The following is a 288,358-nucleotide window of genomic DNA, read 5'->3' on the forward strand; positions in this document are numbered from 1 at the left end:
AGAGATTAAGAACATCAGAAGATCCCTGCTGGATCAGACCAAATGCCCGACCAGTTCGGCATCCTGTTTCCCACAGAGGCTTGTGAACCATAGCAACTGGTATTCAGAGACATCATATATATCAGATGTGGGGAGCATTTCTCCATCTGAGGGCCGCATTCCCTCATTCCAACCTCCACAGGGGCCACATGCCAATACCTAGTTAAGTGGTGTTTTTGTACAGTGGGCTATATTCCTGCCACACAGAAGTCAGAGATTTCTACACAAACACCCCACATCTGTCCGTCCTCCCTCCGGGGAAGCAAGAGACGTTATCACAGTTCAAGGACCCATTCCAGCCAGGCAAAAGCACTCAAAGAGGGTTTGGTGGAGCAGTGGTGTGGGGAGAGTTTCCAAGGGCCAGAGAAAACGGTCTGGAGGGCCACAGCACCCTCAGTGTATATAGCCATCATGGCTAGTAACTATCAAAAGCAGCATATCCCTGATATTAACAGAGGGAGGTTGCCTTATACTGAATCAGACGACTGGGTCCACCTAGCTTAGTACTGTCTACACTGACTGGCAGCAGCTCTCCAAGGTTTCAGAGAGGGAACCTTCCCAAGCCTACCTGGAGATGGAGGGGGTTGAATTGGAAATCTTCTGCGAGCAAAGCAGATATTTTGCCACTGAGCTTCCCCCTACAGCACATTTAGAAAGTCCAGGCAAACGAAATGCTCCTGTTATCTAGTTTTGTGTTAAAATGGATTAAAGCTTTCCTCTTTAGCTACGAAGGGAAGAGGAGGCTTTGTGATCCCTTTCCAGTTTTCCACCAGGACTTTTTTGTCGCCGTCCTGTATCAGAAGAATTCCTGTATCCCTACAGATTTCAACTTCAACATGTCCATGTGTAACCTTCCCCCAAGAATCTGAATGTCGCGCATTTCCCACACTTTGGGGGTGGGAGGGGGTGACTCACATTGGTGGAGGCCACAACAAGACCAGGAAGGGACCCATTCAGACCATCCAGAGCACAACATGTAGGTGGTGACAGCTGGCCGGGATTTGGGGGGGGGGGGGGAGCAAAAAATCTGTGGGATTCAAAACAAGCAGCCAACAAACATGCTGTGTTTATGTACTCCATGCATATTTCTTCTCATGCTTGTTTATTTTATTCTTACCCCCCAAAAAATATAAAATTAAAAAATTACAATCCTTGCCCCTTTCCCAAATAGATAAAAACATACATATAAAATTATATTATTAGAAAATGACTTGGTATTAGAAAGTCACCTCAGATGTCATCTATTCTGACCTCCATGCTCAAGGCAGGTTTCACCCTGACAGATGGATGTTCAGAGTCTGGACTCTGCTGAAATACCTCCAGCAAAAGAGAGCTGGAAACCTCTCGAAGCAGCCTTCACCACTATCAAATATCCCTTAATTTTTTTTCATAATGTATTGGTTAAATCTTCCATTTTCATTCACTGATTCTAATCTCGCCAGCAAATATTCAAAGGCAGCTATCATAACTTTCTTGATCCTTATTTTCTCCCTTTCTAACCGAAACTCAGCTCTTCCAAAAATATTCATCACAGGGTGTGAACTGTGCAAACACCATACTTTTAAAGTACAGGACCACCTAAAAAAAAAAAAAGAGTTATGAGAATTGTAGCCCCCACACACACTACAGTGCTACAATTCCCAGCACCCTTCAAAAACTACAGACCCTTCACCATCCTGGTCACTCTCCTCTGGACATGCTCCAGCCACTATGGCAAATAGTCATTATTTTAAAACATTTTACCATCAAACAGCCTTCAAGGCAGCTGACAAACAACTATAACTCCCATCCCAGTTGACATGGAAATTCAGGTGCTCGATGAAATACCTATTTTTTATTTCAGCAGGCATTTGAAGGCTGTTTTTCTGATTGCATGGTTCACTTCAAGCTGTGTTTACAGTTAACTTGAACTTACTTTTTAAAATCTCTAGTGAATCCCCCCCCCCTCAAATAGCAGTGCAATGTCAGATAAAGCCCACATAAATCAACACACACCAGTCTAAGAACCAGCAAACTAGGTAGGTAGCTAATGGCAAGCATATGATGTTGTGAGCCACCAGAAGCGGGAGGTAATTATACACTTGGTGGAGGAATAATTTATTTGGGTGCCAAATGAGCTTTTCTGGAGAGGACATTCCATAATGTAATTAACCGGGGGCAGTGGAGGGAATGCGATAGAGGAAACGGCGCCAACAGGACAGGACTCGAAGGCAGAAGAATAGTGTCTCTCTCAGAAGAATGAATGAGCAAACATAACAGGTCAGATTAGCCACATTCTGAAGAGCTCTCTGGCTGGCCCTAAGACTCTCCCCCAGGTGACTTTGCTCTGCACTTTTCCTTGAGTGCTTTTGCCTGGAAGGAATGCATCCTTGCACTGTGATAAGGCCCCTTGCTTTCCTGGAAGGAGGATAGAGAGGGGTGTGGGAGTGAGGGTGAAGAAACTAGCCTCCCTAGTGTAGAAAAAGAGGCTCTTTATGAGGCCGGAGGAACATCGCCCGGATGTGAGTGTGAAGGCCACTCCCTGCAAGGTCCTTTCCACCTGGCCTTGGGGACGGGGCCCAGATTCACCCAGCCCTACAAAAGAGGCTCCTCATGAGGCTGGTGGAACATTGCCCGGCTGTGGGTCGTGAAAACTGCTTCCTGCAAGGAGCTTTCCACCTGGCCTAGGGGGCGAGGCCCACACTCACCCAGCCCTATAAAAGAGGCAGCTCATGAGGCCGGAGGAATATCACCCGGCTAATGTTTTATTGGTATAAATTGTTGGCTAATGTTTTATTGGGATAAATTATTGGCTAATGTTTTATTGGGATAAATTATTGGCTAATGTTTTATTGGGACGCGGGTGGCGCTGTGGGTTAAACCACAGAGCCTAGGCCTTGCCGATCAGAAGGTCAGCGGTTCGAATCCCCGGGATGGGGTAAGCTCCCGTTGCTCAGTCCCTGCTCCTGCCAACCTAGCAGTTCGAAAGCACGTCAAAGTGCAAGTAGATAAATAGGTACCGCTCCGGCGGGAAGGTAAACAGCGTTTCCGTGCGCTGCTCTGGTTCGCCAGAAGTGGCTTAGTCATGCTGACCACATGACCTGGAAGCTGTACGCTGGCTCCCTCGGCCAGTAAAGCGAGATGAGCGCCACAACCCCAGAGTCGGCCACAATTGGACCTAACAGTCAGGGGTCCCTTTACCCTTTACCTTTAATGTTTTATTATTTAATATGCTGTAAACCTGCCGCTGGCTCTCCCCAGTCCAGCAAGTGGCCCCCCAGAAGATTGCCCAGGGGGAATATGGTTCTTGGGGGGGGGGGTGTTCCTTTGCCTGTGTTATTAGTCTCTTGATCACATAATCCCCTTTGAGAAAATGCTTGCTTTGAAAGGTGAAAAAACCTATCTGAAACAATAATGAAAGAAAGGGTGGAGGCGGTCCTTTTATCACAGTCGTCCATCCCACTGGCAAGATTTTCATGCCAAGCCTTTTCACCTCTGCCTTCCTTCCTGTCAAGCGACAAGCAAGAGTTTTATAATAATAATAATAAAAATTATTCATATCCCGCCCTCCCCAGCCGAAGTCGGGCTTATCTAGAGATGCTGACTGAACCTCTGGTTTCCTGGGGATTTTTCTGAAGAAAACAGGACTGATGCATCGGAGGAGGAGCTGTCAATGCCCAAGCCAAGAGCATTGTTATAATGCCTTGCTTTTTCCATCCTTCATAAATTCCTTGCTGCAGTACATCTGCCTAGGAACTGTGATGGATTGTCCTTTAGGAGGGAAATTTCCCCCCAAGAATCCAAAATATTAAGTAATCTAAACTCCAAGAGAGGCTATCAAAGGGTGATGACAGGCAGCAGGAGCTAGAAGGCTGCTACAAAGACATGTACGGTTAGATCCAGTCTTTATTAAAAATAAGGTGCTGGTACTAATATCCTGAGAAAAGTATTGCAAATGCCAGCACAAAATACCTGCTATGGGCGGCAGAAGAAGAGGTCATGGTTCAAAAACTGTACTGGTGTGTACCATAACACACACAAAAGCAAAATTGAGTTGGATGCTGCCCATCATAATCTTTTAGGAGAGTGTAACTCCAGCTTGGCATTCAGTCACATGATAAACGTTTTGCAGAGGAACATAAACAAATTCTGGTACATTTAAAAAGGACTATTAGGATGTTGGGGGATGGGGGGACAACACATTGATTTTGTTTGAGATAAATAAATGAGAAAGAGCTTTTCATTAACTGCGAGTCTAAGGGGTCAGGTTCCATGTGCCAGCAGGTTTTTACCTGGAGTTACCGCTCGAAAGCATCATCTTCCATGTGGCCATTTGTGCCTACTGAATGGTAGAACCATAGAACTGTAGAATTGGAAAGGACCCCAAGGGTCATCTAGTCCAACCCCCTGCAATGCAGGAATGAGTATCCGCCCACCTCATAAAAACTTCCAAGGAAGGTGATTCTACCACCTCCCAAGGGAGTCAGTTCCACCATCAAACAACTATCAGACCCTCCAAGTGTCCCTATTTTCCAGGGACGTCCCTATTTTCATCAGAGAAATGTTAGAGGGTATGGAGTTATCCAGTCCCTGAGCCACCTGAAGGCAATGAAGGGTTTTGTTTTTTTTACAAAATTTTTAATGTTTACTGTTTTTATATATGTTGGAAGTTGCCCAGAGTGGCTGGGGCAATCCTGTAAGATGTGCGGAGTATAAATGGTAAAATTATCATTATGGAATGGGATGTCCCTATTTTCAGAAAGTTCTTCCAGGTGTTTGATTGGAATCTCCTTTCTTATAACCTGGACCCATTGGTTCAGGTCCTAGCCTCCAGAGCAGGAGAAAACATGCTTTATCCGTGTGAAAGCCCTTTAGATAATTAAAGATTATACATGCAATCTGACAGGCTTCGGGGACCCCCAAAGTAATGAATGGGTACCATTTAATATCATTCCCCACATGCAATGCTGGCAATCAGGTGTACATTATCCAATGGCCATGTTAAGAAGTTTTACACAGGGGAAACAGCTCAGATGCGAAGAAGAGGAGGAAGGGAACATCTTTGCAACATCAAGAATAAGAAGGCAGACAGCCCCATTGGTTAGTCACTCTTAATGGCTTCCCCCAAAGAATTCTGGGAAAACCTGGATGTATGGCAGCCCTATTTAAATGGATGGTATGGATGTGACCTCAGAGCCAACCTAGGTTAATATGCAGGTTGTTTGCTTTTTCAGTGCAAATTGCATCAGCTGAAGGGTGGGGAGCTGATGATTGAAGGGATCAGAGCATGTTCGGTGAGTGCCAGGATCCAAAAGCTTATCTGCTGTGCTTTTTGTCCCGAGTACTGGATAACCAGAAACAAAACACAAAAGAGAGCCCTCAACCTTGCATCTCTCTATCTTTGTGTGAGAGATTCTCAGGGGCCTCAGGATGGCTCCTGTTAGAAATATAACATTGGATCACATGCATTGCTTCTCAGATGTCTGATAGAGGAAGAGTGTGTTGCAACCCAGAATCTGAACCAAATAGATGTGTTGGGGGTCCTCCAGATGGGCTGCTTATTGAGCATTCATCCTGATCTGCTTGCATTAAGCTGATGCAGTCAGGCGACATCCAGTCTGGATTGGAGCATGTGTTCTGATTTGTTATCTGACAACGAGCACCTGATCCCATTTTGCTGGTGTGGAGTTTATACATTTTCCCATTAACCATTCATCCATCCCACACTTTTCGGTACATTTCGCTGTCACTTTCCTAACAGAATCAGAGAATCATAGAGTTGGAAGGGACCACAAGGGTCATCTTGTCCAACCCCCTGCAATGCAGGAATCTGCAAACAGTCTGATTTTATTTATTTACTGAAGTGGATTTGTTGCACCGCAGCTCACAGAGCCCTTTAACCCACTTTAATTGCACAAAGCTAAATTTCTGACATGTGTTCGAATCGCTCCTGCAAATTACTGGCCATTAATATGTAGGTTGCTGGTTTGCATTTTTAAATACTCTTCCCAGGGAGGCATGTCTGGTGCTATCTTCATCCAGTTTCAGCCTGCAGCCAAACATTTTTCTCCTTCTCCAGGCTTTCAGCCCTTGATTTGAAAGGTGGTCTCTTTTAGTGGGGAGGGACTCCTGCCTTTTATCTCTATAAGGGTCTTTTTAGTTTTTTGTTCTTAATTGTTTTTAATGTAAGTCACTTTGGGTCTCGCTGTGAGAAAAGTGACTGACAAATATTATTATCTGGTCCATTAGGGCAAATGGGACACTGCCCCCACCCTATCTCAGTCTACCCCCTCAAGCAACCCCCACCTGTCTGCCTTCTTTCTTAACAACCAGTCCAGTGGGGGGGGGGGGCTTTCTGTCAACTTCCTCCTGTTCAGTCTCTGTGTTGCCCTTGCAGAACTCAGCAGGGAGGAAGATGGAGGCAAAACTAGAAAGAGTTGACTGGCTGTCATGGGCTCTGGCTCCAACCTAACTGTGAGCTCCCTGCTCTCTCTTCCACTGGTCCTAATGGGCACAAGCTACCACTGCCACACATTTCTAGACAAATTGCTTTTCTGCGCACACCTCCTGATTGGGGCATGGGCAGCAGTCCAGGGTGAGCCGAGGGCCATGGCAGAAGTCGGTGAGGAGTCAGAATGAAGTGTTGGATCAGAGAACCACAGGGCAAAGCAGGTGGTATGATCAAGGAGCAAGCCTGTGACCCAAAGAATGACAAAAGACGAAGGGACACACCAGGGCTAAGAAAGACCTTGCTTCAGCAAGGCTGAGCTAGGACAGGAAGCCCCTTTTATGTTCCTTCCTGTCCAAGAGGGACTCAATAGCTAGCCGGGGTGAGCTGGAGTCAGTCCAGGGCCTGAAGGACTTTCACTGAGAAGGCCTGCACCTGCAGCTCAAAGGTTCACCACATAGGGGCACTGCACAGAGATTTGGCAGTTCCTGAGCAGAGCAAGTGGCTCACACGGAGACACAATGGGCAGACTCCTCTGAGTGGGTGAGGAGGATAATTCTGCTGCCTCCGTGACTTAGATGTGGCTGGATTGTCCAATCATACCAACTGCAAAGATATAGGAGAACTGCCAGGCTGCTCTCAGCAGAAACAAACTGAGAAGAGCTTAAGGCAGCACACCATGGAGAGACACAACAGGCAGCCTCCTATGAAGAGGTTCTGCTGTGTCTCCATGTGTTGGAAGGGATCGAATGGACCAAGTACAGCCAAAGTAAAGATGCAGCAGAATGACTAAGAGTCGGCGGAGGATGAGAAGAAGGCTGCAAAACTAGAACAGTAACTCATGCAGAGATGCAATGGGGAAGTTTTTCTGTGAATGAGTGCCCTGGACTCAGAGAACTGGATATTGATTGAACTAACTTATTTACAGTGGTGCACTAGAAGGCCTGTCCTGGTACACAGGCATGATAAAGCCTGGTAAACTCTTTATTATTGTTGTTTTTGTTTAAAATAACAATAGCCGTGCTGGGGGGGGGAGGGAATGGTAGAAAGAAAAAAATGAAAGAACGAGTCATTCCTGCCATCTTTAGCTCTGGCCCCTGACAAATTACTCCCATTTGAATGTGGCACTTGACACCCTGGCTCTAACCAGTGTACTGTGCTGCTGCAGAAAGTGGATAGCCCAAACAACCTGATGCCAAACTCACTTAGATATTTGAATTCTCTCAAACCAACACAGCTGACTTGCTGAGCATTATATGCACAAGAATCCATCAGCACCAGAGAGGATGTATTTGTTATTATTCCTGCATCAATATCATATTTCTCATGCTAGTTCAGTTGATTATGATCCACAGTGTTTCACTGGATGGGGTGGGGAGGGGGGGGAAGGGAGGAAGAGAAGCAATATCACAGCCATAAAAGAAACATTGAATTATCTGCCTTATCTGCCGATATCCCTGAGCCAAGGCGCAATAATGAGAAATAGAAATGTGGGGTGAGGGGTAAAAGAAAAGTTTGACTTAACTAATAAGTTACTAGTCATCTGGCTAAGTTCATTTCACAGGCAGCACTTCAGGGCCAGAAGAGAATCTTGCTCCTTTGACAGCAGCCGCTGAAGGGGTGTGGAGGAAATGAAGAAGTTTCAAAGGAGACGGGATCGTTATTACAGTTTATAGCTGGAGGAATTAAAAAGGGGAGGTGTCTCTCACCATCCTCCTGCTTATGTCCAGGAAAGGTGATGAGGGCTGCCTGCCCTCCTCCTGTATAAAAACCCCAGGACAGGTCTGGGATCATGTATACAGGGATCTATGCTGGTACATCTTTCCAGCCCATCTGGAAGAGAGATCATGGGATTCCTGAATTTCCTAGTTCTGCTCTCACTGTATTTTGCTGCAGCCGCTTCAGAGGGTGAGTCCTTTATCCATTTTCCTCAAGGATGCTAAGTACAGCTTCTTTTTCAGCTGACAAATCTGATTTTTGGAAGACCCCGGCAATCTGACAGTATCATTGGCTGCTGGCTATATTTTATTTCTAATCTACTATGCTATATATTTATCTATCTATTTATCTCTACATGCTCTTAATTCTCCCAAGGATGTGAGACAGTTTCTAATAGGGTTGATTTGTTTTTAAACAACGGGGCTCCAGGGATATTATTTTGCAAAGATGCAATTGAAGGAGTGTGGCTCGACTTCATTTCACTCGCCTGTCTGATACATGTCCATACGTGTAGTTGATTTATGTTTCCTGTCATTGAATTTGTGCCGTGAAACTATGTGTTCTATCAGATCAAGAAGAGAAAGGCTTTATTTATGCTTCTGATTCCTTTTTCCCCAACCCCACAAATGGCAAACTGATGTCTTCAGTTTATAAAAGATTAAAAGTCTGCATTGGTGAGCCTTTTCAGCTTCAGATGACCTGCTTTACATGCAGATGTTCCCAGGTTCAATCCCTGACATATCCTATTAAAAAGGAAGCAGGTGAAGGGACTGATTCCCCCGTCCAGGACCCCTGAGAGGGATGCTGCCAAGCCAGAGCAGATGATTCTGGGCAAGACAGACAAAGTCTGATGGTGCCTCTCCAGACTGTCACTGTTTTGTGGAAGGGATTCAAACAAAGAATCATAAATTTTAGGAGAATCTATTATTTTCTTTCCTAAACATCTTAGCCATTTTCACTGGTGTAATATACCATCTATACATCAATTTTATGTAATTTTCTCTTAATAATATGCAATCTGTAAATTTTATATCAACTTTCCATAGTTTCCACCAACTTTCAAATTGTATGTTGTGTCCCACATCCTGGCCCCATTTAATCATAACTGATTTAACTTCTTCATCTTTAGTTTCCCATTCTAATAAAATACTATATGCTTTTTTAAGCAACTTAAAATTCTCTTCCACTATTTCTTTTTTAAATCTGGAAACTATATAACCAACCCCCTTTTTATTATCTTGCTTAAAAATCTTGTTTAGTTGCCTATGGTGTAACCAACTTTGTAAATAATCTTTCATCGTACTCCTTTGAGTTTACCTTCATCCTCTGTTAATAACTCTCTGTATGTCAACCAACTTACTTTTTGGTCGACTTAAGTGAAAATGCTTCAGTAGGTGACAGCCACCATGGTGTTTTCCATTCTAACAAGTCTTTATATTTCCCCCACACTCTTATTAGTGACTTTCTTATTATATGGTTTGAAAAGCGAATTATTTATGGGAAGAAGTGTATACATACCCTGCAAACAAATCAGGGTGAATTCAGGATAAATGCATGTCGTTGTAAATGAATTCGAATGAATGGTTGATAGTGACTAGATGTGTTCTAACATGTGAGCTTTGTGCAAGGAAATCAGGATAAATGCTCAGTAAACCAGGTTTCTCAGAAAAGCCCTGAGTTGGTGTAGAGTCAGCTAGCTTCCTGTGTTCCTAAGAATCTAGTCAGCTTTTATATTCTCTCACAGAGCTGCTTGATGTTCAAGAATGCGGGTGTGCATTTTATCACGTCTGCAGGCCTCCCTTGTGGGTGCTAACTTTTTCACAATCAAATTGTATCCTATTCATTTCCTTAATGAATCATCAGCTATAACTAGGGTTAAAAAACAACAACCCCTTAATATCAAGGGGAAATTAAAAGTGGGATAAAGTAGCTAGAATAAAATGAAGAAATATTCAAATAACCTGAGAAAGAAGACAAGAAGATAATAAGATAATTGCAATATGGAGCAATTTTTTTATAACATAGTGGGAGAGGAAAATACAATATTTCATGTGTTTTTAGGCAGAATTGGGCTATATGTGTATAGGATCCCTTGATTTGGTGGTTTGCCTCCAGAGGCAATTTCTGACTCGTTTTCACTCCTATCTCCCCTTTCTCTCCTGTTTCCCCTTATAAAGTTTTACTGGGTTGTTTCTTAGCATTAGTCATATTCATAGAAGATCCTCTGAAATTAATGAGCAACTAACTCAGCTCTATTCATTTCAGCGGGTCTACAAATTTGTGTATGACTGAATTTTGAAAAGAAAAAAAAGAAAGCACTTACTTTTGTATTCTATTATTTTGCAGTAATGTAATGATTGATGCCATATCTTCAAAAACAAAACTGAGGCTGTAACTGTAATTTGAGGCAGTGACAGAGCTTACAGCATAACAATATTATGTAGAAAATGCTCAGGGAGTTTTAATGCTAAAGGGTGATATCCAACACTACTCAGAGGAGATTAATTGAAATCAATGGATTGAATGCCACCCAAAGCAAGGACTTCCCTACCCCGTCTCATGCAACCTGAAAACGCCCCCGGCCTCTAAATTTCACTTACCAGTGAAACAGCTGGGAAACTTTTCAGAACGTAAGTTAAAATTTGTCTTATTGCACAGAAGACTTGACAAAATGGCCATGTCTGAACTATGTCACAGTGCGATCCTGTGCATGTCTACTCAGAAGTAAGCCCCACTGAATTCAACGGTACTTACTCCCAGGTAAACGTGTAGAAATCTGAAAAACCGAGCTTCATACCACAATCTTATGCACGTTTACTTGTGTGTATGCTTGGGGGGGGGTTGTTTGTTTTAATTTCTTATCTTGAAATAACAGTATTGTTCAGAAAAATGCAAACATGTTTGGGGATGGGTATTTTGGCTACGGAAAAATAGCTCCCACGTAAATATCCTATCTTGTTGTCAATATTAGCTTGGCAGAGATACAAAAAAAAAAAAAAAAGTATCCCAAGAAATATTAAACAAAAGCTGCAGGAAGACATGGAATGCTGGTGTGATCCAGAAAATAGCTTGGGGGGGGCACAGAATCAGAGGGGCATGGGTTCAAATTTCACCGTTGCCTTGCATCAACAGATGCAAATTTCCCATGCAAAATGTTCTTGTCTGTGGGAAAGCAACAGTGCTAAATTTATTTATTGATTTTAATCATGCACACGCTGCTTTTTAAAATAAACATATCCCCCCAAAGCAGTACTCAAAATCTCAAGTATGATGATGATAAGAATAATAATCACTCACTTAAAAAAGGAAAATCAATCACATCTCAAAAAGTAAAAGCATATCAGGATAACTATCAAGTAAGACAGCATGAAAAGCAGAGATATAAATCAAGCACGGCAGTTACATTAGCCTCCCTGGTACAGAGGTAGATGCATTCAGAAGCAGCAATCTGCCAGTCCTCAAAAATATCCCCAAACTTCAGAAATATCTATATTGCCCCAAACATCCAGATAAGAACTTAAGATGATCCTCCTGGATCAGGCCATTGGCCCATCTATTCCAGCATCCTGCAGTGTCTACAGTGGCGTAGCGTGGGTTGTCAGCACCCGGGGCAAGGCAAGTAATTTGCGCCCCCTAACCTGTGGATTTTAGTAGGGGCAGAGAGCTGTGAGTGTGAGCGCACCCCCCCAGATGTTGCGCCCGGTGCGGCCGCCCCCCCTGCACCCCCCACGCTACGCCACTGAGTGTCTACGTCATACATATTCATCTTTTTTCCTCTATCCATGCAAGTGTTGCTTTTCAATTGATCTTAAGAACGAGCAACATTTATAGCAAAAGCTAAAGATTCCCACTTTCACATCAGGAAATAGCTTGGGCCGAGTGCACCACAAACGTCTCTCAAACTCTATGAAGCCTCCAGATCAAAGCAAGGGAATGGGGGGGGGGTGCAGGAAAGAAGAGAACAGTGACATTTCCCCCTTTGTTTTTTAATGCTTCCATCTTTGGCAAAGGCCGTAAAAAAATAATAAAAAAATAAACCCGTGATGGATGAACCTTGTCATTCAACCATCAGAGATATAAGCAAACATTAACTAGCAAACATTTAAAAAAGGTTGTAGAAAGCCACTGACAGCCTGGGGTGAGCTGAGAGAACAGAGATTCTGTGCTCACCTCTAGAACACACAATTTACAGTAGGGAGATTGCGGGTTGGCATGGGTTGGATACCTGCAAAAATTTAAAGCACATGGCTTCCCCCAAGGAATCCTGGGAATCGTAGTTTGTGAAGGTTGCTGGGAATTGCAGGTATGTGGGGGGTAAACTACAGTTACCAGCATTCTTTGGGGGAAATTCATATGCTTTAAATGTATGGTGGTGCAGATATGACCAGGTTATATTTTCCGCACCTCCAGGTAAAAAGGATCTGAGATATTTGGTAAGACGGACATGTGCCATGCACAGTATCAGCCTGTCTGAGGAAAGCCAAAGGCTTGCAGGAGCTCAAAAGGGGGACAATTCCAAATCATGAGGCAAACGGAAGGTGTGATGTAAAGGCAGGAAGTCTAATTTTAATTGCAGGCAGCACAGAAGGTCAACATCCCAGAAGCTGTCAGACTCCAGCTCCCATCAGGCCCAGTGAGCTGGACAGTTAAGTCCAGTCAAAGGCGACTATGGGGTTGTGGTGCTCATCTCGCTTTCAAGCTGAGGGAGCTGCCATTTGTCCACAGACAGCTTTCCGGGTCATGTGGCCAGCATGACTAAACCACTTCTGGCACAGAGACCATGACAGAAACCAGAGCGCACGGAAATGCTGTTTACCTTCCTGGCACAGCTGTACCTACTTATCTACATGCACTGGCATGCTTTCGAACTGCTAGGTTGGCAGGAGCTGGGACAGAGCAACAGCAGCTCACTCCATTGTGGGGATTCGAACCGCCAACCTTCCGATTGGCAAGCCCAAGAGGCTCAGTGGTTTAGACCACAGCGCCACCCCAATGGTCAAGGCTAAAGGGAGCCAGAGTCCAACAATATCTGTGGGAGGGGGCACAGATTATAGGCTCAGATTAGGTCTAAAGAGACCCTCACCCATGAAGTTCATTGGGCAGTGTCTCTCCCAATCAGGGTCACTTCTTACTGACTCGCTGATTCTCAGACGAACCTACCTCACAGGGTTGTCATGAGGATTGTGCATGTCAGGGGTAAGGGGAGCCATTATGGATGTTGTCAGACTACATCTCCCATCATCCCTAGCCATTGGCCACACATCAGGAGAAACACAGGGTTACCCAGCCCTGCTGCAAATCATATCACTGATCTGGGAGGAGCACATATCCATAAGGACATCAGAAGGACTTCCCTTTTGTCTGTCCTGACTCTCTTGCCAGTCAAGATGCACTGGAGGACCCTGAGTTCTAAACGCCTCTCCATGAGGAGGAAGGGCAGCTTAGAAAAGCAATCAATCAATCAATCCAATAAATAAATATTACACACTCTCTCTCCGCCTCCTTCCTCTTGCACCACATAAAATCATCTTAACATATTTCCTCAAAATATACAGGATTTTGTTTGTTTGGGTTTGTTTTGTTTGCAGTTTAATCTTGATCACTCTGCTTGACCTTTCTTGCAGGGCTGTTATGAGGATAAAATGGAGGGGACAAAAACTATGCCCCTTCTTTGGGATATTATTATTATTATTAAATCTATTCATAAACAGGCCTCACTTCAATTGATCCACACTGACTCCAGTTCACTCCAAAAATACATTGACGGAGTGGGAATTTTATCCCAGTAGGGCAATCATATCCTATTCAAGTAAGTGGAACTGAGGTGCTGATAAACTCTCTCCTCATCTTCCGCCTGGACACTCTGTCCATGCTCAGAAATGCATGCCCCAAGCTCCACCACCCAGTGATGAAAAGAGATTGCAGCCAGCAGGATTCAACTCTGTCCACATCTGTCCACAACAAAAAGCACAGAATCAGGAAGGTGAGCCTCTTGAACTAACAAAGCGTGTTAAAAGAGAAAGAGAGAGAGAAGATAATAATCCATAGCCCTGTCATGTCCACAAGGCACTGTCAGTTTAAAGTCCGCCCAGTATTCTCCCCTATTGAGTTTTTGTTTTGTTTCTTTTAAGTATAGTTAATGAGTGAGCAAGGTTTCCTCTGCCCTCTCACCATCCCGTACCAAGCACAGGCTTGACCTTATTTTGTTCTCTTCATGTTAACAAGCAGGAGTTTTTCAAAGAAAGAAGTGCTGAGTTGGGACTCAAGGGCTGATCGCTTTGCATTCACTTACTCTGACACATACGTTTTCCAACTGTCCCTGTTTATCACGGACAGGCCCTCCTTTCCCATTCCTGCCCCCTGGTAAACTGCTGTCCCCATTTCTTTGGGCCTGTCAGGAATGCCTTCTTCAAATGTGCTTCCTCGGATTTTGCTAGAACTGTCATTCTTCAAGGCTCAGCTCCTTCCCCGCAGGCGATGTTAAATCTCAGAGTGGGCAATGGATTCATCTTGCCCCTAAAGGAGATATATATACCCACATTGCACCATCAGAATGGGACTCTTGGGGCAGAAGTCAAGTGCCCCACACAGCAGGAGGGGCCCAAAATGCAATTCCGGTGCCGTCCGGGTAGGTCTTTAGGGCAGAAGTCAAGGGCCCTTCTCTGCAAAATGAACATGAGCGTAGGAAGCTGCCTTACACTGATTCAGATCACTGGCCCATCTAGTTCAATACTGTCTTCACTGACTGGCAGCAGCTCTCCAGAGTTTCAGGCAGGCACTCTCTCTCAGTCCTACCTAGAGATGCTGGGGATTGAACCTGAGACCTTCTACATGCAAAGCAAATGCTCTACCACTGAGCTATGGGCAGGCTGCCTACACTTTGAAGAATCTGATGTAGTACTTGACTGACAGAGGAATGGAGAGATAAGGATCTGGCCCAGTGGCTGGATCCAAACTCCTTCCCCACCCCTACTTTATTTTCCCTGTCTTCAATCCAGTGTTTGCTTATCAGTTTCCTTGGCTAATCCTGGAAGGCTCTGAATATGATTCCATCAATCATTTCCAGAAGCTCCCATCATCTGTTCTTAGCCTTAAGGAAGGTGTTGCAACCACTCCCACGCTGAACATTTTGCTTGCCCATTTCAGTCCCCTTTACCACAGTCAGACCAAGGGGGAAGAAATGGGGGAGTCTTCATTAAGACCAAAGCAAGGACAGGAAAAGAGTTAGAAGAAGAAGAGGAGTTTGGATTTGATATCCCGCCTTTCACTCCCTTTAAGGAGTCTCAAAGCGGCTAACAATCTCCTTTCCCTTCCTCCCCCACAACAAACACTCTGTGAGGAGAGTGGGGCTGAGAGACTTCAAAGAAGTGTGACTGGCCCAAGGTCACCCAGCAGCTGCATGTGGAGGAGTGGAGATGCGAACCCGGTTCCCCAGATTACCCCAGATTAACCACTACACCACACTGGCTCTTAGGGTTTATCTGACTAGGCAGGAGAAAATGGATGAGTCAACAGGAGACCAACAGAGAAGGAAGGTTGTTGGTCCTACTGCATGCCCACAAATGTCCATGCCACCCATAATTTATTTATTTGGCCACCTTCATTTAGAGAAACCGTATGATGTAGAGAAACTAGTCAATATTTTAAAGCTGTGGCGAGATACCACTGGTCCATGGATGCAATTAAGCCCACTAGGCTGTTTTGGATGAACCATGCCCTTGCCTAAAGTCACATGACATCAGCTGTGCATAGCCTGAAGGGTTAAGAAGTCAAATGAGGACAGAAGAAGCTGCCTTAACGCAGCAGCAAAGCTGTTGAGTGGGGCACCCTATTTGACAGTGCAGCATAACACCTGCACTGAAATATGCCATGTTTCACTGGCTGCTTATATATGGCATTATAAAGCCATGAACAACTTGGGACCAGGGTACCTCCCAGAATGCCTTGCCTTGTATATTCCTGCCCAGTCACTTCACTCCTTAGGAGGGGCAATCTTAGTTGTGTTGGATGCTCCCAGGATTCGCCTCATGTCCACTAAGATCAGGGCTTTTAGTGTGGTGGCACCTGCCCTTTGGAATGTGCTCCCAATGAACACCAGGCAAGTACCAACATTGTTGGCATTTAGGCATCTCCAAAAAAACTTTAATTTGTTCACCTAGGCTGCCCCCCTGAGGGTTGATGCAGTTATGTTAATGAATTAATCAATCAAACAAACAAACAAACAAACAAACAAACATATATTATATATTACTGTCAGCCAACCATGAAAGTAACTACAAGAACACACACACACACACACACACACACACACACACACACATACACACACATGATCACAGCCTCCAAAGAACAGAGGTGAAACGTTAAGAGCTTACCACCATAACAGCAGGTCTAAGAGCTATGGCAACATTCAGATATATTCCCACCTGTTTGGTAATGTATTTATTAGACCCCCCCTCCCTTCAAGGAAGGTACTCAAAAGCATATGCAGGGATCTGCTATGAAACTGCCTCATAGGGGGATGAATTAATTGGCTCTGTGATATATTTCATATTTCTTCCATGAATTATTTGTTGATTTTATGCTCTTCATCACCAATAAATAAATCAGACCGTTTGTACTGGCTCCCCAGGGCTTAAGGAAGGCATTTTCCTCATCAGCTGCTATGTGATCCTTTTACCTGGAGATTCTGGGGATTGAACTTGGGCCGTTCTGTGTGCTCTGCACCAGTGTGCTATGGGCATAAGAGGAATGGATGCAGAGCCAGGTGGGATCGAGGGGAAGTTTCAGGGCCATTGGAGGGAGGGTCCCCTTTTTCCAGATTCAAGCTATTGCCTTTCCCATTTAGTGAGGTATAAACTGGGGGGGGGGGGTGTTGTTTTTTTCATGATAAAAGAACTCAGGGTAAGGTTGGAGTGAGTGACATGTCAACCAGTGGATTTAATTTGCGGCCAGTTCAAGATTGACAAAAATAAAAACTCCTTCCCATATAACACTCCATTCGCTTGTAGAACTCCCAGCCACAAGATGCAGTGATCTTGCTTCGACAGCTTTTGAATGAAGTGTCTGGCCAGTTGGCAGAGGAACCATCTATCAGTAGTTACTCGCCACTGTACCCAAAGCAAACCTCCCTGATTAGAGACAATCAACCCCTAAGGACCAGATGCTGGGAACAACCATTGCTGGCAGGAGGTGACGCTTTCATGAGCTTCAGGGAATTCCCCGCTGCCTGCTTTTGTGATAGTTAAGGTATAGCCTTCTCCCTTTTTCTCCCATGGATTTTTTTAAAGAAAAGAAATGCATGCAACTACAAAAATAGATTTTCCATCAATTTACATGACATAGTGCAGTATGACAGGCCCCTTCCCTGAAGACCTTACAATCTAAAATGGAAAGAAAGCACTAGATAGAGCTTTATCTGATGCAGGAAGGCATCATTGGAGGTTTTTGTAACCATTCCTTACGGAATCCCTCCACAGGCACGGAAACTTTAATCATCAACTTTAACATCATCAAGTCAATTGCCAGAGAAGCGCCATCTCCTGTGATGACTTCTCTGTGTGTTGCAAGGGAGGCTCCTGCTGGCTTTGTTTAAGCACCCACAGGAAATAATGCCATAGGACCAGTTGCCTTTGCCACAGTTTGGGAGAAGGTGCCCTCTTCAATCTAAGAGCAAACTGTCCCCCAGGGAGGAACTCACCTTTTGCCTGAATTTGTTTATTGTTTCATTTAAAGTTAGCTTGGCTTCCTCCTTCAAGTGAGGGGGGTGGGGAACCACACACAAATAAAGCCTCAAACAGGAGCTTACTGTGCCAGAGGCATCCTATTGATTAGAGAATGTCAAGAGGTAACTCTTTGCACAAATGGAAGGGGTGTGATCTCTCTCTCACACTCGCTGCCTATAGCATGCACATGCTAACGGTGTAGTATTTTATTTGCTGTGCATACGGCAGCACTGTTCAGGTAGGCAGAAAGACATCTAAAGGGGGAAAAGAGAGAGTGCTTATAAACACAGATAACAACTCTAAATCCCTAGATTAAGATGATTGTCAGTGCTTTGCACTGGGCTTTCCAAGCATGGCCAGCCAGCTGGTTCTCTGCTCCAAGTCTGCTTTAAAGATCCCAGGAGTGGTGGGTGATGAAGGGTGGTGCCTCGCACTGGATTGGCTCTGCCAATGTGCCTGTACAGTACTGACCTCCCTGCAGGCAAAAGTGCAGCTAGGCCAAAAGTGGGGTTGCAGATATTGCTGCTCTGTTGGGTGATGGCCACCGCTTGCAAAGTGCTGTGTATTCTTCCCGAATGATGTGATTTCAAATTGTGGGGGAGGGTGAAACAGGTCACCTGATGATGTAATTGAGACAGCATGTGGCTGACAATTCCTGTCCATCCAAACTAGCATGACCAATGGAGAGGAAAGATGGGAGTTGGCTTTGCTGGCTAGAGTTGATGGAAGATTAAGCCTGCATTCTCCACATCCTTGCCTGACAAGTCTCCAGGATCAAGATGGGGACAGCCACCTGTCATACAAACTTGTGGGGACAGGATGCTGGACTAGATGGGCCGTTGGCCTGACCCAGCAGGCTCTTCTTTTGTTCCCAAGAGCGCTACTTTGGGCGTGGGAAAGATGCGACAATTCTTTACCACTGAAGCATTAACAAAATTAAGTTTCGTCTTGTTAAATGGATATAGGTGTGTCCTTTGCCAATGAGCAATTTGTAGGTAAGAGGAATTTAAAGTGCCACATTGAAAGGATGGAAGCACAACAAGCTTTGTAGTTTAAAAAAGTTATTATTTGTGGGGTTGTGTTTGATGAGACCAATATGCCTGGGAACATAACTGCCCTTAAAATGAACTCCACCATTTGAAGCTCTCAAAAGGATCCAGAGTGTCACTACTGCAACCCAACAGTGTTTCCATACTTCAGAAGCTGCAAGGCCGAACATTTTAGAGTAGGATGGGAGAAAGACCCCTGCCTTAAACCCCAGGGAGATGCTGCCAATCAGAATTAGATGGAATGTTAGCCACTTAAATAACACAGGTTGGGAACCCAGAAAGAATAGTCCTGATAACACTTTATTGAGCTAGCTTAACAAAAACACCTTATAATTTGAACAGAATGCTACAGAGATGCCTTGTCTTTCTTAGCTCAGGCCTTCTACATAACAGGAAAACTTTTAACCAAACATATGAAGGAAAAACTCTCTCAGAACCACACAGCCAATCAAAGCATGTGCTACCTCAGTGAAGATCATGCCTGGTTGCTAAGCAACATCTCTAACTACCCCCTTCTTGGCTAGTTCCCATAATAAAATGCATTTTTGTATGGCATTTTCACTAATATATGCATTTTTATGCACATTTTCTCCTAATATATGCCTTTTTTGTACATACTGTTTGGCTGAAGAACTGCATTGCAAAATTCAGAGAAGAGTGAATTTTGTAGGATGGCTGTGTTTTGATTCTTATATTGTTTAGGAAAATGTGAATTTGGTACATTCACCTTTAAAGGTGAACTGAATCAACTTTGTCCCCCACCCCCAAGCACACATTAGAGATTGACACACATACATACAAACAGAGAGAGAGGTGCCGGTATCTAGTGGTTATGGCTTTCCTGTCTTGTGAATTCATAGAATTATAGAATCATAGAATTGTAGAGTTGGAAGGGACACCAGGTCATCTAGTCCAACCCTCTGCAATGCAGGAATCTTTTGTCCAACATGGGGCTCGAACCCCCCAAACCCTGAGATTAAGAGTCACATTCTCTACCAACTGAGCTATTCCCTGAAACATGTTATTCCTTGAACCTTAATCAATGCGAAGGGCTGCAGTCACTCAGACATTTGTCCCTCGGTGGTAGGATACCAGTCTTGCATGCAGAAGGTCCCAGGTTCAATCCCCTGCAGGCAGGACTGGGAGAGAACCCTGCATGAAATCCAGGAGAGCTTCTGCTAGTCAGTGCATACAATGCTGAGCTAGATGGACCAATGGCCTGGCTCAGCATAGGGCAGCTTCCTCTGTCCTTGCAATGGGCATGGTGCTTTGAATGGCACACACCTGCCCCAAATAGCTTACAACTGGCGGCTTGGCAACAGAGCGGCTGGGGAGAAGAGCTTGGACAAGTATGAGCGGACTTTGTTTTGTCCAGTTCCCAAGCAGAACGATTTTTGCTACAGCAGCCACGCAGCAGGGATCGAGTTTGGCCTGAGCCTGACAATGGAGCTGATAAGCACAGGAACCACGTAAGGGGAGTCAGAGCGGAAAGGAATGTCCGCAGAAGGGCCAAGACACGTCCCCATCTGTTCCTCCCTATTTGTAATGGGGACACTGTCCAAAAGGAAACGGTGGTGGAGAGAAGCCACAGGGAGCCGTTCCAAGGAGTCGGTTCTGTAGCTGCAGCTGCAGTGCCTAAGCAGGCTCACATACCTAGGGACCTTAGCTGGGAGGAAAGTGCTGAGGGAAGGTTATAGGGTGGGATGGATAACCCCACCTCCAAATGCCCTTTTAGCTCTGAAACTCCGCAAACATGCTAATCTTTCCTTGGAAGGAAGATGCTCCGCAATTCTGATAAAAGTTGTTTTTCTGTCTTGACCTTCCCCTTGCCCGAAGCTCTGGGATCTCTTGAGAAACAAAGCGACTGTTTGCAGGACATAAAATCTGCCCCTGAATAACCCCTCTGTCTAAATGTATCTGGGGGTGGGGAATAATTCCCCCACCCCAATGAATCCTAATCTCCAGATTCCCAGAGGGTAAATAAATATCTAGCTTTTGTGGAACCTGGAATATACATACACTATGCTTCTCATTTTTTCTTTCTGAGAAACTAGCTTGCTCTCTCCGCCCCCCCCCCCCGGCTGGAAAGGCTGTTGCTCACTCAGTGACTAGAAAACTGAACTCTGCATGTGCTCAGAAATACTCCTTCTCTAGGGTGGTAGCCTGGTACTGAAACAGGGCTGTGAGCCACAGTAAGCCACAGAAGAGCAGTAGCTCAAGGTTAGAACGTCTGCTTTGCACACAGGTGGTCCCAGGTTCAGTCCCAAGCATCTCCAGGAAGGGCTGGGATTATTCTCCCTCTGAAACCCTGGGAAGCCGCTGCCAGTCAGTGTAGTGACAATACTGATCTAGTATAAAGCAGCTTCTGATGTACCTATGATCTTATGCTGTTGTTAACAGCAACTTGCTGAGGTTGGGAAGAAACATACAGATTTTTATTTTTATCTTGTTGGACAGAGTTGTACAAGTTCTACTTTTCCTCCCCCAACTCCTGGCCAAGTCTCTGCTGATAACCTAAACACATGCTCATAGCTACAATTTAAAGAACACACATATTTGCGTGTTATTGTTATACAGGAACCAAACCGAGGGGGGATTTAAAGCTAGGAAATGGGAAATTCAGGTTACTAAAGTCGGACCATCTGCTCAAGTAGAAAGAAAGAAAGAAAGAAAGAAAGAAAGAAAGAAAGAAAGAAAGAAAGAAAAAGAAAGCTGGCCCTAGAGTCCTCACGAGAATGGAAAGAGCCAGAGATTTCCATGGGGTTACACAATAGTTTGTGGGGACACCTTTAGCTGAAGGGACTAATATGCAACACTATTTATTGATTTAGTCATTGCCTTCCTCACATCTCAAGGCAATTAAAAGCAGTTAAAAACAACACAGAAAATAACATCAGATAAATTTGAAAACAGCACCAAGGAGGCACCTATGGCTGAGACCAAATTTGTCCGTCTGAGAAAGCTTGTCAGAACAAAAATGTCTTCATTTTTTTCTGGAAAGTGCTGATAGTTGGCACCTGAAGTATCTCAACAAAACAGGGGCTGGGAAGAGGCTAGGCAAGGCTCCCAAATTCACACTTCCCAAAGCAACAATCAAAATAAAACATATCTGTCCTTCAAAATAGGTGCTTCTTCAAATTCTAGAACTGTTCTCCAACCAAAATCTGCACAAAAATGCATATAGTTGTGGAAATGACTGTGTTAAAAAAAAAAATACCCCTACATTTTATTAGGGGAAATATTGCTTGAAAACATGCAGAATTGCATAATTGAAGACATGGCTTCCAAATTTTCATGCGTTTTAGTTTGGAGTTTTTAAACAATCTGCAGATTGACTTAGAAATGGGGTGAAGTGAACTTAAGGGGGAGGGGAACGAAGAAAAAATGAATTGGCCAGATTCACCCATCCTTAACAAGGACAAAGGATACAAATCTATGTGCATATGCAAATCTACAAATCTGTCACTGCCAGGCGCACACAGGATATTGTACAGTTCTGGTCCCTCCATCTAAAAACAGGCAGGCAGGCAGGCAGGCATCAAACTGTGCTTCATGCAAGCTGCGAAGCCAACAAATCCCACAATGTTAGCAAAAGAAGGAGAAGTACATGGTGGACACATTAACGCTGCATGGCCTCAGCCTGAACGATGGGCGCAGTATTGCTTAGCTTCAGGAAATGAAGCCCTTCTGAGCAAAGAACCATTAACAGCCACCTTGGAAACAGCATCGTTTAATTTGTATCAGAGCAGCTGATGAAGGCAGAAAGTGAAACAGTTTTACTACATAAACTAAAAACACTTTGCTTTGTAAATCACAGTAATGCGCACATACGCACACTTTGCAGTTGGGGAGGGAGGTGCAGAAAAAGGCAAGCAATGCCAGGCAACGTTCAAAACCCTTTTAGTATAGCAAAAACAGGACAGGTTATAAAATTATGCATGAGGTGAGGAAACTGGATAGAGAGAAGTTTTTCTCCCTTTCTTGTAATACTATTTTTGCTTAACTTGGAGTCTTTATATAGGCCACTTAATGACATTCTTCTCTGGGCAGCAAAGAACACAAAAGAAGGGTCTCGTTAGTGATTCAGGAGAGACGGAAACTCCTCCTGTCTACAAATTGCTCTCTGGTGCAGGACACATCTCTATACAACTAACAAGAGGGCAATTTTATTTCTTTATGATGTTTCAGTGGTGAATAATTACTGCAGCTTTCCCACAGCCGGAGTGGCACTCTTTGTCTTGGGTTCCTCTTTAGATTCTGCTGCTGGGGAAGGGCCATAGCTCAGTGGTAGAGCCAGGGCCGTCTTTAGCAGATGCGGCACTGGGGTGCAAATATCCACCCAGCGGCCCCAAATTACCACAGATAGTGTTGGAGTAGCCATAGCTGTGCACTTCCAGCCATCCGGGGAGGGGCGCAACTCTCCCCCATGCCACTGCAGGAGAGCAATCAATCAATCAATCAATCAATCAATCAATCAATCAATCAATCATTTATTAGGCATAGCAAACCACACATTATAAATCAAACACTGTATACAGATTGTGGAAAATATGAATTCAGCAGAACAATTTTCATAAATAAAACAGTGTAACACTACCACATCACCGACCATTCAAGAACGCAGGAGAGCAATCCCTGCAGAGGCTTGGGAGTGAAGTTGCGCCCCTCCCAAGCCTCCGCGGAGGAGAGCACAGCTTCCCTCCCAAGCCTCCTCAGGAGGAGAGCGATCTCCGCAGAGGCTTGGGAGGCTTGGGAGGGAAGCTGCACACCCACCAGCCTTATGGTTGAAGGGGCACAGCAGCATGCAGGGATAGGGGAGGCCGCCGGCAAAGCTGCGCAGCTCCCCCACTTGCTGGGGTGCCCCTGGGAGGCCGACGTCCTGGCACGACGCACCACTAAGCCCTATGGGAAAGACGGCTCTGGGTAGAGCATCTGCCTTACATGCAGAAGGTGCCGGGTTCAATTTTCGGCATCTCCAGGTGGAGTATAGAAAATATGGAGCAAGATGGACTAGGGATATGGCATACCATAAGGCAGATCCCTATGTAGCTAATAAAACAGAATTTTAAAACACAGTAATGTGAAAGCACAGTAATGTGATCAGCAGGAGATTTGGGGCTGACAAAAAGAAGCATGGTGTGCCAAAATTAAGCTATGGAACTCAGTGCCACAATATGTGCTGATGTACATCACAAGTTGTGTGCATGCTCTTGTTTACTCTGCATCCAGTGTGCTCCCATCACTGGTTTAGGAAGCTGTGTACACATGATCATGCCACAATCCATGTCTATACTGTCATTTCCTATGAAATGCTACATTTGAGGTACTTCCCCCCCTAAAACCGGATTTGATCCAAACTGAGAAAAAGAACGACCTGGCTTTGTTTTAAGCACATAATGTGCATTTTAAGCTAGTAATAAAAGACACGATTTCTATAAGCAGCAGCAAGGAACTAGTTTCCAGTTTGGCCAAGCAGAGGAGCTCTGAAAAGGCCATAAGAAGGGCAGGAAGGCAACAGCCCTTTTTTCTATTGTAGCTCCCTAGCAATAAGTACTCAGGTAGGCTGCTCCTGAACTTGGAGTTTCCACATAGCCATCATGGCTTGTTCCCCACTGACAACCTTCATGATCCCTCTTTAGAGGCTGTTAAGCCACACCCCAAAAGCATCTGAGGTTCTGCATTGGAAGTTCCTCTCCCTTGCCCCACCTTCTCCTTCCAAGGCATGCAGAGGTCTCAAGGCTCCACTTGACAGCCCATTGTTCTAGGCTGTGCTATTTGGCAGACCTGGGGAGGCAATGCTGTTTCCTCACATTGTCCCGAAGAAAACAGACAAAGCAAAATTGGAAAAACAGAGTAACTCCCACCAGGAACAAAACTGGAAAAGGGGCAGATTTGTAGAATGGGGATTTGTAACTTTTTCCTTTGGTCTTTCAGCTACGTGACTTGAATGGCTTGGAGTACTTGCCTTTGGAAGCCTCCATATTTCCCCCCCACTGCTCTCTACAACCACAGTAGACCATAATTTAAACAAAACAAGCAAATAAAAAGACCCCAGACATTAGCTCTGAAATTTGAGAAAGAGGATAAAACTTATCAGATACTGATTAGAAGGATCAGAGTCACACGGACCCTAATCCGCTTAATAATATTTGTAGAAATGGACTTTTATTTGCTTTGGCCAAAGGTTTTATCTTTACTTCTAGTTTTTCCAGATCAAATTAGCATCACTCAGCACTCAGGCTCTGTGTTGGCCCTTAATTAGCAAGGTGGAGAAAGACCTCTGTAAAAAGAGTGAGAGGGAATAACAAAGGCATGGATTTTTGGTGTGGAAAGACTGAGTTCATTTCAGCTCAGATACTCAAAACAAGGTCCTGGGCTCTTTGAGCACGGGTGTTATAAGCTGACAAGGCCTCATTCCTGTCAGCAATCGTGCTGCAGCATTCTGCACTAACTGCAACCTCTGGACGAAGCATTAGGGAAACCCCACACAAAGTGCATTGCAGTAATCCAGTCTTGAAGTAGCCAATGCATGAATTAGAAGAACAGCTTTGCAAAAAAAATGTGAGTTTTAAGCAAAATCGTGTACAAAAGTGTTTATATTAGAGTGTCAGACTAGGACCTGGGAGACCAGGGTTCAAATAACCACCCAAGCCATGGAATTGTAGTTCTAGACAGCTGGAGGGCATTAGTTTGGCAAAGACTGCTCTAGATGCTTAGAGATGTAGAAAAAGCTAAGCACTGGGACAAAGGGAGAACAGAGAGAGGGTTGCGCTCAGAAAACACACAAACAAGAAAGAACCCTCTTGCCCTCCAGAATGCAGGCACTTGCATTAACCACTTAGACCCCGCAGTTTTAAACAGAATCTCTTTTCCATCCCCTCCAATTTCAGGCTAACTCAAATGCTGACATTGCAAGAAACAAGACGCCCTGGGAGAGCTCATCTCACTGAATTATTGAGTGAGATCAAAATCCTGCTGACTGGGGAAATGTTATTTTGCTGCTTCGGTGACGACCTTTAAAGGACCTCTCCTTTGCAAAGGAGGCACATTGGGACGATATTGGGATGGTGCACAGCCAGGGTTCAAAGTTCAAGGGGGAACCACAGCACAGACCAATTCCAGTTTAAAAAAACCTGGTTTCTGGAATATTTATAACGACTTTCGCGGAGTTGGGAAAGGTTCAGAAAAGGGCAACCCAAATGATCAAGAGGGTGGAAGAACTCCCCCATGAGGAAAACTTGCAGCGTTTAGAACTTTTTAGATTAAAGAAAAGTCAAGCAAGAGGTGACATGATAGAAGTTTATAAAATTATGCACAGCAGGGAGAAAGTGGACAGAGAAAAGTTTTTCTCCCTCTCTCATAACACCAGAATTTAAGGATGTCCAATGAAGCTGAATGTTGGAGGATTCAGCAAAGATTTTAAAAAGTACTTCTACATGAGGCTATGAAGCTCGCTCCCCCTGGAGGCAGTGATGGACACCAACTTGGATGGCCTCAAAAGAAGATTGGACAAATTCATGGAGGAAGCAGGGGAGAGTTATCTTGTGCTCAGGTCCTGGTTGTGGATTTCCCACAGGCTTCTGGGAGGCCACTGTGAGAAGAGATGGACCAATGGCCTGATCCAACAGGGCTCTTCTGATGTTCTTAACTTAGGTCCATGTATGACATTTGCATCACACTTTCCCCCTGAGGAACTCGAGGCAACATATATGGTTCTCTTCGCTATTTTCATCCTCACAAGCTTGCAGGAGAGGTTAGATGCAGACAGAATTGCTCCCTATTTCCAATACTCAGGATATGGGTACCATTGCTTAGGGAACCCAGGGCTGCCATATGTCCGGACATCGCCGGGATTCGTCCCTTGAAAATGGTGTTCAGGAGGAATTGTTGAAAAGCCGGCTAAAATGTCCTGGAACATCCAGGCATATGGCAGCCCATTTCCTAAAGCATAGGTAAAAAAAACAAGCTTCTGATCTTTCAAAAAAAAAAAAAAAAATCTCCACAACTTATTCAGGAGGCTTTGCAGAACCTAAGGTTTGCAGACGTTCACAAGATCTTGGGGAGAAAGGCACTGAAAAACAGCCTGATGAGGTTCTGAGCATGCTCAGTGGCTGTGGAATGCGGGCTGATTGTTGTCAGGGGGAAGGATAGAAAACAAGCTTGGGGAGATGAAATGGAGTATTCAGGAGGAAGGCATCACTGACTGAGTGGAACAGTGAACTCCAGCACCCTATACAACATCTATTCGTTTAAATATTTGTTTAAAAACAACTTCTATATTTCAGATGCTAAACTATCACAGAGCCACTTGGGGCTTGGCAATAAGGGTTCTAGAAAGATACTGTCAGTTATTAGGAAACTGCTGCCATTTCCGTTTGTGTCCCCACTTTTGCACTATTACAGAAGATATTTACTGAGAAATTATCTGTTTTTCAAAGGTGCAAAGTTTCTGTTCTCATTTTAATTACAATTCTTCTCCTTTGTTTCTACTCATATGTGTCATGACTGTTATAAATATTTTTTTAAAAATAAAAAAAAATATTGACTCCCCACCCCAAAGAGTTAATTGTCTAAAGGCTGTTATGATCTCTCTTACAGGAGGAAGCCACTGGTGCTATCTGTCACAGCGGTGTCAAAACCAGCGCTGTCTAGGTACGGTAATTCATAGCAGATTTTAAAAGAAAACACAAACCTCTCAATCGTCTTGTAAGTGTGCTTAAGTTAGTGTTGGGTTGGGGTCAGAGTGGTGAGCCCATTCTTGGCATCCGTGTACCAAAAAGAAGACAGAGATCAATATTGCAAGTCGAGTGGCTGGAAGTAGGCACCAAAGTGTAACAGGGGTGATTGCATGGAGGGAAGCAGTTCTGGGGAACACTTAGAGTGGCCACCACTTTGATACCATTGTAAGAGATGCACATTCACATAAAACTCTTTTGCTCTATACTCTAATTTCCCATGTACATCATTGATAAAGTCTGTAGTAGCATGGCTATCCAGCACCTCTGCTACATAAATGGGTCTCCAAACAACAAACTACGGTTCCCAGGATTCTTTGTTGGAAGCCATGACTGTTTATAAAGTGGTGTGGTACTGCTTTAAATGTCTAGTGCAGATGGGACCACAGATAAGTCAGCAAAACAATTGTGCTAAGGCCTTTTGAAGCAGCCAGGTTCTTAACCAGCCACCTTAGACAATACAGTGATGACATGTACTAGCCTTCCTAAGCTGGTTATTCTAGACGTCATTGGACTAAGACTCCTATCAGCCCTGGCCAGCATGGCTGATGGTCAGGATGATGGTAATTGTAGTCCAAGTATTCTGGAGAGCACAAGGCTGGCATCTGCATTCCTAAGGCTGGCTAATATTTCAAAAAGCCTGGTTTGCAGAGAGCCTGGTTCATTCAGTGGCACAACTTTCTTCAACTTTTTTTTCCACTGAAACAATCTTCCCCTCCTGCCCACGACACCTTCGACAGAACCCCGCCACTGGGTACAGGAATTCGAGGAGTGTGGAAAAAGCCAACAGTCTCCTATCAACATCATTACCAACGATGTGAAATACGACTGGGACCTCAAGCCATTCAAGTTTGAAAAATACAACGCCAAGCCAGAAAAACCCTGGACAGTAGTAAATAATGGCCATACAGGTGAGAGGTGAAAATTTTATAAGATGTAACCTATTGTATTGCAAGAGTAACCCGTGTGGTGTCCTTAAAGTGTTCCCATGGGACTGCACCTCCCATCAGTTAAAGACAGGATCAGGACCGACCTACCTACGTGGCCAGGTGAGGCAACTGCCTCAGGTGGCAGGATCCACAGGGGCAACAGATTGGGATGCAGATCATTCTTCCCCATCGCCCTTGTGCTCGATGTAGATCTTCACTCACCCCTTCTTCATTGGAGGGGGAGGGGAGCACCATTCTGAAGTTTACCTCAGGTGCAAAGATGTCTTGGGCCGGCCCTGGCCAATATGGCCAATGACCAGGGAAGATGGGAACATCTGGAGGGCCACAGGTTGACCACTTCTCTTTTAGGAGATGCAGGTGGCCATGGCAGCCATCCTCTCTCAGGAGCCATTCCCTCCTATGGAAGAATGGGGGTACCAGCCAATTTTGGCCTCTCTCCATTTCAAGCTTAAGTTTGGTTCTCCACATATCTCCATCAGTTGGAGGTTGTTGTTGTTGTTTTAAAAAAAGTCCCCCTGGAATTTCATCAACATTTTAATGTGACTTTCTCCTAATATGAACATATTCCTCCTAATACATCCGAACACTCTTTCAGAAAGTGCAGATATGGTAAGTTCATCCCACCCTATTCCTGTGACTGTGATTTCTTTTAAATGTTTTCATTCTGGATTTTAAATTGATGTAACCTGCCCTGAGACACACTGCTGCTGGTTGTAGTAGTAGTAATAATAGCAGCAAATAACAAGAATTATTAATTGCAACAAGAACATTACAATAAACTGAACTGAATTTATCCCCCATCACTACTCTTATATGAAAGAGAAGAGTTGTTGCCACTGGCACTTTTTAGGAGTCTCTGTATTAAAAAGAACTTCACACTTTCTAAAAGCATTGTGCAAAATGAAACACAGCTGTCCTTTCAAATTCACGCGTATCCAGTCTATGGAGCATGAGACTCATCCAAGTTTTATGATGTAGTTCTTCAACCAATGTTGACATAAACACATTTATTTAATGTGCAAAGTGAATATCTTCATGAAAAAAAACATACAGACATGCATTATATTAGGGAAAGTTAGAAAAAAAACTATGTATGCCAGTGAAAACTGCAAGCACTAAAATGTTGATTAATTTTTGTGAGGATTTTGTTTAAAACCCCGAATTGCTGCAGAAATTGGGACAACTGAATTTAATATTAGAAAAATGAGCTGCAAGATTGACTGTTGCAATATTTTGGAAAGACCCCATTGCTAATGCGTTTGAAACTTGGTACTAACAGCTATGGTTTGTCGCTTTGATGGAAAGACTTCACGAAGGAAGGCATGTAGTAATATTACTAAAACTGATAGCTTTGATGTGGTATAGCATTGTAAAGTATGCTTCAGTGAAGTGACATAGTTACTAACTACTTGCTCCACACGGGTCACTCTGGAAAGACACTCTGGGTTAACAAAAATTTTATATAATTGATATATTCACATTGAAAACAAAGAAGTCATGGCTGAGTGGGATGTGAGTGTAATTTGTTCATTGTCACCGGTGTATTTGTTTTATATGAAATCAATAAAAGACACACATTTTTTTTAAAAAAGAAAATATTAGAAAACAGAGAAAATATGAGAAGCGGAGACCTCTGGTGTGTGGCATCTGGGCATGGCTTGGCTAAAATGGCCTGGTGGGGGCAAAGGAGATCTGTGGGGTGGAGGTTCCCCCGCAACCCCCGGTTTATAATGATAACATATTTTGAAATAATGAATGACCTGAAAGGGCACTTCTTTTTTGCTTCCCTCAGTCCAAGTGAAGCTTGATGGGACAGCAAAGATCGAGTCAGGTGGCCTCCAGGGGAAATACAAGGCCGTGCAGTTCCACTTCCACTGGGGAGACAGCGAGGGGAAGAAAAGCAGGGTGAGCCCCGGATCGGAGCACAGCATTGACGGGAAGAGATATGCCATGGAGGTAAAAACAAAAAAGGCGTGCAGGGATTCACAACATGTCCAGTAAACTCTTGGCCCAGGGCCCCAATTCCACAGCTCTGCAGACACCCACAAAGAAAGCCTTCTCCACTCACTTCCAGCGTAGGGATTGTTCTGGACAAATGTGCCAAGTGTGCACTTGAGGCAACTTGCATGGAGTAGTCACACATACAACAATAATTTTTATCATCCTTGCTATGCATTGGAGAAGCTTAAATACTGAATTTGAAAACTGAATTAATGTTGCACTAGTATGGGAACTGGGCAAACTTGCAAACTTATATAAGAATGGAATGGGAGAAACAGACCAACCAACCAACAAACCCAGAATGGCTTTATTAGTCATTGATCTCCTTGTTTAAAGTTTTGTGATCTTAGGGTGATATCTAAGTATGGCTAATGTTGGATTAGACCAGATGAAATTAACAGTCATGTCAAACACAGGTCCATGAATTTCAGTGTATCTGGTCTCCCAGGTCCTCGTCTGACACCCTACCTGCATTGCTTATCAATGGGTCTACTCAGAGTCTCTTGCTTCCAGATCTGAAAGTTTGTTTCAGATAATATACAAGTAGCCTCACTTATATTGTATATGGCTTATGTGCAAAATATATGTACCGATATATTTTCCTTTGTGTAAGGTTTTATCCTTATCAATGTTCATTCTTAGTTTTCTTGTTTCTTCTTTAAAAGTTTAACATTTGTAAGCACAGTACTGTAGAAAAAGGTCTCAGTCTCTCTCCACCTGCCTCCCCCCATAGCTTCATATCGTCCACATCAAGGAAAACTTTCAAACTGTAGAGGAAGCGCTCTCCAAAAACGGCGTAGCAGTGCTGGGCTTCTTTATAAAGGTATGGAAGGGATTTGGGTTCACTTTAAAACTGGCAAAGCAACTAGAATTGGCTTGGGCTGTAAGAATCATGGGGGTCATTTCACACTTTCTGGTGTGTTTGCAAGATAAATTTCTACTATCCATGGGGGAAATGCTGACATGTGGCTCTTGGGAGACTGCCCAGAAGGGAAAGTGGTAATTGGGCTGAAAAACGGTCCCCCCTCCCTGCAATCCATGCTCTAGAAAATAGTACAGAGTTAAAAGGGGGCATTAAAATTGTACCTTTTTAAAAAAATGTCTTATTTCAGGATGGCAACGAAAATGAGTTCTACGAACCTTTCATTTCAAAGTTAAAAGACATTCCTTTCAACGGTAAGACTTAATGGAAACTTTCTCTTTAAAACAGCAGCAGAAACACTCAAATCTTTGATCCATAAACAAGGTCAGAAAACTTCGTGTTTACTCTGTACTTGACTTTAGTCTGGCTTTTAGCACCTGAGGGATATGTTTTTTCTAGGACCCACCTTATTTTTGTGATTGTAAGTTGTTATAAACTGTTTTTAACATTGTTTTCATTGTTGCAAGCTGCCCCAGGACTTTACAGTGAAGGCAGGGTAATAAAATAAAATATTATAATAATAGCATCGTAGGGAGATGTAAATACAAAAGGACACTTCCCTCCACAAGTTCTGATCATTGATCCATTGAGCCCAGTGCTATTTACTCTATAGAAGACTTGCCGCTCACTGGCCTTGATTCAAACCAAAAATGCTTTTGCCTGGCTGGAGTGTGTTCTTTGAACTCTAATGATGTCGGGGTTTTGTTTTGTTTGTCTGGATGGAGAATGCAGAAGGCTGCAAAAGGGTATGCAGAAAGTAGCCTATTGTGCACATAATAAAATTGTACTTTAATTGCCCTACCCATTTTGCACTGCATGCTACTGGCAGAAAGTTTCCCAGAAGGAAATGCAGAAAAAAAGTTCCTCAATCCGAGGTCTGCAGACAATACTGAGTGAACTAGATAGACCAATGGCAGCTTCCTGGGTCCTCCAGAATCTCAGGCAAAGGTCATTCCTATCATGTTCACCTCGGTTATCTTTTTTAAAAAACAAACTTGAGATAGCAGGGATTGAACCTGGGACCTGTTGCATGCAAAGCGGGAGTTTTTCCACCACCGAGCTAGTCTCTCTCCAGCTTCATCATGGCCTTAAGCACCTTCTCATGTGCATGGCTGATTACGGATGGATGGTTCTGTCCATTTCAGTTATTCTCAGTGTCTCATTTTGCCAATCTTAAATACAGATCTCCACATTTTCTATAGCAAGATGCAGATATACAGGATACATGTGAAGCTCGGCTAAGAAATACATTTTTGTATGCAATTTTGGCTAACGCACACCTTTTTGCAAGCATTTTATCTTAATGCAGAGCACTTTTGTATGCTATCTTAACTAGCATACTCATTTTTATGTACTTTTCTATGTATTTTTGTTGAGTCAGAGAACTGCGTCACAAAATTTGGATTACTGCAAATTCCGAAGGATGGCTGTGTTTCAGTTCTTGTATTGCTTCAGAATAGTGCAAATGTGATCGCTTCAGCTTAAAATGCGAAATGAATCAAATTTCTCCCCCATCCGTTACTGCTCATGCATCTCAACAGATCCTCAGAAATACCACTCCTAACAAGGAAAAGATACAGTAATCGTCTGAATTCCAGTTGCTGGGGGACAGAGCAGACAGTGGGGGCTAGGGCCCTTGAGTCCACCTTGTGGGTTTCCTGAGAGGCATGTGGTTTGCCACCCACAGGGCTTATCTCACAGGGCTTTTCTTACAGTCTTCCTTAAACTGCTCTTGAAAGACATCAGCATCAATAAACTTACAGAACTGAAGGCAACTGCCAGAGTGACGATCAGAAAGATGTGCCTTGCACGAAACAATAACTCCTCTCTGATCTCTCTAGGCAACGAAACTGAAATGGGGGCTTTGTGCCTGGAAGCCCTCATCCCTAAAAAGTCAGCCCTCGAAAGCTTTTATCGGTACACCGGCTCGCTGACCACACCTGGATGCAATGAGGGAGTCACCTGGACTTTGTTTGAGACACCTATTGAACTTAGTCTCCGGCAGGTGAGACAAAGCACAAGAGATGGGGCTTTACAAAAGGCATATTCAACCCTAACATGCTTAAGCCTCATCATTCAGTTCACTTAAACACTTCTTCAGAATGATTGTTTAATTATTTGGGGGCAATTTAACAGAGCCATTGTGCTAGTAGGTAACAGCTGTGCACGATGCACTTCAATGCAGTTTAGTGCTGTCCACTTAATTCTAATGCCCTCTCTTGGGCTCTCTCTTTCAGAATTTTGGCTATAGAAATGAAAAGTCCCGCAAGGTGGCACTGGGTTTCATCCCAGGGCAAGTACTTCTTTTTATTCAGGAAAAGGGAAAGAAAAGTCGAGGAAGTTGAGGAAGGCTTTTGCTATGAATGCTGGGATCAATGCAGGCTGGATTAGGAGTAGGATGGCACCCCCACACCCCATCCTTTATCCCCATTTACCAGCCAAAATGAGACAGGCACATGGCATGATGATGTTTAGGCACCTGCTAAATATGTTGTTGTTTCAGAAGCTTTCCCCAGAGGTGTAACCCAGACATTTATGGAAGATCAGTTTTGAAGTTGATGGAGTGTTTTCATTGGTTTCAGAGTTTATTTGAATGGTTTTATCGCTTTAGTTTATTGAACTCATTCTTCTTTTCTTAGAATTTGTGTTCCTGTGTTTCATTCTGCTTTTACCCTGGTACACTGTTTCATTGGCTTTATAACATGAAACAGCCATTATTATTATTATTATTATTATTATTATTATTATTATTATTATTATTATTGCAAACATAACCATATCTATTCAGAAGGCAATCCTATTGAATTCAGTGGTGCTTTCTCCTGGGTAAGTGGGGTTAGGATTGTAATGCTAGTTCCATTGTTTCGTATTTCATTTTTCTAATAATATTTCATTTTTCTGGTTACTCCACAGATCCAAGAATTCTGGATGGAGCTCTATTTTGATACAGACAAAGAGTGGCCAATGGTGGATAACTTTCGACCCACTCAGCCTGTTGGTGAACGAATTGTCTACAAGTCAGACTCAAATGCACTTCTCGCTCCAGGAAAAATATTGCTGCTAATACCAACAGCAACGTACTTCGCTCTCACTCTCATCCAGTGAAGAGTTAGGCAGATTTTAAATGGGTTCTTAATTGCAAAGCCCCCAATCTTAAAACACGCTTGGTTCATGTGTAGCTGATCCTCACCCACCAATGGGGGATTCTGCTGATCAGAAGAGCCTGCCACCTCACTGGCTTCCATCAAGCAGGAGCAAGAGCCACCTATCATAAGGCTAAAAACAAATTTGAGACCACTTCTTTGAGCTGATTGAAAGATTCCTAACTGATTAATCCAACTGATTATGTGACTAAGCACGGCAGGCATGTTGGAGACTGATTTGTAAAGCGCCTAACTAATCTGGATTATTGCCTTGCAACAATAGCTAGCATACAAGAATTGGCATTTTCTGAATCTTTAACTATCATATGGAACAGTCACTTTGTGATATGAAAATTTCTGATGACCTTTGGTTAACACAAAGAAACTAAGCTTGACCTTGCATCAATGCAATGTGGCATTGGCCATGTATGAATGTCTCATTAAACCATAGTTTAGTGTGACAAGAAAGAGTTGCAGCAAGGAGGAGTTTGGAAGTTTCTGCTTCTGTTATCCAGACCAGTAGTTACCGTAACTCTTGTTTGTTTGAAACCATAAGTTTGAAACTATAGGTTATGAAGCTGGCATGTTTAACATTAACATAGTTAACGTTAGCATCTTAAACTGTGGTAAATAAAAACCAGAAGCAAAAACTTCTAATCTGCTCCCCATGACCATGAGGGAGGTAAAAAGGGGAGTGTAGAAGCATGATGTAGCTCATTATTGTCATGAAAATGATAGTTTAGCCCAGCCCCCAACCTTTGGTCACCATGTTGTTGGACCAAAACTCCCATCATCCCTCAACCGTTGGATAGTTCTGGCTGGGGCTGATGGGAACTGGAGTCCAGCGGCATCTGGAGACTCAAGGGTGGGGGAAGGAGGGTTTAGCATAAGATCTGAATGTGACCATCAGCAATCACCACTGACCCTTTGCAGGGCTTTGTATACCAGGAACACCAAGTCATGCTTTGGCTTTGAGGTAAAGGGTGGTGCTGCAACACACCTCTTTTGTAGCCACTATCTTCTTAAATGCCAAGGCACTGGAGCTTCACCACAGCTTTACAAGCAGACAAATGGTTTTCTTACTTGTACTTTACCCACTTAGTTGTCAAAAGCTTTAATAAAGGCCGAGAAAAGTGTATGAGATAGAGCTAAATGATAATATGGAAATATTTATATATTCAAAGTCAACACACAGTACTGTGGGTTGTAGCCAACTAAGTGCTACTTGGAGTAGACACACTGAATATGATGGACTTAAGTTAATTGTGTGCATTAATTTCAGTGCGTTTCCTCTGAGTATGTATATAGCCCTATATATGTGTTCTTATATTATTTAGGGAGATTTTGTTCGGGTTGAGGAATAAAACAAATAAAAGTCTGACACTGAACAAGGCTGCCTGATTTCCTCCCTTTACATTCCTGTTCACCCATAGGTGTCCCGTGGAGCTTTTCCTGCCATAACATAGTGGCTGTTCTTTCAGGAGAGCCAGGGGTGAGACTTGGAAGTCCCACCTTCCTTTCCTATGGCCTGTGGAATGACTGCTGTGGGCAACAACATAGGGGGACAGGTGAATGTGTGGTGACAGCAAGAAGGAAAAGTAGCATTGTGGGGTTCCAGGTTGGTTGTGGGTCTCCAGCAAAGCCAATCTTTGACACCTGCCTCATTCCACCTCCAGACTCATCAAATGAAAATCCATTGTGTACACTGACCAATGGCCTCCGCAATCCATCCTTAAAGGCTACTCCCTGTATCCTAAGATCATGGATGGGGAACCTCAGACCCAGGCCCCTCTATCTGGCCCTGGGGACTCTCTTCAGCCACACCTTCAGTTGCCAAGCCATACCAAGGCTCACTGGCCTTGCTCCACATCCTCCTTGAGTGCTTTAGCCTGCCTGAACTCTCTGATCATGCCTGTCACTTGTCTGGACGGAGGGTATGTGAGTGTAGCCTGCTTTACAAAGGCAACATTAACATTCATGGCTCTACTCACTTTTGCCTCTGGCCTTGCCCATCACTGGAAGGTTGCCCAGATGGGGATGCAGCTTTTGGCCTAAAAAAGGTTCCCCATCTCTCTGGGGCAGCAGGGAGTGAGAAGAATTCCAGATTGCCTTCAGCTGAACAACCAACCCGAACAAAACGGCGCAGAAGAGGCTGGGTGTTCAAGAAGCTGTTTGTTCCATTCCAGCTGCCATTTCTTATTGCTCTAATTATAGGATTCTTCACCACAGCTACGTGGTAAATCAAAGCTACAGCGATGGGTGTTGGACTGTCATCAATGTCTCCTTCCCCCTTTACACATGCACACACAAGAAACAATTCAAGCGAGAGCTTTTGTTTTCCTCTCCTTTTGCAAAGCAGTTATGACAGAATAATTTGCTGCTATGTAATGCATTTTGGAGGCCGACTCCAGGGAGGTGCACTAACGAATATAGCTATTTGTCATCTGGAGTGCCTCCATTTCTCCCATTAAATTAGCAACCCAAGCCATGCACACGGAAAAGGGGAGGTTGTACTATTTCATGGAGACTCTTGTCAAGCCAAGGAGCCACAATGGAAGGAGGCAACCTGCTTTACACAATACAATTTCAGAAATTTCCTTCTTTGGCCATACTAAAGGCCTGCTTTCCTGAGTAGCCAACCAGACACCTCTTAGGGGTAGAATTTTGTGCCCAAATGTGTCCAGCTTATCTAGTAATTCTTAGCACCTTAAAGCAGGCACCATCAATGTGGCACCCATGGGTGCTGGCATGCCACCCAGTACCTAGTACCTGTGAAATGTCAGTAAATACAATTTCAAAGATTCACAAAGTGCAAGAGTCTTTGCTCTTTCTGCTCACATATGGGGAAGGAAATTGTTATAGCAAGGAATGAGAGTGAGGTCCAGCAATTGCTCTCCCTTTAATGCCCCAGCATAAGGCCTAGCAGGCCAGGACTAACATTGCTTCATTATTAAAGGTAAAGGTAAAGGTACCCCTGCCTGTACGGGCCAGTCTTGACAGACTCTAGGGTTGTGCGCTCATCTCACTCTAGAGGCCGGGAGCCAGCGCTGTCCGCAGTCACTTCCGGGTCACGTGGCCAGTGTGACGAAGCTGCTCTGGCGAACTGGCACCAGAGCAGTACACGGAAACGCCGTTTACCTTCCCGCTATAAAGCGGTACCTATTTATCTACTTGCACTTGGGGGTGCTTTCGAACTCCTAGGTGGGCAGGAGCAGGGACCGAATGACGGGAGCTCACCCCGCCACGGGGATTCGAACCGCCGACCATGCGATCGGCAAGTCCTAGGCACTGAGGTTTTACCCACAGCACCACCCACATCCAACTGCTTCATTATTATCCTCTTGCAAACTGTCCTTGCAGGAATTAATATAACCACCACTGAAAAGGCCCTGTCACAGGACAGTGCCAAGTGGGCAGCTCTCACTGGCAGCCCCACCAATAAGGAGATAATAATATAACTGCATTTACTTGCTTTGTTCTTTATTTGCCTCACTCTATGAATAAAACCTGATAAAGAATAACTTTATTGACTATCTGAATCTATAAAAGAACCACTGGCTTTGGCAGAGCAAATCATTTGCCAAAACATTCCGTTCCTGTTTGCACTGGCTCGGCCTGTCCTACAATGAGCACATCCCTTGAAACATGCCTATATTTCATTGGATGCCCTCCCTCCCATTCTGGACAAAGAAGAGGGGCAAACAGTGTCTCTTCGTGAGCAAACTGGAGCAAACCAAGAGTTGCAGCCAGCATAGTCAAGGCAGGGTCAAAGATGATGGGTGCTTTTGGCTAATGCCTCTGGCATAAATGGTGTCATATACGTTCATAGGAAGGGGTGAAAAGCAATGCAAGGAGTTGAAAGGCTATGTCTTCTCCATCACATCCCAGATTCTGCAATTGCACTTGGCTATGCTGGCTGGGGCTGATGGAGGTGTGGTTCTACAACATCTGGTGGGCGACATCCTCTTGCCTGTTGTAAGAGATGGTCTTAGGAACGTAGGAAGTTGCCTTTACACAAATCAGGCCACTGGTCCCATCCAACTCAGTACTGTTAACACTGACTGGCAGAAGTTCTTCAGGCCCACAGGCAGTGCTGGATTTGGGCATGGACCACATAAGCTAAAGTTTAGGGCCTCAGGTGCCTCTAAACACAATTTTTCAAGTTTTGCATAAGGGAAACAGACCCTAAAATAGACATTATCATTCTGCTGTGACAAAATGATACTTAATAACTACACAATTATTTGTCAGATTGCATTTATGAATCTGTGCAGAAATAACCATAATTTAGATCAAATTTTCATCAGGTCAGGTGTCCATAAGCTGTCAAACAATATACGGTATGCTTGAAACCTTTCCTATAAGGAAAGTTTGCCAAGTTTGGGACTCTTTAGTTTAGTGAAAAGAGCGTAAGAGCTGGCATGACAGAAGTTTATAAAATTAGGCACAGCATGCAGAGAGTGGATAAATAATAAAATTGTTGTTGTTGTTGTTGTTGACATCCACTGAAGCTGAGTGTTGGGCATTAGGAAGTCCTTCTTCACACAGCACATAGTTAAACTATGGAACTCACTGCCACAGGAGGCAGTGATGCCTACCAACTTGGGTGGCTTTAAAAGAGGACTGGACAAATTCATGGAAGATAATAGCAGTTGCTAGAAAGCACAGCAAGGTGGGGAGCACTCTTGAGTTGAGATCCAGCTTGCAGGTTTCCCTTGGGCATCTCATCGACCACTGTGAGAACAGGATGCTGGACTAGATGGGCCACTGGCCTGATTCAGCAGGACCCTTCTTATGTTCTTAAGCAGCCCTGGTGGCAGGTGAGGTCCAGCATTTACAAATGTATTTGGTTATTCAACAGGGCCTCTTAAACTTAACAAAGCTTTCAGGCCTCACTCAGCATGTCTAAATGTCTTATGACTGCAAGTTATTTTTTACAAAAATACAATTTTAAGTCACTGAGACATTTTATACAGAAGGCAACAAATAAATGCTAATGCTAATCATCATCATCATTTTAAAAACCTGGCCCAGCCTGCAAAGTGGAGATTTCATAGCTCAGTGGCAGAGCACTTGCCTTGCAAGAAGAAGGTCCTTGGTTCAATCCCTGGACTGGGAGGGACCCTTGCCTGAAGCCCTGGAGAGCTGCTGCCAGTCAGTGTGGACATGACTAAACTAGATGAACCAATGGTCTGGCTAGGTATACGGCAGTTTCCTCTGTTTCCACCAATGTGATAAATAAATAAATAATGCAGATTAAGTACAGTGTAAAATAGGCCCAATAATCAGTATTTGAATCTACCCATTGTGAAGGTTGTTGGGGGTGTGTGTGGAGAATCCTTGACATTTGAATGGGCATATAAACCAACAAGGGGCAATGCAGCAGAGTGAACGCCTAGGCAAATAATGAACGGCTGTTGTTGATGTTGGACTTGTGCCTTTATCCCAAGTAGGCGACAGACACACGTGGAGCCATTCTGCAGAAAAGTATGTTTAGACTTCAACCAACAGACCGGGGAGCCCGGCTTTAAGGGTTCAGGGCTGGTCGTTTATTTTATCAGAAATAAACTTCCTCTCCTTGGCCATTGAAATGGCGCCAATTTGGGCCTTCCCAGTTTAGGTTGGCGTGCGTGTGTCAGCCCTTGCTTCCTGTAGGTGTTTCCCCGGAGGACTTCCACATTAATATACAAACATAACACAAAAGGAAGACAAATTTACATATTTATATTCACAGGGAAGGCAATTTTTCAAGATGGGCAGGTGTGAATAAACTCTCCCTAACCGATGAATGAAAAATAAGACAGACTTAAGAAGATGACTTATATCGCATTAGCCTGTTCCTTCACCTAGCCCAGAGGCAATGGCTAACTGTTGGAGGCAGCTTGACTCTGAATGCAGTTGCTGTTGCACTCAAGTCCTGCTATAGGCTCCTGATTGGTTACTTTGAGTACAGGATGCTCTCCCAGTGGGAGAATGAAATAGCAAGCCAAGAAGTGTTTCTTAAAATTCATTACAAGATGGAGCGAGTTTGCACGGAAGACAATAGCCCTTATAGTTACCACTCCATTTTTTCCTCCAGAGCAGGCAATCCAAACACAATACAGGAGAAATTGTTGACATCTCTGGAAAGGGCTATAGCTCACTGGTTCAAGGGACAAATAAATAATGATACTCTGGTTCAGCCCACAAGCCAAAGTTTCCATAGCTCAGTTGCTTTGCATGCAGAAGGTCCATGGTTCAATCCCCGGTATCTCAATGTAGGGCTGGGAGGGAATCCCTCACTGAAATCCTGGAGAGTTGCTGGCCACTCAGCATAGACAATACTGGGCTAGATGGACCAATGGTCTGACACAGTATAAGGCAGGTTCCTATGATGCCTCAAATGGCTAGTTCTCATTAAATGTCTCTCAGCCAGTGACCATTTTGCAAAGCATAATCCCTACCTTAGGAAGCTGCTGCTGCTCAGCATGGGTCCAAGCAAAGATCTGTTTGCCAGGTCTTTCTCTTTGGCAGAAAAGTCTTAAATGGGATAGTGTGCTGCAACAGAATGTACACAAAAATTAGGGTAGATATTAGGAAATCATATCCTGACCTACAACCACTTTGCAGGGTAGTTTATAAAGAATTAAAATTATAATAAAAGCAATTGAACAAAACAAAACAAAATCACATATTTATCTCCTGCTAAATATAGTCTTTAAGTGGTTTACAAAATATCTATCTATCTATCTATCTATCTATCTATCTATCTATCTATCTATCATCTATCTATCTATCTATCTATCTATTGTATTTTAATTTTTTTGAAGATAATCTTTATTGATTTTATGATTACATACTATACATATACACATTACTTTACATTTACATTTACTCCTAAGAGTTGACTTCCCTCCTTCCTTCTTCTGGCTTTTTTATGTCATCTCTAAGTTTTCCGCATTGTCTATCATCTATCTATTGTAGTGGTTGGAGTGTAGACCAGGGTTCGAATCCCCTCTTGGCCATGATGCTTACTGGATGAACTTGGGCCAGTCACTGCCTCTTAGCCTCACAGGGTTGTTCTGGGGATTAAGTGAGGAAGAGAAGAACCATGAATCCCACCATGAGCTCCTTGTTATATTTTTCTCCAGTGAAACTGAGAAACTGCAATACAAAACAATGCAATAAAACATCAATACGCCTCGCCCCAAAAGAACATAGCTGCACATTTGAAACACCTTCATAGTCAAGGATTTTTCTCCTCAGCCTCCCTCCTACCAAGGCATATCCCACCTCAGAAAGGCACCCCTCGCCATATGCATCACACCCAAATTCGGCCTTATGTCTGCACAAATCAAATCACGCCTGCTACTCATGCAATTCACTCATCCCATTCTGCCACCAGTACACCCAAACACAGCACCGTTTGCTCCATTATCTCCCAGTCAGCCACCAGCAACCACTCAACAACAAAAAATGCACTGTAGGAACGCCCCAAGGGTGTCCTGCCAAAACATTCGCCGACAGAACTGTGTACATGACAAGGCAAATTGCTACCCATCAGTCACACGAAAGTACTGTTTTACCCCAAGACGCCGTCTCCCACCCAAGACTAGTCTCAACCCAACAACGGGTGGAACTGAGCACACCCCTCTCCCTGGTGCTCCTTCCCTCTCGCCAAGGAGTGCCCTCAGGAAATTCCACCCACCCAAGAGGCATGCCGAAGAATAAAACCCGACAAAAGTAGCCTCGCCATGGCTGCCAGACCTCTTTGCCTCCGTGGTGCTGGTTTTGTGGTTCTCCGGAATGGATGGGAATAATCAGTCAGAGACAACTGGGGTCCCAAAGTGATGTCCCACTTGAGGCCTGCCAAGCCTCTGTAACATGGGGGACAATGACAACTACTTTTGCAAAAAAAAATACAAAACTAAATAAATAAACTGTCTTAATGCTGCAACCTGCCCTGGATAGAAAATGGGCATCCTACAGGGAACTGCTGTACTTTACAGGGGAGCAGGGACCCAAAGTGAAATCAATGGAAAATGTAAGGCGCCAAGTTCTTCCATATGTGGCAGTCTTGTAAAAGGGTTAAAAAAGAGTATTGGGAAATGATCCATAATGAATTGGGGGGAAAAATGTTTAAAAGCACTTTCCCCCCCCAAAACCAAAGTCCTTTCTGTTAGGGATAATTCAGACTGAATTTTCCAGGTGTCAAAAAAGGTTATTTATGTATGCCACTACTGAGGCCCGTGTTTAATTAGCCCCAAAATGGAAAACGATCGAGGTCCCGACTAAAGAAGAATGGTAACTTAAATTGACAGAGTATGTGTGGCTTGCAGATTTTACAAATTAGAATAAGAGGACAAGAAGAACATATGTTTAGAGAAGATTGGAAAATGTGGATAATGGCTCTCGTGAGAGTGTGGAAGAACATATCCTAACCAGGCCATTGGCCCATCTAGTCCAGTGAGCGGTGGCATAACACAAAATGGCTGCCGTGAGGCGTGGCAGGACTCAAAATGGCTGCTGCATCTTAAAGAGCAGGAAAGGAGGGAGGACCACAAAATGGTGTAAACAGCCCAAATTAATGAGGAAAAGGCACTTACTTCAGTCACTGCTCCCTCACAGAGAGCAGCTCTTTCTCCCCTCTCCTCTGTTCAGAAATGTATTAAGGAGGCATGTTCAAGGCAGAGAAGGCCAAGCTTGTATAAGCATGAATGGAGCAGGAAGAGCAAACAGTCTCTTATTATGCTATGATGGTTCTCGAGGGGATATTTACTGAGGCAAATTTACTGGCAGGCACCCTGGCACACACTCTCAGGGGCACCTGTATGAATCCCAGCAGGAAACCTTTAATTTTTTTTAAACTAATACTACAGTGCAGTATACTGGGACGCGGGTGGCGCTGTGGGTTAAACCAGAGCCTAGGACTTGCCGATCAGAAGGTCGGCGGTTTGAATCCTCGCCACGGGGTGAGCTCCCGTTGCTCGGTCCCAGCTCCTGCCAACCTAGCAGTTCGAAAGCACGTCAAAGTGCAAGTAGATAAATAGGTACCACTCCGGCGGGAAGGTAAACGGCTTTTCCGTGCACTGCTCTAGTTCGCCAGAAGCAGCTTAGTCCTGCTGGCCACATGACCCGGAGGCTGTAGGCCGGCTCCCTCGGCCAATAAAGTGAGATGAGCGCCGCAACCCCAGAGTCGGTCACAACTGGACCTAATGGTCAGGGGTCCCTTTACCTTACAGCGCAAAAATTGAATTCAGCGTTGTAAAGGAACGAACAAGTGATAGATTTCCCTAAGTACAAAAAAAGTTGCACAGTACCGACACTAGCCGCCTTTTTTGCGTTCATGATGTGTGCGACATAACGGAAGTTGCGACTGGGTTTTCCAAGCCTAGATTGGAAGTTGTGCTTTTTTTTTAATAATAATGTTTTATTGATTTTAACATATAAATTATAGTACATACCATGAAACGTCATCACTTATACAATCTTTTTTGGACTTCCCTCAGCAACTCTGATGACCCACCGTTTTAACCACTTCTTATGCATTTCTTGAATTCATATTGCCTTTAATTATCTTAACTATCCACCCTCCCCCTTGTCCATTTTTGCAATAGTTCCAATGATTCTCCTCACAAAACTTCTTGCAAACCTACAAACATAGTTTGATCATGACAAATACTTTTCAAATAATCTGTAAATTTACTCCAGTCTTCTGTTAATCTGGTCCCGCTGATTTCGAATCTTTCCTGTTAGTTTGTCAGATTGGAAGTTGTGCTTATGCAGGAATTGACCAGGGGGCTGAGAGATGTGAGGAACCCCTTAATTCTCCTCACAAAATAATACGGTCCTCAGAGTGTTTTAGCCGTCAATCCCTCTTCCCAGGGAACTCTGGGAACTGGAGCAGTGTGAGGGTCACCCCTAAGAAACTACATTTCCCAATCTGTAAATTTATTCCGATTCCACTTTTCCTCCACGGAGTTCAAGGTAGTGTACATGGGATAATCTCCTCCCCTATTTCATCTTCGAAGCTCAGGCTTAGAGGCCGTGTCTTGTCCCAAGATCGCCCAGCGAACCTCATGACTTGGGTGGAGATTTGAACACAGATCTCCCAGGTCCTAGTTCCAACACTCACTATTAGTCTGAGAGGTCATTTCCAAGAGGATTTCACAAAGATCAAAGTCCTTAAGAATTTCTACCTAATATTCATACATCTGCATTATAAATCCATTGTTTATGGGCAGCACAGAGAGAAAACAGAGAAAGATTCTCGTCCAGTAGCTTTATCCATCACCATAAAAATAATCATGGCATAATTATCTATGACTGGGAAAAGAGGAAGTCACAAAGAATCTGCAATTAATGTAGGCAGGACAGCAATGCAATCCTGTGCAAAATTACTTGGAAATCAGCTCCACTGTGTTGAAAGGGGCTTGATCCCAGGTAAGCATAGAGTTGCAGCCCAAATTACCCATTACCGTACATGCTAATGTAAGAAAATCCTGATGGTTATTTGGAGAGGGACTAATCTGTAGCAGAGAAACACCCACCCTCTACATTTCAGAGTTTTCTAGTCTTCAGTTCTTCACACTTATACAGATCAGTTTGCAAATATTACTTTTAAAACTCCTGATAAAAATTCACCAGCGTTTTAACTCTGGATTTCTCCTAATGCAACACATTTTTGCATTCAGTTTTGCCCACACACCCTTTTTCAAAGCAAAAGTCCTGATATAATGCATATTGGTATATTTTCACCATTTTTATGCACACCTTACCGTAGCTAGCCTATACATTCTTGCACATAAATATTACTTGGCCGGAGAATTGGAATTGCATTGTGAAAGCTTAAGGGAAAATTTCAAAGGATGACCGTTTCAGTTCGTGGATTGGTTTGGAAAACTTGAAGCTTGTAAGTCCTCCTTGAAATGCCAACAGAATCAAATTTGTCTCCCATCCGTGTGTATCTAATTTTCTTCACGTGGTCAATTTGCAAAGAGCAACAGGAACCTTGGGAGAACTTCAGAAGCAGATGCTGCCACCAGCTGGTCTTGATGTTGGTTACATCACCACCCTTTGCAAAGAACTTGGTGGCGAAATACTATTCTGACAAACCTCAACCTATTCCCCCCTTCCTACAGAATAGTTAGCAGAAAAGGTGGTTTCAGCAGATTTAACTTTTGTGTTCTGTGTTGCAAGGAAGCCCATGGACAACTGCAGATGATACTGCTGCTTCATGGGTGGAGGAAACCGCCCTGTACCAAGTCAATTAGCCAAACTTATCATGTTATTGCCGAACTTGCCTGGCAGAGTGATGGAGGTTTTTCCTGCCATTTGCTACCAAATCTTTTTTTAACTGGCAATACCAGGGATGGAGCATGGGACCTCCTGTACCACAAAGGGACTATTTGGTTTGCAAGGTAGGTTCAGTGTTTCATCCATTTTTAGGCACTTTATGTAATAATTATATACTATGTCCCTAACCTTATTTTGCAGCTAAAACAGGCACTGCCCATATGGCAAATTCATGCTTTCGCCACACGGAAAGGAGCAACATCTTTTTGATGGTCAAATTCCACCCAAATGTATATTTATTTAAATATGGATGGGGAGCATAAAACGGATCATAAGTCAACTCACTCATTTTTTTATAGAAATTTCTAGAAAAGAAAAGGGAAAGGAATTGAGGCAGCAGATTGCATCCACAGTATTTAATTTGTTTGAATAATATAGTTACAGATAAACAAGTTCACTCCATATACAGTTACTTGGACTTTTTTTTATACAGTTCATATTCCAATACATTAATACTTTTTTATTATTTACACAGTACTTATGTACATGGTCTTTCTAAATTCAGTGCATTGTCAATAAGTTTTTATACAATAATTTACAAAGTGAATGTGGTTAAGAGTTAACTTAATAAATTTCCCTGTTAAATTTAGGAATTAATTTAATTTTTGTTTCTCCTTAAAAATAATAATTAAGAATCGATGTAACAAAGCATGGCAGATTTTTAAAATGGCATTAGTAGATCGTTTCAGTGACAAGAGAAGTTCTGAAAGGAAAGTTAATAGTCTTGAATCCAGAAACTCCGCCAGTTTGGAAGGCTTGGTTTTCTCCAACCTCACTGCCCTGCGGAAAATAAATTTAGGAGCAATACCCTGTGAACATTACCAGCAGGGGCAGCACCTACCCAAGCCATCGAAGTGTTATTACCGGGTGCTCAATAATCGCCCCACCCCACCTTTGGCAAAGCTTAAACCTAATTGTTAGAAATTACTGGACTGAGGAATGGCGTCCATCAAAAAGATCAACGCCTGAACAAGGGCCAAATTTAGCTTCTAAAGAAATGGACTTTCCAAAGAGTCAAGTCAGATACTCGCCCACTGCCAGAGCTCCTAAGGTGGAGGATGTCCCTGACTCTATACAGAGGTTGTAGCCATGAGTCATGAATTCATGCTATCTCCCCTGATCCTGGTTGGCAGAGGTGTCAAGGCATCCCACAAACATGTCAGTGTGTAGGACAGGACCCTATGTGAAATGCCAGCACCACCACATGTGATATTGACATGGGGTGGGGAACCTATGGCCCTTCCAGGTGTTTCCGGACCCCGACCCCCATCAGCCAGCATGGCCAATGTTCAGGGCTGATACGGAGCCAAGGGCCACAGGTTCCCTACTCCTGGTCTAAAGATTTCAGACGGTCTCAGAACATCCCCCCCCCCCGCAAGTGCATGCAGGGACGCAGCTAGCAGCCCCACACTGTATCTGTCGGAAAGTTGCACGGGCTCAAGAAAAGCAACTTCAAAAAAAAAAAGTTTCTAAACCCTGAAAGCTCAATCAAAGAGGAGACAGGGAAGCAAAAGCTGTGCCTTGATAGTGATTAAGCTAAATGATTCTGTTTCATGGTAGGAGTGGCAGGTAGAAAAGCATATTGCAAATAAATAATGCGACTTTTGGCCAAGTTCCCACTGAATTGTGTCTAGGCTGCTCAGATGACTGAATATAACTCGATGGAAAAATAAAAGTAAAAAATCCTCTACTTCGAAATCTAGCTTTTCAGGGACAAATGTGTTTGTTTAGCTTTCTCCCTGACCTGCAACTTTTCCAAGTGCGTTTGTTTTGTCCACAGGAGCCATTCAGTCATCAGAGTCCCTGCTTGAAATTTGAAGTGGTACAGGCCAAACACAAGTTCAGCAGTTGAGCAAAAGCTAGGCTTTTTGTTGTTGTTCCAGTTTATAAATTAACACCCAAACCCTGACACTGCCTGCTTATTCCGACAAATTAAGGAGTTACAACCCTGTTTTAAGTTCATGAGTTATCTTATTCAACAATGTTCTTTAGAGGGGTGCTTTGGAAGAGCAAGAGAATTCAGATGAAGATAATGGCAGAGTCACTTGGGCTCCCAGACTAGGGGACCAATTACTAAAGGTCTTACTTCTGATTCAAGCACCTTTCTTCACAGATATTTCTGGACGAAAAGGCGTTCTGATGCAGATCTCTTTTTTTGCAACTCTTCCTACAAATGAACTCCATTGGTGGGACAACAGACTTGGCTTTCAAAAGTTGTAAATTAATGCCAACCATATTACAGGAAGAAATGGGGCACTATTTTTCTTTCCAGGTCATGGGATGGAGCAGGGAAGCATGCCTAGGTTTGCTTGCAGATTGGATAAACTTCAATGTTAAAACCGTAATAGCTACCCAAGCAGGATTTCTTGCTCTTTAAGGAAAAGAGGTGACCTCATCCTTCACTCCAAAAACACTTGGCAGTAATAAAATTAACTTATGTCTGAGTTTTAATTATCCTTTCCTTTCATTTAAAGTGCAATTTAATTAAAAACACAACACACACACAACTATTTCACACTGCTCACAAACTTGAATCGGGGGGGGGGGCAATTTTCTAGGGTCTAAAGGCCAGAGCAGAAGAAATGCCTGTGAACTCTTAACCATGGTGGAGAGGTTGGAAGATGGGGGCAGAGCAACCTCTCATTCCCCTCTCCACTCACCCCTTGCCCAACATAAATTCCACAAGCACATGGGTAAACATTGCAGCGTTCCCATCTCAACCAAGATTTAGAGATTTGTTAGTTTAGCATCCCACGTTCCCCTCCTGGAATCTCAACCATAGTTACTAGTTTACTAGTGTTATGTCTGCACCAGGCCTGAGATCTTAGGAGCAAACTTCTGTGTGACGTAGATTCTAAGATGGGGCACTAGTGGGCCCATATGCATGTTCAAACTTTCGCATAAGGCAGGAGGGCAGCTCACACACTGATGCCAGGAAAAGCTAAGGGCCTCCTGCCTTCAGATTGGGGATGAATGCCAAATAATCCCCCTGTTCTCTCCCCACTTTTTCATGAGTAGGATGGCATGATATCAGCCACAAAATCACAGAGGGGACAGGAGAAATTCCCCTCCAAGCCATTCTGACAGCACACGGCTGAAAGCACAGGAGAAATTCACCCATCCAAGAGGGTGGAACTGACATAGCCAAAAGCCAAGAAACAAACCAAACTGAGACCAGTGGGGTTAAGAACGGAAAAGGCAGGAAATTCCCTAAGCCATGATGTTTGCTCCTCTGTGCAGGTCGCCTATCCTGGGCTTTCCTTATCTTGCCACTAAAAAAAATGGAATAAAACTTCAGAAAAAGGAGGTAGCAAATTCATGTTGTCTACAGACAACACTACAAGTTCAATCGTCTTAAATCTGAAGAGAGCATCCAAAAAGGTTGGTTTTCTTCTTCTTCTTCATTCTATGGGTAATTTGTTTTTGTTTTAAAAATGGGGGGAGGGAAGCAAACACCTTTCTATTACTCTGGGCCAGCTTTTATTTGGGCTACTTACAACTTAAGCTTTCTTGGTCCTAGTTTGCTTACATCAAACCAGTTTAAAAGCCAAAGGTAAAAAAAAGGAAATCCAACCAATGGGTGCTATTCCCCCCCCCCTCTCCCCGCCCAATGTGTATGGAGAGATCTGAACAAAAACACAAAAAAACCCGAAGCTATCTCAACCTGTGAGCTGCTATGTAATTAGGGGTTCTTTCTTTCTCTTTTCTTCTAGTTGTGCTTTCAGATCATGAGAGGAAAATAAAAAAATAAAAACTACGTTTAGCTCTTCCGCTCTGCTAAAAACCACTTTTTTTTTCTTTTTTTGCCAAACGGGAGGCGACTTTTCAAGGGCGCTCCCTCGCAGCGGTCCGCGGCACCTCCCCTGGCTTGCGCTCACTGCAGCACGCAGTACTTCTTGTAGTCGGACTCAAAGTCTTCGTCCATGCTGCTCGTGTCTGCCATGTTCTTGCCGTCTATCTTTGGCAGAAATTGTGCATAGTCCACTCCTTGCTGCTCGTAGAAAAGGATGTAGGCGGAGTCCGTGTCGATTTCGTCAGGATGCAATTCCTGGAAGAGGAAGAGGAGGAGGGGATGCTCATTTTGTTCCAGCAAAGAACCCCGGTTTTTTTTTTTTTTAAAGTGCTCTTCTAAAAATTAAGCTGGGCACACCACAAGTTTGGAAACTGCAGAATCTCAACCATCCCTGCCCCTGGGGCTAGTGTCATGGACTGGCTGGATGCCAAGGAGAGAACCCCCAAGGGGAAGACTGCTCAGAGCCAGGGGATTGGTGGTGGGACAACGATGAGTGGTCAGAGGGAGGACAGTGAAGAGGTAACAAGAGAAGAGGTGTTTTTATGTTGTGAACCACCCTATGATCTACAGGTCTAGTGTGGTATACAAATTTAGTAAGAATCAGGGTTTAGTGAGCAGGAAGAAGCTGTGGCAGAGGACAGTCCAGAATCAGAAGGCTGGAGAGGAGGCAGAATGAAGAAGCCAGGGAGTCTCCCCCTCCTGCTGCACTTGCTCCCCTTGAAGAAGTATGAAGAGGGCATAGCAAAGAGAGACAAGACGAAGAAGCCTCAGGTTGCTGGGGAAAGACCCAGAGGAGGAGTCTTAGAGAGCAACAGGAAGGCAGGGACCTTCAGTCCTCACAACTACCTCATTGTGGAAATACCTACTGGGAAGAGTTGCTTTGACCACTAGGCTTGCATTGTTTAAGTTTCTTTGAATAAAGAGTTAACATCTCTGACACCAGATGTTTTATTAATCTGAATCATCCAAACTACAGGAAAATGAGCTCCCTCCACATACAGTCACACGTGGGTCAGAGCAGCCGCCTCTTATGCCTGGCCATCATCACGACTGCCCTCACATTCTCTCTTAAGGAAGGCAAAGAAGATTACCTTACAGCTGCTGTCATTGTAACAGTACCACTTGCTGTTGGGGTTTTTGGCGTAAGTGACGTAATGACCTCCTCCCATAATTCCTGAATGGCACTGGAAGGGGAGGAAAAAGCAGTTTTGTATTGCTGGCCCAATCAACAAGGTTGTAGCAGTAGTCAGTGTTGTTCTATATTTATTTACACACACCCCCTTGCCCCTGACAGGTTACCCCAATGCTGGTGGTCCTCCATAAGTTGTGGGACACCCAACTCCCATCAGCCCCAGCCAGCATGGCCAATGGTCAGGGACAGTCAGAGCTGAAGTCCAGCAACAACTGAAAGGCGTCAGGTTCCCCAACTCTGGCACAGGCAATAAGTGTTCCTCAACTTCCATTAGCTCACACCATCTGATGAATTTTGCATCATTTCATAAAGGCTCTGAGGATACAAGCTGCTAAATTGTACCTTGTCGATTCTATGCCCGCCAAGAGTCCTGCAGCACCCACATTCTACTTGACGTGCTGAAGAGAGACCTCAAAATCCCACCCCAAGCCAAGCCAAATCCTACAAGTCGTGTGAATTTTGGCAAATGAAGCACATTCAGCACCAATTTTTTATTCCTGCCACCCGCCTCATGGCGATGCCTTTCTGTCGCCTTCATCCCAGCCCTTTCCGTACCCACCTCTGCCTTTTGGGCACCCTGCACAATGGCGGACTTGCCTTCTGCCCTTCTACAAAACCCAAGCTTTTAAGAAACCAGTGCAGTCTCCCACCCAAGAGTGAGTCACCTACCGAAATTGCATATAGGCTGTAGATGGGGTTAACACAGATCTCTCCTCTTTGGTCAACCACCATCTCCTCCTCCCCGTTGATGCTGCCGTTGCTGTGGGAGTTTTGCTTGCACAGGTATCCATTGGCTAAAGTCACCTCGCTGCTGTCCTGAGCGGCAAAGAGCTCGCCCTGGCTACCCCCCAAAGCATGCCCTCGGCTGAAGCCGTCTCCTTGGTCGGGGGTGACCTTAGGGTCCGGGTCTGTACCGTTCTCTCGGGTCATGTCCAAGTTCTCTTTGCTGCTGGACAGTTTGTTTTTACACAGCTGGGGGAGCCGGAGCCGCCCCTTGCTTCTTCCCAAAGTCCTGGGGCTACCAGTTGGACTAACGTTTTTACTTGACGGACAGCCAGTTGCACACTTCCGCCCGGAAGATGGAGATGCTAGAAGTAGTGAATGAGCAAGTGTGCAAGTGAGAGAAAGGGAGAGGGTGGCAAAAAGCTGAACAGACAAGACTAAATTGCCCACGTTTAATCCCCAAACAAAGCAGTGCAGTATATCTGAAGGAGCGTCTCCGCCCCCATCGTTCTGCCCGGACACTGAGGTCCAGTGCCGAGGGCCTTCTGGCGGTTCCCTCACTGCGAGAAGCCAAGTTACAGGGAAGCAGAGGGCCTTCTCGGTAGTGGCACCCGCCCTGTGGAACGCCCTCCCACCAGATGTCAAAGAGAAAAACAACTACCAGACTTTTAGAAGACATCTGAAGGCAGCCCTGTTTAGGGAAGCTTTTAATGTTTGATGCATTGCTGTATTTTAATATTTTGTTGGAAGCCGCCCAGATGGGCGGGGTATAAATAATAAATTGTTGTTGTTGTTGTTTGTTGTTATTAAAATTTGCTATTAACAACTTTTACATCAGTGGGTTAGGTAAAGCAGCCGGCTGCATCACACAGAGATTTCTAGGTCTTAACCTGCAAAGTTCATTAGCTCTAGCAACAGGGGTTTGCTCACCACTGTGTCTTGGTCTAGTAGTGATTATCAACCTGCTAGGTATTTAGCAACATTACATACTCCTAGATCCAGGAAAGCATTTTCAATGGTTAACTTCACCATTTATGGAAGGCCCATTTGCCAGACTATTTGAGAATTTGTTCCTGCAAAAGCAGCTCCGTCAATATGTGAGCCCATGTACCTCTACACCGTGTATGTGTCCCAGAGCCCCAAACCAGTGACTCACACAGAGACACAGCCTGCAGCCTCTTCTAAGGGCAAGCAATTCTGCAGCATATGTCTACTTCAGGAGTGATGGAAACGACCTAATTTCACTCAGTACAGAGATGCGGCAGGATTATCTGCTCCCACCAAAGGCAGATTGGACTGGCAAGCCCAGTGCAGTGACTCATGCAGGAAAATAACAGCCAATTCTGAGGGCAGGTAATTTTGTGGGGTCCTGAAGTAGTCAAACACAGTGGCATGTGGAGATGGAGCAGAATCACCTGCCCCCAGCAGAGGCTGGTTGGACACATCTATGGCAGTATTAACCAGTCCTCCATTTTACTTCATCCAGCCCAATGCAGAGATCCCTCCCCTCTCCTACCTTTGATATTATTTAAGACGCCAGAAGTGTTGAGGGAAGAGGGGCTCCTGGTTAGCACATCGCCCTCCCCGGCCACTGGGACGCTCTGCACCTCCATCCTCAGACACTCGTCTTGCGGAATCTGGGTCTCAGAGGGATCGTCAACCTGGGGAGTCAGCGGCTTCTGCAGCCAGCAACTTGGATCTCTTGGCACCAGGAAGGCACTCGGGTTGAAGCTCTCTCGGGGAAACTTGACGATCTTTTGGGATTTTATCCAGCGGCCATTGACAAACTGGAAACGCTTCAAGTGGATTATCTAGAACAAGAGATGTGGGAGGCAGGATCAGGTCAACGCTTCAACTATTAGCATGTCTTGTCTTTTTTTTAGTTTGCAGGCCTCACGGCAGGCCTTCTCGCCGCTCTCTTAACATGAGTCACCTCCGGCGGCAATTGGTTTCATTAGAGCCGGCAAGGCAGAAGACAGGACGACCTACAGCATGTGGGGCCAGAGCCAATGGCAGGCAAAGCCAATTAGCTCTAGTCTTGCCCCCATTCTCCTCCATGCCAACTTCTACAAGGACAACATGGGACTGAGGAGGAGGAAACTGACAGGCAGGGCCTCCACCGCCAGAAGGGATGTGAGGAAGAAGGCGGGGAAGTGCAGGCTGGCTGAGGGCAGAACAAGGTTGGTGGGACGCTGCCCCATTTGTGCTAATGAACCAGCCTTCAGTGTTGGCTCTGGGAGACAGTAATCATCCAGAAGTAGGAACTAAACACTACATAAAATAAAGATGGAACTCAAGTGGCCTGACCCACGAGAAGGCAGCTTCATAGGGTCAATTAAAAATGAAGAATTGTAAGAAGCAGTGTACAGCCTGGCTGTAAAAATGGAAAGGAAAAGGAGAGCCTTGAATCGTACCAGGATAGGGGGAAGCCTCCACAGGTCTAGCTTCTTGGTGGCCAAGCAGTGAGTTTTGCACTTGGAACAGTAGTACATCTCATCTTCACCTAGTTCCTCCTCGCTGGTGAAGGCCCGGAGGCAACTGTCCAGGTTGATTGGCTCAGCCTGAGCGCGCCGGCTTTGCTCCACGCTCCTGTGCTCCTCGGCCATCTGAATGGGTGACAAGGCAAACACCTGAGGAATTCTGATGGCTTGCTCCAACTTAAAAACATGCCATCTCCTCTAGAAAAATGCAACCTGTGCTGTTAATAAAGATAGTGCAACTCGTACAGCACATTGGCAACAAATATTCACACAGTTGTTCAAAAATAATTTTGCACCATTTATCAAATTTGTGAGAAAGAGACAATTACTTCATCAGCACCTCACAGCTACCAGAAACAACGTTGAACTTACCCTTTTCCTGAATCTTCTTTAACTTATTTAAAAAACAAGAAAAAACGAAAAACTAAGTCAAGAATTAAGAACCTAGTAAAATCTGATACTGTAAGTTCACTTTATTTTAGCTGGTTTGTAAGTTTTCATGGCACTTTGTAAGTAATTGTCTCTTTCTCACAAATTTGATAAGTGGGGTGAAATTATTTTTGAACAACTGTGTGAATATTTGTCGCCAGCGTGCTGTACGAGTTGCACCATCTCCTCTGACCCTAGCTTAGATTCCTTGTCTCCTTCCAGAGAAAGATCTCTTAACAATGTACACTGCTTTGCTTCACAGCCTGCATTAGCCTTTTTAATAATAATAATAATAATAATAATAATAATAATAATAATAATAATAATAATAATAAAAAAGATGGAGCGAGTTTTGTGGAAGGAGAACCTCATGACACATAAGCACCACCTTCATTTTCGGAAGGAGAACCTATAGACAGGGACAGTAGCTCAGTGGCAAAGTGAATGCATGTCTAGCAGGAGGTGCCAAGTTCAATGCCCAGCATCTCTAGGCAGGGCAGTGAAATCCTGTCATTAATCCTGGGCAGCTGCTGCCAGTCAGTGTAGTCAATACCAAAATACTTGGATTAATGGTCTGGCCCAGTACAGAGCAGCTTCCCAAGCAGTAACACACTTTCTTTGGGGAGGGGTGAAGTGCACTGTAGGCAGAGTCTGTTGTGTTGCATCCTGCTACCAAGTGAATTTTATCAATTCTTAGCTTTTAAGATTGTTTGATTTTAATGATTTTTTTCTATTCCCCACTTTGGGACCTCTGGGTGAAGGCTGGTTCATAAATGTCAGAAATAAAATGAAATAAAACTCCTTGACCACATGCCATTTCAGACTGCTGGTGAAGCAATGCTCCTTTCTTATTGGAAGAACAAGGGGTCCCTAACCACAGAAACACAGGTGTCAGGGTGAAGGGTATTTGACTCACTTCCCCCAGTCTTAATTTTCTAAGCATGGGGAGTTATGGTTTCCCCTAGAATGGAAAAAAAACAAAACACCACATGTTCAATCTGGTGAATCCCCATTGCTAACTGAAGTGAAACCAACTAGAACAGTTTTGATAACGTGATCAACTTGTTTCTGTAGACTGGTGGCTCCCAAGACCCACTAGCCTAAGGCTATCCAAGCGAATTCAGTGTGACCATGGAGATTTGAACCCGAGTCAAGTCCTGTCTGCCAAAGTGCCCTGGCCCTTGGGCCACGCAGACTCCAATTTGCTGCTCTCTCCTTTCCGTTTGCTGCGATTCTGAGCCCCAAGTTGTTCAGCCATCCCTCCACCCACTCCAGAAATCTCTGAGCAAGCAGTGAGACGAAAGAACCTTCAGAAGCAATTTCAGGCCGTTGCAGAGGCAGACAGGGTGGCCTCATGCAACGTGACAGCCAATAAAGCCTTTTGGCTAAATTTTTTTAATAAAAAAAATCCCAGACAATGAGAATGGCTCGCGGCCAAGGAGGCTGCAGAAGCTCCATGCTGTCAAGACAAATGCAAAAGCAGGAGCACCAAATTGATCTAATAAAACAGCCACTGCTGTAAGAGAACCTCTGGAGGAAGCTGCCTTATGCGAAGATCACTGGCCCCACTAGCTCAATATTGCCAGTACTGACTGGCAGCAGTTCTCCAGTGTTTCTGATGGGGGTCTCTCCCAGACCTACCTGGAGTTGGCAGGGACTGAGCCTGCCTGCACCTTATGTGGTCCGCCACTGAGCCACAGCCCTGCCAAACCAGTCAAGACTTCACAAAGCACTCATAAGGAACTTGTGGCCTTTCAGCTGCTGCTGGACCACAGCTCCCATCATGCCTGATCACCGGCTATGCTGGCTGGGGCTGATGGGAGATGGAGTCCAGGTTCCCCAGCCCTGTTATAGAGTACCCGCGTCAGCAGGGCCAGGAGAAGTTTTGTACTTGTGTGGCCTATTTCAACCCAACATGGGAAACTCTCTGATGCCGCCACTGAGTTCCATCATGAAGAAGGACACAGACTCGGTGGTAGAGCATCTGTTCTGCATACAGAAGGCCCCTGGTTCAACCCATAGCATTGGGTTGGGAAAAGGAGCTTGTATGGAAACCTGGGGAGCCACTGCAGACAATACTGACCTACGTGGACCAATAGTTTGGCTCAGTGTAAGGCAGCTTCCTGTGTTCACATGCTTTCAAATATATTGTACCACCCATAAGGGCTAGGAACTTGGCTTTCACGTGAAAAGAAAATCTGGAACCAATGCAGATTGGTGACTGCAGATGTGAGAAGGGCATTGCCTGCTATACGGTACAAGCTTTACAGGCTGAAGGTCCCAGGTCCAATCTTTGGCACCTCCAGGTTGAGGAAAGAGCCCTGCCTGGGACACTGGAGAGTTGCTGCCAGCCAGTGTTGGCAATACTGGAGTTAGGTGGATCAGTGGTCTGATTTGGTGCAAGGCAGTTTCCTACGTTTCTAAGGAAAGTAGGAATATCCAAGTAATGCATCTTAAACTGAATTTCCTCCCACCCTTGTGGTTTGTTTTTAATGCATGGAATTTTAAGTAGGATTTTTTTTCTTTTATTGTGTTTATGTGTTTCAGTGCTTTCATTATCATTTATTGCTGCTTCAGTTTTTGAAAGTTGTTGTCATTTATTTCTTGTATTGCATAACTTATTTAATGTGTGATCATGCCACTGCTTTTTACAGATGCAATTGCTTTATTGTATTGTGAAATGGCTTTGAGATGCTTCATAGGAAGATGAATAACAGCAACAGCAATGCTAGTGCTCACTGGGGGGAAATAACCTCATTTTTGATGCTATTAGCTATCCTGGTGGGGATTTGGAATGTGGGGTATGCATCCTAAAAACAAAAACTTACCCAAAAAACAACAGCACACAAACACACAAGCAAAGAATCACACAGCAAAACAAGCAAACGGGTGTACAAAGACACAACACATCTGGGCACTAAACCAGCTAGAAGGATCAGGTACTAGAACTCTGCTACCTGACCACCGAGATGACCTCAGAGGATGATCTAAGCATCTGTGCAGGTTGGTATGGGGAAGGAAGCACTAAATACACAATTCCGTGGGCTAGAGCAGAGCAGCATTTCCACTTTCAGCAGCAAAAACATCCAGAACTCACTTGTTTATTTAAAAAGACAGCCACATGCATTGTCAGAAAGAACACATATACGTATATCTGCTTAGGGTTATTTTGCAATTATAGATATATATTTACCCGTTCCTGTGACGTCTGGTAGCGGAGATGAAGTGCCGTGGGATCCCAGTCAACAGCGATGTTGGCATTCCCCATGTGAGCTCTCTCTTCAGTGCAGTCGATTTTACAGCCGTGGCAAAACCTAGATTGGGGGTGGGGAAGGAGGAGGCGGCAGTGAGCAGAGAAGAGGGGGCGGGAAACTCTCCCTAAAGCTGACAAGGGCTGAAAATGCAAAAGATGGGCAGTTAATCTGGACAGGACGGGTGTGGGCTGCTTTAGGTTAAGATCCATCAGTGGCAGAGCCTCCTGTCTGGCATGGAAGAAGTCCCTGGTTCAATCCATGGCATCTCCAGGCAGGGCAGGGAGGAACCCTTATCTGAAACTCTGGAAAGCCATTTCCAATGTAAATTCTGAGCTACATGAACCTACAGTTCTGGTTCTCTATAAGGCAGCTTTCTAAGCTCCTATTTAAATTAAACATCATGAGGACTAGAATCTTACTTTAGGCTCAGCGTCAGATCGTGTGCTCTGATGGCATAAAGTCCCAGGTTCAAGTTCTGGCATCTCCAGGCAGGCCTGAAGCCCTGGAGAGCTGTCACCAGTGAAGACAATACTGAGCTAGATGGAGCAGTGATCTGACTTTCTAAATTCCTAATCCAGCACAATGCAAGCAGATTTGGGACATGGTGTAAACACAGCAGTTCAGTACACAGATATTGTGAAGGTGATTAACATGGCCAAGTTGGTCTTCACAGATCTGCCCGTTTTTAGAGATACAAGGGGCCACCCTAACAAAGGCGGTAAAGGGAAGGCAGAGTGTGAGGCTGACGGAGGGGAGGGGCTCTTCCTTCAGCCAAAGAACGACAGATTTCTAATTGGACCTGATGAAGCACCCACTTTTTTTACTTGCCAAGTGGCCACCCTATGCTTACCTGTACCAGGGGCACCAAGCACACGAATTGCCGTCCTTCTGGACCACTCGTAGGGTGAAAGGGTATTGGTATCCCATGCTGTCATCACTTTAAATAAATAAATGAACAGACAAACACGATTATTTTTAACATGCAGAAGTTTTTTTTAATGATAAGTCTTTCCCTAGTTTTATCTTCTAAGCCTGTCATACCCCCCAGATATTTTAGGCACCAGCTCCTGCCAGCAGGGTCAATGGTCGGGGGGTAATGGGAGCTATAGTCTGAAACACTGGAGGGTATCAGGTTGGATTCTAAGCCACTCCAATGCCAAAGTATTTGAAGATGAAATACAGCTCTCTTCCCCCACCTCCTGCATTTTTTCCTTCTCAACCATCCTGAGGTGGATTGGGCTAAAGTGTGTGACTGGTCCAAAGTAATCTACTGAGCTACCAGACTGAGGTTCTGCCAAGTACTTGAGGTTGTCATTTGTCCCAAAATAAGGCAAAACCTTTGCAACTAATTCATTTTAATAATCTTTCCCCCAGCAATTTTGGGAGGAAGATTTAAAAGTATTCCTTATGAAAATTACATCTGCCTATGTGAGAGTGTTAGGAACCAGTAGAAGTGCTATTCCTGTGTAATATTTCTAGAAATAAAAGAACCAGACTGGTTCACCCATTCCTTGTGCTCCCTTCTCAGCACGATCTTCAGAGTTTTAAGGTCTTCCTGGCTAACAGATGATACACAATCTCACAGAATCGAAACAGTTGCAAAGTTTGCATTTCCAAGCTACAAAGACTCGTAAGCAATTTTTCACAGAATTGTTAAGAGGCACTCATTTCAATTTGGTCTTAATAGTGTTCAATATTTTTAAGAAGGAAAAATATACAGTTGGCAGGCTCCCTGGTATTTTTCAGCTTTCTTTCGCACTCTGGAACCTGAAGGCCTGTGGACTTTATTAATAAACTTGAACTGAGCAAGGATTTGGGTCTGGGTTTTCCCAGTCCAAGACCCAATGTCTCATTGCACCAAAGACTGGCATGCTGGCTTAAGACGTCAGAGCCCCGCAGAGACATTTTGGTGGCTAGATCACCCGCTCCTCCTTTGAGACATCCTGGCATTTAACTCACCAGTCCTGTGCGTGGTTACTGGCTTCTTGGGGAGGGAGGGGACTTGCCAGCCGGGATACCTGGATCCAGACCGCATCATACAAGTCTTTCTTCCGCGTATGAACGGTGCACGGAACTATCAGTGGCATTCCAAAGAGGCTCGGCCGGTTCTTCTGAGATGAAAGGAAGTACTTGTCCATCCTCATCTGCATTGATCATTAAAAGGGTTTTTTAAAAAGAAGAAGAAAAAGATTCACTTTAATAATACGATATAATTTTTTCACTCTTCAGAAGGGCCACCATCATAGCAGGGAACTACTGTATTTTTCCATGTATAACATGCCCCTATGTTTTTGGGGGGTTAATTGCCCAAAGCTGTTGAGCTTTTTTTTTGGGGGGGGGGGGAGATTGCACAGAGTTGTTGAGCTTTTTTTGGGGGGGTCTATGCCACCAATCATCTGCACTCTCGCCACCAAAACCCCACCATCACACTTAACACCAACCAAAGCCGATTGCGCACACAACAAAATGACTTTTCCCACCTAAATGAGCTTGCCACACTAGCCAGGAGGGAACTTGTGTGTGGAAGCATCATGAGCTCAGTTCATTTCAGGTACTGAAAACAAATTCCAGATCAGAACGTGCTCAGAGACACTGTGGTTCTTTAATTCTAATCGTATGTCTGCTGCACCTGGCTCTGGTTTGTAGAGAGCTTGGGATTCTGATAAAAAGCCAGGTAGATACAACAGACCCTAATCGCATTCCTTTTGTGGCAGGAGTTGTAGTACATCTGACAAGCTTGCCCACCCCTGGTCTACACCACTGGGTCACAGTTCTTTAGGGTTTCAGACAAGTCTTTCCCAGCCCTCCTTTGGAGTTCCCAAGGACTGAATCTGTGACCTTCGGCAGACATCTACCATATTGGAAAACGGCAGACGCATGAACACCAGTTAAGTGTCTTGGCTGCATTCATTCCCCACTAACCATTTTCCTGTGGACAGCAATGATGTAGCCTATGAAGGGGCTGTCGGAGGGAGAGGTCACATGGCCGTTCACCATTCCATTGGAGAAGCCGTTTTCCATCCTGCATGGCACCACTGTGTTTGGCATCCCATTCGGGATCAGGGTTGGCCTGGGAAGATCGCCATTCATCAGCACGTTGATCATCCCGTTGGCTGACGGCACGCTGCAGAACTCTGAACCCAAGGGCAAAGGTGTTGGTTACGGGTTTCCACTGACTGCAACTATACTTATAAAATCCATGCAGGGACATTTTACCTGTTTGCACAGGGCTTGGAGTAGCTGACGTGGGGGATCCAGGGATTGGTACCTCGAATGCACACAGGGATGCGCTTGCCGAGAGACGGACTTTCTGGTTGTCTTGAGGAAAGTTCTTTTGAAAGCAAGAGAAAGAGACAGAGAGAGAGGGAGAGAGAGAACCCCAATGAGGCTAATAAAAAACCCACACATTTAATGGGATTGCTTAACCATAGTTATTCTGTTTTTTAAACAAAGTTTGCTGTTGGTCTTAATGTCCTGTAAATCTCTTAGAAGCCAACTGGGCATTAAATGGCATATAAATTAAATAATGGGTTGTGGTCAGTGCTCATTCTACTCAAGCAGACCTATTGGAAATAATGGACATCACTAGCTTGGGTCCATTAATTTCAATAGGTCTATTATGAGTAAAACTTAGTTGGATACAAAGATGGGGAACTTGTGAAGTGTAACTCCATCCCGGTGTTCTCTGGGGCTGGTGGGAGCTGGAGTCTGACATAATCTATGATTGGAGTGGAGGGTGCAGGCGGCAATAGTCCCTGTCTTAAGAAAGATCAAGTCACTGTTCTTAGGCTGGTTTCATCTTGTGGGGGGGAGGGGAATTAAAAAGTGCATTTTTGAAAGCCCCGAGCAGCAAAAGCATCCTGACCTTTATGTTGGAGCTGTGCACCTCCGCAAGGAGGATCTGCTCCGGCTTCATGGCACAAAGTTCGCTGAGGTGCTTTTTCAGGCCAGTGTATTTCTCGTCCATGTTCAGCCTCAGTCCGTATCGAATGGGAGTTGTCCCATCTAGCTTAGTTACTGGGAGAGCAAAATAAAAAAGGGGGTGAGTGGGAGAAAGAAAAGGCAACAGGTTTGAAAAAATCCAGTTTAACCAGCCCCGTTCTGTTTAACTGGCTGTTCGGTTTTTTAAAAAAGTGCTATTTCTGCTAGAGAACCAGGTAAGTGCTCCTTGATTATTAGATTGCAACTTTTGACTAATATCCAAGGCTGGGCATACTCAGTGCATCAGCTGCACACTGATTCTTGGGTATCCTGAGAAACCCAGATTTCATCCAGGGCAGTGGTGGAGGCACCAAAAAAACCTTCTAACTTATGTAACCTGGTAGAAAGCATTAAAGATCCACAGAGAAGCAGAATTTTTAAAGATCTGTCCCCCCAACCCACTCAAGGTCAGTTTCTCCAGCTGCTTGAAGTTAAGTTTGCTCTGTTGACCTCGGTTCCCTGTACATGTTCAAGGAATGAAAGTCACCGTGAAGAATACCTGGAAGGGTTCCTTTCTAAGACTCTACAGGGAGAGTTCTGTATGATTCAAAGTAGACCAGAATATCTAACAGTTCGTATTTTTCTTCTTTTTCTAAACAGTGTTGCACATTTCCTTTTTCGGATACTCAAACCATTAAAAACAAAAATCGAACCTGTACAAATTTGTTAGTTTTTGTTAGCCAGTCCCAGGATGACAATACAAGCAACACTACATGTATCTATAAACACACATATTGTCTGATTAAAGTGATAAAATCATGTAACTCAGGCTGTAATCCTATACTCATGTATGTGGAAGAAAGCTGCATTTAACTTAATTGAGTATACATGTGAAGGACAGCATTGTCAGGCTTGCAAAGGTTGATTAACATATGAATAATCTGTTTTCTTTACGTTTAACCTGTGATACATTCCACAGCTTTTGGCAGTCCCCACCCCTTTTGAGTTTTAGGAATACTCTTTCTCTTCCCCCACCCCAATGTATGTGTTTTATATAAACTCAAGTATTAAGCATTTACATTGTAGTTTTCTGCTAGAAATATCAAATTGGGATTTGGACTGGGAAGATGCCCATTTTAATTTTCAAAGGAACTTTAACACAACATTGAAGGAACAGTGAACTTAATGGCGATTACTTCCGAACACATAGGTTCAAGTACTACAACTCTTGGGCTTGGATTCTAAATTAGCTGCACTTAAGTCCAACTGATTTCAGTAGGGAGCAAGCCATGGCTATCTTTCTCCAGTTGATTTCAAAAGAAGACCGTCGAAATTGTCTTAGTCTGGATCCAGTCCAATGAGCTTCCCCCCAAAAAAGGGATCTTTTTTGGGGAAAAAGGGAACCAGCCACTGCAGAGTGATGATATCTGGGGTCCGAAGCTGTATAGAACTTAGTGGAGTCATACCTTGAGTTGAATGTGCTTTGGGTTGAGTGCATTCGAGTTGCGCTCCGCTGCAACCCGGAAGTAAGGGAGCACATTACTTCCGGGTTTTGCCACTTGCGCATGCACAGACGCTCAAAATGACGTCACGCACATGTGCGGAAGCGGCGAAACGCGACCTGTGCACACGCAGATGTGCCGTCGCGTCTTGTGTTCCGTTCGGGATGCGAACAGGGCTCCGGAACGGATCCCATTTGCATCCCAAGATACCACTGTACAACAGAACCAACAACTTGCAGCCAGTGCAATTCTTTCAGCAGTGGTGGAACATGGTGGTGAGAATCTGTCCCAATGAGCAGTCAAACCACTGCATTTTAGGTTGTAAGTCCCTCTGGGCCTCATACCTGCCCATAAAGCACAGTGTACATAGAATCTTCACCCACCTATGATTTCAACATGCATGTAGCTGTCCATCGGGAGGGGCAAAGATAAAAAATTGAAAGGGTCAAAGCGGACGCTGATGTGCCCACAGGTCTTGCACTTCACTTGGGACCTCAGCTGCCCATGGAACAAGTCCACCACTATTGAGCGGTTCCTCCTCAGGTGGTTCTCCCAGGCCTGAAACAAAAGGGGGAAATAAAACCTGTGCAGAGAAGTCGGTAGAACAAGGAGATATATGCCCAATACTTTCACAGCGGTGTGGGAACCTGAGGGCATCCAGTGAAGGGTGGACTCCAACTTTGATTGTCCCCAACCAGTGGCCAATGCTGGCTGGGGCCGATGGACACTGGAGAGCACTGGGCTGCCCATAGCTGCTCTTGGTGCAAATATGACACGAGGGAGATTTTGGGGCTCCCAGGTTTGCTATAACATGCTAATCTGCCCACCTAGCTGTGAGGCAGTCCTCACACTGGTGTCAGCCTCTCGGTGGGGTGTATCACTCCAGTCTGCAGGTACAGGCACATGGAAGGATCAATAAATGTTTGGGTCAATAAATGAACAAATCCTTGCACATAGTAATCAAGATGTGTGTGAGAAAGTTCTATTTTTCTAAATGCAGGGTTTTAAAAAGAAGACAGTAGTACCTCAGGTTACATACTCTTCGGGTTACATACACTTCAGGTTACACACTCCGCTAACCCTGAAATAGTGCTTCAGGTTAAGAACTTTGCTTCAGGATGAGAACAGAAATCGGGCTCCGGTGACGCGGCAACAGCAGGGGGCCCCATTAGCTAAAGTGGTGCTTCAGGTTAAGAACAGTTTCAGGTTAAGAACAGACCTCCGGAACGAATTAAATACTTAACCTGAGGTACCACTGTATATCGGTTACAAAGAAGCATTTCATCATGTGAAATTGCCCTGCAGATTGAAGCTGTACAGCCCACTGGCCGACCACCTGATGGAGGACTAAGCTGGTATGAAGTTCAGAAGAACTACAGCACCTCCTCTGCAGGGAGGGCACCCATGCAAAAGCCCAATTTGATCAAAATCCCCCAATGAGTTGTATGTCAGAGCATGAGGCCCCCAAGCCCTAAAACTCATTATACGATTTACTGCATAAACAGCAACAGCAGCAGCAGCAACCCTACTGCAGCCTGTGCTGGTGGCTAAAACCTATTAAAGGACTCCATCCACCAGGGGCTTTCCTTTTGCTCACCAGCTGCCCCATAACACAGTAATACACCTGAGAGTATTCACTGCTTTGTTTCAGCATGTGTGTGCGCACACAAACCCACACCACTCTGCCTTATCTTCACATCCCTCCACAAGTCTATTAAGGGGGCCTGCTGAAGTAGGTTGAGGATCCACACCAAGGGCAGCTGGTCCTATTTAGCCCTGCTGGCCCATTCCAACACCTCAATTCTTCTTAATGCTTTTAAGGAACGCTCCAGGGGGAAGCACAGCAGCAACGGCAGAGGGAGGCCCTCATCTCGGCTCCACCATCCTCACAGGCATGCTTTGGCAGAGATGCAAGAGAGGGCCTTTTGGGTGACTGCCCCCAGACTTTGAACTCACTCCCTAGAGAAACTAGACTGGCTCCCTCCTTGCTTTCCTTCTGCCAGCAGGTGAAGACTTTCTCGTTGCAACAGGAAACTGACTGCTTTTAATGAAAGGGCTGTTGCCATGCTGCTTTTATTGTAATTATGTGTATGGTTTTCATAGATTTTATATATGAGTTCTATCAATGTTTAATTGTTTTTTAACTATTGCTTTTTCTATGTTTTTAGTGGTTCTTATTTTTATCAGTAAGCTGCCTTGAATCCTGTCATGGAAAAAGGCAGGGCATAAATAAATACAACAACAACAACAACAATAATTACAATTCCTCAAAACAGCACAGGAAAAGGCCATGGATTGGTGGAGAGGAGGAAGAACCACATGCAGAGGCCCAGCACACACTCACCTCTGCTGCCACCTCCCAATCCGGCCGGCCGTCACTGTCTTTCAGTTCAACGTACGGCTTATCGTGCACTCGGTTCAGGTCCTCATGGAGACCATCCAGAAGGAAAGCCAAGAGCTCCTGAGAGTCTTGCTGCTGGAAGCCATTAAATCTGGGAGCGTATTTAGCTATCGTCCACTGAAAGAAAGCAAAACACACAAGTCACTGGCCTTGACTGCAGCCCCTTACTGACTACTAATCCACAGATTCTCAGCAATACAATCAGTGATAAAGGCAAGGGCCATGTACCACTTTAAACTAGGCTGGAATAGCTAAAAGCCCGGGAGCTTAAAAGCCTGATTAGTGGAAGCAGCCGGAGAAAAATAAAGGCAGCCACTTGGTGGCAGCAGTGATGTTGGGGAGGAGGCAGGGGGTTGGTTTGCCTAGTTTGCTTGCCCCCACGGACCCTCTCATGGTGCAGGCTGTGGCCCCACCTTGTAATTAGTTTGCAGATGAATATACGACAACACTTGTCAGTTCTCACCCGTAACTTTAAAGGAGCAATGTTCTTTTGTGTCCCGCTCCACAGCTCTTGAATCAAATCCCCGTAGCATTTGGCCATATGTCCCTTCATTCCTATTGGATTTGTCCTGGAACGCATAATGATGAATTGAGTCAATTAGCCATTTGTTGCATTGAAAAAAAGAAAGAAAGGAAAAGGACGCTGAGAGGCACTCCACACGCTGCACAAAATGAGAGGGCGGAATCCTGGCGTGTGCCACAGCAGACGAACAGAAGGGGTAACACTTTTAAGGCATGGCTGTAAGCTTCCAGCATGGCAAGAGAGGGACTAGAGGGGGGACCAATGTGGCAGCCCAACAGATGTTGCCGGACTACAATTCCCATCATCCCCAGCAACCAGCATGATGGGACTTGTAATGTAACATCTGGAAGGCACCACTTTTCCGTGTGATATACAGAAGTTACCTGTTGAGCTCGTAGAGATGTCTGCCAGAGATGAAATACTGGGTGAGAGGCTGCGTGTTGCTGACGCACTGGATGCTGGAGTTCATGAAGCAGGTGTTCCCCAGGTTGCTCAAGCCAGTAGCCCCCTTTTCCGTTGGAACTGGAAAGGATGAAGGGTTGCAAAGATGATGTTACTCCTTGCTGCCTGACGTAAATGTGTACACACACACACACACACACACACACACACACACACACGATTTAAATTCCCCACAATGCTCCAGAGGGATGCTATGCTGGGAGCTTTGTGGAAATAAAAATGTCTGATCATTGGTGGGAAAGTATTCTGTTTGTGGGCTGTAGGCATCAGCCCAAGGCTGATGGGACCCAAGGCTGTCTGGTATTGATGCCTTCTCCCCTGGCTTACACTGGAAGCACTCCTGTTTTCTCTTGTTCACGTAACTTTATACAACTTTCCTACTTTGGGTGGGACATATAGGTCACAGTCACCTGAATGTGCTCTATAGTCAGATGACAAACTGATATCAATTACAAACTCTTTTTATGTTGGGAAGAAAGGTACACTAGCCTGCATATAAGTGATTTAAGGCTACGCATGCACACGCCTATGCAGTAATATTTTTAAAGAAATAAACTCTAGGGGAGAAAGGCGAAAGAAGAGCAGCTGTGTCCAAAACTGTGTTGTGCGGAAACAGATTCCCGCTATTTGTGTCTAGCCTCTTTTTACTAAAAGGGCTGTAAGCCCTGCAATGTCGGACAGGGATGGGTGTCGCTTCTGAACTTCCTGCATTTTTAGTTTAAAAGAACAAGGCACAGAAGGTATCAGTCTAGGCTACAATTCCCAAATCTGCTAGCTTTCTACCTGCAGGCTGCCTTTCCTTTTAAAAAAAGGTAGCATCTAGAAATATGAATCACCATCTGAGGCGATTCAGCCCAGTCTATAACCTCAGGGCTCCAATCACCTCGTTTCAATGCATGTGTCAACCAGCTGCTGATATTTTTTGTTTCTTTAGACAGGGGAAAGCACACACTTACCCTTATGCCTGTCTATTTTACTGCTGTTTGCTATAAAGGACATCTCCTCTGGCCAGCTCATGTCTTTGTTTCGAACTGAAAAACACAGAACAAAGCTTAGTGGGATAAACGCTCCCCTCAAATTCATGATGCAGCCGATCCAGTAATAGGCAGCTGCTAACATTTACAGCAAGAGTTGGGAGCCTCTCTGAAGGTTCTCCTATACAAGAGCTGTGCAGGGGTAGCCAACTTGCAGACCCATCACATGTTGTTGGACTCCAAGTCCCATTGGCCACAACTAGCACGGCCAATGCTCAGGGATGAGGCGAATTGTAGCCGCAGCTGGAAGGAATCAGGTTAGCTAAGCAGTTGGCCCCTTATCTCTCTCGCCCTGACCTAGCCACTGTGATCCATGCGACGGTCACCTCCAGACTGGATTATTGTAACTCGCTCTATGTGGGGCTGCCCTTGAGACTGACCCAGAAACTCCAGCGGGTACAGAATGCCGCAGCGAGACTCCTTACGGGGTCCTCGCTGCGAGATCACATTCACCCGGTGCTATACCACCTGCACTGGCTCCCGGTGGAGTATAGGATCAGGTTTAAGGTGCTGGTTTTAACCTTTAAAGCCCTATACGGCCTAGGACCCTCGTACCTACGGGACCGCCTCTCCTGGTATGCCCCACAGAGAGACCTACGGTCTGTAAATAAAAACATCCTCAAGGTCCCAGGCCTCAGAGAGGTTAGGCTGGCCTCAACTAGAGCCAGGGCCTTCTCGGCTGAGGCTCCAATCTGGTGGAATGCTCTGTCACAAGAGACTAGGGCCCTGCGGGACCTGACATCTTTCCGCAGGGCCTGCAAGACAGAGTTGTTCCACCAGGCCTTTGGTCAGGGCGCAGCCTGACTCCCTCCTCTGGCAACCTGCACAGTATTTTGGTTGCCATCAATTTGATTTTAATTAATTTTTATAATGAAATATTTTAGAATGTGTGATTATTCAACTATTTGGTTATTTGATTGTTGTTAGCCGCCCTGAGCCCAGCTTCGGCTGGGGAGGGCGGGATATAAATAAAATTTTTTATTATTATTATTATTATTATTATTATTATTATTATTATTATTATTATTATGTCTGCTATAAAGGCACCTGACAAACAGATCCTCATTCGGCCATGAGAAATCTTTACATTTCCATTGTGGAAGAATGTTTATTAACCAAACCCTGGTTTCAATAATAGTGCATTGGATTTGGCTCTCTAGAAAGGTTACAGTGCCAACGAAAGTAAGTAAGTAAATACTTGTTTGTTTGATTGATTAAAATTTGTACACAGCCCTTCATCCGAAGATTACAGAGCGGTTTGCATCATAAAACTACAAAATGAGAACACAAAATATGTCATAAAAACAAGAACAAACCAACAGCCCACATTAGCACAGAATGATTTGGTAAGGGGGGGACAACCACTTTCCTTGGTGAGTGAGCCCATGCCCAGCCTCTATTAAGCCCAAGCCTGGCAAGATGAAATCTGCAAGTGAATCCCAACTCAACAGCTTCATGCTGGAGTCTCCCTTGGAAATGTTTTTGCTGAAGGATGACAACCCACGGAACAAACCTGTGGGGCTCTTTCCTGGATTCCTGAGCCTTCTGGCCTCCCATTTCTACTTACAGACATCTCTACCTTCTGCCTGTAGCCAAGTTATCTGACAAATGAGGATAAATATCACTGTGCCTGGCCAAGTGTGCTCTGGCTCATAAGAGCTTATGCCAAAAGAAATTATTTAGGCTTCAAGGTGGCATTTAAATCAAGAGATTTTGCTAAGTACAAAGCATACAGACTTCTTAAAGACATAAGACACGAAACATAGGGGGGGGATTATGTACAGTATATATTAATATGGCTTGTTGAAAGGGAGGCAGTAGAACAGAAAGCCTGCGAAAAGTATAGTAGTTGGCATAAACAAGGAAGTATTTGGTTAACAGGAGTCTGAAAACACTTTGTGCCACAGAAACTGGCTCCAGACTGCTTCCCCATTTCTTATACCTTCTATTATTAAGTGCTGCTCATCTTGGATGCTCAGGTATTCCAACGTGTGGTCTTCATCGTCCAGAAGAGTAAGGTAGTTCTGCAAAGACAGGGGAAAGGGAAGAGCAGCCTTTCAGTTCTTGGTTTAGAGCAGGTGTGGAGAACCTGTGGCCCTCCAGGATCCAGAAAGGCCACAGTTTTCTCACCCCTGATGTCCTCCGCAGAGGTTGATATCCTGGGAACGAGATGCTGGAATAAAAAACCCCACACAGGATTCTGCGTGCACTCGGCTAATCCCAGTGGCTGCCTGCAACCGTGGATGCTTGGACATTAGGAGGGTCACAGATTCAGTCAGAGGCATACCTAGAGGGGACCTTGCACGCTCAGGTGCAGCTAAAATTGAAAGCCCAAAACCATGGCACTTGAAGTGGGGGAGAGGCAAGTACAGCATGCAAAGGGTGCCTTATGCACAGAGTGTGGTCCTTTCCCTGCCAATTTAGACATTACGCCAAACCACCGCTGAGCTTTCGTAACTGTGGGCAGCCTCCCTCAGTTGAACCACTGTCCGTGGCCAAAGCACTGGTCTGGCCCAGGATAGCAATTCTCACAAATAAACACCTTGTTACCAATAACCTGCACACCCACCCACCCCTGACTTTCCAACCAGGTTATCTTCCAGTCTTTGAATGTAAAACGTCATGCACTTTTCTGGGCCTTACCTCACTGTTGTAGAGCCACAAGCGCATGTCCTCCTCTTTTATCCGTAGCCGCTGTGACAGATACTCGTGGATCTCCTTAATCGTCTGCATGCGGCTAAAGCAGCCAGTGTAGGCCAGGACCCTCTTTAAGGGAGCGCTGGGAGATGGGACATTCCCTGCATTCACAAGACGACAAATGGTTTATACATATGGGCAGCAAAAACAGAGAAGGCGGCCTTAAACTGAGTGCCCCAGGGATGGGGAACCTGTGTGACTCCAGACACGGTTGGCCTCCAGCTCTCAACACTCCTGGCCATTGGCTGCACTGGCTGGGCTGATGGGGAGTCCAACAACATCTGCAGGCCCACAAGCTCCCCAGTTCCTGGTGTACAAAAGGTGTTTCCTTAGGCTTGTTTGGGTTTGCTGGCATATTAGGGTTCAGAGAGCCGCCTTCTCTACTTACATCACCAAGGCTTAAGTAGGAGAGGAGGCAGAACGCACACAGAGACAGAATGGCCAGGTGAGCAGGAGCCCTTGTAGTGCGTAAGGCATGCAACCATCCTCAGTCAACACAGGGTTCAAGACACCCACAAGTGACCACCTGTGACAGGTGTGGGGAACCTTCTGCCCTCCAGAGGGTTCTGGGTGGGAGGTGTAGCTCAGCCACATCTGGAGGGCCAAAGGCCCCAGATACCCGATGCCTGGGACACCTCCACACATACAAATCAGATGTTCTTAATTTGGATTGAAAGTTCTTTGTGCTGCAAGTCGCTTTGGGTCTCTCTGTGAGAAAAGAGACAAATATAACAATTAAGATAAAATTTTATCTGCCTGTATCCCTGGTTAGTCATCCTACTTCCACTGGCACCAATTGCAGTTAATGCTAACAGGGGTTCACCTTCAAATCGGATTGAGAGCCAAGCCAGGTCTGCGCTAACCATAGTTGGTTCTGGTGCAGCAACTAACCACGATTAAAAGCCAGAGAGGATTCACAGGCAAGAGAAGAGACATCACAAGACTGTGGTGACCCCTTAAAGGATCCCTTACCTAGACAATTCTGTCTCTGTGTTTCCCCCTCAAATTATCTTTGCAGGAGCAATAGATCAAAGCAATAGATCCTACCCAGGGGAAAATATACGTTTGCACTTACAAATCATCATACTTTTAGACTGATCAGCCCTCTCTAACCCGATGCCCTAAAAATATTTTGGGCTATAACTTCCATGAGTCCCATAGCAGCATTGCCAACAGTCAGGGGTGATGGGATTTGTAGTCCAGCAGCATCTCAAGAGCTGTTTCAGATGGTGGACCACCTTAGACAATTCCTCTTTGATATAACTAAGAGCCAGACACCGAACGTTTTTGCATGCAGTTGTGCCTAAAGAGCAAAATTTAAACAGCAATTTTGTTTTACGTCAGCAAACCATCTATTTTCTCTCCACACACCGAGCAAAGGATTATATTTCTCCATTAACATACATACATACAAACAAAGCATTTTTCCCAGCAATTTTAAAAAAGGTGAGAGGATTAGGAATAAGATTACAGCAAGAAAGCATATTGGGGTGGGGGGGCACTGAAGATTAATAGTTGATTTTAACAGTTAGTACAGAGCAAAACCAAATTCCAAATCATGATCAGATACAGCAAATTTGAAGAGGCCACAAATCTGAATCAGGGAATTTGATGTGTTCAAGGCAAAGCAGTTCCCACCACAGAATGACAAGTAAGAATTTGATGGTCAACTGGCTGACTTTTCAGCACAGCTGGTTATAGAAATCAGCCCGATTTATAAAAGATTTGGGGGCTCATAGCAGACCCTTTCCCTTTTAGAGAGTGGAAGAACAAGCATTGAAGTTTTAGAATGAGAATTCAAGCAAACTCTTATTAAAGGCTTACTTATCATTAGAACTTTCCTCTCCATGGCCTGCCAATCTAATGCCAGCAATGGATGTGTATCATGCCAGGACAGGGTATCTGTGGCCCTCTGGATGTTGTTGGACTACAACTCCCATCATCCTTGACCATCTGCCACACTAGCTGGGGATAATGGGAGTCATAGTTCCAAAACATCCAGGGAGCTGAGTCACAGGTTCCACACTCCTGAACCACTACTAACGTATGGGCTAGACATAGAGGGCTAATGAGGATTAAACACATTTCTCCCACTGTGGAGGTTTGTGTGTGAAAAATGAGAATCCACACTGCCAAATGCCTCTTTGAAAATGGTGCCTGCTGCAAGCTCCACACCTCCTACCCACAGCATCCTTTAAAAAGGGGTGGGTGGGTTGAATAAAATGCAACCTGGACTCTACAAATGTGAACTAGGACATTCCTGATTGCAGATTGACTTTTGGCCCCCTGCCCCCAATGGTAATAACTGCTCACAAGTGGGGGGTGGGAGCAGGCTGCAAAAGGGTACTGAATAATTTCATGTCCTTTGATAAAAATGGTAAAATGCCCAGTGAGTTTCAGTGAAAACGTTCCTCACAAATTCAACCTATTGTATATTACTAGTAAAGACAACATTTATCAGTGTTCTAACAAGGTTTTTAAAGTGTATGCTTCCTTCCAACTCTTCAGTGTATTTGCATTGAGGCTGATGGGTGTTTTAACTATACTTTCCACAGAAGAACTGCTGGCCCTTCAGATGCTGTTGGACTACAACTCCCATCATTCCTGACCACTGGCCATGCTGGGTTGGGGCTGATGAGAGTTGGAGTGCCACCATGTCTCAAGGGCCACAGTGTTACCCAAGCCTGATTTCCTCAAATGCTCAAAATCCATACAACTGATCAGTTAGGGTGCCTTTAAACCAGGTCAACAGCTTATTTACTATACATTTTCACCTGTACAGATTGTTTCCATCTGTACCTCATCATTTAGAGGGGGAAAGAAATGGCTTCTAATGTCTCATGACCTTTGATAAGAGTTTTTTGTTTTGCTTTAAACCATCCCTTTGGAAGCGGGAAGGAGTTTCCGTCACCAGCCCCGCTTTGGAAGATTTCATTTAAGATCATTTACAAGCAGTGCCGCAGCAAAGCCGTTGAAGTCTGGGCGGTGGGGCCGGCCTCCCTTCGGACACTACGCAGCTGGCTTCTTGCTGTATTCTTACGTTACCTCTCGGCAAATGTTGAGGAAACATCCTCAGGCTCATCATACCCATGTTCACCCAGATGTTGGACTGCTGCGTCCGGGTGGCGGGCTGCTGCCTCAGGAAGAGCAGGTAGCGCGGGAAGAGCTCCAACTCAGGCAGGTTGGTGTCGTTGTTTCTGATCACCTGGGGAGGGGAGGAAGAGTGTTTCCAGTTGAGAGGTTGGCAAGATTACCTTCTATGCAATCTATGTGGGGCTGCCCTTGAAAATGACTCAGAAACTTCAACTGGTCCAAGTTACTGCAGCAGTCAGATTACAGTCGTACCTTGGAAGTCGAACGGAATCCGTTCCAGAAGTCCATTCGACTTCCAAAACGTTCAGAAACCAAAGCGCAGCATTTGACTGGCGGCAGGAAGCTCCTGCAGCCAATCGGAAGCCGTGGAAGCCCCGCCGGATGTTCGGGTTCCAAAGAACGTTCGCAAACTGGAACACTCATTTCTGGGTTTGCAGCGATTAGGAGCCAAAATGTCCATGTACCAAGGCGTCCAGTATCTAAGGTATGACAGTACTGGCTGGCGATCTGTTTAGATTTCATATAGCCCTGGGTTGAACCAGCTGCAATGATTCCCAGTTAATTTCTGGGGCCAACCCAAGAAGCTCATGTCAGTACTTAAAACCTCAAACAACTCAGGCTAAATTGACCCCCTCGGTTATTCCACTGCCCTCAGAAGCTCAGGGGATGGCGGCCGAGTAGCACAGCGTTACTCTTGATTCTGGATGGCAACTTCTCTCAGCCTTGCCCAAAATATTGAGGAACCTGGAACTTTCTACACACAGAGACTGTGATCTTCCTGGTGCACTATTCCCCCTTTCACTTATTTGTGGCATTGGCATACTGCCCAATTAACCTTGTCGTCTGGACAGTTAACCAAGAGCACACTGGCTAAATGCACTCCTGAAGCTTGGCTGGCACACACAAAATCTGGCCTGTTTCAGGTCATGAAAGACGCTCGTTTCCATGGAGAATGTGTGGGAGATGTTTAGTGCTGAATCTGGGCTTTGTCAAGCTTTGGAGTTAACAGCCAGCAGACAGAAGCTTGAGCAGGCTGGCTGCATCCATCTCTTAATAATCAGCAAAACCATTTGTCCAGCTCTATGTAATACCCACCCTCCCCGCCACAAAAACCCCCCAACAGAAGCAATACAAAAACCTGTTTAGGAAACTATTGCTCCCTGATTTAAAACTGGCACACATCACACATCAAAATAACCCATAGACCAGGGGTAGGGAACAGGACCCAGTGGATGGGCTAGGTCCTGAGCATCCTCACTCCAACCGCTACTTTGACCAACCTGTCAATCACCTGGTATAAGGGAACCCAACTTCAAAGGAAAGAATCAGGAGCCAGGTCTAGGCCAGGCTGAAAAGGGACGCCAGTAGAGGAGTTCCCAAGTGGAACCAATCCCAGTAGGGCTTGCAATTGGCTGCAAATGTAGAAATATATAAGCCCCACTTGCCATCAGGAGTCGTTAAGACTCTCAATTGTCCTGTCTTCACTTGTCACACCTGGCATCGTATATGATGGTGGACATGAATCAAAAGGGGGGAAACTCATGGAGATAAAATTAGGACCTCTGGTTGACATATGAGGGTGTCGTCACAAACTCCAGATATAGTTTGACCCTTGTGCTATAAATCTCCTAAACAATAAGCTACCTAAGAGAGTTTTAAAACGCTTATTTCCCACCCCACACAAATTAAACTGAAGAGAGCCAAAGTATACTGATTGAACTTCACAGCTCTGACTGAATTGGAAACTATATGAATAGTAAAATGCTATTTTCCCCACACAAGCCTTTAAAAACATCCTGCAAAAGTTTCATCAATGGTCAGACACTGAGAACATGGTGGCATAAATGAATGTGAGCACCTGGGCTCTGGTGGAGAACTTGAGGACAGTGGCCCTTTTCAGTACTTACTGGTCTCGGCAAAGACAGGTTTGCGCCGTACCAATGGTAAAGAGCCCTCCATACTGGTTCTGGGACCATTTCATAACTCTTCCCTTGAATTAACTGAGGAGACTGCTTCAAACGACCGCCTTCCAGAGTCAACGATGGAGCCTTCAAAAAAAAGGGGGGGGGCAATGTCAGACTTTGAGCACTTCAAAACTGCCAAGCCTAAAAGGGTACAAACTTTGGACTAAATGAAGCAAATGATTGCTGGAACACTTGCTAACAGGTGAGCTATCTTTTGCGCGATTATCGCATTTCACATAACCATCATCATCAGTGCTTCTACATATTTGCTCATCATAGCAAATCTGCCCCTGAGCTGCAATGAGCAACCATTCTCTCTCCTAACCTTATTAATTTTGCTAAAATATTTTTTACCATGCTCTGCAGCCAAAAAAGGGCTTCCCAGAGCAGCCTGCATTGATCAGTAATGAAACAACCCCTGTTCCGGCTGACAACTGAAAAGGCGTGGCATGAAAGGAAAAGTGAAAGGGAAGGAGGAGGAAAATAACAAACTCGGGCATTAGTTGCTAACTTACAAACCCATATTCTTTCTTGCAAGGAGGGGCAAAGCTTCCAGCAATTGTTCCTTCCTTGCCCAATGGATGGAGCCAGGATGCTCTCTTTCTACCCTCACCCCCAAACCTTAATGTTCTCTCTGAGAGGTAGGGAGAGCAGCCTCCCAGTGTATGCCGGTCCCCTGCCTGGTGGCAGCGTGTACTGCCCTTCAGTTCTGGAGCTGCAGAAGTGGACAGGGATCATTGCAGCAATTATACGGAGATCCCCAACGCTCTCCCCAAGGTTAAAAGGAAGGTTGGCTGGTGCATTGCCAAGGCATGCAGAGCACCCAAAGCAGCAATCTCCTTGCTTCCCATTGCTGTAGCACCTGGAATGCTTCAATTTCCCAGGGCCAACTCAAACCTGGCAACCACAGTTTGGGGCTTCACTAGCAAGACCAGCCAAGGGTTGTAGACCCATGTGAGTGCCAACTGTGACTCAAAGCACACGTCACTCCAGCTGGTTTATCAGCTACAGCCATTCTTGGATCATGAGAGTTTGGCTTCAGTGAGCCATGCAGCTGATTAGGATTTGATGACTCTCAGATATGTCCTAACACCGCCAACGCCATTACCTTTGTTGGGTCTTGCGTTACGAGGGGCTGGTTATCAATCGCTCCAGGCCGCTGTGGATTGAGCTGCAGCAAAATGTTCCCATTGGATCCAAGCAGGCACTGATTGTTGTTGTCCGAAGAGTTAAGCTGACGGGAAAAGCATATCTCGGCACTAGGAGGCAGGGTGTAAAGGAAATCTGGAAGGGGAGACACAAAGAGAGGACAGAAACAATCCTTTTTGCGGAGTTATAGGTAGAACACCGGTCAACCAGCATGCCCAGTTAAAGAGAGGCAGGTGAGATTCAAAGTAAAACAACTCATTTGGAATAAGGAATGGGAACTCCCAATTGGATTAAGGCCTTTAAAATACCTGACTCTATTTTTGACCCCCAAATTATTCAAAGCTACGCCTGCAAAATGACAGCTTGGATCTTTTATGTTGTCCAACCTTGATCACCACACAAATTTATATGTTGTTAGACTTCTTGGGGCAGGGACCTGTCCTCTTGTGCTTTGTACAGTGCCAGGCACATTGGGCATTATCTAGCCAGACAGATCATACTCCTGCTATGTCACCTGGTGATGCTCTGCTCCCAACTCCCATCAGCCCCAGTTTCTATGGCCAATAAGGATGAGGGGTGAGTCTAGCAGCATATGGAGGGTCACAGGTTCCCCACTCCTGCTCTAAATGCCCGGCCTTTATTTGTTGAAGTTACTTTGTGGTTCTGAAATGTTAGCTGCTGTGGCTCTGTTGTGCTGGCTGTAGCATACGAAAATAAGTAGGGCCTGCTGGATTAGTCCAAAGCCCCATCCAAGCCAGCCTGATGCTCACAGGAGTGAGATGTGCCATACCAAAGTAGCTATCAAGCCTGGTCAGACAGGACTTGACAGTCTGGGAATCAACTCAGTTTGCTCTTGAACAATGAATGGGTCATATTGAGGAAGCCAGGCTGGAGTAAGCAGCTTCATAGGATGAGGCACAACTCTACTGGCCCACTGGAACAAGGATGGGGAACCTTTCTGATCCTCCAGATGTGGCCTGACTACAACTCGCATTACCCCAGTCTTAAGGCCATGCTGGCTGGGGCTGATGGGAGTTGGAGTCCAGAAACAGCTGGAGGGCTGCAGGCTTCACATCCCTGAATTACTGCTTCAAATACGCTGTTGACGCATCTAAATTCAAACCACTTTTAAAACATTTTTTTTTAAATTAAGTTAATGCTTACTGCTAGCAGTCTCTGAGGCTTCTGATGCGGTAGAAATGCTATCTGAAAACTTTTCTTCTGTGGCACTGAAGTAATTTAAACGGCCTGTTTTGTCTTCTCCCTGCTCTGGCGCATGGGCTGCAGCACCCGGGAGCGAGTTCTTACCTCTGCTTAAGACAGACGAAGGTTCGATCACAACAGGGCTAGCATCCTAAAATTAGAAGAGAGAAATGGAATTGAATTGCAGGGTGAGGCTCTAGCAGATACAAAGCATTTTAATTGGGAGTCCTAAGGCTTAAAGATGTAACTGGAAAACATTTTGCATAACTGACCATTTCACCACCCAACGTATCAATCAAATTCAATTCAGTTTTCTTTTTTGGGGGGACAGGGGTGATTTTCAAGTTGCTAGCCCCTCATAATAATGGAGAATGGCTTAACAAGGTAAAGGCCACATCAACTGAAGGATGTGCCAATGGAAGATCCTAAACTAGGCTGTAGGAAGGCAGAGAAGCATTTACGAAGAAGGCAACCCTGTTGGAATAGACCAAAGGCTCATCTAGTCCAGTACAAACCATCATGACGAGTGTTCATTGACAGCATTATCCTCATAAATTTGTGCAACCCACTTTTAAAGCAGCCCAGATGAGGGGTCATCACTATGCCTTGTGGCAGCGTAGACAATATGAAGCTAGACTGACCAGTGGCCTGATTTAGTGTAAGGGTCTTACTGGAAATGTTGGGGATTGGACCTGCAGTCTAAACATAGAAGGGCATGATCTCTATTTCTTAGCTACATTCACGAGGACCAGAAGCTGAACATCTTAAAAATGGAGACTGCAAACGGAAGCAAAAAGCCGTTGAGAACTGGCAGAATGCTTTCACACAAAGACTGGCAAACAGGGCAGAAAAAGAAGAGTCTGAAATGAGTCTGAAAGCTTATTGGGACTTCAGAGCAAAAATCTGGGAGAACGCACTGGTGGTTTTGGAAAACAAATGGCTCTCTAATGGAGCTGGGGGGGCACTTTACTTGCCATCTCCCCTGCACACATAATGTTTACTAATTAGCTGACTGATTAAATACAATCTCTTCCACTCCCCCACTCCAAAACAAATGATTCACTCACGTAGTTGACATATTCTTTCCACTGCTGCCACCAAGGCATTGCAATAAGAAACCAGTTGTGTCCTTGCTGAAGGCCATATCTACTTTCTCGTTCTAACCAGCCCCTAGGTCAAGAAAAACAAACCAAAACAGATCAGATAATATGCAATAATAAACAACCACATGGTGCTTTCATGTGTTCAAGTAAGGTAGGAGGTGACTATTATCCCCATATTGCAAATGAGGGGACTGAGGCTGAGAGAGAGTGTGGGCAGCGGGGAGGCATACCTGATGATTTGTCCTTCCTCTTCTGGAGTAGCAGGCCTTAGACCTAAGACTATATGGCACACCTGGAGACAAAAAAGAAGAAGAAGACAGGCCAATTTAAAGCAAGAATAGCAAGTCTGGAGCAGTGAAATGATTACCAGAGGTATAGCTAACACCTGCTCCTGAATATGCTTGAATACATATTATGTATTGGCAGAAGGGGAAGACTCATGGATGTTGACCACAGCTTCCAATAGTTCCTTGTTTCTTTGATAGCTTCCCACTCATGAACCTTGTGGTCCTTTCTCTTCTCTTTACTGCTGTAATTTAGCACTGGATCCTGCTCCCCAGTCCATTTCTAGTTTGGGAAACGTCACTGCTGAGTAAGGACTTCCTTTCTCCACGTTGATCATTTTTTCTGGAGTTTGCAGCTAACTCCCACCCCCACCCCCAGTTTGATTTCTTCCCTCTTCACTCCTGAACCGAGAAGGGCCGTGACACTGGGAGGGCATATGTATATGGGGCATATGTGATCCAACTTTTTTACCTGATGCCATCCAATTTTCTTAATATTTTGTACACTTGTTGAACAATCAAAACTATGTTTAAATCTAAAATTTTAATTTTTTATCTCACCCCGTTTGTGAATTATGAGGGTTTGAAATGTCAAAAAATTGACAATTTTGGCCTTGCCAAAAACCTTAAGAGCTCAGCCCAAAAGTGAGGTACGTCAAAATGCCAATCTCTTCAGAACTTCCTGGACTTTAATATATGTCACCTGATGGACTCACTTTAAATTTTTTTAAGTGATTAAAAATAATAATATGATTAACCCCCCCAAAAAATGTATTGATTATTTAACATTTCTAAGAGCTACCTGCAAAATGTCATCTTCGGATCTCAATGGGATCATATTAAAAAAAACAAAAACATTCTGTACATACATGCCAGCCTTATTGGGTTCTATTTAGGATAAATGGGTCTTCTTGGAGTAAAATATAACAGAATAAGCAAGACTTCAAACTGTAATATCAGTTACTTCAAGAATGTCTTTAGAAAGTTATTCAATTAAAATGTAACTGAAAAGCTAGTTTTCTTTTAAAAATGTTTTCCAAAGCCAAGTGATAGCTTGCTGTTGCATGGTTTCTAATTTCCCATCATTTAAATCAAAGGGGTGTAAGTTCAGTTGTGGAGCACAAGGCTCTGGGTGCAGGCTCTATGACCGTCAGTTTAAAAAGCATTTCAGCCGTACACCCTGGAAAGCCACTGGACGTCAGAACAAACAATGCTCAGGCGGATGGACCAAAAGTCTGACAGAGTGAGCAGCCTCCTATTTCCTAAGAGAGCTGCCCTTGATAAGCAGATGGCTTCACTGGTGGCAGAAACATCTGGCTAAAGCATCCAAAGCTGTGAATGACTTGATTCAGAAGTCATGCCAAACCCTGGTTTGCGCTGGTTTCAGAGCTGCTTTTCTTTCCCATCCTCTGACGGTTCATAAATTGACTCCTGCCTCCACACTGCAGCAGTCTCTGAAAGCAGAGCAACGCCAGCAACTATGATTTCTATGATGCGGATGCCAAGCCCAGCTATAGTTAGCACAGTTAGCTACAATTAACACTAGATTTACCAGCTGATTGCAAACCACGGTTTGTGCCGATCCAGGCACCACGACAAAGTACAGTTAAGATTCCTTAGCCATGCTTTAGTGCGATGTCGGAAGTCGGCCAGTGACTTCCCAACAGGGCGGGCAAAAAACGCAGACTTTAATTCACCCACCATGAGAAAGGAGGGCAAGACAATCAAGAAGCATAGTGAGATGCATGGAAGAGTCAGAGCCATTTACCGAGAGCTGCATTTTAAGATACCAACATTGTATTCCACCCCTTTAGCTGGGTGATCATCAGAAGATTTACACTGTCTTCTTTATGCAGTTCTCGAGGCCACCAATTTGAATCCCAGCAGGAAACCTTTTTGGGATTTAAGTTGATACTACAGTGCAAAAATTGCATTCTGCTTTATGAATAAACAACAACAAGAGAGTCATTAGCCGGCAGGAAGCGATATAGATTTCCCTAAGCACAAAACAGCTGGCATTTTTGATGCTGGCCTTTCTTTCAAAATCATTATAAACCACACGGCTGTAGTTGCAGCTGAGTTTGCCGTGATTATTTTACAAGACGTACTGGCGGGGGTGGGGGAGTGACTTCTACTAGGAAGGAAGAATTCTTAAAATTACAGCAAGGGCAGATGGGGAGGGCTGGGTCACCTTTTCCTCCACCTCATCTGTTCCGCTAGGATGAAAATTTGCTTAGGCTGCACAGGGGCAAAACTAAAACTAAAAAATGACCCTCAAAGAGGAGTACAGTGGTACCTCGGGTTACATACGCTTCAGGTTACAGACTAACCCAGAAACATTACCTCGGGTTAAGAACTTTGCTTCAGGATGAGAACAGAAATCGCGTGGTGGCGGCATGGCAGCAGCGGGAGGCCCCATTAGCTAAAGTGGTGCTTCAGGTTAAGAACAGTTTCAGGTTAAGAACGGATCTCCGGAACGAATTAAGTACTTAACCCGAGGTACCACTGTAACAGAAATATTGTAAACACTCTGGACTACAAAAAAAGCCTTGAAAAACTCAAACTGGAAAAAGTTTGCTATGTTTCCATACAAAGATGCTTATGTGCTAAGAGCTTCTGGTGATATTCTGCTTTGCATGCTCCCATCTTCAGAGGTGCATGGGGCAGGGGCTAGGAAGATATACTGGCCCAGTCTGCACAATACTGATCTGGGACCGTGTAAATGTATGGGCTCCAGAGAGAAGCTCGCTCCCATTTTGCTCCTCCCCTGACTCCCCCCCCCCCCCCGCCCCAAGCTAAGCCAAGGTTTGGGTTCAGTGTATCATCTAAGCTGGAATGTAGTTAAGCTTTCTCCTCACTAACCATGTGCTGCGTTGGCCAAGGTTTGCAGGGTGGGGAGGGGAGAACAGCGACTGAGAGCTCCTCTCGGGAAGCACACAAAGTCACATGATGTCAGTAAGCTGTCGCTCGGGCTTGCTAGGCCACGGGGGTGTTTTCTACACTGGTATCTTGACTTTGGAAGACCAGCTCCAGGCCAGTAGGGTGTTATATTTTAGGTGCCAATGAGCAATTGTTTTACAAATGAATAAACATCCAAGCTTTGGGGGCAGCTCTGAAATTGGTAATTCATGCTGGCCTTAATGCTGGCCGCATCTGCTCTTAGGTGGCTTTTAAAACTGAGATTAGGAAAATTAATAAACTACAGACCTATCAATGGCTATTCGTCATAAGAAGCCTCTGTTTTCAGAGACAGTAAACCAACATGTGGCTCGCGGAAGATTCCCCCTCCCTGCACTAGACCTTCCATTCTCATGCTCCATTGTATTCAATTTGCTTTATTGCAATGGATTGTTTTGTTTACGAGAGAGTGGGGAGCTATTTTGTTGTGTGTTGCCTCGAGGACCAATTATTCCTGAAAAGGTAGGATATAAATGTCTTAGAATAATGACTCTTTAATTGAGTGGCGATGGGACGGGGAGCCTGTAACATGTAGTTCTGCATGTGCTGGTGTGACACACATTCACACTTTGATTTGCAACACATTTGCAGACCAGGCAGCCAGGATTTGGAAGATTGAACCCACTTAATACAAAATGCAAGAGCTGTTATATCACTGAACACTTCTGTATTCCTGTGTGAGTCTCACTGAATTTTTCACTTTTTAAAAAATAAAAAAAACCCCAACAGATTGTGCTTGAAGGCATCCCAAGATGCCAGAATGCGTACAAACTAAACTCGGCTTCAGTCAGGCAAGGAGAAGCATCTCCGTGAAGCTCACGCTACAGGAAAAAAAGAGACAGGCAGGAACGCTCAGCACAAGAGCTGACGCAGCAATCGGCATCCCACGACCGCAGAAAAGCAGGCAGGCAAAGCTACTTTTAATTGTTGTACAGTTGGGCTTTGCAGCCTGAGTGGAACTCACCTGGAAAAGGAGATTCAGAAATTCGTTGGCAAGAGCACTCTTCACACTCCAGATTTGGTAGTCTTCCAGAGTAAGGTGGCCGAGCTAAAGTAAAGAAGGAGGCAGCAAAGAGAATCTTTGAGCATTTCTCCAAGCATCTGCCCAATATTTACACACACAGAAATAAATAATGGACATTGTAAAGTCCATTGTAAAGACCCTTCAGCCCTCCAACCTATAAAAGCCCACCAGGGGTCCCGATTTTGTCTACAAAGCAGTTTCCGCCCAAACCCTGCCCATTGATACAGCTGCAAAGGAACCATCAGGAGAGAGACAGTGCACACCTGATTGTTTGTCTGCAAGCTGGGTTTACGCTCAGTGCCTTTTAAATTTGATGCAAAATATAAGCCTTGTTGGAGCTAATTTCACTCAGGAGCTCCCAGAGTTTTTGAGTGCAAGCAACGCTTGCTTTTGGCATTTAATTCAGTACCAAAGGCAAGCCCCGCTTCTGACAGGCAAAGTGGGATAAGAGTCTTCTTTTACAGTCACAGCTTTAGGTTTGACAAGTGGGCTGGAAAGGAAGATATGAAGAATGTGGAGTGCCCTCTTGCTACTTCCTTTGAAGTGTGATCACTAGACATCTCATGATATCAGGTGTCAAAAATGGCCCAGGAGTGGTATTGCTCCCCAGCAAGATCCAGTTCCCCACTCCCTTTTTTAAAAGGGACACAATATGCAGTTTCATATAAAGGAAGGCTACTGGTGACAATACTTTCAAAGGGATCTGAAAACCAAAGCAGCAATTTTTCACATTTACATAGGCCTGAAACGGACTATGGTTTCCTCCAAAGAAACTTGGGAACTACAGATCCTCAAGACCTTATTCCAGCCATCCATATTAAAAATAGTCTTTTCCACAACAACACATAACTCCTGACCCCAAAGGTACACAGGCCCTGCATTGTGCACCTCAAAACTTGCATCCTGAGCAGACACAGTCGGAGCCTCCTCTCAGTCTGAACAGCAACAGAGGTTTAAGCTTGGTGGCAGAACAGCTCCTTTGCAAGCATACAGCTCCAACATACAGCTCCTCTTGTAAAACATTGTTTTAAATGGAACATACTAGTCCATACTTGTATATAACATATACGACTAGCACATCCATTCTTTCATCTGATTTATGCATCTCAAAAAAGCAAGAATTCCCAAGGAGTGGGGGACCCATTAAGACTGCATTCTAAAATTTATTCCAGTCACTGTTAATAACCCCTTGTTATATAACATCCCCTTCATTCTAGGTATCTAATCCACTTGTGCAAAAACAAACTTCTCCTATCCATAACCATCAACTATACTTGGCTACTCCACTTACAGGCCATTTCCATTCTTGCAACCTACCACTGGGTTGAATTAACAGCGCATACACTTATCAACTCACTACGACCCACTGTTACAGCGGCAATTGTCCATGCTTGCCAGGGCTGGTAGAAGTTGTAGTTCAGCAATATCTGGAGGGGCAAAGGTTCTCTACACCTGACAGAATGGAATGGAAAAACAGACTAGCAGGCTCTTACCTTGGTAGTGTCATGTGCCTTCAAAACAGATTCTACTATGTCCGGCAGATTCATATGCAGCTCCTTGGGAGGGAAGAGGAAAAAGAATGACCCTAATGGACAGCTGAAGAACAAGATGTTCCAAGAGTCATTCAGCCTTCCATAGAAAAGCTGAGAAGCAAAAATTAATAATATTCTATCTACCCATTTTATGCAATCTCTGGATGATCTGCCAGTTTACAAACCTAAAAAATCAGTTTCTAGTTGGCACAACAGTAAAGGCATCTCTCTTAAAAACTGATCTGCTTATGTTAAACCACTAAAATACTGGCACTCATCAAGTTTGCTCCTCTCCGTGATCCAGAGAATGAAGGAAAAAGAAGCATTTTAGATGTGCAAGCTGCAGTTCTTTTTTAAAGCCTTCACTTTTTTTTTGCTTTGCATGCATGCAGGCAGGACATTTTAAAAGACAAAGCAACTTTTGAGTGCAAAAACTTACAGGAATGTCATCTGTACGGTTATCTTTCCAGACTTCCAAAAGGGCAACCACCATGTCTTCAAGTTCAATGCGAGACAAAATCCCGTCTCGGTCAATGTCAAAAACCTTGAAGCAAACTAAGGGAAAGAGAAGAGAGCTTGTTCTAACCAACAGCTATGCAGTCAGTTAGAATACAGTTAAGGTTCAGAGGAGGAACAGGGTTCAATGGCACAGCAACAAAGCTCAACTTGATGGAAACTTCATTCCCATTGTGAACAGGAGGGGTACTATGAGGGCAAAGGTTTAAAGGCCCCTCCCCACATTGTCCAGATATAGCTTATCCCCCACGCAATACACTGGGCCAGAATGTGTGGAAGACCAAGGTTTGTAAGCTTTGTGGAAGAGTTTTGCATGCAGAAGATCCCAGGTTAAATCCCCTGCATTTCCAGGGAGCAGTGGGAAGGTCCCCTGCCTGAAAACCTGGAGAGCAGCTGCCGGTCAGTGTTGACAATACTAAGCTGGATGGGCCAATAGTGACACTTGGTTTAAGACTGATACCCATGTTCCTATAAAGTAAAGGAGCAGTGGAAGCAGATGGGGGGGGGGCCTTCAGGCCTGAAGGCCAGATGGAGCCCTCTTGCGCCTTTCAGGACCTGCCTAGGTCACCCCCTTCACTGACCCTACTCTGCACCCTCCTGTAGTGATTCAACTTTGCTGCAATGCATCCCTCAACTGTGGAAATACCTCTTGCTTGTCTGGATGGAGTGACATGGGTCTCTGGCTACACCCACCACTGGGAGGTATCCACCCCACCCCCCCAAAAAAATTTGCCTACATGAGAACATGGGCTTCTGGCTGAAAAGGGTTCCCTGCCCCTAAAGCAGAACAAAGCTAGAAATTCAGGAGAGACACTTTTTAAGAGTGGTTTCTGTGGAGGACTTTGGAAGGAGGAGGAAGAGGAACAATGCTATTTGATGAACAGAGGAGAGACTAGAGAATGGCTTCATTTGCACAACACAGTAAGCCATAAACTATTGCTTACTGTGAACAAGCATCAAGCTAGTGTGCACTGTCCTATCATTCCCCTTAGAACAAAAGGGAGCAAAAAACTGCGAACCTTGTTTTACATAAGCATCCAAACCAGGGTCATGGTTTGCTTCTCGGTAAACAAACATCTGAAACCACAATACTGGGTTCCAGCAACACAATAAGCAACACCAGGAGAGGAGCAAAGTGGAAGCAATTGGGTAGCATGCTGTTCCTCCACATTGAGCCATAGTTTATGGCTTACCATGATGTGCAAACAGAGGCATGTAAGTAGACAGAATATTCAGTTCACTCTCCATTTTTCTAAAAATCATATATTGGTATTTCCAGGACAAAGTAACATCATGCACTATACATACATGGGCGTAGGCTTCCGTGCCACAAAGAGCACAAACTGTTTGTGCTTATGAATATTTTATTGAAGAGAAATTAAAATCCACTGAAAATAAGGTTATTGCCAACCAGCAAACAAGACAGCCTCTTCTAGAGAATTGATTATAATTGGCATAAAATGAGAGAGTAACTCACAATAATATATCGGATTAATAGAGCCAGGAGACAAACAGGAATTAGCATTTAAAAGCCCTCATTTTTAAGGCTGTTACATGAGATTAAAAAGAAGAAATCTTTAGCAAGGAAGCTTGGCACTGTTTCACACATTATTAGGGTGAGCAAAGCTAGGTTTGACCACTCAACGGGGAACTACAGCCGCTATTAACTTTTCAAAGACTGCATCATCCATACTTCTAGCTGTTATTTCACTCATTTAAGCCCTGCATCTCCTGTGCTTGAGTCAGCTTACAAGATCAATCACAGAAACAGCAACCACTGCATTAAAGCCCAGGAACAAATCAGACTCAGCAGACAGCAAACGCTTCACAAAAGGTGGATCTTGCACCCTCTTGTGAAATGCTGTTAAGAGATGGGCTCTGGCAAACCTCTGAGAGGTCACTCCCAAGCTTCAGGGCCAGTGCTGTGAAGGCCAGACCACACACAATGAGAGTTCAAATAGAGGCCTTAGAACAGTGGCTCCCCATTGGCTAAGTATCACAGGCCCCTTGGTCTTCAAAAATCAAGCCATGGACCTCCTACTTTTGAAAATGTTGCTATCCTTGTGATAGTTTTTGTTATGTGAATGGTGCCACCATATTCTCCAACATGCCCCAGTGCAAAACCGGGACATGCCTCTTCAAGACTGCGCTCCCGCATGAGTCACATGACCCGTGAGAGAGCGCACCGCCCAAAATAGTGTGCTTTGGGGGTGCCAAGATCTCACGCGAGACACATGTCCAGCTGTGATCTCATGCATTTTTGGGCATTGGTTTCTCATGCGAGAACATGGCCCCCAAAGGATGTCTCAGACAGTTGATGAATATGTGCCACAGATCCCCTTGGGTGGGTTAGGTAGACCACCATTGGGAACTACTGCCCTAGAAGATCTTAATTGTTGACAGGGAATACCAGCAAAAGGCAGTCATGTAAGGACTAAGAGCCCAGCATTCCAGGGCTCACCGCAATCCAGCATCCTGTTCTCACAACACCCAAATTGATGCCTATGGGAAGCCTGTAACCAGGACCAGAGTCTCTGGAATATGTAGGTCCCAGGGTTATGAAGTACTATGAAGGTTGAACAAGTTAGAGGGCACACTTAAAAATGCAGGAAGTTCTATTTTGCATACTCACATTTCTGCCTTTCAGCCAGCGGTCCCCTGCAGCAGGCTGAGAGTCCGCAGGAGATTTCTTTGAAGTCAATGTGATTGTCACGATTTTCATCAAAGGCATTAAAAAGACCTGCCAAGTGGACAGAAGCAAAAGCAAAAGGTCAGGTTCCAACCAGCATAGAGATTAGCCTATCCCAGATAATCATATCTTGGTTTAAGAAGCCAAGATATGCACAAGCCTATTGCCCAAGCGTGCAGCTCCTTCGCAGTGTGTCTTAACAAGCCAGGAAGTCTCTCAATCAGTTTCCTGTTTCAGCTGAACTAGGAAACTTCAGTTGCCAGGCTTGAAGTTGGTTTGAGATCCTGTCTTGTCCAGAATCTGCTGGCCACAGTTTCTTGATATGTCTGAAACAGTAAACTATGGCTAAATAAGAGACTTCTTTGGATTATCAAGGCATGTTGTGAAGGGAGGAGCAAAGAGGCTGCATGTGTGAACAACAAGCTTGTGCATCTCTTACTTTAATAAGCCAAAACAGAATTATCTGCTTGTTCCATTCCTACCTCCAACATTTCAACCAAGTGTCAAATTATTCAGAGTTGCCAGGTTGCAGCTCTGACATCCCAACTTCAAAACACAGTAACAGAAAACTAGGGCAAATGAACTGCAGTGTCTTTTAAGAGCTGCCACCTGCTGAGCATCTACCTTTCCATCCCATCCCTTTCCCTAATATATACCCTCACCATTTGTATGGGGCAAACTGCTCCCATCTCTTGGAGAGCAGGAAAACGACAACTCAGGAGTGGGGATAAACAAATGTGTGGACAAGAATGGTCTCAGAGAAGGAGGGGAGTCTACAGCACCCCCCTTTGAGATCCACTTAAACCAATGTTTTAATGAATGGTGCCCATTCCACCCTCAGCAAGCTTACTCCTCCTTCAGCAGAGGTTCTTTATGCTGCAGTGTGACACATTTAAAATACTGTCTTAATATACTTTCAAGTCCTTTTAGATTGGCTAACCTGTTAAATGCCCACCCAGAGCTTTTAAGATGGGGCAGGTTGTAAGACTGGCACTGTAGACTCCTAAAAATAAAATAAACATATAGATAACCCATGAATGTTCCATACCTTCACCCAGAGATGGATGAATGGGAGGGGAAACCAAAGGGCCAAATGTTTCCAGATCAAAACGTCCTGTCCTTGATTGAGCTTTCAGAAGCCAATACCGTTTTTCAAGATCAATGATATCGGATTCTTCCACTGTGTAAAAAAAAAGATGATCAAAGTCAGTCAATTGAAGATGCGGTTTTAAAGCAGAGTGTTTCATGTCAAGGAAGGAAAGGCAGACACTTTACGCAGTTTGCAAGATAAATGGAGCCAATCCAGATGTCCAGGAGACTTTAATTCTGGGGTGGGGGTGGGGGGGGATGGTTGTGCTTGCAAAGCTGGCACGTCACACCTGACACTTAGTGTGGTGTGAGCTTTTGCAGGCAACAGGCAACATCAGCGGCATTGTGGACTGGAAACGTGGCAGATACGGGACCCAGCAGTCCCAAGGGTCCAGTGTGAAGACAAACCACATCCGAGTGAGTGAGGATGAAAAGATTGCACTCACTATGTAATGTGCACACTGCCGGGGGGGGGGGGGTAAGGGAGTGCTAAAAACTGAATACAATATTCAAGCTTTCAAAATCTCTGCTGGAGGATCTAATACAAAAAGAAATGCAAGACTCCGTGTGGATGCCACAAAAATGGTATACAAATTAATTAAATAAGAATAACAATAAGAGTTTTCCTGGAATAATATTGCCCAAGTAGAACGAACTCAAACTGCTCTGCCAAAACTGAGATAGGAATTCTTTACGCACACCTCAATAAACGCTGGCAGCAGACATCCAAAAACATCACAGAATTCAACCCTCCTGCCTCTGTCCTCTATGGGAGAAGTTAGGATGTGGTGGACAAACAACTACTGGAAAAATGGCATGTGGGAGTCATCAAAGAGCTTATGTGGCACCTACTCTCCTGCCCCCAGGATTGCCCCTTTCCTATTAAACTCCTATATCACGGATAGGGTAACCTATGGTCTTCCAGGTTGCTGCTGAACTACAGCTCCAATCATCCCTGACTATTGGCCATGATATCTGAGGCTGATGGGGAGCTGGAGTCCAATAAAATGTGGATGACCACTGGTTCCCTATCCCTGCCCTATATGAAAAGGTGAGTGTTTCTCCATCTACTAAAACATTTCTGCCCCATTTCCCTTCTAGAGCAGAATACTGGGTGAATCGCTAATGCCAACCCTAAAACAGCTAACTCAGGGGGGATAGCAACCTTTTTTCCTGCAGAGGGCCACGTACTGATGGTGGGCATGGCACCCGCTTTTCTCTCCCATCCACTCCATCCCTTAATTTTGCCTGAGGACCAGAGCTTGCCCATCCCCAACTCTCTGTGTGTATACTTACAAGGTTCTTTAAAAGGGGGTAGGGCAAAGAGCCATTCTAAGGTTGGAGCTAATCTATTTGGTGGAGCATTGAATTGCCATTGTATAGTTCCTTTTCAGGCCAACCAGAAGATGATTCACAAAACAGAGATTGCAATCCGAGCATCTCATCAATGGAGTTCCGTTGGGATTGCACCAACCAAGTAGACGTACAGTGGTGCCCCGCAAGACGAACGCCTCGCAAGACGGAAAACCCGCTAGACGAAAGGGTTTTCCGTTTTGGAGGCGCTTTGCAAAACGAATTTCCCTATGGGCTTCCTTCGCAAGATGAAAGCCCATAGGGAAATCTCTGGGACAGCGGGGAAGCGCAGCGCGTCTTCCCCACTGTCCTCGGACCTCCTCCGAAGCCGGGCGGCGGGGCGGGAACACCTCCCGCCGCCGCCCGGCTTCGGAAGGCTCCTCCGAAGCCGGGCGGCGGGGCGGGAACACCTTCTGAAGGCTGGCGGGGGGCAAAAGTCTTTGTTCCCCCCTGCCTGCCTTCCCGGGAGAAACGCAGCGCGTTTCTCCGCTGTCCCGGAAGGCTTTTGAAGGCAGGCGGGGGGGAGCAAAGACATTCGCCCCCCGCCCGCCTTCAGAAGAGGTCCTGGACCTCTTCTGAAGGCTGGCGGGGGGCAAAAGTCTTTGTCCCCCCTGCCTGCCTTCCCAGGGGCTTTTAAATCGCCCCGGACAGCGGAGAAGTCCTCCGCTGTCCCGGGGCGATTTTAAAATGCTGCCCGCCAGCATTTTAAGATCGCCCCGGACAGCGGAGAAGTCCTCCGCTGTCCCGGGGTTTTTTAAAATGCTGGGGGTGGGAAGAAAAGCCCTTGTTCCCCCCCCCCCAGCCTTCAGAAGAGGTCGGGGGACAGACTGTCCCCGGACCTGGTCTGAAGGCGGTTTCCATAGGAACGCATTAATTGATTTTCAATGCATTCCTATGGGAAACCGTGCATCGCAAGACGAAAAACTCGCAAGACGAAGAGACTTGCGGAACAAATTAATTTCTTCTTGCGAGGCACCACTGTACAGAGTTTCTCTCGTAGACTTATTTCAGAAATACTTGGACTGCTTGGCTTTGAGATACTGAGTTGCGCGAGTCATTATTATTTTGGCACTGTATAAAATATTTAAGATTTTATGTGGTAGAAGGTGTTGAAATGCTGTACATTATTGTTAATGAGTTTTTGTAAACTACATTCAGAGTTGTTTAGTTAAGAAGCTGTAGTGCAGCAATATCCAGCGGGCCACAGATTTCCTATCCTCTGGGATACAACAATATAAAATACAAGGAAAGTAAGCTAGAGGACAAGATCAGGACATCTTCAAAGATTTTTCAGCGCCATATTTTTCACTGTCAAACATTTGAGAAAGTTACAGCAGCACCTAAGACTGGTGTACACGAAGCGCTTTGAATATCTAGTAACAAAGCTGTCTATATTAAGCATTGCCATGGGTGATCTCATTCCCAGATGGTCCTGAGCCCTTAAACCCATGCCAGCTTTATAATAGGATTAAACTTCAGCTCTTTGGACCAGTTACCACAAAGGAACAAAAAACAAAAGAAAAACCTACACACGCTTGCAATGGACCACACAGAGAAGCAAGCCGCAAGGCCATTGTATGCTGTGAGTTTCCTCTTTCTCCAGTGGACTAGAAACCCAGAAAGGGCAAGCAGGATTGCAGACAAACATAAGCTTTCCTCACCCAACAAGGCCATCATAGATTTGGTAAAATTCAAATGGTCAAGAGCCTTGCACAAAATCTGTTCATCTCTATGGTCAGTTTCTAGGGATGAAAGGGATCCACCTAACTTGCGTCTCACATTCTAGGAGGACAGTGAAATAGGAAAACGAACAAATAGGGGAGAAGCTGCACCTGATCTACCAGGCTCCACTCCCTTGTTGGTCTCCAGGCCAATACAGCAACAGTTGCTGCTGTCTCCTGCTCTCCATTTGTGGTACCCTGCTCTTCAGATGATGAGCCAGGGTGGTGTAGCAGTCTTAACCCAACCCTCCCAATTAGGTTGGACTCCAACTCCCATCAGCTCCAGCGGGCATGGCCCATGATCAGTCTAACATCTTCAGGTCAGGAAAGGCTGGACTGGAAGAACACAGGACTAGCAAGACCCAGGGTTCAAATCCCTGCTCATCTGCGGAGATCACTGGATGGCCTGGAGTCATTCACTACCCCTCAACCTAACCTACTTCACAGGGTTGTTATGAAGACAAAGTGGGGGGGAGAACCAAATTCCTTAGAAGAAATATGCCGCGCACCCCCCCATAAAATAGAGCCTCCCAGCTCCCACTTGGGTGCTTTCCCTTTTTGCAGCCAAGGAGATCTTCCCTTCCAGCATCCATCTGCCTCTTTCATGTGGGTGCTACCCTAATGGTGTCCCAGAAGGGAAAACACCAAAGGGGTAAACTGGTGACTCCCAGTGGTATTAGCCCATCACTGTGCAGCCTGCTAGACTTGGGCGCCTCTCTGGGCAAAGTCTCTAGCAGGTTTTGTTCTATTTCACTGGCTTCTCAAGTTTAAGAGCTGGCATACCATTTAAAAAAAACAACACACAATTGTTCTGACAGCTGACATTTAGAAAGTAATAAGCACCTTTACTTCACTCTCATTGATCAAACACAACAAAATTCAACAGTCTATAAAAAGAGCAGGGCAGGTCTAGGCTGAGTTGGGAGGAAGAGTGTTTTTTTAAAAAATGAAATACTGTAATAGAACAGGAAAACAGTAATTATAAAAATGGCCACAGCAACTAGCTTAAGTATCCTAAAACATTTCAAGATCTAAAAACGTAAAGACAGACTGTGTTCTTTAGTGGGTTGTATTTTGCTCAGTGTTGCATGAAATGGTTTCCTCAGTGTTATCTTAATTCCTTATGCCAATATAATCTCTCTCTCTCTCTCTCGTTTTGGGGGGTGGGTAGTATTTTATCTGCATTTCTGTCAAGCAGAGGTTGTTGGAAAATCAAGGTGAAAGAAATGAAGTGTGTTTTCTAAGCAGTCATCTTTAGAAAAATGGCTAACAAGGATTAGAATGCAGAACTGCTACGTTCACGGAATGGCAGACAAATAGGTCCACTGTATTATTGACCGGACTCAAATCGCCTAGAAAGAGATTAGCTGTTTTCTGCAAGGCAAAAACTGCAACTAAGTGGGAAAAGAAAATTTACCGTGTGGCTCAAAATCATACATCAATTATTTTCTTATTCAAGCTATTGATTATGTATTTAGCAAAACAGTCAATTGCAACAGCAGAATTGGTGACTAGGCTAAATTCACAGATTGTGCATCAGTCCAGGCTTTCAAATAATGCACTCAACCCTGTGTATGGCGTGCCCACTGCACACTTAGTAAAAATCTCTGCCCTAGCTGTCATCAGGTCTAGAAACTTGAGTCTTTAAAAAAAAATGAAGTCAAAGCAGAAGAAAACTGAATTCCTGCCCCTAAATATGGCATATTAACAACCCAGTAAGTACTGTGCACTTTCATATAACCTCCTACCAATTACGTATTATTAATGTCTCAACAGTCCTCAAAACAATGGTATAACACTGCTTACAAAAGCGTGTCCATCATTCACAGAGCTACCCTCTCCAGATTAGCCTTCTTCCATCATCTATTAAAAGAGCTGTGGCATTCCTCACTGATGAACATGTAACTCTGAGATGCCCTGCCTTATTTCAAAAAATAAGCCACAGCTGTTGTGCATATTTATTTATTATGCTTATCTGTATGCAGGAGAGACCTTTTTGGTGTTTCGGTCACTCTCGGAGGTTGGGAGACAGAGGCACCTGAGAGGGCCTTTTCTGTGGCAGCCCCCAAACTTTGGAACTCCGCTACTTCCTGATGTACACCTGGCCCTAACATTGGGTAACAATCAGGAAACACGCAAAGGAATATCTTTTTACACAGGCTTTAAGGAATGCCCTACTTTATATTTTATACTTTCTGTAGATCAGCTGATGGTAGTTTTGTTTGTTATCATTTAGCTTTTATTGCTTTTATCCTGCTGTAACCTGTCCAGGGACCTTCGGTGAAGGGTGGATAATAAATACACCAAATAAATAAAGAGCACTGCTTCCCACAGGAAAATATCAAAACAGTGGACAGCATTGAAATACAATAAGCATACGATACAAAATTCAGAATACTCAAGCTACACTGAGCAATGATCACACATCAGAAAGAGGCAGTATGAACAAAGGAGGCTTCCATGACACAGCTGCCGCTCTAACCTACCTCCCAGCCGCCAGGGCCTCTCCAAATGCCAATGGACTACAACTCCCATCAGCCCCAGGCAGCATGGGCAATGGTTGGAGATGATAGGAGCTGTAGCCCAGCTACATGCAGAAGGCGACAGGTTCCCCATCTCTACTTCAAGCAGCTGCCTAGATCTTATCTCCTCACAAACAGCTGATTTGGTGCTCCCCTGCATATGAGAATCTGCACCACATATTCTATGCATCCTGCAAGTCAAAGTGGATGGGAGGCCTTTTGGGTGTGCACACCTTGGTTTTTAATTGTAGTTTTGTATTATCTTTGGTGGCTTCCTTGTGCACCTTCTACCCTACCTTGTGAGAAGTTGCCTCCTAAAAAACAGGATATAAATTCAATTTAAACATATACCCAGCAAAAGGAGGTTGCAAAATTCTTGGCTGTGTCCAGGCATTCACCTGAGCAGGTAATGTTTAAAAGCAGGGGCGCACGTGTAAGCTCTGACTCCAGGCTGCATGAACATCAGCCCTGACCGTGATGCACTGAGTGGGTAAATATTCACTTGAATGCAACTAGAAGCATCCATGCAGTTGGAGATCCTGATAAAGCCTTCTTGGAATGCTAAAGATAAGTCATCATTTTCCTTTGCAGAAGCAATATACAGTAACACCCAAACAAGGGTGGGGGGTGGGGGAGAAGCAATCTGAAGGACTGTCATCCATCAGCTGTTGATCTGCTCAGCAAAAGAAGCAAAACGGATTTGAACTTGTCTTTTCCATTCCAGGATGTGGTTTCTATGTAGGATTTGTGTAAAAAAAAATCAGATTAGAGATGTTATTAAACAAGACCAAGTCTGCTTAATATTTTATACTTTCCTCCCTTGAAAATCAGTTTATGGCAGCATTAAGGGATGAAGTCCCCAGCTCCAACAAGCCTCTGGTTAAGTCAACAACCTGTACCTCAGTTGGAGCATCTAAAAATTCTAAATTGAATGTCGTAAAAAAAAAAGGACACTTAAACATCTCTGCCGATCTGAACTTTTATCTATGCGTATCTGAGCAGACTACAGTCAATGAAGGTGTATGTAACGAAAGCCAAAATGAAAAACACAGCATCTTGAAGCCTCCCAAGTCATTTCTTTCAACACCATTAACTCCTACAACCTCTGCTCCCTTGTCCCAGTCTAGAGCTCTTAGGAACACAGTGGTAGACATCGCCTTTGTATGCAGAAGTTCCCTGGTTCAATTCCCAGCATCTCCAAGTAGAGATGAATCCTGAGGAGTCGTGGCACAAGAAGGTAATTTCCTATTTTCTACAATATGGTAGACTCCCTTCTGCCCCCAACTTACAAGCATTCTGACTATGAAGCACCCTTCCACACACCCCACACACTATTTTGGTTCTCAGACCCCAAAGAGTCTCCCGCAGCCGTCCAATCCCCACTCAGATGTTTTTACCCACCTAATGGGACAATTCTCCTTGGTTCACAACAGGCGCAGCATACCATATTCCCATCATTTCAGCCGCCCCCTTGCCTACATCAACAACTCTCGCGGTGAGAGTTCCCGGCCAACTCCAGCCTGATACCCAGAGGAACCGCTCCATGTCGCCAAACAAGCCGCCTTTCGGCCCAGAGGCAATCCTGGGGACGCATTTCGAAGAAACCCTGCCATTTGCCACTTTCCAGCAGACAACCCGTTAACCGATCCGAGGCAACAAGATCTAGTTAAGGTGACAGGCAATGACCCAGCAGCTAAGAGGATCAGAAGGTGGAGAGATGGGAGATTATGTCACACTAGGAGGGTTTTGCCTTGGGGCCAGAAGCCTGCCCAGGCACTTTCATCTCTCCCTTCCCTTATGTTATCAAGCAAAAACACATACATGAAGGTGCCTGCTGCTTGTTTAGAGTCGCCTATGGTCTTTAAGAGAAAAGGTATCCCAATATATTGTAAGTTATGCCCCCCCCAAAAAAAGCTTATTAGTCTACTTACGTCTATATCAGTAATATTTGGTGCACCAAAGAGCTAAGAAGAAAAAGGACTCTCTTCCAGTATATGAGCTTCTTTGCCTGATCGCCTGAAAAAGATTGTTACTCATCACAGGTGACCAGGCAAATGGCTGTTAATAATAGACTTGTAATCCTACAGTGCATTTTAGAGGTCTTTAGGAAAAGCATACCTGCTCCTGCTTGCCCTCTCCTTCAAGGATGCTTCTATTTATTTATTTATTTATTTATTTACTTTCTCACCTCTCTGCTGACGGATGGGATGGGATTAGTTACTTTGTGTTTTATTAGCATGTGTTAATTTCTGGCAGTATTAAGATGTACTTCAGTGATCTATTGCAAAAGCTGCCTGGAGAGAAATCGCTCGATAGCAGCCTACAAAATCTTTCCAATAAATAAATAATTTGAGAATTCTGGTGGCAAGTCAAAACGCCTTTGGATCATGTGCAGTGATCAATCGCTGTGCTTGGTGCTCCTGCTGCCTCTGGTGGCTACTTTATGTTATTACTTTCTTTGTGGCTGTATTCAGGAAACTACATGTGAGCCAATGCACACGGTTTCTCTCCAAACAAACCACAGGTGGCAGCCAAGTTTTGCTCTTGATGTACTGATTGTGGTTTGAAGAGAAACCATCCATGAGCATTGGATTGTGAGGCTCATCGCTTATTGCTCTCAAATCCATGTAGGGTGGGGGCAAAACAGGATTCGTTCGGCAGCCTGCTTTAGCATACTGCTCATTTACAGTAAGTCATGGCTTACAATGATGTGTGAACAAAGGGACATAAGACGCTGGCTTATACTGGTCCATCTAGCTCAGTGTTGTCTACACTGACTGGCAGCAGCTCTCCAGGGTTTCATGCAAGAGGCCTTTCCCAGCCTTACCAGGATATGCCAAGGACTGAAGCTGGGACCTTTTGCATTGTGCTCTGCAGCTGAACTATAAAGAGTTTAGTGCTATGTCTGGTGTTACCTAAAACCTTCATGGATAAAGCAACAGCTGAACTATGCAATTCCCAGCATTACCGTCAACTAAGCATGCCTGGTGACAAGATGGAAATGGCAGACAAGCTGACTATTCCAAACTATACTGAAAGAGGCCTAAAGCCTGTATGGAAGTGTGGACCAGGACTGAGGAGACCAGGGCTTAAAGCCCCATTCAACCACCAAGGTCACTAGGTGACCTTGTGCCACTCAATCTCAATGATAAAATGATGGAAGAAAAAGAGAGAAGAAACCCTATTCCTGCCTTCCTCAACTTGGTGAATTTGCTGGGGCTGATGGGAGTTGGAATTCCAAAGCATCTGGAGAAGGCTACTCTAAACTCTGGACTCCGCTACATTGGCAAAGAAAAGGCACTTTCTATGCATTGTATCTAAAAGGACGCGGGTAGCGCTGTGGGTTAAACCACAGAGCCTAGGACTTGCCGATCAGAAGGTTGGCGGTTCGAATCCCCACGACGGGGTGAGCTCCTGTTGCTCGGTCCCTGCTCCTGCCAACCTAGCAGTTCGAAAGCACAAAGTGCAAGTAGATAAATAGGCACCGCTCCGGTGGGAAGGTAAACGGCGTTTCCATGCACTGCTCTGGTTTGCCAGAAACGGCTTAGTCATGCTGGCCACATGACCTGGAAGCTGTACACCAGCTCCCACGGCCAAAAAAGCAAGATGAGCACCGCAACCCCAGAGTCGGCCACGACTGGACCTAATGGTCAGGGGTCCCTTTACCCTTTACCTTTTATGCATTGTATATGCATTACAACACTATGACACCAGATGGCGCTGTGGAGTTCCATTTTTGCCAACCCAGTTTTTCATACAAAGTTTACAACACATTTAACTGAAACGATTCTCTGATGTGCTTAGATCCAGACTCTGCGAAGAAAAGGGTGAGAGAGAAATACGGTAAGAAATGAAGTAAGACATTGCCCACTGCTGTTGAAGAAAGATACCGTCATTTTAAAAAATGCTCCAGACGAATGCTTCAAGGCAAAAGGGATTACAGCTAACAAGTTTCTTTCCAGCCAGGCACCACCAGCCAAGCAAAATTGAGTTTTCTGTGAACCGTAACAGGATGCCTGAAATTATTTAAGGATACCCTAGTGAGTTCCACTGTGGTCTTTGATGCTGAACCACCGACCGACACCCCGCTCCCTGAATGCACAAATGAATTCCCAGTTCCAAAAATTTACATCTATCCCAACCTACCAGTTTTGAACAGCCAAGGTACACATCCATGGCAGGTATCTCCAGAGGCTAAGCTTAGCTGTGTTATTTAAGCGCCGCGGCATGAGACACCACACAGGCATTTTGCAGTGATTAATGACTCAGAATGGCTTGAAGGAGGCTACGGTTGCCCTCCCAGAGAGCATTTGACGGAAACAAACTCTTTATTTCTCCCAGTTTAAGCCCAACAGTGAGACGTCTTGCTCTGCTGTTTTTGTTTTAGTTGAGATTTACAGCCCTTCTCGACCCGCTGGCTCGGAGCAGGTAACGGCATCATATAATACTAAGAGAGATGGTCTGCTGTCAAAAGCCTTGTGGGATAATTCAGACAAAGAAAGTGGTAAGACAATTGGTTGGGGTGGGGGATGAACAGAAGGATGAACAAGGACAATGTGAAGCAAATCTACCCTCTCCCCAACACAGTCCTCCAGATCTTCGGGTCAATAATTTCAGGGCTTGGACTTCATAGTCTGCAGGGCACACCTACCCCGGGGAGCTTCTGGCGAATGTGCCCGTTCAGGGTCAAAATAAAGTCCAGAAGTCTCTCCTCTGCCCAGAAAAGCACAACCGCTTTTGACTGATTGGGCAAAGGGTAAGGTGGAATGCTAGCAAAGAACATGAGCCAAGCTATTCTGCAGCTGCAAGAAAGATGCATGGGCAGGAGAAAAATCTTGCCCACACTATCAAAATTATGCAATACATATTGCAACTTTCCTCTGAATTACACAACTTAAAACTTGGCTCTTTGATTATATAATTGGACCAATGAAATCTGTACTAATCTTGGCATGAACTTGTATTGCAGTGTTTTATTTTGTCTTTTTAAAATTTGTTCTTATTGCAATGAAATAAAAACTTTTTTTAAAAAACCCCACTTTGGAGCGAAATATTGCGGGGGGGGGGGATCTTCACTCAGCTGTAAGTCTCACTCATAACACTGGGAGAGTCATCTCCCCTGCTGCACAAATAATATCTCTTCCAAGCAGCAGGCGATACATAAGATCCCTCTTGGTCTATGACCCTGGGCAGCCACTGCCAGTCAGAGCAGACAACATTGAGCTATAGGGACCAGTGACCTGTGCAGAGGTGGAGAGGCTGCTGGGCCCCACAGGGAGCACATAACAACGTAGCCTCTTATGAAGAAGATGGAGCCCCTGGCTCTGCAGGCAGAAGCTCCTAGATTCAATCTGCGGTATCCCCAGTAAAAAAGGATCAGATAGCAGGCCATAAGGGGGCGACGAACCCCCTCTGCCTAACACCCCAGAGAGCTGCTGTCAGTCAGAGTAGACAGTGTTGTGCCCGATGGACAAATAGTGCCATGTTCCCACCATGGGATAACCCCACAAATTCCTCCCAGAGTCATAGTGACTTCTGGATCAAATCCTCACAGCAAACCATACAAAATGAAGCTCTCTTTTACTGAGGCAAATCACTGAGTCCTTTGAGCTTGACGCTCTCTACTCCGATCACCATCAGCTCTCCAGCGTGTCATGCAGAAGGTCTCTCTCAGCACAGCCGTTTGAGATATCTTCATCAGAAATGCCAGGAATTGAGCCAAGGGTTTTTAGAAGCACGCACCAGCCATGTGCTCCCCCGTCCGAGAAGTGATCAGACAGCTTCTTTAGAAGCCGAACTTACAACACAGTGAGGAATACATGAATCAGAGCTTGGCTTAAATATTTATTGGTTTGTTGTTCAGAAATTCATTACAATGTGTATGTGTTTCATCTTCTCTCTCTCTCTCTCTCTCTCTCTCTCTCTCTCTCACACACACACACACACACACACACACGTGTTTTAGAGTTGCAACTTTCAATCTCTTTGAATCAAATAAAAGTATCCTCAAATTAATCAGCCAGCAAGTCTTTTAATTAAGTTTATTTTTTTAAAATACAAGTACTTATAAAAACTGCAGGGGGGAAATGCTACCTTAGAAACATGAGTCTCACCTGTTTTAGACATAAGGGAAAGATGTCTTCTGAAGTGACATCAACCTAAAACCAAACGAAGTGTGCTTTTCTCTTTAGACTTTTCTCTCTCCTAGGGTGCAATTTCGTGCAGACCTCAGTTGTAATGCTGCAAGCGATTACATGGGTGTAAGTCCCACTGGACTCAGTAGGAGCCTTTTGACTCAGAATGCAGCCTCTTGGATCCTTGCTTTAACACTGACAAACCTGGGATCTTCACTTCCTGTTATGTCCAAACCAGGAAACTATGGTTTGAGTGGCTGTTATTTTATTTGTTTTGTTTTCTGTTCTGTTGGTATTAGATTTTTAAATGTTTTATTTACATGTGATTTTAGTGATGGTATTTTGATGATGCCGTACTGTCACCATATCTTTATTCATTACCTTTTAATTTTGAACCGCTTTAGGAAGCCCTTTGGTTTTGAACAGCAGCATATGTTGAAATATAATATGGTGAATAGCTTAAGAAGAAGACAAGGCAGGAAGCCATGGCTTGAAGCTGGCTTCATATCCTGGCTTGTTCCAAAGCCATTGTTTTCCGGTTCAGATAATAACCAAACTCTGGTTAATAGAAGACAATCTGTTTAGTACACACCCGGAAGGCTTGTTCATATCTCAGTGTATTAAGCCAAGATATGATTGCCTGAACCAGTCTGTACACACAGAGACACACAATATCATTATAGGCTAGGCACTGCGGTTGATTTATTTTTGACCATGTTTTACTGTAAGCCACTCTGATCTTATTAGGGAGGAACAGTAAGACAGAAAAAATTAAAATGAATGTAGATTTGTCCCTACCTGGAGGCTTATCATCTAGAATTAAATTAATGTGCATCACATCAGTTGTGAAAAACGAAAAGGTTCATGGTATTAACCTTCCATTTTTTATTTTAAAAAAACATTTCTAGTCTTTCTAATCTATACTCTGAATGCATATGAACAGATAAGCTCAGAGGGGTGGCTGAATAAATTTTCCTGCTGCTGGAAGGAAAGACTTCAGTATTCTGAATCCCTTCCCTACTAATGATTAAACAAAATCAATCAGTACAAGACACTTGACACAAATCTGATTTGCACAGTATATTACCAGTTGCAGAAATCACCTTTCATTGCTAAATTTTGTTTTTTAGTGCATTATGCTGAGAACCCTGTAAATATCCCAATTAAAGACAACTTCCCTTTCCCTTGGCTAAAACGTTTAACTGTTAACACATAGGGAAGTGTGCCAAAAGTTAATTTACTATCTCACAAAAATCAAAGCCATAAAAACAAGCCCAAGCTGCAAAAACTGCTACACTAACTTTCAACTTCAGCAGCTACCCTGGAAGAATATTTATGGTTTAAATGAAATGGAACAGAATTTGATTAAAAATGGCAAGTGTGTGCAACTTGGTGTGACACTTCAAAATTCCCTTTGTAATTTTAGGCCAGGGAGAAACATAATTAAAGTCATCTGCCTTCCAACATGAATGTTATTTACGGGAGGGAGGGGGGAGAGGAATAATATATATTTTTGGTTAGTGTTTCCTCGATATCTTGGCTCATTAAGTTAATTTAAATGGAACTACTGGAGCTTCACAGTAAACGCTTGCTGTCTTCTCCCTTGAATCAAAGTTAATAACATTTGCCTATTTTTAACCATGGCTATTTTTCATGGCTTTGCCAAATAGTTTTGACAGAAAAACCAGCAGGAGACAGTGAAAAGCCAGAGTTAAGATGCCAGAGGGCACTGCATTGGCTACTGACACAAGATAGTTCCTGACTTGATTTAAATCAGGAATGAGGAACCTGTGGTCCTCCAGATACTGCTGATCTCCAACTCCCATCAGCGCTAGCCAACGATCAGGAACGATGGGAACTATAGTCAGACACTACTGAAAGACCACAAGTTTCCTCATTCTTGATTTATATCATGCCATGAACTAACTTGTGCCAGTGAACTCTAGCATTTTCACTAAAATGGTAAAAAGAAGGCATAGCAGATCCCGATTCCCAAAGTCCCAAAGTTTCCTAAAATTCAGCCAGAAACAACTGATCCAGACCTCCCCTAACCCATTTTGACAGGTAGGTATAGCTTCCCACCTGATACCACCATGGTGACGCGTTTTTATCTGCAGGTTTCAAATCAAACCACATGAGCAAACGAAGCCTTTCTTTGTGGGTCTTGCTACAAGTGCCAATCAGCTGACCAATGCTTACTAGAGGCCCTGCTTTGGGCAGAGACTGGCTATGCTACAGAGTTCCCGGAAACTCTGCAATGCAGCTGATCCATACAGGGGCTTGTTGTGTATGTGACGCCGGCCACAGTGCAGACCAATGAGCACTGACAGCGAGCCTCACTTGCCAAGGAGCAAAGCTTTTAATGCTCCCAACTTTTCCTTTGCAACCAAATTTTTGGCCGCTACACACCTGGCATCAAATACGACCTTCCATCTTATACCACCACCTTTGACCCGGCATCACAAGTCGGTCTACAAATACAGAAAACGGATTAAATTATCAAATCTTAGTAAGAATCTCCAGCCACAAAAGTCATAATGCAGAAATGACCCGCACAATGTATCACCATTACAGTGATTTCTGGAAGCGACTATCTGCAAGGGCTCAGGGTACATGGAGACCATCTTAAAGAGGCACCAAAATATCTCTCCTAATGGGGATGATGCTTGTGCTCATGTATATATACACCCACATTTTATACAAAATTTACAGATTTTTATTCTTCCAGGCAGAAGACAAGCTAGCAAACACTGTGAACCAATCCTCTTGCAGTAGGGGAAGAAAGACCCATGTCCAGAAGGATCCATGCTGTCTCTTGCCATCCAGGTGCCTACTAACTGGAAGGCTGAGAGCTCAACCAGCTTGGCTCCAAGCCCTGCTGCTGCTCCTCTCTAGGAGAAGCCTTTTTATGTTAACACTCAAGCCATCCACTGCCTTTGGGCCGACGTTCTGTCCATACCCCCCACGCTATAATCTCCAGGCATCCCGGCTTGTTTTGGTTTTCTGTCACTGCTCAATTTGCCTTGTGCCTCTTGTAATGTGACGTTTTTTAATGACCTTCACAACCACAAGGGAAATCAGCGGAGGTATAATAGATAAGCAAAGCAAGGACTGGGGAGACTCTGCCTCGTCACTCCTCTTTGCAGCCTTAAGCCCCTCGTGACCTTAGATAAGAAACTCTCCCAGCAGCTTGGGGGGGGGGGGACTAGCAGCAGTTGCTTAGCAACTAGCTTATGCCATTCACAAAACAGGCCATGATAAATATCTGGGGGTCATTTTTTAGCTCTTCCCCAGTTTTTGCTTTAAAAAAGGACGCCAGACCAAGGGCAGTCAACTTCTGCATTTTCAGGGGTCGTTCTGTTCCGCAGGTAATGACTTGGAGAGAGCGACAGGATATATTGTCACAGAAGCTGAGCACCCCGCCGACAGATGAGGTATATCATGAAGCTGGAACCACATCATTGTCAGACCATTGGCCAGATTTGGCCAGCATGGTAGTCAAACTGGTGTCCTCAGATCATCTCCATCACAGCCAGCATGGACAATGGTCAGGGATGATGGGAGTTGTAGTCTAACAAGAGCTGGAGGGCACTTCATTGGCTACCCTAACTGGCAACAGCTCTCCAGCGTTTCAGAGTGGGAGCCTTCCCCAGTTCTGCCTGGAGATACCATCTCAGTACTGTCATGAGATAGTAATCTAATGAAAGGTTGATGAACTAAGGATACTTGAAGAATATCTTCATGAATTGTGATACATAATGACTTCATCTGCCCTAACCAGTGCTGCTCAGAGTCATCTGTCGATTGAAACCTGGTTAGCCACTCCTAGAATGTTCTTTATTAGACATTCCATTTCTTGCTTACCTTTCACCACAAGGTCCCAGGGCAGGTAACAGCAATTTAAAGAACACAATATCAAAGTCATTGTACAGCTCAAAACGCAGATCAAAATACAGTGAAAGACGTCAACCGAAAATATATTCCTAAATGCATATTCTGAGGGAATATGCATTTAAATATGAACTTTCATGAAAATCCTTAAGAAAATTCACAGATTAATGCAAAAATGTGATGGAATGTCTTTCTGGTAAACTCGTGGAAAGGTGGCACAGAGTTGTATACAACATTAGTCTTGTTCAGAGTAGACCCCTGAAATTAATGGGTATGTCTAACACTAGTCCACTGAATTCACCAGGTCCACTCTAAATAGAAATTACATCAAATATAACAATCAATGGTACTGAAGATGAGAGTAAACCTTTTAGGCATTCTTGATGCAAACTCGAATAGGCTCATATAGAGGTCAAACAGCTATTTCAAGGGGTTGAGAGCCTGTCCTTCATTTGCTCATCTCTCACATGGGCAAACTGCAAAAACTAAACTGATTCTAAATTAAAAACAGATCAATTCCCCAAAAATGGGCATAGAAAAGATGAGAACCTAAGAATGTGAGCCAGCCACCTAGGAATTATTTGTTTCCTCATTTCCTTGGCCTCATAAATTCCAAAACAAATCGCTCTGTTTCACAGCACTTACAATTCTTGCTGAAACAGCCAGCACAGACTGTAAATCCCACGGCAAATACAGATATTTCAGAAAGCTATAAAAGTGCTCCTGGCTTTTACCAGCAGTGCCTCCAAAAGTGCCTCCAACAGCGCAAACCCAAAATAATCAGTTTTCCAATGTTCCCTTCTAAAATAAAAATGGAAGGCTCTGGCCTTCTTCTAACAAGACAATTAAGCATCAATATTGTGGGCCTGGGAAGCTAAAAATGTCAGCATGTGTGAACAAGAAAACTTGGAAGTCTCAAGTGACTGTATTAAAATTAAGGGATGGGGTAGAAGAATCATAATTTGATTTATTTAGTACCTACTAGTATCTACCAAGAAGCTCCACAGGATGATGCATTGCTTGCTTGCCATGTGTATCTTCTGGAGGAGAAAAGGCTAAGGAGTAAACCCTACATAAATCCTGAGTGGAGTCCCTAAGACGCCTTGGATGGCGCCTTGTACGTCTCTTTCCAGCAACTCCTGCAGCCAAGCTGGTGCCAAATGTCTTGCTCCGACTTCCTTTGAACCACACCAGCAAGGCCAAAAGGGGGGTCTTGTTGTCTGAGAAGCCCAGAACCTCCATACACACTGCCTAGTCTTGCGCCCTGAGGAGGTCACTTTGGTGCAGCTAACACAGTGGTTTGACTTCACCCTCAGAGGCACATTCCATTGTCTCTCGAGGCAGACAAGATGCCAACAATGTATATGCCCTGTGTGAAGGAGATCTATGAAGCCCAGTGTTTTGGTCAAGCTGAACATATCTACTGGAGGGAGGGAGATCTACACATGATGACTCCTCTTTAATGAAGCACCATACTAAGAGGAAGTGTAGAAGCAAGAGAAAAAAAACCATAAAGATGCTCAGCTACTCCAAATATTGTTTTCTTCTTCAGTCACTGGACTGGCAACAATCAGCCAGTGGGAAGCTGGGAATATCCCCTTCCAAAATACCAAGACATCTGCCAATCAGTATGATGAGCCTATGTGGTGTGGCAGAAGTTAGAACATCAGACTAGAACTAGGGAGGCCCAAGTTCAAATCACCCACTCAGCCGTGAAACTTGCTGGGAGATTCTGAGCCAGTTACACTCCCTCTCCCCCTCCCTCCCTCCCTCCCTCCCTCTCTCTCTCTCTTGCCTCCCTCACAGGGTTGTTGCGAGAATACCAAGGGGGTGAAGAATCAGGTACACTTCCTTGAACTCCTTGGTGGAAAGGCAGGATCTAAATAAATAATATAAATGAGGTGACAATATATGCCAGTATGAAAGCAAGCTGCCTCAGTTCTTCCTACATTCTTGGATGTCATATGACAGGGGTAGGGAACCTGTGGGCTTCCAGATGTTGCTGGACTACAACTCCCATCACCACTGGCCATGCTGGCTGCAGCTGATGGGAACCAGAGTCCCAATGACATCCAGAGGGCTGCCAATTCCCCATCCCTATCCCAGGGCAACACGACACCCCATTAAGTCAACACAGAAGTTATCAACCCAAACCAGGGGTCGTAGGCTTGGGAACCCATTTCCTACAAGGATTGACTGGACGCCTCTGAGAAATCGATTTCCCCAACGCAACTGAACATACCATTTTGAGAATTAGCAAAATATAACAAGCCTATGATGGGGAACCTGTGGCCCTTTAGATGTTGTTGGACTATAGCTCCCAGCAACCATAGTCAGCATGGCCAATGACTAAGTATGATGGGAGCTGGAGTCCAGCAGCCTCTGTAAGGCTACAGGTTTCCACTCAACTGGTCCAGGCAACTGTAGAAGGCTGCCACAGTAACTAAGCTGATGTGCAAGAAAAAAGGATGTGTTTCTTGAACAATCCCCAAGGAGAAGCTGCAGAGGCACAATGTCAGTAAAATCAGGGCGGAGTCTACAAAAGATAACAGGAAGTAAGGCAATTCCTTGAGAACAAGTGTTACTTACAGTGTGTGACTCCAGCAAGGGTCTGATAAAAAGTCGGGGTGTCGCTGTCATCCGTAAGTGTGACATACACTCCCCCTGAGAGCAGCCAGCGGGAAAACGTGAAGGCCTCTTTATTTTGCCACAGCCAGGTTTTGAATTTCTCAAAGTTTACCTTTTCACCCTGTAAAAAATAAAAAAGCAGAGGGGGGGGAGGATGAGTTGAGCAAAGCAGTTTGTATTTGCTAATGAACTCAGTTGTTTGCTGCTGTTGGTACACTGTAGCACAGCCTACAGGGAAAGAATCCCTTAGTTCAGACCCAACAGATGGCCATAAGCAACTCTTTCTCAGCCGCAACCTACCTTGCAGGGCTGTTGTAGTGAGAACTGAGATATAAGTCAGGTGAAGGCACCTGCATACTCAAGAGTGTTACACACAGGAAGTGAGTTGCTGGGAAAGTCGGGTGGTTGTCTACTTAAGGCCAAACTGCATGTTGTGTTCATACTTTTAAGAAAGTGCTTAGAATTGACCACTTTTAAAGAAAAAAACGGATGTGGAGTCCTGATCCTGACTGTACCCCCAATCTGAAGCAGGACACCAGAACAGTTTCCTACTGAACCATGAGCCCAAATTCCCAAAAAATGTTAAGCTGGCCCTTAGCTTGCTTCCTGGAAGCACAGCAGCAGCAAGGGAGGAGCAAAACAATTTCCACAACATGCACTAGCACACTGGATGTTCACCTTTAAACCGTAGTTTATTTCAGCTATGGTTTAAAGTGATGTATGAACCGGGTTATTTTCTTCTTTCAAAATAATTTAGTGGCAGACAACTGCAAACACAGAATCACCCACACATGCAGCAAACACCCATTTTTCTTTGGTAAAAGGTACCAAAATATTGGGACGCGGGTGGCGCTGTGGGTAAAACCTCAGTGCCTAGGACTTGCCGATCGTCAGGTCGGCGGTTCGATTCCCCGCGGCGGGGTGCGCTCCCGTTGCTCGGTCCCAGCGCCTGCCAACCTAGCAGTTCGAAAGCACCCCCGGGTGCAAGTAGATAAATAGGGACCGCTTACTAGCGGGAAGGTAAACGGCGTTTCCGTGTGCTGTGCTGGCTCGCCAGATGCAGCTTATCACGCTGGCCACGTGACCCGGAAGTGTCTTCGGGCAGCGCTGGCCCCCGGCCTCTTAAGCGAGATGGGCGCGCAACCCCAGAGTCGGACACGACTGGCCCGTACGGGCAGGGGTACCTTTACCTTTACCTTACCAAAATTAAAATATCACAACCAATCTGCACTGAATGGATGCCATTCAAAAGCCCACTGAATCCTGTTATAAACAAAGAGGGGTTAAATTTACCAAATGGCCCAAGGATTCAGATCTCAGCATTTCCAGTTTTCCCCACTCTCAGCTACCTAGTCCCACAGGCTGCCCCAGCGCCCATGACATCAGAGCAGCTAAGCCAATGGCAACTAGAGAGGTGTTAAGGAGGCAACTGCAAGCCAGAAGACGAGGAAGATGATGTGAGGGAAATGAAAGGCAACAAACCCGCTATACTAACTACCAGGCCCTTCAGCTACTTGTATTATAATATTAAAAATAATTTTCTCAAGCACTCTGCTTGGTGTGTGGAGTGGGAGAAATCCGCCAGGGCCTCTCTCATTAATATAGAGAGCAGCTTTGGCGGCTGTTCTCCTCCCTCCCCACCAGTTCATTATAATGCATGTGTGGCAGCAAACTGCCTGATTCAAAAAACAGGATAAAAAAACCCCCCAAAAACCCTCACAGCTATTTCTCCAACACATCAGGTAGCTTGCTTTTCAAACACAAGGCCTGCTACTACATTCAAAGCAACAAAAAGATCAGAGATTACAGTTAAGAAGGGCTGCGTTTTGTTTTGTTTTAACCCTTTGCCACAAAAAGGTCAGATACTGCCTCAAACATGCTTATCAGTAGCACACAGCTTGGTAAGAAGCAATATAGCCCACACGTGGCTCTCTCCAATGTGATTATCATGACAAAGTCTTTTGGGCACTTTTCTGCAGAAATAATTTTGCTATTAAGAAGTATGCTTTTTTCCCAGGGGGTGGGGGAGAGGAGGGGATGCATAATGATGGAGGAAATATTTCATTTCACAGATGTTGGACGGATCTTAATAAGTTATCCTCCCAACTTAATGGAATGGCAGGGAATCTTTTCACGGCCAATCTTAGAAAAAAGAGGTTCAGCAAGCAGGTTTTATGTTGCTTTGGAGGGGGGAGTGTCCCACACTGGGAGCCCCTAACCTGAAAGAGGCAATGCATGCAAACAGAGGATTCTCTTAGGCAGCATCTGATCTTACTGAATAGTCCTTGTTGAGTGGAAATGATAGCTCTGCCTGGGGTACTAGATGGTCCCTTTACTGGTCTTTTACTGGACCTTGACACCCCTGATTTCAGAAACCACCTGTCACTTCCCCAGAAGGGAAATTTCAGCCTGGTACAAGCGTTAAGCATACGGGGGGGGGGGGGGGGGTTCCAAGTCACCATTGTCAGAGCATCACAGTGGCCCAAGCCTGGTTAGTTATTGTGTGTGAAGTGGGTGTACTAAAACGTGACAGCCCTCTTCAGGAGCAGAAGGGAACAGCTACGTGCAAGAACTTAGCTCTGCAATTGGCAAGTAGTATGAAGCCTCTGGATTGGGCAGGCTTGGTATCAATACCCAATGCCAAGCCTTTTGCCCTTGCCTGGCTGACAGGTTCCCAGTTCCAGCACCCCAAAACACCAGGCCAACTCCAGGCCTAGAGCCAACCACTGCCTGGCCCCATCAGCCACATGTAGGATGCAGTCCTAACCACTCCAAGGACCCAAAATGTTTTATATACATTTCCTGGCTACAGTTCTTACAACAAGGTAGCTAGCCTTTTTTTGCCATTACCTCCTAGCTAACCCTCCAGAGGCCACATGCCACAGCAAGCGTGGACAAATAAGTGTGGCCACCCACATTCCTGCACATCAGATGAAGCACATACTGCACAGGAGAAAAAGAAAGGTGATTTTGACTGTTCATCACCTCCTCCCTGCTAGAGCAGAGAGGACTTCATCAAATCAGGCTGCGCTGGACCATAGTCATCTGAACGCAAGTATCTCTGTCTCACCCTTTTCTTTCCATGTATCACCATCTACTAATCAGCATGGAAAGGACCACTTCCCATGTAACTCCAAGGAGAATTCTCAGCCTAGCTGGGAGAAAGGAGCGAACAAACAGCCCCTCACACTTGCTCAACCACAAGATGCAAAAAAAATTTTTTTTAAAGATTTTTAAAAATAAAATCTGCCATCACACATGACATCATTTGAGAAAAGGAGGAAAAATACAAATGTTTGCCATAGGTGGCTCTGGGCTGGGCTGGAAAGAGAAACAAACCTCTTTTTTTGCAGGAAATAATAATCACACCCCCTCAAGCAGCCTTGAAGATGCAACCATGTCTGTTCCCATTTGAAGAAACAAACCCCAACTGCAGGAGCAATAAAATGTCGAAGCCCTCCAGTGTGTGGCAGGTTGCATGTCCTCCTGAGATTAACAGGCTACCAAAATCCAGCAGAGAAGGTTACTGCCGTCTATTTTCATTTCAAAAGGAAGATTCACAGAGGACATTGCTGTAGGACAGAAGGCAAGCCTGCATATTTTAAGAGAGACCCCTTTGCCTTGTGCACAATCTTCACAGAAGCTGAACTGAGCCAAAACGTTGAGCCTCCATTTCATTGCACAGGGGCTGCTACCGATTCTGTACTGAAGCAACCCAAATTCCTCTACATTTAATCAGGCAGCCAGAATTATGCAAAGTTGCACTGTTTGCCCATAGCACAGTTGAGATCTGGTACGGAGGGGAAGACTGGCAGGCACAGGCGAGATCTGGTGGTCAGCAACTGATTACAGGTAGGGCGTTAACATGTTTGCTATACAAAAGCTGGATTCCCATTCTTATTTTTGCAGGCAACTGTAAACTAATTTGGAGGGTGAAGTGTGTTTACAGTCTCAACTTTTGCTCATCTTTTGTAGTGAGGTGGGGACTGAGTTGGATCTGGTCCTTTATACATTTTAGGAGTGACTCTTTTAGATTTTTTTTTTAAATCGTTTTTGAAACTTGTTTCTAAATGTTTGCTTCTGTAAGTCACTCTAAGTCACTTTTGTGAAAAAAGTGGTGAATACAATTAATAATATTAATACCACCACGTAAGAGGAGTTTGCTGGATCAGGCCAAAGGGTGCTATTTTGGACAGTATGGCCTTGTATACTAACAGAATTCTTCTTGGACTGGACTCATTTGATGGGTTTCTACCCAGGATGGGTGGTAACTTTCCCCTGCAGGCTTTGGCTTGGTCACACTTGGACTTTCTGGAGTTTGCTCCTTCCTCTGCAAAGCAGGGCCAGCAGGGCTCTAACCCACAGAATGAGAATTTACTTTTAAACACATCAAGCACAGGAGATGAGAAGTCTCTTGTATATCCTCCACTCCTCTGCAATTCCAACAAAGTCTGCTCACTATCCACAAAACAAAAGGAAGAAAGAGCCACACCTGAATTTAAAAGGTACAGGGCTCATTCTCTGGGCTGCTACCATGCAACCCAGCCAGCAGCCACCTCATCTACAGTGTGCCAGCTCACACTGCTTTCAGCATAATGACCTAGACCAGGGGTCGGCAAGGTTTACCTCACCTGGGCCGCGGAGATCGCTCTGGGGGCTGGATCACATCTGCACATGTGCAGGTGTGATTTCTGGTGCTGCGGACGTGAGTCCCCGCTCTGCGCAGCACCAGTTTAGCGCAGCGCACGGGGACTCGCCGAGCGAGCAGCTCAGTGTGGGGGAGGCTCATGGGCCATTTAAACGACCCCCGTGGGCTGCTTGTGGCCCATGGGCCACAGGTTGCCAACCCCTGACCTAGACGGCTAAGACTGACCTGTTGGGGACTGGAGTATTGATAAACCTGCCCACTAGGTGGGGAACTGTGCAAGACTGCCAAAGATCAATGGAAGGAAAACACTGGGGAGAAGCCGAAGCCACCTATGGCGCATTAGCTCAATGGTAGAGCATCTGCTTCACATGCAGAAGGTTTCAGGTTCAATCCCCGGCTTCTCCAAGTAGGACTGGGAATGTCCCCCAGGAGACCTGCTTCTAGCCCATACTGAGCTAGCTAGGCCCATGGTCTGACAGCTTCCTATAAGGCAGCTTCCTAGAGTTTTTATAATTATTATAATTATAATTTATTTTATAATTATTTCCATTTTCAACAAACAAACAAACAAACAAACAAACAAACAAACAAACAAACATGAAAGCTAGCTGCTGAATCCCAAGCTAGGGAGTGGAACCCAAGCTTCACAGGCTTGCTTAAGAGTTTGCCATTTGTTATCAGAAACCTGCCTGCATGAATTGAGTAGCTTGTGAACTCTTGATGGGCTTGCAAACCTACCAGCCATGCACACCAAACCTTTGGTAAATAAGTGCTCTCTGACTGAACTTTGAATTAATGGAGCTTGGACATTACCCTTTATTGACTTGCTTAACAGTACTATTTTCAAAGGTATTTCTTTGCTGAACAGTTAACCTCTCAGCAGGGCTGAAGTTCAAATATTCCCATCTTTGCTTTGTCAGAAATTAATCTGCCTTGCCTATGCGTTATGTGGTGAACTCCTGCCAGCCCTTTGCAAGAGGAAAGGCTGATGCAAAATACAACTGGTTTTTTTCTAGCTTTGTCAACATGGCTGGTGGAAGTCCTGGGGAATGCGCAGAACAGGGGTATCGGGTGCAGAGTGAGATTCTCAGCTTTGTTATTCTTAGTAGCCATAGTACTGTCAGAGTATCTAGCTCTCAAGGTTACAAAGTCATGCTTGAAAACGATTATTGTTATTTATTTGATTTGATTTCTTTCCTGCCCTTTTCCATAAGGTCCCAGGGTGGGTTACAACAATTTAAAATTCAATACTAAAATAGCTTAAAACAAATTAGAATCACAAGACAAGGGTGGGTCCTGAAAATGCATGTCTTGGGTGTCAGGGGCCGTGGTAAAGAGGTGTGCCTTCAGCATAGGAGGGAAACTATATAATGAAGGTGCCAGACACACCTCTGTGGGGAGGGAATTCTACAACCTAGCGACTGCTACAGAGGATGCCCCCCACAAGGGCACCACCACACAAACTTCCAAGGGTGGTGGAACTGCCAAAGGTGGACCCTCTGCTTATCTTAACACATGATAGGGTCTGAAGAGCAATTCTTTGTGAAGACTCAGAACTCAGACAAAGTGCTGTACGGTCGTACCTTGGGAGTTGAACAGAATCCATGGCTTCTGATTGGCTGCAGGAGCTTCCAATCGGAAGCCCCGTCAGACGTTCAGCTTCCAAAAATAGTTCGCAAACTGAAACAGTCACTTCCAGGTTTGTGGCGTTCGGGAGTCAAAACATTCGAGAACTAAGCTGTTCAAAAACTGAAGTATGACTGTATGAGATTTCCACTGGATGGAGTGGGAATCTGTCTTTTCATGCTGCCCCTTGGCGTCAGGGGGAATCAATGCACAAATGACAATCACAGCTTGAATGGAGCAGTTGTGTTAGTCTGCCATCTGCAATACATTGAGCTGTAAGTGTAAGCGTTCCTCTCCAAATGCCTGCTCATTTCAGTGGCTAAGGCAAACAAGGATACAAAAATAAATAAATCCAACCCTACCCAGCCAGCAGGGTGGCATTAAACGCTCCTCAAAAAGCATCTCCCAACAGCTTATCAGTCTGTTGTTTTGCTTTCCAAGGGAAAGCACCGCTGATCAACTTTGAAACGAGGCATCTGATTAGATTTATGCTACCCAGGACACAACGGGCAGGTATATGACATTCTCAATCTCATTTACACAAATGCTTGCAGCAGACTCTCTCCTACTGCTTCTAGTGGAAAGAATTTTAATGAGCTGTAGCCCTTATGCCTGAGGACAGGCATCAGAAGTGTGAAAGACAACACTGGAAAGGAGTTGGGGGTTTTTAATGCTGTTTTGGAGAGGTGCTTCTGAGTCCTTTGTGCTCCTATCAAGGAAGACTAGGAGTTTGGGGAGGGGTGGATCTCTCCCCCCTCCAAGGATGATGGGCGCTTTCCACATTTTGAGAGAAAGAGAACAAGAGATGGGACTTTGGGAGGTGGGATACAAATGATACAGTGCAGAAGACCCAGCCTTGGCCACATTCACACCCTGCATTTGTTAAGGCTCCTGAGAATTGTGAGAAGTCCCCAATCCCCCTCATTTATCCTAAATAGAACCCAATAAGGCAGACATGTATGTACAAAAAAAACCCACCCCCACTGAGATCCCAAGATGAAATTTTGCAGGTAGAAATGTTTAATAATCAATACATTTTTTGGAATTTTAAAATCATATTATTATTTTTAATCACTTTTAAAATTTTTGTAATTTAAATTTAAAATTTAAAGTAAGTCCATCATGTGACGTGTCATATTAAAGCCAGTGAAGTTCTGAAGAGATTGGTGTTGTTGTTAGTTTTGAAGTATCTAACTTCTGGGCTGAGCTGTTAAGGTTTTTGTGTAGTCCAGCAAGGCCAAAATTGTAAATTTCAAACCCTCATAACTCACAAACGGGGTGAGATAAAAAAAATAATATTTTAGATTTAAACTTAGTTTTGACCATTCAACAAGTGTACAAAATATTAAGAAAATTGGATGACGTGAGATAAAAAGGTTGGATCACTTGATATGGAATGACACAGTTTATGAGGTCACTGAAGCAGGAGAAAAGGCAATGCTTGAAAGCAGGAATGGGGAACTGTTGACACTCTGGATGACGTTGGACTCCAACTCCCATCAGCCCCAGCTAGCATGGCCAGTGATCCGGGGTGATGGGGACTGTTTTCCAGCGACACCTTGAAGGCCACAAGTTCCCCACCCCTGAGTTTAAAGCAGCAACCTGGTGCCCTGCAGATGGTTTGGACTACAACTCCCAGAACCCCTCCAGCCAGCAAAGAGATGGCTGGCTTGAAGAACCAGACGCATGACTGCCTCCCTGCAATAGCCAGGGCTAGCTTATTCATTTCAGCAACCTCAGGTGCAACCTGACACCTGCATAGCACCTTGCAGAGACTAATCCTATCAAGTCTGCAATCTCCTACTACAAGGGTGTGGAACTGGATCTGGTCAGTAGACCTGATCCTGATTCTGTAAATCACTGCAAGCTACTTCCGACAGGAGGTCAGGGCTCCACACTTTCACCCTCATCCTCAGGTTATCCGGTAAAAGGAGATAAGGAACTGCAGGAAATACCTCCGAGAAGCATTTCTTGAGGCTTTCCGGGACTTTCCCATCGACCACATGAAGCATCCTTTCCATCTCTTCACGGACGACATAGCTCCCGGATTCATTTGAAAACAGGCTGAAAATGTCTAAGCAAAAAACCAACAACAGAATAATTAAACATTCAAGTCACACCGGTGCAACAGAGCTGGCAATGCCAATTAACTTGCACAGCTTTCTGAACAGGGCTGATTTTTTACTTTTCTACACTCATAAAAAGGGCTTTGCTAATCAGTTATGTTATTGGGATCAACAAGGATGCCAGTTTAAATTGGAGCTGATAATATTTATATACAAAACATGAAATTACATCTACAGGAACAGTATCTGGAGCCTATAATGATTCTAATATTTTAATTTGTTACTGTTACTTACCTTTGTATTTTTTATACTAAAGGTTTTATACCTCTACACACACACACACACACACACACACACACCATTTAAGCTGAATGCAAATACAATACTCCAACGGAAATATTTTGATTCTTCTGCAGAGGGTAGGAGATGCTAAGTGGAAAGTTTCAGGTTTCTTTCATAGAATGCCTCCACCTCACTCTAATGGTCTAACCATCCTGACTAAACATTAGATTCCCATTTAAAGTGAATGGAGGGAAATGCAACCTGATACAGTGGAACCTCTACTTATGATCATAATCCATTCCGGAGGCCCATCCGCTGGGTGAAACTGGACGCTAGTAGAGGCGCAGTTGTGCACGTGCGCATTCAGCGGCAGAGCACTTCTGCGCATGCACAGACGGCAGCAGCCGCTTGTGCGCACGCGCAAATGGCAGAAGCCGCTTCCGCGCACGCACAAATTGCGGCAAACCTGGTGTTTACTTCTGGGTTTGGCACGGTCACAACTTGGAACGTCCGCGAGAAAGGGCGGGTGTAAGTCGAGGTTCCACTGTATGTCCAAGGTTATAGATTGTGAGGGAAGGTGTCTGATTCACCCCCCCCCCCAAATATTAGGTTTATATCCTGCCTTTCTTGCAAGTAGCTCAAGTGCACAGTGAACCCCCCCCCAAAAAAACCAGACAGTGCCACTACTTACATTTTGCTTTCTCTTCATCTCTGCCCCTCGTTAGCAGGACTAAGCCTACTATCAGATTGTTGAAATGTAGTCCTTTGGACGTGCCACCGAAAGAGCAATATATGACCTGAAAGTTACAGAAAGAAAGTGAGAAAAATTTGCTCTTTATGCTTTCATGCAGACAAGATTCTAATCGCTTGGCCACCGTAGCACAAAACTCCCAAACTAAATGCTTTCCCGAATCTGTCTACCTAGTCTGGAATCTTGTTTCCAGCTGTAGTCAGCCAGAAGTTCTTAGCTGCTCACAAGCAGAACCTGGAAGCAATTGCCTCTCCATTTCATCCCAGAGTCTGGAATGAAGGAATATTTATTCATTTAGAATATGTTATACTATGCCACCCCATCTAAAGTCTTCAGACAATAAAACTAAAAACAAAACAATAAAAAGCAATTCAACTGCTAACAACAGTCTTTCATAAAAACAGCAGCAGTGCAAACATTGGAACCAAAAAGTAATGAACACCTCCAAAGAGGTAATAGGTGTGTTAAAAGCCTGGATATGTAAGGCGATCTCGACCTGGCATCGCAGGCTTTAATCCTAATAACACTTACCTGGGCGCAAAAGTAGACGAAGATTGCAGTGTGAAACTCAAACCTGCCTGTACAGTGTGGTCCCATAGACAAACATGCACGACTAAACCCAACTAACAAAAATCAAAAGCCTTTGCAAGAAGGGAATCTCCAAGTCACCCACACCCCATACATTATCCTGGGCTTCTAGTCACTGCCAGAAGTCAACATTTACGCCAAGCCCTATCAACAGAGCTAACCAGCACAATCATCAGCCCCTAGCCCAAAGCCAAACGACACATGGTTTCAATGGGTGGTTTACTGCCACACATATATTATTCCCCCAACTGTGCATCTTAGGTTGAATAGGAACAGGACTTTAATATGCGGGCGGCTGGCAGCACTATGACACAGGAAGAACTCTCCAGCGGCTGCTAGTTAACATTTCCCACTGTAAGTGACTGGATTGCAAGTGATTTAAGTCCCTGGTATAAATATTGCATCTGATATGAACTCACTTATCAGCCTTTGGCTGCCTCCTTAGCCTCCTTCCCTCCCTCTCCTCATCTGTAATGTGGGTGGCAGAGCTACTGACTGCCAAGGCAGGTAAAGTGGTTCTGAGTACTTTAAAGCAATGTTAAGCACTATTATTACGAGTGAAAACTTCCCATTCACTCTAAAAACAAGTGTTAAAGCCTTGCTTATCTATTTATAGCCAGTGCAGGGAACCTTTGCCCCTCCAGATGTTGCTGAGCTACAACTCCCTTCAGCTCCAGCAAGCATGGCTGCATTATCAGCACTGAAGTGACCTCCCCAGGGCACAAGCCCATGCAGCGTGTATGGAGGTCCTGGGCTGCCCAGACAATGTCCCCGCTCTCGGCCTCGCTGATGTGTTCCAAAGGACAGCAGAGCCATACATTGGGCACCTGCTTAGTTGCAGGAGTTGCTGGAAGGAGGTGTTCAAGGCACCATCCAGCTATCTGAGGGACTCCACTCCAAATTTGTGTAAAGTTTACTCCTTAGACTTTTCTTCTCCCAAAGATGTCTTGCAAGCAGTGGAGGTTTAGGATCAGTGTTTTCCATTTCTAGATGGGCTACCTTCCCAGGCTGACGAGCCCCATCTGCCCCTCACTTCCCTATGCAGTGGTGCCTCGGGTTACAGATGCTTCAGGTTACAGACGCTTCAAGTTACAGACTCTGCTAACCCAGAAATAGTACCTCGGGTTAAGAACTTTGCTTCAGGATGACGGGACGGGAGGCCCCATTAGCTAAAGTGGTACCTCAGGTTAAGAACAGTTTCAGGTTAAGAGCGGACCTCCAGAACGAATTAAGTTCTTAACCCGAGGTACCATGTGCTGAAACCGCCTTCTTAACTGTTAGACCCAGTATTGTTCTCATCCACTCAATCCGCCAGAGCCTGTCGTCACATACAAGGGAAGTCCCTAACTCACTGAGGGTTTGAGACTTATTGGCTACCCTCACCTAGTTTAGTCGGCCAACCAAAGCTGTTCCCAGGATGTGGCTGTTGTCACATGCTGACAGCTTCTAGGAGCCCTGAGTGAGAGCTAAGTGCAGGATGGGGAACGAACTGCCCCAGAAGGAGCACAATGTGTCCCTCAAAAGAGAGGGCCAAAGGTTCCCCACCACTAATTGATAGGAAACACAAGGAAGCTGACCAGTTTCTATTTCCTGGGGTGGGGAACCCTATGGTCCTCCAGATGTTGTTAGACTACAACTCCCATCATCCCTGACCATTGGCTATGCTGGCTAAGGCTGATGTGAGTTTTGAGTTCAATGACATCAGGAGGACCACAGCTGACCTACACCAAGCCTGTCACTGTGTCAGCTACTCTAGGAGGGAATGAACATTCATACTTAAGTCACCAGTGGCATGGCCATTCTGTCACCTCCCTCTCAAGCCTCACGGGCCTACAAACCTGTTCCAACACATTTGTCCTCAGACACGCACAGTATATCATATTACTTATTAGCTACCCTTCAGGTTGCAGCACTAGGTGATTATTTATAGGTCCGATAGTCATGCGAGAAGTCATCATAGGACAAATCTCCCCCTGCTTCTAAAATAACTCAGCCTGTCTTGCTTCTCCAAGAACCAGAGGTGGAGCATTTTCAAGGTGCATAAATATCAGGCACTCCTAGTGCCTGGGGTTTTATTTACAACTGATTTAAAAAGGCTTCTCCCTAAACAATTGATGCCAGCTCTCCTAAAGTTTGGACACTGGCACATAGGAAGCCACAACCTCTCATTCTAGCCTAGGCAATCATATCACAAGCACTCTCCTCCAGTTTTCTAGAGGTAAACTGGAGGTGACTAGGCAGAGCAGGTTTAATAAACTGAAAGGGAGTGGGGCTCTCCTCCTCCTGTCAGGTTGTCTGTCTGTCACTAATCATCAACACTGGCATGCTTGGGCATGTGCACTATTAACAAGCTAATAATGTTCACTGACTTTATTCGCAAGGCCAACTTAAAGACTTCAGTACCATTCCAAAGGAGTCACATGTACAGAAGCCTCCCCATACCTGTAGTGGCTACTGGTTCCAAACAAGCACTACAGGAACCTGGAGGCAGAGAGTGACCTTTCAATTTTTGTCCTGCTCTAGGCTCCCAAGCAAGGAGAGTTCCATGGAAACTGGCATGCACACACCCTTCCAAGAAGGGTCCTTTTTTACTGCCAGAGACAAAGGCCATAATTGCTGCTCCTATTAGTTCCCTATCTTGTTCCTGTGGACAACAACTGAACTCCCCTGCTCTGTGCCCTCCAGCTTGCAAGCCCCAGCTAGTGGCAGGCATTATGAGGTCTCTGGATTGCTCAGATTTGGTGTAAATCAGGGCTGGAGAACCTGGGACCCTCCAGATCTTGCTGGGACTCGAACCTCCTTTAACCCCAGCTAGCATGGCTAATGAGGGACGCGGGTGGCGCTGTGGGTAAAACCTCAGTGCCTAGAGCTTGCCGATCGCATGGTCGGCGGTTCGAATCCCCGCGGCGGGGTGCGCTCCCATTGTTCGGTCCCAGCGCCTGCCAACCTAGCAGTTCGAAAGCACCCCCGGGTGCAAGTAGATAAATAGGGACCGCTTATTAGCGGGAAGGTAAACGGTGTTCCGTGTGCTGTGCTGGCTCACCAAATGCAGGTTGTCACGCTGGCCACGTGACCCGGAGGTGTCTGCGGACAGCGCTGGCTCCCAGCCTATAGAGTGAGATGAGTGCACAACCCTAGAGTCTGGCAAGACTGGCCCGTACGGGCAGGGGTACCTTTACCTTTACCTTAGCATGGCTAATAAACAGGGATCATGTTTAACCCAGAACCTTACTTCTTAAGAGACATTGGATCAAAGAGATTACTATTCTGGGCATGTCTCTTCTGAAGGCAGGCAACTCTACAAAACTGGGAATGAATAAATGAGAGTGAATAAATGAGCCAAGTTTGTTGCCATCCAGATTCTCATCGCTGATGTTTCTTTTCTGAAGCTTTCATTCCGAGAAGGCTGAAAGTCTTAAAAAATGTTCAGCCCCTGAGTATGCTGGAAATTTCATCCGTGGAAGATAAGAAATAAAAACACAGCAGGTTGCGGCCATTTTATCCACTCACATTACCTGGCGATTAAACAAGGTTGACTTTCTGAAAACACAGCAGGGCCTCAAATGGAAGAAAGGGCCTGTTTTGAGCAAGGAAGCTCAGCCCTGAGAGTGTATTTCAGGTCCTTTTATTGTAAAGCAGCACCTGGTTCTCAGAAAACACTGCAAGGAGCCAAGGGACTATTTTCCTGGGCTTGGTAAATGCTCAGCTTCAAAACAGCTTCTGCCACCTTCAGAGAGAGGCCCACTGCACAGCTTTAAGCAGATATGATCCAAGTGCATTAACGGCTTCATGTGCCAGCTCCTTAGATTCCAGTTCTGTTAAAAATCACATTTTTGCATGCTTCAAATATGCTAAAGCTGTTTAAACCCACTAACACACTATACAGCTCTAGTAGACAGACATCTCCAAGTTCTAGTGAAGTGGTTAGACTGCTGGACAGTGTTTGAGGGAAACTCAGGCTGAAATTCCCACTCAGCTGCAAAGCACACAGAGTGGCCTTATGGCATCCTTAATCTAACCTCCCTCACAGAGCTGTTGTGAAGATAAAACTAGGTTTGGGGTGGGAAGGAGCCACTGATGCGCTTCTCAGAGAAATTAATACACATGTAATAGTATTAAACTGCTTTGTGCAGAGCCAGGTTATCTAACTCAAGACAGTCTGCTTCCAACTGCAAAAGTCTATCCAAGTTATCCCTCCAACAATTCTAACTCAAGGATTTTCTAGGAATCTGTCCCATGTAAAAAAAAACTTGGGAGATCATTTCTCACAAGGAAAGCAACTGCACACGCCCCATGAGGCAAACCTGGAACACAGGAATGTCGATGAACAAGCAGCTTTGGCAACAACGACAAAGCAAAAGTTAACTTGCGGGCAAACTTACCTGAAGAGTGGCAACAACACAACGGACATAGGAATAGGACAGCAACATAAAATGTATGGGACATTCCAGGCTGCCACACTGACTCACAATGACCACACAAACATTCAAGGGATGATCAGGTGCCAGAAATATAATTCTCCTTAGTGCCAGTTGTGGCGAGCTACTCTCACTCCCTGCTGCTCTACAAGGACTAAAATGCAAGAGATTTCCACGAGTTTCAAGACAAAACACCAGCAGGGACAGATGCTTTGATTCAGTAACCAGGCAGCATAGAGCTTCAGCTTTGATTGCCCTCTCCAGTGCTTGCCATAGGCCAGTCCCACTTTTTCAAAAACAAGACCATTCAAAAGTTGTCAAATGGCCTCCTTACCTCTCCACTGTGTAGGTTCTCAGGGGCACCAGAGAGTCTTCAGAAAGTATTTCCACACAACAGCAACCTAATGCACTTTACACATTTCAAAAATGTCCCTCTTCCCAAAACCTCTGCATGGGTGCAAAGTCCCAGGCTTGCAGCATTCTCCCCTAGTCTTGTCATGATCCCTGATGAGGGAGAAATACAGACTGCCCACTTCCCCATGGACACTTCTGACTTGAGGATGTAGGTTTACCATCTTCCTCAGAGCACAAGCCCCTGCTAACACCCCCTCCACTACAGAGCACAGAGGTCAGTGCCTACAGAATCACAAAAGGGCCCCCAAAGTCAACACAGCCATCTTCTCAAGGAGCAGTGTTTGAAACTCCCATTGTTCTAGGCACATTTTGTGACAGGGAAGATCATCAGCGTGAGCAGTTTCTGAGCTCTGGGAGAAGTACTGCACCAAAGATTTCAGATTAAAACTGCAGAGTGAAAGAAAAGAAGGACCTTTTTCTGCCTTCCCACTTCCAGCTACTCTCTGAAGACTACAGAAGAGACCCTCTTAAGGATATCAGAGGGGTGGGGCAGGGGAAGAACAAGGGCACGTGAAAAATGAGTATTTTAGCTGCAGTTCATTCATTTTCAGCTTTGTGTTGTTATAAAAACGTGTGCCTAGACATTCCATTGTTGAGCCCATAAGCTAGGTTTAAGGTGCCATTTAGCTACTAGCTTTCATATTTCAGTTTCTAACACTGTTAAGGAGGTAGAGCCAACTCCCTTGCTCAGCATACATAAGCACTCATGTGATACCAGCTCTTTACTGAGACAACATCTTTTATAGCTCAGCCAACTGGGAGCTGTCCAGCGTCCTGAATTGCTCAGAGAGGCCTGCTTTGCCTTAAATTTGCCTGTCTGGAAGGGGCTTTGTGGTTCTTCCACTTCCTCTGCAAGCTATAGCAAAACAGTAGAGTTCTCCTCCCTCCCACTGCTCAAAACACAGAATGTAAAGCATGAGCTGTCAGTTGTTGACATGCTGTCAGTTTCAACCAGAACCCTGACACATCAGGAGGCACTGATCCAGTTTTGTATTAACCATTTGGCTGGCACAAAAAACAGGGATTGTGTGCAAGTGCTCAAAGTGAGCTGGTGGAGGAGGGATGGAGTGCTTTGTCCTTTCTTTAGTCCAGCCTTTCTCAACCTGTGGGTCCCCAGATGTTGTTGAACTACAACTCCCATCACCCATAGCTAGCAAGGCTAGAGCTCAGGGATGATGGGAGTTGTAGTCCAACAACATCTGGGGACCCACAGGTTGAGAACCACTGCTTTAGTCCCAAAAGAGAAACCAAGTAGTCTGCAAGAGGATGGAAGCTTCCCACCTCTACACCAGCATTTCTGCCAGTCCACAGTGGTCTAATAAAACTCTGCAGGCTAGTGACCCTTTTGTGCACTAGCTTCCTATTTCTTGTTTCACAAAAGCCTGAATACCAGCAGTGACTCGTGTGGCACAGTACTATTGGTCTGTTGTGGTAAATAAGTTGTGTTTATTTTATAGTTCTGTCTTATTTTTATGTCAACAAACACAGTTGCTTTTATTCACTGTTCTTTAACTATTCTATTGTTGGTGCTTACATTTGTAGCTCTATTTTGTAAGCCACCTTAGTGTAGCCAAATGGATGAACACAGACCTCATGATCAGAAGAAGTGGACAGTTCAAGCAGGGACACTAGCAGGACAACCCAGAACGCTTCAGGTCCTGGGAATCACAAGACACTGAATCTCCAATTCCGCACCACAGCTGCTATAAGCGACCAGGTGTGCAGCTCTCTTAAAATCACCAAACCATCCTTCAGGTAAGACTACAAGACTGCCCTGCCTGCCCTAAGTAACTGCCAATATTAAGATTCAAACCAAGTTACACATGATTTACATAAAACGTTAAATTCTCCGGACCCACAGTCCAAATTCTGCTCTCAAAGCTGCAGGCACAAATCTCACCTTTGGATGCAACGATATTTACCTCACAGCCCTTTCCGTTGACAATACACTGAAAATACACTTGCTGTGTGAGGTGTGGAGAGCAGCCTGCTTTCAAGATGAAGAGTGTGGATGTTACACTTCTAAAACTGATGGAGCAGATTACTCTTCAGAATGCCCAGCTCCCTCCATGATATCTATTAAGATTTATCTGTGCCAGAGAAGAGGGGAAAAGGCTGACTCCTTCTAAACAAATCTGCTTGCACTGCAATTAAAAGTGGTTGCCATATTTACGGGAAAGGAGGAAAAGAAGCAACTGACTGTGGAGCCGAAGCACCTCCTTGAGCGGTAATTACCCAGCTGTGTGCCAGGACACCCCTGTGTGCTGCGAGGAGTTAAATTACCGACAGCTTCTGGCAGCCCTAAGTTCCCAGCCGCACAGGAGGCTGTCCGCTACGTCTCCACCCAACGCCCAGCTCATCTTCCATCCTTCCAATCAGCTATTCTGACATGTTTCTATATCAAACATGACTGGATCATTCAATCACTGTCAAGGTGCAGGCCAGGCAAAATGCCCTGCCCTGAAAAGGAGGCTGTCCGTTGAATCTCTTTGTGAGTTGCTGTTCTGGCTTGGCCTCTGTCCAACAACCTCCTGCAAGGTTGGAAAAAATCCGATGCGTTAACCCCATCAGGTGCAGGAAAATCATTCAGTCACTCCTGGTGAGGCAGCATCCCTAAGACAGTGACTCACACAAGGTGACAAACTGAAGCACAATCCAGGTAAGACAGAGGCACTGTTAGTGGGTGGGTTCCCTAGAAAGGATGGATGCCTGCTCTTGATGGGGTTACAATCCCTCTGAAGGAACAGGTACATAGCTTGGGCATACTTCCAGATACACTGCTGTCCCTTGAGGCTCAGGTGGCCTCGGTGGCACAGAGTGCCTTCCATCAGCTTCTGTTGGGCAAACAGCTGTGCCCCTATCTGGACACGGATAGCCTAAATTCTGTTGTCTATGTTCGGTAACTACTAAGCTAGATTACCGCAATGCATTATACATGGGGCTGACTCTAAAGCAGGTTTAGAAAATTCAGCTGGTGCATAATATGGCAGCAAGGTTGCTCACCAGGGCACGACAGTTTGAGCATATAACCTGGTTTTGACCTATAAAGCCATAAAAAACTCAAGACTGAAATACCTCAAGGACCACCTCTCCCAATATGAACTAACCAGGAACCTGCAATCATCATTTGAGGCCCTTCTTCGTGTGCCCCCAGTATGAGAGCTCCAGAGAGGGGCAATATGAGACTAGGCCTTTTCTGTGGTGGCTCCTGAAGGGACACTGTTCCATTGTCTCCCAAGATAGATGTCAACCAAACCCAAACCCTATCTGTGGAATGCTCTCCACAGGGAGGCTCGCCTGGAGTCTTAGTAAATACCTTTAGACATCAGGTGAAAACATTCCTCTATAGCCAGGCCTTTCACTGATTAAATAATCTATGGCCTTTTAAACAGGGGGTATTATCATTCTTTGCTATTATGTTGTGCATTTCTATGTTTTTATACTGAAAACCGCTGTGATCCTCAAATGAAGGGCAGTTTATCAATTTAATAAATTAATAAGCAAGGTGCTTGTCTGAGGGCAGGTAGTTCTTATTCACCTATACTCTAAAAATAAAAAGTGAAGTGAAGTATACCTTCTAGCTGAACTCAGAAATAAAGAAATGTATTCCTGTCAACAGATATTAGGGGAAATGATGCCTTTAAAAGGATGGGGCAAACCAGTGGTGCAGTGGAACAGGGATGAAGAGGAGCTTCTTATTTCACAGCAGGGATGACATCAACATCTCCCAGAGAGCTATCTGACAATTTTCTGCATCCCAAATAAATAAGTGTCTTGGGAGATAAACCCACCAAGTAAGCAAAGCAGAAGAGGTGGGTTATATTAGCCAAGAGTTAAACCGCCAACTGGAAAGAAAATCCCTTCATTATAACCAATCAACCAAAGCAGAACAAAATAGCAATCAAGCGTTTGAGTCCACCAAAACTGTTCATCAGGCTGGATGTTAAGCAAAAAATAAAAAGGGTGGGGTGAAAAAAGTTGGCATTGGTCAAAAATTAATCTGCATTATATAACAGGGATGGGGAACCTGTGGCCCTCCAGATGTTGAATTCCAAACTCCTATTAGCCCTGGCTAGCCTGGCCAGTGGTGAGGGATGATGGGAGTTGAAGTCCAGCAACATTTAAAGGTCACAGGTTCCACACTCCTCTTGTATAGTGTTAAGAATAGGTGTGGCTATGAGCGTTGTCACAAAGCACACCTACATTTCAAAGTTTACCACCACACCGGTGGGACAAACTGCAGCCAAGCTTGACTAAGGCTCAGAAGAGGCTTGTACATATAAACATGCCACATCTGTTGAGATCCACAGGTAAACACTGAACACAATGCTTCCTAATTTAGAGGACTTTGGTGTCTCTGTCCTCAGAGGAATGGAAAGGCTGGAGAACCTGTGGCCCTACAGGTGTTACTGGACTGCACCTCCCATAATCCCCAATCACTAGGCATGATGGCTGGTGCGAGTTGTGGTTTCACCTGCCTTAGTGCAACAGCCCAAACAACTGGCATGAGCTCTATTCACACACACACGATCCCCCGACTTCCAGCTTTCATTTCAGCACCCTCCGTTTCCACCTGCCTCAGTGATCTCAAGCTGAGGCAAGGCAGTGGCAAGTTATAGGAAAATGTGGCTAGTCTTGGGAAACACTGGCATTTGAAAAACTCTGAAATTGGCTCCCGAAAGGAACTAAAAACTGTCACCTTGTAGTCCTTTGTGCCCAGCACTCCTGCTCCCTCTTCCGTTAAATTCCCTCATGTAAAAAACCCACCTTTCCTAGAAAGCCCCTGACTGAACACTCTTGGCCTCCATCCCAAATCCAAAATGAGTCCAAGTATATGCAATGGCAAGACCCACTGCTCTTGCCTCTCCCTTCACTAGGTTAAGTCTATGAGAGAGGGACCCATTTTTTGCTTGTGTTACTCTATGTAGAGCCATGTATGTACACCAATTGTGCTATTTAGTAATATTTATATCAACAACCTGGGAGCTCGAAAAGTTATTCCATTCTGGGATGAAGCATGCTTCCATACACTGGACTCAAATCAGATAATATTCTGCATCAACAATCTAATATTCCAGCAATTTTTTCCCTAGTATGTAAAAATATTTATCTGTTAGCTTTCCAAGCAAGAATATGGCAACATACAGAGTTTGGAGAATCTTGCCTTTTGTGTGTGCGCATTTGGCAGAAGAAAAGGTATGGTTAAGTGAGAAACAGTAAGTGCTACACTCCCTCTCCACTGCAATGAACCTAATCCTATTCTGTCATTACCATATGTACATTACCAAACTTCTCCTCCAAATAATGAGGCCTAGAAACTTGATTTGCCTTTCACGAGTCCAAAGTTTGTGCCAACTACCAGACTCAACGTGAAATTGAAGGTTACTTAGAGCCGTGTCCTGTGTTAGAGCTCTGTATCCCTCTGTGGACACTCAGTATTTATTCTCCAAATCCTTATTCTTGTGCACATGTACAACAGTATCTGCAAAAGATGCAGGCAGAGTCTTATCAATAATTGCTTCTCAAGCGACACAAAAAAATCATTAGCCCATTTCACCTGATAGAAATAGGTTGCGCCTAGTTCTGACTTCACTTAATGGGAGATGCCTAGATACCTAATCATTCATACCAGAAAAATCAATAGCTGTATATATCACAGATGGCCTCCAGGTTGAAATGGGTTTTAAAATTATATAGAACAAGCTTCTGACATTTTCTGAGCCCTTACTAGATGCTGCCTGTCCCTTCAGGTTTTTCTACCACAGCCATGAGTCCCAGTAACTTGCTTACCATTCAAACCCAGTTGCAGAGATTCTATAAATTTCAAGTTCTCTTATTGGCCTTTAATAATTTCTGAAAGTTACCCAAATATTGTGGTTGGAGCCCCCAGAAAATTTCCACAGTTGAAAAAAGGCACTTCCAGTGTTTTAATTTGGGAAATTGTTTCACGTTGCATGGACTGCATCATGTGGTTCTGGTGAAGGTCCTGGTTAACAGCTGGTTATACCAGAGGACCACTTTATCAAGCGGAATGAAGGTGGCAGCATGCGATGCTATGGAGATGGGTCATCCATGCCCCATTTGCCTCCAAGGTCAGAAGGGGTGTGGGGAAAACCTTCAGATTACTGACCACTTTGCAAAATGCAGAATATGTAAGCACTGACACCACCAGGTACATAAGCACTGGATTGTTATCTAACATCTCTCCTAAATACAATTTGGGGGGGGGCATGCCCCAAACCTGGAAATTTTATTCCAACACCTCTCCAGATTGAGATATCGGTCATTATGCTTTCGTGCATATCTTCTCAGTCATGCGGGCTAGGAAAATACAGGGTGGCTTAATATACAGCTGAATTTTTCTAGAAGCTGAACAGTGCACATACAACACTGAAGTTGTTGTGCTCTTGTGGTACAGTACACACAGCCCTGAAAATGCACCAGCTCCTTCTACTTTATGGTGATTTCACCAGGACACATTACAGACTAGGGACAGTTGGGAATGAAAGGGAGTTGTTATTATTATTTTAAGTTTAAACATTTAAGAATGAATGTTTTATAAAGAGGGGAAATCTTTTTGCCATTTTCACTGCTGCTTGCTGCATTTTTTTAGAAACATGCCCAGCTAGCTTTGCTGAGAAAATAATTATTATGCTGAAATGATTATCTGTTGTCTTCCACAGGTTCAGCAAGGATGGCACAGATCTGTGCTCCAGATATACTCAGAACACATATAGACTCTGTTCACATGGCACATAAAGCTGGGATATCTGCCTCATGGTTTACTGGGAATGAGTTGCATGAAGTGTGCTGGTGCATGCTGCTTGATCATTCTAACTCCCTGAGTAACACAAACTGGAAAGCTGCAATGGAGCTTGGTTCTGATGTCCAGAACCAGGAGACACATGAAGAGGGCAGAGGAGAAGTTAGCTTCACACAGGTGCAGTCTCAGATTGCTTGGGGGAAAATTCTGGAAGAGGGGACTTAGGCAGCTGCAAGGAGGTGGGGACCTTCGGTCTCAGCAACTGCTTCTCAGGGGCAAGACCTACCAGAGATGAGTGCTTGTTGGACCTAGCACTCCTGTGCAGGTCCTGTTGTTGTTTAGTCGTTTAGTCGTGTCCGACTCTTCGTGACCCCATGGACCAGAGCACACCAGGCACTCCTGTCTTCCACTGCCTCCAACAGTTTGGTCAGACTCATGTTTGTAGCTTCGAGAACACTGTCCAACCATCTCGGCCTCTGTCGTCCCCTTCTCCTTGTGCCCTCCATCTTTCCCAGCATCAGGGTCTTTTCCAGGGAGTCTTCTCTTCTCATGAGGTGGCCAAAGTCTTGGAGCCTCAGCTTCAGGATCTGTCTTTCCAGTGAGCACTCAGGGCTGATTTCCTTCCGAATGGAGAGGTTGGATCTTCTTGCAGTCCATGGGACTCTCAAGAGTCTCCTCCAGCACCATAATTCAAAAGCATCAATTCTTCGGTGATCAGCCTTCTTTATGGTCCAGCTCTCACTTCCATACATCACTACTGGGAAAACCATGGCTTTAACTATACGGACCTTTGTTGGTAAGGTGATGTCTCTGCTTTTTAAGATGCTGTCTAGGTTTGCCATCGCCTTTCTCCCAAGGAGCAGGCGTCTTTTAATTTCGTGACTGCTGTCACCATCTGCAGTGATCGTGCGGGTCCTAGTTTGGCTAATAAAGAGTTAATAGCAACCAGCTCAGTGTATTTTACTGCTGGCTCACTCCTGCCACCGCCCCACTTCACTTATTTTCTCTGGTGGAGTTCCTGTGTACTTAAGGACCTTGTGATAATTAGAAAATGAACGGCTACTGATGAGAAAGACTTCGCCTGCTACATTTCTACCTGTTAAAAGGCACAGGAGTGTCACTTCTAGGCGATCTCTCTCATGGCAGTGTTTTTGAAAGCACTGTATCTGCTCCCCTCGAAAGGAATAGTGTGGATATAGAACAGAAGGAAGGCTGCTCATGCCACTGAACAACTGCAGCACTGATCTGCATCTGATGTTCTTTGTTGAAAGTGCCTGCTTTTATTCACTCCCTCTTGGACTAATCTTATTTCCCCCCCATTAATTTCCTCTTATTCCTCTCCTCATTGTCTGCACTCAACTCTTTGCTAAGTCTGCCTTCCGTCTTAATGGTCTCCATCACTGCCTCTGGTTTTTGCACTACCTTTCTGTGATAAAACAGCTCCTGCCTGTCAATTACTTCTGATCCATTTTGCCTCTGCATCTTCTGCCACAGTCTCATTGCCTCCTGCTTCAATTATATTTTCTTAGGAACACAAACCATCTAACCAAGCTGGGATCGTCGGTAAAGCATTAGACTCTTAATTTCAGGGTCACAGGTTTGAGCCCCACGTTGGGCAAGAGAGTCCTGTGTTGCAGGAGGTTGGACAAGAGGACCCTCAGGATCCCAACTCTACAATTCTACGATTCTAAGTACAGTGGTGCCCCGCAAGCCGAATGCCTCGCAAGACGGAAAACCCGCTAGACGAAAGGGTTTTCCATTTCTGAGTTGCTTCGCAAGACGATTTTCCCTATGGGCTTGCTTCGCAAGATGAAACGTCTTGCTAGTATTGCGATTTTTTCCCCACTTCCCCCCCTTTTTCTAAGCCGCTAAGCCGCTAACAGCCTTTTAGCAGCTTAGCCGCTAATCCTTTAATAGCCGCTAAGCCGCTAATAGCGCTAATCCGCTTAGCCGCTAATAGGGTTGCTTCGCAAGACAAAAAAAACACTAGACGAAGAGAATCGCAGAACGGATTCTTTTCGTCTTGCGAGGCACCACTGTACTGTCAACAGCAGGGATGGAGGAACTTGTTGGCCCTCCTGATGCTGTTGGATTGCAACTCCCGGCATCCCTGAGCGCCAGCTATGTCGGCTGGGGCTGATCAGAATTTGGAGTCTTAGCATTGCTTGGTGGGTCAGAGACTCCCCACCCCTGGGTCAACAGTCACTGATTGACAGCAGCTCTCCAGGGTTTCAGACAGGAGTGTTTCCCAGCCCTCCCTGGAGATGCCAAGGACTGAAACCAGAGCCTTTGGTATGCAAAAACTACATCTCTTCCCCAATAATGCTTCCAACTCTTGTTGGTTTACTTGCGTCTCATCTCAGGCTTTTTAGGCCAGTTTTCTATTCAGGTGCTCAACTTATTTCCTCTGTTTGCAACTGGAACTATGAGGCTGCTACACCTTTACTATTACCTTTCACGACTGCCTTTTTGTATCCAGTTTATAACCTTGCTTATCACTTTCTAAGTAATTCATTCTTCAACTCCTCCATGTTGTTCATCTTTACTTTCGCCTTCATGTTTTGGGGATATTTTATTTCAACCACCAATTTCCATGTTCTAAGCTGCTCCCTAGGCCTAGAACTTGCTACCCCACTTTATTCTTTGCCACACAGGGCATCTTTAGATGGGGGGTGGGGAGCTAATAACATAGTATTCTATCAGACTCAATGATTCCGGTAATTTCCTTAGAGAAGCTGCAGCAGCCAGCGAGGAAAACTGCCACCACCACCATCTGCGTCAGCTGCTGTTTTCCCAACTAGGATCAGCCCTGACACCCTTCCCTTTTCACAGCAGGTTATTTATGAACCAAATATACCTTTCCCAAAAGTGTGGGAGGAGAGCCCTAGAGCTGTTTATGATCCCCTCTATTTCTGACATTCAGGCACTGAGTGTCGTCATTAACGCAGCCAAAATGGCACCACCCACGCGCAAGAGGGAAGTTGTCAGCAAGAAGGTTTTTGTTTTGTTTTTTTGGCGGGGGGACACCCCAAGATTTGCAGAAGGGGGGCAGGAAACCAACAAACAACCCAGTCAAGAATGGGCATGCCCAGTGACCATGGAATGCTGACTGACAGTTGTGGGGAACAGAGAACTATCGCAAGGGGGAAATGGAACAGAGTGGCTGAAATCCTGATCAGCAGAACTCCATCCTGCAACAATTTGCTGCAGGCCCCACTAGTATTAATTCAATTTATTAGTTGCCCAATTCTCCTCCTCACTCGCCTTAATTTTTCGTTTAAATGTATATTAGTGGCCACAGAACTAGGAGAGCTTTATTTTGAAAAGAAGGGAGTAACGTTAACAAGAAACAATAGCAGAAGGTAGAAATTATTGTGGGGGTTTTTGCCCTATTTTACTACCTCAAGTCATACAAACATCAGGCGTAGATTTGTGATCCCTTTTTGGGTGGGTGGCAGGATGACAGAGATTGATAAATGATGAAGTTGCTCCCTAGGCCTGGACATCTGGAGTATAAGGGTAAGAAATGGTTGTTATGACTAGAGACAAAGATGGAGAGACTCCTATCCAAAACCCTGGAGAGCCACTGCCAGTCATTGTTGACAGTACTGAGCAAGATGAACCAATGGTCTGACTCAGCAGAAGGCAGCTTCCTGTGGGGTCTTGTATACTAGAAGGACCCAGTGGTGGAGTGCAGTTTATCTCTACACACTGAGCACAAAGACACACCCCAATTCCTGACTGTGAATGTCTGGTCACTCAGTGCAAGGATGAATCACAGATTTTGCCTTCACAGCCACCTTTCAGCGCAGGGGTATTTCCTCCCACCCAATATTTTGCCACCACAGAACTCTACTGTTCTCCATAGCAGTGAAGGACATCCACTCACTTCTCACTTCTTGAGCAAAGGGTCTGCTGTGGTGGAGGTATAAACCTACTCCCTGGTGACCCCAGCCATTGAGAACCCAACCTTCTCTCCTATCTGCACCATCCCACCCCTTCATCCTGTGACTTGCTGCTTGATCAGGAAGTGTGACAGAATGGTCCAGCACATAAAAGTGCAGCTTTCCCTAACCTAGTGTGCCCTCCAGATGTTCTGTGCTGCAGCTGTCTTCAGCCTGAAGCAAGCAAAAGCAGGTGTCTATAGTCTTTTCCAACCTGTTACTGATCTTGAGACATTCTGGACTACAATTCCCATCAGCCACAGCTTGAAACAACAGGAGCTGTAGATCAAAACATATAAAGAACACCAGGCGAAGGGAAGGCTGATACAGGCCCTAGGATTACAACTGCTAGTTTTCACAAAACAGCAACACCCATGTTATAAACGCATACATATCGGTGTGACTAACTAGCAGAGACACTATGACCGATATATTGGTTGATGTGAAGCTATAAAGGACTACAGATATTGAGCAACCGTTTCCAGAGCAAGTTGAATGCATGCAACTCAACCACAACCCCCCAACACTTCAAGGAAATCAGTAATTACCTCGGCAACTTTTGGAGGAACTCCATCCCCAAGCACTTCCCGAACGAAGCACTGCTGGCTCATGTAATATGAGAGTCCACAGGTCCTCTTGAAGGCATCTTTCAGCCGCTTCAGTTCTACATCTGTAACTGCATTGGGAGGGCGGAGAGGGAAAGAGTTAGGTACATACTCCGTAATCAAGAAATTTACTCAGAGAAAAGTCAGCCGATTTTTAAAAATGAAATTGTTTGCTAAGATTATTGGAAGAAGATCATTCTTGCAGAAACAATGCACACCCATCACCAGCACACAGAATTCCCTGGTCACTCCTGCAGCCCCCGTGTCCCAGAAAGCCCTATGCACTGAAGTCATCTTTCCTCCAAACAATGATACATGGCTCTGGCAGCTGTCGGTCCACCGGCAGCTGCAATTTTGTTTTCCCCATAACACTCATCTGGGGCATTGTATGCAAAACTAGAAAGCAGAGACCCCAAAATATAGAAGCACCAGTGGGTGGAGCACTACTCCCTTTGTTGCATGTGCATTTTACTTTCTGTGTAAAGCTCCAGACCAAGCAACACTGTGGGATGCTTCAAGGGTGACAATCACAGGGGATTTGCTGCTCCTTACAATTTAAGAGCAGAAAAAGCCCACTCCTCTACCAAGCTGCAAGCTCCACTGCTGCAACAGGAAAGACTCCTGTCGCTGCCTGGCATTTCAATAAGCTTTCAAAATTGATTCCGCTCTTGTTAAGAAGGGTTTTCTTAGAAGGGAATAGAGCGGCATTGAAAACACAAACACAAAAATGCCCTAAAACATTCCTCTGGTTTGCAGTTGCGATCTGTGACCATGTGACGGCTGCCTGATGACTTCCTCCTGGACCCAAAGTTCCTGTTCCAAGATGCCAACAATTACCACACATCCCCACTTGGAGAAGAAACTGCAATTCCATGGTTGCTAGCTCCAAAATGAGTTATGTGACACCCCCTCCCCTGAACTCACTGGGCACAATGCCGGGTTAAATGAAGCACAGCAAATGTTCACAAGTACACAAAACAGTTGATATGTCTGCTGCTGAAGCATGTCGTGTTGTCATGTTATAGGAGCACTGGAAGCTGCTCCATTCCATCTCAGGCTACTGGGCCATCAAGCTCAGGAGTGACTAATTGGCAGTGGTTCTCTGTGACTTCAGATGGGGTTTCTCCCTGGCCATACCTGAGGATGCTGCAAATGGAAACTGGGAACTGTGGTCCCACCCCCAAATCTGGGGGTAATGGCTGTGGACCACTAAGGATATATAGACAGGCTCACTCATCCCTGCATTAGGGCCTAAGATTTAGTGTCTAGCATCAGAAATATTTAGGAGAATTCTGTGCACACCGCATCCATTTCAACCCCACCCCAAGTAAATTAGATCAGCTGTAGGTCCCTCCAGCTTGCAGTACATTTGCCAGGCTGACCTTCAACGTTGCCCAGCTCTGAGCTGCGTCGTGCTGCACAAGAATGCTTCCCCCATTCCCAGAGTGAGGCTCTTACAACAAATTAAAAATTGAAGCTTCATAAATATTGTTAGTGGGGGTAGATTTGGAGTTATTTATCAGGCTCTTCAAATGCTGTGTCAAGAGGAATAGATTCTCTCTTTCCCCTGCCCGTCCCCTGGGGGTGAGGAAATGGCAGCGCCAGGCTGCCAGGTTCATGTGTTCTGTATTCAGCTCTCACAAGACTGTCTGCAACCACAATAGAAAGATTTCAAGTCCCGGGGACAAATTCTAATCTGTACACCCAGCTCCCTCATCTGTTGCCAGCCAGAAGATCAAGCCTCCTGACTGAACTTGGTCTGTTTCCAGGAGGCCGGTTCCAATGCTAGCATCTGAATGTCTGCTCCGATACATATATTTATATATATATATAGAGAGAGAGTGCGCTATACACAAAAGAAGCAAGAAAAGGTGGGGTGGGGGTTGTTTTGCAGTCAGGGTGGAATAGCTCCATGAACCTAGGAGTCTGGTGCCAGCAGTTCTGAATTTGAAATGTTTTCTCTTCCTGAGTTTAATGGAAAAGGAAGCAGCTAAACTTTGGTGCTGGCACAAAGGACATTCCTCACCCCCCAATCACCCCATTCAAATGTGAACCTCAGAATCTTTCAATAATGCAAGGCTGCAACAGCAAGTAGGGGGAGAAGCTCAGCAACACAGTACATTCCTTACACGCAGAAGGTTCAATCTCCAGCATCTCCAGTCACAATGATCAAGTCACAGTTTGTGAGAAAGACCCTTCACAGGCAAATGCCCTGGGAAGCTGCTATCAGTTCAGAGTAGGGGTAAATGCACCATGAATCTGATATAACGCAGCTTCCTATGTTGCAAAGAGCTTGTTTTTTTATTCTACAATATGAAGGAAATGTTCTATTGGAAAGGCAACAACACGCAAACATACGGAGGTATAGAGTGGCTACTAGATTATCTCCCAAGAGCAATCAAAATGCAGAGACAACAGAATACAGAATTGCAAATTCACCTGACAGACACGTGTGTGTGTGTGTGTGTGTGTGTGTGTGCACGCGCGCACACACACACACACACACACACACACACACTCTCTATATATATATTACTAGCCCTTATGGTAAATGCAGAGTCAGTGGCTGTTCAAAACAGATGTCCTGTAGCTGGGAATGTGTCTCTTTTCCCTCCCTATAATTAGTGAAGCAGAATTAATTATTCAAATCGGTTTTAAAGGTATTGTGCAGGTTTGGGGATTTGGCTTACCCTACTGCAGTACATGGAGCGCTTGAGATTTCGAAAGGCTTGAGCATGCCATTTTAGTTTTAAGTGTGGACGCAGCCCTGTCATTCATCCACCAGTTGCTTCTCCTGCAGGGAAATGGATCCCATTGCAAGAAGTGATACAAACGACTCTTGACAATAAAATCATTTCTTTTCCACGGTGCAAGCCTCTTCCCTATTCATCAAGCCAAATGGGCACTCCTACTCAATATTTACCTGCCTTAATAATTAATAGGGCGCATGCTGCTGCAGCCATTCCAGCTTGGCATTGCATCCTAGCTAGCTGCAATTAAAAAAAACACACCACACAGACTTTTTCATTCTAAATGCTTTACATATTAGCCATGCAGAAGAAAAGTGGTGGGGTGGAGAGAATCATGCTAAAGCAGTGAGTTCTGGGGGGAGAGCTCAGTATCCTCCAGTACATACATCATTACGTCCTCATGTACCAACTTGCGGTGCCATCAAGATTTAATTCAAACCGTACAGCACTTTTTGGGGTGGGGGTGGGAAGAGAGAACTTGCAGCTAAAGACTTGGATCATTATACGGAATCAACAAGCAATTCCTCACCTCCTCTGCAGTTCCTGGGCATGCGAACCTTTCCTTTAGCTGAGCCTATTCTTCTCGTTCCTCTGGGCTTGCACATTCATCCCCTTGCACATTCCTTCCCTAGGCCGCTGCTTCTACTTCGCTCTGCTTTCTATCAGCCTAGCCTTTAGGCAGTTGCAGTGGAACAGCACGTGCGATGCTATATTAAATCTGACCTTAAGATGCCTCCCGCAGCCTGGGCCTAACGAAACCTTGAAGACTGACTTACTGAATGTGTGGCCTATCTTTGTGTTAGGGAAGTGAGATATTTTGTGATTCAACGGAAAGGGCACATTCTGAAGGTTTTACAGCCTTTATTTCTACATTTTTCCTTTGCTGTGTGTTGTGCCATTTTAAATCTCTGCTGGGGTTTTCCTCACCAAAGAGTACTTGCCCCAACCTTGGGTCTTGGCTTCCAGGATTTCCAACACTATTCAGTGATACACCCAGGATTGGTACTTTTAAACACCACTGAAGCGCTAGGTCCTGGTCCACAAAACTCATGAACCAGGGTTGACTGTGCTGTCTGGAATTTGGGCATGAATAGTTCATATTGCAAGCCTGCGGCTGCTCTCTAACTTCTTTAAAACTCGATGACCTTTCTCTGTAGGTTGATTTCAAGCCTGTGGTCTTTGGTTCCACAAAGTTGCTTCCCTGTTGCAGCAGAAGTACAAGATGTCTGCAATCTGCAAGGCACTGGGCTGGGCTGAGAAGCAATCTGGGCAGCTGCTTGTCATAAGGACCCCAGCAGGAGATGCTATCAAGACAGAACTGTGAGGTGCTCACACCACTACCATTGTGAAACAAGCAAAAGCATTCAAACCCCTCAGCTTCTCTTGACTGCTGCCTTAGTGGCTACACTCAGGTGTTAGTTGAGCCATGTCTGAACAATGTCTCAGAACTCTGTTCCATTGCGACAGCTCTCCCTTTCCTTCCAGGAACAGCAGGTAGGGTCTTTAAAGCCAGCACATCTTTGAAGCTCTAGCACAGAGGTCAGCAACCTGCAGCCCATGAGGGTTCCTTAATCGGCCCATGAGCCACCCCCGAACTGAGCCACTTGCTTGGTGAGTCCCCACGCACTCTGTTCCGCGGTTCTGGAAATCGCTTCTGCGCATGCCCAGACACCAGAAATCGCGTCTGTGCATGTCCGCAGGCACAGTTTTCGGCGTCTGGGCACGCACAAAAGCAATTTCCAGAGCTGCGGACATGCACAGACGCGCTTTCCGGAGTAGGACTGTGCTGGTCCAGCCCACAGAGGATCTTCGCGGGAGTGATCCAGCCCATGTCCGGTAAGCCTTGCCGACCCCTGCTCTAGCACAGCATGAACTGGGTGATGCTACCTCTTAAAGAGTTACTTAGATGGCTAATAGGATGGAGATCTATCATCTGCCAAATGAAAGCTGGGAAAGGTTTTGGAACAACCCCCTTGTCCCAATGCCCTGTTGTAATTAAGCCCAAGTATGTATAATTAGAATAACATTCACATCTTCTCCTTTCTTACGCCATTTCTATAACCTTCCCCTTCCTCTCCTGATCCCTTGTGTCTATTCTTAGACAGAAAGCCCCCTGAGACAGGAATCTGTCCATGTGTAAACAGATGCACTATAGAAATAAAATGTAATTTAGAACGGATCTCTCTCAACTGGGAGCACCACCCATCTAAGCACTATGAGGAGTCTGACAGCAACAAAAGAAAGCTGTACTAGGAGTACCCAAGGGATTACACCATCCAGGAGGACACAGATGTTATTCAAACATCATGCCAAACTCTGGCTTGACATCCCAGGCATATAACAGCAAAGAGCTCCTTTAAACTGCTTCTATCCGATGGCATCCCAGAACCCACCTTCATCAATTTTTGTTCAACTTTGGCTTTACATTGCCTTATGCAGAATCTGGATAACTTCTTTGAGATATTCAGACTCTTGGGATATCTGTGATTTGGGTTTTTCAGAAAATTTGGAAGGGGAAAATTTTTATGAGAATGATTTAATTTAGCATGTTTGTTTTACTTTTGTTTAGCAAACAAAGCTTTAAAAAACCTTTGAAACTGGGACATAAAAAGTTGCCTGAAACTGAGTCAGACCATTAGTCCATCTAGCCCAGTACTGTCTATGCTCACTGGGAGTGGCCCTCCATGCTTTCAGCCAGGGGAAATTCCCAGTCCTGCTTTGGCAATGTTGGCGATTGGAACCTGGGACTTTCTGCAGCCAACACAGACGCTTTATCACTAAGTTATCTTGCCCAATGTTGTATTTGCAACTGGCATTCATCTATTGTTACTAATGAACTTATACAATGAAAAAATTCTATTGGGGGGGTATTAGAAACTTCCAGTGGAAAGGTTTCTGCTGCATGTAACTGTGGGATGTAAATGTTACACGTATATTTTTATTAGCTGGTCTGAGACACCTGGTGCTTTGGCATTGCCAAAGCTAAGAAGGTGAGGCCCTGATCCACATCCGATGGCAGACCACTTGGGGCATGAAAAAAGGCTGCTCTGAGTTTCTCCCGAATAGGATTGAAGTAAAACAAGTATTTTGAAAGCTTGCTCTGGTATACTGAGTAAAATGCTGAACTTATCAGGGAAGGGCTCACTTGGGTCAGTGGCAGAGCGTCTCCCTTTGTATGCAGAAGGTTCCAGGCTCAATCCTTGACATCTCCAGGTAGGGAGGGAGAGACCACTGCATGAAACTCTGGAGAGTTGCTGCCACTCAATGTAGACAGTACAATGATCTGACTCAGTACAACGTAGCTCCCTGTGTTCCTATGTTGTTCCTCTCTCAAATGAGATGGGTGGCAGGGATAGGCCAGTTCTTTCATTTAAGGCATTTAAGGTATGTAATAATAATTTAAAAAGAGACAAGGATGGGAGCCCAAAAGGTATGGCTCAACAGATTTTCTTACCTCGTTGTCGTTTCAACTTAAATTATTCCACTTTTGACACCTTTTGAAGTGAAATGCAATCTGGGATGTGCTGCTTTTGACAAAGCAAACAATGCCAGGTCCTAACAGCCTTCTGGTTGGTGCAAAGGTGGTTGGCAGCCATGGGCATTCATCTCACTTTTCCTTAAAAAAATTCACTGGCAAATAAAAACACACAGCACAGCAGCTGCTTACTGCAAAACATTTATGCTGTGCACATTGCTCCAACAAAGGGGTTTGTTGAAGCAATTATTCCCCCCTCTGAAGAAAGGGCTGCAGGCTCAGCCGCAAAGCACAGTCTGAACCTGTAATGGTCTCAGAAGACTCTAGTGGAACGATTCTGCTTGGGTGCCTTTGCTCTAGATTCCTGTTTGCCCACATCTGGCCCAGGGAGCTTCACCATCCAAAACTCAAGGTGAGGACCACTGCATACAGAAAATGCCAAGTTCAAATCCTGACATCTCTCCAACACCCTGGAAAGCGGTTGCCAGTGGAGTAGCCAGTCCTGACCTATGATCCAATTTGATACGGCTTTGTACGACACTTGATAGAAATTTACTTCTAATGCACAAAAAAGTAGGACTTAGATGCCATGCCTCAAAATTCCAGAAAGGGTAGCTATGTTGGTGTAGTGTACCCATTAGAGTATCAGGGCACCTTAAAGACTAATAAAATTAGAGTGGCATAAAAATAAACCTGGGGAGGGGCCAGGACGTTTTGCATGCAGAGGCTCCTAGTTTCAATCCCTGCCATTTCCAGTTTTAAAAAGGGATCAGGCAACAGGTGATGAAGAAAACCATTTTCTGCCTGAGACAATGGAAAGCTGCTGCCAGGCAGGGTAGGTGGAGAAACAGATGGTAAAATAGTTTGGCCTGGTATAATAAGGCAGCTTCCTATGCTTCTATGTGTGCTGTTTAAAAAACAACAACAACAACAACAACAACAACGCTTTAGTATATTGAAGCAAAATATATTGATTTTGTAGATGCAGTGGAGTCCCCCCCTCCGCCACTAGTCTTTCAGATACCATACACTGCCCTGAGTCAATCAGCTGGAATGGGAGGAAATTCCAAAAAAAGCATATTCTTGCTGTTACAGAGGAAATTGCTGAGCAATTTCTGTAGCCTCCCCATTTCAGAAGCCACCCTCTGATTTATATTCATAGGCTGAAGATATATAAAGCTGCTTGATTTGCATCCAACCCCCTTCTGGCATAAATTTCTTCGCAGACAGTATTTTAATAGATTCGCTGCTTTGTTTACATACTCAAAAATGGTATTGATTTAGTTCGGCACTGCAGAATGTATTTTCACACACGTTTTCATAGGATGATTTAACGCCCATTTTATGATCTCCCATTCTCTCTATAATCTCCAACCAGCAAAAACGCAGAAGAGAAAGCAAACTGGCTGGCAGGGATTCAGCCAGTATATGACCATGTGAAAGTAGCCCACTCTCAGCAGCTGATGGCTTTGTGCATGGGACCAAGCACCCACAGGGCCTGAGGGATGGGGGAAGACTGTGCAATCTATTTCCAATGTTCAGGCTGCGTATGCCAAAAACATCACCACCTACACACAAGAAGGAGGTATCGGCAGGCTTGGAGAAGCCTAAGGTTTGCAAACATAACAAAAATATTCTGTGGCTCAGTAGCCACAGAATGGTGATTTGACTATTGGAGGGGTAGGGAAGGAGACTAAAAACTAGGTGGGAATGAATGGGGGGAAATTATAATTTACCTCGGAGACCACTGTAAGAAGTTGAAAAAAATAGCAGGACTGCAATAACACTTGTAATGTATCGTGAGCTATGGACATAATGGAGTTATAAAAACTTGAATTATTGAAAAAAGATGCAGTAGAAAAGGTTTAACAACAGAACCCATGGAGGGGAAGGGGGAAGTCCAGAGATTTGGAGGAATCTTCTAATTGTGGGTGTGTTGTGGTATAATTTTACATTTGTAAAGCAAATAAATAATATATTTTGTGGGGGGGACTAGGTGAGAATGGGCAATGTTTTGTTGCAGGTCCACTTCAACTTCTGTGTATATGTGTGTGTGTGCATTGCTGGAAAAATTGCAGCAATTTAACAGGCGGCTTAAAGTGAAGACAAGGGCTGAACCACTCCCTTGGCACTCTAGGGAACAGTGGAGCTTGAGCACTCTCAGAGCTTTATTAAGCTTAAGAGAAATTCTGCAACCTCAGTTAAAGATCTAACTGAGAATCACTGTAGTTCTAACAAGTTTTCGTAAGACCAATGAGATTTCAAAAAGCTGGAAAATAAGGAACCAAATACATGATCAGAAACATAAACACACAGACACACATTTTATATAAACATTAGTTGTTGCCACTGCCATTGAGATTCTCGACTGTCACAGCCTGACCTCTCACTAAAATATTTGAGGTTTGCCTGTTGCAGAAGGACGACACAAAGCAAATGCAAAGTGGTTGGATTCAAACAGTGCCATTTTCTGGTCTTATCTTTTGATTGCACACGGCCAAGAATACATATACTTTACTTTTACAAAAGAAATCCAAGCAAGCAATGTGGCAAAGATTCCTCAAGTGGTGATGGTGGGGGTCCCATAGGCCTTTACTCAAGGGGTATTTTTCTCCAGGCTCGGATGATGGGCCATGCTTCTAGAAGCCTGTGAAGGTCAGGTTTAGCTTTGGTCAATTAGGTCTACTTGAGTAGGACTTGGCTGGAAACAACACTCAGTGCTGAATAAATAAATTATTGTTAATAATAATAATAATAATAATAATAATAATAATAATTTATTTCTACCCCGCCCATCTGGCTGGGTTTCCCCAGCCACTCTGGGCGGCTTCCAACAGAAGGTTAAAAATACATTAAATATAGAGTACAGGTGTTCGATATAAAACATCCTGCTGATTATCTGCTAGAAGCTTCGCCTGGCTATTCACAAGGTTACCAAGATGAGAAAGCGAAGGTGAGCCTCAGGGGAAAACATGCAGAGGACGGAACATCCTGGGGAAACCCACAGAATACTGTCCTTGTTCCAGGGAGCCTGGACTGGCCAAACTACAAGGGGAAAGATGGCACCAAATAGTCTGGCAAATAAAACGAGCCTGTATTATTTCAGCACTGTTTGCCAAAGATAAACAAGGGCAAGCAGGCACTGGAAGATTCATCTGCTATAAAAACAAATGTGTGTATATTAAGTGAAAGAAGGCCGACGGTGATGGTGGGATCTACTAGATAGCTTTAGGAGTTGTTGCTCTGCTCTGGGGATTCAATTACTTCATGCCACAGCTGTATGTTATTCCACACATAACTGTATGTGCACAACAAGTTGCAGAGATAACCAATTTTCAGTCTTCCATGCTCTGATACTACTCCAACTATTTAGGAATAAAGGGCACTGTTTCTGACATTAAGTAAGCATTATTATTTTTTAGATGAACAATAACCACAGGGACCAAATAGCAAATTTTCCTGACCACATTCCCCACTGCAAGAAAGCCCCAGGTTTTGGGTTTTTTTTTAAAAAAATGTGTGGTCCCCTTCCAGGACATAACATTCATAACAGGCTGGGACCATTCTGTAATTCCAAGCATGTTCTGTGATCCTCGGATGAAAGGCAGTACAGTGGACCCTTGGGTTATGTTACCTTCAGGTAACGCAACTTTCAGATTGCGAACGCAGCAAACCCGGAAGTGTATTCTTCCGGGATTCGCCGAGTGCGCATGCGCAGAAGCACTCTATCAGGTTGCAAGCGTGCACAGAAACAGCACCTCTACTTGCATATTTTTCAGGGCACGTACAGACCCCTGGAATGAATTACATTTGTATCCAGAGGGTCCACTGCATATAAATTTAATTGAAATGAAGACTAAGCCATCAGAGGGGTGAATGAATAAGATTTCCAGTCCTGCACATTAAACCTACTACACAGCAACAGCAGCAGCAACTGACTGAAGTACACAAAGTAAATAGTGAAATGCAAGTAATGCTTCACTAACACAACAAATAATCTACAAGAAGTGGGGGAAAGGCCACAGGGCAGTGGGAGATCACTTGGCTTTGAATGCAAAAGGTCTTGGGTTCAATCCCCTGCAACTCTTGCTAAAAGGGTCAAGTAGCAGGTTAGAGGAAAAGACCCTTAGTTGGCCAAAACCCTGGAGAGCTGCTGTCAGTCACAAGCAGACAATACTGAGCTAAATGATCAAGAGTCTGCCTCAGGGTAAGAACATCAAAAGACCCCTTCTGGATCAGGCTAAAGGTCCACCTAGTCCAGCATTCTGTTCTCACAGTGGCCAAAGAGATGCCTAAGGGAAGCCTGCAAGCAGCACCTGACAACAACAGCCCCCCCCCCAATCTCTGATTCCTAGCAAATGACATTCAGAAGCCTACAACGGTGGAAGCAGAATATAGCCATTGTGGCTAGCAGCCATCTATAACCCTTATGCTCCATGAAGGTAAGGCAGCTTCCTTTACTCCCAGAATGGAGATCATAGAGGCCATAGAAACTGGTATTCCTTTGTGTAGAATTTGGATTATTCTAGTAAAGTCTAGGTGTAAGGAAATGAACCAACCAGGCTCTCCTATGCCTATCTGGATGCATGCAGGATCTCCAGGCTTACATATTAACTGGGGGTGAGGGTGGCTGAGAGCAGCAGGTGACCAAGCTCAAGGCCAGCTGCCAATTTGTCTGCAGAGAGTCACAAAAGTTAAAGGAGAAGGCAAATCTAAAGACCATTCCTTCAGGAGGAACAAAGCCTGGTCCACACCCCCTGCGTTCCTGTCACTGGGTGAAATGGGTGTCTAGAAACAGATCAGCGAGTTGGCAGCCAGCTGATTGTCACCAAGGAAGTGGAAACCAAAATATTATCCTTTTTTTAATGTTAGCTTGAGTAAATTACACGCACGCTCTCACGCACTTACGGGTCCTAATGCAAGCTCCCTTGCTTTACTCAACCAACAGTTTGAACTGGCTGCATGGGGAGAGAGAAAAGGAACTTGGCTCTTATTCTTTATAGGGAGTCACTTTCAACTACTGTATAATTTAGGGCCCCATGTGCATGCCCACAAGCCCCACTCAAATTGGAACGTCTATCAACACCACTCCTCCACTCAACTCGACTGACGAGTGCCAACAGAAATGGAGCCAAAAAAGATAATTAAGGAACAAGAGGGAAGCATCAGCATGATCAAGAAGACAAGTACAAAAAACATTTTTAGGAAATAAACCTAAGAAGGCAGAAATGTGGATCAAGCATGTTCAGTAGCTATGGGGTGTTTTGTCAGTTCACACACAAACACACACTTCTCACTGGCTTCGGAAAAGCAGGTCCTTTTTAACCAGAGGAATTAACGTTCCTTTTATTCCAAATTCCTCAACAAATTAGCAACTGAATCCTGTTATTCAAAGAGTAACAGCTCTGCAGGTTCAGTACCAACCTTGCGGGTCATAAATTAATCTCTGGTGACTGAATTATCTTCTCTGTAATCAACGGCTCGGGTTTCCCCCCCTAGGAAATTCTGTTCTACTTATACAAGATAATTGCTACTTTATACAGGACACTGTTGAATGGCTGGTGTCTCAGCTTGGGAACTTGTCAAGACCCAAACTGATTTACTGCACATTTCCTTCTCCACCCCCAGAAATCATCAAGGTATAAAATATAAAATATGTCCGGGGAATGGAGGATAGAGAGAAGATATTACCAAAGCAGGGGGAAACACTTGAAAAAAATAAAATAAGACTGTTGGGATATATAGACAGATCTTGACTTCAAACTTTGGCAGAGATATATTTATATCGTGCTGTACATTTTCAAGAATGCTCATCGTTCGCATAAGATAATACAGCCTGATTAAGCACCAAAGGTCACATTGGAAATGCAGGAAATGGTAGTGGTGACTGTGGATATATCAGCTGCTTGGAATTTGAATGAATTGCATATCTCTTTAAAGACTATGATAAGTGCCAAGTAACAGCAGGAGGGAGGGAGGAATTAGGATTGCTTGGCAACATAATCTTTTAATTCCTTTGGTCTGTAAAAAAAGGCAAACTCAACCAAGCAACAATCAAGCTTAACAATCATGCACGTGTATAACAGGGTATTCTTATCTCTGAACATGCCAAATTCTGAACTTCCCCTGCTCCCCTCACCTTCCCAAGGCCCAATTTCTTCATTTTATATCATTTGTTTCCCAGCTTTTCTCTGAAGAGCTCAAGGTGTCCTACATGATTCTTACCTGCCTCACAACAACCTTGTGAGGTGGGTCAGGCTAAGAGACAATGACTGGCCCAATGTCACCCAGTAAGCTTCATGGCTGTGTGGGGACTTGAACTCTGGTCTCCCAGGTTGTAGTCCAACACTCTTAAGAATTATGATTCCAGGTTAGCACAAACCATGGCTAGCAACACGGCTTCAAGTCATGATTCTGCTTACAGGTGATTGCAAACCATAGTTTGCCAAATCTAGACACTGCACCAGGCCTGCATTCCTTGGGCAGGAAGGGTATGACATACATTAAACAAAGGCATGTGCAACAGAGAGAGCTCATATGAAAACTGAAAGTTGGGTTTTTTTCCACTTTTGTGAAAAAAGTGAGCATTCCATTCTGATGCTCAAAACATGCTCTGGGGTTCAGTATGTGCTCAGACATCCAGTTTCTGAATTTTAGATGTATGTGTGGCCTCCCCAAGCGATTACTTTGAGTCTGGCTCTACCTGACAGGCTTTGGGATTCTAAAAAAAAAGGAGGGGGGGGAAACATTATTCAAAAAGTATTATCTGAAGGGAGAAAGTTCAACAAAGCCACTTCCGGGCCTGCCCCAGGAGGTGGGGTTGCGGGCATCACGCCCTCCCCACGTGAGCGGGGGCTGGGTTCAGCCCCCTGCGAGAACAGGGGAATCCCGATCGTCCACGCCTCCCGGCCAGCCAATCGGCTTGGCCTATTTAGGGCCGGAGCGGAGGGGGCTCGCCCTCTCTTCTCCGGCTAGCCCCCACGTTTCCCAGCTGATCCTGTCATCGTTGGAGTCTTCTTTCTGAAGAATATCCAATACCATATCCAATACCAAGAAAATGCAGCCATTTCATTCCACATACAGAGAAGACTGCTTTAGATCTCTATACAGCCAGGAACATGGCAGCAGGTCGTATGTCCTGTTTGGTATGCTTCAGGAATGACATATTTGCTAATTCCTTTACAAGATGACCACACACATCCCAAGATGGATTTAAACTTTATTATCTGCTGGATTTCATCCTTCTCCTAATGCTGTGACATGGCAGTTTGAAGCATTAATTTTATGTAGGCATTGCACATGTTTTTGGAGATTTTTTAAAATATTATTTAATGAGAAAATAGAACAGGAATATGGATAAAAGCATGCAAGGATGACGCAGAGAAGAGACAGAAGAGATTCACGGGTTTTGTTTCATGAAATAAACATTCTCAGCAGCAGCACTAGAGCATTCTCAAGTGATCTCAGGACAGAAGAGACCTCTCTCTACAGCCTCCTTCGCAGAATCCAGCTCTGGTCAGTGGAGGAAACAGTTTTTTCTGTCACCTTTCCAACCAACACCCATGTTTCATACAGTCACCCGCACCGCCCAAGCGTAATTCAAGATGTGGCAATGCTGAAAGAGAATTCCTTTTACATAACTTGAGACTGTTTTGCCCTGGTGCAAAGAACAAATGCATTAATAACTACTGTGATGCTTGCGCGGGGGGGGGGGGGGAGGTTTCTGGGTTCACAGACGGGGTGAGGAAAACCCTGGAGAACTTCAATCCCAAGCCAGGAAAAGCAATTCCGGGAATGAACATTAATTCTACCTGCTGAACAGCAACAAGCCTCTATTACAACAGAGTTAATCTGAAAGGATAAACCCACAAGAATGAACAATTGCTTTGCCATATTTTAAGCTTTGCTTCTGTGGCGGAATTTCCCATTCAGGAGATTTCTCTGAATGTCTACAAATATATTCAAGTACTGCAAGGTGGGGGGGGGGTGTCAGGGAGAGGGAGAGAGGGGGAGAGAGAAAGAGAGCGCGCACACAACCACCCAGCAGCAATTAACAACACACACTCATGTTTTGTTCACAAGATTGCTGAGGAGTCAAATGCAGCGCACTGTCATTTGCATTGTTTACGGGTGCTCCACCCTAATTTGGAATGCATAAGAATTTGTGAAGGGAGGGGAAGTTCAGGCATGTCCTTGGAAAACTTGTTGTGAAGCCTTTTCAAGCAAACAAGGGGTGCAGTGACAAGAGAAAATTGGATTTCCCCCCCAAATCAGTTATTTTAACCACATGCAGCTTTCAGTCCAGTCCTCCCATCTCCCTGCACTATAGCTCTAGGTAGAGGAAGAAAAACTGGCTTTGCTCCTCCTATCTTGAGTGGGAATAATAGGAAGCAAGAGGAAAGCCACACACCAGTAGGCTATGTTCCAGCCAGGCAAAAGCCAGTGGTTTCTATGCACTCTCCACCTGCCGTACAGGCAAGCAATAGGTGTGATCGGTGTTCAAGAAAACATTCCAACCAGGCAAAAGTACTCAAGGCAGTGGCGTGGGAAGGGGGGTGCGGCGGATGCAGGCCGCCCCGGGTGTCATCACTGAGGAGGGTGACAAAATGGCAAAAATATGTGTTTTTAAAAGAAATTTTAAAAATTGAGCTCATGACACTTTTAAAAAAACAAAAAACTCCCGCACCCCACTTCCTACGGCACTAGTAGCCAGGTGAGGCGGGGGGCAATGGGCGCCACACCGCGGGGCCTGCAGCATCCCTGAGCCACACATCTCTCTGGAGGGGGAGGCGGTGGACGGACTGCCTGCAAGCTCCACGCTGCTTGGGCTTGCGTCTGCCCACTGCCTCAGCCGCCCTACAGTTGAGGGGGAGGCTGCGGAGAGGCTCCACACAGCGGGCCCTGCATTGGCTCGCCCTGCCCCCATGGGCACCTTGCCCTGCCCCCATGGACAGCTTGCCCTGCCCCCGGCTGCAGAACGCATGCGCCACACTAGGCACCCGAGCAGCTAACTACTACAGGCTCAAGGACATGGAACAGGGGTAGTGAGGGGAGGTGGCCTAGGAAGAGACCCGAGAGTCATATGCAGAGCCCGATTGCTACAGGGCTGTCTTGAGAGGCAAAAGAGCAAGTGTGTTGCACCCCTCTCTTTTCTTGGGGTCAATCATGTGCTGGCAAACACACTGCCCACTTCCCCAATCCTTACACCAGATCCACACCCCTTTGGCATGAGAACCATGAGAGCAGCAGGGGGATTAAATCAGATTCGGTGCTGGACTCTGCATGCCCTACAAGCCCAAGGGTCGATCAGAGTCCCCCTGGCTTGAGGTAAGCCAGGGGAAGAAGGAGCATCTTTGCCTTTTCAGGGCTTTGGGGAAATACCTCAACCCCCTACAGCCCCCCCCCCCCATTGCTGCAGTCTCTGCTTTCATCCCTCTCTAGCTGTGCTGCCAGGACAAGTCTCCCAACACACGTGAAATGGCTGACTTTTGCAAACAGAAGGTGCTACAAAAATATCCCACAAAGTTAACATTTTGCCTGTTCAAAGCACTTCGCACCTCAGAAATCCTTGCGACTACCCTGTCAAGCTGATCACTTTAATTACCCCTCATATTTGCAAAACAACAAATAATGGAGATTTCAGACCTGGGAGCTGATCTGATACGCTCCCCTGTAGATTAGGACACACAAGCACCCTGATACATAGTTGTAGAAATGTACTCAATAGTTACATTACAACTGTGGAGCTCTTCCCCTACAAAGCCCAAGCTTGACTTCTTCCTAAAGGAGTTTGATAAAAGGATTAGACCAGGGGTCTGCAACCTTTAAGACAAAAAGAGCCACTTGGACCCGTTTCCGAAGGAAAAAAAACTGGAAGCCACAAAACCATTGCGACATTTAAAACAAATATATCTCCGGAGCCGCGATCTGACAGCGGGTGGGAAGGCGACGTCGGGACGATGTGTGACTAACGCTCGCCCCGCCCCCATGCGACGTCACAGCCAGTACAGCACCCGCCACAGTGGGGAGTGTCGGGGCGCACAGTGCGCCTCCTCCCCTCGCTAGTATCCACCCCGGAGCCGCGGCAAAGGTGTAAAAGAGCCACATGCGGCTCCGGAGCCGCAGGTTGCAGACCCCTGGATTAGACAAATCCCTGGAGGATAAGCTATCAGTGGCTACCAGGCAGGATGGCTGTTCAACCTCCACTGTGGGGGACAGCATGCTTCTGAATACCAGTTGCTGAACACAGCAGGTGGGGAGAGTGTTGCTGCACTCTGATCTTGCTTGAGGGCTTTGCAGAATAGGCATCTTTGCCCTGATCCAGCAGGGCTACTCTTATGGATTTGGCTGCAAATTTTCTTCTTCAGGAAGGCACTCAAGCGTCCAGAATTTGGTAGAAATTGTGTGCGGGAAGGGACGGAATTTCTGCATTATGCTTTTATTGTGTAGACCTTGTTTTGTTAAGTAAAGCTATTTGGAAGAGGACAGAAACTGAACTGGGCATTTTAGGTCTGTCTCACAATACTTTTTTTTTTTGGGGGGGGGAGGTACAGAAAATGGAGCTGGTTAAAAATGCAACACTACAAGGCTTCTTATCTAGGGCTGGGATTGGATACTGGTAGTGCTGTGCACACTACGCTGGCCTTGTCAGACTCCGGGGCACAATTCAAGATGGCAGTGCCTGCTTTAAAAGCCCTGCACAGTTCGGGACTGGGGCACCTGTAGGATCTTCCTAGCTCCACTTCTGCCTGCCTGTCTGTTAAAATCATCTCCGCAGACCCTTTCCAGGAAAGTTTGCTTGACATTTACTTCTAAATGAGTTTTGCTTGGTGCCAGAAATACACCTTCCCAAGTTTTGTGATGGTTTTACTCACAACCAAATTGGTTTTACGCTGTTTTTATATGCCATCATCATCAACATCACTATTATATTATATAGTTATTGATATCCTGCTCTTTTCCCTGATGGGACTTCAAGGAGGTTTACAGATAAAAACAAAAACTGCTAAAAACATAGAAAAACCAGTCATTAAAATACAATTAAACATTTATAGAATTTAAGCTATATACACTTATAACAATAATTGCAATAACCAATTACAAATGCAGCAACCCATTTTTACTGGATGAATGGGTTTCTTTTATTATTATTCTGTACTGCCACCATGAAAATGAAACCCAAGTAGATAAGACAGGCAGAGTCTATAGTATACCAACGATAAGGCTACTCAAAGCCTTGGCATCTTAACTGATCTGCACAAGAACGTCCTGTAACATACTAGAAACATTTCAACCTAAAACAGTTGTAAAAACAAACAAACAACGGTCTTGCATTTCTACACCATGTGAACAGCCTGTCACCTTTGTCTCGTCCAAAGATCCTCAAGGCAATGATGCAGGAAGGCTTTATAAACTTTAGTTCTCTCACCTTTTAGGTGACAGATGACTACAATGGTTGGTGTGGGAGGGAATACTAGTAAACATTTTAGGGAATATATTCTCTAGGCTGTTCTATGAATTTGTGAAGGCAAAGGGGGAAAACTGGAGAGCAGCTGCTCTCCTCTCTGTGTGACCCCTGCAGCCCAAAGACTTGGAAGAAAAAAATCTGCAGTGAGCACCCAAAACATTCCCCTTTCAGCTCACTTCCCCCTCAAACCCCCTCAAGTAAGCAAAGGAAGTTAATACTGCCCAGCACAGCTTCTCTCTTGAAAAAAGGGAAGAACAAAGAGAACACTCTTTTGACACAGTAGGCTAAAGATGGGGAAGGAATCAAGGAAAACAAATGGATGAGGAAAGGCAGGAGAGGAACCATGTACAAAGTGAGACCTGAATGTGGTGCCTGTGAGGGAAAGAAAAATGGATGTGATGAGGTGCAGTGGGGTGCAAAGTTACTCCCTGGAGCAATAAGGAGTTTCAAATGCTGCCTATATGATGGAGGGTGAGTATCTGTTTGCAAAGAACATCATCAGTATTGGGATTTAGCTTTGCTCAGTCAGAATCTAGACCCCAAAAAGAGCTTAGGCTGGAGATGAAATGGGGTGAGGTGTAGTGGAAAAGCCATACATGCCTGAGATCTGCATATCTGTAAAAACACGAACATACATCACCCACAGGCAAAATGGAATGTCACCTCCTAAGATTAGAGTGGCAGTAAGAAAAAGCAGGGCCTTTTCTTCAGCACCCAAAAGCTCTGGAACAAGCTTTCAAGGGAGCTGATTCATGCTGTATGCGTTTTAGGAAGGTTTGTTAAAGCACATCTTTGTCAGGACCTCCTCAGGGATGGCACCCAGGCTTTGAAACGCTTTGCCCTTGAAGACTCACTTGGCCCCTACTTCTCTGATAGCCTTCAGACATCAGGTCAAGACACTACTTTATCAGCATGCTTTTGACCTGAATAATAGGTTCAAAGACTTCTCTCTGGCAATTGCTATGCTACATTTGTCACTCTTCGTTGTTTAAGTGATATACAATTTTTTATTGTTTTATTGTATTATCTATTATTGTTAGCTGCCTTCAGGGTCCCATGTGTGGGCCGAAAGCTGTGATAGAAATAATAAAGAGAACCTTTTAAAGCAAGCTTTCGAGAATTGATCTGCAGCTGTTTCAGCAGGTTCTGATTTTATTGCTACCACTAAAAAAATTTGGGTTTCCAAATGGCCTCACCCTCTTTCTCCAGAGTAACATTTGTTTGGTGTTTTAAAACATGTCATAAACCACCTCGAACAGTGTGAGAAACAGGATTTTAGGGTGTCTGCATTTTAAAAAAAGAAGATCTGATGCACTGTTTTACTTATTTATTTTTACAGCTTTATGACGCAAGGTGCCTCTGGGCTAAATGTTTTGAACAGGTTGTGTATGTCTATTATTTGACACATTTATCATTAATTAAAGTCATGATTTAAATAAGGCCAAGGGAGGGCACAAAGGCACATGATTTGGTGAATTCAGAAAGGTGGAGAGTAGCAGATTCAAGTCATCTTGTGTCTTTATATTGTCTTTGCTTACAAAACTTTCCCACAGATAGTCTAGATAGGTAGAGAACCTGTGTTCCTCTAGATCAGGGGTCTGCAACCCGCGGCTCCGGAGCCGCGGCTCCGGGGTGGATACTAGCGAGGGGAGGAGGCGCATTGTGCGCCCCGACACTCCCAACTGTGGCGGGTGCTGTACTGGCTGTGACGTCGCATGTGGGGGCGGGGCGGGCGTTAGTCACACACCGTCCCGACGTCGCCTTCCCACCCGCTGTCAGATCACGGCTCCGGAGATATATTTGTTTTAAATGTCGCAATGGTTTTGCGGCTTCCAGTTTTTTTTCCTTCGGAAACGGGTCCAAGTGGCTCTTTTTGTCTTAAAGGTTGCAGACCCCTGCTCTAGATCTACCATTGCTATCACCCCTGTCCACTGGATACACTTCCTGGGTCTGATGGAAATGTGTTGGGAGGGCCAGAGGTTCCCCTATCATAGGACAGCCTTATATTGAGCCAGACTTCTGGCCCATCTGGCTCACTATTGTCTATGCTGACTGGCAGTGGCCCTCCAAGGTTTCACACAGGGTTCCTCCCACCCAGCCCCATATGGAGATACTGGTGGTTGTACCTGGGACCTTCTGCATGCAAAACCAATGCTCTACCACTTGGTTGATGCATGTCTTTCCTTGGTCAAAACATGTGACTGGACAAACACCGTTGACACGCCTAAGATGATGAGGGTCAAATCCCTCCAGGAGAACATTACCTATAAGTGCCTTGAATAGCAACTACAAAGACACTTCCTCGCTTCCAATGCCTAACACAATTTGTCATCCATTCGCTTCCACATGCCTGACTCTCACATAGCAAAAGTGACATAAGGAACAAAATTCCTAATCCAAAAGTCAGCAAGCTTTTCTACTAAAATTGACAAGAGTCCTCAAAGCAGAGGTATCTCCAAGAGAGATGTCTCTTGCAACCTCCTCTGCTGTCATATTGTGCTAGCTTTAATGTTGGGTAGTGGGAGGGTTCTTCCTCAAAGATTTGCATCATGCTCTATCACAGAAGCAAAGACAAGAAAGAGGTGGGCAGGGGAGCTGAGGATCCTGTGCTCCAGCACATCTTAAGTCACTCAAGGACTTTGCTCTCAAACTACTCGGAAGAATCCAAGACTGTTGTAATACTGCAAACCCTCCAGGTTTTGACAGCTCCATCAAATATTTAAATCAGGAAAGATTAATGCTATTGCTAGAGCACTGTTTCTCCACACTGTTTTCACGAAACCCTGCGATTACTTGGAAGCTTATTAGGGATTGCTCCATCAAAGGAGCAATAATGGCAGGCATGTTTCCTTGGAAGTAAGATCACTACTGATTTTCACCTGAAGTGAGCAGCCACAGGAGGACATTGAGCGTGTTCCAGATAACACTTGGTTCACAAAGCACTCTGGCCGTCTCAACAGGACTGGCCTAAACAACACATGAACTGAGTATGCACCTTGGAATGTGCCCCAAAAACATCCACAACCTTATGGGATTCTTTTTTTAAATAAATAAATAAATAAATAAATAAATAAAGCTAATGTAACAAAAGAAAAAAGAGAGAAGAACCATCTGCTGCCGTTAACAATAATTCATCAATCCATCAAAATAATCCATCCAATTTAATTTAAACATGCACATAAATATAAGCTATCAAAATGTTAAAAGAGTTTTCCAAACAAGACTGAAGATAGAAAATGTACATTCAAAATTTGGTAACACCTTCAGACAACTGAGTAATACCGTATTGGCCCGAATATAAGGCACACTTTTTCCCCAAATTCCGCCCATGCGGACTATACGTGTGGCTTATATTCATGACCTTACGGCTCCCCTGCCCCTCCCCAAAAGCAGTCCAGAAGCATGGGGCAACGGTGCACTGCACTGTTGCCCCACGCTGCTTCATCCCAAGCCGCCAAAAAGAAGGGGGGTGGGGAGGAGGCCACCAGCAAAGCGGCAAGGCTTCCCCCGGGAAGCAGCCCGGGAGCGTGGGGCAATGGTGCCTGTCCCATCCGTGGCTCTCAAGCCTCTCCCAAGTCGCCGAAAAGAAGGGGAGAAGACCACCTGCCTTGTTTTCTTTTCCCCTCTTGAATTTTAAAGGTGCGGCTTATATTCGGGTGCAGCTTATATTCGGGCCCAATACAGTAGATGGTAGGTCTTTGACCTTCCGTAAGCCTTGCTGCAGCCACAAGGGCTCACAGGATCCATTTGTGTTGTCTGCTAGTCCCCACATCACAGTAATATAATTTGGAAGTGTGTGAAAGTTCACAAATATCAAGGATTGTTCCAAAACAAAATTAACAGGACAACAATTTCTGCCCCAAAGGGGGATATGCCCATATCACATGCCTCAATGAGGCATTAAGCACTCAGATTGCCAGCATCTATCTGAATTCTGAAACAGCCAATTATTTCCTGTAAAGATGCTGCATAGTCTTAAACCGGCTAAGATTCTGAAGACGAAAAGACTCCCTGAACCTACAAAGTTTAAAAACCCAGTGCTCTACAGAATGATGTCAACATCAGGGTGCCATTCAAAGTTCTCCTGCTGACAAAGCTTTTAGCAATATACTGTGCCAGCTTCAAGGATAATGAAGCCAACATGATAAGCTAACTTGCTTGATTGCAATCTCCTAAGATCAACCAAGAGTAGACACCAAGACAGACCATCCACTTGCAAAGTCTGCAACACAGAGTCACATATAAGGAGGCTGGCGTTCTTGGCAAATCCTCTGTAGTGATGGCTGTGCACCAATGATGGACGTCATATTATACTAAAGGTGGAAGGAAGACTCACACTTTAATAGAGGGAACCTACTGGGTTGATTTCTTACCATTTTCCTCTTACAAAGCAGCTGTATAGGAACCTGAATGTAAACAGTTACTTGCTGCCAAATTGTACTTTGGGGAGCTGCAACCTACCAGGTAGAAACCACAACCTTACATCCTTTATTAAAGGGTTTACTAATATGTTAAAGCTTGCATTTATCTCTCTTAAAAATGAATGAGGACCATCTCAGGAAAACACTGAGTTACCATCTTGGGACAATCTCAGGCACACACTGAGTTGAATGCTATGTTTCAATGTGAGAAAGATGGAGAAAGCAGAGCATTATAAATGAGACAACGGTGTGTAACCAACTGGTTCTAGGGACCAGCCAGCCATAGGGACATAGGAAGCTGCCCTATACAGAATTAGACCAATGCCTCCACTGACTGGCAGCAGTTTCTCTCCAGGATTCCAGAAAATGGGTCTCTCCTAGCCCTAGCTGGAGATACCAGTGACTAAACCTGGAACCTTCTGCATGGGAAACAGGTGCTCTATCACTAAGTTGAGGCCCTTTTCCCAAATGGGTACAGTACTAGAATGCAGGACACACTACCTTGTATATATTACCAGAATGAACCACAGAACCTACTAAAATCAGTCTTGTGCACTCACCTTATATGCCCTCTCAACTGTCAGATCTCTGCAATGGATTAAATTTTCAAAACTGTGAATATTTCGGATTATACCAAATAGATGTCAAGGACGTCTCATTCATGCACTGTTTTTCCCCTTAAAAGTGCTCTGGGGCACATGTTTAAGTTCATACAGGGCACCAGCTGGGTTTGTGGACCTCACTGCTGCCCCTTCCAAACTGAGCTTTCACAGGGATTCTCTTACTGAGATATTGCTGATTAACTGCTAAGGAACATCAGGGTTCTCTAGAACAAAGTTGGCGGGGGGGGGGGGACACCACAAATCCACACCGCCAAATTATTTGCATTATGCATACTGTACACGTAAACATTCATTCCCACCCAAATAGTTTTTAAACAGATGGGGCATTGTTGAGTTCTGCACTATGTTGGGATGTCTGCTGTCACGAGGACACAGGCAAGCTAAACAGGTCACTCCCAGTTAGCCCACGAAGGTGATGCTTCAGGCATTCTTGGCCAGGCTTTACAGCACAGTGTGGCAGCTAGAGAACAATAAGCAACAAATGAAGCAATGGAGAAAGGCATGTCTATCCAGCGCTGCTCCCGCCCCCCCCCCCCCCGCACCAACTACTGCTCCAGCTGTTGCCCCATAACATTTGTGCCACTCCCAGGTAGCCCATCAAAGTGATATTCTAAGGCAGGACTCTGTGTGTGTGTGTGTGTGTGTGTGTGTGTGTGTGTCAGACGCAGCCCTTTCTATCTCGCCCTTGGGACTTTCCCAGGGATACATTTCCTTGGACACACCCCTCTCTCTACATTGCACACACATCCTTTAGTGTTTTTGTGTCAACTGGAATATGTCATTGAAATATGATAATGCCTATTGCTTGCCTGGGTGGAGGAAAGAGAGGGGTGTGTGAATATGTGTAGAAACTAGTCTACCATACAAAGGGTAAATTTTACATTTGCTGCCCTGCCCACTTTTGCCACTAGCCCTGCTCACCATGTGCCCCACCCCCAAGAAGGTCGCCCAGAAGCAAATGTGGCCATCAGGCAGAAAACACTTTCCTAAGGTTCTGTAAGTCAAGCAAGCAATGAATACCCAGAGAACAAAGTTCACCAGAGATTCAAAATTCCTTGTTAAAAGTTGACAGCTGAATCCAAATGAACATTCATTGACACAGCAAGAAAACACAACAAAATGCAGTAATAAGTCCGCTTATGGAAAATGCCCAACTCAGTTTCTGGTTGTCTGTTTTATATGGAATTTCGAAGGGAGTTTTTGTTCTTTACCACTGAAACTCTGTGACATTTTAAGTTCTGGTTTTAAAACTTCCCCCTTCTCAGGGAAACTAAAGTTATTTCAGGAGGTTACACACATCGAGCACGCAGGACAGTGTTGGCAAAAAATACAACCACCCAAAAATTCTTAAAAACATTAGAAGGAAGTTGCAACCCAGTGGTATTGTTTGAAAGTATTAAGAATCAGGTCCAGCAAATGCCACACCAACAAGGGGGAGGGACACCTTTGCCCTGCTGTAATGACTACTGCATCACTGTCTATTTTATTATGTTTTCTTGTAAGCCGCCTTGAGAACCTTATTGTTTTATTTTTATTTATTATTTATTTCAGTAAATTTGTATACCACCCTTCATCCGTAGATCTCGGGGCAGTTCACAATGTAACTTTGGTTAGTAGGCAGGGTAAATAGTTCAAGATAAATAGTCCGAAATAAATACAGTGGTACTTCGGGTTACAGACGCTTCAGGTTACAGACTCCACTAACCCAGAAATAGTACCTCGGGTTAAGAACTTTGCTTCAGGATGAGAACAGAAATCACGCAACGGTGGTGCAGTGGCAGTGGGAGGCCCCATTAGCTAAAGTGGTACCTCAGGTTAAGAACAGACCTCCAGAACAAATTAAGTTTGGGTTGAGGTACCACTGTAGTCATTTTTTCTGACAAAAAGAAAGAGAGGATTTATTTGAAGGGCTAACTTCTTTATAGCAAGAGAGACAGAAATAATAATAAAATAAGACTACAGAAAGGAAGTTGCAGGCTTATAGCCAGTAATTTGCAAGGGGCAAATATCGACTCTTTCTGGGCAAAACATGCCTCCAAGACATCACCACTCCAGATGTGCCAAAAAGATTGTCTATACTGGTTTACAAACCTGCCTTAAAGGACAAAGTTCCCAAGAGAATTCACCAACAGGGAAGAAGAACACATTCAAAATACAATTCACTTCCAACCTGACTACATCATGATTTACAATAACATCTGTAGGTAGTTCCCTTCACTTTCTCTTTAGGCTAATCTTGATGGTGAATTCCTCTCTCATTGAGGATTACAAAACAGGGATATTACCCGAATGCCAGCAAATTAAGTCTCTTCTGCCAGATACCAACCAAGAACAAATGTCCAAACGAGTCCAGCAACTGCCCGTGGTATCCCTAGCAACAGGCAATCATTAAATGCAGTTGTTTAAAATCTGGTTCCCAGAATTTAATGCAGACAGGCTGCATTATTTAGGAATTAAACATGTAATATGAAAGACACCAAAGCAGCACTATACCTCAAACATCTCTTCTGAGGGTCAAAGGGGGCACATTTTTAATGTAAACCCACGATGAAAAATTAACAGGATGATTATCATAAATACAAGTAGGGATGAAAAAGCTACAGAATCTTAAGAAAACAAAATCAAGAAATATACTCATGAACCTTTAAGACCCAGACAGCCTGCTGTCATTAAGATTACTAGAATATTTTAGTCCACTAGTTAACTTGCCAGAAAGAGCAGCATTTACAGTTGAGCAAATCATTGCTTGTAGAATCCAACATTAGAAGGTTCCCCACTTTCCCTAGCTATAGTTGTTTCCGCCAGAGGAGTCTTTTGTCTCATATAAATGTCCTTTTAATATGAAAATAGGAGTGAGGAACATTAAAGCATCTTTTAAGCACTACAAATACCACACAGCCATTCAACCACTGAGATAATGTTTACATTAAGATAAAGGAACTACTTTCAAGAAGAGGACAACTTGCTTCAGCAATTACCACACCAGTAAAAAAGGATCTGGTCTCTTAAAAAAGCAAGAAATCTACATATCTTAAGAGGTGTTAACAATAATCTCTAGCATATCCAATTAAAAGGATCCAGAAGCCTTCACTGAGAAACAGTATTCGCTGTCTGAGACCCTGGAGAGCTGCGGCCATCCAGAGCAAGATGGATCATCAGTCTGACCAGACAAGAGAGAGCTCCTGTGATATAAAGAATTATTTCAAGCAATTTCTTTCAGTCTCATAAAAAATATCTGTTGCCAACACAGATTCCAAGGAAGCGCCATGCAGAGTGTGACTCTTTCTAGCAATTAGCAATAAAGGGCTGCTGGCCCTTTAAGGCCAGAAGAGAAAAGGGAGACAACAGGCCTATCCACCCTTCCTAACACACATCTCTTAAGAGCACATCACACAGTGGCTGCCCAAACAGGTTATCACCACAGCCAGGGCAATTTACAGCTTGGGTGACTTCCCAGCCCAGAGGCAAATTGCAAAAGCCACTGAACTTGCCCTTTACTCTGAGGTCTGTCTTTATTTATTTTCTCTTCTTGGCCATCACATATCTTCAGCAATCACAAGAGGTGGAGAACTAACAGGATTAATGCAGAGAACTCTGGAAAGGTATGCTGTGTTGCAAATAGGCAGCGGCAGAGCAAAGCCGTGCTTTATTGGCAACTTCAAGGCTGGAACAAGAACCCCAAGGTCCAAGACTGGATCCAACAATTGGAAGGGCACAACAGTTGTGAGCAAAGCAACATCAGTCCCTGAAGCCCCCTGGACTGGCTGAGCCACAGATAAACACTAGGAGCCTGTCACTGCGGGCAACAACCAATTGCTACTCTGCTTGCTAGATTTCAGGGACGAGTTTCAGGCCACTGAGCTTGATGGCTCTGAGTTAGTAGGTCTAGATTTGGGTACAGTTGTTGCTGACCCAGCCTAGCCCCAAGAGCTTATTCCAGTTAACCTCCTGGGTTAACCACTTGCACCCACCCCACAGTGAGAAACACAAGATTCATGTCCATCTGGAATTAATGGCAAGCTGGCTTGGCAATGAACGCCCGCCTAAGGTAACAATGGCTGTGTTTGAACACAAGACTAAACTATGGCTTAGCACTACAAAGTCTGCATCCTCTCAGATGAACCTCTCCCCTCCACACAGCCCAGGGGAAGACTTCAGAAGCTTTTTATCTTCAGTTTTAACAAACCACAGATTCCCATTTTGTCCAAACTGGGGGTTGTGGTTTAACTTCCAGAACAAGTCAAGTTCAAACTGCAGCTTATAAAGCCCACTTGTTTAAAGTACCATAGTTAGTGTTAAAAGCGATCCTGAGCTCAGACAAAACTGAAAGCCAGGGTTAAGTAAGAGTAAAAGCTTCTGAATTTCTGGCTGCATGGGGGGAGGAGATGGATGAAAGGACCATGTGAGCCGAGGAGTCGTCTAGGCTTGTGCACTAAAACCCATGCAGTGAAACAACTACGCAGCACTGGAAGCACTGTGAGAAACTAACCTTTAGAAAATACGAATATGCTTTAACTGTACAGGCTTTAATTGTGCATATATTAATAAGCCAAGATTTCTTCCATAATAAGCCAAGACTCCAGGACAAATGTGACATTTCTAGAAGACTACAGTGAACTGCTCAGCTAATTTAATTACAGAGTCAGCAATGCACTCATCATAGCTCTCCTCCCAACACAGAAAGCCAGTCTGCATGAATTGAAGCCAGAGACTCACAAACCCAGAATCTAGCCTGGGCCACACGTCCAGTGGTTTGAAAATGTTAGAACCTGATCAGCTCAGAAGTGGCCAGCAGTATGCTCTTTATCGATGGGTTGGAGCCATTAATGACTTCCTGCTAGATTTCCAGAGGTGCCCATGCACTTGCTTATCCCACATCTCATTCACCTCAAGAAGAGTTCTGGAGTACCTGAAAGTTTGCACACCACGTTGCATTTGGCCTAATGAAGTATTTGCCCTGATGGTTAGGGTCATTTCTTAATTCTCCCCAGCCTTAAAATGGCAGATCATTCTTGTGTACTCCCACCCTCACCATGTGTCCCTGTTTCTTTGAATTAGTATGACACTAAAGCCTGGTTATGATGTGCTTATTTACCACCAATTTTTTTTACATTCTCAACAGAGTTGGTTTTTGTGGTAAGAAGTAGCAAGGCATTAGTTAGCTCTCTTTGCCAGGAGTGCGAGACAAGGTGAAGATTGCAAGAGGACTCTGTATCTGAAGGCACCTGTAGCAGTCATTAGTTGGGGGCCACTGCAAGTTTAGGGGGACTTCAATACAAATTGTGTCTACCATTTTTAAAGACTTACTGGAATCAATGAACCTTCAAGGCACACCTGAAAGCCTGAGGTGAAGGGGCATTTTGTAGTTATGCAGCAAGGGAGTTCCGCAACCAAGGAAAATATGATATACATATTTGAGCAAGTCACAGATGAATGCAGCTTATCAATTGCCATGTTTCAGAGTAAGAATGGCCCACTCAATATTTACGCATGGAAAAAAGGGAACTGCTGCCACTCACAATTTAAGAATATTAAGATATGCTCTGAGGTGCATCAACTGCCAAATTTGGCAAGCAAGCGCGCGCGCACACACACACACACACACACACACACAAAAAAGCAGTCAGTCACTTTCTTTCTCTCTCTCTCTCTCTCTCTCTCTCTCTCACACACACACACACACACACACCCCTCGTGTTTTTCATCACCTGGACAACACGAGACTTTATGAAAAGGCCATTGGAGTGGCCAGCTGCCAATTAGGAACATAGGAAACTGCCAGACTCCAAGTCCATCTAGCTCACTAATGTCCAGATTAACTGGCAGTGGCTCCCATTGATTTCTGACAGGGGACACACTCAGCTCTACCTGGAGATCCTGGAGATTTAACTAGGGACCTTCTGTATCCTTCAGCTGATGCTGCCATAATGGAGTTCTGCCTACTACTATTGCCATTGTTTTTTATTTGCTTCTGTATTATTTCTTCCTTAAGTGTCTTTTAAACAGCTTTCACTCACTATCCTGTGCATTCACCCTTTCTTTCCACATAAAATACATTTTCAAAAAATAAAAAACACCGTAAGACACCAAACTTTCACAAAGCTTTCCTGCTCAGCTGAGGATTCTCACCCACTGTAGACTAATGAGCAAAAGGTGATTTAGGTGCACACTCTAAAGAACCACAGAAAGTTTTACTTTTGATCAGTAAGAGTGTTGTTCTCAAATTAGGAAGCTGCAAAGGGTAATCCTTCACACAGAAGCAGCTGTCCACAAGTGTACACACAAGTTTTATTTTGGTGCAGCATAGACTTCCCTGCCGTCTGCTACTGCCTACAGAGTTGTCGCAGGGGTGAGTGCAGCCCAGCAGAGGGAAATGTTTTGTTTGCGGCACTGTTTTTACACACACACACAAACACAGAATGATTCACTGACTAAGTAAACAGGCAAGTTGTTTAGCCAGCCCTGTACCTGCAAATAACGCAACCAAACAGAGCCTCTTGAGAAAGACAGCATGAAAGAACACAACTTTAGTTGTAAACACTACTGCTCAGAGAGGAGTGAATGCAGAGATCTGACTGACTTTGCAAACTGAAGACTTGGGATAATTTTATTTATATCCCGCCCTCCCCAGCCAAAGCTGGAGGGCACTAGGTTGAAGGAAGGCTGGCTTATCATGACAAGAACGAAACTAATCTTCTTCTGAGTTTATGGGCCCCGCCCTCCCCCACTCCATGCAGAGTCACGAATCAGGAAGTTTCCACTTCCAATTTCAGTTTACTACAGTGTAGCACAACCTGGTGCCTTCCAGATGTTTTACACTAAAATTCCCATCATCCCCTACCACCAGCGGTGCTAACTGAAACTGGTGGGAGCTGTAATTTGACCACATCTGGAGGGCACTAGATTGGAGAAGATTGATTTGACTGAACCCTAAACTGTAGCTATTTTAACAATAGTTTGCTGAAACGCACTAGCTTCATAAACCATGGCTTGAAATTGGCTTGTCATACAAACCACAGTTAACATTAACCACACTCTGATGCATTCAAATAACACAGCAAGCTCTGGATAATCAAAAACAGAAGCAATAGAAGCAAACCCTTCTGAACTCCTCCTCACAGCCACACTAGGAGGGAAAAATACACGAGTCCAAGAGCAGAAGCAGCTGTGGTTTATTGTGATGGGAACAAGCCTATCACGACACCCAAATGAAATATGATTTTTTAAATAAAATGCTAATGTTTCCATCTGAGCAGTCAAAAGATCCAAATTCAACTTCGCAAATAAATTGGCATAAATTACCAGCCCACAAGATGTTTCATCTATTTGCCCACAAGCCACTATGAGGGTCACTGGTGTCCTAAGGAGGAAAAAACAGAGCCAACTTTTGCATCTTTTCCTGCCTGGTTGCATAGACGCTGTTCTAGCTCCCCGCCACCACAACCCCAAGAGACTGGCTGTTTACATGATTGGCCAAATTTTCCCCTCTTTTTTGCCTCCCTCCTGCACAGTCTCCGCCTCAAAACCTAAACAAGGTAACTTTGTGCAGTCGTTGTTCCCCTTTTCAAACTATCAAGAGATAAGCTTCACAATAGAAATGCAACAAGATTTCAAAATGTAAAAGCACCCATTTGAAATTCAACCCCATTCCTCCAGTGACGACTTCCTATTACAGAACATTGTGCAAACTGCAAGTCATATTTTCTGTTTGGGAAATGGACCTTTCAGGAAATTAAAGTAACAATTGCTTAAAAAGCTACTTGCTACACCAAAACTGCAAGTATGTTTGAAGTAAAACTAGAATGCATGTATAACCTGTGCTACGAATGGTTTTAGGGAAGCTTGAAAACAATGGAAATACCAGGAATTGACCAATGCTATATTAAACCCTGGCCTAGGACTCTTAGGGCCCTACTGCACATTAGGCAGCGGGAAATGCAACTTTGCCACTCAGCAGGAAGCTCCACCCCATCATGACCTCCTGAAAAAAGTTAGCTGTGAGGATGCATATTTTGCATTTTTTCTAGATTTCTTTTTAATGTATGAAGTAGCTTTCCATGTATCCTGTCTAAAGGTGTCTAAATCAGTGTTTCCCAACCGGTGTTCCGCGGCACACTAGTGTGCCGCGAGACGTTGCCTGGTGTGCCGCGGGAAAAATTGGCGGGGGGGGGGGAATAAAGGGGAAAAAAATTATTCCCCCACCGCCAGGCGTGGGGCTGGGGCGGGGGAAGCCCGAGCTTCCCCCTCCCCCAGAACGGGACCCAGAGCCATGCCGAAGCTGCGCGCAGGTTTGGCATCGCTCTGGGAGCTTGCGGGGCTGGGGGAGGAGGAAGCCCTCCGCCAGCCTCCAAACCATGTCGGGAGACAGCGGGATGGCGCGCTGCGCCTCTCCCGCTGTCCCCCGAGTTTGCAGGGCTGGCGATGGGGAGGAGCAGGCTTCTCCCCCCGCCAGCCTTCCAGCCAAGTCGGGGGGCAGCGGCAAGGGCGCGCTGCCCCTCTCCCGCTGTCCCCCGAGTTTGCAGGGCTGGCGATGGGGAGGAGCAGGCTTCTCCCCCCGCCAGCCTTCCAGCCAAGTCGGGGGGCAGCGGCAAGGGCGCGCTGCCCCTCTCCCGCTGTCCCCCGAGTTTGCAGGGCTGGCGATGGGGAGAAGCAGGCTTCTCCCCCCGCCAGCCTTCCAGCCAAGTTGGGGGGCAGCGGCAAGGGCGTGCTGCCCCTCTCCCGCTGTCCCCCGAGTTTGCAGGGCTGGCGATGGGGAGGAGCAGGCTTCTCCCCCCGCCAGCCTTCCAGCCAAGTCGGGGGGCAGCGGCAAGGGCGCGCTGCGTTTCTCCGCTGTCCCGGACGGCTTTCAAAAGCCTGCCTTCAAAAGCCGTCCGGGACAGCGGAGAAACGCGCTGCCTTTCTCCGCTCTCCCGGGAAGGCAGGCAGGGGGGAGCAAAGGCTTTCGCCCCCGCCCGCCTTCAGAAGAGGTCAAGGACCTTCAAAAGCCATCCGGGACAGCGGAGAAACGCGCTGCCTTTCTCCGCTCTCCCGGGAAGGCAGGCAGGGGGGAGCAAAGACTTTCGCCCCCGCCCACCTTCAGAAGAGGTCCAGGACCTCTTCTGAAGGCGGGCAGGGGGCGAAAATCTTTGTCCCCCCTGCCTGCCTTCCCAGGGGCTTTTAAATCGCCCCGGACAGCGGAGAAGTCCTCCGCTGTCCCGGGCGATTTTAAAATGCCGCCCGCCAGCATTTTAAGATTGCCCCGGACAGCGGAGAAGTCCTCCGCTGTCCCGGGGTTTTTTAAAATGCTGGGGGTGGGAAGAAAAGCCCTTGTCCCCCCCCCCCAGCCTTCAGAAGAGGTAGGGGGACAGACTGTCCCCGGACCTGGTCTGAAGGCGGTTTCCCTAGGAACGCATTAATTGATTTTCAATGCATTCCTATGGGAAACCGTGCATCGCAAGACGAAAAACTCGCAAGACGAAGAGACTTGCGGAACGAATTAATTTCGTCTTGCGAGGCACCACTGTATCCGGAGAGGCGGCCTTCAGGCGAGTTTTAATTTTAATTTTCCTTCTCCCACTTAATGCCCCACGCTCGCCCGAGCAGCTTGCAGTCCTCGGTAACCACGGCGACCCGAGGGAGGGGAGGGAACAGGGAAGTCGAGGGCGGCGGCGAGCCGCGATGACGTCAGTGGGCCGCGCCGCCTCGCCCTGGCACGGTGTGAGAGCCCCGGCTAGTGGTGCGAGCTTCAGAATAAGTGGGATCCGCGTGCGCGAGACCGAGATCGCGGGTAAGGAGCTCAGCCCTGGGCAGGAGGAAGCGGGGCCGCGCGTGCAGGCCACATCCCCACAGAGAGCGAGCCTCCCCCGGCCCACCACTCCGGGCAGGTCCACTCGCATGAGGGGGCGGCGATGGCGACGGCCGGCAGCTTGCCTGCAATGCCATCCCTCGAGCAGGCAAGGAGCCCGGAGGCTACCAGATGCGAGTCCTCTTTCCCACCCTGCTCGGGAGTCCAGAGCACTTGGTCGCATTCAGGATCTAGAGTGGGGAAGCGGGGCTTGTGTCTGGGCTGGACACATTGGGCTGCCTGTGCTGCTCGACCTGCGGGGAGAAATCAGGGTGGGAGTCACGACCGTGAGGCAGGGCTGCCAAGTGTGGCAGAAGAGGACACGGCCGTCGCACCTGTCCTTAGGTAGGAGCTTCTTCCGTGTCGACCTGCTGCCCTAAAGTCTTGGCTTTTTTCTTGGCTTTTTGGCGGTTGGCACAGAAGGAAGGCAAGGGGGAGGGGAAAAAATTGAAACTTACACTTTCGTGCGTCCCTCCCGGCGTGACGCTGCGCGCTGACGTCACGGGGCTGTAATGGTGGTGTGCCTCGATATTTTTTTCATGAAACAAGTGTGCCTTTGCCCAAAAAAGGTTGGGAAACACTGGTCTAAATGAGTCTCTAGCCAAGGTATGGGGAAACTGTGGTCCTTCAGATGTTGCCAGACTAAAACTCCCACTATCCCTGGTTGCTGGCTATGCTGGTTGGGGCTGATGCAAGTCCAGCAACATCTGGAGAACTGCAACTTAACACACAGCCCTGATTCGATCTCACTGAAACAGCCACCAGCAGTGCAGTGAGAGCCGAATATTTATTCCCCAAACCTCCGTCCTTTAGTACAAGACTGAGAAAAGGCTAAGAGATGAGTTGTGGCTTATGATGACAGCTGCAGTGGGTGAGGATCCTCAACCGAGCAGTAAAGCTTTTTGGAAGGCAGTGACCACCAATTAAGACATCCAGGTCTGCACCCATCTCGGCGTCATGGTAATTTTCACCACATGCTTTTGGAAAAGAGCGCAAAGATCACCAGTGTGACAGGAAAACTATTAACACAGCCGTTGTCCCCAGTCACTGCATCCCTCCAAAGCAGCACGTAGTCAGCACAACCCCAGGCACAGCAGTAAAGTAAATAGCAGGTGTGTGATATGTATGCAAGAGAGCAAGGCAGTCATAAGGAAACGATGCAGCTCCTTTCAGGTAAGGAAGCAGGATCTTCTAAAGCTGTTGGAAGGAGGGAAGATGTGACAGACTGATATCATGGGAAACAAGTAAAACCAGTGGCCGAAAGGGCTGCAAAGGGATTGGGGAGTGGAGTTTGGGTTTTTTTGCAGTGTCAGCAGCAGTCTACAACCCCCCCTCCTCACTTTACAACACAACTGATTTCACCAGTGAAAGTGAAAGGAAAGTGTAAAGGAGGATAAGGGGGGGAAACACAGGTGTTTCAGCAAATGAAGGATGCAAAAGCAAGCCCCAAAGGATGCAATGACCCAGAGATCAGAAGCCAGCTGCTGATTCCCCCCCCCTCCCCCAGGTGCACTGCCCTTCTGGTACTTCCGAGAAAGCTCAAGGTACAGTTCAAGGCACAAGCATCACTGCTGTGTCTCAGGTCCTCCATAGCTGTGCCACGAATGCAAAGGCGATTCGTGCCACTTTGCCCTGACAGACACTGACAGCTCCACAGAGAATGGGGGAGATGAACACTGCTGGATCTCTCCCTTCCTGCCTTCCCTATCCGCAAAGGGCATTTGCAACCCAGACTCCTCTCTCCTCCACCATCCCCCTCTCACCATTCTTCTGGACAGCTCTGAAGGATATTCCTCCCTCCTCAGACACATTTAAGTACTCCATCTCTCCCTGGCCAATAGCCCTTTGTCACTTATCTCCCCCCCCCCCATGCACTCTGAAAAATAACCAGCATCCCTCATCCCACATCAAGCAATGCCCACACTCTGCTTAATCCTTCTACCTGTATGTCTTGCATCCCTCACATACTTACACAACCTCACCTTCCACCACCTGTTTTACAAGCCTCTTCGGCCTGCTCCCTCCTGCTTTTTCTGTCGCCCCCTCAAGCCAGGATCTGTGTTTTCTAGCTCCAGTATGACCTCCTCCTTCCCACAGAACTTCAATTATGACTGCCTGAGGTTTGCCACCCATCAACCTTACTGCTGCCTCAGAGCCAAGGCCTCAGCATCACAGACATCCCTGCCAGCACCTTCAAGGCACCTTCACTACCACCTCAACCTTAGCCTCATTCCTATGCAGATTAGGCCTCAGTCCCAATTTACCAAAAGTAACACCATGGCAAACTGAAACTTCTGTGCCTATCCATCCTTTGCCACAGCTTCCCAACACAAGCTTTCTTCCTGCTACTACTAACCCAGCCATTCATCCTTGGCCTGCAATGATTATGCTTTCCAACTCAGCACTCTCACCCAACATTCTCACAGCTCCCCAGCTCTGGAGCTCCCTCCCTGTGGTGATCAAGCTGTCTTCTACATCAGAGGTTTTCAACCTTTTTGAGTCCATGACTCCTTTAACCAACTGCATTCTTTCTGTGGCACCCCTGTTATGCCACCCCTTGCCTGCAGAGCTGACAGCCTCTCAACCTTTTTCAAACACCCTCCCTCGTGGAGTGTTCCCTCAGCCTCCTCTCCCCTCTCCTTGGGAGTCTTCCGGGCAGCTGCTGCAGCCCCTGGTCTCTGAACTGCCCCGCCCGAAAGAGAGGTGCCTCCCAGAGGCACCATTCGCCTGCAGAGCTTATAGCCAAGGCTGCTGCAATAAACAGCTGTGCAAGTATTTGGGAGGCGGAGACGTGAGAGGGCATCAGAGGAGGGAGGGAAGGAAAGAGAAAAGGAGGACAGTGGCACTCCTGACCATCATTCAAGGCACCCCAGGGTGCCACAGCACACTGGTTAGAAACCACTGTCCTACGTGAATCTCATTCAGGAGACAACAAATTTTTGCTTGCCTTTGGAACAAAACAGCAGGGGCTCTGTTGGTTTAACGGTATTGCTGACCATGTTATAACTGTAGCGTATTTTATGTTAGTTTGGATTGCAACTTTAATATTGGTTTTAAAAGGCTGCATTTTTGTGATTGTTGCTAGCTGCCTGGGCTCCTGTGTGAGGAACAAGAAGATACAAAGAAACAACAATATTGTTGTTGTTCTTATAATTAATTCCATGCAACCACTTAACTCTCAAGCCACAACCAGACATCTTGTCATAGTTCCTAAGCCAGGGATGGGAAACTTGTGGCACTCCTTTTTTTTTTTTTTAATTCCCAGACAGAGGAGGATACAGGTGAAAGCCACTTCAGAACCTTCTCCAGATGAACTTCCCACCATACACAAACATATGCATGCTGACCTACCAACAGCTGCCCTTCAGGAATGATCCTGACTTTTTAATATACTGATATAGTTTATTGCAGTTCTTTTCGGTGTCATTTAATGTAAACTGCCTTGAAGGATTTGTTGTCCTGAGAGGCGGGTTATTAATAAATGCGATAAAGAAACTCCTATCAGCCTCAGTCAGCATGATCAGTGGTGAGGGAAGATGAGAGTTGTAATCCAACATCTGGAGGGCCACAGCTTTCCCACCCCCTGCTTCAACGTCACCCACAAATCAGTATCTCCACTCAGCCTCATTCTCTGTTCTCACCAAGCTTGATTTTGGGGAGTGTACAGAATGTAGGCACCTCTTATGAAATCCCCAGATGAGCCCCCCATCTCCTCCTAGCTTTAACCATATTGTATGTCCCTCATAAAAGTGTGGTTAAATCAAAAAGATTGAGGGTACAACAAAAAGGAAGAGGACTTTGCCTCCTCTGCCCGTCATCCAGGAATTCAAGCAGTGATCCTCATTCTCTTCCTCCAGAGCCACCTGTGCCTCCGACCTACAACCATCAGTTGTCATAAAATCTACCTGACTCTTCATGAAACCTGACCCCCAGCTCACCATCATAGCAATATTGCACTCTCTGACACCACCCTCTCTTCTGCATCTTTATTGTCGTCCCAGTGCCATACGTCTGGGAAATCTGAGCCAAACCCACTCACCCAGCCTCATAAGGCCATTCAATTCTCCTCCTCCATTCCATGACAAACACTAATAATAATCAGTATGCATACAACGCTTCCAAAGATCCAAAGAGTTAAAAAGTAAAAGTATATAATCTTAGTAATCCTATGAAAAGCAAATCCCACTCCCCAAAAGCCGTTTGGCAACCTTCACCTGACTTATACTCCCCACCTACATTCAGCATGCACCTGAAATGCACTACCATGCAAGTCTGATCCATATGCTTCATATAGCCTCATAATCCCTGCTGCAAAGAACATGCATGGAAAACTCGCCCAACCCCCAGCAGACATACATTAGCTCTAAGACCACCTACACTGCTGCATTCACCCCATAAGTGGGATTTTTTAATTTAAAAAATTGAATGGTGCACTGTGAGCCACCTTGAAAATAGTAGTGAAAAGGCAGGATATAACTACTTTCAACAAACGAAATGTATCTCTCTCCATAGTCTCTGCCCACACTCCTATTGCCCATCAGCCTTACCCCACAGGGCTTCACTTAACATTAAGAAACTATCCCTAGAGATTCTGAGAACCTAAACAACTGCTGTCCAGTTGCCAACCTCCATTTGGGGGGCAAGGTTATTGACGAGATCCAGGAGCTCTTGGAGGAGACTGATTTTCTAGATCCATTTCAATCAGGGTTCCAGCCTGGTTTTGGCACAAAAACTGCCCTGGCTGCCTCATATGATGACCCCAGTCAGTGGGAGGGACAGGGGTAATAGATGTTTGTTAATCCTCCTCGACCTCTCAGCGGCTTTTCATACCATCGACCACTGTATCCTCCTGGAGAGGCTATCCATATTGAGGGTGAGTGGGACTGCTTTACAGTGGTTCTGGCCCTACTTCGATGGCTGTTTCCAGAGGGTGGTGCTTGGGGACTGCTCTTTGGCCCCATGAAACCTTCAATGTGGGTTCCTCAGGGTTCAATTTTATCGCCTAGGCTGTTTTAACATCTAAATGAAACTGCTTTAGTGGGGGGGGGGTTCATATGGAGTTTTGAAGTACACTGTCAGCAATATGCTGATGACAGACAGCTCTATTTCTCCTTTACTTCTCCAGGTGTGGCAGTGGATGTGCTGGACCGGTGTCTTGCCTCTGTAATGGACTCGAGGAGAGTCAACAAGCTCAATCCAAATAAGACTGAGGCACTGTTAGTGATTGGTTCCCTAAACCAAATGAACAGGAGACTGCCTGCTCTTAAGGGGATTACACTCCCACTGAAGAAGCAGGTATGCAGCTTGTGGGTGCTCCTGGACCCACTGCTGCTGCTTGAGGCCCAAGTAGCAAGTACCTTCCATCAGCTTTGGCTGGTGGTCCAGCTGCACCCCTTTCAGGACAGGAAGGGGACCTGTTATTATGATTTTCTTTGATTGTTTTATGGTCTTTTTATTTTGCTCTGTAAACTATGTGTTTTTTTATGTTGTACACCACTCTGGGATCTCTGGATAAAGGGTAGTATATAAATTGAATAGATAATAAATAAACTGTCACAAACAGAAAGCATACCATGCTCACAGCTTTCTTTCCTAGTAAGACAGTCTTAACCCGCAACCTACTACCCCTAAAGCCCCCTCATCCACCACCCTACAAACTCCTCCTTAACCCCTTCTGTACCCCATACCCCACATACTCCTCATTCCTCTCTCTTCAAACACCCCACTTGACCCCTGCAACTCTTGACCTAAACCACCCTCCCAAAGGGAGCTTGCTATTTCTCCTAAGCACACAGGCCTCAGATGTCCACCCTCAACATCCCTCCACCTCCTTCCACTCAAAAGATAACCTGAAGTCAGTCCTCTCCTCTGTTGGCATAGCCCCTCATTACCGTGCCCACCCCCACTGGCACATAATCAGCATGCACCTTAAGACCCACGCCCTCCCACACTCCCACGCCCGCCTACATCTGCATATCATTAGCGCACTCCCTGCCCACCCAATGCCCTCTCACCTCATTACCGTGCCTGCCTACATCTGCATATCGTTAGCGCACCCAACACCCCTTTTCACTGTCATGCCCACCACTTAACATTGTCACACCGTTATTAGATTTACCTTTCACTGGGAGGTCCCAGGGCGGGTTAGAGCAACATAAAAAATAAAAATAAAACCACTTGACAACAGAAACAACACGCTCCCACACGCCTCATTTGCATGCCATTTACATCCCTTGGTCAACTTCAAATGTAAAAAAACTCACTCTCTCACACACACCCCTCTCAGAGGGAGCCCCGCCATTCCCTGTCAAGCGCCCCCTCCGACCCAAAACTCCCCCCCCTCATTAGTAAAGCTCCCCCTCATTATCCTAAGAGGCCTGCCCCCCCCAGCACTCACCCCTCCGCAGGGCCTCGTCGTAGGTGAGGAAGCCGATGCGGGACTCCTTGTTGCCCATCGCGTCTCCCTCAGTCCATGGCGGGCGCTGCCTCCGCCGCACTCACCGGCCGGGGCCTCCCCCGGGGCTTCGTCCTGGCGCCGCCCAGAGGCTGCCCGCTCCCTCCCTCCCCGACCCCGAGCCTCGCGCAGGCTGCCGCCAACGCCAACGCCGCCCTCGCGCTCCCTCCGGCCTCGCGACACTAGCAGCGCCGACGACGACACCGCCGCCGCCGCCGACTCCTCAGAAGGCTGCTCGCCTCAGCTGCCGCCGCCGCCGCCGCCGCCTCCATGCCGAATCACGTGACGTCGCCAATTAACTGACTCCGCCCCCGCCAACCCCCCACTCGCCGTTCAAAACATCGCCCCGCCTCCTCCCCCGCGCGTGATGACGAAGGGTGGGAAGGGGCGGGGCGGTGGACGATGGGGCGGGGTGCGTCCCTAGAGATCGAGCCAAACAAAAGGGAGCAAAACGGAGGAGGAAAGGGGAAGCTGCTGCGCAGCGCTCACTTCCGGTAGCTGTTTGAAGGGGGCGGGTGGAAAGCGATCGTAAGGTCGGGAGGAGACGAGGAGAGTCTCGGAGGAACAGGCCCGCCAGAAGGTTTCCCCAATTGCATCCCCAGGCAGGGCGGGGAGGGAACCTGCGCTGCTGCCAGTCAGTGCAGGCGACACGGAGCTAGGCGGGCCAAAGGGCCTGACTCGGTATAAGGCAGCATCTTGCCTCCCAGTCCGACACACAAGTTCTCACAGTGGCCGAAAGAGGTTCCCCAAGGGTTGCCATATTTTAAAAGGCACCTACTCATAGCTGTCAACTTTTCCCTTTTCTTGTGAGGAATCCTATTCGGAATAAGGGAATTTCCCTTTAAAAAGGGGAAACGTTGACAGCTATGCACCTACCGCCTCAGAGCGTGGAGGCGGAGCAGGGCCACAGTGGCTGAACCTAGTTTTAACCACTAGTGCGTGCGTGATTTTGTTTCCTATATTCTGCGAGCAACGCCAGGTGCAAGGCACATAGTGCGTGGGTCGTAGTGCATACTGATAAGCGTAAAGGCCGATAAGAACGCAAGGGGCGGTCAAGGACCATCTTCTCCAGCACCCTCCTCTCACAGTGGCCGACCAAATGCCCTCTGACTGAAGACTGATTGGATAGTCCCAAAAACACCTCGAGGGCGCCAGACTACTTGGGGAAACCTGGCCTATTGCGTGGCACTGAGTTCCCTCTTGCGTTTAATTGGGAACCGGAAGTGTCTCTGCACTGCATCGCCGTCCACGTTCCCCTTTGGGCCCAATGTTAACTCCTCCCATCTCTGGCGCGTCGCGTGACGGAGGAGGCGGAGCAGGGTCCTGTGTTGTGGTTGGATCCCAGCGGGAGCGCCCATAGATCTAGCAAATGCGCAAAGTGACACTAGCTGTCATTTGTGTGCGCTTTCCCTCAGTGACGGGGCGGACCTGTTTTCCTCTCACGTTCCAATTCAAAGCTCAGGTTCCACCACAGAGATACCTAGTCCTAGAACGGCACCGCCTTGAAGCCCGTCGCAGCTTGTTGCTATGTTAATCAGGAAGTGTGCATGATGACGGTCTTGCCTTTTTGTCTCTATGGAAAGCTTATGCAAACGGCTTATGGCAACTTTAATTAGGGGTGGCGGCCATCTTGGGGCGGGGGAGGAAAGCTGTCCATCTGAGCCATAGAGGTACAAAAATTGTAGACGCGCACGCTTCTCTCAGGCGCCTATTGGAATTGGAGATGAGATTTGGCACTGTCAAATGGGCGTAAACCCTACACAACCTACGCTGGGTAGTTTTAGATTAGGGCTGCAGACACCAATGTCCAAATCCTCACTCAGCCATGAAGCTGCTTTGGTAGCCTTGAGCCAGTCAGTTTTTCACAAACCAAACTACCTTCCAGGGTTGTTGTGCGGGTAAAACCGAGATAAATGAAGCTATGCGCCCCACCTGTGCTCCTTGGAGGAAAGGCAGGCTCTAAATGTAATACGTAAATTCTGTGGGATTTGGGACACGTGTCACACAGCTTCCAGTTGTTGTTTTTCATATAAAAACATAATGTGATCCTTGCTGGATTGAGCCCAGCAGCCAAATACTTCATATCGCTTTGAGTTGCCGTGGCAAAAAAGCAGCTAATTAATTTAATGATCATTGTCTATGAAACAATGAACCTAAGTAAAAGTAACACTCACTGTTACAAACTCAGGGTCACACATACTTTCAGGCAGAACAAAAAACTGGAGATAGCTGAAAAAAATTAGACCAACCCAAATTGTAGTTAGTGGCATCATGAGGAGACATGGGCACATGAAGGGCACATGATGTCCTTAAAATTATGCTTGTTTTCAAATGGGTATAAAAACCCATTTTTATAAAAAACTGTTTGTGGTCCAGCCCCTTTCTTGCTAGCTTCCCAGATTGCTATAACTGTACCTCTATACTCAAGTATGGAATAAACTGGAAATTCCTGATCAGGTAACCGTTTACTTTTTCTGTGTCTCACTCCTGGGCTCTGGGCTCACAAAAGGGCTGCAGTCAGTGCTCCAAGCTCTGGTAGGAAATTTCCCACAGCAGTGATATGATCATAATCTGCAGCAGTTTACCAGATGCCCCAATGTTCATTTACAGTGTTTGAACTTCCTTTCCCCTCCTCCATCCCACTGGCTTTTTCCTTGAGCATCATGTCCTTTTAAACTATAAGCCTGAGGGAATAGCTTACGAACAGTATTTGCAAGCTGCTCTGGATGCAGCATAAATGCCTTGATATCCATCAAGGCCTCCCCAATAAATTCCAGTACCCCAGGAGCACAACGGAAAGTTAATGTTAGATGTTAACCCATTCTCATGTGGACAGCTATTGAGATAATCATAAAACAGGTGCCCTTGACACCAGCAGTTCTGGGGGACAGGTGGCAGGCGAGAGAGACCTCCAGACAAAGGGCCACTGGTCAAATTCCACATGATCAGGTTGACCATGGCACTTTCTCATGATTCACTCTGTGGTGTATGATCTCTGGGGTTGACTCTCTTTGTTTGCTGAGAGCCAGCTTTAGCTTTGCACACTCTGCTGTGAACACACAGCTGATTTTCTCACACACCAACTTCCTTGACGTGGCTGGGCCTTTTCTGAAAGACGAACAGGTTGATCGTCGCCTCCTGAGTCTCCTCTGTCAATCTGCACACATCTGTGGAAAGTTATGGATCCAGAAGAAGAAAGGAAAATGCCTGCGTTCCAAAATCTTGCCCCAGGAACACACCTTTCCCCTTTGCCCTTTATTTGCATGGTTTGTTTTTGGAACACAGACTCCTTCCCACACAGGGCTCTTTTTCCTTTGTTTTGTTTTCCTCCCAAGGCACGCAATGGAAAGCTGCCTGATAAGATGGAGCTGGGTGCTTCACTTTTGAGCAAACATTTTCACTGCAAATGAGATAAGATTAAGGAGTAAAGTGACAAGGGGTACTTCCAGGGAAAACAGTATTTGGAGAAGTTCTCTGTTTTTTTATGCTTCTTCAGTCATTTGGCAACACCATTCTTATTCTGCATTCGTTGTGGTTTTCAGGGCAGTTATACATAATCCCACTTTCAATACTGTTTGTGCCTGCAAACGTTTATTTACTTATCTTACTGCATTTATATCCCAACTTGTCCTCCAAGGAGTTCAAGGTTTTGGTATCTGGTTCCTCCCAGATGCACTTTTGTAGTGTTACAGGGCAAGGGTGCCCTTCCAGATAGCAGTCCCACAATAACAGTAAGGAAGCATCGCAGAACAACTAATACAGCAGAATGAGGTGTGGACAGTCCAGTATAAATCCGCCTTGAATTCACTGTTTACAACTGCACCATCATTGCATCAATGCATCAGTGACAGTACAGAATACACCTGCAAAATGAACAAACAAACAAAAGCAGTCTGGAGGGACCCCAGAGAGCTATTTCACAGCAATTTTGGCTCATTTTGGAGGAAACCTTACATGCAAACCAGCTACAAGCAGAGTTCATCAAAGACAGGTCACCTGTGGTGGAAGACATCAGGGAGGAACTAAAGATGTAAGTGGCCTTATAATGCACTGAGGGGAAGCAATATCCTCGGTGCTACACTAGTGATACCACAAAGGGTCGTGGCTCAGTGGTAGAGAACAGTCTTTGCATGCAAAAGGTTCTGGGTTCATTCCTCAGGATGGAGAACCCATGGACCTGTTGATGTTCTTGGACTACGACTCCCATCCCAGGCCATGAAGGTAAGCGGCTGGTGGGAGCTGACCTTCAACAGCATTTGGAGGGCTGCAGGTCCCCCGTTCCTGCTTGCGCTAAAATGATCACTGCTGGTTGTAGATGGTCCAGCAATCAGACCTGCTATTATGCTCGATGGTATCTGTGCAATGTAACTTTCACGTCCCCTGTGTTGCTCTGGAAATGCAGAACACAATTATATCACTGACCCGACTACGGAAGAAAATAGGATAGAATTTTGTTAGAAAAAAAGCACTGCACACATCCTTCCACAGTGGGGACATAGGTTTCTGGGCGGGAGTTGATCATGGTGAGGGTTTGCCAAACGTGCCTTCCACTTAGCACATTTCTCCCTTTCTTCCTGAGTTTGAGTGTCTTCAAAGCCCATGACACCTTTGGTAAAGGCTGTTCTCTAATTGGAGCACTCACAGGCCAGCATTTCCCAGTTGTTGGTGTTTATACTACATCCCCCGCCCCCAAACTGGGATAGCTCCACTTGAACTTCCATTTTAGTATCTGCTTTCTTTTCCCCGAAAGGGTCCGTCTGCAGTTAAAGGAAGTTCAAAGAGATTTGTTAACCTCTGACATCTTGACTCACCTCTTACTAAGAACAAAGCAACGTCATCTGCTGTGCACAATCTTGCATAATGCAAACTCTTGCATAAACAGACACAGAGCTAGGTAGTCATAAACCCACTTTCATGGCCGGTGCAATGGCATAACAAACTGGTTCATTTCAGCCAAGGCTTTGCATAGGCCGAGTCCCTGAATCCCTATCTGGAATGGATGTCATTTCTGGAAATCTGAAACTTGTGTCTTCTTAGCACAGGGGTGGGCAACTGGCAGCCTGCATGCTTGATCTGGCCGTTGCTTTTTTCCTTTATCAAGGTGTGTCAGAAAGACTGGGCTATATTCAACTAAGTTTTACTCAGAGGAAGGCCACTGGAGGAAGGTCACTGGATTTAATTGTCCAAAGTAAAGGTGCCCACACACCATACATTTAAAGCACGCGCACGTACACACACACACACACACACACACACACACACACAGAGAGAGAGAGAGAGAGAGAGAGAAGTCATGGGAATTGCAGTTTACCCCCTCCCAGAGCTACAATTCTCACCACCCTTAACAAACTACAGTTCCCAGAAATCTTGGGGTGTACTTTAAATGTCTGGTGCATACCTGGTCCTAGTCACCTCCTTTAATTTCATTGGGTCTACTCTGAATAGGACTAATTTTGGAAACAACCCATTATCTGCAGTCGGTAGGGTGCAATGGTTAGACGCAGAACCTCTGTGGCCCTTCCAGATGTTGCTGCATGATGGCTTCCAACATCCCTGACCACTAGTCATGGCATCTGGGACTGATGGGGGCCACAGTCCAAAAACATTTAGAAGGTTCACACAGGTGGTGGTTGTTTTAATCATGAAACCTGACCACTCAGAAGCAGGTTTAGAGTTTGTGCACTTTGGGCCCCAATAAGATTTCAAACATAGCAAACCCGAAGCATCGTCCAGTCTGGTTCAGGCATGGACATACGTTGCCCCCCCCCCAATATAGCCTTTTTATTGTGCATTCGTGGGGGGGGGGGAATCCATCCAGAGGGGCCCTTAAGCTGGACTGTCCTTGCAAAAATTTTGTGGTGCAGAGTGCTCCTGTTCAGCATTCCAGCCAGCCATGCCCTATTTCAAGATACTCCATTCCATTGTCTCCCCCTCAAAACAGTCAGCTAGCATGGCCACTGAGCATGTCCAGCCCTCATTGGGCTGTTTGGGGAGATTTTCCTACTTCTTAAGATTGTTGCTGGGACGCGGGTGGCGCTGTGGGTAAAAGCCTCAGTGCCTAGGGCTTGCCGATCGAAAGGTTGGCGGTTCGAATCCCCGCGGCGGGGTGCGCTCCCATTGTTCGGTCCCAGCGCCTGCCAACCTAGCAGTTCGAAAGCACCCCCAGGTGCAAGTAGATAAATAGGGATCGCTTACTGGCGGGAAGGTAAACGGCGTTTCCGTGTGCGGCTCTGGCTCGCCAGAGCAGCGATGTCACGCTGGCCACGTGACCCGGAAGTGTCTCCGGACAGCGCTGGCCCCCGGCCTCTTGAGTGAGATGGGCGCACAACCCTAGAGTCTGTCAAGACTGGCCCGTACGGGCAGGGGTACCTTTACCTTTACCTTTAAGATTGTTGCTGTTATTTCTGCAAATGATGTTTGTGGGCTTACACAGTGGTACCTCGGGTTAAGAACTTAATTCGTTCTGGAGGTCCGTTCTTAACCTGAAACTGTTCTTAACCTGAGGTACCACTTTAGTTAATGAGGTCTCCCGCTGCTGCCGCACGATTTCTGTTCTCATCCTGAAGCAAAGTTCTTAACCCGAGGTACTATTTCTGGGTTAGCGGAGTCTGTAACCTGAAGCGTCTGTAACCTGAAGCTTCTGTCACCTGAGGTACCACTGTAAATCAGTACAGATCCGTAACAGGGAATGAGGCTGCAATCCTATATATACACATTCCTCAGGGAGGCTTCAATCAGGGTAGTCAGTAGGCTGGCGCCCCCCAGTGTTGGGCTCCCTCCCTTTCACCCTACCAGTCCCAATGGGCACCTATCATCACTGCAAACATAGGATTGTGGTGTGCGAATGAGAAAACACAGCACAATCCTATAGGTAAGTTGGTACAGTACTGCAGCCTTGGTATCATTTGAAACATGTCTGTTCAGACCTAAGTCCTGCAGAGTTCAGGTGGACTTAGAAAAGCAACTTTTGCTGGGCATTCACTGGTATGGAGAGGACTACTATGTTCAGATCCTCCTTGTGGGCTTCCCATAAGGGAACAGCCCCTGTGATAATAGGTTGCTGGGCCAGATGCAGGGCCGGCTCACCCATGAGGCAAGGTGAGGCAACTGCTTCAAGCAGCAGGATTTACTAGGGCAGCAGATCCTGGTGTTGATTTTCCTCCCGCCTCATTGTTACCGATTTAGATCTTCTCTCACCCCTTCTGCCCAAGCAGGGTGGGGGACATCATAATAGGGGCTGATCCAGCTGCCAAAATGTCTTGGGCTGGTCCTGATCCTTAAGTTTTAAACTAATAAATAATGCTTAAAATTTATTATTATGACACTTAACTTCCATCTTCCCTCCAAAGAACTCCAAGATATCTCTTGCCACCTCTGTCTTATTCCCACAATGTTTTAAGGATTAGGTCAGGCCATGGGCAGGGAATCTGTGGCCCTCCAGATGTTGTTGGACGCCAACACCCATCAGCCTCAGCCAACATGGCCAACAGTCAGGGAAGATGGGTGTTGTAGTCCAGGGACATCTGGAAGTCTGTAGGATTCTCCATCCCTGTGCTATAGGTTCTGGGGACCAAACCCAGGACCTTCTGGTCAATAGTCATGGGGAAAGGACTCCAGCTGCACCCAGAGATCCACTAGCTCCCCACCCCTGGGTTAAATCAATAGGAAATTACTGGCCCAAAGCTACCCATTGAGCTTCATGACCGAGTGGGTGATTTGAATACTGATCTCCCTAGTCCAGCATGCCAACCTCTTTTCAGTGCTGCAACACAATCTCCAAATTGGGCCACCATCTGGCCCCTCGCGTTCTACCAAGGGCAGTAGACAGGAGAGGATCTCAAGACAGCTACATGGAAGTTCTCTTCTTCATTCTCATGCAAAGGAGCATTTTCAGACATCAATAAAGACACTCGACAGATTCCACTGTGGCCAAGTTGGTAATGAGTCACCAGTAAATTAAAAGGGCAAAGTCCCGTCCACTGGTGAATTGAGCAGAGCTGATCAGAACAAAGGAGTTGGCTTCCAGAGGCCTTAAGGAATTTGTATTGTTGGCATCTGTTACGCACATCTCCTCGTTGGGGGCTTAATTTGCATTTCCCAAACATCTGACGCAGGAGAGGATGCTGCTTGCTTCATTCCCAAATTCAGCATCAAAGTGTTATTATAGCCAAAGGTCACAGACCTGCTTGTGTTTTGTGATATCCCAAGAGACTTATTCTGAGGTTTTCACCTTCAGCAGAGCCGGCCCTACTGTTAGGCCAGGGATCCATTCCCTTCTGGGAGCCCACAGGCCAGTGGTGGATGAGGCCAGAGGCAAAGGTGGGCAGAACAACAAAGGCAGCTTTCTGCATTCCCATTTAAAACACTTTTCGCCCACAGTCAAGAGGACTAGAACCTTGGTTTTGTAGGGGGGAAGCACCATTCAGCTGTCATGGATTGGCTGGATGCAGAGGAGGTGGGAGGCAGCTGGAGAACCCCCAAGGCAAGAAGGCTCAGAGCCAGGGCACTGATGGTGGGACAATGATGAGTAGGCAGAGGGAGAAGAGGCAGCAGACTGAGAGGAGGCGGTGTCGGAAGCTGAAGAGGTAACAGGGTTTAGCGAGCATAGAGCAATCCAGAATCAGAGGCAGAAACGGAGGCTGGAGAGAAGGCAAGTCAAGAGGCAGAGATGAGGCAGGCTGGTGAGGAAGTCAAGCTGTCTCCCCTCTTGTGAAAAGCAGCTCCTCTTCCTTCTGGTCCCCCAGAACCTGAAGAGGGATGAAGAGGGCAGAGCAAAGACACACAAGACAAAGGAGCCTCAGATTGCTTGGGAACAGTTAGCTCCACTGCCATGCTCCCAACACCTGCCCTGACACTAGTAGCAGAGAATCTGTTTTGCATGCAGAAGGTCCCAGGTTTAATCCCTGGCGTCTCTAGAAGGGATGAGGGCAAGATCCCCATCTGAAACCCTGCTGAGCTGCTGCCTGTCAGTGTAGGAAATGCTGAGCTAGATGGACCAGCCTAACAGTATAAGTCAGTTTTCTGTGTTCCCTTACAGCACAAAGATCAGGGCCTCAGCAGAGAGTAGGCTATCGAGGGGTGAGAATAAAATGTTTTCAACCGAGAGAGATGGAAATATATCAGAGGAGCACCAAGGAGAGTGGCCTAGAGGCAGAAGGAGGGCATCTCCCCCTTTGAAATCAGAGGCTTCTTAGAAGCTTGAAATGGAAGAAAAGAGGCCGACAGAGAGAACTGTTAGGAAGAAAATTGTGCAAAAGGGCACAGTGACCTTCCGGAGAATAAAGAGTACAGGGAGCGGGAAATTTCTTGATATCATTATTATTCCTTTCAAAAAGTAAATCTGAGACAGATTCCAATGCTTGTCTGGGATACCACTTTACAGAAAGTTGAACGCCCGCAGGATAAATTTAACAAACCTGTATTTAAAGGGGAAATCCCTCTATTTAATTTGGACCAATGCTTACTAGTCCTGCCAACAACTTTCGGTGACTAGGTCTCTCCTGCAGGAGGAATGAGAGAATAATGAAAGAGTGCATCTGAGGCAGTGCAGAAGGTGTTTTTTTGTTGTTGTTGTCGTTCACACCTCCACAGAACAACCAAAATTCCTCGAAAAGAGACCATGATTCCTTCAGACATCTGAGGAGGCATTCAAATGATGGAAGCCATCAAGAGATGAGACTTAAGCCACACACACACACACACAACCAAACACTCCCCCTGTTTCTTCTCAGGGAAGCAATCCCTCTTCCTTCACTTGTCATAGGAATTTGGAACCAATTCGCCTCAGAGGTGAGGTCACAAACGCCGGCTTAGATTCAAACACACCCACACAGGCCAGACTGTGGCCCACGACACCCAGCTCATCTTTGGGTCCCTTGGCCCCCAAAGAGAGTCCCTAGGGAGCAGAGAAGGAGAAGGGAAGAGGCGGGATTTGGCTAACGGAGAATTCGGTCCATGGGAGAAGCAACTGCCGGAAGAATGGCAGGCCTAGAAGAGTGGAGGAACAAGGTTTGCCAGGATTTGTGTAATGGGTACATTTTGTAGTTGTTTGAGAAGAAAACCATTCCTTTGACTATGCATTTGGAAAGTTACCAATACTTTTCAGTTTCCAAAATAGGCAAGTGGGGGGGGCAAGGGACATGGCAGAGGCGTATAAACTTATGCACAATATGGATCTGCTGGGGTCATTTAGTGAAGCTAGCTATTGGGAGACTCAGGAGAGAAACTTATTCACACAACACATAGTTAACCTATGGAATTGGCTCCCACAGAAGCTGGCGATAACTCCAAACTTGGCTGCCTTCAAAAAAAGGATTGGGCAAATTCATGGAGGGTAAGGCTGTCCATGGGACGCGGGTGGCACTGTGGGTTAAACCACAGAGCTTGCCGATCAGAAGGTCAGCAGTTCGAATCCCCATGACAGGGTGAGCTCCTGTTGCTCAGTCCCAGCTCCTGCCAACCTAGCAGTTTGAAAGCACACAGTGCAAGTAGATAAATAGGTACCACTCTGGCAGGAAGGTAAACGGCATTTCCGTGCACTGCTCTGGTTTGCCAGAAGTGGCTTAGTCATGCTGGCCACATGACCCAGTAGCTATATGCTGGCTCCCTCGGCCAGTAAAACAAGATAAGCACTGCAACCCCAGAGTCGTCCACAACTTGACCTAATGGTCCCTTCACCTTTAAGGCTGTCCATGACTACTAGCTGCAATGGCTGTGGTCTGTCTCCACTGTTGAAGACAGTATGCCTCTGAATACCAATCGTTGGGAACTTTACTTATAGAAAGTGCTCTTGGGATCAGGTCCCGCTTTCAGCCTTCCCACTGTGGCATCTGGTTGGTGGCTGTGAGAACAGGATGCTGGTCTAGACGGGTCTCTGACCTGACCCCGCAGCCGGGCTCTTCTTATGTTCACAATGAGGGCTGCTGCCGCCCCCCAAAGTCTGTCACCTGAGGCAGTTGCCTCATTTTGCCTAAGGATAGAGCTGGCTTTGTATGTCCACACTATTATCATTGTCTCAGCTGATTCTTCTGCCACTTTCCTTGATGGCCTCTTGCTTAGAGATTGCAGTTTTGTTTACTTTTTACCTGCGGGGACCCAAGAAAGTGACCTCTTGGGTGTCCAAATGTTTGCAGGCGACTGAGCTCCAGCTTCCAACCTGCCGAGACCGTGAGACGTCACACAGAGAGACCCTCACGAGAGTCGCGCCGTCGGGAGATGCGCTTGTCCACTACGCAGATGGACTGACACAGGACACCTTCAAAATAGTGAGAAAGAAAGCCATTTCTACCCATAGGACATGGTTCCGTAAACCGTAGGCCATAAAACTGTTGGACATTGCTCCTGGAATACAAAGAATACATACACACACTCTCAAGGGATGGAGGAGAAATCAGATTCAGTTCACGTATAAAGGAGAACGCTGCAGTTTCCAAAACAATACTCAAAGCGAAACAGCTATCCTTTGAAATGTGCAGGTCTCTGAACTTTGCAGTGAGGTTCCCTGGCAAAGTACAGTATACAAAAATGCATAGAATAGTAAAGTGTGCATAAGCATGCATATATTAGTGAATAAAGCCAGTGTGTGGTAATGCTTTGGTGATCACTTGTAGCCGAATAAGATTGTCTTCCATAAACAGTTTTAACAGTGAATCCGTAAGTGACTGTGGAGGCCAAGTCTGGATCTGCACGTCCTTCCACAGTGGGGACATTGGTTTCCAGGCAGGATTTGATCACGGTGTGGGTTTGCCAAACGTGCCTTCCTCTTACCTCATTTCTCTCTTGCGTCCTGAGTTCGAGTGTCTTCAAAGCCCATGACACCTTTGGTAAAGGCTGTTCTCCAACTGGAGCGCTCACAGGCCAGTGTTTCCCAGTTGTTGGTGCTTATACTACATTTTTTTTAGATTTGCCTTGAGAGAGTCTTTAAATCTCTTATTTTGACCACCAGCATTACACTTTCAATTTTTAAGTTCAGAATAGAGTAGTTGCTTTGGAAGACGATAATCAGGCATCCGAACAACATGACCAGTCCAACGAAGTTGATGTTGAAGAATCATTGCTTCGACACAGGTGATCTTTGCTTCTTCCAGTACACTGGCATTAGTTTGCCTGTGTGGGAATCGTCAGAGTGTCGGACTAAGACCTGAGAGACCAGGGTTTGAATCCCCACTCTGTCCCCAGTCACTGTCCTTAGCTTAACCTTCCTCACAGGGTTGCTGTGAGGATTAAATGAGGAGGAGGTGATCTGTATACACTGCTTTGAGCACCTTGGAGAAAAAAAGTTGGGATATAAACGCAACCAACCCACCAATCAGTAACATACAAAATGCATTATAACCGGAAAGATTGCTTTGCAAAAATCTGCATATTAGGCAGAATTGCATTACATACTGAAATGCAAAAGTTCACATGCGTTTGCTTTTAAACCACAAAATAACTTCCGAATGTTGGGGAATTGAACTTAAGTAAAAAAAGTAAAGCTGACAAATCTGCCTATTGCTACAGCCCCACCACCACCACCACTTTCTTCTCTCTCCCTCCCCAGTGCAAGGAGTTCCTGAGACCCTTCAAGAAATGCCTGCGGAAGCTGAATTTGCCCAAAGATTTCCCGAAGGAGAAGAGGCTGAGCTGCACACGGAAGAACCTGACCATCCTCGGGGACCATATCAACATGTTCCTTCAGCACTACTGCAAGACCTGGGAGCTGAAGCACTGGAAGAAGTAAGGGGGGCCTTCCGCAGAATGAGGCTGCGCAACAGCACCCCAAAGCTCAGAATCCACTTGTGGGTGCCCTTCCCTGAATAGCAGCACTCTTTTAAGGGGCTGCGGGTATACAGTGGTACCTCAGGTTACAGACGCTTCAGGTTACAGACTCCACTAACCCAGAAATAGGACCTTGGGTTAAGAACTTTACCTCAGGATGAGAACAGAAATTGCGCGGCGGCGGCGGCAGGAGGCTGCATTAGCTAAAGTGGTACCTCAGGTTAATAACAGTTTCAGGTTAAGAACGGACCTCCGGAACGAATTAAGTTCTTAACCCAAGGTACCACTGTATTGCAACAATTCCCTCTGGTATATATTATTACCAAAGACATTCCCTTGCTTGGAAGTAGCTTCTGTACAGAGCCTGTGTTCTTTGTGATGAAACAGAGTTAACAAAAAATGTCATGGCACCTCCATAACCTGCGTTTATTTGCAACATACCAGCAGAATCCTAAGGCAGGTAGCATTACTGCTAGTCCTGAATCAATTCCCCAAGGAACAACTTACCCAGTGCTTTTTTCTTTAAAAAAATTGTTTAGGGGTACTCCCCTTTTCCCGCTCATATTGAAATACTGCTCTCAATGAGGCCAAACTTAGATTCACAAAATGTTTAGGGGTATGCGTAGCCCTGCGTGCCCCCAGAAAAAAAAGCACTGGCTGTACCCCTCTGCTACTGGAGGGGAAACTTTCCCTGCTTTTTGCTCCCTATCAAAACTGCTTCCTTCTGTATCTTTTGTATTTAAAGTACAGACTTATTGAGGTCATATGGAAATATACTTTAATTTATTTTGCATATGACCAAATCCTCAGTTGTTCTGAACTACTGAAGGATGGGGGGGGGGGGCGCTTTACGATTTAATAAATAAGAGCTATAATTCATTGTGAGGAGGGAGGCAATTACCGTATTTATTTCATGTTTGCCTCACCCATTACAATTTAATCACCAGCACCATGATAGCTTTTTTTTTTTTTAAAGATTTTAGCTCTCAGCTTCATTGATTAAAATTGGCCCTCAATGATTAAAATTTGGCTCTCCTCACTGAGGCTCTTTTAAATCTGTTTGTTTACAAAGATCCAGGCTGTGTAGGTGGGAAGCAAGCAGGGACATGGGTAAGTAATACAAGACTTAACAAGGTACAGTAATCCTATAGGCATCTGCTCAGATGTAAACCCCATAGCATTAATAGTGCAAGATTCATGAAATTAGCCTGGTAGGTCTCAGGTCGTCCCCTCCACCTTAGAAAAAGTTGCATGCTTTACAAGTTTGTCAGGCAGAGTCCAAAGCAAAATTCTAGCAAGAATCTCTCTAGTTATCTGTATAGGAGCCAAGAGCAAATGTTTATTTTTCGTTACCGGAATACTTAAGGATCCAAGAGGGTTGAAGGAATTCCAATTGCCCAGCTCTCTGCAAGCAGATAATAAGATAATCTATTTTTCTTTCTTTCTTCTAAAGCTGTTTACAGTACTCTCCAAATAGGGCTGTGAAAGGGCAGAAGTGGGTGATTTACAAGGACAATGGCAGAATGCGATGGCAGGGCAAAAACCCAGATGGTTCAATGCTGGCAGTAGTTCAATATCTTGTTCAGCAGGGAAGGACTCTTAAGTATCATTGAAGTCTGTCAAGACATACTATATTGCCCATGAAAAGTAGCTAATCAAAGGCCGATTTCAATAATTGATTTGGTTTAATCAATTGGGCCACCAGGAGGTCAAAGGCTCCTGTATCTATCAACTCCCTTTAATACTTCTGTAAGAGAAGCAACCAGGGATGGGGGGAGAAAATTGATTAAGGTCTCTTTTTAAAGGCGAACCTTTATAAATCCGTACTTCCCAGAACACTGCAAGAACCAAAGCTGCCATCGTTTGAAATTTGCATTTCTCCAAATTTTGCACCACACTTTTCGAGCCATGGAACATGTACAAAATTGCATATGCTAGGGCAAAACGTTTACCAAAAAATGCATATTTTAGTCAAATATATAACTAAATAAATCTATAGTGTTATTTCAGAGCTAGCCGCTTTGCAAGGAGATGTCTATGAGGCCGTGTTCACACCATACCTTTAAAGCACTATGATACCACTTTAAGCGGCCATCGCTTACCCCAAATAATTCTTACCCCAAAGAATTCTGGGAGCTGTAGTTTCTTAAAGGTGCTGAGAGATGCCCTCTCCTGGGACTACAAGTTCCCTTTGAAGAGGGACAGGTTGTTAAACCACTCTGGGAACTGCAGCTCTTTCCGTATGAGCACAGAAAGCTGACTTATACAGAGTCAGACTGTTTGTCCATCTAGCTCATTGTTGTCTACACTGACAGGCAGCAGCTCTCTGGGGTTGCAGACAGGGGAATCTCCCAGCCCTTCCAGGAGATGCCATTGCAGATTGAACCCGGGGTCTTCTGCATGCAAGGCAGGTGCTCTGCCCCTGAGCCATGTCCCCTGGCCTTTAGCCTTTAGCTCTCTTTGCAACCGTCTCGCTTTCTGGCACCATTCTCTGCCCCACGTTCCAAGGAACAGTGACGTTTTTAAGTTCCCCCTCTCCTCCCACTTTTGCCGCCTGCTCTAGGATGCTCTGGAGGTTTGTCTCCCTCTTCTCAGCACTCGACGAGAAGCAGCTGTGCAGATTGTACCGCTACAGCAAGACCGACCAAATGGCCAAGTTCCTGGTAAGAGCGATGCTTCCTTTGACCTGGCAGAGAAAGCAGTGGAGGGTGGCAATAGGCAGCTGGGTAGCAGGGCAACATCCAGCCTACCATGGAGGCGCAGGTCAATTTTGTGTCCAGGGCAGCTGTTTACCAGCTCCATCTGGCACGCAGGCTGAGACCCTACCTGCCCGTGGACTGTCTGGCCAGAGTGGCACATGTTCTAGTTATCTCCCGCTTGGACTACTGCAATGCACTCTAAGTGGGGCTACCTTTGAAGGTGACCTGGAAATTACAACTAATCCAGAATGTGGCAGATAGACTGGTGACTGGGAGCGGCCGCCAAGACCACATAACACCAGTCTTGAAAGATGTACATTGGCTCCCAGTACATTTCCAAGCAAAATTCAAAATGTTGGTGCTGATCTTTAAAGCCCTAAACGGCCTCAGCCCAGTATACCTGAAGGAACGTCTCCACCCCCATCGTTCTGCCTGGACACTGAGGTCCAGCTCCGAGGGCCTTCTGGCAGTTCCCTCACTGCGAGAAGTGACATTGCAGGGAACCAGGCAGAGGGCCTTCTCGGTAGTGGCACCTGCCCTGTGGAACACCCTGCCACCAGATGTCAAAGAGAAGAACAACTACCAGACTTTTAGAAGACATCTGAAGGCAGCCCTGTTTAGGGTAGCTTTTAATTGTTTAACAGACCACTGTATTTTAATATTTTGTTGGAAGCCGCCCAGAGTGGCTGGGGAAACCCAGCTAGATGGGCGGGATATAAATAATAAATTATTATTATATTATTACTATGTTTTCCCACCCTGCCTCAAACAAAATGTGAATCTCTCACGGAAAGTAGATTTCTTCTCTAGCCAGAGCATTGGCAGATCATAGAATCATAGACTTGGAAAGGACCCTGAGGATCACCTAGCCCAAAGCAGGAGCATGCAGCTGCCCCATATGGGCATCGAACCTGCAACCTTGGCCTCATCAGTACCACGCTCTAACCAACAGAGCTAACCCGGCTGAAGTGGTCCAGAAAGAGGCGGGGACAGGAAGCAAGAGGCCATATCAGCACCACACATTTAAAGTTTTCATATGCCACTGTAACAGCCGTGGCTTCCTCCAAAGAAGAACCAAAATCTCATCAAGGGCACTAGGAGTTGTTAGGTATCGCAGCCATCACTGGCCAAGCTTGCTAGGCTGATAGAAGCTGTAGTTCAGCAGCGCCTGGCAGGCCAAAGGTCCCCCGTGCCTCCTGCAGTTGAGCCCTACATTGCAGATCCTGCATTGAGTAGGGGTTGAACCAGATTACCTGCAGGATCCTACCATCTCTCTCTCTCTCTCCACACTCACCCACTTTTATTATTATAAGCTCCTTTAGGGGCAATAAAGAGGCAATAGGACTGTTCAGAGGCAGTCTCTCTCATGCACCAGGTGCTGTGGCCAAGGGCTGTTGCCATCCTACAGTGCTTGCCCCTGTTGGAAGCAGAATACTGGGCCCAGATGGGCCTTTAGGTTGACCTAACAAGGCAACGTGTTCAATAACACCTCTCTCAGAGGTGTGGGGGCTATCGGATAGCACCAAAGAGATCCTTGGCAAATGCCCCAGCGTTGCCAGTATATTAACTTGATCTTTTTATGAGTTTTTATTAAGGCTGGGAGATGAGCGGGACAGACTGAGTCATCACTGCTTCGTTGAAATCCCTGCTATGATCGATGGTGTTCTGTGCTGCTCAGGGCTTGCTAATGTGCGATTTCCCAGCCCCATGAAAATGGAGAGTTAGCAGAGGAGGTTTTCTTCTGGAAAATTAAAGACGTCACAGGGATCTAAATCAAGCAGAAAGGCTACTGAATAACAGGCTGCATTGTAACTTTAATGGTGCTCAAAGCATCTGTTTTTTTCCTAGTGGACAGTCTGCTTGTGCCAGCTGTTGGGGCAGTGAGCATGGCTGCCTTTGGGTCAACCCAGGAATGTTGCATCGGTCAGACTATCGGTCCACCTAGTCAGTAATGTCTACACTGACTGGCAGCAGCTCTCCAGGGTTACCAGGCAAAAGCTCACCCCAGCCCTGCCTGGAGATGCTGGGGTCCTTCTGCATGCAAAGCAGATGATCTGTCCACTGAGCTACGACCTTTCTCCTATTCCTGTTGCTAACCTAGCTAGGGCTGAACTGTCAACAGTTGTAACGTTTAGCTGAACATTTCTGGGGTGGGTAAAAAGGGCAAAACCACGTCCTCATGAATCTTTGGGGAGGGGGGTAATTTGAGGTGGGGGTGAAGCATTCACCGGAGCTTTGCACAGCTGCAAACATCCACCCGACAAAGGGCCTTGAAGGCTTTGCATTTAAATTGTAGCTTTTCCATAACGATTCACTGAGAAAACCACAGCGGCACCCAGTGGTTGTGCCACTTTATAAAGAAGTTGGCCATGCCTGAACGCTTCCAGCTTTGTCCTGTATTCTACTATTTCTGCACCGTTATTTAACAATGGAGATGTATATCTGGGTGCTATACAATGGGAGCAGAAGGGGAGCAGTAGCTCGTGTGAGAGCTCCTTTTGAGCATTCAAAGACGACACTTGTCCTCCGTTCCAGCGCTGCATTTTTGAAGTGCCGCAAGCCACCGAACGGGACATTCTCAAGTGTGTGGTTTGATGCCTCACAGCTTAATTTAGGCCAGGAATCCTCACGCAGTAGAGTCAGAGGCGACCAGTCCTGCCTTGGTTTTGTGCATGTCTTCGTATTTCATTCCAGAAAGCTTATTGCCGGCTGGAAAGTCCCGACATGGTTGTTCTGCCCGATTGTGGCAAGCTGATGAAGCTGCGTGATACCTGGGGCCTCCAAGGCGGTGCAAAGATGCAGGGGAAACTAAAACAGGTGTGCTCACTGTCGCAAGACTCTGACCTGCCTCCGGGAAGTACATCTAAGAAGAGGTGAGTGAGGAGCATCAACTGTGCTCAAATTGGTAGGGGTGCACAGGGGACGTCTAATGAAATCCATAATTCTCACCATTGACTAGGGATGGATGGATCCGTCATTTTCAGTTGCGTTTCTCATTTTCCGTTCTCTACATCCCTGTAGCAATTTGAGAATTGAAAAGAATAATCCTGATGTTTATCTGCATTTCAGTGCAAATTTCTCCTAACAGAGCCAGGGGAGGATTGCAGAAGGGCTGTAACTCAGTACAGGCTTTTGCGGTCAAGTGGCCCCAGGGTTGATTCCTGGCATCTCCAGGAAGGATTGAGAATGTCTATCCAAAACCCTGGAGAGCCCCTGCCAGTCAGTGCTGACAATACTGAGCCTCATGGAGCAATGGTCTCGGTATTAGGTAGCTTCTTTTACCGGGCACTTACAAGAAGGATGGGGATCTGTGGCCTTCCAGATGTTGTTGGATTCCCGATTCCAGCAGGGCCAATGATCAGGGATGTTGTGCATCCTTGCTGGATACTTCAGCAACATCCATTGGAAAATGGGTTCCCCACTCCTCTCTTAGGGAGTTTTTCCACCCTGTCTCTTCAGGCTGCACAAGAGGCCCTCAAAGGCAAGAAGGAAGGAAGGTGTCGATATCAGTCACCCCACATACATGGCTACCATCTCACCTACCTCTACCAGCAATGAAGCAGCGAAGCTTTCTCCTGCGGCTGAAGAAACTCCTTTAAAGACTGACCGTTAGCATGTGCGGCGTTTACCAAGGAGACAACACACACATACAATGTACCCAACGGAGAATTTGTAGAAAGAGTTTAGCTTTCTGCAAGACACCTTTTAAGTTAGGCCTCTGCAGAGACTCTGTGTCAACAGCTTATATAAAGACCCGCTTCCTGAGAGCATCTTTCCTGGTGTTTATGATTCAATCTGCCTCCCAACAGTGGTTTGGGAGCAACATGAGGGAGGTCTGTGAAGCGGAGAGGTGGAATGGCTCTGCTGAGTTGGGCTGTTGAGAACTGGAGCCCAAAACACAGCCATTCAAATTGGGATCAGTGGGAGTTTTAGTCCAGAACACATGGGGTTGGGGCACGTTGAGGAAGGCAGAGCTCCCTTGCTTTGCTGATGGCTTTGTGAGGTTTTAAAGAAAGTGAGGATTTGATGAAAAACCATTCAAATCAAACCTCTTGCAGCAGGAGAGTGCAGAAGGGAAACCCCTTCCCAGTTTGTGGTAGCAAATTAGCACTTAATATTTATCTCCATGGGACGCGGGTGGCGCTGTGGGTTAAACCACAGAGCCTAGGACTTGCCGATCAGAAGGTCGGCAGTTCGAATCCCCGTGACGGGGTGAGCTCCCGTTGCTCGGTCCCTGCTCCTGCCAACCTAGCAGCTTGAAAGCAAGTCAAAGTGCAAGTAGATAAATAGGCACCGCTCCGGTGGGAAGGTAAACGGCGTTTCCGTGCGCTGCTCTGGTTCACCAGAAGTGGCTTAGTCATGCTGGTCACATGACCCAGAAGCTTTCTGCAGACAAATGCCAGCTCCCTCGGCCAATAAAGCGAGATGAGCGCCGCAACCCCAGAGTCGGTCACAACTGGACCTAATGGTCAGGGGTCCCCTTTACCTTTTTTTCTCTCCATATAATGTTTAAATCCTCTAAGGTGGGATGGGGAACCCTAGACCTCAGGGCAGAATGCAGCTCTCTGAGCCCTTCCACAGGGCCCTTGAGACTCTCCCCAGGTGAAAAAAAGAAAGTTAACTTTTCCTAGAAAGTCACTTCCTTAGCAACTACTGTAGTCTTTTGATCCTGAACTATAATGAAGCAGCAGTGCCACCTAGTGGCCACATGCCTCCTGGTGTGTACCACACAAGGCCCAAGTATAGTGCAAGGGCCTTCATCCTTTGTAGGCCCAGGATGCCCCCTTTGTAATCCCAAGCTAACGATGGGGCCGGCTCTACTGTTAACCAAAGTTCTATGTGATTCCCCATGGGAGTGGTCACAGGCCGCATCTGCACCATCCATTTTAAAGCACAGTGATACCACTTTGTACAGTTGATGGCTTCCCCCCATGAATTCTGGGAGGTGCTGTTAAGGATACTCAGAGTTGTTTGGAGACTCCTGGTTCTGTTCCTGGAGCTACTGTACAATTATCTAGAGTACTTGAAGTGTCTCTTCGCAGGGAACTTTGGCAGCTGTAGCTCCGTGAGGGGAATAAAGGGAGTCCTAAAAAAACAACACCCACAGCTCCCAAAATTCTTTGGAGAAACCCAAGGGTGTTGCAGTGGTGCTTTAAATGTGTGGTGTGAACGTGGCCGTAATTAAGATTTGGTGCTAGATAAGCGCGGGTGGCTCTGTGGTCCAAACCAAAAAGGTTGGCGGTTCGAATCCCTGTGACGGGGTGATCTCCCGTTGCTCAGTCCCAGCTCCTGCCAACCTAGCAGTTCGAAAGCACGTCAAAGTGCAAGTAGATAAATACTTACCACTCCGGCGGAAAGGTAAACGGCATTTCTGTGCGCTGCTCTGGTTCGACGGAAGCGGCTTAGTCATGCTGGCCACATGACCTGGAACCTGTATGCTGGGTCCCTCGGCCAGTAAAGTGAGATGTGCGCCGCAACCCCAGAGTCAGTCACGACTGAACTTAACTGTCAGGGGTCCTTTTTTAAGGCTCCTAACAATCAGCTAACTATGGGCAATAGTCAGTGGTAGTCATGGTCGTGTTGATTAGTTTCTGTGGATTTACTCTTGCGTAGAACATAGAGACCTGTTCCTTTGTACCTGATCACACTGGAGAGGAGATAAGAACAATGGGCTCAAAAAGTTAAAGGAGGGCAGGAGTTGTGGTCTGCTGCCCACAGGCAATTTAGGATGGTGTGGGCCATTCCCCTACACAGGGTACTGAACTGAGGGGGGGGGGGCAAAGTAATAATAGAACCTGCCAAAGGGACAGAAAGGGAAGAAAATGTGTGTGAGACACAGAATGAGAGCCAAATCCTTTGAGGATGAGGGAGACTGGAAGCACGATTCGTGTCACTGGTTTGTGATGTCAGGCAAACAGAAGGGCTCAGTAGCAGTTTTCTTTCCCAAAATTTCTCTCAAGAGCTTTGCTCCATGTTGCTGTTCCCAGCTGTGTATTGAGGCCTCTCCCTGCTCCTCTACCTCTGTCCCAGCCATTTAATTATTATTACTAGTATTATTAATCTATCCTTCACCTCAAAGTCTTAGGGTGGGCCGTAACAAGTAAAGCACAATGTTAAGAACTGTTAAAAACAGCTCGCAACCCCAGAAATAAGGTGGATCCTAAACCGTCCAAAGCCGGAATAAAGAGTTGCATCTTTCCTGCACTCGATGAAAAACGGGATAGTGAAGGTGCCAGATGCAACTCTGCAAGGAGTCCTACGGCTTGGGGGTTTGCCACAGGGAATGCCCCACAACCCCAAGGGTGGTAACACAACCAATAGGGCCCCCTTGGGCATTATTTCACCCCAGCTGAGCACTGCCCCCACCCCAAAAGAAAATTCATTCCCTACAGGAGGACTGAAATCACTCGGCTCAGGGTGATCACCCACCCTCATCCGGCCCCCCAGTTCACCTCAAGGCTTGCCATTCCCCAAAAACCCCTTTAAAGGGAGGGGGCGCTTCACAGAGTGGCTTTCTGAACTGTTGTGTGAAGCCTCACTGTAGGGGGAACAGCTTACCTGGGTCGGCCTGCTGTTCCTCGTGCTGCAGTTGGCATGGCTGCCTATCAGTGGCCACATGAGCTGCAGAACGTGACGACACCTTACATATTATATATATATAGGAAGATATAAAACACTAAAGTAAAATATCCCCCGACGCTGCCCTTTCCCCCCGCACAGTGATTTTCCAAAGAGTGTGCCAAATGATAGCCGAAACAGAAGCTCGCTCATTTTTTTTGTTTTGTCTTTTCCAAAAGAGCACAGAAGCCTTCTGCGTCCCGAACAAAGCACACCTGCACGAACGCAGGAACACTATATTTATTAGGTCAATTATCCATTTTTTAGCAATACAATTACAGAATTATCACAATGTTGGTTACAAACATACTCAGTATGGGTTTTGATGGTTACAAAGAATAAAAGTCGGGCACTGCAGTCTTGGTGCGAATGTTGGAATACAAAAAAGAAAAAGGGGGGGGGGGAAGAAACATGGGAAAGGGTGGCACAAGAGTGGAGGAGGATGAGCGTCCGAAAGTGATCAAGATGCTTTCATATAAATAACCGTGGCACAAAAAGAGAGAGAGGGAAGAGGGGTTCAGATTCAGAGCCGCCAGGAGGTGCGCTTGCTCCAATTTTAGTAGCTTTTGTTTCCAATGTACAGTGATATATGTATACATATATATATATGTATATACATGTATTTTTAATCCCTTGTTAACTTCCACTGAATCAGTAAAAAAAACCCCACAACACATATATTAGTACTGAACTCGGTAATAATCCAGGGGGGAAAATGTAAAAGTTTGTTCACCTCCAAGGAGTTAACGCTAAAAAAATTATCTCTCTCTTTTCTGTTTAAATATTATTATTTTTTAAAAAATCATGGCAACATAGCTTCCTATAAAGGAATATACACAGAAAGGAAAGCAGATGGAAGATTTAAGAGTTACACGTATGGTACCTGTGACAGTTAAAAGTGATCCAACACTGAAAAAAACCTGTGTGCCAAACACCAAGTTTCTAGATATCTCTATATATTTATATAGTATATATATTTTCCCCATCTTTATTTTTTTATTTTAGAGTTTTTGAAACAAAACAAAATATGCACTTGGAAAAACAACTTCCTAAGGCCTCTCCAAGCTATAAGTTGCTTAGGATTGCAATGAAAGTATTTGCTAATGAGAACTTGGAAAGCAAAGGGCGATATATTTCTCACAGGACAGGGAAGAAGCCGGTTTCACTGCCTAAAACATACCTGAGTTTGGGGAAGGAGGGGTGGGCAAACACCGCCAGAGCTCTGCCGGAAAGGAATTGCACAAGCGTTCTCTTGCTACATGGAATTTTTTTCTTCCTTCCTTCCCTCCCCACCTTCTCAACACAACATCATCGACAAAAAAACACACCTAGCAAAGGAATTTCCCCCCAAAAGGCCAAAAGGTGAAAATGTGCAACAGGCTAAACCTGTGTCAAAGACACAAAAAAGCAACTGAATTAAGAAGAAAAATAAATCCCAAAGGAGGAGAGATATTTCAAATCGCAGTAATAGCACTTTGATCCAGCAAGGGTTAGGTGGTGAAGGAACATTATCGGGCTCCTCCAAACCCAACCAAATGGTAAATTCCAGAACAAAATGGCACCGTGTGGATCCAATGAGGAGCTGTACGGAGAAATGGGTTTTCCACCACGCATGTGGCCAAGTGGCTCCACTGGGGTGTGCATGTGTGCTGCATCTTTAATCCTATTTTGGGGCAGTTTTGCCTTTCCTTACAACCGTAAGAACAAGCCGCCTTCTATCAATATTGCTATCTTTCTTAAAGGTGGTAGGTGGGATGGAAGGGAGAGAAGGAAGGCCCTCATTACGTAACGTAAGTTATTAATAGCGTAAAACATCTGCCGAGGCAACTAGATTGATGAATTTCCAAAGAGCAACTGTTGCTATCAAGCAGTACCAGCTGTTCATTGGTTAACTTTAGCCAACATCTTCAGAAGTGGGTTTTAAGCTCGACACATGGCTAAAAGGATGGAGAGAAACAGGCCCTCTTCCCCCACCTCCTTCTCCTGCACTGCTAGAAGCAACAATGCAATGGCAACTTCATTAAGCTAGCATCAGAGAGCAGCATCTCACCGCGTTACGGGGTTACAGAAGGCGGCGAAGGTTCGGCCCATTTCACAAGTCCCTGTAATTTCAGCGGGAAAGACTAAAGCAGGCATCCCCAACCTGAGGCCCTCCAGATGTTTTGGCCTACAACTCCCACGATCCCTAGCTAACAGGACCAGTGGTCAGGGATGATGGGAATTGTAGCCCCAAAACATCTGGAGGGCAGAAGGTTGGGGATGCCTGGACTAAAGCAAGTATTCAGCGTTCTTGTAGAAAACTGATGGGACTTAAAAACATGTCTACAAATCTCTCCCACCTAAATCTCAATGGGACTTGGGAGCATGTAGCTTTCGAGTGGATTGTGTCTGATGCTTATAGGCCAGTGACAGCTTCCCAAGCCTCAAATAACTGGCCTCTCTACAAGCAAGACCAGCTTCAGTTGCCTCCAAGCAAGGCAAACGGTACTTGCTCTGCTGTTAAGCGGCTGGAGAATCCCACGAGACAGATAAGTCAATGCTTAGCCAGATTTGCTGTGTTGTGTTGAAGTGGACCAAGGGAGCTGGGAGGGGAGTGTCCTTCCATGACAACTTGACTATCGGGCTGGGTGGTCAAGTCCATTTAAAAAAGCCTCTGCTACTCCTTTCGTCCTAACCACGCCAATCTGATTTAAAAATGAAACCTGAATCTGCAAGGGTAGGGGAAAGACACAAATTAAAAAAACTGGAAGAGGATGGAAACTGTGAGGATTCTCCCAAGACTCATTCATTCTTTTAAAACGGCTTTGTTTCGAGGGCTTTCTGGAACAATAACAACAAAATAATAATCCATTTCTTAAACGCTGAAGTACACTCCCATGGAGAAAGTTGCTCAAGAGGCAGGGAGAAGGCAGATTTATAATATTGAAATATCAGGTTTGTTTTGCAGTGTGGTTGTTTGGGGAGAGAAAGGAAGACTCAATCTGTTTCAAGTGAGTTTATTACCTAGTATTGTGGGCGGAAACAGAGTTGAGAACTCCCTTCTCTTTCTCATGCACAGGAGTGGGATCCCCTACAGTGCTGTACATGAAAAATGTGGCCTAGTATATAATGTGAGCACTATTACTAAAATAGAATACTCTTTCAGAAATCAACACCTTGCTTTTAAAATGCCAGCCCCCCCCAGCCCCCAGAAAATCAGCAGGAGCTTTAAAAGAAGGGAAACTTCAACATAAATCAACAGAGGCACATGGTAGCCTTTGCACATGAACCTGGCACAGAAAATTAAACCCATTTCAAAGGAAATTGTTAAAAAACCCCAAAAAACCCACACAGACACTTCCAATTCTGTCTCCCCTTTTTAGCAGGCTAGAGGATCTGGCTTTGTATACGCTATATATTTAAAGCACGTGGCTTTCTCCAAAGAATCCTGGGGACTGTAGTCTGCCTCTCAAAGAGCTCCAAGTTCCAGAGCGCTTAAGAAACTACAGCTCCCATGATTTTTGTGCGCGCACAATCTTTAAATTAGTACCTATCATGTGGTTCTTTTTACCTCTTGACTCCCAAAGGTTTTTCTTCAAAAGGTCTCTGCTCAAGAGCAGAAACCTCAAGAGAATTCCAGATTTCCCAAGGTTTTAGTTTCATTTTTATTTTTAAAAAGAACCTTCTAAAAATTGAAGGAGCAGAAATTGAAAATATCTTCCGGGTTTGTCCAGACATCAACCTTGGTTACACTTACACAACCAGCTGAGGGCCACTGTTAACATTCGCTCATTAAAAGTTAGCATATTCCCAGTGGAAAAGGGAGTATTCCTAAGGTACCATATTTCTTTGCTTCCAAGGTCCTAAGAATTGCAAATAGCAGAGATATGGAAGCATGGCTCATATGCAACACAGTCAAGCCCTGTGTGCTAAGGAAATTGGGTAGCAACAACCAGCTCAGAGAATATCCCGACAGGCAGAAGCGATCTAGATTCTTCTAAAAGATTTGAGGCAAAAACTTCCCGTTGTCTTCACTTGGGAAAGAAAGGGGGGGGGGAAGAGCATTTCAACTAAACCTTTCGTTGTGCGAACTTGAAAAGACCTGGCAAGCCTAAACAACCCTCAGTCACAAATACACACACAAATAAAAGCAACTCGCTTCTTTCCAACATGCAATTAATTGGGCATGTCCCAGAATGCAGCCAACATGATTTAGACTGGATTGAGGGCGAGGAGAGGGGGAAGAGGAAAGAAGACTAATTTTTTAACAAAACCAATAACCCATCCATGGTGGTACCTGGCCTAAAGCATGGGAGGCGGAATAAATGGGGGGTTGAAATGCTCAGGAAGAACAGCTGTTGATAAAAGAGAGTGATGTCAAATTGGTGGAAGGGGTTCAACACGGAGGAGCCTTTTCCTTCCTCTGAAAGATCATTTGCAAGCAAGAACCAAGGAGGAACATGCAGGAGAAAATGAGCCGAAAGAACTCTGGCCTCAACTGCTTCAGGACCGCACTTGGGAGTTGCCATTTTTCAAAGCTCCCGTTTGTTATAATCTTGAAATACAAGTGTCCACCCCACCCCCACCGATTAAGAAGCAAGTATACTAGGTATCAAGCTTCTAGCTCAGCCTACACTGGAGTAATCCCACAGAAGATAATGAGGCTATGCCAGTACTTGCAAGAGAGGAATTCCCTTGAAACCTTGTCTTGAACAAGGTTTAAGGGCTCGTTTTAATACCAAAGGTGGCCCATAATTATTATTTAAGTCAGCAAGCTTTGCTGGTTTGTATAGTAGTTACAGCAATCCAATTTATTTATTTGTTTTTGCTCTCTGAGGCAATATAATTGGCATTGTTGTATTAATGGTAGTGTTTTGCAACTTTGGGCTTTTCTTTTTTTTTACTTTCGTCTAGAATGGCAACAGACGTGCTGCGACTTTAGCAATTGGATTAAAGCCTTTGACTCCCAACAACCAATCTATTCTGATGTTTGGTTTACAGCAGCTAAACTGTGGCTCTTTAGATTGGCAACCGCCAACCTGGTGCCTCTTCAAACGTCTTGGACTGCAAACTCTCATCAGGTTTGTGAAAGCTGAAGGAAGTTGCTAATCTGGCAGCGCATGGAGGGGCTCACGTTAGCCCACCCCGGTTCGACACTCAAGCTGTCAGTCAAAAGCAACTTTTAATGGGCACTTACTGGGAAGCCAGCCTGCTGAAGATCTGACACCTGCAGCCTTGGGTATCTATGGGGATTACAGTTGCAAAGTTTTATTCTGAGGGACACTTCTGCTAGAAAAAGTTTTTTACATGGTGGGTGGGTGGGGAAATGGCATTTTTATTTCAGAATACTTGTCCAGCTCACGGAGACTTGTGGTTCAGAACTACACCCGGAAAGCACCACGCAGGGAGGCTGATTCTGGGCCTGCAACAATATTCCAGGAAGGTCTTCCTACCATGTGTGGTTCTGGCATCCGGCAATTCCCATAATAACAAGAGATGCTAAAGCCACAGCTCCAAAAATCAACACCTTTTGTTTCAAGCAGGGTGTTGACGAGATACCCCACCCACCATGCACAGGGAAGGAAGTATCTTTTAAAAAGGCACTATTATTTTTTTAAAAAAACAACAACAACCAAAAACTATCAGCCTGCAATATTCCAGGTTAAAAGCCAAACACTATTGCTATTAATTAATTGAGGAACTCTCAGCAACTTCCAAAGCCACCGACCGCTAACTGTTGATGCTCTCTTTTGACGACAGATTGCCCCCACTTGCTTTCCATCCCCCACCCAAAAACTTCACAAATTAAAGGGGGGTGGGGAGATGAATGAAACTCATTCCAAACACTAGAGAGGCTTTTTCTCTCTCTCCTGCTTTCCCTGGGCAACTTGTAAACCCCCTGAAAATAGAGGAGAACACCTGACAAAACCCTTAACCACAGAGACACTGCCTGCATCTCTGCATTAAGAAGTGAGGTAAATAGGAACTCTCCCCCTCCTTCCTTTCCAGCCTAGCTCACTATATGCTACATAGGTCTTTCAAAGTTCACTTACTACCTCGGTGTTAAAAAGATGGTACAATTAAAAGAAAAACCCACAAACCACACATATACCCCAAAATTAAGACAAGCTAGTGAGACAGGCATAGTTATATATTTTTTTGTTTTGCTTTTTAAAAAACATATTATGACAGACATTAAAATATATATATATAAAAAGAATTGAGTTCTGGCTGTTTTAACGTAAAAAATAATGATGATGAAGCTGAGAGAGAAAGGAAGAAAGACAGACCTGTTGTGCTTATTCTCTTTTTTTTGGCATTATCCATTGACCCCTGCAAGCTGTACAATAAAAAAAAAAAAGATCATCTGCAGATATTAAAACAAAACCAGATTTTTTTCCCTTAATGGTGACGACCAATGTAATTAGCACAAGCAAGTTATAGCCTTTAGAGAGAGCCCGTTTCAAAGACAGGGGAAAGGGGAAGGAATAGCATTTGCTATGCTTTGCTTACGGTGCTAAACATCTAGTTTACCTGTGTAAACTTAGTATTTTAAAAAGACATGCCTTTGAAACCGCCGAAGAACGTTGAAGCTCCTAGCTTTGTTATCTCGTACATGTATGTATATAAAGTCTCCATTCATCACTTGAAAATACACCCCTTCGTGAAAGAATCCTACCGAGTTTAAAAAAGCAAATGCAAAAGGGCAGAAATTGTGACTTGAAAGCCATTGGTCCGAGACTCTTTTCCTAAGGACGGGCTGGTCTGCTTGAAATCTCCCGGTCCTATTACAGAAAACTCTTTTGCCCTGTACGGAAAACAAAAACAAAATAAAATAAAGCAAGAAAGCTGAGAGACTAACATATTCTGCCAGTGGTTACCACTTTCAGGTGAACACTGGTCCGTTTTGGGTGCTCTTTGAAAGTGCAAACGGTGGTTCAGACGGAGGCAGAGAAACCAAGCATCACTTCCCAGGAGGAAATTCTTCGCCATGTCTCTTCGTAAGGCAGCAGAAGGCAAGAAGCGAAGATTTTCCCCACCCCTTTTCTTTTGTGTGTGTATGAATATCTGTGGTTACTTTTTTCAACAATCCGTATCGAATAAGTTTTTTCCTTGTTTTTACACTGTATAACACGAATAATCATATGGTCGTATAGGACTTCAAACTTGTCACAAGCACTGGTCAGTGGGCACCCTCCTTATCCATCAATTAATAATGCAACTCTCAGAATAGTTTAATGGCTTTATTGCTCTCTTTCCATTCTCGCAGAGATTTCGTGTAAAGTAGCTTCACTTGGACAAAAAATAAAAAATAAGAGAACATCGTTAGGGGTGTTTATGGGGTTGTTTTTTTCTTCCTTTATATATATATTTATATATATGTGTATGTATGTATCTCTTTCTCTCTCTCTCTCTCAAGTTGAAAACGTGAGCCAAAACAAAACATGCCGTACTCATGCTGGTAAGAATTTTAGCACACATTCGTCTGTTATGGTCACTCCATTCAAAGCTGAGATTCCTCCCCTCCCCGAGAAAACAGGGGATTTCTAATGGACTGGACCAGTGTTTCAATGCAATTGCAGCCCCCTCAGAGAGAGAGAGAAAAACACACACACAAAAAACTACATGGTTTCAAATTTCACAGTATGACTTTTCCCATGTAAATTTGGGGAGGTGGGAACAGAAGAAGGGGGGAAAAAATAGTCGTTGGTAAAATTGACCAAGGTCCTTAGCAAATCTGTCCTTCGGCGGTCTGAGACATCAGGAAAGACTGGACAACTTCTTCAGTGGATTGCAGGCTGGTGCTCACGTCCTCGAGGGCGTCTGTCACTGAAAACTGCCGATCCCGCAACCGGTTCCAGTTGGCCAAAATGTTGTGGTACTCAAATACCTTCTCGTAATTGCCAATGGAATTGTACAGTTTAATGAGGCCCCTGTAGTCATATTCTAGTCCACTGTAACCTTCCCCAAAAAGCTTCTTCCCTAAAAATAAACAAAATGTGAAGGAGAATTAATGCTGTACTTTTTTCCAGTGTTGCCTAACAGAGAAGCCTGCTCTTTATTTTATTTCATTAAGTAAAAATCCGATACCTTTCAGCTGGAGTACATTTTACCATGTTCTCCGATCTGGGGTGGGGAAACTGTGTCTTCCCTCTTCTCTCCAGATGTTGCCTGACTACAACTCCCACCCTCCCTGACCACTAGGCGTGCTAGCTGGAGCTGATGGCAGGCAACGTCCAGCAGCATATCAAGAGCCACAGGTTCCCCACCCCCAGCCTAAAGGAACAGAGAAGACATTGCTATTTATACTGGTTCCCGCATGCCCTCAAAAATAAAATCTTGAGTGTGTGCTATCCCCACCACCTCAAATAGACCTGGAAGAGGGATCTACAGTCATACCTCATGTTGCGTTCGCTTCAGGTTACATCTTTTCAAGTTGTATCCCGCGGCAACCCAGAAGTACTGGAATGGTTACTTCTGGGTTTCGCCGCTTGCGCAGAAGCGTTAAATCGCGCCGCGCGCATGCGCAGCACTTCTGGATGCGAACACTTTGAGTTGCAGGCGTGCCTCTGGGATGGATTACGTCCGCAACTCAAGGTTCCACTGTATTTATGATTAAACCAACCAAGATTGGTGGAGAAGGGACAGCATTTGCTCCCTTCAAACATCTCCCCCAAAACCATGTCCAGCGTGTTGGACCTCTTCACCAGCTAAAACGAAGCACAATTATTTGCTCACAGGCCTCCGCTATTGCCTTAGGTCCTTTACGTTGGGATGGATCCAAATGCTGTGTGCACAGAAAGCCACCTGTCTTTCCTGCTCCCTCTGCAAGAAGCTTATCTGGAAGTCTGGGGGACACACCTGAAAAGCACTGGTTAGGCAGCAGGGGCCTCTGGTGGGAGAGCATTCTTGTTTTGTAGGCAGGCTATCATAGTACTTTTATCGGTGGATAGTTCCCACATTGCTTGGCTTGTTGTTACTCTCTTTGCTTTATCAAGTTATTGCTAGCCACCCCTGGGTTTTCTTTTAGAAGAAAAGGGGTCTTGAATGAATGGATGGGTGAGCAATTGTCTTGAAATGGGTGGAAGAACCTTGTGGCAGCGGGATGCTCATGGCAACAATTCCCTGTCACAAAACAAACCCGCCAAGGAAATATCCCTCCCCTGAAAACAGTACAAACCCAGGCAGCAACACAGCACATCCATCCTCTTCTGCGGCCACACCCCAAAATAACACAACCACAACAATATAATAGGCAACGCTCCCCACCATTCTCCCAGCACCCTTCCCAATTCTTACCATGCAACAGAGAATCCCCTTCCCTCCCCCTCTAACTCAAACCTCTTTTCTTTAAAACTAAAGCTTGACTGGGGAGGAGGGAGAACAAATCAACAGCTACAGCTGCCCTCTACTTTTTCCCTTCTAGGAATGATTGTGGGGCCCAGAGGCATTCTGGGAAGATGAAACAAAAATGGCCGGAAACAAGAATTTGCCTCCCAATGACTAATTTTCCTTTAATGATAATAAAAAAGAAACTTGAACAATCGTGAGGGTGCCAAGGGAGGTGTTGGGGAACCCACAGACACCTTGCTGGCAATCCCAGTGGTAAGCCAGAAACCATAGCATAGCTATCTGTTCCTGGCTCATGCTGGATGATAACAAACCAGACTCATGGTCTGGCCATAATCCTAAACTAAGGGTTGTGATTTGTGATGGAGACAAACAGCTCAGGAAGACGTGTCTGCTGCAAACAGTTAACTATGGTTTTGCTGTATCACAGAAACTGAGGCAGTGTGTGTTGTTAGGCTAGACTGAGACACGGTGCCTGATCTAAGGTCATTCAGTGAGCTTCATTGGAGAGCGGGAATTCATAGCCTGCCCCAAATCCAAGCCAGGTGTGGGGAACTTTTGGCCTTCTGGATATTGTTGGATGCCGGCTCAAAGCAGGCATGGCCAAGGATGATGGGAGCTGTAGTTCAGGAACTTCTAGAGGGCCTATGGTTCCCCACCTCCTAACCATCCTTCCTTTTTTACCTGGACTTCTTCCAGGGGAAAGAGAACCTCACCTACACGCCTCCCCCCCCCCCCCGCAAGAGACAACATCACTGTATATGCAAGCTTAGGCTCAAAAGTGTTTACACACCAATTGCTATGGATCTCAAATAAAGCTTTTCGGCGTTTTCGTACTGATTCATGTCGTAGTTGTAGAGCGAGGCAAGGTGTCCCACGGAAAGAGCAACTTCGTAATCTTCTTGGCCGAGAAGCTGCTCCTTGATCTGGATTGCTTTGATGTGCATCTCTTCCGCTTCCTGGAACACGCCCACAAAATTAAGACAATGGTGAATTGCTGGTCTTTTACTAGATGGTTGTCAAGAGAGCCAGAGATACAGTTCAAGGAAGACATGTCATTAATATTTGCTGCCCCCCCCCAAATAATTACCTTAAATTTCCTCATGGACTGGTAAAGCCTGCCAAGGTTACCATAGTGTTTTGCCGTCTGCACGTTGAACTCCCCAAAGGCTTTCTTGGCAAGCTGGAGCGAAGACAGGTGTAAGTCGTGGGCTTCCTGGAGTAGCCTTTGTTCTGTCTCCTTATTGTGACAGTCAATGGCAATCTCCTCCAAGATCAGTGCTTGCACGGGAAAGGGGGGAGGAAAGAGACACATTAGAAGACCCAACACCATTAAAGGCATCAGCTAGGACCCCGAGGAAGTGAATGCTGACTTCGGCATTATCTGAAAAGTCCTTCAGCTCAACTCTAGCCCTTTCCCAACTCCAATTATTGGGCCGCTTTGAAGGTGTACGCAAAGCTCAAACACATGAGCCACTTAGAGCTGACCCTGCCTTTAGGAAGAGTGAGGCGTGGGCCTCAGGTGGAAGATGCTGGACACGGTGGAGAGAGGCACTGTTTTCCCACACATTTCCTTCCCTACCTGTCCTTGACATTTGCTACAGTAAAGGTAAAGGGACCCCTGACCATTAGGTCCAGTCATGACCGACTCTGGGGTTGCAGCGCTCATCTCGCTTATTGGCCGAGGGAGTCGGCATACAGCTTCCGGGTCATGTGGCCAGCATGACTAAGCCGCTTCTGGTGAACCAGAGCAGTGCACGGAAATGCCGTTTACCTTCCTGCTGGAGCGATACCTATTTATCTACTTGCACTTTGACGTGTTTTCGAACTGCTAGGTTGGCAGGAGCAGGGACCAAGCAACGGGAGCTCACCCCGTTGCAGGGATTCGAACCGCCGAACTACTGATCAGCAAGTCCTAGGCTCTGTGGTTTAACCCACAGCGCCACCCGTGTTCCTTATTTGCTACAGTACCAGCAGTTATTTCTGCTCCCTAAGCGCCACAGCTAAAAGCAGCATGGAGGTACCTTTAACTCTTTTGGAGGAGGCAAGGAGAAGGTGGTCTTCTGGGAGAATGTGGGTTATGATGCCAATCGCACGCTCCGCATGGAATCTAAGGTCAAGAGCAAACAGGCACACGTGAGGGGGAAATCTCTTGGAAAGTTACTGAGTAGTCAACACAGAAACAGCAAGTTCCCAGAAGGGCCATCTAAATCATGCACAGAGGGTTTTGTGGGAATTGCATTAGCATACCGTGGGTTTTTGTAGACACTGGGCAGCTGTTTAGCACATGCTAAGAACACGAGGGGAGGAACAGGATGAAAAAGACTTATGTGAGAGATTCTGGTATGTTTGCAAGACATCTTGGGAAAAGGCACAACTTTCACCTTAGAAACAAAGACTGCATTTGTCTGCCTGGTGGTAAGGAGATGGGAGGAAATTCTCCTCCTGACAAAGAAATAATTATTTCTCTCCATCTCCCATACTCTCTTCAGGATCATCCAACAAACCTAACTGGCAAGTTTAGGGTGGCGGGGCAAAGTCTTCTTTGCACAACATGTTAACTTGCAACTCAGCTCATATTTAAGAACTACATTGGCTGCCAGAGGTGACTAGGAATTCTACGTAAGCAAGAGAGAGGGCACCTGGAAGCATATTTTTTACTAGCCTGCTAAGGGACTAGAAGCTTCCATGTCCAAGTTAGTAGTGTATTTACAAGGCTGTCATGACCACATTTTGAAAGCTATCTGTAAGGGAGAGACTCAGTGGGACCTGCAACAAAATGTTGCAGTATCAAGTGCTTCTGTTCAGTTTGTCCTGGTTCCCACCCAAAACCAATAAAACCAACTTTTTTGTAAGTAAATAAATGCATGTTTATTATTGCAGAATATCAATACCAACTCAGCATCATGGAAAGAGTAGAATACAGTCCAAATACTCTTAACAAGGCCAAGGGGGAGGAACAGTAAGAAGCACAGGATCAGGTGCTCAAGATGCAGTAGTGATGGCCTCCCACTTCAAGGGCATGAAAAGAGGGATTAGACAAATTCACAGAGCATAGGGCAACCAATGGCTGCTAGCCATTATGGCTATCTACTATCTCCAGTATCAGAACACTGATTTTTTTTTTTAAAAAATACATTCATATACCATTTAACTGTACAGTGGTGCCTCGGAAGACGAAATTAATTCGTTCCGCGAGTTTTGTCGTCTTGCGATTTTTTTCGTCTTGCGAAGCACGGTGTTGGGAAAGTTTTGGAAAAGCTTCAAAAATCACCAAAGTCTTCAAAAACCTCAAAAAAGGCCACCACACAACTGTATTAACGGTGTTAAGAAAAAGGAAACAAACTTGCAAGACGTTTCCGTCTTGCGAAGCAACCCCATAGGGAAAATCGTCTTGCGAAGCAGCTCAAAAAACAAAAAACCCTTTCGTCTAGCGAGTTTTTTTGTCTTGCGAGGCATTCGTCTTGCAAGGTACCACTGTAAATGAAACCTCAAAGTGTTACAGAGAATATAAAACACACGTTGACATTCCTAGCACAGCAGCCCAGGTGGCTCCAAAAGTTCTCCGAACAACAGCAGCAACCACAAAAAGCTTTGCCGGCAACAAAGGGAATGGACGTGACTTGCAATCTCTTCCACATGAGGTCTGAAGTGGTACAGCCCCAGCAAGACTATACCACATGCTTTTTAACATTTGAATATATATATATTTTTTACATTACGCAAGAAGAAAACCTTTGGGTCCAGAAAAGTGTAAACAGAGTACTCACAGCGCATTGTCAAACTTCCCAGAACTGTACTGGTGAACGTAGGAAGAGTAAGCCAGGTCTTCGTGAGCTGTCGCGACATGGATGTTTTTGCCCCCAAATACTGACTGTCTGATGTCTAGCGCGGTCTGAAACAATTTGAGTGAGAGACAATATTCAATTAGCTAGGACCCGGAAGCTGCCATAGACATTTTTAAAAGCATGGCTTGTGTGGGACAGATGAAGCATTATTTGAAGTAGTATCTCACACAGCTGTCAACACAAATCGCCAATGGGTAAAATCTAACTGGAAACATGATGTTGATGATTAGTTAAATTTCTATACCACCCTTTATCTGAGGACCACCAGGCTTTTGCAAATGAGGCTGAGCTCACAGGGAGCCTGAGCTGCTGCGTCCTTCTTGGGCAACCTGCAGCTGGAGGGTGGCTGAGAAGGACGGGGTGGCTCACAACACCTGCACCCCCCCAACTGTGTCTGAGCAATGGCCTTCTCTCATAGCATATAAGTAATAAATTTATTGTTTTTGTTATAAAGATCATCTGTCTGCCTAGACATACTTTCACAAAGCCAACACCTTGGAATAAACCAGAGGGACCATATGGCCATGGGCTTCTTTGTTTGCAAATAAAATAATGCTGTGCCATATTGCAAAAGAATGGTTTCTTGCAGTATGTCCTCCAAGTACTTTCAACTCGTGGAAAATTGTTTCTAGAAGAGCAGTTTGCCAGACTTTTTGAATACCAGCAATCTAAGTTGTCTAAATCAAATGTCTTCTAGAATTGTGCTAGTTGCTCTTGCTGCTGTTAATAGGTGTCAAATGAGTTCTTTATCTCTTTTTTAGATCTCTATCCACATCTATATATAGATCTAAAAGAGCCAGGTAGGGGGAGGGAGTGATGTTCGGTCTTGTTATTAAAGAAATCTCCCTAAAGATCACGCCCCCCAAGAAATCTCAATTTTAGGGCACTCCCAGCAATTTCAATAATAAAACTTGTGCCCACAAAACCACTGGGAGGGAAGCAAATCCCTTTTAGTTATCCACCCACAACACTCTGGACCTCTTTTTCGGGTTTCTTACCAAGGGATACTGCTATTTTTTTCTTCTACTATTTTCATAAAAATTGCCCATAAAACACTAGAGGAGATTAAGTGAATCCTCTTTTAACTGCCCCAAACTGCAAAGGTTGTTCTTTCAGGAAAATCACTACAGCTTTCCTTCTGAAGTCTGGCAGGATTAATCTGCTACCATGGGGCTACCATGCCTGCAAATTTTATCTGCTTTGGCAAAAAAAGTAAGTACAGTAACAAAACTTCACCTGCAGTAAAGAATTCTGAGCAGAAATAAACACACACAGGCACAAAACCACTTAATAGAATCCTGAAGGCTGCACAGACGCAGCAAAGGACCTTACCTGATAAATTGCAACCGACTGGCATATATTGTCTACGTTGAGTAAGTAAAACCCATAGTCTAGTAGTGTGTCTGAATATTTTGGGTGTTTGGCTCCAAAGTGCTCCCTGGAAGATAGGAACACAACTTAGAACCACAAACAAGATGCAGCAGGCAATAACATTCGGAAACGGGGCATATACTCACCGTGCAAGATACACCGCATGTTTTATTAACTGTTCGGCCTTCTTAAATTCACGTTTTACAACACAAGCCTAAGCCAAGAGGAAGAGAAAGCAGGCATGAGAGACCATGAATATGCAAAGGCATTCTTGCCTGCCTATGGGCAGCCACTGTTCAAGAATAGCCATCGACTCTGCTAAACTGAGTGGAAAGCCTGTCCCATTAAAAAGGGGGGAGACAGAGCAATGAATTGTAAGGAAAAGCATAAAGGTCAACACGTCTGAAATGCTGCTTTTGGAATTCAATTGTTGATTTTCTCCTCTATGGCTGATTCTTAACAGTACTAGATGCTGCCCACTTCCCTCTGCAAGAAACACGGAATGGGTTCCATCCCTGCTCAATTGCATGCAGGCTATTTGTAGAAGAGTTAGATTTACCTTAGAAGCTTGCCGTAAAACGTCCACGACTACTTTTACTGGCAATCCAACTGAGATCTCCTTCATGGCTTCTATGCACCATTTGTAAGCCTGTGGAGCACCCAAGGATATTGTCAGGATTATTCAAGATTTTATAAAAAGCCTCAAATTTTCTATGTGCTGTGCAGAATTATTATTTTTTTCCCCCAAATGCAAAAGCAGCTCTTGTTTGCAGGCTTACAATCTGATAGCCAAAGGAAAAAAGGAAACAGGGAGGGATGATGAAACCAAGCAAATTCAGGTTCCAGCAGGATCACTGTCAATGGTTGATGCGCCTGGGCATTTGCCAAGAACCCTCAATGCAGCAGGGGATCCATTCAGAAGAGCCTCTTAAACCTGTTCCTCCTCTTCATTGGAAACCTGCTGGCTCACCCTGCCTCTCAATAACTGAAGTAGCGAGCAGCAGGAGGAGCTGCCACTGCCTTCCTCCTCACTGGCTCTGTCTGGCACCAATGAGGAAGCAGAAATAGCAGTGGCAACAATGGCAGAGAGAAGACACAGTGAGGGAAGCAGAGGGTGGAATTGAGGGCGTCAAGCCCAAGGGCTGTCCATCAAAACTGGTACTGGGTTCCAATATCACAATACACACAAATACATGACTTTATTCACTGAAGTATCGCTCTGCCTTTTGAACTAAACCACTATGGAGATGAGAGTGTAATCTCTAATGAAAATCAGAGAGAAGGCTGGGAGTGGGGAGGCAGGTGCAGAACCCCCAATGGGGCTTGCAGATCCCTTCTCCTGTCCCGACTTCCAAGCCTGGCCATTCAAATAAAGTTTAGGAGCAGTTGGTTCGCAGGAGCCTCGCTGCCCCACCACTTATCTTTCGACCTTTGGCCTCCTGGCCAAAGGGAGCTCTCCAGTCCTTAATCCAGCACCTAAGATGTTCACAGAAATCTAAACAGAGGCTCCCAAGAACTTGGCTTTCAAACTCTGAACTGTGAGAATCTGCTGTTCTAGCAAGACTATCAGCTGTCGCGATGGTGTGGCTGGGTGTCTGTCGAGGTGTAAAGCTGAAGTCAAGAGCAGAGGAACAGGCAGTCCTAGGGAAAGACACTCTGGCAAACTGCATGGAGCCAAGAGTCCTGCAAGAGATCTTGGAGCCACCAATCTCCAGGGTGATGGAAGGGCCGTAGCCCAGTGGTAGAGCGTCTGCTATGCATGCAGAAGGTCCCTGTTTCAAACCCCAGCATCTCCAGATAAGAGCCAGGGCAAGACTCCCTATCTGAAGCGCTGGAGAGCCGCTGCCAGTCAGCGTAGAGAATACTTAGCTAGATGGCCTGACTCAATATAGGGCAGCTTCCTATGTTCCTAAATTGTTTGTTCCCAGCTGAGGATTTAAACACTATCCCAACAAAGGCTGCGAAAACACTTCGGTTCCTGCAAACTCTGGCACTTGAACCTGAGCCAAGTGCTAGCTTTAGCCAAATGCTAATTTTATTTGGCACCACCTTACCAGCTGGAATTCTGTCACCAAACCTCAGTGAAACCTGCTTTTGTCTGCCCACGCGCTGCTGCCGAGTGAACCCACAGAACACTTTGTGCTGGAAAGAATAGCTGGCCTGTTCTTACTACATAGGAAGCTGCCTTGTACCAAGTCACTGGTCCGCCTAGTTCAGCACTGTCTACACAGAAGCGTTTCAGGTGGAGGCCTCTCCTGGTTTGGCCCGAGATGCCATCGGGGATTATTATTAAATATATTCATACTCCGTCTGTCTCCCAAGTTGGGATTCAAAACAGCTTACAACATTTTAAAAAGTAAGACACAGATTAATAAAGGCAAGCTAGTTAAAAACAACAGTTAAAATACGGCAAAACGCATTTCGAACTGGCATTAAAATATTGATTGCCCTGACAGCGATCAACATGGTCTGCACCAGGTTTTCAAAGGCCTGTCGGAATAGGAAGATCTTAGCCTGCTATCAGAAAGACAGCAAGGAAGGAGCCAGTCTAGCCTCTCTTGGGAGGGAATTCCACAATATGGGAGTAGCCACAGAAAAGGCTCTCTCATGTCACCACCAAGCATGCTTCTGGTGTTGGTGGGACCGAGGGAAGGTGCTCGACTGAGGATCTTAGCACTGAAGCTTCTGCATACAAAAGACATGCTCTGCCACTGAGCTACTTCCCATGTGGAGACATTTTAGGCTGGATTCTGCGAAAGACGCTCACCTCATCGTAATGGCTCTTTGCAAAGAGCAGGGCACACAGCTCCCCATATAGAGCAGCTTTGTTGGCTTGCTGGCCGTGCTTTGCTAGCTTGTCCATGTAAGACTGCGCTAATTTGAACGTTTCTTCTCCCAGGTGGTATTTACAGTTGCCATTCCGGACGTGCAGCAACCTAGAGCAAGACACAAAAGGATCTTGAAACCTTGAGCGGGAAAGTTGCTGAGCGATTCAGACTATTAAAAGGCTTTGTGATCTTGCATCCTCAAATGAAACACGGAAGCTTCTCATCACCGTTAAATAGTATTTTAACATCCTAAGTAATTTCTTTAATGCATGCCGCCAAACCACAGGCAGGAAGACACGTTCAGAGGTAGCAGCCTGGTTCAGATGCAAATGTTGGTTCAACAAACCATTGTTTACTGGGTCAAGAAGTAGTATTTCGCCCATGTGTTCCTCTTCCCCTCTCCTGGATGACGCAAACCTTGGCGGTTTGTTAAACCAGCTTCCAGTGACTGGGTTGGCCTTTGTCTACAGACCAAGATAGAAAGCAATTCTAGTTTGTAGTCAGGGATTAAACCACAGTTGTCCAGTTCAGATGCAACAGGAAACTCTGGTTTAACAAACCAAAATGTTTTGCATTGTGGTGTACAAGACAAGTGTAATGAGCTCACTGTCGAGCCAGTATATCACAGAATACCAGGTGCATTTTAAAAGCATGCAATAAAAACACTGGATTGAAAAATAAAATAACTCATCCTTATTGGAAAAGAAATACTGCCCCTGACCTCAATTACAGATTTAAAATATGGCATACTGCAGATGTGTCTGAGGTATTTTGCTTTCTGAAGACTTAAAGGGAGGATAATACTGATGGATTTATGAGAAAGTAGATTTTGCTTGTGGCATTGTAGAACAACGAATTACAAGACATTACACAGCTGTGTGTGTGTGTTTTATTTATTGTGAATTGCTATGATTAATGAGTGGTTAATGAATTTTGTAGTAATCATATGAGTTGTACATTTTGTAATATTTTTTTTAAAATAAAAAAAGCACATTCCTTTCCCAATTTTTTTCTGAATACACCAAAGGATTGTACTTTGGACACATGCCTCTGGTAATCTGACCATTTAATTCAGTGAGTGTGTGACACCAATAAACTGGCCAGAGATTAAGGGTTATCTTACAAGGCACTACAGCTCCATACACATCACACGATTAAAGCACATTCCCTCCCACCACCAAAAGAATCTTGGGAACAGCAGTTCACCCCTCACAGAACAACTCCAAGCACCCTTAACAAACTAGTTTCCAGGATTCTTTGGAGTGAGGAATGTGCTTTAAATGACTTTCCAGTGTTTGCTGAAGACTTCTCTTTGCTGCCAGGCTTATGCAGACAAGAAAAATATGTTTCATGGTAAGTCAGCTGGTGGTCCTTTTTTTTGGTATTGTTCTTAATGTATTTTTAATCGCTGTAAACTTCTCTGAATTTTTAAAATGAAATTCCAGTATGGAAATATATTTTCTAAAACAATAAAGAGATAAAACATATGGTGTGGACGCAGCCTGCATGTGACTGAAAGCACTGGAAGGAGTGCTGCCACAATCACCCTCCTGTTCTAATAGCCTCCCCTCACCCACTTTAAGATGCCTCCCGGGGGGGGGGGGGGAGGCTATTGGCTTTTAAACAACCAGGACATGTCTGCTTCAGAGCAACCAAAGAAGCTTCTCCCCATGACAGAGCAGGCAAAACTTTTTTTTGGGGGGTGGGGGGAATGGTAAGATATCTGGAAGTTCATTCCCACCATAGATCTCAATTCCTAGACAAGTGAAAGTTACTCTGTTTAATCCACCTTAAGTAGTAATTTATTAAAGGTAAAGGGACCCCTGACCATTAGGTCCAGTCGTGGCCGACTCTGGGGTTGCGGCGCTCATCTCGCTTTATTGGCCGAGGGAGCCGGTGTACAGCTTCTGGGTCATGTGGCCAGCATGACTAAGCCGCTTCTGGCCAACCAGAGCAGCGCACGGAAACGCCGTTTACCTTCCCACCGGAGTGGTACCTATTTATCTACTTGCACTCTGACGTGCTTTCGAACTGCTAGGTTGACAGGAGCAGGGACCGAGCAACGGGAGCTCACTCCGTCGCGGGGATTCGAACCACCGACCTTCTGATCAGCAAGCCCTAGGCTCTGTGGTTTAACCCACAGCGCCCCCGCGTCCCTAGTAATTTATTAGGGAAAGCCTAAAAGTGGATATAAAGCATTCAACGAAGCCCTGAGCAGGTGAGTGTGTTCTTGCAAAGACGACTAGGAATAATTCCAAACAGCCATCTTGTACTGGAATGCTATTACGTAGTGCATTGAGTTGCACATATTAATAAAACAGGAATAGGGTCTGTCTCCTCTTCCAGCCTTTTTTTTTTTTAAATGACAAAGTCCTCTGCCAGTTCTGCAGTACAAGGATCTGCAGGAAATCACAGCTAAGCATTAAGTCAGCACAATCCCCCAAGAGTCAATAACAAGCAGGCGGAGGACGATTGGGGGGGGGGGGGACAGCAGTGACCTGGCTCTCCAGGCAGGAAATGTCACCTTGTTTGCACATCAGCAGCACACAGCAAGATTGATTGAGACCATGGCCCTGAACATGCAGTCCGTACTTCCCAGGCCTTGGATTTATTTGTTTTTTAAACAAGTGCAGACCAGGTAACAAAGAGGTCCTTGGGACACTGGAGGAAGAACAGGTTCCTTACCTGTAAGTGTAGTGCTCTGAATGGGGAATCATGGGGTGCAGTCACACCCACGGGGCTGCAAATGACCCCAAAGAACCATCACCCCGAGCTTTGTATCGTAAGGCTTCCTGCTACGGATAGTCTCACTTGGCCCTTGTCAGCCACTCTGGGAATGGGGAGGGTGAGTGATCGGCTAACCGTACACACTCACAGATGCGCGTCATCTCCCAAGATTGCTTGCCAATGAATCCCATTCCAGCAGCCATTGCACAGGACTGGCTGGAAATCCCAGGGAGGTCCAATTTGGACATATGGGTCTCCGGAGGGCAATCCCAGAAGAATGTAAGGAGAGCTCTGCTGGCTCAGACAAGTGGCCCACCTGGTCCAATGCTCTTTCCTTACACTGGCCAAGCAGGTGCCCATGGGAAGCCTGAAGGCAGGACCTGAGTTCAGCACCACTCTCCCTCCTTGCGATTCCCAGCAACTCGTATCCACAGGCATGCTTCCTCTGACTGTAGGAAGTAGAACATAGCCATCGCTGCAGGAGTCACTGACCGCCCTGGAATTTGTTTGGCCCCTTTTAAAGCCATCTAAGCCATGGAGCGGAAATGTGTGTGCTTTAAAGTGCAGGATCAAGCAGAAACACAGACCATGGCAACCAGAGGGAAGGACAGGAAGCAAAAGGTGTGCTAAACCTGCCTGACACCTGACCTCTGCACTAGCTGTTTTCTGTCCCGTCAGAGTCACTGTCGCTGGGGATGGACAGGCACTAGGAAAGGCCTCCACAATCTACACAGGTGGCCTCCATGAACAGCAGCCCATTAACTAGTCATCATGGCCACTTCATAATTTACTCGCGTTAAGCACAGACACACCCTGCAGCACAAGTATCTCACCCTTTTGCCAAAAAATGGGGACAGGGCTTACCTCACGCAGCACTCCACTGCACGAAACCAGTGGAGCATCTCGTCGTGAAGTGTGCATAACTGAAGGCAGGAGAGGAAGACCTTCTCAGCATCGCTGTACCAGCCGGCGTCCGAGAGGAAGCCTCCTACAAAGGCAAGGGACATGGACAAGGTGTTGTGCAACCAGGGCGCCATTACCATAGAGAAGGGCCCTACACTTCCCCATTTAATTTATTTACTATTGTTAGTAGTTGGGCAATTCTCTGGATCCAAGCCATACAGTATTGACTTTCTTTTGAAGAAAGGAATTGAGCAATTTATTTATTTTCTCTCCCCTCCCCCCAGCAGTTTTTTTCTCTCTTTCAAACTTGGGTCCCCAGCTGTTGTTGGACTACAACTCCCATCATCACTGGTGATGTTAGCTAGGAGTGATGGGAGTTGTAGTCCAACAACAGCTGGGGACCCAAGTTTGAGAAACAGTGTTCTATAGGCTGCTCCCCTTCTCGCTTCACTCGCCAACACTGCCTACTCCTTACCCCTCTGAACCTCCACTTGCTGGCCTAGGCCAGGTACCCGTTTGCCTCCATCTTTTAGTCCCTCTTCCTCACCCAGTTTATGGTCATGCTGTACTTCGCAGTACCGCCTTTCAGCAGCCATGCGAACTGCAGCATGACGACATCCTTAGTAAAATATGTAATAGGGGAGAAAGAAAATCTTATTTCAGTTTCTTCTTCATGTGCCTCTTACAAAGTTCCAAGCAAGCAAGATAGACTAATATCCTATTTCACCCACAGTTACCTAAGACAAATCCAATCTGGATAGCTTTTTCTTTTACAGTAGCATCTGATTCTGCTATGTAGGAACACCTCCTGCTGAACGAATAGGCCAACACGGATGCCACCTTTACTCCATGGTCCATCAATGCCTGAAAACAGTGATGAAGTAGATGTCTGAAAGGGAAACAGAAGGAAGAGGGAGAAGATAAAAACGTTTTACCTCCTTCCAACAAACACTTTGTGCCTGCAGTCCAAAGGTGTGCTTACCGGGGATAAGCTCCAATGAGTTTAAGGGGCTTACCCCTTGGGAACTACAGTGTGAGTTTCTGTTTTAACCAACAGGCACTGAACTATCAAGCCATTTACTAAAGCAGTGGTTTTCAACCAGTGTGCTGTAGCACCCTGGGGTGCCGTGAATTATGGTCAGGGGTGCTGCGGGCAACACAGGCCTCTGACCCTCTTTCTTTCCCTCCTTCCTCTGATGCCCTCGCGTCTCTGCCTCCCAAAGGCTTGCACAGCTGTTTGATGGAGCAGTTCAGAGGCCAGGGACAGCAGCAGTAGATGCCCGGAGTACTCCTAAGGAGAGGGGAGAGGTGAGGAGGCTGAGGGAGCACTCCACAAAGGAGGGTGTTTGAAAAAGGGTGAGGGGCTGCCAGCTCTGCAGGCAAGGGGTGACATAACTGGGCTCCTGAGCCCCACAGGGGTGCCTCAGAAAGAATGTAGTTGGTTAAGGGAGCCGTGGACTCAAAAGGGTTGAAAAACTCTGTACTAAAAAGTAAAGAGACCACAAATTACAATCTGGTTAAACCCTTTGGAACAGATGCATTCCCTGCCCTCCCTGTATCTATGGGTGGTATCCAATGCTAGTCCTACTCAGAGCAGACCCACCAAAGTTAATAGGTATGACTACCTTACAGTCATTTCAGTGGTAGGACTTAGTTGGATACACCACCATCTCTCTTTGCCGTAATACAGGAACTCAGAAAAGCTTAACATTCACCTGCAATTAGCACGTACACACTCACACACAAACAGCTGCCACATTTTACAGCACGGAACAGATTTATGCTGTGTCCTTGAGATGGGGTGGGGTAGAAGACACCCACCCACCCCCAAACCCTGCAATTTTCACAAAAAAATCCAAAATGCCATCTCCAGCCCTGATTTGAAAAAACAGGAAGCAATCCATCATCCAGAATTCCTGCTACAGCCAATATCAGCCACATGAATTATGCGAGCACCACAAGGCTGAGAGCTCTTAATCAATCAAACTTCCACCACCCCAACACAAAAGCAGCTGCCAGAGCCTGTTAACAGGGCTGTTAGGCAGAAGAAGAAAAACATACATTGGGGAGAATTCTGCTTTTCTTCCCCCCACCCCCACAAACCTTTCCTTGCCCACAGTAGCAGAGGCTTATTGGGGGGGGGGGGGGTCTGCTTATTATTCTGCTTAAAAGTCTGAGCGGTAAACTTTGGATATACTGACCACTTCCGTGTCACTTTACAGTGGTATAGGGACCATAAACTACAATTAAATAACCCAAAAATGTCCAAGAAAAGAAAAGTTGATGCAGAGGGAAGGCAATTTCAGGAGAGATGGGAAAGTGAATACATGTTTGTGATTAATGGAGACAAGCCGGTATGTCTTATTTGCTATGAGGCAGTGGCAGTGATGAAGGAATACAATTTACGCCGGCACTTTGAGACCAAACATGGAGCCAAATTTGCTAACCTTAGCCACCAGGAAAAGCAACAAAAGGTCCAAGAGTTTCAGAGCTTGTTATTACTTACACTATTACAAAAAACAATAATAATTGAATGCAGTGACAATAATTTATGATAATAAAGAGTGGACACATAGTCCTACAGATACAACCGGCCCTTTGAGGGTGACCAAACTGCTGATGCGGCCCCCGATGAATTTGAGTTTGACACCCCTGTTCTAAGCACCGAGCACCCACTGATTCTAACCAGTCAGTTAAGCACTGAAACTGGTAGGGATCAAAAATGCTCAGTGGTGATTGGGCTGCATCCAGTTATATTTTACAGGGGGAAATGTTCATCTTGCAAAGCGAGAGGAGCTGCCATTTTTGTAAGCACTGACTTACCTTTTATCTAAAGCTCGAAGCACCTTTGCAAAAACTTCCAGTTCGCAGAATTCACTACCCAGCTGGCATAGTCGGCCTTGTTGGTAAAGCTGCAGGAAGAGGGAGAAAAGAATTTTATGAGTTGTACTGAGTGACATAAATATCAAGCCAGGAGTGTGGCACACTGTTTGTTCTAGCTCAGGGCATGGCTGCTTTCCGCTGACAAACAGGGTCACAAAACATTGCTCCTCACACAAAATCAGGCTACTTGGTACACCTAATGACCAGTGGTGTATTTATATGGTGTCTGCCACCCCTGGGCAGAAGTGGTACCGGTATATCCTCCCAGGAACTTGTTCATGTGCAACCTCAACAGAGCACACAAGCACCAAATTCCTTCCTCCTTGCATGTGTGTTGGGGATACCTCGACTCAACTTCGGAGTGCAAGTCCCAAAGGCCTCACAATCCCATGTGGTAGTGTGCTCTTTCTCTCCATCCGCTGCCATGCCTCCCTCCCTCCTCAGGTGTGGTTTTGGCAGCAGTAGTGGCGGCGGCAGCAGCAGCAGCAGCAGCAGGGCAAAGCCTCTCCTGTCAAAGAACTAGGCATGCAACCTGCCTTGCACCCTGGGGTGGTCACTGCAGGTGGTGTGCACATGGCAACACCTTCTCAGCTTTGCTGCCCTGGGCAACTACCCCATTTGCCCTCCCGTAAACACGTCTCTGCTCATGGTTTAAGCTTAACCTAGCAAGTTATCTGTCTGGTCCCATCCACTTTGCCAGCTGTGATGGTATCGCTGGGCCAGAAGGGGCAAAGCTATATGGCAAGGGCAGTGAGTTGCATAGCGTTGCTTGCCAGAATTAATCACAAGGAGGAGAGGAAGGAACCACAAGATAAAAAAAGCTTTCTGGATTGTAGAGTATTTGTTCTTTGTAACACTCATGTGAGCCATCAGGCTCTGACAGCTTTTTTCGCTTTGCTTTGCCAAGTAAAGTGCATTACTTCCACACACACACACCCCTCAGTACACAGAGGATAAGCCAGCAAAATTTTGTTTACTACGTTGCATGTTTTTCTGAAGTCCAGCAGTCTGCCCCATTCTCTGGGGACTGAAGCTACTAGAAACAGCACTGTTGTAAAAAATGTCTACATCAGGAACATATTGTTTAAGGGTTTTCTTTTTTTAAAGGACTGCGTTTTGTTAGTACAGTGGTACCTCAGGTTAAGTACTTAATTCATTCTGGAGGTCTGTTCTTAACCTGAAACTGTTCTTAACCTGAAGCACCACTTTAGCTAATGGGGCCTCCTGCTGCCGCCGTGCCGCCATTGCACGATTTCTGCTCTCATCCTGAAGCAAAGTTCTTAACCCAAGGTACTATTTCTGGGTTAGCAGAGTCTGTAACCTGAAGCGTATGTAACCCGAGGTACCACTGTATAAGTGCAGCTTGCTAAGTCAGAGCATGGGTTCACTGAACTCTTGTATTGCCTACATTGACCAGTAGAAGCATATCAGATTTTCAGACAGAATCTTTTGACAGCCTTATGTAGAGGTTCTGGAGATTGAAGCTGGAACCTTCTGAATGCAAAGCATTTGCTCTACCATCCCGTCCCAGGAAGTCAGGCTTGTAAATAGTCCAGTATTGACTTGCCTATGGCAAAAAAGAACTGCTTCCAGGCAATAGGGAAAGAAAGCTTGTTCAGGCATCGAGTCAAATCATGTTTTGTGCTAACAAGGGTTTAAACATCTGCCCTTCTATAGTGATAGCCTGACAATTCAGACATCACACCAAAGTGACCAAACCATGGCTTTCAAACTACAGTTTCAGATTCTGGTTTGCCAGCCAATTGCAAACAGTGGTTTGTCACTTCACAGAGACAGCAGAAAGCCACAGTTAGGCTTCCTTAACCATGATCTGGCTCAATTTATTATAAACTGAACCCTGAGAGGTTTCTTTCCCCCACTTCCTTTCTGTGTTGTCATGCCACAAATGACTTACATCGACCACGTTTGTAGGGTACTTAAAAACAACAATTCATCAGTGTACAAGCCAGTAGCTTTTAATAGACATTGGCAAGACTGTTTCACTATGCTTCTATGTCAGGGGTCACCAGCAAAACTGGAGAAACTTGCCAAAGGCATGATACACACACACTGCAACCAAGCATTCAGAACAAACTATTTCACAGGCAACAAGAAAAACTTCTTTAAAGCTTACTTTCTGCAGGGGGAAGGATCCTGGGGACGCCTGGGAAGACCCCTGGGGGCATGTGGGCACCACACTGGCAACCCCATGCTCTATGACAGGGGTCGGCAACGAAAACCGTTTTACCGGCCCATGAACCGCCCCTGAACCAAGCCGCCCGCTTGGCAAATCCCCCACGTGCTGCGCTAAACCGGCGCAGTGCGGTAACCTACTGAGCGCACTGGAAAGTGTGTCTGCACATGCGCAGATACTAGAAATCGCATCTGCGCATGTCCAGATGCTGAAAATCGCTTCTGCGCAGGCACAATTTTTGGCATCTGGGCATGCGCAGAAGCAATTTCCAGCACTGCGGACATGCGCAGACGCGATATCCGGCATCGCGCTGCGCCAGTCCAGCCCACAGGCGATCTCCATGGGAGTGATCTGGCCCATGGCCTGTATACCTTGCCAACCCCTGCTCTATGACATCCTCTTCTCAGGCCCCCATGGGGGCAGTGTGATGAGGGACCTCTCTTTGGGGCGACGTGGGGGGGGGAGACCAGGGGCGGTAGCTGCGGCTGTCCAGAGGACTCCCAAGTAGAGGGGAGGGGAGAGGAGGCTGAGGGAATACTCCACAAGGGAGGGTGTTCAAAAAAGGGTGAGAGGTTGCCAGCTCTGCAGGCAAGGGGTGACATAGCTGGGCTCCTGAGCCCCACAGGTGTGACGCAGAAAGAATGTAGTTGGTCAAGGGAGCACTGGACTCAAAAAAGTGAAAACCTCTGCTCTTTGTAGTAGTCATACCTCTGGTTACAGATGCTTCAGGTTGCGTTTTCTCGGGTTGCGGGCCGCCAAAACCCGTAAGTACTGAACGGGTTACTTATGGGTTTCGGCGGTGGCGCATCCCGCACGGATCACGTTCGCAACCCAAGCGTCCACTGTAATCCTCAGGGTATTCAGTTTTACTTTACAGAAATTGTGTTGCAAATACTCCAGCACGTGCACTTTCTATGTACAACAACCTTGGGGGAAATGAGATTTCCAAGCATCTTTACTGCTAGTGTAAATAGCTAGAAGCTGTGCTTGATTATTCAGTGACCATGCATGACAAGTGCTTAAAAGAGCCTATCACCTATTAAAGCTCCCCAAGAAGTGGCAACCTTTGATCCAGACTGCCAACCTAACTGGTTGGCTGCCAAGGGAATTCCCACAAAGGCTGTTGAACTCTAGGAAAGTTTTGAGAGCTTGTTTACATAGATCCACAGCAGTTAATTTTTTTAGAAAACAAAACTCTTTTTCTGGCCCGCAAAGGATGGGAGAAAACATAATGAGGATGCAACACAGCTAAAGATTAAAATGTCTGCAGTTCTTAGGAGTATAGGTCAAAGCAAAGTATGTTCAAGGATGCGGTTTTATGAAAGATTCTATACTGGCAATTTATTTTAAAAATTAATAATATGAAAGCATACTAAATCAATAAAGTAATTCTCATATACTGCATAAGTAGCACAATTAACTCATTAGCCACTAAAATCCTAGTGAAATATGTTTTTTTTTTTAAAAAAAAACAAAAAACAGATGCCTGAAACAATACTAAGTTGGGGTGAGACACATCTCAGTGGTGAAGTCATACCACAGATGTGGAGCCACCACTGAAAAGGATCTTCCAAGGGCACCTGAACCGCACAACTCAGTTAACCTAGGAACCACCAGGACTGCCTCTTCCATTGATCACAGTGTGCAGGCAGGTTGATAAAGAGATTCTATACACATTTACTTGAGAGAAAATCCCATTGTTCTCAATGGCCCAATGTAACCGTGTTTCCAATCTCCTAAAATCAGGCATACACAGTGGCTTTGTAGACACTTTCCCAAGGTTTCCTTGAGCGTAGGGTAGTGTTGTGGGCATGCTGGCACTAATCACATGTGATGCTACCCAGAATTGCCTCCTAACTATGGCTTGCAAAGCTACCTCAAAGCATGGTCTCACATAGGGTTAAAAAGGATAATCCTTGGCTAGCACCAATGTATGAATGATTCTACACTAGGGTTAATACAAACTATGGTGGAAGGGAACTTTTACGTGAGACGGAGCCTGTGAGTCCACATCTATATTCCTGATCCCCTAGCTTCTTTGGCTAACTGGATGTATCACACAGAAGAATATGAGTGAACTTGATGAATCACATTGAGCAATCGCAATGGCTTTAATACACTAGATACCTGTCAGCAACTATGATATATATGTATAAGCTGTAACACAGTACAAAACTCCGGGTTGCTTGTTTACTAGGTCTAAAGACTCCTCTTTTCCCCCCTCAAAGATGAAGCAGAAAGGCTTCTCGACTCATAATTTGCCAGTTTCACCCACAAGGATTAAGCTGTTTTGGAAGGCTGTCTTGGTCTTTATTAACCTTATCAGAAATTCTGACAGCTTGGCATATCACTGCTAATCTCTTTCCTTAAATACCAACAAACATGTTTAAACGGAATATATCTGTGGCAGGATTTCAATGGTATATACCCAAATGGTGTGAAAAATCGAGTGATTTGATGTGGTGGGGGGAGGAGGGTATTTGAAAGTTAACGCAAAGATGTAATTGAATGATCTGTTTCCTTTGAAAAGCTCCGTTCCAGTTGTGTTCTAGGGAATCCTCATGTTCCTTAGGAAGTAATTTTGGGCCTCCTCAAATATGAAAGTGGCAAACAAATGTCTCTGAAAAGATAAGCTTTCCCATCACCTCTGAACTTCTTAAATATGAATTTGTTCTGGGACACACAGATATTCTCTTAAGTCATAGAGGACTAAGTTACCACCTTTTCCTGAATAAACCTGCCTGGATGCTGAGATCTTCTTCTTCAGGGAGCTGTTCTCGTTCTCCCTCCTTATCTTTGCCATTCAATGCTGAATTAGATAAGGACCGGCAACAGGGGTCCCTATCCTTGTGCCCCCTGCCCTGACTCTAGAACACCCTCCTCCAGGGAGGCTTGGCACTAACTTTCCAGCGGTAGGCAAAGACCTGCAACTTTTAGATGCACAGTTTTGTGTATTGTTTTAAATAGGATACAGGTGACTCCCCACTTACATGGAGGTTACATTCCAGGGGACCACGCACATAAGTGAAATCGTCTAAAATTGGAAGCGCCCTCTAAACACACTTTCTGCCCCCCTTTCTTCAATCCATACTGTATCCCAAAATATCCACAACTAGAATGGAAGCTCTGGGGCTGGCAGGAGGCTAGAGGACGCACGGGAAAGTAGCTGCTGTTGCGCTACCCCACACACCAGCTGTTAGGCAGGGAGGCTGAGCATCCCAAACAAAGCCCCACCGCACCTCCACCCTCTTCTTCACTGACATCCTCTTGGGATCCACGGAGGGTCTCCTTGTGAGCTACAAGGACTTTCCAGCTCTCTCCTGCCATTTCCGGATATGAATTGAATTAATTTCCTGGCGCTGTGTGTACGCACTGTGCACAAGATGAGCAAGTGTAAGTGGGGAGTTGCCCATATTATGACTTTCCTAATGATGTTATCTGTATTTATCGTTGCTTTACCTTTTAAAATGTATGCTGGTGGCTCCATTACTGGAGATGGAGCACTGGGCTTGATCAGTCCTCCCCAACCAGGTGCCCCCCCCTCCATATTTTGGAGTCAAACTTGATCATTGGTCCTGCTGGCAGGGGAAGTAAAAACATATGAAGCATACCAGCTTGGGAGAGGGATGGATAGACAGACCTTTGGTCCGATCCACCAGAATTGGCTCCTAACTTCAAAACTCCAGATTTTTTGGGAGGGGGAAGAACAATACTGATTGAAACTTTCTCCCTCTCCCCAGTTGTTATCTTCACAACAACCCTGTGAGGAAGATTAAGCTGGGACTGGGCTAAAGTCACCCAGTGAGAGCTTCATACCAGATTTGAAAATGGGTCTCCTTAGAATTTAGACATTCTAACACCACAACACTGTGATTGTCCATTAACTTAGACCCATTTTAGTGTTCCACATAGCAGCAACAATGTAGGCTCATTTTCATTTCCAGCTGCCTGCCAAAATCCAGGCCAGCCCATAGCTAGATAATTAGCTTTTTAAAATATATAAATCCTGTGGAAGTAGGTCAGGCCTTTGAGAATTTTTTTCGCCCCCAAGATGAAAAAAGTCAAATACAATATCCGGACCATAATCATTCATGACTTTGCTAAACTAACAAGTGTACAATGATTGTTGCACTGTCGAATCCTGGTTCAGGCTTGCAAATAGTAATGTTCAACATTTTTACAGCGCATTTGAAAAATGCTTCATTTCTCAGCAATCCTGACAAGTGTGCTGCAAGGCAGAATAGTGCAGTGATCTACCTACTGCAGATTTATTTACTGAATTTGTTTCAGCTCTTGCTCCATGTTTTTTTTTATGCTTTTGTTTGCAATTTCATTTTGAGATTCCAGCATTTAGTACAGCAATGCTAGCTTAACATTACAACTCTTCTTCCCATCTAGGTAAGTGTACCCAGAAAGAAGAAACCTGCCATTAGATGGGTTCCAAGGTCAAGATATGTCACCTTGCCAAAAATCTGCCCGGTAGTTCGTGGCGTAGAAAAGATTTGAGCAGCTCACAGTCTACTTTGTGATGATTTCAGGAGCAATTCCAGTCAGTATACATGTTCACCTGCTATGTGTGTGTTTTTAAAAACTCCATTCTGTTTCTGAGTCACTCTATGCTCTTTACCCGCTTTGATCTTTGCGCTTTGGGTTCCAAGCCACTCTGTATAAAACAGAAAACCTCATGAACTCCCATATTGGGGAATCTTAAAGTGGGTATCAATCTTTCCCCATTTTTGGCCAACGTGGATGGAATCTAAAGGTAAAGGTTCAGAAGAACTCTTGAGTTGTTGTTTTCATTAAAGCAGTCCAATATAGCTTCTTATTCTCAAGGAGCCATGCCCTTGTTCCACATCCCATTCTGCTTTAACACAAAATTTCTACTCAATTATTCAGGGTGAGATTATCACTATGTATTGGAATATCACTATGGGCTTGCCTTTAAGCAGCTATTCTCAAACTTCACAGTTTTGTAAACAACTTATTGAACTTTTATCTTCCATTCCAGGATTATCACAAAAAGCAGCCCCATATTGTGAAAATCACAGACCCAGGACTAGCCCAGGCTGCTGTCCCTTTAAGTGGTAGCTTTTAAGGGACAGATTAGCAGTCTGCATCGGTCTATATCATGAAAATCAATGGGTTCTATTCAGAGTAGACTTAGTGACACTAAAGGGCACAACTAAATATGACTAATTTAATTTAATTGGGTCTACTCTGAGTACTCTTGAGAGTCCCATGGACTGCAAGAAGATCAAACCTATCCATTCTTAAGGAAATCAGCCCTGAGTGCTCACTGGAAGGACAGGTCGTGAAGCTGAGGCTCCAATACTTTGGCCACCTCATGAGAAGAGAAGACTCCCTGGAAAAGACCCTGATGCTGGGAAAGATGGAGGGCACAAGGAGATGGGGATGACAGAGGAAGAGATGGTTGGACAGTGTTCTTGAAGCTACAAACATGAGTCTGACCAAACTGCAGGAGGCAGTGGAAGACAGGAGTGCCTGGCGTGCTCTGGTCCATGGGGTCACGAAGAGTCGGACACGACTAAACAACAACAACTCTGAGTAAATATGGTTGGTCCCTTAATCAGTCTTATTAGCTGGTTTGGTAACTCCAGCCCTGTTCAAAACAGCCTCCATCTCAGTCATCAGGAAAAAACCATAAATCAGTATACAGTTCCAGATATTCCTGAATGTCTCACAATCGTTCTGCAGAGCTGCATGGAGCTTGCAGGCCACAATTAGAAACCTTCTGCCTTTATGGTTCTTTATAGTCTCTTTATGGTTCTGTAGGTGTTAACCAACTCAGCACTGCCAAGTTGACAGTTTTATCACCTATCACTGCGGTAATATAGGGTGACTGTGCTTACTTTGCATGCGCAGTGGCACTAACTGAGTTGTCACTATCTGCACAATTTGCTTTGCATTTCCCTCTGATCTCACTACTTTATAGTCCTCCACCACACCTGTACTTGGGGATTATTCTTCATGCATATTGCGAGGTGGACTCTGACCCACAAAGTATTATACCAAAATCTGGTAAATCTTTAAGGTGCCAAAAGGTTCTTTGCTGTTTTTGCTGCAACAGACGTAACATGGCTACTTCTGTGTTTTTTAATTTGTCTGGGAGATAATTGTTAGAAGATGGTTCCTTAGAAAAGAGATTTCCCTGGAATGTGCAGAATGAAAGAACAGAAGAACATCAGAAGAGCCCAGCTGAATCAGACCAAAGACCCATCTAGTCCAGCATTCTGTCCTCACAGTGGGCAACCAGGTGTCCCCAAGGGAAGACCACAAGCAGGACCTGAGTGCAACAGCAACTCTCTCCACCTGTGATTCCCAGCAACTGACATTCAAAGCCACGCTGCCTCTGTCTTCAAGGCTGGTGGTCATTAATAGCTTTATCTATGATGACAGTGTTTGGAGATGATGACATCCCTGGCTAAGGAGAAGGGTGTGAGTTGGTGTGGGTGAGAGAGAGAACAAGGACACAAGCCACACACACACACACACAGAGAGAGAGAGGGGGGGGGGAGAACAAAAAGGGCAGTTAATGGAACAGATAGGAGCTAAAAGTGAGAAGCAGTTTGGTGTGCAAAGGGTCCCTTGGTGGATATCAGATGGGAGGTATGGGATCTGCTGCCCAGAAGGAGAGCACATGCTATCTGGCTTTTGTAAATAAACCACATACTTTCTCCCCTCCCAATGCCATTAAGCCTTCGGTGCCCTGTCCTCACCTCCAAAAGAAAGCAAACCTAGGCCATGCAGCCCCTGGAACTTCCCACCACTTGAAGTAAGCAGCACATAGCGTATGAGTAAATTGAAGGCTATTTAAATTTTACTATTATTATTAGATTTACATCCGACCTCTCCTCCAAGGAGCTTGAGATGGCATACATTGATGGTTTTCCTTTTTCCCTGCTCTATCCTCACAACAACCCCATGAGGTAGGGTAGGCCAGGAGACTGAGAATGGCCCCCAAGGTAACCCAGCAAGAGATTCAGGACCCAGTGGGGATTTGAAACCTGGTTTCCCTAGATCCTAGTAGTCCAACCCTCTTAACCACTACACCACAGGCAGCATGTGAACAGGGCAAGGGCACATACATGCGGAAAGTGAACTCAAAAATTCTTGGGGGGGGGGGGGAAGGATCCAGTGGCAGGAGGAATCTTCACCCCTTCACCAGACAAGCAAAACATGGACGGACTAATGACCCTCTACTAAAGAGTCATGATGTAGCTGCATTTATACCATGCCCAGTAGCTAAAAGGCTTTTCAGAGCAGCTTACAAAATCAGTTCTGATTTAGAGATTCATAATGGATTTGTAGGGATGCGACAGGTCCCCTCCTAAGCCCATTACCCCAATCTTATTTTTGGAAGAAATGCTGCTGCTTTTTAATGGTGTGTCTTTGGCGACTCCTCCTAATGGTATGCAGAGGTCTTCATTTCCCTTTTCTAATGCCAATGTTGGATCAGTGACCCAGCCCAGAAGCCTTGCATACATAGGAGCACATGGGATGATTTATTTACTTACACTCAGCTGCGAAATATATGGTTGGCGTGCTATTGGCAGCAGGGCTGGGCGATATTAGCTTTTCAACATCGCGGTGTATCACCACGGTTTGGCGATATACCGCAATGCTGAAAAAAGAAACTGCACTGGCCTCTGCATGCTGGGCACCGGGTGAAACTGCCCTAGTTCTCACAATGGGAGCTGAGGTGGTTTCGCCCAGGTACTCAGAGACTGGGACAATGCAGCTTGCTTGAACAGCTCAGCTTGGATAGGGAAGGTTCCCCCTCCCCAACCAAGACAGCCCCCCCCCGCCCCGCAAGCAAGGAGCAGGAGCATTGGGGCTGCTTTGCTCAGCGCAGTTGGGGGGAGCCGTGCTGGGCTGGGGGCACCTTTAACTGCTCGGCTGAAGCAAGGGTAGCTGCACACTCCTCAGTTGAGCAGTTTAAAGATGCAGGAGGAGGAACAAGGGTAGAGTGGGATGGCGGTTTCACTCAGGGGTATATCGCTGGTGAAACCACCTCCTCACCCAAGTCCCTCTGCTAGCAGTGCCCACTGGAGGAAGGAACTACTGTCTCCCTCCAGAAGATGCTGCTAGCAGAGGGACTCAGGAGCAGTGGCCGTTTCACCAGCAATATACTGCTGACTGAAGCAAACATCGCGGTCTGCTCCTCATACCAGTCCTGGGCGATATATCAATATATTGCCCAGGCCTAATAGGCAGGTGGGACATGAATATGTAGGGAGTCTGGCCAGCATCTATTCAGGAGACCACCTGGACACACCCCCACACCCCCAAAACTGGAATGAGATGCATGCAAAGTGAATGCTCTTAGGAGAAAGAGGAAGAAACAAAACCACTAAAGAAAAATTCCTTCAGTATGCAATATTAGTGTTTCACTGGAGCTCCTTGTTCCAAATGAAACTCTCAGTAAAAAAAGGTCTTACCGACTTCACTACAGGATTAAAGACCTTAAATTTTAACTCCATCTTGTTATCCCAGAGAAAAAGAACAACATGAAATCCTCTCTCGGATTGTTTTTGCTTCTCCTTCCCTAATATAGTGTTGCCTTTTCAGATAATTTGTATGCAGCACTGTAATCCTGCCAGAATTTTTTTTTTAAAAAAAACCACCATATAATTCCTTTGTGATGTCCTAGTCATATTTTGAAAATATTTTTTTCCCTCTGTCTCTTGCTGGAGAAACAAAGATAACATGTACAAAAGGAAATCCATTTAGCTGCCTGCAGAAGAGGCTCAGTGAAATGGCCGGTCCAAATATGCATCGCTAAGAACTGGGTCAGAATGAAAGTCCACCTCACTGAATAACCCATTTCCAAGAAAGGACAGGCAGCTGCTTGTGGATAAGAACATAAGGAACAGCCTGCTGAATCAGGCCAGTAGCCCATCTGGTCCAGCTTCCTGGTCTCGCAGTGGCCACCCAGATGCCAACTATGGAGAATAAAGCTATCTGTGATTACTAACCCCCATGACTATGTTCCTGTTGGAAGCAAGGGTGCTTCTGAATGCCAGTTGCTGGAAACCACAGGAGGGGAGAGGGGGCTGTTACACTCAGGGTCTGCTTGTGGGCTTCCCCTAGAGCAGCGGCTCTCAACCTGTGGGTCCCCAGATGTTGTTGGACTACAACTCCTCCCATCATCCCTGAGCTCTGGCCTTGCTAGCTAGGGGTGATGGGAGTTGTAGTTCAACAACATCTGGGGACCCACAGGTTGAGAATGGCTACCCTAGAGGCATATATATATCTGGCCCTCCAGATGTTGTCAGAGTCCCAACAGCCTCAGCCAACACGACCAATACAGTAGTACCTCTGGTTGCGAACGGGATCCATTCAGGAGGCCCATTCGCAACATGAAAGCAAAGCAACCCACGTCTGCGCATGCGTGGGTAGCGATTCGCCACTTCTGCGCATGCGCGTGACATCATTTTGAGCATCTGCGTGTGCGTGAGCAGCGAAACCCAGAAGTAACCCTTTCCGGTACTTCCAGGTCACCGCAGGACGCAACCTGAAAAAAGGTAACATGAAGCAAACGTAACAAGAACTCTTAGCTATCACATGGCATTGGTTCCCAGAAATTTAAACTATCTGCTGCAATTTTGGCAAAACAGGCAATTCCACTAATTTTCACATGACAATAAGATACGTGGCTATATACTTCCCCCAGGTGGGCACCAGGCATATCCAAAACATATGAAGAACATGGAAGAAGCATAACTAAAACAACAAACTATTTTCAAACCGTCTAATTGTGCTTGGACATCTATCCAAGGCTAGCCCAATCGATCTGGCCTGAGTAAAACTTAATTGTATACAGCACTTGATCTGGAAAAATATACCAAACAATAGGAAAGATGCCACAAGCTAAGACTGTGTGTTTTCACAATTTGAGATGTGGCGTCTTTGCCTAGAATAATTACACAGGGGGGGGGGGGGAATCAATGCAGGAGTTGGATTAAGGAACAGTGTGTTATGAAGAGCATATGCTCACATGTTATCTTGAGAAGCACCAAGTCTCATGTGAGGACTACGGAAGCATACGCTTTAGTAATTCTTTGCTGGGTCTGCTCATTTAACTTTTACACACACTTTGTAACATAGAGTGCTCATGAAATATCAAGATTCTGCAGACAGAAAAGCTAGCCAACAAACCGAATAGTGAGTGTTCAATTTTTGAAGATACCAAAAATTCACTTATTTATTCATTTGTAATTCAACTTTGCATCCCATCCTTCCTTTTAGAAGAATAAGGAAGTGTACAGTACAGTTTCTCTCCTTCAAACCTGCCTGCATGGTATAGATAAGGCTGAGAACAGATAAGGCATTTAGACGAGAACAAACTCTGTGGTGTATGTGTTTGTTCTGTAGTATTTTTAATCCACATTTTCATAAAGTATGTCAAGGTAGTACGCATATACAAAATTATAATAATGCTTCATCAGTCAGTATCAAGGCAACATTCAGCGTATCTGATGGGAACAGACACACAGCCCTTCCCCCAGTTCCAGACCTCTGACTCTGAACGCGCTGAGCCCCTTTCCCAGGATCAGAGCCCCTCAGCTCCTTGAGCACCTCCCATTCCTCATGCAGCCAGTCCCACCAAGTCACTTCCTCAGGGCTCATTACAGCTTGATATCCAGATTGGTAAAAAATTCCATATTTGTATAAACCAGTGAATGGAATCTTTTAACTGCACCCACAAATAGAGGGCAACAGACACGGGGAGCCCCACACGGCTCTGTTCAGATGTCTAGCCACAGTGGCCACATTCAGATTATCCTTCAAACTGTGATCAGGATTCTTGCTCCCTCCCTACTCCCTGAATGTGAGAGTTTCAAAGCTCCCACTTCTAGTTGCTGCTGCTTCAGATGCAGCAAACTAGGGTTTGCTCAAATTGCAGTCTGGCACAGTTTGGCACTCTTGTCTGCATCCATATGATGCATTTGCATGCAGTAGCAAACTATGTTTTGCAACTGGATAGCACTGGAAACCATTGCTCCTTCCTGAACCTCCAAACTTTAGATTCTGAAGGTCTTATGAACGCACCCAGTGGCTCAAATGAGACATTCCACCAAACCAGGGTGGATAAAAATCAATGGTGTTTTTTTTTAATTTTAATCGGATTTTTTTTATTTAAATCGGATTTTTAAAATAAAATGCTTTTGGAAGAAATAACTGTAAAAACTACTCTGAAAAATTATTATTCCAAAAATGAAACCTTCATCTGGTTGTAAATATTAAGATTCTACCAGCAAGAATGAGTCTTTCTGTAAAAAAATGGATTTAAATCAAGTCTTACTGACTAGTGATTTAAACTGTGATTTAAACCGTGATTTAAATCAATTTGATATAAGTCAAATTGATCCTGCACCAAACCACATCTTGTGGTATGATTTTCTAAATCATTTTCCCCAACCTGCTGCCTTCCAGATCTTCCGAACTACAGCTTTCATCAGCTCCAGCCAGTGTGGCTTTGGTCAGGGATAATGGGAGTTGGAGCTCAAACCATCAGGAGGGCTCTGCATTATTACCCCTGCTCTCCTACCTGATGCTGTTTGTACTATGGAAAGAAATACAAGGCCTTGTAAATAGTTTGCACTGCAGCACATTAAAGATGCAATCCAGCCAGCACACCAAGAGAGCTTACTCAGTAAGTTTCAGCAAAGCTCAGAAAGGCCAACAACACATGGGGAACTAAAACCTATGCTATGGGCCAAGTAACACGTAAGGCTGTTCACTTTTTAAAATTAAAATAAAAAAGTCCTTAGACTAGCCACTTTAAATTTTGAAGAAAAAGCTCCTGTAGGGCCTCAATTTGGAGGCGGCCTCCTCATCTGTAAATACAATAAAAAATAAGTGTGTTTCAACTGACGATGCAGACTGCAAATACACCATGCATGTAGAGCACATGACTCCCCACAAATAAGAATACTGGGAAATGTGGTTTACCCCTTAAAGGTAAAGGGACCCCTGACTGTTAGGTCCAGTCGCAGACGACTCTGGGGTTGCGGCACTCATCTCGCTCTATAGGCCGAGGGAGCCAGCGTTTGTCCACAGACAGCCGCTTCTGGCGAACAAGAGCAGCGCACGGAAATGCCATTTACCTTCCCGCTGGAGCGGTACCTATTTATCTACTTGCACTTTGACGTGCTTTTGAACTGCTAGGTTGGCAGGAGCAGGGACCGAGCAACGGGAGCTCACCCCGTCGCGGTGATTCGAACCACCAACCTTCCGACCGGCAAGCCCTAAGCTCAGTGGTTTAAACCACAGCGCCAGCCGCAAGCTACAAAACCCTTCACAAACTGCAGTTCTCAGGATTATTTGGGAGTGGTAATGTGCTTTAAATGTATGGTGTGTACACAGCCTTAGCTCAGTAAGAAGTGGAATCAAACACAGTGATCTTAGAGGGCAAGTTATACTATTATGTTTTTTCAGAGTCTGCCGCCACCGCAACGCCTCACAGGCTGCCACTACTGCTACTGCCACGACAAGGCCTTGCAGGCTGCCAACACTTTTGCAACTGCTACAAAGCCTTGCAGGCCACCACTGCATTTTGGCTTGCCTGCTGCTGAAAGTGACCATGAGGTGATTGATAATATCAGCATTTATCAGTTTTAGACCCTTAAGTAGTTAGACCCTTAAGTAGTAGCAGTTGCCAGGACATTGTCCTGTTCGCCTCTGCATAGTTCCTTCCTTATTTCAGCTATCGTGATACAGTATACTGATATATTGCGATGTTTAGCTGGTGATATATCACAATACTGAAAACCAGTTGTCACCCAGCCCTAACCACCACCTTGCCTCTGTTTCAAAAACACCAAATTGTTACATAAAGGGATAAATGCAATACTAGTTGCACTGGACAATTGCAAAGTTGCATATTAACATTGCTCCCAGATGACTTATCCCCAGTGACTACTCACTGCGGTTAAATTAGTATGTTAAGAGTTTTCAGTTCCTTCATTTGTTTCCTTAAAATATAAACATTACAGGGGAACATAGGCTATTAAGGCTATTAAACAAACAGGCATTTGTTTAATAAATTTAAGGAGTGTTTAATATATAAAACTTTCTTTTTAAAAAAAATCAAATAGCTTTTAGTACTTATTAAGATTATTATGAAACCTTTGGGACACAAGAGAAACCACCAGTGATTTGGGGAAACTTGTACATAAATTTGATTAAACAAGGATTCAGAATCCATACTGTATCCCAGATGACCTAAGTTAATGCACAAACATTACACATATCAGACTAGAAGTATGGGAAGGGATGTCTAAATGCCTAATGGAGAGATGCGTATGATAGCTTTACAGTAGACTGCTATTCCTCAAAATATTCCCTGGGTGGAGGCAATCTCTTAAATGGTTTACAAAGTAAAAACCATAAAATCAGAAGGCTAGAATATAAACAAAATGCAAATATGTACTATCCATAAGAATCACAGGAGCATAGACAGCTGCTTTATAAGGAGTCAGACCCTTGGTACATCTAGTCCAGTACTGTGTACACTGACTGGCAGCAGCTCTGCAAGGTTTCAACCTGGGGACATTCTCAGGACTACCTGGAGATGCCGGGCTGGAACCTTTTGCAAATCAGATGCTCTTCAGCAGAGTTATGTTGGGAAGGGATCGAGACACTAAAGCAAAATGCTAAAGGGTAAAACAAATACTGAGGTGTGCCATCTAAAAATGGTCAGGAAATGCCCAAGTACGTTTTCAGTAGGTGCCCAAAACACATCACTGTCAATGCCTTTCAAATTGTATGGCGGGGGGTTGGTGCCACTTCAGGAAGTTTGCTTTCCACGCTGTCACTTGATCTGCTAGCCATGACATGGCCAGTAGGACCTCTTCCAATGACCATAATTATCAACTGGGTACGTTCAGGGAAATACGGTGTCCTAGGTGTCCTGATCTGAAGTTCTTCATGATTTTGGATGTTAATAACAGAATCCTGTACATGGCTCAGTAGCTAATGAGCAGCCTGTGATGTTCTTGTAAACACATGTGTTAGGTATGTATTCTGCACAGCACCCTAGATGTGACATTGTGAACCAGCTTAATTTTCAAATCAGGCTCAAGGATTTGGGCTTATGGCTGAAAAAAGCACTTGCGCCTCAGGCTGCAATTCTATACATTCGTAACCTGGAAGAAAAACCCAATGAACTCACTGGGGCTTATTTCTGAGTAGACATGTAAAGAATAGTCAGTACCCTAAAATGCTGGATTTATGTGAACTACAGCACAGGCTTGGTAACAGCAGTGAGTCTTGCAGACATCTTGGAATCTGCATTTGCCAGTCTATGAATATATGCAGCCAGAAGACTGTGGAAGCAATGCATGTATCCTGAAATTCTTACTTTTAAAGTGCAGAAAAAGAATTATCCATGGAAAAACAATCCGGACACTAATATGGAAATACTGTAATGAGAGCGATAGAAAATACACATTTTTAAAATCATGCCTATAAATAGCTATTTGGTGAGTCAGAATAATCACCAGGGATTAAAGCAAACAAACTTTTGTAAGTGAGAAGGAAGATGGTTTCTCTCCCCCACCCTCCTTCCAGAGCTGAGAGTTCTATTAACGTTATTTTGTGGGCCAGTAACTTCTGTGATATGGTTTGGAAAGTTCCTCTGAAATGTCCTTCAGATCACAAGCAGAGATGTGACAAAATACCTTGCTCAAGGCCATCATTATGAGAAGAACTAGGAATCTGAACTGTGGCATACTTTCTCCTAGGTGACAGCATCATTCACAAATATAGTTAAAAGTGTACATCACTCATGAGTAACTATCAGGAGATACACATCAAATGGAATGGGGTTGGAAGGGCATCTGGTCTGACTTCCCTTGCTCAGTGACAAGTTCCTCTATCCACTGTCCCACCCCAATTCATGGCTCAGAAACTGGACCACTGCCTGCCGCAAGAGGAGAGCAAATGAATTACTTGGCTATCCCAGCTGTATGATTATAAATTAATCTAAAACAAGGGTTGGGAACCTTTGGCCCTCCAGATGTTGCTGAACTGCAACTCCCATCACCCTAGGCTGCTGGCCACACTTGCTGGGACTATTGGGAGTTGCAGTTCAGCAACACCTGGAGGACCAAAGGTTTCCCATTCCTGGTGTAGATGAAAGCAATGAAACCTGCTGAAATGCCCACTTAGCATTCACAGCTTTCCTCATCTGGGATAGCTCAGTCAGTACAGAATAAAAATCTTAATCTTAGGGCCATGAGTTTGAGCCCTGTGTTGGGCAAAAGATTCCTGCATTGCAGGGAGTTGAACAAAATGATCCTTATGGTCCCTTCCAAGTCTACAGTTCAATGATTCTATGACATAAATGGGGATATGATATATGAACTCGAGCCAACATACACGTTTGCAGATTTCCCTGCCTGTGACAAGGCTCATCCTTGCATTTCCAAATGCAGCAGCTCTATCCTTTCAAGGTACAGCTTTATTCTCCATTTCATTCTATGTTTGATTGATTTTTCTATGTTTTAGCAGTTCTTATTTTTATCTATAAGATGCCTTGAGTCTCGTCAAGGAAAAAGGCAGCGTACAAATAAATATACACTACTTTCTTTCAGAGGGGTGCCTTTTGCAGAAACTAAGATTCTCTTGTGTAGATATGCTGAGTGAAAAACCTCCCTTGAACCAAAAGCTTTGTCCATTCAGTAGCTAAATGTGAATATTTAAATGGCTCCCCCCAATATCTAAGGTAGAGGGTATCTGGAAGTGACTTAAATGGATCCCATCACAGTGCTGTTCCCGTTTGATTGTCCTTCTAGACTAGGTCAATGATGAAAGTGGGAGGTGCCTTTTATCGAGACACCTTTTTAAAAGCTCACATACAGAAAGACTGGAAAACAATTCTCATATGCTAAGGCTTGGGAAGGTGGGGATGGAATCAATTATTATTCTTTCTGCCTTTTTAAGAAGCAGGGGCACACGCTAGTATACCCACCACCCCAAAATGTGTAGGTAGAAGTTGAACCTATTTTTCCACTATCAAGAATAGACCCATAATGAGTATTACTTTTCTTTGTCTTTTAAAGAACACTGGATAAACACCACAGAGCAATTTGCTCTATAACAAACAATAAGATTGACATCGAAGAATGATGGAAGCAGAGACTCTACACGCAACCCAGAGCAGCTTATAGAATACAAACTCTAGGAAAATACCAGGCATCCTTCGACTTGCCCTTGATCTATAAAGTTGACATTTTCAAAGGACCACTTTGAATATTTAACTGGATGGCAAAACAAATAGCAATAAAACTAACTTGAGATGGCAATTTTAGGAAAAATGAAAAGCAAGCAGTCTTTATGTTAAAAGGGTGCTTCTGATAAAGAACTCCAGCTGTCATGAGAACCTTGAGAGAGAATAAATCCTTATTTTCTTCAGCACCCCAGTTCTACAAACCAAAGGGAGGTGAGGGACACAAATCTCTCTCTATTGCTCCCAATAGAGTCTAGGCAAGACAGCATAATCCAGCATCACTGTATTACAAAGCATTCTACTCTCTCAAGAAAAACACCAGCGCTGGAAACACACAGCCACAGCAGTGCTGATTATGACACCCCACTCCAACAAAACAGTACTCTAGTTAATCCTCTGCAGTCGAGGGTGAGAGAGAGATATCAGTTACACATTTATAGTGCAATCCTCCTAACCATATCTACTCAGAAGCAAGTCCTGCTGAATTAAACAGGATTTGCCCCCAGATAAGTGGAGTCAGGATTGCAATCTTAGGCTCCTATGCAGACTTAACTGCTACCATCACCCTGCCCCAACAGGCCTGGTTGGAAAGTGCCCCCCAAATCTGAGACACAAATCTGTTCCAAGTTCTGGAGGAAAGGGGTGTGGGGCAAAAAGTGATACTAGTTTTTTCTAGGGGGAAAATGCTAGAATGGGTGCTTATATACAGGGTAAGAAGTGCAAATAAAAGAAAGGATCAAGGAATTTGGGGGGGGGTGTCAGGACACTTGCCTAGGATGGGTGTGCAAAACTGGAATGGGAGGCAGTCAGTTTTTGAGAAGGAAAATTCTGGAAAAGGCAGCAAAAAAGGGGGTTGGTTTTGGGGGGGTTGCAAGGGGCAAAATAAAAAAGAGGAGATCACAGGGAGAGGTACTATAATGATGGTGAGTATTATTCCAAGAAATGGTGAAAATACTCAGGGCAAGCTCTGCAGTGAAGGGGAGAAAAAGCCAAATAAGGGGGAGTGGGGTAAATAAGCAACATAGATTATCTGAGGGTCCACATTCTACAGTGAGGGAGCGCAAGCAAAGAGGATAGTGGTGGTTGTTTTTTTACATGAGCAAATCCAATTCTGAAATACTGGTCATTCAGAAGAGGGTGCAAACCCCATTTGATGGAGCAGGCGGAGGCGATGGGCAAAAACAAGATTCCTGGGGCGTGGGTTGCAAATAAAACGCGAGCAGCAAACAGAGCCCCCTTCTGAATTGCACAGAGGGGGCCAAAGAAACTGTTGGGACGCTTCCTGAGCAAAACAAATAAGGATGGGGGTTCCAAATCTGACAGCGGGAGGGGGCGCAAGTAATAGTTTTAGGAGCAAGGGGGGGGGGGGAGGCATGGCTGGGGGGGGGGGGAGTCCACTCGGACGGCAGAAGGAAAAGCTCGCGTTTGGGGAAATGGGTGGCTGGATGCAGAAGGAAGGCCGAGGCGAAAATGGGCTGGGCTGCAGCCATCTTCCTTCCCCCCACCCCCCAAATTGGGAAAGCGGTACAGGGCGGGGGTGGGGGAAAGAGAGGCGCTCCTGACTGACGCCCTTACGCGGACCCCCCCACAAATACAATTAAGGGGGTGCCCCCTTCCCTTCCTCCCCTCAGCCCCACGGCGGGGTCCCCCCGGCCCGGCCCTGCGCCGGCCTTTGCCCACCTTGTAATAGACGTCGAACTGGATGTTCTCGGGCAAGGAGCGGATGTCCCTGCGGCGCGCCCGGCCGTAGCTGTCGACCACGGCCGAGATGGCGGTGTTGTAGAGCGTCTCGGGCACCCACTCCAGCTCCACGGCCGCCATCTTGCCTGTGCCGAGCGAGGGACGGGCGGGCGGAGGAGGGGTGGATGGAGAGAGAGAGAGGGAGGCCGGCGGCGGCGGCGGCGACGCCTGCCTCTTCGCCCGCCTCCCGCCGGCGCTGCTCCCGGGCTCGGGCCGGCCTGCTGCTTCGCTCGGGGCCTCCTGCTCGCTCCGCCTCCCAGCCAGGCGAGGCGACGGGGGATTTAGCGCCTTCTCTGCTGAGGCGGCGGCGGCGGCGGCTGCTTCGCCTCAGGCCGCGGCGGCGGGGCGAGGCCTGCTCGGGAGGGAGCCGCTGGGGGCGCCGTCGCCGCTGCTGCTGCCGCTTTGGAGGGAGGGAAGGAAGGAAGGAACGAAGGAAGGAAGGAAAGAAGGAGGGAGGGAAAAGGAGGAAGGGAGCGCGAGGAAGGGGAGAAGGAGGCCTGAGGGGAAAGGCCGAGGCCGCGGGTCTCGCGCTGCTTCTCTCTCCTCTGGCGTGTGACCCGGTGGCTGCGGTCTTTTCACTGCTGCTACTTCTAATGAAATAATAATAATAGTAATAGTAATAGTAATAGTAATAGTAGTAATAATAATAATAATAATAATAATAATAATAATAATAATAATAATAATAATAATAATATTGTTGGCATCCGTCTGTCTCGGGGATCAGTGGAAATGTGCCTGCGAGGAGAAGAAGGAGAATAATAATACTTAATAAGACTTTTTTCCATTCTTTAAGTAAAATAAAATAGCAAAGTCACTTATTTTATTCCTCCCCCGCCCATAACATAAATAATAATAATAATAATAATGCATCTTTAACTTTTGAAAACGAAACAAAACCCTGTTTTTTTTTCTTAATAAAGTAAAATAGCAATAGTTTTATTTTTCACAATAGAAATGAAAGAACAGAATTATTCTGTTTTTCTTAATAGAAACAAAATAGCAATGTTAACTCTTAAAAAAACGAAAACAAGATTCTTCTGTATAGTTTGGAAGCACATTGGAACAAAAAAAGAGGGGGTTTTCCTCATCCCTTTTGGTCCACATTTTAAAATCAAAAGGGGGGTGGGTGGGATAAAAAATATTATAAGATGGTCCATAGGGTTGCCCGTTTAAAGGTTGTCAACTTTAATATTAGTAACGATATGTACTGCTAAGTTATTATTTGTTACTATTTTTATTACTAATAAATTCCTGTTAATAGGTTGCAGCACATTCCATAGGGTTGCAGGTTTAAAGATTGTAGTTTGTTTGCTTTTCTAAAAGGGTTGCAGTACAATCAAAGAGGTCTCCAAGCTTAAATTTTGAAAATGGCAAAGTTAAAAGCATCAACAAAGGAAAAATAAGTTTCTTAAGGGTACAGAGGAAAAACTGTTCCTAAACTTGTGCCTTTCCTCAAAGCGAAAAAAAATCTTTTTCAAAAAGGACCTCTGCACATAGTTCCCCCAGGCATGTGTAGAGTGTACCCTTAAGAAAAACTTCTCCAAGATCCTCAAATATGTGCCATGCCTTCTCATTACAAACTACAAATGGAATTTTTCCGCACCTTTCTGAAGAGCTGTCCAGGTGTGTGGTAGATCTGATGTCCTATTAGGAGAAGGGCCATAGCTCAGTGATAGATGGACTGCTTTGCATACAGACAGTTCAATCCCCAGCATTGCTAGATAAGAATGTGACAGAACCCTGTCTGAAATCTTGGAGAGCTGCTGCCTGTCAGCATAAACATTACTGAGCTGGATGGACCAATGGTCTGTCTCAGCTTTCAATCAGTCCTTTATTCAGAACCATGAGGACTGGAAACTTACTTAATTTATAGGGGAGAGCTGTAGCTTTGTGGCAGATATATTATTTGCTTGCAGAAGGTCTCAGGTTCAATCCCTGGCATCTCCAAAAGGCTGGGACTGGAACATGGAGAGCTGCCACTAGCCAGTGCAGACATTATTCAGCTAGATGAGGGGTAGGCAACCTAAGGCCTGTGGCCCAGATGCAGCCCAATCGCCTTCTCAATCCAGCCCACGGACAGTCTGGGAATCAGCGTGTTTTTACATGAATAGGATGTGTGCTTTTATTTAAAATGCACCTCTGGGTTATTTGTGGGGCCTGCCTGGTGTTTTTACATGATTAGAATGTGTGCTTTTATTTAAAATGCATCTCTGGGTTATTTGTGGGACATAGAAATTCGTTCATTCCCCCGCCAAAAAATATAGTCCGGCCCACCACATGGTCTGAGGGATGGTGGACCGGCCCCCTGCTGAAAAAGGTTGCTGTCCCCTGAACTAGATAGACCAGTAGTTTGGCTCAGTATAAGGGAGCTTCTCATGTTCCTTTGTAGTGGTGTGACAACATCTGGGAAAGTCAACGTGTATTTTAAATGCACCCTTTTTACATGATGCCAGCCACCTTATTCCTAAGCTGGCTTTGATTCTTGGGAGTATCTCCCCAAACCCCTTTTTGTCACCAACTTTCTTACTACCACCAAAGCTTACTTTTCAGAAAAGCCTTTGGCCCAACCAGCTGGTTACAATGCTGTACTTCAATGTGAGGCAACCTGTGAGCCTTCAGATGTTATTGGACTACAACATCCATCATCCCCAGCCAGCAACAGCCAGTGGTCAGGGTTGAAGGGACTTGTAGTCCAACATCTGGAGAACCACAGGCTCCCCTTCCTTGCTGTATTTGAATTAAGCCTGTAAGAAAATCTTAAGTGTCACAGATTATTCCTTTTATCTTTCACTGCCTCTTATTTCCCATGTTGGATTTTAGCTTGCAAGCTCTTGGGGCAGAGACAAAGTCTTTCGTCAGAAGAGTGTCTGGCACATCAATAACCTGTAATATATTAATAACATTCACAACAACAATACAACAGTCTTTATATTCAGAAATGGAGCTGAGCATGTTGGCATAGTGTGAACATTTAAAGCATGTTTAAAACTTCCCTCAAAATATCCTGGGAATTGTAGTTTGTTAAGGGTGCTGGAGATTCTAGTTCTCTGAGGAGGTAAACTGCAGTTCTAAGGATTCTTTGGGGAACTTGTTATAGAAATGTATGGTGTGCACACAGTTCATGGAAATGTACATGAACTGTGCTGTAAATGTAGCTGCCTGTACCACAGTGCAACATTTTAGTTAGTGTACTGGTAGTCACACATGACATGTGCATTGAACTAGTTTAGGTTGCAGGATTGGGAAGCTTCTTGGAAAGCAGAGGTAGAACTAAGCTAAGCAGGCAAAGTGACAAGTAGTCCTTGGGCTTTATTTGAGTTGTGACTTGTCTCCCACAGTTTTCAAAAATACTACTTAGCCCTGGAGATAGATCTATCTATCTGGTGTGGTATTTGACTAAGCTCTGCTCAGATTAGCCCCATTTAAATTAAAGGGCCTAAGGTATGGCCTACTCTTGAGTAGGACTAGCATTGGATTCAAACTTTGTTTCTGAACATGTACAAAGTTCATTTTGGGTCTTTTTCAGCTGCTGTTCCTTCAATATAAAAGTTTTTGACTGTGGAAGGTAATCAAAACCTGGACAGCTCAGTCAGTAGAGCATGATAACTCTCAGTCTCAGGGTTGTGGGTTTGAGCCCCATGTTGGGCAAAAAGATTCCTGCTTTGCATGGGGGTTGGACTAGAATCTGGATCTAGAAGGCGATTGGGCCACATCTGGCCCCGGGACTTAGTTTGCCTACTCATGGACTACATGATCCTTGTAGTCCTTTCAAACTCTACAATTCTGTGATTCAATGTACAGAAGGTTTCAGGTAGAGGACACTCTCAGCCCAGCCTGGAGATGGCAAGGATTGAACCTGGACCTTTTGCATGAAAAACAGATGCTCTACCACTGAACTACAACCATTAAATATATGGAAATCTGAGCCTCTAAGCAAGGGGCAGAGTTGTCTCTCTGCCACCAGTCAGGAACCACAGCCAACCTCTAGCCTTTGGTTTTCTTCCAGAATCAGGTCACTGCTATAGTGCATTCTGAGCATCCACATTGCCACACTCCCTGCTTCAATTTTAAAAAATGTCCTGCCTATCCCCAAGTTAGGGCAAAGGTATGTGCTGTTAGGCAAATAATACCTTATTTCAGGCCCGTGCAAAGCTTGTCTGAGGCATGGGGCGGGAGTCTTGTCCATGAGATGCGCCAGCACGGCACTGCCATCTAAGTTGATCTGATGCTACATGTTAGAACATGGTAACACAGGTCCAGATGTTACTATTGAAGACGTGCAGTGCATACAGACAGGCATGGGCATTTCACCGCTGGCGGTTTCGCCCTTTAACTCTGGTCAGCTGGGAGAAATGCGGCATTCTTGGCATGACAGCATAAGTATGGCAGGCCCCTTGTGGAGCTCCTCTGCCAGCTTAGAGAGAGACAGTGTGGTGTAGTGGTTAAGAGCGGTAGACTCGTAATCTGGTGAACCGGGTTCACTTCCCCGCTCCTCCCATAGGCGCCGACTCCATGGGGCCTGAGGGGGCCCGAGCCCCCTCAAAAATTCGATTGGGGGGGCAGAGCCCCCCCAATAATTTAAGAAAATTATTAGTGCGCGAACCTTCGTGTAAAGTCTGGCAGGCCAGCGCTGCGGCCGCGGCGACATCAAAAGGACTGGAGAGTCCCGAGGAGATTGCACGGCGGGGGAGAGAGAGAGGGAGAGAGAGGCAGGAGGTGCACTGGCTCGCCGCACGCACGCACACGCAAATACAAACACACCGAGGGAGAGGGAAAAGTGTTTTGCAGGAGGAGCTGCTGCCGCCGCCGCTGCTGCCAGGACGCGCCAGAGGAGCCGCCGGGTGGGAGGGGGAATCCGAACGGAACAACAACAAGAGAGAGAGAGAGAGAGAGAAGCAGCAGCGTCTCTGAATGGGCTGGATATTCCTCCTCAGGCGGCGCTGGCTCTGTGGCTCCCGGGGCCTGGGCGGCAGCAAGCAAAGCAAAGGAGCCGCCGACCGAACAGCAGCAGCAGCCGCCTGCCTGCCTGCCTGCCTGCCTGCCTGCAAGCCTGCCTTCTATACCAAGGTCCAGGTTCTTACCCGGTCTACCTGGAAGAAGGCAGGCAGGCAGGCAGGCATGGGACGTCCACGCACCCTGGCCTGCTGCCTTCCTGCCTGCCTGCGGCCGCCTGGCGCTTCTATATGAAGGTACAGGTTCCTACCCGGTCTACCTGGAGGGAGGCGGGCAGGCACGGGGGTCCTGCTCAAGCAAGGAACCGATGCCTACCCGGCCAACCCGCTGCCTTGAGGCAGGAGCAGCAGCTGCGCGGGGTCTCGCGTTCTCTCAGAGGCTCGTGCTGCTTCTCGCGTTCTCCCTCCCCCAGGACCCCGGTATGGGCCCCCCCAATATTTTTTATAAGTCGGCGCCCCTGGCTCCTCCACATGCAGCTGCTGGGTGACCTGGGGCTAGTCACACTTTTCTGAAGTCTCTCAGCCCCACTCAAATCACAGAGTGTTGTGGGGGGGGGAGGGGAAAGGAGAATGTTAGCCGCTTTGAGACTCCTTCGGGTAGTGATAAAGCGGGATATCGAATCCAAACTACTTAGCCCTCTCAGGCCTGGGGCACGTGTACCCAGCTGCCCCCCCCTACCTTCCCTGCTTCACATGCCTGCCCTATTTGTTTCCCATCTGGCAAATCCAGGAATTATGATCATGACTTAAAGAGAATCACATACTTGAGAGTTAGTGCTTTGGCATCAAAGGTATACAACAAGTCAATATATGTGATTAGTTACTTACCATTTATTAAAAAACTGTTTTCTGCATGTTTTTAAATCTTGCAATTTTTGCAACACTGTGGTGACCTTTGCTCCAATTTTAGTCTGGAGAACTGAGACTGCATTATTGTCACATGCCCAAGACTACACAGTGGGTCTTTAACAGAGGCCTGATTGCCACGGCCCACGTATTTTGCCAGTGAAACACAATGACTTGCTGGTGATGCATACTCACTAGTAACCCTATATGCTTAGCCCTTTACCATCCTACTGTGCCCAAAATTAAGGCAGCCAAAAGGTTCCTTTTCTCCATCCTGTCAACTGTGCGTATACAGGTGTTGGTTGTCATGTGTGATTTCAAGCGCTTGGATATTTTACAATCTTTATTGAAAGAGCACAGAAAATGTAGCTGTAACCTGTACAGCAGGCGCTGTAACTCTTCAACGGATGTCAAAACTCGGATTTCAGAGTCCAAGGCTCAAAGCCTAGTTTAATCCTGAAGCTCACCCTGGGCCAGTCATTATACCTCTCACCCTATTCTACCTCACAAGGTTGTTGTGAAGATGGGGGGGGGGAATCAAGGAGAGAGGGGAATTGGGTTGCCATCTTGTGCTCCTTGGAGGAAAAGCAGGATATAAATACTATATACTGAATTTCAAAAAGTCCTTCGGCAACAGACAATAGCCTTATCTATCATATATGTAGGTGGAAGGAAGCATATTCTGAAGACATCTGAAGGCAGACCTGTTTAGGGAAGTTTTTAATGACTGATATTTTAATGTATTTTTAATCTCTTGTTGGAAGCCGCCCAGAGCCGCCTAGATGGGCGGGTTATAAGTATTATTATTATTATTATTATTATTATTATTATTATCATTATTATTATTTTCTGATATATAGCTATACAGTTTTACTTATACCTATGGCTACTTATACCTATGGCAAACTATCACCACTTAAATATCTATACAGTACAGCAGTTCTATACTATTCCTTTTTCGTCTCTCACTTCCTGTTCTAGACATCTGAGCTCGATTGCTTGTGCCTCGTTGCCTTAGGAACAGCTTAGCCGGCTCCCCACATAAACTGGCCGCCCAAACATTCTTTAACGTAATCGGGGCGCGCTCAAGTCCGCATCCGTCTCACGCAGGCGCGCACCTCGCCCGCCTTCCCTCACTTCTGATTGGTCGGGGTCGGGATATTTTGCACGTTTTAGTCTCCCCCGCCGGGGCTCTCGCGGAATGCTGGGAAGAGTGGCGGAAAAGAGGTTGAAAGGTTTGCTTCCTTGCAAGCAATGGACCTTCCTGCTTAGCCTCCCTGGGCTCAGAGAACGATCCATTTTGTCTGGCGGATATATTTCCAAGAAGCGCCAGCCTTATGTGTGTTATAAGCAGGAGTTGAGGGCAGTAGCCCGCCTCTGTTATCTGTCCCTAGCAGCTGCTATTCAGAGGTAGACTGCCTCTGAAGATGTAGGGTCTATCCCAAAATATTATAACGAATAAAAACATAATTGCGAAGGACCATTCAGTCCAGCATCTGATTCCCCTCATTGGCTGAACAGAAGTTCTAGAAAAATGTCTGCAAGATAAGAAAAACCCTGCTGGATCAGGATCTGTTGAGTCCAGTATCCTGTTCTCACAGGGAGAACATAGCCATTGTGGTCAGCCATTCTCCATAAACTTGACAAGCCTCTTTTTAATTCATTCTTTGTAAAATACACACAAATCTCATGCACAAAACTGACTAAGAATAGTGCTAGTATATTTTGCATCATATCTCAGGTTCTACAAAACCTAGAGACTATAAACTTTTTTTTTTAAAAAAATGAGTGAATACTTCTCATAAAATAATGTTTGTCATTTACAGTTTTTAGGATCGCGTTTATTAAGACTAACTTATTTAAACAACAATCTGCTGTCTGATTAATTAAGGGCACCTTCTGAGTCAGTTAAGCTTTTCCCCTCCTAACTGTTGCCCCTTCGCAAAAATCACCAACCTAACTGATTAAACATTACAGCCCTATTATTACCAGGCAGGCACCTTTATTTTTAGTTTTTTGACACCTACTTAAAACTTTTTGATTTAGGTAAGCCTACTCAGATGTGAAACCTTGTTATGTGCAATTGTTTTAAAAAATCACCGATTTTTATCTATATTTTGTTAACTGTATTATGTCACCAGTTTTTTAAAGTCTGTTTTTATTGCTATTTTTAACGAACAATTTGAACCATTTAATATTAAACCACTTAGGATATATATTTTTTTATTAAGCGGCATATACATTTTAATAAATTAAAAGGGTATCTAGCAATTTGAGATATTCAGGTCACTTTTCAACACACCTTGTTGCAAGTTTCTGGCAAGACAGGCAAGGTACCAAGTTACAAACCTTCCTGTGTTTTGTCTAGTTTTTGATTGCAAGCCCTGTTGGACAGAGAGACCTGTCAAACCTGTTATTTGCAGAGCCTCAGGTAAAAAGATAAAGAAACAAAGTGTTTTGTAACGCCTTAACGACTGAGGCTGAAGTCATATACCTAATGACCCTGGGAAGGGAGTCCCACTGAGCTCAATGGGAATGACATATTATTATGGCATAATAGGCTTTCGTGAAATAGTGTCCATCAGATGCATGGAGTGTGTTATCCATGCCTAATTAGCCGGTATATAAACACACACACAAAGTAGTAAAAAATGCAAGCAGTCTGGTCAGAGGGAAATTAAACGCAAGCAGGGTGGACTGTTGTCAACTATATCAAAGCTTAATTATCATAATTTTAACTGGAAGGTAGGGCCCTGTGTCACAGGCACATAAAACATATTGCAGCTCTTCACAGTCCATCATTCTAACCACTATGTATGTAACAAGGCCAAGACAGTCATAAGACTAACAATTTCTGGAGCCTGTTGTAGTCTAATTAGTGTGTGTGTGTGTGTGTCGGAGTATATGTACTTTAAATATGGCTAAGTCTGGATCCTACCCCATTATTTTGATTTCAATATAAAAAAAATCAAATTTCTAAATATTTCTGTTATATGTTGTTACCATAGCACAAGTAAGAGGTTAAAGGCAGAGACCCTGCCAAGAAAGCTTCATGAATATGAATTCATTATGCCATTAAAATATTTTTTAAAAATCAAAGACAAACACCTTTTAACCTGAATCAAACCATTTTTTTGTTTAAAAAAATAAGTCAAATAAAACTTTATTGAATAAAACAATATATACATGGTTTCGAACAACTTGGGATAACTTTTTCCAAAAAGGCCACTTCTTGCACAATGCATGCATGAATTATAACAACAAATATTGACTAAAGAAGAAAAATAATAACACGAATTAAAGCATGCTTTAATAATGATACCTCAATCCATCATAACAATTATTACAGAAAAAAATATAATATGAATTAAAAGATACTCTTTAACAATGGAATGTTAATGTTTTGTTTATGAATTCAATAACTTGCACTCCTGAGTCCTGTAAAAACGGATCAAGGCAGAGTACAACGATAAAATAAATTTAAAAAATCAACGCCAGACAAAAGCTTTCTTCTATGACCAGGATCCTCGGTTGTCCTTTATCTGTAGGGCTTTTGAGAAGTGTGCGGGGTGTTTTGAACGCATTATCTTCCTCCCCTAAGTTTTAATATGGGTTATTTTTGTTTCGCTTTTCGCTGCCTTTGGCGACTAACAAATCCAACGATCAAATAAATATTAATTTAAAAATACTAACAACACTGTAACCGCCAACCCATTCCATCCCATTCTGCCTAGATTACAAGGAGATCCTTAAAACACGCATGAATAGATTTGAGTTTGTGAGCGAGTGGGAGGAAGGAGCAACAGGGAGAACTGGCAAATCTCTCCCCTGCGCGCGCCTCCCTCGTTTTCCCTTTTCGGCGGGGGAGGCGGAGGCTCGTGCACGCGAGGCGCGCCCCCCGCTCCTCCCTTGGAACGTCGAACCTCCCCGGCGTTCTATCGGAAGCGGCGATTGTTCCGCCTTTTGCTACATCGCGCTCCGAGCCGCCCGCGCGGAGGGTTAGAGACGGGGAGAGGGAGAACCAGAACAGGGCATGCCTGGACAGCGCCTGCCAGCGCCGCCGCCGCCGCCGCCGCGGCTCCTCCTCTTCCTCCGACGGTCATAAACAATAAAGTCACCGCCGGCCGGGAGAGAGAGAGAGAGAAAGAGAGAGATTGATTGATTTGGGGGGGGGGAGAGGAGGGGGCATCAAAAGAAAGAAGCCGAGCGCGGATCACCTCTAGGCTTTTCAGGGGAGCAGGGAAGGAGGAGGAGGAGAAGAAGAAGGGATAAAGCGGAGGAAGGAGGTGGGGGGGCGGCCGCGGCGGCCGCAGCCTGGTTCCCGTCGGGAGGAGGCAGAGGGGGCGGCCCGATCTCCCCGCATGGAGGGTCCCTGCTCTCTGGGGGTGAGCCTCTTCTCGGACCAAGGCGGCAGGAAATACATGGAGGACGTCACCCGCATCTTGGTCGAGCCGGAGCCAGAGGCGGCGTCGGGGATGGGCGCAGCGAGCGGCGGCGGCGGCAGAACATTAGGCGGCGATGATGGCGGCGGCGACCGCTCGGTGGCCTTCTTCGCCGTCTGCGATGGGCACGGCGGGCGCGAGGCGGCCCATTTCGCCCGGGAGAACCTCTGGCCTTTCATCAAGAAGCAGAAGGGCTTCCGATCCCACAAGCCGGCCGCCGTCTGCGCCGCCCTCCGCAAGGGCTTCCTCGCCTGCCACCGGGCCATGTGGAAGAAGCTGCGTGAGTTACTGCTGCCCTTCGCTGCTTGTAAACCCCACATCGCCTTGTTTGTTTGTTTGTTTACCTCCCCCCCCATCGCAACTTCCCCCTATATAGTCAGCGGGGCTTGCTTTGCAGCCAAGTAAATGGGTGCACGATGACAGCAGGACTGTGCGCCGGAGTTTACTCGGGAGTAACGGCGCAATCCTAACGATACTTGTTCAGAAGTAAGGCCTACTGAATTCAGTGGGGCTTGCCCCCTCTCCTCCCGTAAGTGAGGTTCGGATTGCCTACTATACAACGCAGTCCTAACCCTGCCATGCTTCAGTTCAGTGGGGCTTACTCCCGGGTAAGTAGGGTTCGGATTGCAACTGCTGCTCCGGATAGATGCAGGTTTACTCAGGAGGAAGGTGTTTGTCTCCAATGAGTTGGGCTTGCTCCCAGGTAAATGAGCAAAAGCCTCGCACCCCTATGGGCAGCGTCTCAGATTTAACTCCTATGGAGTTGTCTAAGGATGTATCCAACTAAATTCTTTTCCCCATTGAAAGACATAGACCTGATTTAGTCGTGCCCCTTTGATTTCAGTGGCTAGGCTCTAAGAACATAACACTAGATGCAACCGGCTGTCATCTTCCTGGTGGAATCCAGTGGGATTTCCAGAATGGCAGCACTTTTTCTTGCAAGCCTGTGCAGGTCTCCTTGGAAGTAAGTCCTACAAGATTCAGGAAGATCCTGGATGTTGTGCCACACAGTGTTATAGTGCCAGCTTCAAAGTCCTCCCCTGTTCACGCCTACTTCAGAGGTAGCTCTCACTGAGTTACTCATTCTGTTATTTAATTGTTTTGCTTTCAATGAAGCTTACTCCCTCCAAATGGATTTACAATGGCAGAGGGGCTCCCTCCAGTGTGTGTGTGTGTGTGTGTGTGTGTGTGTGTGTGTGTGTGTGTTTTGGGGAGCATCTTCCATGACACCTCCTTTCCTGGAATTAAAGTAGCTCCAGGTTTTTACTTCCTTTCTGTAGCGTTCACATAAGGGAAGACAGATCCTGATTAAATCTGACTCGGGATAAATTGGATAGTATTATTTTGGGCTGCTGTTGGATTAATTTTTTTATGCATTGGATAGGATTGTGTATGGGTTTTTTAATTAAAAATAGTATTCTTGATAATAGATTGGTTTCTGAATTTCTGACCTGCCAATAAAAAAAAGTTGTGACATGCATATTCAGACATGTAGCCAGATCCTGTGTGTGTTGCCTAGGAAATGTGTCCTACTGCACTGAGTGGGAATACAGGAATTCAGGTGCTGCCTTAAGCTGAGTTAGACCATTGGGGTCCACCAGTGTTCAAAATTAGCCAGGCACCAGGCGCATTTTGCTAATGGCACGGGTCCAGGTGTGACTACATGGAGATCTCTGGATGCTTGGTTGGCAATTGACATCTCCATCTGGTTGGCCTGTCCAGCTTTCTTCAGCAAGTAAGCAGAAGAGCTTATTTACTGCATATACCATATATCCCACCTTTCCCCCCAGAGAGTGGGTCACCCACCCCCTCCTCAGTTAATCCCTACAACAACCTTGTGAGGTAGGTTAAGAGGCTGTGCTTGACTCCCAAGGTCACCCAGTGAGGGAGCTTCGTGACTTGAGTGGGGATTTGAACCCTGATTTCCCGGGTACTAGTCCAACACTTTAACACTGGCTTCCCAGAGTCCTCCTGCTGTGGAGCAGCTATATAAATTAAGTAGGTAAATAAATATGGGGAAAGCAAAATGTCAATTAGAGAAGGATCTGAAATATTTTCCTTGAAGCTTCGCTTTGTTTCATTCTGGATTGTTTTATTTGATATTTTAATGTGTTGTAAACCACTTTGAGATTTTTTTTGTTTTGTTTAAACTAAAATGCAGTATAGAAATGAAACTAATAATAATAATAAATCTCACTGCCCCCCCCTGGTGCCTAGACATTTAACTGTGTTGACTGTAACCCAGGTTTAAGGAGCCATTTGGCAATTAGCTGATTTACCTGTTTCTAACACTGGCACCTAGCTCAGTACAGTGGTACCTCGGGTTAAGTACTTAATTAGTTTTGGAGGTCCGTTCTTAACCTGAAACTGTTCTTGATCTGAAGCACCACTTTAGCTAATGGGGCTGCCTGCTGCCGCCACGTGATTTCTGTTTTCATCCTGAAGCAAAGTTCTTAACCCGAGGTACTGCTTCTGGGTTAGCGGAGTCTGTAACCTGAAGCGTCTGTAACCTGAAGTGTCTGTAACTCGAGGTACCACTGTATTGTCGGCATCACTCCAGGATTTCAGACAGGAATATTTACCAGCCCTGCTACCTGGAGATGCTGGGGATCCAACCTGAGACCTTTGCATGCAGAGCAGATGTTCAACCACTGAGTTATAGCCCCCTTTCCAAGGGGAGCCTAACCCCAATGGGGCTTATTCCGAAATTAATCACCTGCCGAATTGTGGCCCAGTTTTATGAACACTCAAGTAGGGAGGAGTATGCCCAAATGGGGAGTAGATGTTGGCTTGGGCCTTAGTTCTGTTCCTGCTTGCTTGGTGCCAAATCCTGTTGATCTCTGGGGTGAACACATGAATGGAACCGGACTTCAGAGCTGGGACTTTGTGTGTAGAGGAAGTGTTGACTGGGTCTCGCTTACAAAGTAATTGCACACATCTGTGAATAGACAGAATCTCATCTTCATGTGGAACTGTTGACCTGTGGTTTCACATAACTTTCAGCCAGGGGTGGGCAACCTGTGGCTGTCCAGAAGTTTTGGGACTCCAGCTCCCGTCATCCTTGAATGTGTTGGCTGGGGCTGATGGCATTAAGCCCATCAACATCCAGAGAGCTGTATGATTGCTTAGAAAGCCAATGGTTTCCTCCTGCCTGACATGGTCAATGAATGCAGAGGCACTGGGGCGGTCGACAAGAGTCTATTCGAGTTACCGTATTTTTCTGTGTATAAGACACCCCCATGTATAAGACAACCCCTATTTTTTGAGCCCAAAATTAAGAAATAATTAATTGCAACATTCCATGTATAACAACCCCCAATTTTAAATTTTAAAAATTTGGGGGGAAATACAGTCTTATACATGGAAAAATACAGTAACTCTTCAGTTAATTTTCAGTATTTTGGATTGCTTGTGCTTTTAGTCCATAGCTCCATTCACCTGCATTCACACTCTAGAGGTGCTCTTCTACGGCACTCGCAAGTTTGTGGTAGTTGGCTAGAGTAGGACCCATGAGTCCTGGGTTCAAATCCCCACTCAGCCACAAAGTTTTCACTAGGTGACTTTGGGCCAGTCGGCATCTCTCAGTCTAACCTACCTGGGGAAGTGGGGGAATCACATATGCTGTCTTGAGCTCTTTGGAAGAAAGGTGAGATATAAAAATAAAATCCTGCTTATTTCAGTGGGACTTACTCCTGGTTAAATGTGTGTAGCATTGTCACCTTGTACACCCACCGCAATTAAACCCCCCTCCCCTTTGCAGGCTTAATTCTTCATTGCAGTTGTTTAACTGCTCATTCTGCCTTCTCACTCCCCCCCCCCCCCGGTTTAAAAAATGTACATTATTTGAAATTCGTGGTCATTTATCCCCTTCCTTGATCCTGAATTGTGATGGGGTTAGCAGCGCAAAAGCTGGGTAGTGTTCCTGAACTTGGATATGTGATATGTGTGGAAATGAAGAAAAAATTAAGTACAAAACTCAGAATATCCTAATAGCTCGTTTTGTCAGTGTATATCACAAAAGGAAACATTTGTGCATTTTAAGCGCTTTGCAGAACTCTGGGTTCCTATCCATTAATAAAATTGTACCCCTTTCTCCTTGGGCTGCATTCCTTCTATGTGCCTACCTAGAAGTAAGCCCTGTTGAATTCAGTGGGGCTTCCATGTAAAGTGGGGTTAGCATTTCAGCCTTTGTCTCTCCCTTCCTCTATCCCAAACCCCCTGTAAGCTCTTTGTTGAAACAGGGTATGGCCAAAATTGGTTACAGCTTGTTGTAGCCAGGAAACAGGCCTGGACTGAATTAGTGACAACAAGGGGAATGTCCGAAATATATATTACAAATGCCCGGTTCTCATAAAGAATGGAGCGTGGCTGTCAAATTTCAGATTTCCTTCCTTAATTGTTTTGCAGAGCAGAACCGGAGTGTGTTTGTGTGTGCCATTTTAGGGTCTGTTTCTCTTACCCATTTTCCTGGTTTTTCAGGCTACATAAGAAAGCATCAGGGCTATATCAGGTTGCTTTCTGTAGCCCCCCCCCCCCCGTTATTCTCCTCTCCCCTTCACCTGGCTGCAAGTTTTTCCAGAGGCAGCCTCTTCAGGTGCCATTTTAAATTCCCCACAATGCCATGGGGTGCACTCAGTGTAGTGTCGCACCAGGGAACCATGGGAAAGTAAAATGGCAGCCTTCAGCGGCCAATGGCATAGCAAGGTCTTGGGGCACTGCGATCAGGTCACAGAAGAAAGATGGGGTATAAATGAACTGGGTGGGAGGGAACACTGCATGTTGGGAAGACTGCAGTCATGCTAAGGTTTGCAAGGTGTAGCTGATGAATCGATCAAAATATTCTCAAGAGCCAGTGTGGTGTAGTGGTTAAGAGCGGTAGACTCGTAATCTGGGGAACCGGGTTCACGTCTCCACTCCTCCACATGCAGCTGCTGGGTGACCTTGGGCTAGTCACACTTCTTTGAAGTCTCTCAGCCCCACTCACCTCACAGAGTGTTTGTTGTGGGGGAGGAAGGGAAAGGAGAATGTTAGCCGCTTTGAGACTCCTTCGGGTAGTGATAAAGCGGGATATCAAATCCAAACTCTTCTTCTCTTCTTCAACTAACTAAAAAGGAACTCCTGATTAATAGGACAGGAAGCTTTTCTTTATTTAAAAAAATAAAACATTTTTAATGCAGGTCACATTAGGAAAGAGGCCTAGCCTCTTTTGTGTGATGGGGTTCGGTCCCCAACATCTTGGGATACAGTTGGGAAAGACTTCCTGACTAAAATCTTGGAGAGCTGCTGCCAGTCCGTGTAGACAATAGTGGGCCAATGGTCTGAAAAGTACTATAAGGCATCCATTTGGCCACTGTGATGCTGGGCCTTTGGTCAGATCTACCAGGGCTCTTCTTAGGTTCTTATGACCCTAAATTAACTGCACTGTACAGTACAGTGCCTGTCATTCTTGCCCAAACCCTGATTTTTTTTACTTGCAGGCATTCTATTTATCGGCATTTCCCTAACTGTTCATTTACACATTGCATTCGAGCTTTCGCTCAAATTCCGAATCTATAGTGCCGAATCTATAGTGCAAGTTTCGTACTCATTTCCATATTACTTACGAATGGATTTTTCTTTTCCTGGAAAGAAATAACACTGGAATTAGCCCTGAACTTGCACTATATTCCACTAAAAGTTCAAGAAGTAGCTTTTACGTTGTTTGAAAGCTCAAATATAATGCAGAACTGAATAAAGGAAATGGAACAAGCTTCCATGTGAATGCAGCCTTAGAGTAGGATCTGGAAGAGCTGGACTCAAATCTCCACTTTAACCATGAACTCACGGGGTGGACTTGGGTGCAGTCAAGCTCTCCTTAAATGGACATCTGCTTTGCATGGTTATTGAGGATCTTGCCTTCAGCTTTGTTACCCAGAAGGAAAAGTGGGATGCAGATAATAGCTAAATAAATAAAATGCTTTCAATAATAATATTAATAATAATCAGGGTTTAGGCAGGACTGACAGGGGCTGTACATTGCTGTTAATTCCGGATCGTAAGAACCTAAGAAAAGAGCCCTTGGTGGATCGGACCGAAAGCCCACCAAGCCCAGCAACTCAGTGGTCACCCAGTTGTCTGTGCGAAGTCCGCAAGCAGGTCCAGAACGCAACAGGGAATATGCCCACTTGTGATTCCCAGTAGCTGGGCATTCAGAGCAGAAGAACGAGCTGCAAGAAGGAGCGAGGGGCTTAAAATCAGTGTCAAGACCCAGGGTTGCTCCTAGCATCTGGGCTTCCGAACCCTGGCTGGCAATTGGCACGTTCTGCGGCCAGTTGATGCACTCTTGGCTCTGTTCCCTGGCCAATGGCTCAGGGGTGTAGGGGAGGGACCTGCCTTTGTTCCTTTGAGCGCATTTGGTTCGCAAGGGGGAGGGAGAGAGAGAGAGAGAGAGAAGGGGCTGCAAAAATCTGTACAGTGTTTGTGTGTGTGTAGGGGAGAGGAGAGGAGAGGTGTCTTGAAAAGTCTTGATTGGATCTCCGAGTTTAAGCATGCCTTCTGTGTATGCGTGGGCTCAAACAAAAAACGGATTTGACCATGAGCTGACTGTGGTTGTACACAGTTTGTTGTGCTGCTGTTTTTTTTAATCCTCGTGGTGCAGTGATATTTGTGGTGTATATGTTGTGTCCTCCCCCGCCGCCCCCCCCAAAGGCATCCTCAGTGTCTCAGAAGAGTTGGGAAATGTAGGAAGTGGCCTTATATCAAGTCAGAACATTGGTCCCTATAGCTCAATATTGTCCACACTGACTGGCAGCAGCTCGCTAGGGTTTCAGGTGGGGGGTGGGGGTTTCACCTGACCATTGGGCCTTCCTCACGCGGAGCAGACGCTGTACCATTCAAAAGCGACCCCTTCCTGACAGCTGTGAGGAGACCCCCCCCCCCATTCCCCTCCTGGAGCCACAGTGTGGTTTAACAAGCCTTATTCTTGGAATTGAAGCTCTGTGAGGGGGGCAGGCGTCTCCTAGCAACTCTCAGCACCCCTAACAAACGGCCTTTCCCATAATTATTTAGGGGTGGCAGAAGCCATGGCTTTTTAGAGTCCCATACTAGTGCTTTAAGTTGATGGTGCGCATGTGGCCTTTGAGTTTGGGAACTGGCTCACTGGATACGGGGAATAGTCACTTCCACGGTTACGATTGCTTTTGACTCTGCCCACTGCTGGAATGCAGCTTCTGGAAATAAGGGAATGTGGGCCTTATGCTGCGAAACTTTCCCCATTATTATTATTATTAGTAGTAGTAATAGTAGTAGTAGTTGTATACAGTATAGTGCTCTTCATCCAAAGGCCTCAGAGCGGTTCACAGCATTAAAATATAAGATAAAACAAAATACATAATAAAAACCAGAACAAAAAATACCAATTCCCCCCCTCAAAAAAAACACATTTAAAAGGATATACAGTGGTACCTCAGGTTACATACGCTTCAGGTTACAGACTCCGTTAACCCGGAAATAGTACCTCGGGTTAAGAACTTTGCTTCAGGATGAGAACAGAAATTACTCAGCAGTGGCAGCAGGAGGCCCCATTAGCTAAACTGTTGCTTCAGGTTAAGAACAGTATCAGGTTAAGAACGGACCTCCGGAATGTATTAAGTTCTTAACCCGAGGTATCACTGTATGTTGAGCAGCCCAAGGCTTGGTTGAAGAGGAATGTTTCCGCCTGGCTCCTAAACATATATAATGAAGGCGGTCCTTGAAGTATTGTAGTCCTGTGCCATTTAAGGCTTTTTAGGTCAAAACCAGCCTTTTGAATCGGGCCAGGAAGTTAATGGGATGCCAATGCAGTCAGACCAGGACCGGCTCAAACTGTTTTGTGTCGGTGAGCAACCTGGCCACCAAATTCTGCATTGGCTGATGTTTCTGGACCGTCTTCAGAGGCAGCCCCATGTATAAACACGTTGAGGTAATCTAACCGAGAGGTTACCAGAGCCTAGGCGACAGAAGTGAGGCTGTCCCTGTCCAGATTGGGGCGCAGCTGGGCCACCAGCTGAGGCCGATGGAAGGCACGCTGCGACACCGAGGCCACCTGACCCCTTTGGGGAATGAGTATCTGTGGGCCTGGTTTATGCCTGTGATTTTTGTTCAAGATGTTTTGCCTAAGTTAAAATCCATTTTCTCATCTCTCTCTCTCCCCTGACCCCGCTTTGCAGCAGAGTGGCCGAAGACCATGACGGGCCTGCCAAGCACGTCCGGGACGACCGCCAGCGTGGTCATCATCCGGGGCTCAAAGATGTATGTGGCTCACGTCGGCGACTCGGGCGTGGTGCTCGGAGTCCAAGACGACCCCAAGGACGACTTCATCCGGGCTGTGGAGGTGACGCAGGATCACAAGCCTGAGCTCCCGAAGGAGAGGCAGCGGATCGAAGGCCTCGGGGGCAGGTAGCCATCTTGTTTTATCATCTTGTGCTGTGTGACGGAAAAGTTGCGTTTTGTTGGACAGGTTGGATCAGGGGTCAGCAAACTTTTAAAGCAGGGGGCTGGTCCACTGTCCCTCAGACCTTGTGGGGGGCCAGACTTTTTTTTGGGGGGGGGAAATGAACGAATTCCTATGCCCCACAAATAACCTAGACATGCATTTTAAATAAAAGCACACATTTTACTTGTAAAAACACCAGGCAGGCCCCACAAATAACCCAGAGATGCATTTTAAATAAAAGGACATATTCTACTCATGTAAAACATGCTGATTCCCGGACCGTCCGCAGGCCGGATTTAGAAGGCGCTTGGGCCAGATGCAGCCCCCAGGCCGTAGTTTGCCTACCCATGAGTTGGATCAACAAGTGTTTTTTTTCTTCTTCTGTTTTTACCTGCCAGCAAATGGTTAACGAACGGCAGCCTCTGATTGGCCAGGAGGGAGAGTTTAAAAGGAGAGGATTTGAAGAGAGACAGTTAGTTAAGAGGGTTGGTTGTGGTGGGTTGGAATTGAGGTTGGAGAGGTTGGGAGATAGGTAGGGAGACAAGTTGAGGTGAAAAGAGTTAATGGGAAAAAGAGTTGGTTCTGAAAAAAAGCAGCCTCTGCTGAGCGTATTGTGGAGGACAGAGTGTGGTGTTGCACAGAGTTTTTTGGCTCCCACCCTCCCGTGACTTTTTGTACACAATAAAGACCCCGCGATCTACCAGGATCAGCTGGGGATCTACCAGTAGATTGCGATCTACTGGTTGGACACCGCTGGTCTATTACTTAAAGTACCCCAGGAGTAGGATTGTTAAAGGGGGTGGATAACTGAAAGAAAGTATCACCGTATAAAGGGACCAAACTCTAAAACAACTGAGGACGAATTTAAGCAAAATCGCACTGTATTCCTGAAGTAGCCTAAGTTTAACCCATTTGTGTTATATACTATCCTGCCTTAAATAAATCTTTATTGTTTATTTAAAGAAAACCTGTCTGAGACTCCAACTTACTAGTTATCCCCTCACAAAGGTCCCCCCGCAGAATATGCTGGGGTACAATTTTAAGAGGACAATAAAAGAAACCTTTGGGTAAGGGGTTGTTCAGTGAGGTGGGGGCAATTTATCTAAGAGGGAGCAGGCCCAACAGCATGAGAAGAAAAAGTACCATCGTGCCCGCCCCATGCTGCTCCCAAGGGGAGGTGTTTTCACAAGGCTCCCTGGTCATCTATCCCTGGGGTTGGCAGCTGGATCTGGCCGACAGGTCAGATCCTGACTCCCTCCACCCCCTGTGGACCACTTTGACTGGTGTGGGCTGTCAATCACATGACACCACATGATGCTTTTTTGCCAATCTTGGCTGCCGAGGGGATTTGTAGTGAAGGAGACGGCATTTCAGATATTCAGGGCCTGAGACATTTAGGACTTTGAACATCAATGTGACTTGGGCCTGGAAATGAACAGGCAGACAATTTATGGGGTGAGGGGAGAGAGAGCCTTTTTGTCAGTTGCTGATTCCCCCTTTTTTAACTGGAGGTGCCAATGGTTATAAATGTTTCCAGATTTTGAATGATGGTAAACTTGGCTAAGATCGTATAATACAGCAGTCTCTGAAAATGTCCCCCCAAATGATAAATCTGCCCCTGCACTGAGATGTGCGTATCTGAGGCTCTTACCTTGCTGCCATCGATGCCCAAAATAAGGGGAGGCTTCACTATAATTTCAGCACTAAATGAAAAATTCTCCATTTCCCTCAGCTTCTAAACACTGCTAGCTTTTCAGGATTTCAAATCGTTTTAAGCTTTTTAAAATTGTTTTATCTGGCTTTTTAAAAAATGTGTTTTATTTGTGTGAGAGGGAGATGCTGGTTGGCTGTTGAAATGGACAAACAAACGAAATATTTAAAATGTATATATGAATGTATGACTTTATTAGCTGGATCAGAGCAAAGTGTCCGTCCAGTCCCATTTCCAGCAGCAGGCTGCCAGATGCTCCTGGGAAATTTGCAAAGAAAGTCATGAAAGCAAATGGCTCCCTTTGGTTGCAAGACCCCGGCATCTGGCGCTGAGCTCTGGCGCAGAAAAAGCTCTGGCTCCCTGCGAGTCGTAGTCCATAAATCATGAGCCAGCCCTCAGGAGTTCCCCTTTTCATTTTGCTCTCCTGCTGGGGTTGGATGTCATTTTGGCATGGATGGCAACCAATCAGGATGCCAGCTATGGGCAAGAGGCCAACCAAGCCAGGGTCCCATCCCAACCAGAGTTGGAGTAGATTTGGCGCTAATCTTCCTTTTGCCCTGCTGTCTGCAGACACAGTCTACAGCAGGGGTAGCCTATGTGGTGTCTTATAGCTCTTGTCTTCCCAAGCTATGGCCATGCCAGCTGGGGGTGATGGGAGTTGTAGTCCACATATGGAGGACACCCCATTGGCTATTGCTGATCTAGTGTCACCCTGGCTGATGTCAGCCGTGGTTGGAATCCCTGGCAGTCATGGTTTCCATCGCAGCCCGAGTGTGAGGTGCAGTTGCAGACCAGCCAGACTTCAAAGTGCAGTTGCAAACGTTGGTCAGGTCTAACATTAAATTTCCTCCCTGGCATGTTGGTTTTTCTGTGTGTGGCGATTTATTATTTGTACGGGGGAGCATTTAATCATGTCAGCCCTCCTGCATTCTGAAGCAGTGCAGCACAGGCAAAGAATGTACCATTCTTGACCTCAGTACTCCACACAAGATAGTTCAGTATTAATATTATTTTTATTATTATCCATATCATAGATATGGCAGTGGGGACTTGATCTGAGATAAGAACTGGTGGCCAAAGGCCTTTTATTGAAAGTTTTACTTCGGTGAGATTTGAAATTGGATTTCTTTTTAACGTGTAGCTCAGTGCTGTGCACGGGACGTGGGTGGCTACGGGACACGGGTGGCGCTGTGGGTTAAACCACAGAGCCTAGGACTTGCCGATCAGAAGGTCGGTGGTTCGAATCCCCGTGACGGGGTGAGCTCCCGTTGCTCGGTCCCTGCTCATGCCAACCTAGCAGTTCGAAAGCACGTCAGAGTGCAAGTAGATAAATAGGTACCGCTCAAGCGGGAAGGTAAACGGCATTTCCGTGCACTGCTCTGGTTCGCCAGAAGCGGCTTAGTTATGCTGGCCACATGACCCGGAAGCTGTATGCTGGCTCCCTCGGCCAATAAAGCGGGATGAGCACTGCAACCCCAGAGTTGGTCACGACTGGACCAAATGGTCAGGGGTCCCTTTACCCTTTACCAGTGCTGTGCAGGGTGATCCTAAGAATTCAAGAACAGCCTGCTGGATCAGGCCAGTGATCCATCCAGTCCAGCATCTTGTTCTCATAGGGGCTACCCAAATGCCTTTAGGGGAAACCCACAACCAGGCCCCGAGTGCAAGACCCTCTTCCCTCCTGTGGTTTCCAGCAAATGATATTCAGAAGCATTCTTGCCTCTGACTGTGGAGACAGAGCATAGCCATGTAACCATCAATAACCATCTCCTCCATGAATTTGATCAGTCCTCTTTTAAAGCCATCCAGGTTGGTTGCCATCGCTGCCTCCTGTGGCAGCGAGTTCCGCAGTTTAACTACGTGCTGCACGAAGAAGTGCATTCTTTCCCCTGTCAAACCAAGGATTGTTAGTCACGAGGGATGTATTCTACAGGGCCAAAGGCAGCATTGCCTCTGAAATCGTGTGGCTGGGCGACATCAGCTAGAGAGGACTGTTGGCTTCTTATGGGCTTCCCAAGATGCATCTGTTTGTCTCCTGTGGGGCACAGGATGCTGGAGGACTAGACTGACCTCCATTCTGATCCACCGGGGGCTCTTCTTCCCATCCTGTGGTCACGCTGCAGTGTGACCCAAAAGCCCGGAATGTCCTGTGTGCGCCCTCCACCCGCAATCTTTCAGTCCGCAGTTGTTGCTGGTGCTGCATGATGCGCTTAATTATTTTTCCAGCCATCGTAGGATTTGGGGAGGGGGGGATTTTGAGAGCAGGCGAGTGTGTGTGTAGCAGGGGGTCCGTCAGCTGCCGTGCCGCTGTTGCAAAACAAAACCCCTGGGGCTTGGAAGTTGGCAGCGCTTTATAGGAGCGTTGCCCTGAGCGCTGCAGCATATGGATGGGCACCGTTCCCTCTCCGCCCTCCTCTCTCTTTTCAAGTCTCTCTGAAACAGAGATAACCCGAAGGTTTTTTCTCGCTGACATCACCAGCAACGCATCTCTGTGGGGCTCGTTAACCTCCCGTTATTTGAGCGCAGAGCAGGTGGAGAGGCACATCGGGTTTTTTCGCTAGGGAATGGCACATGTTGCAGGATGAGAATCCCCTCCTGTTTCAGGCTTGCTCTGTTGTTGTTGTTGTTGTTGTTGTTGTTTTGTTTTGTTTTGTATGCCACCTATCTGACTGGGTTGCCCCAGCCACTCTGGGCAGCTCCCAACAAAACAAAAAAATTAAAAACACAAACACTAAAACCTTCCCTGAGCAGGGTGGCCTTCAGATTCTTTTAAAAATCACATAACTGTTTCTCTGTTTGACATCTGCTGGGAGGGCGTTCTACAGGGCGGGTGCCACTACTGAGAAGGCCCTCTGTCTGGTTCTCTGCAATGCCACTTCTCATAATGAGGGAGCCACCAGAAGGCCCTTGGAGGTGGACCTCAGTGTCTGGGGCTGGAGACGCTCCTTCAGGTAGACAGGGCCGAGGCTGTTTAGGGCTTTAAAGGTCAACACCAACACTTTGAATGGAGCTCGGAAACGTACTGGGAGCCAATGGAGTTATTTTAGGATCAGTGTTATATGGTCCCGGCAGCTGCTCCCAGTCACCAGTCTAGCTCCACGGGGGATAGTTATTGCTCTAAGGTCTTGACCTCTGTTAAAAAAAAAGGGGGGGGGGAATGCATTAGCCACAACAGAGCAGCCAACTTACCACAACACTCCTCCTTTACAACATCTGTGCTACTGATTCTCAGACTTTGGGATTGTTGAATTGTGTACAACAAAAAGTTAAATCCAAAATTTTTAAGCAATTTGACCTAAAGTCACTTATGGGACACTTATTAGTTTCATAGTAGCTCCGCTGATATAGGGACGCAGGTGGCGCTGTGGGTAAAACCTCAGCACCTAGGACTTGCCGATCGTCAGGTCGGCGGTTCAAATCCCTGCGGCGGGGTGTGCTCCCGCTGCTCGGTCCCAGCGCCTGCCAACCTAGCAGTTCGAAAGCACCCCCAGGTGCAAGTAGATAAATAGGGACCGCTTACTAGCGGGAAGGTAAACGGCGTTCTGTGTGCTGCGCTGGCTCGCCAGATGCAGCTTGTCACGCTGGCCACGTGACCCGGAAGTGTCTGCGGACAGCGCTGGCTCCCGGCCTATAGAGTGAGATGAGCGCACAACCCTAGAGTCTGTCAAGACTGGCCCGTACGGGCAGGGGTACCTTTACCTTTTAGCTCCCCTGGTGTCTCTCTTCCCTCCCATGTAAAGGAAGTGTCCCTGTTCAGAATTCAAGTTAGCCAGCCATGTTTTCCTCTAGAATCCTTGAAGCTGTAACAAGCTCAACTGAGACTTTCCCTTTGTTGGCTTTTCATTGTTCTTTTTTGACTTGCACTAGGCATTTTGTGCGCTGGAGAGCACTGGCCATACTTGAGCTTGGTTTTTTTTAACTTTTGGGTGGGTGGGGGAAGAATTGCCCCCTTTTAGATTTGTTTTGTACGCTTCCTGGAAACCTTGGGGTTATCTGAGCACACTGATAACATCCCTCTTTTGGTTGGCCATGTTTTGGCTACAGCCCTGTCTGCCCTCATCTAACGGCGTTCTCATTTAGGAGGAGTGATGTTGGAAGTTCAAAACCAGAGGTCATTCCACAGGTGGCTTTGCGGTTAATTCTGTCCTCGGTGTTAGTCAGCTACCCAAGAGGGGGTGTCGCTTAGCAACTGGTCAGAGCGACCTGATCTTTACTGAGGTAGCAGGTGGTCTGATCTGATCAGATGTGGAGTTCTTGCAGGAGTTTTCCCTCTATATTTGGTTTGAATGTCTCCCTGCTAAATACAAGGCCTGAAATAAGACAGCCCAAACCTCTCTGTTCATTTCTCCTTAAATTATACACTGTTTTTTGGTTTGCGTTCCTCAGTAAAGTGCCATCAGTATCCCTTTTCTCTCTGGACTCTGTCTGCTTTATTTAACTCAGTTTGCTAACACATTTTGGGGGTGGCATTCCATATTATCTGTGACCTTATGGGTGGCCCCCATACTGCTGCTTGTAGTTTCCTTGATCCGCGTCTCAGCAGTTCTGTGTCCCCATTGGGCATACAGCTCCTTTCTGCTACTCTGAAGGATTAATAGCTAACTGACACCTGCTTCCTGGCATCTGTGGTTTGCTTTTTGGCTCCCAAACTGGTCCTGCTGGTTAAGCGCTAGAGAGCAGGTGCTAAAAATTTCAAGGTGCAGCTCTTGTCCCTGACGAAGCCTTTGCCAGAGGGTTGGTGACGTCTGCTTCTCCCTTCCTTTCTTCTTACTGTTGCTGGGGAAAATCCTGAGATACTTGGGTAGTTTTACATATTTTAGGTTTGTTTTTTTTAGAAAAAGGCTAATGCGAACAAACTTTACTCCTGCTTTTGGTGAGGGGCCAAGGCAAGTGTCTAAATAAATGCCTTTATTATACAGCTTTTGGAGATTGCTGAAGACGCACCTCTGTACCCTGGTTTCTGGCACTTGAGGTGCATGTTTCTGGGTCCCATCTTATTTTTATGGTTGCAAGCTTTCTTAAAAATTGTTTTTAAAATGGTTTTTGATACTGTAACCCATCCTGGAACCTCAGGTTGAAGGGCAGGCAGTAAATAATAATAATAATAATTAATAATAATTAATAAATAAAATAAAAAAATAGATTTCGAACATCAGCAATTTGGTCGTGGCAGGTGGTGGCATCTCTGGGCAACAGACCTGTCTGGTGCTGCCTTTGTGTCTATTTCCCCTACCCCAGAGGTGGGGAAAGAAACACATTGGAAGGAGCAGCACGAGGACCACCCCTAGGCTGCCAGTGAAGGGCTTTCATTGTCTGTTTCAAGGGATCCGGAAGCTTTTATAGGGAGTCTGGCCTTGCCACATGATCAGCTGCAGCCTATCGGTGTTAAGAGGTTTCCTCATTGGCCTGATTGGCTTCTTTGTTGTTCCCTCTTTTTCATTTGGCCGTACAGCCCCTCAGCTTCTAGGCTTCAGATAGATCTGAGTCCAAGTTTTGCAGTTGAGAACACTATTTTGTCATTTCTTGAAATTGGACGCATTAGGGGGTTCAGAATGAGTCTTCTGTTTTTCCTCTGCTGCTGTTGGTTTTCCAGTGGCAAGGATTTCTCTCTACAGCTTTTGTCTTCCACTTTATTTATATTATTTATTTATTTATTTATTTATTTATTTATATTATCATTTGTTTGTCAGCTCAGAACATACTGGGTTGTATCCAATGATAGTCATATTCAAGGTAGACCCACTGAAATTGAAAAGTAAAACTTAGCTTACATCTGCACCAGACATTTAAAGCAGACACTCCTTAAGCAGTTATGGCTTGCTCCAAAGAACCTTGGGAATGATAGTTTGTTGAGGATGCTGAGAGTTCTTTGGAAAACCGTATCCCCTTCACAGTTTCCAGAGTTCCCTGGAAAGAGGAATTGATCGATAAGTGAGAATTTTAGCTCGGTGAGGGGAATTAGGTTCTCTAATTGTCTCCTAATGGACAGTATTGAACCAGATGGGCCAATAGTCTCACTCAATACAGTACAAGGTAGCTTGCAATATACGCTTTTAAGGGTGAAATGTCCTAAGTAGGGAGAAAACCCCCAAAGCAGCTCCACGAAGTCTTTGTTGCAAAATGCCGACTGACAGAGGGAAAATTGTGAGTAGGGGATGGAATAGGGTGCTTAGCTGGCTAGACCCCTGAGCAGCACAGCTCTGCACTGCAACATTTTATTGCAGCTCCTACTGATAAAAACAATGATATCATTCACACTTTGACAGTTTTACAGCTTCGTAACTGACTTGCCTTCTCTTTCTTCTTCTCTGTTCCCTCCTTCTGAATTCCTCTCCCTGCCACCCCACCCTGACTCTTTTAGTGTGATCAATAAATCCGGCGTGAATCGGGTCGTGTGGAAGAGGCCTCGCCTGACCCACAACGGCCCTGTGCGGCGAAGCACAGTGATTGACCAGATTCCGTTCCTGGCGGTGGCTCGGGCTCTAGGTAAGCAAGCGATTGGCCAGGCCAAGGAGATGATGGGGGCAGAGGAGATCTAACTTGACTGCCAGTGCTATGGATATCTTTGGGGGCAGTGGGGTGCAGCTTGCAGCTTCCAGTCCAATGCAGGCACTTTTTCCCTATAGGAGGGAAAGGAAACTATTAACATGCAGTGGAGGAATAAAATTGGCCTCCCAGATTTCCAGCACTGGAAACCCCAGTTTCATTTCAGGTTCATTTATATCGCACCTACCTTCCAAGGAGTTCAAGATGGCATATATCGTTCTCTCCATTTTATCCTCTCAGCAACCCTTCAAGGTAGGTTAGGCTGAGGGTGAGCGATTTGAACTCTAGTCTCCCAGGCCCTCGTCTTAACGCTACAATCATTACACCACAGTGGCTTTCATGGTTGTAAGTGGATTTTGTATCCTGGTTCCGGGAGGGCCAGCATTCACCGTAACTTTTGTTAGTGCAGGCCTCATGAGAGACGGTGGATTGTGCTAGTCTTTGAATGGATTGCCTTCCTATATCTATGCCTCTGGTGAGGGAGCTCCCATGGCACAGGGGCACTTTCTTCGCTGCCTTGTGTATCTCGGTGGCTTCCAGACTTCTCTTGGGATGCAAAAATTGCTCCTTTTCGATGGCTTCTTTCGGGTAAGAGCAAGTGCAAAAATTACTGCATTTCATTTAGTAATGCAAAGGTATAGTGCTCTGTGAGCCGCCATTTTAGTATTAATAATGGGCACTGTTAGCACTGCTGAAATATAAATCAAATGTGAAATCAGGTCCCACGTTGTGGGTCAGAGGTGGGTCTTGGGTCTGGACCAGCCGAAAATCACCACTTTAGACGCTCTAAGCACTGAAAATATTGTCCCCCGATATGTAATACAACATAAAAACCATACTAAACCGTAAAAATATATATATTAGAAAACCCCCATAGATTGATTGTAATACATAACAGGATCTGATTTCCTCGCATTATTTTGAACTATGTTAGTATCCTTGGTTTTATGTGGGGTTAAGAGAACAAAAAAAGTAGGGCAAGTGTGTGTAGAGGAATGTAATGAAGTCATATCAAAGTCCTGATGGACCACTTGGATGCTTTAAAAATAAATAAAACTCAAATGCCAAATCGTTTTATTTTTTAAAATCTCATTTTTCTTTTGGGTGCCCCTGCCTTTCTGGTGCCCTAAGCATGTGCCTAATCTGCCTCTTGGGTAATCTAGCACAGTTGCTTGTGGGGAGGGGCTCCAGCTGCTCATTCCCTGCCCCCCTTGCAGCCAAGCTTGTCGGCTCAGGTGGCAAACAGGCTCTCGCAGCTTTGGGAAAATGCTGCATGCTCCATTTGAGGGTGGAAAGCTGCCCTGTGTGTCTCTATCCACTATCCTCAAAACTGTTAGGTTGTCAATAATGCTCCAGGCTCTTGGCTGGCGCCCAGTGCTGGCTGCCCTCGTAGATGCACCTACCTCAGTAGCTCCTGGAGCAAGGAAGCGTGCTCTGACCTCAAATAACTCCTCTGATCCAGACACGGTCTCACTTTTCCAATAGCTGGCTCGTTCTGCCAAGTTCCTCCTCCAATCACTTTGACTGCTGTGAAGGCACACGATAGGATTTACAGTATTTCAAAGTTAAGGCTTGTGCCCCAGGGAGCTTGCTCCGGTGCTGCTAATGTCGCACTTTGGCTTCACCCCCGGAGGCACACTCCATTGCCTCTCGAGACAGATGGATGCCGACAACAGCCAACAAAACAAAAAAAGCCCGCGATAAACCAAAAGCAATTTGTTGCACGGATCGTGGTATTTACTATTCCAGTACATCAAGGAAAACACACCCTTTCCCATATAAACTCGTTAGGTTTGTTTACTTGTATCCTTCTGTAATAAGATTCCCCACACCCCCGGCCCTGCCAGGAGATGACAGAGATTCACCCTGGGACCTTCTGCATGCAAAGCAGGTGCTCCACCCACTGAGCCGCACAGCCCTCCCCCTCCCCGCTCCATCTCCATTTCTGTACACCACAAAGACATGCCTCGGCAACCCAGCAGTAAATGTTCACAGGGGCGCTTCCAGCTACACCATGTTGTTCTGATTCCATTTACCAGTGGTGTAAATGGGGTTGCTAGCCTGTTTTGTCCGCGCAGCAACCCTGTGAAGTAGATTAGGCTAAGCGGCTGAAGGACACCCAATGAGCTTCAGGGTTGAGTGGGGATTTGAAGCTGACTGTCCCCCCTTCTAATATGGCACTGCACCTGCTATCCTACATATACTATTACAAAAGTGGTGGGGAAACTCAGGCCTAGGGGCTGGATATGGCCCTTCAGGTGCCTCTGTCTGGCCCTCGGGCCTTTCCCCGGGCTGCATTCCCTCCCCAGCCCGTCCCTGCACCCTCCCTGGGTGCTTTTCCTGGCCGAAATGTGTCTTTGGCATGCATTAATGCCTCTCACTTCCTTGATGGAGAGATTGGTGGCGGCGGGGGGTGACTTTTGAGTGGCAAGCGATAGAAACCTCTGACGTTTGCATAACTGGAATATAGCTTGCTGTGGTAAGAGCCATATCTTTATCACGAAATTGAGAGACAGTTTGCGGGAAGAGATTTCAAAGAAATGGAATAAATTAAATAAAGATCTGTTGCTGCAGATTCTTTTTTGTTTTTTGCCTCGTGCCCAAACCAGCAATAGTATGCGGCCCCTGCAATGTTCCCCCACAAGAGAATGTGGCCCTCGGCCTGGACGCTGGATTGCCATGCTCTCCTTGGGCTGCTGCTGTTGTGCAAATGCGAGGCCTAGTCGGTGCTGTGAATTTTCAAAGTGGTGGAGGAGAAGCCTCGGGATACGCTTGATTTCCCATCCCCGCCGCCCTCCGCCCTTCCCTCACAATAGGTTTTGTAGATTATCTTCCTCCTGGGGCTCTCAGAGTAATATTGCAGGCTTGTGTTCATGCCCACAGGAGATCATTTTAATGGAGGACTGTGAGTGTTTGTGTGCGTGGAGAAGCTTGAAAGGCGAGGCGAGGCATGGCCTAGGAACTTCAGAAGTGCGCTCAGCAAATTAAAAAAAAAAAGCCCCTCCCCCTTTTTGTGTGCCAGTTGTAAGGAAATGAAAGCCAGATGGACCTTAGCAGATGGTTAATGTTTTAATTACACACTTCGTGGAGTTAAGTTAACCCCTTCTATCCCCTCTGCTTTGCTGTCACAGTTGGGGGATCCACCACACCAGCCCTGTGGATTCTGGTTGCAGCTTCTGGTTCCCAGTCTCTCTCTGGGAATTTCACTGATATCTTTGCTTCTTGAGAAACCAGCCTTTAACTGTGTGTGTCTTCGCCCTGTCGGGGAACGTGACAGAGGTGTTTAAGATTATGAATTGGGTGGGGAAAGTGCCTAGGGAGCAGAGGTTTGTGTCACGGGGCCATCCAGGGAAGGCTGGGCGACTCAGGCAGCCAAAAGAAAGTCCTTCTTCACATAGTTACACTATGGAACTCACTTCCACAAGAGGCAGTGGTGGCTCCCGGCTTGGATGACTCTAAAAAGGAATTGGGCAAATACACAGAGAATAAGGCTTTTAGCTACAATGGCTGTGTTCTACTGTCGGACGCAGTGTGCTTCTGAATAGCAGCTTTGAATACCAATACCAGCTTCTGGGAATAGCAAGTGGGATGCTGTTGTGCTCAGTTCCCGCTTGTGGCCTTCCCTTTGGGGCATCTGTTTGGCACTGAGAGAGCAGGATGTAGACTTAGATGGGCCTTTGGCCCAATCCATCTTAGATTTAGCAAGGCCTTGGCCACAGCTGCCTGCCTGACATCCACCTTAGCGAGACCCTACTACAACCAGGCTTTATGAGCAAAGGGGATTTTCTGTCTTCCCCTCTATCCATATTGATCGCCCTCCCCACCTCCCACTACCCCTGGTGCAAACCTGCAATTTCTTTCCCTCTCACTGGAAGCAAATGTGCTGCAAAGTGTACACAATAACGTAATCGAAAACAGGATGAGTGGCGGCTGTTTCCCCGTGTGGGGATTTGGGCCTGCGCTGCTGAATTTACATTGCTGGCTCTCGGGCACATGTGGATCTGTTTACCTTGCCGGAAATATTTCTCTTCTCTTCTCTCTCCCTGCAACCCCTCCACCCGCTGTTCTAGCCTCTGCACCCCCAAGCAGGGGCCTCTTGGGTTGGGTGTGTGTAACTTCTGCACCTGAATAGATTTCTTCCTCTCTTTCCTGGCCTTTTACAACAAGAAAGAAGAGCCGCCCTGCCTGCTAGATCTGCTTCTCCTGAGCTGCGGCATTCAGCACTGGCTTCCCATCGCTTAGGGACATTGGAAACTGCCCTATGTTGAGTCACTTAGTTCAGGGTTGTCTACAGTGACTGATGCTGCCCCTCCAAGGGTTTCAGGCAGGTTGCGTTCCCAGCCTTACCTGGGGGTGCTGGGGATTGAATCTGAGGCCTGCCTGCCTGCAAATATATATTTGCCAAAATACATTCTTCTCCAAAGAATAAAGATTCCAGTGGCTCATGGCTCTGAATTAAGGTCTGATTGCAAAAATCCTCCGAACCTCTGGAAAACACTTGGAAAACCCAGCAGCACTCCTGGGATTGCATTTGCAAAGGCTCGGGGGATTGCTAGACACTTGTTTTTGCACCATTTTTGCACTTTTGGGGGGCTGTTATTGCTGCTTTAAGTGCCACTTCTGGGTTCGCAGCAACGCGTGAATTTATGTGGTTGTGCTTGACTCAAACACACGTCAGTGGAAAATTGCCTGCACTATGAAAAGCCTTTAAAAGGCTGTGGCAGTGGTAGAGTATCTGTCATATGCACAGAAAGTCCCAGGTTCGATCCCCCGCATCTCCAGGTAGAGCTGGGAGTTAACCCAGGAGAGCTGCTTCCAGTCAGTGCAGACAGTACTGAGCTAGATGGACCAATGGTCTGACACAGTACAAGGCAGCTTTCAGGGTCTATTTAAATCATTCCTTCATTGAGTCATGAGGACTGGGATCTTGTTTCATTTTTAGAAGAAGTGCTGTAGCTCAGCATTCCATTTATGTATTAAGGTGTTAGAATAGGGAGAACTTCCTCCCCCCCCCCCCGTCTTTTTGCCTTAGTGAGACTCGAGCGTTTCCAAACCTCCCACTGAAGGCAATTAATCCGACAGTCTCTTGGCTGCCTCCCAGCCATTTTTCCAGATGAGCTCCTTTGCCAGTAAATGGCAGGTGGAGGCTTAATTGCAGGTGGATATGCTTATGAGTCTTCCAGTCGTGCCCCAAAAAACCACTCCTCGACTGGATTGTGTAAACCTGTTATATATTGCTCCCTCTAATAGCGAAGTCGGGTGGCAGAGTGCCAATGGCTGTGCAGCGCTACTGAAAAAATCAAGAGGGAAGTTATGGGCATGCTTGAAGGGATCCCTACATTTTGCAGAAGCGCAGAAAAAATAAATAATAATTAAAACTAAGAGGGCAACTTCCACCTCCCCTCCCCCCTAAAACAGCCCAATGAGGACTGAGCATGCTCAATAGCCACTGAATGACGAGTAACCAATTTAACATGTCAGGACTAGCTGCCTCGTTGGCACTCTACCTCTCTGTGTGGAAAAATTGGTGTAAAGGTTTAGCCCTGCCCAGACTTGCAACGTGGGGCGTCCTTAGAGGATGCCCCCCCCACAGATCTCTGCACAGTCTAAAACCCTGAGGAGTCTTTGATCCAGATATACCCCCTTTAGGACTTATTTCACACACCCCAGGAGCAGAAGAGACAGAGAGCTCATATGGTTAGAGTGTTGGACTACAACCTGGGAGACCAGGGTTTAAATCCCTGCTTAGCCATGAAGCTCACTGGGTGGCCTTGGGCCAGTCACTGCCTCTCAGCTTTGCCTGCCTCACAGGGTTGTTGTGGCGATTAGATGAGTGGAGAGAACCATTTCTCTCCACTGTGAAAAGGATCTAGGAGTCTTGGTTGACCACAAACTTGACATGAGCCAACAGTGTGACGCGGCAGCTAAAAAAGCCAATGCAATTCTGGGCTGCATCAATAGGAGTATAGCATCTAGATCAAGGGAAGTAATAGAGCCACTGTATTCTGCTCTGGTCAGACCTCACCTGGAGTACTGTGTCCAGTTCTGGGCACCACAGTTCAAGAAGGACACTGACAAACTGGAACGTGTCCAGAGGAGGGCAACCAAAATGGTCAAAGGCCTGGAAACGATGCCTTATGAGGAACGGCTAAGGGAGCTGGGCATGTTTAGCCTGGAGAAGAGGAGGTTAAGGGGTGATATGATAGCCATGTTCAAATATATAAAAGGATGTCACATAGAGGAGGGAGAAAGGTTGCTTTCTGCTGCTCCAGAGAAGCGGACACGGAGCAATGGATCCAAACTACAAGAAAGAAGATTCCACCTAAACATTAGGAAGAACTTCCTGACAGTAAGAGCTGTTCGACAGTGGAATTTGCTGCCAAGGAGTGTGGTGGAGTCTCCTTCTTTGGAGGTCTTTAAGCAGAGGCTTGACAACCATATGTCAGGAGTGCTCTGATGGTGTTTCCTGCTTGGCAGGGGGTTGGACTCGATGGCCCTTGTGGTCTATTCCAACTCTATGATTCTCCCCTTGGAGCTCCTTGGAGAAAAGGGAAGGGTGGGGGACATAAATGCAATAAATAAGAGGCAGAAAGCCATACTGGAGCTTAGGAGCTGCTGGCAAAGTGTCTGCCTAGGTCCACGTGTGGATACTCAGGAGGAGCAGGAGCCACACAAAAGCCCAAGCCCGGATCAGGGCCTCTCTGAGAGCCAGGAGCAGGTGGGGGGAATCAGTAGCCCTTTGGATGTTGTCAGGCTTGGGTTCTGCTTGTGGACTCCTGATAGACTTCTAGCTGGCCATGCATTTAAAGCATTATGATACCACTTGAAACAGGCATGGCTTCCCCCAAAGGATTCTGGGAATTGTTATTTATTAGGGGTGCTGGGAGTTCATGGGAGGCACCCTGTTCTCCTCTCAGAATTCTCTGATTCTCAGAATGGTTTCTGTCAATCTCTCTTCACAGGGAACTCTGGGAATTGTAGCTTTGTGAGGCAAACAGGGGTGTCTCCTAACAACTCTCAGCACCAGTTCCCAGAATCCTTTGGGGGAAAGCCATGCCTGTTCCGAGTGGTATCATAATGCTTTAAATGTATGACGTGACTATGGTCTTCGTCTGATCCAGCAGGGCTTTTTCTTCTATTTTTATAAAGAATTAGAAAACCAGTAGAAGAAAATAAGGCTGTCTGAGGCTATGAGGCACGATGGCTATCTTCTACCTGTGCTGTCAGTTGCTGGGAATCCCAAGTGGGAAAAGTGCTGTTTGTAGGCCTCCCATTCAGGCATCTGGGAGGCCACTGTGAGGACACGATGCTGGACTAGATGGGCCATTGGCCTGATCCAGCACTCTCTTTTTATATTCTCAGGCCGTAACAGGGCCTGATTCCATGCAGTTCATCTTCATCCCCCACCCCCATTTTAATATAAGCTGATTCAACCTCTTTGTGCTAACTGGTGGGCGGAGAAGATAGCCTCCCCTGCGATCAGGGATGCTGTGTGTGTGTGTGTCTCCCCCTAATTAGCCTTGTTAATGGGAGAACAAGTTATTCCCTTTCCCTCTTATCTCTGCTTTAGCAGAGGCAGAAATTAGCTCTCGAACGAGGACCGGCTCAGGTTGTGCTTGGCTGTAGTAAATAGGAGTAATTGATTCGAATGGCTCCTTGTCGAGCGTCTGAAAACGCTGTCAGCTGGATGGCGTGCGGCGCTAATGGCGAAATGAGCATTGTACTTCAGGAAACAAAAGAGCTTGGGTCTCTTATTTCCTAAAGCGGCTTGCCGCTTTCTGAAGTGCCTGCGTGGGCAGAAAAAGAAGCCTTGCGAGGAGCGGAGCTCACACAAAAATGGCTGCCTTTACTGGGGCCTCAGCGCTTTAGGGTTTTGAGCTTTCTGATGACAAAAACAACAAAATGCTGTTATTCAGTTGCTAGGGGTTGTAGCTGTTGTAGCTGTACTATCCAGAGCAGATCCTTTGAGATTAAAGGACTGACAAACTCAGGCCCATGAAGTCCAGCGGGTCTACTCTTGAGTAGAACTGTTTTTGGCTTACGGCCCTAGGTCCTTTTCTTGTCAAGGGGTAACAGTTTGTTTTTCAGGTGTGCATGTACTGTAACACACTGAAAGACGTTACAGCCCTCATTAAGGGGCTGTGTAACATGAGGAAAAATCGAGTCAGAAAATCTTTTCCTTCAGGCTGCTTATGCGAAGGGATGATTGCCTGTTTAAGAGCCACTGTGCTGCAGTGGCTAGAGTGTCAGACTGGGACCTGGGAGACCTGCGTTCAAATCCCCACTCTGCCATGAAGCTCACTGGGTGAACTTGGGCCCAACACCACCTCTCAGTAGAACCTACCTCACAGGCAGTAGGAGAAGCCAGTATAAGCTGCAATTCCAGCTGGATTTGGGGAAACCGCTTGAGCGATTTCAATTGCTTTTGTTTGTGTTGCTCATTGCAAACAGCTGAAATGATAACAAACCTGATTTGCAATGGGGGTTGAATATTTTCAATTGCAACTGTATATATATTGTTTTTTTATAGAAACAACACAGAATACAAGCGTGTAGAAATATATTCAGTACAAAACAAACTGAAAGTAACAGTCTGTAACAACCAGGCATGACGTGGCAGCTACTGTAAAAGGTCTCATAAACTTACAGAGCATTAAATCTCCCCTTTTCCCTTTCTCCTGTCACAGGAACACCTCCATTCCAAAATAGGGCAATAAGTCAGTCAACCTTTATTACAACAATCCCAGATAAAACCACTAACTGCAACCAAACAAATGCAGTTTTACAGTTACGGGCCAGCAAAGGACTGATCGAAATTAACAGCAAAGGGCTAGGATGTGTATAGAGCACTGAAATCCAGTAGGATCTCAATCCCAGACGAGATAGATAGGTTAAACCGAAAGGTGAGTTCCATTTTCAGAAGAAGTAATGGTGAATGTCAAGTTCCATAGCTGAAAACTACCACTGTGTGTGCCCAGTTGTGCTGCCTTCTATTTGACTGCATAATAAAATCAAGCCATTCCCCAATGAAGTCATTGGTTTTTTTTGTTTGTACCCTCAACACTCTTAACTCTTGGGTTATATTGGAAACTGCCTTACACAAATCAGACCACTAGTCCATCTAGCTCAGTATTGTCTACACTGACTGGCAGTGTCTCTCCAGGGTTTCAGGCAGGGTTTCTTGCTTGGCTGCCTGACCTTCTGCTTGCTGCCTCTGCCAAGAGCTGTAGCCATTTGCTTCTGACTGGTAACAGGATCTTGTTCAAACTGGTGCTGATGGATGCGTAACATTAATATAACCTTAAAACCCGGAATTGTAACTAAGGGGATGTTCTATGGATATATTCTGCATTGCCATACCTTGAGACGCTGTGGATTGAACCAGGGATACGGATCTACAGCTCTCCCCTAGTATAGTCCCCCTGGCTAATGAGAGCCTAATCCTCCATAGTCCAATAGCAGCTTGCTGTGACAGCCCTGCAGGGAGAAAGCTAGTCTGAACTCTTTTCTAAAATCCTGGCAGTTTTGTTTTCTAAGCACAGGGAGTTTGATTTTCAGATTCCATCCTGAACTGTTGCATTTGATAGCAGTGGCTCTCTACCCTGCCCACCCCAGTTAAATGAATTGAAACTTATAAAACTCTTTTTTGTGTTTTATCTCTTGTACCCTTCCCAATCCAGGTGATCTGTGGAGCTACGACTTCTACAGCGGCGAGTTTGTTGTATCTCCCGAACCGGACACAAGTGTGCACACGTTAGATCCTCAGAAGCACAAATATATCATCCTGGGTAGTGATGGGCTGTGGAACATGATCCCACCGCAGGAAGCCATTTCTATGTGCCAGGACCATGAAGAGAAAAAGTATTTTACGGTAAGCATGAGCTTAATCTGAAACCATACCAATAGCCACCAGTTTCCCCACCTCCAGCCAAAACCATGATAGAAAAATAAATGTGGAGTACCTGTGGCTGGGTAGTGAATTGAGAATATTCTCTCTCAGTCTCTCATGAACGGGTTTCTTTAACTTATCACTGTGAAGGGAAAAGAGGACAGGAACCCTCTAGGATTGGGTGGGAAACCTGTGTAGCAAAGTCTTTTCTCTCTGGTTATTTTTTTGTATATTTTGAGCTCTATGTGTTTTGCGTAAGCTACCTTGAGTCCCGGTCTGGTGGAAAAGGAAGGATATAAATAAATATAATATCAGATCTCAGGAAGCCATTTTGCAGGATTTGATCACAACATCTATCTAAAGACCGTCTGAAGGCATAGCTGAGAAATGAAACTTCCCCAAATACAGTGGTACCTCAGGTTAAGTACTTAATTCATTCCGGAGGTCCGTACTTAACCTGAAACTGTTTTTAACCTGAAGCACCACTTTAGCTAATGGGGCCTCCTGCTGCTGCTGCGCCGCCAGAGCCTGATTTCTGTTCTCATCCTGAAGCAAAGTTCTTAACCTGAAGCACTATTTATGGGTTAGCAGAGTCTGTAACCTGAAGTGTATGTAACCTGAAGCGTATGTAACCTGAGGTACCACTGTACATGTCGCAGTTATGGGATGGTGACTTTCCTTTTCTCTCCTTCCGCATCTCCTTGCCCACCTTTGGAACCGAAAGGGAGGGCGCCAGCAGTCTCTTGCCAAAATGCTGGTGAACCGCGCACTGGGACGTTGGAGGCAGCGCATGCTGCGGGCGGACAACACCAGTGCCATCGTCATCAGCCTCTCTTCGGTGCGCAGCGACCAGAGCAGTTTGGAAGGGGAGGAGGAGCTGTATTTCAACTTGGCCGAAGGCCCGTCCTACAGCAGCCCTGAGATGTGGGCAATGACTCCTTCACGCTGCTCCACTCCTCCAGTCAAGGTAAGAAAAGAGGGGTGGAATCCCGAGTCATGATGTCGAGAGGTCATGGCAGGGGACTCACCCATACAGCTGCAAATAAAACGTTTTAAGTGCAATATACAATGTGGCACTAGATGGCGATGGCGAGCCTTATGGAAAATTCAGTGTATTATTTTTTTTTAAAAAAAACATTTTCGGAACTGTTTTTATATGTGTGTAGATTCCACCAGGGTAGAACTTATCACTTGTGGCGCCAGGCAAAAACTTTCCTCTCTAACTAGGCCTTTGGTTCGTAGTTGTGCCTGCCCTGTGGAACGCCCTCCTATCAGATGTCAATGAAATAAACATCTGGCTGACTTTTAGAAGACATCTGAAGGCAGCCTTGTACGGGGAGGTTTTTAATGTTTTGAGTTTTTTAAAATGTGTTTTAATACTTTGTTGGAACCTGCCCAGAGTGGCTGGGGTAATAATAATAATCAATGGCCTTACAGAAGCAAGTGGAATGGGTTTTTTTAATGCTTTCTTGGTCCTCCTGGTTTTAATGCATCTATGTGGGGTTCACTGTCTGATTGTTTGGTTGTAATTTGCTTTGAGTTGCCTCTGGGCCAGAGAAAGCAACTTACACCTTTACTAAATAAAATAAATAATAAGCCTTCAGATATTGATGGACTACAAGTTCCATCATCCCTGGCCTTTGGCGATGTTGGTCTGGTCACATACCTCTCCACTTAGCCACTTGATTTGCCATGATTTAAATAGAAGATCCTTGGAGTGCAGTATATGTTTCCGTGGCTGCTCACCCCTTGCTGGAGTTTTGGCTGCTGCTCTTCTCTCTGTCGCCACTGCCTTCTGGAAGCCCTTTGTACAGCAGTCCTTGTCTTGTCAGAGGGGAGGGGAGTCATGCTCAGCTAGGGTGTTTTGAAGCAACCGGCAATTACCGCCACTGGGCTCAGAATAGCTCTGGCTGCTTTGATGTTCCCCTGAGTCTTTGAATAGCTCTTCTTTGGCAAAGCAAAATGGAAAAACCCCCCACAAAGGTTTGGATGAGCTACTCAGGGGTCTCTATACAGGCGCAGCTAGTAAATAAAGGTGGGATTTCTTTCTTTCTTTCACTTTTTCTTTCTTCCTCTCTCCTCCCTCCCTCCTGTTCTTTCACTTTCAGACTCCCTCTTTTCCTAATTCTCCTCCTCTTCCCCTCCCTTCCTCACCTCCCTCATTCTGTTATTTCATTCTTTCATTTTCTCTATCCTATTCACCTCTCTTGCTCTCTCGCCTCTTCCAGAAAATCAAGGCAGTCTACGATATACAAAATTAAACCAGCAGTGATAAAACACCAGAAGAAGTGTCAGTAGAAGCAGCCATAAAATCTGGTTTGGGAAAAGAGTTACATATTTCAAAGGCCTGTCTGAACAAAGCAGTTTTCAAAAGAAGTATGAAAACAGGCAGGGACCATTCCTGCCGAGTTCTACTGGCAGGGAGTTCCACGGGGCAGGACCTGCCACATTAAAGGCTCGGTCCCCTAGTAAAGTCTGATTGAACCTCAGGGCTTAATCCCCCCCCACACACCTTCTCCATGCCAGAACTAGATGGGCCATTGGCCTGATCCAGGAGGCACTTCTGATGTTCCTCTTCTTAAGGAGCAAAACAGGGCTTATAGGAGGAGTCCATCTGGCAAATCCCAGCAGGGAGCCCAGGGCCTGCCCTCCTCCCCTCCCTCCCTTTTAATAATAAAAACATTCAGTTTATATTATTATTTGGAGAAGTCAAAATGCTCATCGTTCCATCACACTCTGTTGTGATCAAGGCACAAAGTTTAGCATGTGGTTATGCAAAGGTGCGGGACATGGGTGGCGCTGTGGGTTAAACCACAGAGCCTAGGACTTGCTGATCAGAAGGTCAGTGGTTTGAATCCCCATGACGGGGTGAGCTCCCGTTGCTCAGTCCCTGCTCCTGCCAACCTAGCAGTTCGAAAGCACGTCAAAGTGCAAGTAGATAAGTAGGTACCGCTCCGGCGGGAAGTTAAACAGCGTATCCGTGCGCTGCTCTGGTTTGCCCGAAGCGGCTTAGTCATGCTGGCCACATGACCCGGAAGCTGTACGCCGGCTCCCTCGGCCAATAATGCGAGATGAGTGCCGCAACCCCAGAGTCGGCCACGACTGGACCTAATGGTCAGGGGTCCCTTTACCTTAATGCAAAGGTGCAGGCAGAATTATGGCAGGGAGGTGGCAGCCCTGATTCTTACCAGCAAGGGACCACGGGCAGCTTTAGGCTCTGCCCCTACGATGTCCCAGCATGCAGCCCTTCATTTTCTCTGGCAAGAGGTACCTTGGGTGGTATCTAGGTTGGCACTGGCACAGGGATTCTTTCGACAGCCCCCCCTCCAATAGGGCTTGTGGGGTCCACAGCTCACACCTGCCACCTTTCCACCTTAAAAAAACCAACAACTTCTCATCTGGTGTCCTGAGCAGTGCTGGTGCCAGGGTCTTTAAATTTCCCACAGTGCCCCGGAGTGATGCCTTGGTTGGACCACTGTGAGAAATTTAAAACAGTGGCTGGACTCAGCTGCCTGGCAGTGCTGGGAGTGATGCTGCTGCCACTGTCAGGTCATCCAAGAAGGTCCACCAGAGGGCACTTTGCCAAGGCACAGGGCCGTGGCTCACTGGCAGAGCATCTGCTTTGCATGCAGAAGGTCCCAAGTTCAATCCCCGGCATCTTCAGCTAAGGCTGGGAGAGAAACCCTGGAAGGACAGCACTTAATTGAATACAATCCCAAAGAAGCAACTAAAGAAACAAGCAAAAAAAGTTTGAATTTTTCTCCAAAAAGCCCAGGATTGCGGAGGACTTGGTTTACAAACAAACCCCAAATGGTGGCGCTTGGGGCTGAGGAATACCTAATTTAAACATGTACCAGTAAAGGCACGTGGCTTTTTTCCTTAATGCAAGACAAAAAATATCCAGTTGGTACAATTAGGAACATGCAGTGCTGGAGGCCTGCCTGTTACAGTACAGTATATCCCCATTTATTAAAATTAGAGGCAATTACAGATTCACATGGGAAATGCTCTAAGGGTATGTATGTGGTGGGAGGGACATTTGTCTTGCCTTAATACCTTTGATGTATCACCCAGCCTTTTATAATGTGCACAGGACAGGTGAGATGGAGGTCTCACAGGAGTTTAGGTATTGGAAAGCTAGATGTTTGGGGTGGCTTGGCAGGCTCTGGTTATTTGGAGATGAAAGGAGCTCTGTGTATGCTCAGAGGTGCAGTGCAAGGGCTCAGAAAGAAGTTCCTTTTTGTTGAGTGGGGCTTACTTCTGAGCCAGTGTGTATTGGATTGTAGCCACAGGGGTGAAAGGAATCTTGTCTATGCAGGGTATGTGGGTGAGTTACCCCAGTGAGTGGTTAGTGTGTTGGACAAGGACCCGGGAGCCCAGGGTTCAAATGCCACTCAGCCTTGAAGCTCACTGGGATCACATCCACACTGTACAGTTAAAGCACATGGCTTCTCCCAAAGAAGCCTGGGAGCTGTAGTCCATCAAGGGTCCTGGGAATTAAATCTGTGAGAGGTAAACTACTATTCGCAGGGATCTTGGGGTGGAGAGTCATGTGCTTAAATGTGCTTTAAATATACGCTGTGTAAACGGCAGGTGCCTTACAGAACTAGAAGGTCAAGATGTACAGCAAGATCTCCCACTTCTCTGGCTATTCCGGAGGTGGCTTTTTGAGAAGGGCCTGTTTTAAATTTTCAACAATATATTTCAATGTAAAATTTTAGAATTCAGCTAATTTGAACTGCAAATTACCTCCTTGTATATAAATGGCCATAGATAACTTGAAAGTAATTGAATGAACAAAAATTCTAATTGGGCAGATGGCAGCCAGACTGACTTATAAAAGGACAAGGGGCAAGGCATTTCAGCCATTTAAGTCTACCACAGTGCCTTGGAACAAAACTATGGTTCAGCCCTATGTTGTTAGCCTTTGCACAAACCCTTTTTCTAAAGAAGGCTGGGTATGGTCTGGATATCAGTGAGAGCAGACTCCAAATCCCTGGGCAATTTCTCCCAGCTGGTTTGTGTGGATGGCTGATTTGGGTGGTCACCTGATGTCCAGGAAGATTCTGGTCTCTGATGTTAGCAGCCCCATTCAAACCACCTGTCCACCTCTGAGCAGCCGCCCTGCTTCAGCTGGTTATGTTAGGCCAGTGGTTCCCAATCTTTTTTTGGCCATGCACCATGACATATAATTCTTATTATTCAAAAAGTGAACACCTATTCACGTGGAGGAAGCCTAAAAGGCCATTCACTGTTAATAACTCATTCCTGAATTGCTCCCCTGTAAGGCGTGTGCCCCATGTTGGGAACTACGACATTAGACTATACTTGAGCATTCAGTACCTGGGAGGTCTGTATTTTACCTTCTGCTTACATTTAACCTTGCTGCTTCTCACTGGGATAATGGCAAGGTGTTGAGCTGGGGTTCCAGAGCTTGAAAAGCTGAATTTTCTAAGCTTGAAGTTTATTTTATTGGACCTGAGACTTGTCTCCAGAGATGGCAGCAGAATGAGGGAAAGAACACCTCAGAGAAAAATAGGATGAGAAACAAGGGAGCAGGCTCAGGTTCTTATTGAATAAAACTTTCAGCCAGGGATGATGGGAGTTGTATTTCAGCAACATCTGGAGGGCCAATACCTGAAATAAGAGTACAACAATAATAATCACTAAAAATTCCTTTTAAAAAGCCTGTCCTAAGTAAAACTGAACAGTGCATGAAAAAGAATTAAGAGGAGAAATTCCAACTTAGTAACACTAGTAAAAAGTCTTCTATCCGTATGTGTAAAGTTTATTTTAAGAGTCAATAGTCCAGCAAAACCTTGGGTAAACATACATATTTTTCAAGAGGCATTTAAAGCTCTCCATCTCTTGGATTATCTGACCACCACAAACTTCTCTAGGATTTGTCTGAACAGATACTGGGAAATATCTGAGTCTTTGGATTCGCAACTACATAATTTTACTCTCTTGAACCCCACCAGGTTTTAGAAGATGACTTGTGGCCACGGCTCAGCTCCCCCGAGACCATCCCTTCGCTGACGCGCAACACGGCGTTGAGTAAACCTTCAGAGCCACCTGGGGAGGCCACCAAAGGCAGCGCGCCAACGTTAGCAGTGGTGTCAAACAAGGATGCGGTGCCACAGGAGGAGAAGTGCGGCCGACTGTTTGGGTTGAGGATGCGTGACTCAGAAGGACGGAGCCTGCCAGGGACCCTCTCTCCCTCCAACTCTGGGAACGCAGGCATGGATCCAAAAGCCTTCAAGGTACCTCCAAGCGAGCCAACCAAAGCAGCGACAGTGAGCTGCAAAAGGACATTGGAAGAATCCAATTCGGGGCCTTTGCTAAAGAAGCCCAGGAGAGGGATGACTAGGAACGTCAGCGTCCAGCCTGAAATCTTGTCCTCCACGACGACCCAACACAAAACCACCAGTAAGCTGGCCATGCGCCGTAGCCTTCGAAGACAGAAGAAGCTGGGGAACCCATTGTTCCACCAGCCCAGGAAAGCACTTTGTGTTTGCTGAAAGGGTTTCAGTCATTAATGCAGTTTACCTGCATAGGGAAGCTTTTTAATGTGTAATGATTTATTATGCTTTCATATATGTTGTAAGCCTCCCAGGGTGACTGAGGCAACCCAGTCAGATGGGTGGGGTACAAATAAAAAAACCCTATTATTGTTATTATTATTATTATTATACCTTGCGGTCCAGTTCAAAGTTATGAAGTTTCGGTACAAATAAGTTGAAACTGCATATTTTTATTTTATCTTTTTCTCATTTGGTTTTTTATTTTTTTTTTAATGCAGAAAACCTTTTTTTGGGCGGGTTGGTATTCGAACAGCTTTATCTCAAACTTGTACTTGCTTGTAATATAACTGTGAATTTTGTAGACGTTCTTAGGGTTATAAGGAGTTTGCTGTAAAAATGTGTGTAAATTTATATTCCTTCATACCAAAAGGTAGTCTCCCCACCTAACTTTCTTTTGCATAATTGTTACAACAGGGCTTAGCAAAACCCACAAAAACACAACACCTTGATTTTGGATGATGAATTTTTTTGGGGGGTGGGGTTAATTTAGTACAAAGTAATGAATTTGTATAAACTTCTTGTGACGACCTCACAACTTTTTAATGAAAGTAAATTATTAAAAAGAATGGAAAATATGTATTTTCGTAGTACTTAATACGTTCTGCCTGAAGTGTACCCTATTAGAGAATATAATACTAGGTCTATTTTCTTTCTTTATTAACTTTTAGATTTCTCTATTCAGAAATGAAACGTACGCAGAGGAGATGCTGAGTCTTCGTCACACAGCAATGCTGGTTTCTGTATTTTGATTAAAATACTATGCAGTACTTTATCTTAGTTGTATTTTCATTATAATTTTTTTGTAAGATAAAGGGCCAAAATTTTAGCTCAAAAACAGGAACGAAACGTAGTTTCCCTCCATCAGTTATTGACTCCTAATTCTTGAGAGGTGTTTTTTGATTTTTTTTCCTTTTAGCAACACATTTGGATATACAACACATTCCTTTTTACAAGCATGAGATATTTTACTGTTCCAACAATGGATGGTGCTCTTGATGGTGACATTTCCACCATAGGTTCTTAAGTTATTGGGATAGTTTTCTAGTTTCTTTGCATACGTTGAGCCATGTATACTTATAATGAAATAAAGTTAGCAAAAAACCTGGCAGGGTGGTTTTCTGTTTCTTCCTTTTGCTTTATTAAAAATGAAAAGAACAACATGGTTGACACGACACAAGGTCACACACAGTTCCATGTCATGTTGCCGCACACCGAAATGCCACAGAGAGCTGCAGGAATTTGGTTGTGTTAAAACTCTACTCTGGAGCAGCTCCTGAACTGCTGAGCTATAAGACCTCAGATGAGGATTCAATCTATGCTTCACAGGAAGGAAAGGTGCATCATTGTAAACTATGATGTTTGCTCCCAAAAGATGTAGCAAGGCCTTTAAAAGCAGATTAGACAAATTTATGGGGCTATCTAACCCTAAGACTATATTCTACTTCCACAGTTGGAAGTACTGTGCCTCTTTTTAGCAATTGATTGGAATCACAAGTGGGGAGAAGGTTGCTGTGATTGGGTCATACCTCTTTTGTATAATCCCCTAAGACTTTCCATATCGCATGTTTATTACATTTATACCCAACGCTCCTTCCCAAAAGGTCCCAGGCCAGCAGCATCTGATAACAAAAGCAGGAAACAGGAGGCTTCCTTGCACCCCAATCCTGCAGGAATCTGGATACACCCAAACACCATTTGGGAACAAGCACGTATTTCTGGCTTCCTCTCATATAAGCAACCCAAGTCACTTTTGCAACATGGCAGTTTTAGCTTTTTGAAGGCTCTTTCCCCATTTGTGCATTTCACAAGTCAGCTGTACACTCTGAAGAAAGAGCTCCCTTTCCTCAGACCCAGACAGAGCAGTTCGCAAATATTTTTGTACAAATTCACAGTAGTTTTCCATCCCTACCTTCCAGCCCCTGCCTGAATTATCACTTTTAGCGTGTTGTTGGCATCTGTCTCAAGAGACCATGGAGTGCGCCTCCAAGGCTGAAGTCAAGCCTGAGTTAGGAGCACCGAAGTAACCTCCCTGGGGTGCAAACATGGGCAGTGTGTGTGGAGGAGGTCCTGGGCGGCCCAGCCTCACGGATGCTTGGATGCAGGAGTTGCCAAAAGGTGCACAAGGCGCCATCCAACCATCTTAGGGACTTCACTCTGGATTTGTGTAGGGTTTACTCCTAAGCCTCTGCTTCTCTCGAAGAGATCCCGCAATGCAGCAGAAATTTAGGATCAGAATTTTCCTTCTGCTATATGGGCTATCTTCCAAGGTTGACGAGCCCCATCTGCCCCTCACTTCCCTCTACAACATGTGCAGAAGCCTCATTCTTGACCGTTGGACCCACTATTGGTCTTGTCTGCTCAATTTGCAAGCAGGGAAAGTCCCTAACTCACTGAGGGCTTGAGACCCATTGGCTATCCTCACCTGGTTTAGCCAGCCAGCCACTGATCTGTAACTGCTGCACATGCTGGCTAGGGCTGATGAGAGCTGTTGTCCACGAAACAGCTGGAGGATGCCAGGTTGACAGATTGGGATGAGATGGTTACAAAGTTCACATTGCCCAGGTATGCTCAGTTACTGGGGTGGGGGAGCTACCTGTCCCATCTGCTCACTTTATTTCCATTCCTACCCTACCTTTCCTCCAAGGAGCTCAAGGTGGCAGCATACATGGTCTCCACTGCCTACCCATTTTACTCTCACAACAACCCTGTGGGGATAAAGGTAAAGGGACCCCTGACCATTAGGTCCAGTCGTGGCCGACTCTGGGGTTGCGGCGCTCATCTGGCTCTATAGGCCGAGGGAGCTGGCGTTTGTCCGCAGACAGCTTCCGGGTCATGTGGCCAGCATGACTAAGCCGCTTCTGGCGAACCAGAGCAGTGCACGGAAACGCCGTTTACCTTCCTGCAGGAGCGGTACCTATTTATCTACTTGCACTTTGATGTCCTTTAGAACTGCTAGGTTGGCAGAAGCTGGGACTGAACAACGGGAGCTCACCCCGTCACGGGGATTCGAACCGCCGACCTTCTGATCGGCAAGTCCTAGGCTCTGTGGCTTAGCCCACAGCGCCACCCGTGTCCCACAGGTTAGGCTTAAAAACCATGACTGGCCTAAGGTCACCCACTGAGTGAGGATTCGAACTCTGGTCTCCCAGGACCTGGAGCAACAATCTTAACCACTATGCCCCCAAATAGTTAACACATAATGGTACACGTGTGTTTTTAAGTACAGTATTTAAAAGGTGCTTCCTCAACATATTGGACAATGGCCCTAGAAGGCTAGCATGGTGCGGGGTGGCTAAAGAGGGCTAGTCTGCTGAAATTCCCTCTTCCAACACAGCCACGTTTCCAAGGTGAGGGAGACTGCGCTGCACCTGTCGAATCGCCCCACTGCAAAGGCCGCTCTATCCCTTGGCATCTCAATGGCGCAAACCCCTGCTTGGGACGCAGCTCGAAGCATCAAAAAATACACCCTTTAACACAGAGACTCACGCAATTATTTCGCAAGAATATATAAATAAATTACATACTGTACACACACAATTCAATTTTGTGAAGACCGGAAATCACCTAGAGATATCTTTTGCCGCTCTATATTCTTCCCTCTCTATGGTTCCTGCCGGCTTCTTACTTGTTACGTCGCGCCGTCAGCCGCGCGCTGTCGTCACGCGCCCCGGTCTCTTTCCTCCGCTCCTCCTTCCTCACCTCGCCAAGTAAAAAGAGGTAAACAACCGTACGAGTCACCAGCGGCGGGCGTGGCTAAACCCGTTCTGACGCCCTCGAAGCCCATTGGTCGCGCTGACTCAGCTTCGGACCGGCCGCGACCTATCTTCGCCTGCGGCTGAAGCGCCCGCCTCTATCTGATCCCCGGATGTAAACAAAGCCTCCCCCCAACCTTCTCCAGGTGGGCGTGCCCAAAGAGTCTCTCCCTCCGCGCCAGCTCTCACCACTTTTTTTGGGGAGGGGAGGCTAAGCTCTCTCAGCCTATCCTTGCTGGAGACGAACGGAAAGAAGGAGCCTCTGGGCAGCGGGACAGAGCTCTGGAAGTGCAACCACCCGCAGTGCCCGTGACGTCGCTCCCCGGGTCCCCCGGTGCCATTGGAGGAGCCGGCCGAACAAGTCCCGCCTTCTCTGGCAGGCCATTGGCTGTCGGTGTGGTGGCCGGCGAGAGGGTCCCAAACACTGTCAGCGAGGGGAGGAAGCGGGACGCATCGGCGGCGGCAGCAGCAGGTAGGAGCGGGCGGGGCTAGTTGGAGCGGGGGGGGCGGCTGAGGAGGGGGGGAGGGCTGACTGACAGGAGTGCCAAGGGGTGGGGGGAGGGGCAGCGGTGAGGGGGGCATTATTGGGGGGGGGGGAGAGCTCCTTATTGAGGGGGGAGGAAGTGGGAGGGGGGAATGTTTAGGAAGGGGGAGAAATGTCTGAGGTAACTGTATACATACGAGGGCCAAGGGGAGTGAGGGAGGCAATGACATGCCTTGGGGAGGGGAGGACATGGTTGGCATCTGTGGGGTGTGTGAGGAAGGGGGATATGGGGGGCAAATGGAGGAGGAGGGAGAAGCAGGTAAGTGAGGAAGGGGAAAGGGGTGGAAGGTGGGCATTTTGTGGGAGGGAGTGTTATAGGAATTTGGCACCTGCTGGATGCAACCCGTGTAGAAAGCGACTGCATATATCAAAGGCAGCTTCAAGTCCAGGACAGAGTTCTACTCAAGAGTAGAGCCATTGGGAGTTATGGACCTGAAGCAAGCGTTTCTATTCCTTCCAATTTTGTCTCTGGCTCTGACTAGCTTTGGGCCCAGCCTGGCATTGCGAAATCGCTTTGAGGCGCTTCATAGGAAGCAATTCATAAATGGTGGAGTAATTGTTCATCATCATCTTCTTCTTATTATTACACACCTGGGTGCATACATAGTCATTGCTGATTTAGATATGGACTGCATTCTCTACAAACACAAGCATTGTCGAAGTGGTTCGCATAAAAGCAAATGTGATTGTGTGTGAGATGCACACACACACACACACACACACAAAACAAACACACAGTAAGACAGACTAAATCCAGACTCCTTTGCAGCAACATTGGCCACTTTTTTCTCTCCTCCCACTCCCTGCTTTATTTACCATCTCGGCTGCTGGGGTTCTGGAGAACTTGAAAACTTGTGCACACTTTATTTTGTGACATTTCATTCTGCCTACTAAATGTATTGCCCTAATACAGACCCTCCAAGTGTCCCTGTTTTCCAGGGACGTCCCTGATTTAGAGAAGCCACCCCAGTTTCTTACTTGATCCTGGAATGTCCCGCTTTTCCTTAGGATGTTCCTATTTTCATTAGAGAAATGTTGGAGGGTATGGAATTATCCAACCCCCGAGCTGTCTGAAGGCAATCATGTATAGGGAAGTTTTCTTAAATGTTTAATATTTTATTATGTTTTGATATGTGTTGGAAGCTGCCTGGAGTGCTGGGGCAACCCAATAAGATGTGTGGAGTATAAATAGTAAAATTACCATTATTGAATGGGACATCCCTATTTTCATCCGAGAAATGTTGGGGATGGTATGCTAATGTGGATTTTTGAATTTGTCCTATGAGCCATCATAGGCTTTGCTACACCTACACACACATATCATGCATATGCCAGTGTATATCTCTCATGAATTGTTTACATGCATAAAGTTTTATGTGTGTGGTGTGATATATATGCAATAGCTGAGACATAAGGAAGAAGAAATATATGGCAGTTGGGGAAAGAATGTGGGGATAACTGGAATCTCATACAGTAATGAGCTGCAGATTTGCTTGTTTGTTTTTTGTATTTCTGTACTGCCCTTCATCTGAGGATCACAGAGAGGTTTACAATATAAAAACAAAAAAATACAGACCAAAATAACAAGAGCAACAGACAGTGACCCTATCAAAGTTTAAAAGGCCACAGATTGTTTAATTAAACAAAGACCTGGAAGAAGAGGAATGTTTTTGTCTGGTGCCTAAATATATTTAAAAAAGGCACTGGGCAAACCTTTCTGGGGTTGGGGCAGAGGTGTATGTGTAATCACATGTTTGTGTGAAAGAGGTTAGCAGGTATGACATTTATTTTTGTATTTGGCATACATGCAAGTACATATAATGTGTAAATGGGGTCAAACACACTCATTGTTTCTTGTTTTTCAGCTTTTATCCCCTACCTTTGTAATAAATATTCAGGCAGCTTGCCATCTTCAACATAAAAAGCAATGTAGGACAAGGCCCACAAGAATGAAACTACAGAGCAATTAAAAACCACAGAAAGCCTGCTGAAAAGCAGGAACAGTTTTAAAAAAAATATTAAGGCTAGTACATCCTCTATGTGTATTATATGTACG

At 45.7% G+C, this 288,358-nt stretch overlaps 6 protein-coding genes and 2 long non-coding RNA genes across 13 annotated transcripts in view; 4 read left to right on the top strand and 4 right to left on the bottom strand.

Moving 5' to 3' along the window:
* Window positions 1-8,092: 8,092 nt before the first annotated feature.
* On the top strand, window positions 8,093-36,101 carry CA4 (carbonic anhydrase 4). The gene is made up of 8 exons (XM_028708476.2): window positions 8,093-8,374; window positions 27,558-27,611; window positions 28,435-28,605; window positions 30,437-30,600; window positions 31,379-31,468; window positions 31,758-31,821; window positions 33,409-33,572; window positions 34,481-36,101. Exons 1-8 carry the CDS (start codon window positions 8,275-8,277, stop codon window positions 34,670-34,672), a joined length of 999 nt encoding a protein of 332 aa, XP_028564309.2. The 5' UTR covers window positions 8,093-8,274; the 3' UTR covers window positions 34,673-36,101.
* Window positions 36,102-41,157: 5,056 nt separating this feature from the next.
* LOC114585996 (uncharacterized) lies at window positions 41,158-44,354 on the bottom strand. 3 transcript variants are annotated; one of them, XR_013390907.1, is made up of 3 exons: window positions 44,154-44,354; window positions 41,725-41,853; window positions 41,158-41,247 (listed from the first exon to the last, which is right to left on the bottom strand). It is a non-coding gene; the product is annotated as an uncharacterized LOC114585996 (long non-coding RNA). The 3 variants fall into 3 exon arrangements; XR_013390906.1 differs by lacking the exon at window positions 44,154-44,354 and adding an exon at window positions 43,296-43,550; XR_013390905.1 differs by lacking the exon at window positions 44,154-44,354 and adding an exon at window positions 42,457-43,271.
* A 2,031-nt stretch (window positions 44,355-46,385) lies between these two features.
* USP32 (ubiquitin specific peptidase 32) lies at window positions 46,386-172,702 on the bottom strand. Of its 4 annotated transcripts, none has more exons than XM_077919674.1 (34): window positions 172,370-172,702; window positions 133,357-133,484; window positions 116,622-116,727; window positions 115,538-115,656; window positions 107,270-107,429; window positions 89,019-89,150; window positions 87,914-88,021; window positions 85,205-85,320; window positions 84,727-84,789; window positions 83,174-83,257; window positions 79,198-79,259; window positions 78,932-79,034; window positions 77,970-78,015; window positions 76,621-76,796; window positions 75,456-75,596; window positions 73,405-73,660; window positions 70,402-70,556; window positions 69,701-69,782; window positions 67,681-67,755; window positions 66,646-66,784; window positions 66,203-66,308; window positions 65,683-65,856; window positions 63,722-63,896; window positions 61,781-61,932; window positions 61,132-61,246; window positions 60,838-61,049; window positions 59,875-60,059; window positions 58,766-58,852; window positions 57,855-57,975; window positions 54,167-54,358; window positions 53,269-53,563; window positions 51,699-52,117; window positions 50,929-51,021; window positions 46,386-50,092 (listed from the first exon to the last, which is right to left on the bottom strand). In XM_077919674.1, exons 1-34 carry the CDS (start codon window positions 172,425-172,427, stop codon window positions 49,919-49,921), a joined length of 4,809 nt encoding a protein of 1,602 aa, XP_077775800.1. In that variant the 5' UTR covers window positions 172,428-172,702; the 3' UTR covers window positions 46,386-49,918. The 4 variants fall into 4 exon arrangements, with proteins under 4 accessions (XP_077775800.1, XP_028564770.2, XP_077775799.1 ...); XM_028708937.2 differs by having other exon boundaries at window positions 73,501-73,660; window positions 77,826-78,015; XM_077919673.1 differs by having other exon boundaries at window positions 77,826-78,015.
* A 9,563-nt stretch (window positions 172,703-182,265) lies between these two features.
* CHCT1 (CHD1 helical C-terminal domain containing 1) lies at window positions 182,266-191,644 on the top strand. The gene is made up of 6 exons (XM_028708609.2): window positions 182,266-182,434; window positions 183,559-183,690; window positions 184,968-185,143; window positions 187,749-187,848; window positions 190,579-190,757; window positions 191,344-191,644. The coding sequence occupies exons 1-6, from the start codon at window positions 182,381-182,383 to the stop codon at window positions 191,495-191,497; spliced, it is 795 nt and encodes a 264-aa protein (XP_028564442.2). The 5' UTR covers window positions 182,266-182,380; the 3' UTR covers window positions 191,498-191,644.
* A 3,080-nt stretch (window positions 191,645-194,724) lies between these two features.
* Window positions 194,725-239,080, bottom strand: APPBP2 (amyloid beta precursor protein binding protein 2). The gene is made up of 13 exons (XM_028708950.2): window positions 238,522-239,080; window positions 218,333-218,421; window positions 216,247-216,398; window positions 215,471-215,594; window positions 211,819-211,987; window positions 209,611-209,700; window positions 209,198-209,265; window positions 209,013-209,118; window positions 207,603-207,727; window positions 205,857-205,942; window positions 204,923-205,113; window positions 204,626-204,791; window positions 194,725-202,464 (listed from the first exon to the last, which is right to left on the bottom strand). The coding sequence occupies exons 1-13, from the start codon at window positions 238,660-238,662 to the stop codon at window positions 202,211-202,213; spliced, it is 1,761 nt and encodes a 586-aa protein (XP_028564783.1). The 5' UTR covers window positions 238,663-239,080; the 3' UTR covers window positions 194,725-202,210.
* A 9,185-nt stretch (window positions 239,081-248,265) lies between these two features.
* On the top strand, window positions 248,266-283,112 carry PPM1D (protein phosphatase, Mg2+/Mn2+ dependent 1D). The gene is made up of 6 exons (XM_028707831.2): window positions 248,266-249,104; window positions 257,011-257,239; window positions 265,349-265,473; window positions 275,214-275,404; window positions 276,147-276,389; window positions 281,404-283,112. Exons 1-6 carry the CDS (start codon window positions 248,744-248,746, stop codon window positions 281,941-281,943), a joined length of 1,689 nt encoding a protein of 562 aa, XP_028563664.2. The 5' UTR covers window positions 248,266-248,743; the 3' UTR covers window positions 281,944-283,112.
* LOC144325653 (uncharacterized) lies at window positions 279,329-285,934 on the bottom strand. Its single transcript, XR_013390857.1, has 2 exons — window positions 285,531-285,934; window positions 279,329-281,059 (listed from the first exon to the last, which is right to left on the bottom strand). It is a non-coding gene; the product is annotated as an uncharacterized LOC144325653 (long non-coding RNA).
* A 152-nt stretch (window positions 285,935-286,086) lies between these two features.
* The window catches only part of BCAS3 (BCAS3 microtubule associated cell migration factor), a 457,979-nt gene continuing 455,707 nt past the window's right edge, over window positions 286,087-288,358 (top strand). Inside the window, 1 exon segment of the mRNA XM_077919460.1 lies at window positions 286,087-286,230. The gene's annotated coding sequence lies outside the window, so the exon portion shown is untranslated.

This window comes from Podarcis muralis, chromosome 15 (genome assembly GCF_964188315.1).
Source record: "Podarcis muralis chromosome 15, rPodMur119.hap1.1, whole genome shotgun sequence".
NCBI classification, from domain to species: Eukaryota; Metazoa; Chordata; class Lepidosauria; order Squamata; family Lacertidae; genus Podarcis; species Podarcis muralis.

Coding starts and splice junctions, on each gene's coding strand:
- CA4 (XM_028708476.2), top strand. CDS start 8,275: ATGCTGGTACATCTTTCCAGCCCATCTGGAAGAGAGATCATGGGATTC. Junction 8,375..27,557: donor TGCTGCAGCCGCTTCAGAGG/GTGAGTCCTTTA, acceptor TCTCTCTTACAG/GAGGAAGCCACTGGTGCTAT. Junction 27,612..28,434: donor TCAAAACCAGCGCTGTCTAG/GTACGGTAATTC, acceptor CACCTTCGACAG/AACCCCGCCACTGGGTACAG.
- USP32 (XM_077919673.1), bottom strand. CDS start 172,427: ATGGGCAACAAGGAGTCCCGCATCGGCTTCCTCACCTACGACGAGGCC. Junction 88,022..89,018: donor TCATCCATCTCTGGGTGAAG/GTATGGAACATT, acceptor TCCACTTGGCAG/GTCTTTTTAATGCCTTTGAT. Junction 53,564..54,166: donor GGAGGCTTCCCCCTATCCTG/GTACGATTCAAG, acceptor CTCTTGTTCTAG/ATAATCCACTTGAAGCGTTT.
- CHCT1 (XM_028708609.2), top strand. CDS start 182,381: ATGGGAGAAGCAACTGCCGGAAGAATGGCAGGCCTAGAAGAGTGGAGG. Junction 182,435..183,558: donor TAGAAGAGTGGAGGAACAAG/GTTTGCCAGGAT, acceptor AAATGTTTGCAG/GCGACTGAGCTCCAGCTTCC. Junction 185,144..187,748: donor GAGCTGAAGCACTGGAAGAA/GTAAGGGGGGCC, acceptor CGCCTGCTCTAG/GATGCTCTGGAGGTTTGTCT.
- APPBP2 (XM_028708950.2), bottom strand. CDS start 238,662: ATGGCGGCCGTGGAGCTGGAGTGGGTGCCCGAGACGCTCTACAACACC. Junction 215,595..216,246: donor CCAGATTGGATTTGTCTTAG/GTAACTGTGGGT, acceptor TTGCCTTTGTAG/GAGGCTTCCTCTCGGACGCC. Junction 205,114..205,856: donor CTCCTCCAAAAGAGTTAAAG/GTACCTCCATGC, acceptor TTCCCGTGCAAG/CACTGATCTTGGAGGAGATT.
- PPM1D (XM_028707831.2), top strand. CDS start 248,744: ATGGAGGGTCCCTGCTCTCTGGGGGTGAGCCTCTTCTCGGACCAAGGC. Junction 257,240..265,348: donor ATCGAAGGCCTCGGGGGCAG/GTAGCCATCTTG, acceptor TGACTCTTTTAG/TGTGATCAATAAATCCGGCG. Junction 265,474..275,213: donor GGCGGTGGCTCGGGCTCTAG/GTAAGCAAGCGA, acceptor TTCCCAATCCAG/GTGATCTGTGGAGCTACGAC.